This window comes from Hemiscyllium ocellatum, chromosome 33 (assembly GCF_020745735.1).
Source record: "Hemiscyllium ocellatum isolate sHemOce1 chromosome 33, sHemOce1.pat.X.cur, whole genome shotgun sequence".
NCBI lineage: Eukaryota > Metazoa > Chordata > Chondrichthyes > Orectolobiformes > Hemiscylliidae > Hemiscyllium > Hemiscyllium ocellatum.
This window is the reverse complement of record NC_083433.1, coordinates 5,570,007-5,813,261: the sequence shown is the minus strand read 5'-3', so window position 1 is coordinate 5,813,261 and position 243,255 is coordinate 5,570,007. Positions and strand designations below refer to the sequence as shown.

Sequence of the window (243,255 nt, the reverse complement as noted above, 5' to 3'; positions counted from 1 at the left end):
CCCTTTCCCCATAATCCTTGATTCCCTGGCAGATCAAGAATCTATCGCTGTCAGCCTTAAATATACACAAGGACAGGGAAGGGTTTCAAGGGATAGGGACCAAACTGGATCAGATTGGGCTGTTTAGTTAGCATGGATGATTCGGACCAAAGGGTCTATTTCTGTGCTGTATGAATCTGTCTGTAATCTGTGATCCTGCAACCACCCCCCTGAGAACTCTCAATGGCAAGGAGTTCCATAGACTAACAATCCTCTGAGAGATGAAATTCCCCCTCATCTCAGGCTTCAATCAATGCCCCTTTATTCTGAAACTGTGCCTTCTGCTCCCGGACCACTCCTACCTGCAGACGGGAGGAATGAAGAGGGCTATTCACTCTTGCATCCAATCAGTAACCTTACATCCACCCCCAACACCCCTCCCCAGCCCAGACTATTACACACACACTCTCACCCTCCCCAAAAATCAAACTGCGATGCCTTCTGTCGTTGAATTAGGAATGGGAATGAGATATTGAAGTGAGTCTAATAGAAGTGGATATCAATCAGATTTTGCTCCTTCCTTGACAGAGAGAAAATTAAGTTGAAAATATAATTGAATTGACCTGGATTATATATCCTTCCTCTATCCTTTGTAACATTACTAAGACACAGGAGGGATGCAGCAGCTAGTATCTCCAAGTTGCTAGAAGCAATAATGGTGACATCTGGAACACGATCAGTTCCTGAAGGCATCATCAGGGCAGGGCTTTGTAAAGACAATTCTCTTTCTACAGCCCCAAGCCAGGGATGATGGGAGGGAAGGAGGGATTGTAATGCTGGCACATCAATTACAAAGCCCGCAGCCTCAAGGAAGGTGGGAAAAGCAAACAGTGTATGGTAGACATCCCCAGAAACAGTAGGGCACATTAGAAGGACATTCAGTCCATCACCTCTCTACCGGTTCTTTGCACGAGCCCTTTTTTTAAATCAGCATGTTCTGAGATGTAATAACACTCCTCTGGAGCAAGTGGAACTTGAACCCATATTTCCTGGCCCAGAGAGAGGGACACTACTATTGTGCCACAAAAGCAAACAATTGACTTAGCGCCATTCTTCCTTTTTCAAATAACAATCCAATTTCCTTTGGCTTATTTCAGTTGAACCCCCATCCCTAATCCCTCACCTTCATTCAAACCAACTTTTGTCAGATTCTTTATTCTTTCATGGGGAGTGATGTGAGAAAAAGGTTTCTCCAAACAGCAAGAATGCACTGCCTGGAAGTAATGATAGAGGCAGATTCAAATATGGCATTGATGATCCTTTGGATAGAAGTGGTGTTTAGGGAATGTGGGAAAATGGCAGGGGATCAGTGAGATACAATGGGCTGAATGGCCTCCTTCTACACCGGAACAACACTGATTTGGTAAAATAGACCTCTCTGGCAAGTGCAGCCCATCTCTTGGACTAAGGAGCTTGTGAGGATTATTTAAGAGAAACCCACATTGTTGTGTTGATCTGGAATTACGTGTAGGCCAGACCAGGTAAGGACAGCAGATTTTCCTATACCCTTAAAAGGAAACCACAATTGCAGCTACCGGCTTTTTAATCTGGATTTAATTGATCATTAAGTTCCAGCCACTGCTGCAGTGGGATTTGCAGCTAGGCCCCCAGAGCATTATGCTGGGACTCCTGGATTACATGCCCAATGAACCACCATCTTCTCCAGTCACTATTCACCAGCTGAGTCCATTTTCCTGCCTCCCAAAATGACAAGGAAATGTTACAAGGGAACTCCTCTTTCTGAGGGCCCTGATGTAATGTGTGGGTGAACTGTCTTTGAGCAGACCCCCCCTCACCTGGCTAATTCCGGACTGTGAACAGGATGGGTGAGCATCACTCGCTGCTTATCCTCAGCTGACATTTCACGTCATACTATCCAAGGTGGAGGGGGGAGGGTCACTAGCTGATGGACAAGAGACCGTCATGTTGTGGCAATATCAGGCTAATACTTTCTGAATGTGGGTGCACTCCCAAACTGGTGGAATTAAAAATCATAGAGTCACACAGCATGGAAACAGACCCTTCGGTCCAACTCGTCCATGCTGACCAGATCTCCCTAATTAAACTAACTTCATTTGCCAGTATTTGGCTCATATCCCTCTAAACTTTTCCTATCCACATACTTGGCCAAATGTCTTTTAAAGATCATAATTTTATTTTATTCATTTTGGCGTCACTGGCTGGGCCAGCATTTATTGCCCATCCTTAGTTGCCCCTTGAGAGGTGGGGGGGGGGGGGGGGGGGGGGGTGAGCTGCAGTCCACCTGCTGTGGGTTGACCCATAAGGGAAGGAATTCCAGGATTTCCAGAACTTTACCTGCATCTACCACTCCCTCTGGCAGATCATTCCATACACGCTCCACCCTCTGTATGTAAACGTTGCTCTCAGTCCCTTTCCCCTCTAGTTTTGAACTCCCCTGTTCTATGGAATTGAATAAGTTAGTCTCAGTTATGTTGAAAATGTAATCAATTGATGTTAAATGCCCCTCAGGAAAGAAAATCTGATGCCCTTTCTTCATAGAAGGCGGCTATTTGGTTCAGTGTGCCAGGACTGGCTCGTTAAATGAGCAAGGTAACAACAATGACTGCAGATGCTGGAAACCAGATTCTGGATCAGTGGTGCTGGAAGAGCACAGCAGTTCAGGCAGCATCCAACGAGCAGCGAAATCGACGTTTCGGGCAAAAGCCCTTCATCAGTAAATGAGCAGCAGCATCTAGTGCCAATTTCCTGCCTTTTCTCCAAACACTTGCCCATTATTTTGATGCAAATAGCCATCCAAAGCCCCACTTGAATGTCCCAATTGCACCTGACTCCACCACATTCCACACTCTGTGTGAACATGCTCTTTCCTCCCTTTACCCTTGTCCCAGTGCTTGAATTATTTTGTTTAGAAAGAGCTCTGGCTCATTTCCAGGAGATGAGCAAGACCCCCTCCCCACCCCCCCGCTCAAGTTTCAATTCCTGACCACCAGCACACAGGTCCATGGACCCAGCTCCCTACCCCAGTAACACCAGGGCTAGCCCCCTTAACTTGCATAAGCCTAGACAGTATGGGCAATTTAAGCATGGCCAACCTACTTAGCCTACACATCTTTGGACAGTGGGAGGAAACCCACACAGACACAGGGAAATGTACAGGCTCCACACAGTCGCTTGAGGGTGGAATCGAACCCAGGTCCTCGCCGCTGTGGGGCAGCAATGCTAACTACTGTGCCACCGTGCCACCCCATGTGGGAGAGTAGAGGACCAGAGGGTATCATCTCAGAAAAGGAGGTTCATTTAAGGCAGAGATGAGGAGAAACAGTTTCTCTCAGAGGATAATGAATCTGTAGAATTCTTTACCACAGAGGACTATAGATGTTGGGATGTTCAGATACTCAAGGCTGAGATGGTTAGATTTTTAATCAGGAAAGGTGATGGTTATGAGATAGCCAACATCTCTTTGAATGGTGAAGCAGACTTGATGGGCTGAATGGCCTACTTCGGCTCCAATATCCCACGGTCTTACAGAGTTAGAAGTCCCTGGAGTAAGCTTTGAAGTGTAGTGCTACTGTTCTCCTCTTCTGCAGTACATCAGGGCCTGAATGGGAAGAAAGCCTGAGGGCTGAACAAAGCCTGGGCCTCAAGGCTAAGACTAAATCCATTGTGTCTCAGGCAGAAAGTACCGCCCGGTTAAACACCAGCTCAAGTTGTACAGTACAAAACAATAGCAATTCAAGTTAAAAGACAAAATTTAAAGGCTTTTCACTTTCCAACCCCCCCCCTCAACCATTGGAATCTAATCAAGGCAATTTGCTGCATTTGGGAAGAAAAAAAATGAGTTGCATTTAGCAAGCACCTGCCTTAACCTCAGGACCTTCCAAAGTACTTCACAGCCAATGAAGTAGCTTACTGCAAAATACAGCAATTTATACACAGCAAGCTTCAATAAGCGACAGTGTGACCAGGAATGCTCCTCCTCAAATCAAAGTTTCTTTGACAGGGGGTAGGCGGGGCTCAGTTTACTCTCTCAGGTGAAAGACGGCGCCCCCAGTGGTGCAACCTAGGTGGCCAGCCCAGTTCTTTGGATTGCAATCTGAATCTGTGACCATCTGACTCAGAAGTAAAAATACTACCCACTGAGCTGCAGATGGTAGTTTGCAGAATAATGGCTATCTGGACTGTACAGTTGCAGCTTGAAATCTAATCTTCCTGGGAGACTTGTGTGTATTTATATACATAAAATATAATGGTTACCTAAAAGATAGTTGTAGACTAGAATCTAATTAGGGGCTTGGGTGGTTTAAAAATAGAATGATGGGTGTCTGGGACTGAGTTAGAGGTGGGAATTGTATTAAAGATTTACGAAAGATACTATCTAAGGGCCATTCCAGCCACCTAAGCAAAATTGCCGATCAGAATTACAGGAACATCCTGGAGAGAGCAACTTAATTTTCCAATTGAGCAAGTTGACCTGATTAATAGATTTACACAGGCTTTCTATCTAATTAAGGATTGTACAGGAACCACCATTACAGCAAGGAGCTGCTAGCCTGGATTGGCACACTGTCCTTTTCATATGCCCACTGCTCCCATTTTACAGTTATACAGAACATTAGTGAGGCCTCTTCTGGAGTACTGTATCCAGTTCTCTGGTGGCCCTGCTATAGGGACGGTATTACTAAGCCAGAGAAGGTTCAGAAGAGATATACCAGGATGTTGCTGGGTGTGGAAGGTTTGAGTTATAGGGAAAGGCCGGGACTTTTTTCACTGGAGCATGAGGCTAAGGGGTGATCTTATAGAGGTTTATAAAATCATGAGGGATAGACATAAGGTGAATGGCAGGTATCTTTTCCCTAGGTTGGGGAATTTCAAAACAATTTTCATAGTGAGAGGAAAGAGATTTAAAAAAGACATGAAGGACAATTGTTGGTGGGTCATGTCATAGAGTCATAGTCATAGAGATGTACAGCACAGAAACAGACCCTTTGGTCCAACCTGTACATGGTGGCCAGATATCCCAACCTAATCTAGTCCCACCTGCCAGCACTTGGCCCATAGCTCTCCAAACCCTTCCTATTCATATACCTATCCAGATGCCTTTTAAATGTTGCAATTGTACCAGCCTCCACCACTTCCTCTGGCAGCTTATTCCATATGTGCATCATCCTCTGTGTGAAAAAGTTGCCCCGTAGGTCTCTTTTATATCTTTCCCCTCTCACCCTAAACCTATGCCCTCTTGTTCTGGACTCCCCCACTCCAGGGAAAAGACCTTGTCTATTTGTCCTGTCCATGCCCCTCATGATTTTACAAACTTCTACAAGGTCACCCCTCAGTCTCTGACGCTCCAGGGAAAACAGAATGAACTTCCAGAAGAAGTGGTGGATTAAGGTACAGATACAGCATTTCAAAGACATTCAGATAAGTACATGAATAAGAAATGTTTGGAGGGGTATGGGCCAGGACAGGCAGACTGGGACCAGTTTAGTTTGGGATTATTAGATTAGATTACTTACAGTGTGGAAACAGGCCCTTCAGCCCAACAAGTCCACACCGACCTGCCGAAGCACAACCCACCCATACCCCTACATTTACCCCTGCACTACGTTCAATTTAGCATGGCCAATTCACCTGACCCGCACATCTTTGGACTGTGGGAGGAAACCGGAGCACCCGGAGGAAACCCACGCAGACACGGGGAAGAATGTGCAAACTCCACACAGTCAGTCGCCTGAGGTAGGAACTGAACCCGGGTCTCTGGCGCTGTGAGGCAGCAGTGCTAACCACTGAGCCACCGTGCCACCGTTCAGCATGGGCTGGTTGGACCAAGGGTCTGTTTCCTTGCTGTATGATTCTATAAAGGACTACAACAGCGTCAGCAGTAAATCACAGCACCTGCAGTAAATGTGGTCTGTGGCATCATAATTCTTCGAGTTGATGAATTAGACTTAGACTTAGACTTAGACTTACAGTGTGGAAACAGGCCCTTCGGCCCAACAAGTCCACACCGACCCGCCGAAGCGCAACCCACCCATACCCCTACATTACCCCTTACCTATCACTACGGGCAATTTAGCTTGGCCAATTCACCTGACCCGCACATCTTTGGACTGTGGGAGGAAACCGGAGCACCCGGAGGAAACCCACGCAGACACGGGGAGAACGTGCAAACTCCACACAGTCAGTCGCCTGAGTCGGGAATTGAACCCAGGTCTACAGGCGCTGTGAGGCAGCAGTGCTAACCACTGTGCCACCGTGCCGCATTTTCCAAAGACTCTAACTTTCTCCTCTCACTTTGAAAATTGTCTTGAAATTCCCCAACCTAGGGAAAAGATACCTGCCATTCACCTTATGTCTATCCCTCATGATTTTATAAACCTGTATAAGATCACCCCTTAGCCTCATGCTCCAGTGAAAAAAGTCCCAGCCTCTTCTTATAACTCAAATCTTCCACACCCAGCAACATCCTGGTAAATCTCTTCGGAACCTTCTTCGGGGTTGGAGGGAGGTGGGCCAGCACAGGCTGAGGAGAGAATAATGTATGAGAAAGGAAGACATTGTGTTGAGAGCACTGAATGCATCATAGGAATGGCCAGTGTCATCTCTCCACTCATGGCTTAAACAGATATACAACTGAACCACGTGCTACTCTCTCATTAGAGAGAGACAACTGGCAGTGGTTTAACCTAAGGGTTACCTTACCTGAGGCAAAGGGAGAGATTGAGAAGCACACCCCTCCATGGTAACCTTGGCCTGTGTGAAAATTGAACCCATTCTGTTGGCATCACTTTCCTTCACAAACCTGCCATCCAGCCAACTGAGCCATCCTGGTGGGCAGTATTAACTAAAAATGAAGGGACAGGAAAGAGGGAGGGGTCTTAATCAAAATGGAAATAATGCATCCTTATCCCTACAGAAGTATCCAGCTCTTTTATATTGTTAAACAACCTGCTCAGAATTATTATTACACATTCCTAAAGCAGGTGGGACTTGAACTCAGGACTTCTAGTTCAGAGACAGGGATACCACCAAGGCACCATAATAGCCTTCATGTAGCTCACTCTTTTTTTAAATTAGACCATCACCAAATTACCAGTGTCTCTAATTAAACTATTAATGAATTACACACACTCTACCGGGGCAGTGCAACATTATCAAGGGAAGAGAGGGAGAGGAATACATTAGAATAGAATTGGAGTGTGATTTATTTTCTAAACAGCTCACAGAATGATGTCATTATAAATCTCTGGAACAGGTGGGACTTGAACCCACGTTCTCTCACTCTGAGGTAGGGATTACTGGCCTTGTCACTCCAAACCAAAGGGGATCCATGCTCTGACCTCTCCATGCAACAAAACAACTTCAGAATTTGTAATCTGACCAATGCTCTGTACAACTCCAACATGGAGAATCTAATCTAATCAAAATTACCTCCTTGCTCTTATACTCCCTGCCATCACTGATGAAAGCAAGTCTCTTAACTGTCCTATTCATGTGTTCTGCTGACTTCAGGGATCTGTGAATAATTACCACAAGATCCCTCTGTACCCTTAAGCTAGCCAGTGTCCTGCCATTTGTCATCTGTTCATGGGTGGTATACTTCCTTTCTTTGTCTAACTGAACTGCTACTTCTTAACAAACTCAATAAACTACGTGAAAATCGCTTACAGATGGTCAACTGCCTTTTTCAGGTTGTTGCAATCACATGTTCTCCAAGTTTAAAACTGGTGTTAGGAGCGGGGTATACGGAAGTCGGCGTTTAATTGGCTTCATTTTGAGAAGTTGGGAAACAGCACTTTTAGATTGTACATAAACATGTGTTGAGTAATTCTTAAGTGAAATCAGGAAGACGCAATGGCATTTGCATATGTGAGAGAGCAGTTGCTATGAATTTGATCATGAAAACTGGGGTGTTGGAACAATGAGGTTTAATCATTTTCAAAGCCATTCATGGAATCATACTTATGATGGGAGCTTTCAGAGCTGGGTGAATTTCATTGACTCATACAGAGCAGAAAAAGGCCCTTCAACCCATCAAGTCTGCACTGACATAACTACCAATAACGACAAGTGAAACAACTGTACAGAGCCCATATCTCATCATCAAGTCACCATTTATTTACTCGTGCACATGACATGGAGTCTGACCAGCCAGCTCAGAACCAGTCCATAGAATAAGGAGACTCTCCAACACGCCTGTTTTTTTTTTCATCTTTTCATTTTTTTCTTTAAGGGCAATGCTGTGTGCCCACTCCTGTTTTTTTTCTTTTAACCCCCACACTCCCGCCTAACTGCGGTAGGTGCTTATTTTTCCCCAGCACCCATGGTGTGTGTGCAGGTGTGAGACACAGTGAGAGACACAAAGTGCACAAATTTTTATTTAATTTCCACCACCAGGAAGATAGGAAAACACCCGGGTGGCTTGTGACAGGCAGTGCCCTTCACATCAAAGGGCAATGCTGTGTGATCAAAACAGAGAAGGGGAGGGCAGGGACTAAATCAAAATAGCGTTGGAGGGGGAAATGATGCACTCCACTCCCTGTGGTGCCCACCTCTCCCTGAACAACTCCAGGGTGTTGGTGGACACCGCGTGCTCCTTCTCCAAGGACACCTGGGCCAACACTCCTGTTTATATTTTTCTTTTTTTCTTTGCAGGTGTGAGACACAGTGAGAGACATAAAGTGCACAAATCTTTATTTAATTTCCACTACCAGGAAAAATAGGAAAACACCTGAGTGGCCAGTGACAAGCAGTGCCCTTCACATCAAAGGGCAATGCTGTGTGATCAAAGCAGTGAATGGGAAAGCAGGGACTAAATCAAAATAGAGTTGGAGGGGAAAATGATGCACTCCACTCCCTGCAGCGCCCACCTTCCCCTGAACAACTCCAGGGTGTTGGTGGACACCGCGTGCTCCTTCTCTAGGGACACCTGGGCCAATACTCCTGTTTATTTTTTTCTTTCTTTTTTTTAATTTTTATTTTTTTGTGTGAGATCATTTTTTTTTCCTTTTAATCCCCACACTACCGCCTAACTGCGGTAGTGCTTATTTTTTCCCAGCACCCATGGTGTGTGTGTGCAGGTGTGAGACACAGTGAGAGACACAGGGTGTACGAATCTTTATTCAATTTCCACCACCAGGAAAATAGGAAAACACCCGAGTGGCCAGTGATAAGCAGTGCCCTTCACATCAAAGGGCAATGCAGTGTGATCAAAACAGTGAAGGGGAGGGCAGGGACTAAATCAAAATAGCGTTGGAGGGGGAAATGATGCACTCCACTCCCTGCGGCGCCCACCTCTCCCTGAACAACTCCAGGGTGTTGGTGGACACCGCGTGCTCCTTCTCCAAGGACACCTGGGCCAACACTCCTGTTTATTTTTTTTATCTTTTTTTTAGCAGTGCCCTTCACATCAAAGGGCATCTCCTGGTTATATTTTTTTTTCTTATTAACCCCCACACTACCACCTAACTGCGGTAGTGCTTATTATTTTTATCCCCAGCACCCATGGTGTGTGTGTGTGTGCAGCTGTGAGACACAGTGAGAGACAAGGTGTACAAATCTTTATTCAATTTCCACCACCAGGAAAAGTAGGAAAACACCCGAGTGGCCTGTGACAAGCAGTGCCCTTCACATCAAAGGGCAATGCTGTGTGATCAAACAGTGAAGGGGAGGGCAGGGACTAAATCAAAATAGAGTTGGAGGGGGAAATGATGCACTCCACTCCCTGCGGCGCCCACCTCTCCCTGAACAACTCCAGGGTGTTGGTGGACACCGCGTGCTCCTTCTCCAAGGACACCTGGGCCAACACTCCTGTTTTTTTTTCTTTTTTTTTCTACACTCCTTTTTTTTTGTGCTTGTTTATTCCCCAGCACCCATGGTGTGTGTGTGCAGGTGTGAGACACAGTAAGAGACACAAAGTGCATGAATCTTTATTCAATTTCCACCACCAGGAAGATAGGAAAACACCTGGGTGGCCAGTGAACTATTCTTTCTATTTTTTTTTTCTTTTTCTTTCTTTTTCTTTTTTTTTTATTAACCCCCCCACACTACCGCCTAACTGCAGTAGTGCTTATTATTTTTAACCCCAGCACCCATGGTGTGTGTGTGCAGCTGTGAGACACAGTGAGAGACAAGGTGTACAAATCTTTATTCAATTTCCACCACCAGGAAAAGTAGGAAAACACCCGAGTGGCCTGTGACAAGCAGTGCCCTTCACATCAAAGGGCAATGCTGTGTGAACAAACAGTGAAGGGGAGGGCAGGGACTAAATCAAAATAGAGTTGGAGGGGGAAATGATGCACTCCACTCCCTGCGGCGCCCACCTCTCCCTGAACAACTCCAGGGTGTTGGTGGACACCGCGTGCTCCTTCTCCAAGGACACCTGGGCCAACACTCCTGTTTATCTCTGTCAACCAGAGCTCTCTGATTGGCCCCAGGTTAATACCCCCAATCAGGGATCTCATAGTCAATGAGATCCACCTGGCCCTTATTCCAATTTCTACAGCTCACTAATCCCAATTTCTTGCACTTGTCCCATATCCTTGAACATTGTGATATTTGAAGTGCTTATCCAAACATTGTTTAAAGGTGTAAGGTTTCCAGCCTCCACAACCTTCCCAGGCCTTGCATTCCAGATTCCCACCAACTGATGAGTGAAAAGGTTTATTTTCCCAAGTCACCTGTGAATCTCCTCCCCTTACCCTAAAACTATGCCCCTCATGATTGACCCCTCATCCAAGGGGAACAGCTGCTCTCAATTCACCCTGTCCATAACCCTCATATGCCTCGATCATGCGCACCACAGCCTTCTCTGCTCTGAAGAAAACAATCCAATCCTAGTCTCTCCTTATAGCTCAATTTCTCCATCCCAGGCAATATCTGGTGAACATCCTCTGTAGCCCCTCTAGTACTATTATATCCTTCCTGTAGTGAGGTGACTAGAACTGTACACAGTATTCCAGCTGTGGCCTGAGCAACACTCGATACAACCCCAACATTACCTCCTTGGTCTGATACTGTATACCATGACAGAAGAAAGCATGAGCTATAGGGAGAGGCTGAACAGGGGCTGTTTTCCCTGGAGCATAGGAGACTGAGAGGTGACCTTTATAGAGGTTTACAAAATCATGATGGGCGTGGATAGGGTAAATAGGCAAAGTTTTTTTTCCCTGGGGTGAGGGAGTCCAGAATTAGAGTGCATAGGTTTAGGGTGAGAGGAGTAAGATAAAAACAACACCTACGGGGCAACTTTTTCACACAGAGGGTGGTATGTGCATGGAATGAGCTGCCAGAGGAAGTAGTGGAGGCTGGTACAATTGCAACATTTAAGAGGCATTTGGATGCGTATATGAATAGAAAGGGTTTGGAGGGATATGGGCCAGGTGCTGGCTGGTGGGACTAGATTGGGTTGGGATATCTGGTTGGCATGGATGGGTTGGACCAAAGGGTCTGTTTCCATGCTGTACATCTCTATGACTCTAAGTGTTATGTACACCTTCTGCACTAACCTATTCACACGCTCTGCCAACTTCAAGGATCTGTGAATAATTACCCAAAGATCCCTCTGTTCCACTGAGCTACCCAGTGTCCTGCCATTCGTTAAATACTCCCTCATCTTGTTTCTTCTTCAAAAGTGCATAACCTCACACTTATCAGGGTTAAAGACCATCAGTCACTGGTTTGCCCATCTGGTCAACCCATCTATATTTTACCCATCTGTAAACCATCTTCTTTGCCATTAACTTGTCTACCAATCTTTGTGTTGTCTGCAAAACTGTTTAACATTCCCCCCACATTTTAATCAACACCATTTATATATAACAAACATTAAGGGTCCCATTACTGATCCTTGTGGTACACTGCTGGACACCGGCCTCAGTCACTCAAACAGCCTTCTACTACTACCCTCTGTGTCCTATTACTAATCCGGTTTCTGATCCATCTCACCATGTTTCCCTAAATTCCATGTACTTTAACCTTCTCAATCGGTCTCCCATGTGCGGCCTTGTCAAAGGCTTTGCTAAAATCCATATAAACAACACCAACTGAGCTTCCCACATCCACACACATGATCACATTTTCAAAAAAATCTAACAAAGTTGTTAGGTATGACCTCCCTCTGACAAAGCCACGCTGACTTTCCTAATTAACACGTGCCTTTCCAAGTGGGCATTCAATTGCTCCTTCAGAATTTTCTCCAATAGTTTCCCTACCACCGAAGTGAGACTCATTGGTCTGCAATTTCCTGGTTTCATCTCTATCATCCTTCTTGAAAAGTGAAATCATATTTGGTGTCCTCCAGTTCTCTGGCACTTCCCCTTGTGGCCAGAGAGGGTTTAAGAAATTGTGTCGGAGCCCCTGCAATTTCCTGCCTTGCGTCCCACAGCAGCCTGAGATACAGTTCATCTGGGCCAGGAGATTTGTCCATTTTTAAGCCCACCAGAGAATCCAGTACCCCGCCATTTCCTCCAATACTTCCCCATTTCCTATGTCAAACTGTGCACATTCCTCACAGACCCCTTTTCCTAAAATTGGTAGTGTCCTTGTGTAAGATGTTAGCGTATCTGGACAGTCATATCTGCAATTGCACCCAGCCACAGTCTGTCTGTGGAAAAACCTCTCAGGTATGTAAAGTCCCACTTACCCTATTTTTCAAGAAGAGTGGTAAGAGGTGGAGGGAACAGTTCCCTCTGGGTTGGCTCCAGTCTCTCAGACACCATCACTTCAAAGAAAAACTGATGAACCAGCCATTAGAGTTATGAGAGCTTGCTGTGAAAACTGGCTGCTCTGTTTCCTATATTAGAATGGTGACTACACTTGAACAGCTGCTCCAATGGTGATACATCACTTTGGGATATTCCAAGGTTAGGGTAGATGCTACAGAGATGCAATTCCTTGCTTTATATATTGGAACACCCTGAGAAATTCCCACACTGAGGAACTTGCCTCCTGCAAGTCAAAAAAACAGCAGGTGCAGTGGGAGAAGGCGTGGATAAAAACAGTCTTTCAGTCTCAGAAAACAAAGAAGGCAAAACATCTGAAAGAACTATTGCAACAACAATGCAAAGATATTCACAAAGAAAATGTTACTCTGAGCTGTTAGCAGTCAGGCTAATGTGATGAAACATTGCTGTCTTGCTGGGACAGTTCTGGTTTTTCATTAAGTGCCACATTCTCGCAACAATTTCCAAAATGTTAGAATCCCCTACAGTGTGGAAACAGGCCCTTCGGCCCAACAAGTCCATACTGACCCTCCAAAGACTAACCCACCCAAACCTATTTCCCTACCCTTGACTAATGCTCCTAACCAGCACATCCCTAAACACTACGGGCAATTTAGCATGGCCAATTCCCCTCACCTGCACATCTTTGGACTGTGGGAGGAAATTAGATCACTTGGAGGAAACCCACACAGACACGGAGAGAATGTGCAAACTCCACACAGTCACCTGATGCTGGAATCAAACCTGGAACCCTGGTGCTGTGAGGCAGCAGTGCTAACCACTGAGCTATCATGCCACCCTAAAGTGTTGCTTAAATGTTTCACCCGAGTCACACAGCATGGAAACAGGCCCTTTAGTTCAATTTGTCCATGCTGACCAGGCTTTCCAAACTATACTAGTCCCATTTGCTTACATTTGGTCTATATCTCTCTAAACCGTTCCTATTCATGTACCTGTCCAAATGTATTTTAAATGTTGTGATTGTACCCACCACTATCACTTTCTCTTGAAGTTCATTCCATATACACACCACCCTCAGTTGCTTCTCAAGCCCTTTCTAAATCTTTCCCTTTTCACCTTAAACCTATGCCCTCCAGTTTTGGACTCATCCACTCTGGAGAAAGGAGCATTGCTATTCACCTTATCCATGCCCCTCATGGTTTTATAAACCTCTGTAGGGTCACTCCTCAGCATCCTACATTCCAGTGAAAAGAGTTGGAGCCTTTCCAGCCTCTCCCCATGACTCAAACCCTGCAATGTTTTGACTTGCCTGATCCTTGCCAACTCTGACTGGACATTCATCCACAAACTCCATCAACAAACACATCGACCTGGACCCAATATACCAACCACTACAGCGGACAGCTGAAACTGACACCCGGAAGCGGCAAGGACAGACCACTATAAATACCGGAAGAAACATCAAAGAAGCGCTTCGCAGGAGGCTCCACAGCACTGATGATGTCTCCCAGCCAGGGGACGAAACGTTTGCAACTAAAACTTCCAGCTCGGCGAACAGAACCACTACAACATATTCCTGGAGTCAGCATCACATGACCTTCCACCTTCATCTCTGCTCTCCCAGACTCCTACCACTGACTGCTTAACATGTCAATCATCAGGGACATCCTACGTTTATCAACCTTTCCCAGTTTGTTGAATTCTGGCTATTCTAAGTGTATCTTAACATAATCCCACAGTTTTATGAGGCAGTTAGCCTGCAAGGGTTAACTCAAAAGATTTGAGATCATAGCTGGAGTATTGTGGGCAGTTCTGGTCACCACATTACAGGAAGGGTGTACTGGAGAGAGTGCAGAGAAGATTTACTAGAATGTTGCCAGGCTGGAGAATTGTAACTACGAGGAGAGGTTGGGATTGTTTTCCTTGGAACAACGAAGGCTGAGAGGTGACAGGATTGAGGTACACAAAATAGTGAGGGGGTGGAGTTACAGTAAACTGAAGGGATCTATTTCCCCTGGCAGAGAGTTCAAAAACCAGGGGTCAAAGATTCACGTTAAGTGGCAGAAGAATTAGAGGAGAAATAAGGAAAAATGTTTTTGTGCAGAGGGTGGACAGTATCTGGAATTCGTTGGTGGTGGTGGCAGAGACAGAGCACTGGGTTGTGTGCAGGAAGGTGGGATGAGAACAGGCATTTGGGTGGCATGGACAAGATGGGCCAAATGTTCCCCTTGTGCGTTGTATCAGTTCTGTGGTTCTATTTGGAAAATCTCTGCCCACTTATGTAACTCCAGGAGGAGCTTTCTTCCATATGAATTGGCTCAGTGGGTAGCACTGCTGCCTCACAGCACCAGGGACCTGGGTTCAACTCCAGCCTCAGGTGACTGACTGTCTGTGTGGAGTTTACACATTCTCCCTGTGTCTGCGTTGGTTTCCTCCGAGTGCTCTGGTTTCCTCCTGCAATCCAAAGATGTGCTGGTTAGCTAAATTGTCCATAGTGTAAGTTATTAATCAGGGATAAATAGAGGGGAATGGGTCTGGATGTGTTACTCTTTGGAGGGTCGGTATGGACTTGGTGGGCCAAATGGCCTGTTTCTACACTATAGGGAATCTAATCTATTCTAGGTTGCTGCTAGTCAGTTCCACCGTCTACAGTTATGTCACATAGAAGGGCTTTTGCCTGAAACGCCGACTTTCCTGCTCCTCGGATGCTGCCTGACCTGCCGTACTTTTCCAGCACCACACTCTCGACTCTGATCTCCAGCATCTGTGGTCCTCATTTTCACCTAGTCATGTCACTTAGGCCCAGCTACTCCATCTTTGGAGGTAACAATGCCTCTTGCCTAGTGTTAGAGTTGTTAACTAGTCTTAAACTCATAAAACCATAAAATGTAAAGCAGAAGTAGGCCATTCAGCCCATCAAGTCTTTCCCACTAATCAATGAGATTGTGCTGATTGGATAGATACATGAATAGGAAAGGTTTGGAGGGATATGGGCCAGGAGCAGGCAGGTGGGCCTAGTTTCCTTTGGGATTGTGTTCAGCATAGACTGGTTGGACCAAAGAGTCTGTTTCTGTGCTGTATAACTCTATGGTAATCCTCAATGCTATTTTCCTTCTTTTTCCCATAACACTCAATCCCTTTACTGATTGAAAAATCTGTCTCTATCTCAGCCTTAAGTACACTTAACGACCCAGTGTTGACAGCCCTCTGTGGTAACATGTAACCTGTTACCAGACTATTAAGTAATAAACCACTTCTTGTTACCCAATGAAGGCTTATTAGTGGTTAGTCCTTCACCGCTTCAGACCGGTAACCTCTGTAGATCTGATTTTTAATCAGTAAATAATTGAAGGGTTATGGGGAAAGGGCACCTGAGAATTATCAGATCAGCCACAATGTTATTTAATGGTGGAACAGACGTGATGGGCTGAATGGCCTACTTCTAGTTCAATATTAGATTACTTACAGTGTGGAAACAGGCCCTTCGGCCCAACAAGTCCACACCGACCCGCCGAAGCGCAACCCACCCATACCCCTACATTTACCCCTTACCCCTTACCACTATGGGCAATTTAGAATGGCCAATTCACCTGACCCGCACATCTTTGGACTGTGGGAGGAAACCGGAGCACCCGGAGGAAACCCACGCAGACACGGGGAGAACGTGCAAACTCCACACAGTCAGTCGCCTGAGTCGGGAATTGAACCCGGGTCTCCAGGCGCTGTGAGGCAGCAGTGCTAACCACTGTGCCACCGTGCCGCCCATATCTTACGGTCTTATGAGTTCAAGACTTGTTAACCACTTTAAAACTAGGTAAGAGACATTGTTATCTCCTAAGATGTAACAGCTGGATCTATGCGACATGACTGTGGACTGGGGCTCAGATTAACAACAAGCTGGGACAAAACTCCTCCTGGAGTTGTAGAAGTGCGTGGAGCAATTCCAAATAGATCCACAGAAATAGTACAACACAGAAAGGGGGCTATTTCGCCCATCTGTCTGTGCCGACCCAGGAAACGTTGTCGGTAGCAACTGTACCAAAAGAAGATTCTAGTGGAACAACAACCCCATGGAATGGGTGACGCTTTGATTCGTTTATGGGGGAGTCTTGATAGGGACATGAACAAGAAAGGAAACTGAAGGGTTACACATGGCAGAGTTGGGAGAGCTACTTATAATGGGAGGAGGTTCAGATCGAATGTAGGCATTGGGCAGTCAAGCCTATTGTTGACTGTAGGAACACAGGAACACTGGGAGGCCATTCATCCGATCAGTGTCTCTTCTGATATTCCATCACAGAGAGTTATACAGCATGGAAACAGATGCTTTGGTCCAACCAGTCCACGCCGACCATGTTCCCAAACTAAACTGATCCTACCTTGGCCCATATCCCTCCAAACCCCTCCCATTCATGAACCCATCCAAATATCCTCCAAACCGTACCCGCATCCACCAGATCTCCTGGCAGTCCATTGCACACACAAACCACTCTGAGTACAAAACGTTGCCCCTCCTGTCTCCTTCAAAACCTTCTCCTTTCACCCCAAGAAATCTTGGCTGATCTGTGCCCCATTTCCTTTGTACATACATTGCCTTCACCCTACAGCCATCCATTCTCTCACCCAACACAAACCTGCTGATCTTTGCCCTGACATTTCAATCGACCAGCCTTTTTGGGGAGAAATTTTCAGTTGTTCACACCATTTTCCATTTCAATATTATTCAATTCCCAGAGGCCAGAGCACCAAATATCTCAAATGCCAGTTTTATAATACATGAATAATGATTATGATGTGTAAACAACAGAACAATTCAGAAAAACAAAGCAGACTTCACCATGGGACCAATTGGCATGAGACTGACTTCAATTAGTTACAGACTGCAATGGGATTATTGGACACTATATAGAGGCCTTGAATTAGAGTTGTCTGAAAGCTTTAAGCCATGGAATCCAGACAATTCAGGCTGTTCACTCAAGCAATAGGCGGACAGAAATAATCCTTGGACTAGCCTTGTAGAATATTTGATTCCTGGGAGTGAGTTACAGACTGGAATCTAATCAAGGGGTTCATACAGAGAATAACAGATGCCCAGGAGTCGGTTACAGACTGAAGTCTAATCAAGGGATTCATATAGAGAATAGCATTTATCAGGGAGGAAGCTATGACTGGAATATAATTCAAGAGTTTGGTTACAAGTTCTATACAGATACCTGGGAATGGGTTACAGACTAGGATCTAATTGAAAGGTAAAACAGAAACTGCCTAACAGGTATGCAGGCTGGAGGGAATGGGAATTCAAAAGGTGGTAAAAACTGGAATGTCAAGGAGCAGGCATCCAGCACTTTAGAGATGATAAAATCTCTAACTTGTGGACAAAAGCAGCAATCCAGCAAAAATCTTCGAGGTTTATAAACAGCTTGCTCTTGTGGTGTAATCTATACCGGACAAGAAATACACTATACAGAAGACCAAATCGAAATAAACTGTGCCGAAGGTGTGAGACAGCAATCGAGACAATCTCACACATCTCAGGATGCTGTCCATTTGTAAAGTCCAGGGGGTTTATACAGAGAAATACTGATAGCCAGGAGTGGGTTACAGACTGCAATCTAATCAACAGGTTCAGGGGATTTATATAGAGAATAACAGATACCTGGGAGTGAGTTACAGACTGGAATCTAATTGAGAGATTTGGGGGTTTATATAGAGAATAACAGATACCCGGGAGTGAGTTACAGACTGGAATCTAATTGAGAGATTTGGGGGTTTATATAGAGAATAACAGATACCCAGGAGTGAGTTACAGACTGGAATCTAATTGAAGAGTTCAGGGTGGTTTATTAATAACAGACACCCAGGAGGGAGTTACAGACTGAAATCTAAATGATGGGTTTGGGGTGGTTTATATATGGAATAACAGATACCCAGAGTGACTTACAGACTGATATTGTAAAATAACAGATATCGGGGGGACAGGGAATTGTGTTACATACTGGAATTTAATTGGAAGTTTTGGAGGATCTATATGTAGAATAATTGATACCTGGGAGCATTGTACTCACTAGAATCGAATTGAAGGATTTGGGGAGGTTGGTGTTATGTTAGGAGTAGCTGAAAGCTGCTGGGTGGTTCATGTTGAGTGTTGTATAGGGGAAAATATCCCAATGGACTGTCCTATTCATCATCAGTTTTATTTTTGACAACCATGAAAGCCCCGACGAATCAGAAATAAACACTTACAGAGCAAGACTCCAAATAATAAGCAACAATTATAAAACGCAAATATGTCTTAAAGATGTATCATTTAAATAAAATCATAGCATGTCATTTTCCTGTCTTGTCCACTGCATCATTGAAGTATCATTGTTGAGAAGAACACCCCATTAACCTACCAGCATGTCAGCTTTCAATGCCAAGTTATAAGTAATGATTCTAAAGAACATTTTCATCTATCTGCTGGACATCTTTAGATGTGCTGTTTCAGAAGAACAGGAAATAGCCATTCACCCCCTCAAACCTGTTCCACCATTCAGTTAGATCATGGCTGCACTGTGACTTCACTCCAGCTACCCACTGATGCTCCATAATACAAATTAAAGCTTTGCTTAACAAAAATCTATTAGTCCAAGTTTTGACATTGTCACTTGACCAAACGTATTGCAGCCAAATCTGCAGATGATACAAAGACAGCTGGACTTTAAGCAGAGAGGACAACACAAAATGTCTACAACTTAACAGATGAAAGTTTGTCACATGGAATATAATGTGGGAATTTGTAGAGTCGTAGAGATGTACAGCACGGAAACAGACCCTTCGATCCAACTCGTCCATGCCAACCAGACATTCTAAAATAATCCAGTCCCATTTGCCAGCACCTGGCCCATGTTCCTCTAAACTATTCATATTCATGTACCCATCCAGATGCCTTTTAAATGTTGTAATTGTACCAGCCTCCACCGCTTCCTCTAGCAGCACATTCCAAACACGCACCACACTCTGCGTGAAAAAGTTGCCCCTTACATCCCTTTAATATCTTTCCCCCTCTCAACCCTAAACCTATGCCCTATAGTTCTGTACTCCCCCAACCCCAGGGAAAAGACTTTGTCTATTTATCCTATCCATGCCCCTCATGATTTTATAAACTTCTTTAATGTCACCCCTCAGCCTCCGACTCTCCAGGGAAAACAGCCCCAACCCATTCAGCCTCTCCCTATAGCTCAAATCCTCCAATCCTGGCAACATCCTTGTATGTATTTCTGAACCCTTTCAAGTTTCACAACATCTTTCCGATTGGAGGGAGACCAGAATTGCACGCAATATTCCAGAAGTGGCCTAACCAATGTCCTGTACAGCCGCAACATGACCTGCCAACTCCTATATTCAATGCTCTGACCAATAAAGGAAAGCATATCAAACGCCTTCTCCACTGTTCTATCCATCTGCGACTCAACTCTCAAGGAGCTATGAACCTGCACTCCAAGGTCTCTTTGTTCAGCAACACTGTCTGTTCACTTTGGCTGGAAGAATAGCAATGTAGAATATTATTTAAACAGAGATATTGGTGAATGCTCTAGTGTATAGGAATCAACGAAGACTCAGAATCCCCACAGCTGATTCCCAGGTTGGAGGATGTGTCTTTTTAGGAAAGTTTAGGTTGGGCCTGTAATCATTGGAGTTTAGAATAAATGGTGGTCTTATTGATACTTATAGGATTTTGAGGAGGCTTAGCAGGGTGGATGCTGGGAAAATGTGCCCCCTTATGGAGGAATCCAGAACTAGGGAGGCACAGTTTCAGAATAGGGGGTCTCCAGTTTGAGAGAGAGATGAGGAAGGACTTCTTCTCTCAGATGGGCACTAGTCTGTGGAATTCTCATGTTTAGAGACATTGGTAGCTGAGAGAGGTGGGTTATTGAATATATCCCAGACTGATTGGAAAGAGTTTTAATCGACAAGAGAGTGGCTGAAAGGTGACAGAGGGCAGGCAGGTAAGTGGAGTTAAAGTCACAATTAGAGCAACCGTTATCTTAAACAGAAATCAAAACTATTGGAGGAACTCACGGCAGCATCTATGGAGAGAGAAACAGAACTGGTGTTTCGAGTCATAGAGTAATACAGCACAGAAACAGACTCTTCAGTCCAACCAGTCCATGCTGCCCATAATCTCAAACTAAACTGGCTCCACCTGCCTGCTCCTGGCCCTCATGATCCTTCTTTAAAACTGAACAGCCATCACCCTATTGAATGGGATAGCAGGCTCAATGGACCAAATGGCCTCCTCCAGCTCCTATTCTAAATGATCTTACGACTCCCACTACTTTCCCAAGCTGAACAGTGCATTTTTTTGGAGAGGACATTGCAGATTTCCAGTCCCTCATTGTAAGAAGATTTTGCCATCACCTCTGAATGGGAAAGCACCCTCTTGTTTGAAATTCCCCACCAGAGCAGATAGTTCCCCTTCCCCTTCCCCTCCATTACCAATTCTCTAAACATTTCCAACAGATCGCGTTTTAAATTCCTACAATGGGTGAAGAGAGGCTCAGTGGTGACAATATTTGTTTGTGTATGCAATCCCAACGTACAGTGGTTGGGGTGGTACACTGGCTCCAAGGTTAGCACTGTTGCCTCTCAGCGCCAGGGACCCGGGTTCGATTCCTGGCTTGGGTAACTATCTGTGTGGAGTTTGCACATTCTCCCCCATGTCTGTGTGGGTTTCCTCCCACAATCCAGAGATGTGCAGGTTAGGTGAATTGGCCACGCTAAATTGCCCATAGTGTTAGGTGCATTATGGGGTAAGGGAATGAGTCTGGGTAGGTTAGTTGTCAGAGGGTCGGTGTGGACTTGTTGGGCCAAAGGGCCTGTTTCCATTCTGTCAGGAATGTAATCTAATAGACCTCCTGTCACATCACACCTGGTGGGTCTCTGGTTAACCCCAACTGACTTCAAGTGAAGCACCCTTTCCAAATGCAGCCAGTCCTGATGGCAAGGAACCGATTGGCTGGCATTAGGTGTCAGGAGTAGAGGAAGGTGGGAAAGCCGTCCTCCAACGTGGCAAAACCTTCCCTCCAGCTTGTTAGTTATTGACGACCTCCCGTTCAGATTTTAACAAGCTCACCATCTGCATTTCAGTTCTTTGAAGCATCAACGGCTCTGCTCCAACCTGTCACAACCTCAAACAGATGTCAGCTGTCTCTCGGTGCTTGTATCTGAGTCAGCAGGTTGACAGTTCAAGCCCCGGGTCAGAGGCGCCAACACAGTTCTCCTGGAACTGCCAGTGCAGAGGTGACGCAGTGCCATGCATTGAAAGCTGCTGTTTTAACACACCAGGGCTGTCAAACCTCTTAAGTGGAAGTGAAAATTCTCCCAGATACGAGTTTAGTAGAGGACACGGAGGGACTTCTCCCTGCTTTCCCCAGTTAAATAATTATCCCCCAATCAACAGAAGATCTTACCCAGCTGAGATTACTATTTGTGGGAGCTAGCTGTGCACAAATTGACCGCTGCGTTCCCTTCATGACAGTATCTGAAGTTCAAAAACATTTCATTAGCTTCAAGTCATTCTGAAATTGTGAAACATTATACATTAATCTATATATCTTCTCCATAATCTATACTTGTATAAAACTAAATGAATTCAACCCGGCAAATATGAACGATGGAATTTAATATAAAATTGCAGGAAACCTTTTATTTCTATTTCTTAATTTAAGAAGAACTGCATTTTGTAATGATTTGAGTGCTGTAATGATTATAATTGTGCAATTAGTTTGAACTGCATTTTTATTTCTTAATGTGTGTGTGTGTGTAACCATGGAATGAATTACAATTACTTGTTTAGTTGTATTGTCGTCACAATTTGGCATTGTCTAGTGTGAAGATTTCACAATAAATCAATTGCTAATTCATCTGTCTCTCTTCCTTTCTTTCTGTCTATCATAAATATAACCTTGCCAGCTCCATTCAGTTCAAGCTCAAGGCTGTATCAATGATGTGCCCAGTTAGCCTTTCTCAGTCCAGTCAGTTGGTATTGACTTTGTTCTCTCTACGACAGAAGCTCTTGAGGTCACGAAACGAGACTTGTTCACAACAGCTGGTCCACCAGCGTTTCTTACAGTTGGAGAGGCCGCAGCAGAGGTTCATTACATCAACTATGACTCCTACCAGCTATTGCAAAGGGGATGGTATATAAAAATAGGGAGATCTATTTGAAACGGGGTAGCAGGGTGGCTCAGTGGTTAGGACTGTTGCCTCACACCACCAGGGACCTACCTGGGTTTGACTCCTGCCTCGGACGACCGTCTGTGTGGAGTTTGCACATTCTTCCCGAGTGGGTTTCCTCTGCAAAGACCATTCCATCCAGGACTACCTGGTCAGGTCCACGCCCCCTTACAACCCACCCTCCCCCGCCACCACAGGAATCACAAAATCTGCACCCACACCACCTCCCTCACCTCCATCCAAGGCCCCAAAGGGGTCGTCCACATCCAAAGTTTCACTGTACATCCACCGACATCATTTATTGTCTCCATTGCTCCTGCTGCAGTATTCTCTACGTTGGGGAGGCTGGACGTCTTAGAGCGGGCTTTGGGGAATATCTCCGGGGCATCCGCACCAATCAAACCCACCACCCTGTAGCCCAACCTTTCAACTCCCCCTCCCATTTTGCCAAGGGCAGGGAGGGCCTGGGCCTCCTTCACCACCCGACACTTGGAGGGAGAATGCCTCATCTCCCACCTCGGAACACTTCAATGTGGATTTCACCGGTTTCCCCATTTCCCCTCTTCTTTCTCCTGCCCCCCCCACCCCAGTTCCAACCTTCCAGCTCAATACCATCCCCATGACTTGTCCTACCTGCCAATCTCCCTTCCCACCCATCTGCACCCTCCTCTCTGACCTATCACCTTCATCCTCCCCTCCATCCACCAACTGCACTCTTTAGGTACCTTCTCCCCACCTCCACCCCACTAAAGCAGCCATCTCCAACCTCCTGGGTATTATTCCCCAACACCCCAGTCTGTGTCTGCAATGCTTGCTTAGAGCTTACTGTACAAACGACCTTCCACATCCAAAGTTTTACCTGCACATCCACTAATATCATTTATTGTATCCGTTGCTCCCAATGCAGTCTCCTCTACATTGGGGAGACTGAGCACCTCCTAGCAGAGCGCTTTAGGGAACATCTCTGGGACACCCGCACCAATCAACCACACCGCCTTGTGGCCCAACATTTCAACTCCCTCTCCCACTTTGGCAAGGAGATGGAGGTCCTGGACCTCCTTCACTGCCGCTCCCTCACCGCCAGACACCTGGAGGAAGAACGCCTCATCTTCTGCTCGGAACACTTCAACCCCAGGCATCACTGTGAACTTCAACAGATTCTTCATTTCCCCTTCCCCCACCTCACCCTAGTTCCAAACTTCCAGCTCAGCACTGTCCCATGACTTGTCTGGACTTGCCCTACCTGGTCTCCTTTTCCACTCCACCCCGACTTATCCCCTCCCCCACTCACCCATTGTACTCTATGCTACTTTCTCCCCACCCTCCTCTAGCTTATCTCTCCACGCTTCAGGCTCACTGCCTTTATTCTGATGAAGGGCTTTTGCCCGAAACGTCTATTTCGCTGCTCGTTGGATGCTGCCTGAACTGCTGTGCTCTTCTAGCACCACTGATCCAGAAAACGACTGAAAGTGTAGGCCCAGCCCATGTTTGAGGATGCCTGGGATAGTGATAGGGATTGTTGTAGGAGGTCCCAAATGCTAACTCCCTCAAAAAGATAGTCCATGTCCACTGTACCATTTTCAATATATCCAAGAAACCCCTTCCAGTCTTGAAATAAAACAAGCCTAGACCACATCCTTCACATACCTTCCACTTTCATACTTACATGGAGACTATACAGAAACAAAGTGCCCCAAAATAAATAAAAAATCCAGAGTCCAAACATTAATTATTTTTTTTTATTTGTAAATACATGCCAACAAACTTAATTTATTTTAGAACTTCACTGTCCCTCCTAGCTGTTACATTAGGCAGAAGCTAATTTGAGAGGTCTTCAAGATTATGAGGGGGTTTGATAAAAGGTTAACAGGATTCTTCCCATTGTTGGGAAATTCAAAACTAGATGATAAATAAGATAGGTCATTAACAAATCCATCAGGGAATTCAGGAGATACCTCAAACTCGACACAGTACTCACTAGGACAAGGAATATTTGAGATTTCACTGATGATTTGAAGGGAAAACAACAATGAGTGGGAACAAAATGAGCTGGAGGAGTAGGATAAAACATACAAGGTCTACACAAATCATAAAAGTGCTATCATGGACCAGATAGGCTGAATGGCCCATTTCTGCCCTGTATATTCTAGGGCAGTAGTTCAACGCTGGAAGTAGGAGAGAGTTTTAATGGAGTTGCTCTACACTGACCTCTAGTGGCACAACTCAATTATTGCTACATTTCAGTTCACACCTCCCCACTCATTTAAAAAAAACCTTAATTCTGCTTCAAATTTTTCCTCAGGACTCCCACCATGAAACAGCTCATTACCTCAGCATCCAGAGCCAGCTGTTTGTTCAAAACTACAACAGCCCTGAGCAAAATAAGAAACTGCCTGTAATCACAAGGAGAGCTCAGCAGCGACTGACTAGCAGGCAGATGATTGGGTATAATTCTGTACTTTTAGTCTTCCTCCCCATGTCCTAAATTAATTCAGCAAGACAGACCTGCCTGTTAGTATCTATGACTAGAATGTGGCTCACTGGCAGAGGATAGGGATTATTGTGGTTCTGTTCGCCGAGCTGGGAATTTGTGTTGCAGACGTTTCGTCCCCTGTCTAGGTGACATCCTCAGTGCTGGGGAGCCTCCGGTGAAGCGCAGTGGTCAGTATATTGGGTCCAATATACCGGCCACTGCAGCAGACAGCTGGAACTGACAACCGGAAGCGACAAAGACAAACCACTATGAATGCCAGAGGAAAAACATCACAGAAGCGCTTCACAGGAGGCTCCCAAGCACTGAGGATGTCACCTAGACAGGGGGCGAAACGTCTGCAACACAAATTCCCAGCTCGGCGAACAGAACCACAACAACGAGCACCCGAGCTACAAATCTTCTCTCAAACTTTGAATAGGGATTATGCTAAACCCAGTACAGCCTGTGATACAGTGTGCACGGTTGGAGATATCTAGACAGTTACTGCTTCACCAGTCACTACCAAACTACCCCTGCTCCTCAATACCCCACCAGTCAGTGAAACCCCCTCCTTTCTCTTCACCCACCAAACCAACCTTTCGGTCATCAAACTACCCGCCCAACCCCCTTCTCCCCACCAGTTACCAACTCCCCTCCCTCCCTGGTCACCACCCCACCTCAGGTTAACACGTAGTGAAATTCTCAGGCAGATTTTCTACATTGGGTGAAGTCACATCTCGTTTCCCTTCATTCAGTACTGTCAATAACAAAGTGAGAACAAACAGCTAGGAGTCCCACAGACCAGGGTCCCCGAGACCCTGAAGATAGTCCTTTTGTAATGAGCCACTGAATGATGAGGGAGGAGGAGACCAGCAAGAGCCAGTGAAGGAAGTAGTCATGGCCTAAGCCACTCAATAGAAGGACCAAGGAAGTAAGCTATTACTGAAGAGGTAGGCATATTGCCCAAGCTTTTCACCTTGCGCTGATCGAGACAAATGCAAAAGTGCCACATTTTAAACCAACAGTCAGAACACTAGAACGTTAAACTACATACACTGTAGGGAAAAGCAACACCTGCAGTGGGAGAAAGCAACACAAACTGCACCAACATTAAATCTGAAGAAGAAATTATTACGACCGTTTGAAAATTTGACATCTTGCATTTGCCCTGATGTGGCAACATGCCTCACTTTTCAGTGACATTTCAAGGTCTGTATCATCAAGTGATTGATCAAAGTTGCAGCTTCTAGAGATGTACAAGATAGAATGGATGAGAGAAGAGTCCATTATCTCTCTCACAGCAGGGTGTAACAGTATGGCTGGGATGATTAACCTAACTAATCCTTCATGTGGCATTTACATTCATCGGTTTTAAAAACAAGAGGGAGTCCCTGTTGCTTTGTCAAACTCTGACAGAAACCTGATATGCAAAGCAACTGCTTAAGTCTACGGGACCCAATTCTGACTCAGGACAAATATTTTCACCCTCTCCTAACAAAGAATGAGTGGGAATAAACTGACTACAGTCCACTCTCGCTGCCCCCCCCCCCCCCCCCCCGCCAAACCAGGGAGCTGAACATATTGAACAGTCCAAAACCAAGCTGCTATTGTGACAACCCACATGAGGTGACCAATAGACATCTCTGAACAAATGGAAGAGCAAATAAGCACATGGGTGTCACTGGGCAAAGATGGTATCAGTCCAAGATAGTAACAAAGTGATGCCCTGTACACACAGAATGAAGTGGGTCCTCAAAAGACCTTGATAGCTCCTCAGAACCCAGAGGGATAATGCTACAGAGCACTGAGGAGTCTGCACTTTCACTGAAGGATCAGAATGCAAGGGGCTTTGAAATCTCATGATTTCAGAGGCAGTTTTGGGGCAGAAAAATCACATTACTGCTTAAAACCCCCTGGCAAACCAGCTTAGACCTCCGCTCTACTGAGAGAGAAAAGAACAACTGCACAAACATACCAAGGTGGTGTTCGTTCAGCAAGGCAAGGGTTACAGAACTGTAGTCAGGTCACGGTTAAGCAGGGGTGTCAATAAGGAATAAGCTACATCAATTTCCTTTACAGTTTCCTAAATCAGGCCCACGCAAATTTAAAAAGAAAAAATAAAAGTGGGGAAAGGGACATTGTCCCGGACATGGTGTGGGCGAATGCCCCTTCTGTTTGGAGAACATGCTACACAGCTTCAGCAAAGCCCACGCGATTACTGGCACGGTCGAAGACTGTGTAATAGCCGCCAATGAAAACGTCGCCCAAAATCCAGAGTGGCCCAGCTGGAGGAGGGATGTTCATGCCCATGAATCCGCTGAGACACATAGTTTGGCCAAACTTGCTGATCTGCAGAGAGAAAAGACAGGGGGGAGGGGAAAAAAAAAGTTAGTGAAGACCAGGGAAACCGAAAGAACTGCAGATGCTGGAAAGCTCAGCAGGTCTGGCAGCATCTGTGGAGAGAAATCAGAGTTAATGTTTTGGATGAAGTGACCCTTCCTCAGTTCCGATTATAGAGCTGCAAGTCCATAAGCCCTAGTTAGGCCACACTTCAGTTCCAAGAAAGGGTCACTCGAGCCAAAAGGTCAACTGATTTCTCTCCACAGTTGCTACCAGACCGGTGGAGCTTTTCCAGTAACTTCTGTTTTTTCCCCCTTTTTAAAAAGAGGGGATTATAATCATAGATCAATCTCAGTGAATAAGAAATAGTCACTCCTATTAGGAAAAGCCACTAGTGGAGGTAGGACACGCAAGTGAAAGCAGGGGAGGTTCAACAGGATAATGGTGCCATCATTGGAACGATCAACTCAGAACTCTAACCTCTACGATGAGAGAGAGTCTGAATCCTACCATGGAACATGGTGAGCTTTGAATGCACAGAAAATCTTAGCTTCAAAATGCCAGGCTAATAAACATCCCATCTGGATCATAAATGCCCTTTAAAGATAGGAGATCTGCCAGCCTTAGTCTGGTCTACATGACTAGAGACCCACAGGGATGTGGTTGCCTTCTGGGCAAACTAGGGATGGAATATAAATACCTGACCCATTAAGTTTACAGAGACTCAAGAGCATCCCACACAGACCTAGCCCCCTGCCCTATCCCAGTAACCCTGTATTTCCAATGGCTAGCCCATCAATCCCGCACATCCCTGGACACTACAGGTAATTTAATTGGCCAATCCACCAAACTTGTACATCTTTGGATTGTGGGAGGAAATGGAGGAAAACCACTGACAGGGAAAACATGCAAACTCCACACAGTCACCTGAGGCTGGGTCCCTGGTACTGTGAGGCAGCAGTGCTAACCAAGTGTGCCATCCTTCAGTCACTGGTCATTTTGCACACTGACTAAACAGGCACAAACTGGATGTTAAATAAATCCAGCATTCCTTCACTTTGTCTGCCTTGTTTTGCCAAAAAAAAAAGGCACTCGCCCTTTCAAGTCAATACAGGCTCCTGAAGTTGTGTACTTAGTCTAGGACCACACTCCCAGGACAGTACCAAAGGAGTGCAGGGCAGCTGGAGGTGTAGCCCTTGAACTGGAGACATGAAACTGAAACCATTTCAGCCCATTTGAGTGACGAACTGCTGCGAAACAGTTGAAAGAAGCACAAGGGACCTATCCCAGTGTCCCAGGCAACATTGCCCTTGGAACCAGCACTATACAGTACAGAAACAGAACATTACAGCACAGTACAGGCCCTTTGGCCCTTGATGGTTCCACAGGTCAGTCCAACAATCTGAAGCCCACATAACCTACACTATTCCATTCATATGCCTATCCACTTAAATACCCTTGAAGTTGGCACGTCTACTACTGTTGCAGGCAGTGCATTCCACACCAGAGTAAAAGAAACTACCTCTGACATCTGTCCTATATCCATCACCCCTTAATAAAGCTAAGTCCCCTCAAGCTAGCCAGAGGAAAAACATTGTCCATCCTATCTAATCCTCTGATTATCTTATATGTCTCAATTAAGTCACCTCTTAACCTCTCTAATGAGGACAGCCTCAAGTCCCTCAGCCTTTGCTCATAAGACCTTCCCTCCATACCAGGCAACATCCTAGTTAATAGCTTCTGAACTCTTTCCAAAGCTTCCACATCCTTCCTATAATGCAGTGACCAGAAACGGACGCAATACTCCAAGTGCGGCTGCACCAGAGTTTTGCACAACTGCAGCATGACCTTGTGACTCCAAAACTCAATCCCTCTACCAATAAAAGCTAACACACCCATCAACCTCTGTGGCAACTTTCAAGGATCTCTGTACAAGAAGAGAGATCTCTCTGCACATCTACACTACCGAGAATCTTACCATTAGCCCAATACTCTGTATTCCTGTTGTTCCTTCCAAAAAGTGATTCACCTCACTATTCCACATTAAAAACCTCATTAGCCACCTCTAAACCCAGCAACTTCTCTATGTCCCACTGTAACCTACGACATACTTCATCACTACCCACAATTCTACCAAACTTAGTGTCATCTGAAATTCACTACGTCCTCATCCACAGCACTTATATTAAAAAAAATGACCAACAGCAGTGACCTGAAAACAGATCCTTGCAGCACACCACTGGTAACTGAATTCCAGGATAAACATTTCCCATCAACCACCCTCTGTCTTCTTTCAACGAGCCAATTTCTGACGCTCTGTTAAAATCACCCTCAGTCCCATGCCTCCCATATTTTCAGCAACAGCCTACAGTGGGGAAACCTTATTAAATGCCTTATTGAAATCCATATACACCACATCAACCGTTTTACCCTCAACCACCTGTTTGCTCACCATCTCAAAAGAATGCTGAAGGTTTGAGAGACAACCTACCCTTCACAAAACGGTGTTGACTATCCCTAATCAACATATACCTTTCTAGATGATTATAAATCCTCTTTAACCTTTTCCAACACTTTGTCCACAACCAAAGTAAGGCTCACTGGTTCTACTCCCCTTCAAGAAGGGGGACAACATTTGCTATCTTCCAGTCTTCTGGCACTATTCCTGTAGACAATGACGACAACGATCAAGCCAAAGGCTCTGCAATCTCCCTTGCTTCCCAGACAATCCTAGGATAAATCCATCCCATCCTTTGGTCAAACACATTCACACCAAATCAGGTTTCCCAAGTTATACTAGCCCCATTTGCCTGCATTAGGCCATATCCCTCTCGAACTTTCCTATCCATGTACATGTCCAAATGCCTTTTAAATGTTCTAACCGTTACCTACCTCCTCTGGGAGCTCATACCATACACCTACCACCCAAAGTGGAAAAGTTGCCCCTCAGGTCCCTTTTAATATCTTTCCCCTCTCACCTTAAACCCTCTAGTTTTGGCCTCCCCTACCCTGGGAATAAGACCTTAGCTATTCACCTTAAACTATGCTCCTCGTGATTTTACCTCAAACAAAAAAAAAGGTCACCCCCCCAACCTCTGATGCCCAGAGAAAAAAAAAAGTGTCCAGTCTATCCAGCCTCAAACCCCCTAGTTTGAGCCTTGTAAACATTTTTCTGCACCCTTTATAGTTTAACACCCTTCCTATAGCAGGGTGACAAATTCTTAAGTTATGCTGAAAAGGTGACTAGATGGCAAAGTTTTTGTTATGAATTCATCAGGGCAGATACAAGAATAGCAAGCTTCAAAACAAAATTTATACCACAGGAGGAAAGGGTGCTGGTTGGTTGGAATTACCTGGCATTTGGGAAGCCTATCACTCCCCAGTGCTTTGGCATAGTAACACTCCAGCCAAATCGGAGCAGACAATGTGTCAATGTTCATAAATCATAGAAACAGGAGTAGGCCAGTGTTCAATTCCAACTATTTAGAAATTGAACTTAAAAGTTCACACCACTTGCTACGGTGAGGTTTGGACAGGTGTCCTTTAAAGGGGCAATGCAATACTGGTCTTTATATCCATAGGACTGAAGTATAAGGATGAAGAGGTTTGCTACAAGACCATGGTTAGACTCCACTTGGAGCATTGAGCAAATCTGGGCACCACACCTTAGGAAAGATATACTGACCTTAGAGAGAGTATGATGTAGGTTTACAAGATTGACAGGAGAAAGTGAGGACTATAGATGCTGGAGATCAGAGATGAAAACGTATTGCTGGAAAAGCGCAGGTCAGGTAGCATCCAAGGAGCAGGAGAATTGACGTTTCGGGCATGAGCCCTTCTTCAGGAAGAAGATTACAAGACTTCAGGGGTTAAGTTATGAGGTGGTTATAGAAATCACTAATTGCTGGAAAAAAAAAACTGGTCTGTAGAAGGGTCACTGAAACATTAACTTTTTTCACAGATGCTGCCAGACCTGGTGAGATATTTTCCCAGTAATTTGTTTCCAGCATCCTCAGTTCTTTGGGGTTTTTCTTTTGTGAAAAAGAAATTAGCCCTACTTTCTCAAACTTGGAGTGAATGAGTGGTTTGACCAAAAAGTCATCAAGAAAAGACAAGGTAGATAAAGAGAAATCATTTCTACAGGTTAGAAATTCTAGAACTAGACACAGTCTGAGAATTTGGGCTAGACCACACAAAGGATGGGAGAGGTTTGTCTTTTCTTGGTGATACCTCAAAGTCTTCAAGGTAGAGATTTAGAATTTTTTTTTCCATGTGTCGATATTAGATGAACTGCCAATTTTAAAATCAAAGATAGATCAATTTTGTTAAGGTATAAGGGATATGAGCCAAAGGCATGTATGGAGTTAGGCCACAGCTTATCCATGATCTCAGAATGGTTGAAGACTCAAGAGGCTAAGTGTCCTACTCCTGTTCCTATGATTATCCTGTCAGAAGTCACATGACCAGGTTATGTTCCAACTGGTTGCTGTGAAATCACAAGGTATTGGAGCATTGCTCGGTGGCACCTGACCTATTGGTGCCATGTGACTCCTGAGTTTGTCCACTTCAGTCCAACCCTTGCCTCCATATCACAATTAGCCTTGGATGGAGTCCAATGAGCTCACCAAGATGCCACCCATCCCCTTATTGCTGCTTTATCATGGACAACATGTCCATCACATATGACAGGGGTGACTTGTTGGATGCGATGCTTCATAGAGTCAGAGTCATACAGCACAGAAACGGACCCTTGGGTCCAACCAGCCCATGCCAACCATAGTCCCAAACAAAACTAGTCCAACTGCCTGCTCCTGGCACATATCCCTTCAAACCTTTCCTCTTCATGCCCTTATCCAAGGGTCTTGGAAACCCTAACAAACCACCTTCCGTGTAAAGATTTGCTCCTCATTTTTTTTTAAGTCGCTCCTTAAATATGTGTCCTCAGTCTTGAAATCCCCCATCCTAGAGGAAAGATAGCTACCATAACTATCTATACCCATCATGATATTGTGAACTTATACAAGGTCAACTCTCAACCTCCTACACTCTAGCCAGCCATTGTTCCATTCCTCAAACTCAAACCTTCCATTCCTAATAACATCCGAGTGAACCTCTTCAGTTTGATAACATCCTTCCTATATCAGGGCGACCAGAACTGGACACAGTCCTCCAGAAGAGACTTCAAAGCCCTTTTCTTTCTTAAAAAGAGACAGGTGCCAAATGCAGAGCTACTAACTTGCTTTCAGAGTTGCTGATTAATGTCAAACCACGAAGACCACCAGTGAAAGGCAGCAGCTCACTCACCTTCATCACGTACTGCTCTCCTGTCAGGGTGAATTTTTTACCGCCCAGCTTGAAGGTGACAACAGGCAGACTGGGAATCTTCGCACAGTCGATCAGGTACTGTGGAGAATTCACATCAATTGTCAGAGCAAGTTTCAGATAAAGTATAGCCACATCAGTAACCGTGGCCAGAAGAAAAAAAAACTCATTTCTATAGTACCGCTCCTGTTAATTAGATTAGTGTGGAAACAGGCCCTTCGGCCCAACAAGTCCACACCAACCCACCGGAGTACAACCCACCCATACCCCTACATTTACCCCTTGCCTAACACTGGGCAATTTAGCATGGCCAATTTGCCTGGCCTGCACATCTTTGTGACTGTGGGAGGAAACCCATGCAGACACGGGGAGAACATGCAAACTCCACACAGTCAGTCGCCTGAGGTGGGAATTGAACCTGGGTCTCTGGCGCTGTGAGGCAGCAGTACTAACCACTGAGCCACCGTGCTGCCCAGCTCTGCAGCCTATGAAGCATTTCTGAAATAAGGTGGGGAGACCACAACGTAGCGGAAATATCACTGGGCTAGTCACCCGGGAAAGTGGGCTCAAATCCCACCACGGCTACAAGGAAAATCAGAGTTAAAAATCAATAAATCTGAAATAAAGATTGTCTCAGTTGTAAAAATCCATCTGACTCACTCCTGTCTTTCAGAAGGAAATCTGCCATCCTTACCCAGTCTGGCTTACATGATTCCAGACCCACAGCCATCTCTTAACCACCTTCTGAAAGTGGCCTGTCAAGGGTAATTAGGGATGGGAAATAAATGCTACCCTTACCACCAACGCCTACAACCCATGAATAAATAAATAGAAGGGACAACTAACAAACAAAAAGTACTTCTGCAAAGTTGAGAATACAGAACTCAGTGGGAACTTCCTGTGAGTGAACTAACAGGAAAGTTCAAAAAAAAAACAACCAAATAACGGTTTAGAAGTTCATGGAGGAATAAATTTGGTCAGAAATTCTTTGAATAGTGTCGGTGGCATCCTTTATGTCCCTTTAGGTAGCAAATACCCCATAATTTAGTATCTCATCTGAAATGAAGACCCTGAGAGGTACAAGGTGCTAGAACCGATTATGTCCATCTCTTGACACCCCCCCCCCCCCCCCCCCCAAGCTTTGAAAAAGCTCACTTCCATCATTACATCAGCAAGCACACCCATTCTAATGTGTTTCCAAACCAACTGGAAAGCGAATGGAAATATTCTAATTACCCAAGTGCATCTTTCTGCAATTTGCACTGTAGGGATTGGAGCAGATAGACTGAGGATCCCAGCTCTGTCCTAGAGTCTCCAGGAAGTTGAGATTAACTTCAGGGAATGCTGCAAGCGCAACAGTAAAAACAGATTTGTTTTCCTTAACATTTATTTATGTATGTAAAGAAATCCAATGTTAATATTAAGGACTCCTTAAAAAGTATATAAATGAATAAGTGTTAAGAAAAAAAAAAATTGCGTTTTCACTGTTGCACTTGCAGCATTCCGAGAAGTTAATCTCAACTTCCTGGAGCCTCTAAGGCCTATCGGAAAGGTGTTGTGAAACTTGAAAGGGTTCAGAAATATATACAAGGATGTTGCCAGGGTTGGAGGATCTGAGCTATAGGGAGAGGCTGAACAGGCTGGGGCTGTTTTCCCTGCAGCGTCAGAGGCTGAGGGGTGACCTTGTAGAGATTTACAAGATTATGAGGGGCATGGACAGGATAAATAGACAAAGTCTTTTCCCTGTGGTCAGGGAGTCCAGAACTAGAGGGCATAGGTTTAGGGCGAGAGGGGAAAGATATGACAGAGACCTAAGGGGCAACATTTTCACACAGAGGGCGGTACATGTATGGAATGAGCTGCCAGAGGAAGCAGTGGAGGCTGGTACAATTGCAACATTGAAGAGGCATTTGGATGGGTATATGAATAGGAAGGGTTTGGAGGGATATGGGCCAGGTGCTGGCAGGTGGGACTAGATTGGGTTGGGATATCTGGTCGACATGGACGGGTTGGACCGAAGGGTCTGTTTCCATGCTGTACATCTCCATGCCAGATGCCAGCTCTGTCCATCTGCTCATATCCCTACAGTACCAACTTCAGCAGCACATATACTAAAACTGGAATCAGAATACCTGCATGGCCCCCACACAAGGATGCCCTGTAAATGTCGTTGGTTAGCTCAGTGTTCTGGATGGCCAGCTCATGGTGCAGAGTGATGCCCATGGCGCAAACTCAGTGCCCACACCTGCAGAGGTCAACATGAAGGTCATGTCTTTGCAACCTCACCCAAATATGGAAGCGGGCCATTCAGCCCACGGAGTCCACACTAATCCTCCAAACAGTATCCCACCCAGATCCACCCTCCATAACTCTACATTTTCCAAGGCTAATCCACCTAGCCTGCACATCCCTGGACACTGTTCACAATTTAACATGGCCAATCCACCTTAACCTGCACATCTTTGGACTGTGGGAGGAAACCCATGCAGACACGGAGAATGTGCAAATGCCACAGACTGACAGTAACCCAAGGATGGAATCAAACCTGGGTCTTTGGTGCTGCGAGACAGCTCCTATTAAAAAGTGTCCACAGCGTATCTCAAACTCCCATTGTCAGCCCTCATCTCACTATACGGAGAAGAAATACACAATCATACCAAACTACACAAATGGTGAAGGAGCTCTTTGGCAGTCTGAAGTGAGTTAGGTTCATGAGGAGGATCAAAGCTCCTGAGGCAAACTCCATCCTCACCCTGCACTGACTCTCACTCTACCAAAAAAAAACAGGGAATTATTAACTTGTCAGTGAGGTGGAATTTCAGACTGATGAAGGTTTTGTATTTGCAACACGAGGGGTATAGGACAGCACTAGAGAGGGAGCAGAAGAAATTCACCAGGATGTTGCCAGATGGGAGAATTTCAGTGATGAGAGATTGATAGACTGGGGTTGTTTCTCTTGAAGCAGAGGAGAAAGAGGGGGCACGGATAGGGTAGACAAGAAACTTTTATAGAGGTTGCTGGAAAAGCTCAGCAGGTCTCGCAGCATCCGCTAAGAGAAAGCAGAGTTGCGGGTCCAGTGACCATTCCTCAGGACCATGAGGGTCACTCGACGCAAGATGTTAACTCAGCTTTCTCTCCACAGATGTTGCTAGACTTGATCTTTTCCAGCAATTTTCATTTTTGTTTCTGATTTACAACATCCACTGTTCTTTCCATTAACTTTTCTATTAATGGACAACTGGACGGGGGAAGCAGGCATAGACTTAAAGTGAGGGGGCAGGAGGTTTAAGAGATGATGTGAAGGAAAATATTTTTCACCCAGAGGGTGGTGGAAATCTGAACCTCACTGCATGTGAGGTAGAGACAGAAACTTAACATTTAAAAAATGTGTCACTGTGACAACTAAATGCTGCAAGATCAAGAGTTGAATAGTGAGGTGTTCATTTTTTGACTGGTGTACAACCGATGGGCCAAAAGGGCCTTTTCTCTAAGCAGTAGATCTCAACGATGGTGCAATTCAGCACGGAGTGTCTTCAGGATGCACTCTATCCACTATTTTGCACAAGAGTTTCCAAACTGGTTTGAAACTGCTCACATAAAGCCACTCTAGACATTTCATTACTTTGCAGGAGCTATATGAAGAAAGCGGTTATTGATCAGAGATAAATTGCATCCACACCTCTCCCCGAATCAAAGGCATGGCTCCAATAACTTTGTGAAGAGCTCTTATCTCCTCCACTGGCCCGACAATAAGTGACGTTCCAGTATCCACTATCACCTGGCAACTGTCCTTACACAGGGTCAGCTGATTTCCTACAGTCACCCTACGGTAAAGAGCAAGAGAAAAAGAATTGGGTCAGGAACAAACAAAACAAAATCTGAAACTTTTCTTTTAAAAAAAATCCTTCCACAAGGTTATGAAAAGGTGCTGTGCACTTACTGGTCAGCCTTTATCTGCCAATAGGCTTGGCGAGTGACATTGAGATAGTGAAAGTCTCCAGTGTAATACTTAGAATCCACGCCTCCCAGCAGCAGCTCCCCTCCAGGCTGTGTACTCACATTCCTCAAAACACAAACAGAAAGCAGCTTAGAAACGGCACAAAATTACCATTTTTAAACACAGGCAGAGGTGAATAGATTCGCAATACACGAGGGGGTGAAAAACTAAATCAGTGGGGGAGTGAGTGGGAAGTGGAACAGTACATCAAGATGTGTCAAGGGGCTCAGCAGCCAGGGGAAAAAAGACAGAGGGGCCAGGACAGAGAGAGAGAGGGAGAGAAAGCACGCGCACACAGATCTCACCGGTTCAGGTAGAAAGAGAAGATATTTTTCTCCAGTTGCTTTTGTTTCATCATGTTGTCAAAGACAGGCAGGACACCATCGATAGATATCGTGGGATAGCCCATGCCGAGGATCCCATCGAATTTTGCCGCAACAAATGCAATTCCAGGCTGTTTAACCGCCTCCCCAAAAACCTGCTTTGGAGTCACCATGTCACCAATCTATAAATTTTAAAAAATCAAAAGCAACAAACAAGATTACAGCTCTCCTGAGCACAAGTGGGACTCATGTTCAGAATAGGGCAGGGAAGAGAGACAGGGCCAGTCAGCCTGCACTTACTCAGACCTGACTTTCAAACATTTTCCAGCAGGAGGCACTGGATAGCAATCAGGAGCAGAAGACAGAGGCAAGAGACAGCTCTAAATCAATTAAAAGGCAATACTCAGGCCACTGGAGCCCTCAAGATGAAACAGATTTGCAAGAGGATTGGTAAATTCACATTTATTCATCATGACCAACTCCAAAGTAATTCAAACTTGCTAATTCAGAGAACCACTCCATCTGTCCCCACACTTTATTTGGGTTGGTGACCCTTTTAATTGGAGTAAGTGATGTTGACAGTGTTTTAAAGATTTGGTTCCGTGACTCCGTAGCATTGGCAACAAACAGGTACAGTACAGGGTTTGATACAGAGTAATCCACTCTTATACAGAATGTATAGTTCCCACTACTCTTTTGAACTGAAAGAAAGCTCTCTAAAAATTTTAACGTTAAAAGTAAAGCTCCCTCTATAGTGTCCCCAAACACACACTCAGGACTTGTACAGTACAGGGTTAGATACAGACTAAAGCACCTTCTACTCAAAACTGAAAGTAAAAAACTTTCCGTATTCTTAAAGTTTTCTCTACTCTTTCAGAAGGAAAAAGTAAAGCTCCCTCTACACTATCCCCCCATCAAACACTTCCAGGACAGGGACAGATACACAGTTAAGCTCCATTTGTTGAGTAAATCTCTCCCTACACCGTCCATATTAAAACATTCCTCAGACAGGCAGAACATTAGATTACACAAAGCCTCTTGAAGGACTTAATGCTACCATGCAAAGAGCAAGGATTTTTTTTTGTTGTTACCCTGAAATAAATATTTCTCAGCCAACATCTTCTTTGCACCTATCCCACTGCAAGCGCCGCTTCTCAATTATAGCATTTTAAACGTGTTTCATTTGCTTTGAACTACCCCAAGATTGTCAAGAAGCACTTTCCCAATGTCAGAAACTAAAGTGTTGGTGAAACTCTGTTGGTGGACACAGAAACGGAGTTAATGTTAACTGTCTGTTTTTATTCCCAATGTTGAATGTATTTTGCTTCTCTTCAAAATATCACGTCTTTTTTCCTTTGAAAAGGGTCTGGAATGACATATGCCTGGGAAGGATAACGTGCAGCAAATTCCAGTCAAGCTGCTCAATATCCATGGCCCTAGTGTCTATTTACCATCTTCAAGATAGTCAAATAAAAAAAGGTTTCCTGATGGAGATTATGCCTGAAATGTCTACTCTCCTGCTTTCACATTGAAACTGGACAATTAGATTGGATTAGTGTGGAAACAGGCCCTTCGGCCCAACAAGTCCACACCAACCTGTCAAAACAACCCACCCAGACCTATTCCCCTACATTTACCCCTTCATCTAACACTACGGGCAAATTAGCATGGCCAATTCACCTAACCTGCACATTTTTGTGACGTAGGAGGAAACCCACGCAGACGCGGGGAGAATGTACAAACTCCACAGAGTCAGTCACCCGAGGCGGGAATTGAACCCGGGTCTCTAGCACTGAGGCAGCAGTGCTCACCACTGTCACCGTGCCACCTCGGATGCTGCCTGACCTGCTGTGCTTTTCCAGCTCCACACAACTGATCTCCAGCATCTGCAGTCCTCACTTCTTCCTCGATTCATATTATCGGTCAAGAATACAGGAACATTAAAGAGGATGGAGGACAGACTGAGCAGGGAATTCTTCGCACAGTTGTAGGGTTGATGTCAGCATCCAATTAAAGACGCGTGATGGGAAGATGGACCAGTTTTGTATTCTGAACAGATAAATAAAAAAAGGTCAGCCGATTTACACATCAGTAAGATGTCAAATGTATGTCAGGTTCTCAATACGACTGGTGCTGTAGATGCTTATCAACTGGATTAGGCAAAGCAGTGGTCAATCTGTCCCAATAGTAGCATCAGCTGCACTTACCGTTAGAGAATCTTGGCTGAGGAATCCTGAAAGGCTCCCAATGCCATAGTGAATAGCAAATTCTGTACCATTCTTCACATAGGTGCTCGACAAGCTTGATTTGTACTTGTGGTGAATCCCTACACAGGAGGAAACAGAACACAAACACATGAACTTCCCAGGCATGGTGCTCTTTACCCAAAGTACAAGGGGAGCCACTCACATTGCACAGGGTTAGATACAGAGTAAAGCTGCCTTGATCTCTTAAACCAACGGGAAAAGAAAGCTCCCTTAACCCTGTCCCCAAAACACTCCCAGGACAGGGACTGTTCGGGGTTAGATACAGAGTAAAGCTCCCCCTGCACTGCTCCCCATTAAACACATCCAGGACACGGGGCAGCACAAGAATTAGACGCAGAGTAAAATTTCCTCTACACAAACCAGAAGTATTGCTCTCTCTACTCTTAACGGAAAGTCAAGCTCAAAATTGTCCCCAAACACTCCCTAGGACAGGCATGGGTTAGATAAAGTATGAAGCTCCCTCAACACCACCCCTATCAAACACTCCAGGGACAGGAACAGCTTGGGGTTAGAAAACAGAATAAAGTTCCCTCTACTCAATCTGAGAAATAAAATCTCCCTCTATATTGTCCCCAAACTCCCAGGACAAGGAGAGCACAGAGTTAGGTACAGAGTAAAGCTCCCTCTACACTGTTCAGCACTCTCCACAATTTCTCAAACCAATGCTTCCTATGATCAGTGTAGGCGGTGGCCAAATAAAGTAGCAGCTCATTTCAAAGAATTCCAGAGATCAAGAGCGAATGCTGGTTTAAGCAGCAAAGTACATATCCCGACAGCTAGATATTTCAAAAGGTCCGCAAGTTTTCTTCAAGCTCAGAAGCTAATTTACACAGACTTATTAACCTAAGTTACAAATCTTCTCAAATATCGCAGATATTAAAAAAAAAAGTTGATTGGAGCACTCCTGCTCTTTACTCACAGCAGGCAATATCAAAAAAGGAGCACTGGGAGGATGGAACCCAGAGGTTGGATGACCCAGTGTCGAAGACCACATTGAACAGCTGTGGTGGGGTGCCGAGACCAATCTTGCCATAATACTGAGCCTGAAAGACAGGAGCATTGGGTGAGAGAAATCTGCACAAAACGAGCATGTGAAAGTGTAGGCAAATACTCAAACCCAGCTGACACCCTGTAGCATTCTAGATGATAGCCTCACACACACTCCCTCCCCCCCCCCCCCCCCCCCCCCCCCCCCCCCCCCCACCCCACCACGGTTTCGTCAAGTAGCCGAGTCCTCCATGCACAAGTCCCGGGTGATACTGGACCAGGAGTTGCATCAAATGATACCGCTTCAATGATCTTTCCTCTACTCAGAGAAAGGTCAGAATTGGGACCATCAACAGATTAGATTCCCTACAGTATGGGAACAGGCTCTTCAACCCTCTGAAGAGTAACCCACCCAGACCCATTCCCCTACTCTATATTTACCTGACTAACGCACTTAACTGTAGGCAATTTAGCATGACCAATTCACCTGGCCTGCACATCTTTGGATTTATGAGCAAACTCCACAGACACTAGGAAAATGAGCAAACTCCACAGACACTAGGAAAATGAGCAAACTCCACAGACACTAGGAAAATGAGCAAACTCCACAGACACTAGGAAAATGAGCAAACTCCACAGACACTAGGAAAATGAGCAAACTCCACAGACACTAGGAAAATGAGCAAACTCCACAGACACTAGGAAAATGAGCAAACTCCACAGACACTAGGAAAATGAGCAAACTCCACAGACACTAGGAAAATGAGCAAACTCCACAGACACTAGGAAAATGAGCAAACTCCACAGACACTAGGAAAATGAGCAAACTCCACAGACACTAGGAAAATGAGCAAACTCCACAGACACTAGGAAAATGAGCAAACTCCACAGACACTAGGAAAATGAGCAAACTCCACAGACACTAGGAAAATGAGCAAACTCCACAGACACTAGGAAAATGAGCAAACTCCACAGACACTAGGAAAATGAGCAAACTCCACAGACACTAGGAAAATGAGCAAACTCCACAGACACTAGGAAAATGAGCAAACTCCACAGACACTAGGAAAATGAGCAAACTCCACAGACACTAGGAAAATGAGCAAACTCCACAGACACTAGGAAAATGAGCAAACTCCACAGACACTAGGAAAATGAGCAAACTCCACAGACACTAGGAAAATGAGCAAACTCCACAGACACTAGGAAAATGAGCAAACTCCACAGACACTAGGAAAATGAGCAAACTCCACAGACACTAGGAAAATGAGCAAACTCCACAGACACTAGGAAAATGAGCAAACTCCACAGACACTAGGAAAATGAGCAAACTCCACAGACACTAGGAAAATGAGCAAACTCCACAGACACTAGGAAAATGAGCAAACTCCACAGACACTAGGAAAATGAGCAAACTCCACAGACACTAGGAAAATGAGCAAACTCCACAGACACTAGGAAAATGAGCAAACTCCACAGACACTAGGAAAATGAGCAAACTCCACAGACACTAGGAAAATGAGCAAACTCCACAGACACTAGGAAAATGAGCAAACTCCACAGACACTAGGAAAATGAGCAAACTCCACAGACACTAGGAAAATGAGCAAACTCCACAGACACTAGGAAAATGAGCAAACTCCACAGACACTAGGAAAATGAGCAAACTCCACAGACACTAGGAAAATGAGCAAACTCCACAGACACTAGGAAAATGAGCAAACTCCACAGACACTAGGAAAATGAGCAAACTCCACAGACACTAGGAAAATGAGCAAACTCCACAGACACTAGGAAAATGAGCAAACTCCACAGACACTAGGAAAATGAGCAAACTCCACAGACACTAGGAAAATGAGCAAACTCCACAGACACTAGGAAAATGAGCAAACTCCACAGACACTAGGAAAATGAGCAAACTCCACAGACACTAGGAAAATGAGCAAACTCCACAGACACTAGGAAAATGAGCAAACTCCACAGACACTAGGAAAATGAGCAAACTCCACAGACACTAGGAAAATGAGCAAACTCCACAGACACTAGGAAAATGAGCAAACTCCACAGACACTAGGAAAATGAGCAAACTCCACAGACACTAGGAAAATGAGCAAACTCCACAGACACTAGGAAAATGAGCAAACTCCACAGACACTAGGAAAATGAGCAAACTCCACAGACACTAGGAAAATGAGCAAACTCCACAGACACTAGGAAAATGAGCAAACTCCACAGACACTAGGAAAATGAGCAAACTCCACAGACACTAGGAAAATGAGCAAACTCCACAGACACTAGGAAAATGAGCAAACTCCACAGACACTAGGAAAATGAGCAAACTCCACAGACACTAGGAAAATGAGCAAACTCCACAGACACTAGGAAAATGAGCAAACTCCACAGACACTAGGAAAATGAGCAAACTCCACAGACACTAGGAAAATGAGCAAACTCCACAGACACTAGGAAAATGAGCAAACTCCACAGACACTAGGAAAATGAGCAAACTCCACAGACACTAGGAAAATGAGCAAACTCCACAGACACTAGGAAAATGAGCAAACTCCACAGACACTAGGAAAATGAGCAAACTCCACAGACACTAGGAAAATGAGCAAACTCCACAGACACTAGGAAAATGAGCAAACTCCACAGACACTAGGAAAATGAGCAAACTCCACAGACACTAGGAAAATGAGCAAACTCCACAGACACTAGGAAAATGAGCAAACTCCACAGACACTAGGAAAATGAGCAAACTCCACAGACACTAGGAAAATGAGCAAACTCCACAGACACTAGGAAAATGAGCAAACTCCACAGACACTAGGAAAATGAGCAAACTCCACAGACACTAGGAAAATGAGCAAACTCCACAGACACTAGGAAAATGAGCAAACTCCACAGACACTAGGAAAATGAGCAAACTCCACAGACACTAGGAAAATGAGCAAACTCCACAGACACTAGGAAAATGAGCAAACTCCACAGACACTAGGAAAATGAGCAAACTCCACAGACACTAGGAAAATGAGCAAACTCCACAGACACTAGGAAAATGAGCAAACTCCACAGACACTAGGAAAATGAGCAAACTCCACAGACACTAGGAAAATGAGCAAACTCCACAGACACTAGGAAAATGAGCAAACTCCACAGACACTAGGAAAATGAGCAAACTCCACAGACACTAGGAAAATGAGCAAACTCCACAGACACTAGGAAAATGAGCAAACTCCACAGACACTAGGAAAATGAGCAAACTCCACAGACACTAGGAAAATGAGCAAACTCCACAGACACTAGGAAAATGAGCAAACTCCACAGACAGTCACCTTAGGTGGGAATTGAATGTGGGTCCCTGGAACTGGGAGGCAGCAGTGCTAACCACTGATCCTAGCAGTCAACATTCATCCAGTCCTATACAAACCTGTATCTCATTGCTGCAAGACCTGGACAACATCCAGACTTGGGCTGATAGGTGGCAAATACTCTTCACATCACATGATTGTGGGTCAGTGATTATCTCAAGAATCTAACCCTTACCTGATGTTCAATGGTACTACCAATATCTGTGGTTTACTGAACCACACTAGCTATAAACACTGCAGCTATTAAGGCAACTCAGAGGCGAGGAATTCTGACATGTGTAACTCACCTTTTGTTGATCATGGACAGGCATTGAGGAGACAAGGCATGTCAGGAGTGGGAGAAAATGAGGATTGCAGATGCTGGAGGTCAAAGTTGGAGAGTGTGGTGCTGGAAAAGCACAGCTGGTCAGGCCAAGGAGGGAAGAGTCATCATTTCTGATGAATAGCTTTGCCTGAAACATAGACTCTCCTGCTCCTTGGATGCTGCCTGACCAGCTGTGCTTTTCCAGCACCAAACTCTTCAACACAAGTGGGGAGCGTGATGGAACACTCTCCACTTGCTTGACTACAGCACAAACATTCAAACAACTCTATCATCCAGGACCAAGCAACCCACCTGACTGGCATATCCATCACTGACACTCAGTAGCAGCAGTGCGTGATATCTACCAGATGCACTGCAGCAATTCACCAAAGATCCTTAGACAACATCTTTCAAAACAGACCACAACTTCCATCTAGAAGGATAAGGGCAGCAGATACATGAGAACACCAGCCCCTGCCAGTTCCCCTCCAAGCCCCTCACCATCTTGATTTGGAAATATAATCACCATTCCTTCAGTGTCACAGGGTCAAAATCCTGGAATTCTGTCCCCAAGGGCATGGTGCTGTAGATTGACCCACATGAACTGCAGCAGTTCAAGGCAGCAGCTCACCCCATCTTCTCCACAGCAACTGGTGTGGGAAAGGAATAAAATGCTCAACCAGCCCATGATACCCACATTCCATGATCTAATTCTAAAAATGAAAGTCTCGTTGTACCCTTCAGTCAGCTTCTCCATGCTCTCCTCTCCACAGACTCCGTATAGCAGAAACTAGTAACCAAAAAGATTACCACCTCAGCCCAACACTCCACAGCAGGGTTGCCCAAGGTGAGGCTACATTGTCAGAGACAACACCTGAACCAGGAACTGTTCCCAAACAGTGCCCCAGTGAGCGGCACGGTGGCACAGTGGTTAGCACTGCTGCCTCACAGCGCCTGAGACCCGGGTTCAATTCCCGACTCAGGCGACTGACTGTGTGGAGTTTGCACGTTCTCCCCGTGTCTGCGTGGGTTTCCTCCGGATGCTCCGGTTTCCTCCCACAGTCCAAAGATGTGCGGGTCAGGTGAATTGGCCATGCTAAATTGCCTGTAGTGTTTGGTATGGGGTAAATGTAGGGGTATGGGTGGGTTGCGCTTCGGCGGGTCGGTGTGGACTTGTTGGGCCGAAGGGCCTGTTTCCACACTAAGTAATCTAATCTAAAAACATGCAACTTCAGATCGGCAGCACATTCAAGAACGGAACTTGGGCAAATGAATCTGCCTTTCCACCCGAACAGGGAACTCTGGGGAAATCTTCAAGATAGGTCAACCAGGATGTGGCAGGTACAGGTGAGAGAGCGCCAGAGGACAGAGAGCGAGCAAGCGGCTGATTTGACAATCACACTCACATCCAAGTAGTTGGTGAGTATTTCGGGAGTCTCCGCCTCCTTTTGAGGTGATTCCGTGTACTTGTCAGGGCTGGGTTCACCAGCAGCAACAAGGCTATCAATGGAACCTGCAGCTTCAGTCAGTGCCCTTCGGATGGACTGGAACTTCGTCAGTGGAATTCTGGCAAGCATAAAAACAGAAATATTCATTTTTCTTTCATGCAACTCTCTTGCTATGGATCAGACCAAACCTCAATATATTCAGAGAATAGGGTCCACTCCCTAACTGCCTTATTTTAAAAAGGCTAGGGTAAGGTGTTGCGTTCCAGATGCAATTCGATTGATCAAAATACTCAAACTTTAAGCAAAGTATGCTTTATTCAGACACTAGTGAAAATACAATAAGAAATTGGAATAACTCTTGGAAAACTTGATTATTGGAACGGTTGCTATTTTGGAGTTAAATAGAGTAACATCACAATCACACCCTTGGCAAAGGCAAATTCAGTAAAATAGATCGTCTCACATGCAACCCGTGCAGCAGGAAAAGAAACCCCAACTTTTAGATGTAATTGGAAGGAGTAAAAACAGCTTCCACATCCAGCTTCAAGACTCTGGCAATTGCTACTGAAAAAAAAAACTAAAATCCTGGTTCTGTAGGAACCTGACCCCGCCTATTCAAGGTGCTTCAACTGTTCCAATTATTATTTTTAAAAAACCCAAGACTGTACCTCGGCTCAGAATAGACTACTAGGCACCTCTCAACCCTCCTTCACTTAAAAAGAAAATAAACAGGACAAAATACATCCCCTAAAGCCACAGTATTGTCACACTCTACACCACCTTCTGACAGATTTCAGCTGGAGAGTGGGAACAGGCCAAAAACTTTCCATATAAACCAAGAGCCACAAACAATTTATAAACTATTCCACAAAGGTCTCACAGCTGAACCCAGATCCTATCTTCACCCAATGCAGGACCTCTGACCTACTCTGTCACCCAGCCCCTCCTCCATAAGGCTATTTCACTAGTACACTGGAGGTTGCACTGTTGGGACAGGTAATGAGTGGCAATATCAGTGGGCTTTTAATCCATAGGCTAAGCCCAATAATAGGTCATTGGTTCAAATCCTTCCTCAGCAGGTGGTAAGAATTCAAATTCAATTCATAAATGCCCCTTCCCCCTCACTTTCTTTTCTCCATTGACTATGTGCAAATGCATTAAAGGTAACCAATTGGAAAACATGGGTGACTTACTGATGAATAATTAGAAACAAAAAGCCACTGATTTGGTGATGGGAAAGCTGTTCAGCTGAGATAGATAACACTTTCTAAAAATCTGGATAACCCCCATCCCCTCAGTCTGCGTTACCCTTATTGGGATTTCCACATGAATTCAACAGACAATTTACTGGTTAATAGATGAAAGAAAGCATCACAGTGATTTGGTGACAGGGGAAAAGGTTCAGCCGTGTGAGAGAACATTTCTGGACATGGCAAAAAATTAAAGTCTGGGACGATCACCCCTTTTTCACAGCTACTTTCATCCTCGAAGACAATATACATGTTGTGCACTAGTACTCTCAATGCCTTTCTTGAAGTGGGCACTGCAAGGGGAGGAATGATTAAGGAGCCTCTCATTCGGAGTTAGCACTCTCCCCTTTTCCTGCTATCTCTCACACCTTCTCAGCCTAACTGGAAACACAGGTAAGGCAGCATCCAAGGAGCAGGAGGACCGATGTTTCGGGCATAAGCAACGCATTTTTTAGTTCTGATCTCCAGCATCTGCAGTCCTCACTTTCTCCTGGAAACACAGGTAATCTATTTGTGGTAGATAATAGATGAAAAATATCACAGGTGATTTGGTGGTGGGGTAAAAAGCCCTTGTGCAATAACAAAATTGAGAGCTAACACTTGCAGATTTTAAAACCAAAAAAAAATTAATGAAACAAAGTTGATCTCAGTGATCGTGACCATTAAACTACTGTCCATGGCAACCAATTGTTGCAAGAAACCATCTGGTTCACTAATATCCTTTCAGGAGGGAAATCTGCCCTCCTTACCCTGTCCGGCCTATACGTGACTCCAAGACCCACAGCAATGTGGTTGACTTCACTTTCTGAAGTGGCCAAACAGCCATTCCATTCAAGGGGACAGGCAAGAAGTGTAGCTTTCCCAGTGACTCCCATAGCCCAAAGAAAGAGATTAACTGCAGAGAACAGAGGTCACACCCATTGGAAAAGGCTTGGGCTCCTTAGGGAGAGACTAGAGGGTCAATCGGAGAAAATTATGAGCAGCAAACTATCTTCTGCAGGTCCCTTCCAAGCTACTCACCATCCTGACTTGGAAATATATCCCTGTCCCTTCATTGTCACTCGGTCAAAATCCTGCTACTCCTTGCCTAGGGCCAGCCTGGTGGCTCAGTGGTTAGCACTGCTCCCCCTCAGCACCAGGTTCGATTCCCGCCTCGGGTGACTGTGTATGGAGTTTGCACATTCTCCCCGTGTCTGTAGGTTTCCTCCGGGTGCTCCGGTTTCCTCCCACATTCCAAAGATGTGCAGATCAGTTGAGCTGGCCATGGTAGATTGCCCATAGTATTACATGCATTAGTCAAGGGTAAATATGGGGAAGGGGAATGGGCTGCTCTTTGGAGTGTTGGTGTGGACTTGTTGGGCTGAAGGGCCTGCTTCCATACTGTTGGGATTCTAAACTTCTAATCTGAACATTGGAGGTCTACCTGCAGCAGTTAAAGGAGGCAGCTCATCCCCATATTTTTCAACAAGGCAACTAGGGATGGTCATTAAGTGTTGACCTAACCAAAGAAGCACACATTCCCCCAATAAAGAAAGATGAATAATTGCACATTGCAGTGTGCTGCAACGTTTGTGGTTTAGTGGTGCAACAACTCACCACAGATGGGCGCTCACTTCCTGCTTCTGGACCTTGCAAAAATAGTGACATTTTACACAATAAAGAGTGGACCAGTGTAGGGCACAATTCTACAACAGGCCAAGACAGAGGTAATTCCCCAGAAAAAAAAAGTTGCTTCAGAATTCTCCCTAAAACTAGAAACATTCCCAGGGATCCCCCTCACATTCAGAGCCTTGGTGGTGACAACTTACTTTCATTTCCCACCTCTCAACAGTTCTTAAAAGGCCATTTGGGCCTGTGCTAACCCTTTGATGATTTTAAAACACTCCCAAGCTGATCTCCAGAGCCCTACATATTTTGCCTTTGCCATAATACATCCTAAATTACCTTGAACTCGCAAGTTTCTGATCGCAACAACTTCGCACACAAAAATATCCCACATCAGTCTCCCCTCCCAGGAGATTTTTTGCTGGTTAGTTTATTGTGACCAACCCCCCACCCCCACCCTAAACATGGTGCCCCCTCTGCCAGTGAACACAGATTTTCATTTTTGAATTCCCTCCCAACTTTCTTCAGTTCAGAAGGAGGAAAGTCACAAGATGTTTCAGCACGGACTGGAACAGATGTCAAGTTATATAAAAAAAATCCAGCATGAGGAAGTGAATAAAAGGTTTGGAGCCTTAAAAAAAATAAAGGAAAACTCAGAGAACTGGAACAGAGCAAGCTAGAGAGATTTTGGACTGGGGTCCAGCACAGGCAGACTGCATCGTGAAGTTTATCTGTAATTTATTTTTGACTGTAGTATTTATCCTTTTAATTGCATCTTATTTCTAACTTATACTGAGTCACTAAGGTAATGCAACTCGTATTTCTGTTTTTGTATCTATGATTTAGACCTGGTACTTTGTACCCAAGACAGCACCATGAGAGGCACATTGTAAATTTTTCACTGCACTCCTGCACTTGAGTACATGCAACAAATGAAGGATATTCTATCGTAAAGGCCTCACCAGCTGACAGCACCCACTAGTGAGGAAAGAGAATGTGCAAGAAGCCAAGTCCTAAAGGAGGCAAAGGGGTAAAGTCAAAGGAGGAATTTGAATAAGAGGTGCAAAAACTTTTGCATAAACTGCCCCAAGTAGAATAATAAATTACTGATACAGACAGACAGACTGCAGGATCCAGAAAACCTGTTAGACAGAGGGAGGACTTTGAGCTCAATTCAACTTCAAGGTGAAATGGCAACAATGAGACATTTGATAGGTTCAGTTAATGGAACCTTTATAAACAATCAGACCTTAAAAAAATCATCTTGCCAAATTCTGCTCACATTCCAGTCTGTACACAATGAAGTTTATGCAATACTGCTTTAATTGAATACTCACACAGTCATTTGTAGAGACATTGTATCATAACATTCACTCACAAACCAGATTCCAGACTGTGCCACACTCCCAGATAGGGTCAGGTGAATTGGCCAAGCTAAATTGCCCGTAGTGTTAGGTTAGGGGTATGGGTGGGTTGCGCTTCGGCGGGTCGGTGTGGACTTGTTGGGCCGAAGGGCCTGTTTCCACACTGTAAGTCTAATCTAATCTAAACTATTATCTAATATATGAATCCCCCAAAAGCATCGATTATACACACCAGTCTGTAACCCACTGCCAGATATCAGTTCATCTATCTCAGCCCCTCTACCCCTCAATTTGAATCCAGGCTGTAACCGACTCCAGCAATACATTAACCACAAGGAACAAAATAAATTAGTCATTAAAAACTGAAGCCTGCAACAGAGGGACAGTCAGCAATGAAAATTTCAAGCTTTTTTGTTCTACAGGTAAACTGGTCAGTAGTCACACAGCCACTTTACAGGTGTTATTATAGATCCCCAGGACAGGCTGACCTTAACACCCACAGCCACAGGAAAGTGGCTCAAATACATCACCCTGATCACTGCCATTTGACATCATCTGGGTGATTAAAAACACAGGCCCAGCTGGAGCCTATTCAAGAGTTGCTCAAGTCCAGGCCTGACTCAAACAGAACCATCCATTCAATACCATCATTCCCACCACCCTGAGAGAAGAGAGCACCAGGTTACCACTTCCTACACAGTACAATTACTGAAGGTTAGATTTGTAACAAACCCTTACACAGACACCAGAGTGGTATGGGTCTGTCTGTACTCACCTGATAAGGCCATCAGAAGAAACTAGCAATGCACAAAACACAACCACTTGCACCCACCCCATTTCTGATACACTTTAATCCACTCCAACAGCAGCAAGCAACTTAAACTCTCCTAGCTCTGTGTCTGCAGGAAGCTTCTAGATTCAATGCCAGAATGCTGATTGGGCTGTGGCTTGTGTCAATCACCAGAACTCACCAATAGAAAGGCTGTCCTCTGAGTGATCAGCTGACCTCCAGCATCATGTGATTGATCAGGAGACTGAACTGGGTCAGAGAGTTGTTTGTATTTTGTGCTCCAGAGAATGTTTTAAGTTTGAAAATTAAATGTACACATTCCAAACATGTCTTGTATTAAAAGTGTACTGAGCATGGCAGGATTAAAAAGCAATAAACTTTATGAAATATTAACTGAATGTTTGTATTTCAGGAGTGGTTAGATTAGATTCCCTACAGTGTGGAAACACGCCCTTTGGTCAAATCAATCCTCGACACAGTTCTGTCCCCCTTAGTCCAATACCTCGACACGGTTCTGTCCCCCTTAGTCCAAGAACTCCCCACCTACGTTCGGGACACCACCCACGCCCTCCACCTCCTCCATGATTTTCGCTTCCCCGGTCTCCAACGCCTTATCTTCACGATGGACATCCAGTCCCTGTACACCTCCATCCCCCATCACGAAGGACTCAAAGCCCTCCACTTCTTCCTTTCCCACCGTACCAACCAGTACCCTTCCACCGACACCCTCCTTCAAAAAAAAACTCAGATTTCTCCAGTTTCCTCATTTCCCCTCCCCCCACCTTATCAGTCGTTCCCTCAAACTCAGCACCGCCTTCCTGACCTCTCCGCCCCCACCCCACTCCGGCCTATCACCCTCACCTTGACCTCCTTCCACCTATCACATCTCCATCGCCCCTCCCCCAAGTCCCTCCTCCCTACCTTTTATCTTAGCCTGCTGGACACACTTTTCTCATTCCTGATGAAGGGCTTATGCCCGAAACATCGAATTTCCTGTTCCTTGGATGCTGCCTGACCTGCTGCGCTTTAACCAGCAACACATTTTCAGCTCATACTGATCCTCTGAAGAGTACCTACCCAGACCCATTTCCTTCTGACCAATACACCTAACACTATGGGCAATTTCCAATGGCTAATTCACCTGGCCTGCACATCTTTGGACTGTGGGAGGAAACCAGAGCACCCAGAGGAAACCCACACAGACACAGGGAGAATGTGCAAACTCCACACAATTACCCAAGGCTGGAATCAAACCTGGGACCTGGTGCTGTGAGGTAGCTGTGCTAACCACTGTGCCATCCACAAAACAATGACATTGTGCAATAGCAGAGGATGGTTTCGATCCCTCAACCATTGGGTTATGGGCCGGCATGCTCCCGCTGCGTGGAATGAAGGATTTTTTTTTGAGTCAGGTGGCTACTAATTTCTGGGTAAAAAGTGAGGTCTGCAGATGCTGGAGATCAGAGCTGAAAATGTGTTGCTGGTTAAAGCGCAGCAGGTCAGGCAGCATCCAAGGAGCAGGAAATTCGACGTTTTGGGCACAAGCCCTTCATCAGGAATGAGGAAAGTGTGCCCAGCAGGCTAAGATAAAAGGTAGGGAGGAGGGACTTGGGGGAGGGGCGATGGAATGTGATAGGTGGAAGGAGGTCAAAGTGAGGGTGATAGACCGGAGTGGGGTGGGGGTGGAGAGGTCAGGAAGAAAATTGCAGTTTAGGCGGGCGGTGCTGAGTTCGAGGGAATCGACTGAGACAAGGTGGGGGTGGAGGGGAAATGAGGAAACTGGAGAAACCTGAGTTCATCCCTTGTGGTTGGAGGGTTCCCAGGCGGAAGATGAGGCGATCTTCCTCCAACCGTCGTGTTGTTATGTTCTGGCGATGGAGGAGTCCAAGGACCTGCATGTCCTTGGTGGAGTGGGAGGGAGAGTTAAAGTGTTGAGCCACGGGGTGGTTGGGTTGGTTGGTCCGGGCATCCCAGAGGTGTTTCCTGAAGCGTTCTGCAAGTAGACGGCCTGTCTCCCCAATATAGAGGAGGCCACATCGGGTGCAGCGGATGCAATAGATGATGTGTGTGGAGGTGCTGGTGAATTTGTGGCAGATATGGAAGGATCCCTTGGGGCCTTGGAGAGTGGCCACACCTCCTCCCTTACCTCTCTCCAAGGCCACACCTGCTCCCTTACCTCTCTCCAAGGCCACACCTCCTCCCTTACCTCTCTCCAAGGCCACACCTCCTCCTTTACCTCTCTCCAAGGCCACACCTCCTTCCTTACCTTGTCTCAGTCGATTCCCTCGAACTCAGCACCGCCCTCCTAACCTGCAATTTTCTTCCTGACCTCTCCGCCCCCACCCCACTCCGGCCTATCACCCTCACCTTGACCTCCTTCCACCTATCACATCTCCATCGCCCCTCCCCCAAGTCCCTCCTCCCTACCTTTTATCTTAGCCTGCCTGGCACCCTCTCCTCATTCCTGATGAAGGGCTTATGCCCGAAACGTCGAATTTCCTGTTCCTCGGATGCTGCCTGAACTGCTGTGCTTTAACCGGCTATTAATTTCTGATGAGGTTATTAATTTGCAGGATATGCGTACTCCTAATTGCTCCTTGAATTGCATTGGCTTGACTCAGTTCTGAGAAAGGGTCACTGAACTCAAAACATTAATTGTTTTTCCTCTTGCTACAGATGCTGCCAAGACCTGTTGAGTTTATAGAATCCTTACAGTACAAAAAGCTGCCATATGCCATGAGTCTACAATAACCCTCCAAAGAACATTGTGCCTAGTTTTGGGCCCCATATCTCAGGTAGGATGTACTGTCCCTGGAGTATGTCCAGAGGAGATTCACAAGTATGGTCCCAGGAATGAAAAGCTTAACATATGAGGAATGTTTGAGGACTCTGGGTTTATACTCAGAGTTTAGAAGGATGAGGAAGGATCTCATTGAAACACCGAATACTGAATGGCCTGGACAGAATAGATGTTGGGAAGATATTTCCATTGGTAAGAGAGACTATGACCCAAGGACATATCCTTAGAGTAAAGGGAAGACCTTTTCAAATGGAGATAAGGAGAAACTTCTTCAGCCAGAGAGTGGTGAATCTATGGAATTCATTGATACGGAAGGACGTGGAGGCCGGGTCATTGAGTATATTTAAGACTGAGATAGATAGGTTCTTGAGTATCAAGGTTACAGGAAGAAAGCAGGAGAATTGGGTTGAGAAACTTAATTAACCATGATTGAATGGTGGAGCAGACTCAATGGGCTGAATGGCCTAATTTCTGCTCCAATGTCTTGTGATCTTATCCCACTCTATCCCCATAACCCTGCATTTCCCATGGCTAACCCACCTAGCCTGCATATCTCTGGACACTATGGGCAATTTAGCACAGCTAATTCACCCTAACCTGCACATCTTCGGACTGTGGAAGGAAACCAGAGCACCCGAGGGAGGAATTGAATCCAGGTCCCTGGCACTGTGAGGCAGCAGTGTTAAACACTAATCCGCTATGCCACCCTAGGTTCTCATCCAATTTTTGTATTTTTCAAATCTCCTGCAGCCCACAGTCGTTTTTTTTATTGCCCCTTGAATTTGATGACTTGCTAGAGCCATTTCAGAGAGCAGTTGAGAATCAACCACATTGCAGTGGGTCTGGAGTCATGCCTGGGCCAAACCAGGAAAGGACAACAGATTTCCTTCCATAAAGTGTTTTTCCAATAATGGGAATAATTGCCATAGTCACCTTCACTGAGACTAGGTTTACATTCCTGATTTATTAATTGAATTTAAATCTCTACAGCTTGCTGTTGTGTCCCCTGAGCATTAATCTCGGCCTCTGAGTTCCTGGAACAATTGATAGTCACAGGGAGGCAGCTTCTGTGCAGTTCCTTGACGTAGAAATTTTATTTCACTCGTTTACAACAAAGGAGGAGTGGTGAAAGAAATGAGAGACGTGGAATTGATGGGACACTGTCCAGCAGTTTGTGGTATTCCCAGAGCCATTAAGTGTTTGGAAAAAGAAGTAAAGGCAACATAAGGAATACCTTTTTAATGTAGCAGGTGGTCAGAATCTGGAGTGTGCTACCTGAAAAACATAGTGAAGGTAGATTCGTTCGTACTGTAAAGAAGGGGAATTGGGTTGTGATCTGAAAAGGACACATTTACAGAGGAAAGAAATGGGGCAGGGGACAGGGTGAAGCTCAATGGGTTTGCCCTTGCCCTTGTAAACACTGAGCCCGGGACATGATGGGCCGAATGGCCTGCTTCTGAGCTGCAACCAAAATGTGATGCTATAAGCGTAAACCTCTGCTGTTGTTTCAGAAGTGCCATTTTGTGCACAGCAAGATCCCATAAACTGTAACGTGGTGGCGACCAAAGAAAGCCCCTTCTGTATTGGAGGACGAAGCTCAGTCCTGGGTCTTGGACACCGGGCCGCCAGCTTTGTCCTTATAACAGCTATGGGAAGAGGGTAATTTCTGCTTTGGTTTAACCTCTCATTGAATAGGTGGCTCTGCAGACAGTGCAGTACTCACCTAGCGCTGCTCCGTCAGACTGGAATTAAGTCCCAACACTCTGAGTGATGGTTTAATTGAACCCAGCTTAGGTAAGAGCTACAGTTGACCATTGGCCATAAAATTATTGAAACCGTCAGATGGGATCCTCTTGTTTGAACATGAGCCCGGTCCTCAATTCTCATCTTTAACAGATTATGTTTTGACCAAAATGCCTGACTGTGGCACATTTGAGATGAACAAGAAATAGAGGAAGATCACAAGACAGATAAAGGAAGAATTAGATCAGCAATCAGCATCAGCTGTCCGATCCTCAGATCAGCATTTGTTTCAGCCAACTCACCCTATGCCAAAAATCCACAGGTTAAAGCTTCAAATCAGAGACTGGGCTTAGTCATGTTGTTGCTATGTGACTGAGCTAGTAATCCAGGGCTGTGAACAAATAATCCAGTCAGAATTAATAGACGTTTATAAAATCATGAGGGGCATGAATTGGATAAAAAGACAAGGTCTTTTCCCTGCGATGGGGAAGTCCAGAACTAGAGGTCATAGGTTTAGGGTGAGAGGGGAAAAATTTAAAAGGGACCCAAGGAGCAACATTTTCACACAGAGGGTGGTGCGTGTATGGGATGATCTGCCAGAGGAAGTGGTGGAGGCTGGTACAATTACAACATTTAAAAAGCATTTGATTGGGTATATGAATAGGAAGAGTTGAGAGGGATATGGACCGAATGCTCGCAAATGGGACTAGATTAATTTCAGATATTTGGTCAGCATGGACGAGTTGGGCCGAAGGTTCTCTTTTGGTGCTGTACATCTCGATGACTCAATAATTATATGAACAGTTGGGAGAGTTCAAATTTGGTTAATGAATTTAAGAATTTAAGAAAAAGCTTAATAATGGTGACTATATAGCTAATGCATTGTTATGAAAATCACATCACTTCACTGATGTCCTTTTGAGGACAGTATCCATCCTCCTTATCCAGTCTGGTTTATGTGTGAATTGTAATTGCCCACTGAACATACTTACAAACCACTCAGCTATTAAGGAGGTTTCCATAGACTTTCATCGAACAATTCATAACCTTTACAGTTCACCCACAACTTCCACCCCACACTCAAATTCACTTGGTCCAACTCGGACCCCTCCCTCCCCTTTCTTGACCTGTCCACTTCCCACTCTGGTGACAGTCTCCAGATGGACGTTCATTCTAAACCCACAGACTCTCACAACTACCTGGACTACACCTCCTCCTACTCAGTATCTTGCAAGAACTCCATCCTATTCTCCCAATTCCTTCACCTCCATTACGTCTGTTCGGACGAGAATACATTCCACTCCTAAGCATCCCAGATGTCCTCCTGGTTCAAACAACCTGCTTTTCCATCTTCTGTCATCCAGACAGCCCTCCACCACCATTCCCTGGTCCACTGCTATAAACCCCGCCTCCCTCTAAACGCAATATGGATAGAGTCCCCCTTGTCCCCATCCACCACCCCACCAGTTTCCGTATCCAACGTGTCATCCTTAAACACTTCTGCCAACTTCAACTTGACCCCACCACCAAGAATATCCTCCCCTCCCACCCCTCTCTGCATTCCGCAAGGACTGTTCCTTTCACAGTCCTGGGTTTACACCACTGTCCCCACCAACCACCCCCTCCTCCACCCCAAACCCTCAGGTACCTTCCCCTGTAACTGGAAAAGATGCAAAACCTGCCGGCACACCACCCCCCCTCACCTCCATCCAAAGCCCCAAACAGTCCTTCCAGGTGAGATAGAGGTTCACCTGCCTCTCTTCCAACCCAGTTTCCAGCATCAGGTGCTCCCGATGTGGTCTTCTCTGCACTGGGGAGACTGAACGTAAACTTAGGGAACTGTTCACCGAGCATCTCAGCAAGGCCTGGTCCTCAGCAATTAGGCAGAGTCCAGTCGTTGACAGTTGGGCGGGGTTGGGTTTTCGGCAGTTGGACCTCCCAGTCAGCACTCGTTTTAATTCCCCTTCCCACTCCCGTTCCAACATGCCCATCCTTGGCCTCCTCAATTGCCGTAATGAACCATGCTATAAGTTGGAGGAATGACACTTCATCTTCCACCTGAGCAGCCTACAACCCGGAGGACTCCACATCGAATTCTCCAATTTCAAATAACCTCCCTTCCCATCCCCGACTCCCTTCCCAGTCCCGCCTCCTCCCTTCCTCTCCTCCCAGCCACCAACCAGATTCATTCCTCCCATTGACCAACCAGGTCATACCCTCTCCCTGTCTTCACCTATTCCCACCTCACCACCCTGTCCCCACCACCCCCAGTCCTGAAGAAGAGTTACACCTGAAATGTTGACTTCCCCACCTCCTGATACTGCCGGGCTTGCTGTGTTCTTCCAGCCTCCTGCTTGTCTACCTTTACAATTAATATGACATTCTCCATGGTAAGACCACTGCCAATTAAAGTCTACTTGACAATCAATTAGCACCCTCTTCTTATGTTCCTTACATGTTGGTTTGCCCCATGAATTGGTATTCTTGCTAAAAGTCCTGATGGCTAGGCAATTAACAATGGGTAATAAATGCTGGCCAAGCCAGCGATGCAAACATCACGTAAATGAATAATTTAAAAAGAAAGTGCAAGACAAAAGTCTTGGCAGTTTCAAGAGGCTGCTGGTCCTTGGAAATTGGAGAAAGTCTCGGTTCTCAGCAGTTGGGCAGGGCCTGGTCTTAGGCAGTTGGTCAGGGCCCTATCCTCAGCAGTTGGGCAGGGCCTTATCCTCAGCAGTAAAAAATGAGGTCTGCAGATGCTGGAGATCACAGCTGAAAATGTGTTGCTGGTCAAAGCACAGCAGGCCAGGCAGCATCTCAGGAATAGAGAATTCGACGTTTCGAGCATAAGCCCTTATGCTCGAAACGTCGAATTCTCTATTCCTGAGATGCTGCCTGGCCTGCTGTGCTTTGACCAGCAACACATTTTCAGCCTTATCCTCAGCAGTTGGGCAGGGCCCTATCCTCAACAGTTGGGCAGGGCATGGTCTTAGGCAGTTGGGCAGGGCCCTATCCTCAGCAGTTGGGCAGGGCCCAGTCTTAGGCAGTTGGGCAGGGCCCAGTCTTCAGCAATTGGGCAGGGCCTTATCCTCAACAGTTGGGCAGGGCCTTATCCTCAGCAGTTGGTCAGGGCCCTATCCTCAGCAGTTGGGCAGGGCCCTATCCTCAGCAGTTGGGCAGGGCCTGGTCTTAGGCAGTTGGGCAGGGCCCTATCCTCAGCAGTTGGGCAGGGCCCTATCCTCAGCAGTTGGGCAGGGCCTGGTCTTAGGCAGTTGGGCAGGGCCCTATCCTCAGCAGTTGGGCAGGGCCTGGTCTTAGGCAGTTGGGCAGGGCCTTATCCTTAACAGTTGGGCAGGGCCCCTATCCTCAACAGTTGGGCAGGGCCTGGTCTTAGGCAGTTGGGCAGGGCCCTATCCTCAGCAGTTGGGCAGGGCCTGGTCTTAGGCAGTTGGGCAGGGCCCTATCCTTAACAGTTGGGCAGGGCCCCTATCCTCAACAGTTGGGCAGGGCCCGGTCTTAGGCAGTTGGGCAGGGCCCTATCCTTAACAGTTGGGCAGGGCCCTAACCCAAAAGGCGTTGGAATGACCAAAAAGTGATATTTGTCTTAATTTATATTTTTAAATGGTACTGTTTTTGTGGTAACTGTACACATGCTACTGTACTTTCGCAAACACAAGTAACAATAAATTTCTATCAATCAATCAAATCTATGACAAAACATGTCACTTCTCAGCGTTACTCAATAAATGAGATAAAAACAAAAAGCTTTGGTGAAAGGCCTGACAACATCCAGGGAGAGTTAACATTTTCGAGTCTGATTGGACTATTGAAGAGAAAGATGGGAATGGAATGGGTTAGATGCTGTTTCTCGACAGTGGTTTCAGGAGGTGTTGGAATGCTCGCTAGTACATTCAAGGGCGGGTCAATTGTTATCCTTCAACCAGTGTCACCAAACAGATTATCGGGCAATTTATAACATTGCTATTCATAGTACCTTGCTGGGTATAAATTAAGTATTCTTTCCAGGGACAACTCTTCAAAAAGTGTTTAGCTGACTCTGCTGTTCTTTGGGAAGACTTGATATAAATGCAAATGTTGTTGCTTTATTTTCTAAGATGTTCTTAGAAATGAAAGAGACAAAATCAACCGCAGATGCTGGAATCCAAGGTAGACAGGCAGAAGGCTGGAAGAACACAGCAAGACAGGCAGCTTTCCAAAATGACCATCCTCGGCCTCCTCCTTTGTGAATCAGACCGCAAATTGGAGGAACAACACCTCATCTTCCACCTGGGCAGCCTACAACCCAGAGGACTCAACACTGAGTTCTCCAATTTCAAGTAACCTCCCTTCCCATTCCTGACTCACTCTCCAGCCCCTCCCACTCGCTTCCATTCTCAACAACCCCACTGCCCTGTGGCCAACCAGTTCAACTCCCCCTCCCCCTCCACCAAAGACTTACAAGTCCTGGGCTGCCTCCACTGCCAAATCCTAGTCACCCAATGCCTGGAGGAAGAACATCTCACCTTTCATCTTGGGACCCTCCAACCACATGGCATCAACATCGATTTCAGCAGTTTCCTCATCTCCTCTCCCCCCACCTCATCCCAGATCCAAACCTCCAACTCGGCACTGCCCTCCTGAACTGTCCTACCTGTTCATCTTCCTTTCTACCTATCCACTCCACTGTCCACTCTGACCCATCATCATCACCCTCCCACCTGCATTTACCTATCACGCCTTCCCAGCCACCTTCCCCCAAGCCCCACCCCTCTTCTATTTATCTCTCAGCCCGCTTTCCCCCAAACACTCCTGATGAAGGGCTTATGCCTAAAACATTGATACTCCTGTTCCTCGGATGCTGCCTGACATGCTGTTCTTTTCCAGCGCCATAACTTTCGACTCTAATCTCCAGCATCTGTAGTCCTCACTTTCTCCTTCCTTCTAGCTACCAACTGGATTCATTCCACCCATTGACCAACCAGGCCATACCCTCTACCTGTCGTCACCTATCCCTACCTCACCACCCCACCACTCTCCCCACCCTGATCCTTTATCAGCAACTCCCCCTAAACCCAACTCCAGTCCTGAAGAAGGGTTACACCCGAAACATTGACTTCTCCACCTCCTGATGCTGCCTGGCTTGCTGTGTTCTTCCAGCCTCCTGCTTGTCTACCTTAGAAACAAAAGGACTTGAGTTATGCAGTGTTTTATCAAACTCTCATAAATCTTCCAAGTGCTTTTCACACAACTATTAAGTGATGGCTCTGTCACTGAATTTGGTAACCATTTTGCCCAGATAAACAGAGCTGGAATAAACGCTTAGATCCTTGGGTTTTTTTTTATTTTATTGCATTAGAAGTCTTTAATGGAGAAGGAAGAACATCTCTTAGGGATTTTTCAAGTTATGTGGGTGGAGATTATTTATATGTGTTGGACATAGCTATTAGAATTAGGATGCATGTCCTTGCTGATGTCCCAGTTTTGCTGAGACAGTCCCAGATTTTCATTAACTGCCCTATTGGCCTAACAATTTCTGCAAAATTGTTCAAATGTCCAAGTTTTCAGCATTTTTCCCATTGGACACTCTTCACACAATGATATATCAAGTGAAACAGAGCAGTTACATGTAAGAATGCAATTGGAATGTAACCAGAGAAGATACATCAGGAAGGTGAGGTAGGGGTCTCCCTGGGGGTAATTGACCCAGGAAAACTGAGACCTCTTGTGAGGTCCATCCAGGCCATTCCCTGGCGGCATCATTTGCTAAGCTCGCCGAAGCCAAAGGATGTACAGAAAGCCAGGTCAACGTGCTGAACAAGGATTCTGAGGAGCTAAGGAGAGATTTACTCACTATTGAGGGAGTGAATGAAGATTCACCACATTAGTCCCTGGGATGGTGAGATTGTCTATGAAGAGAGGTTGAGGAGACTAGGTCTGTATTCCTTAGAGTTTTGAAGAATGAGGAATGACTTAAGTGGTGGATGCTGGTACAGTGATCATGCTTAAAAGACATTTGTATAAGGACATGGATAAGAAATGTTTGGAGGTATATGAGCAAGTGCAGGCAGGTGGACAAGTTTAGATTCAGATTATGGTCGGCATGGACTGGTTGGATTGAAAGGTCTGTATCATGCTGTATGACCATATGACTGCTTCAAAACTAACAAAATTCTTTCAGGACTTGACAGATAAGATGTCGCCTTTGGCTGAACCAGAGGTCACAGTTCAGTTAAAGGAGTATGCTATTTCAGAATGTGATAAGGAGGAATTTCTTCAGTTCAAAGAGGTTGCAAACTTGGAATTTTCTAACCCAGAGTGCCTTGGAGACTCAACCCTAGAGCAGGTGCAAGGCGGAAATGGATAGGTTTCTGGAGACTAAAGAAATAAAGGGATGTGGAAATAGTGTGTGAAAGTGACATTGCTCTAGATGATCACCAGTAATCTAATCAAATGTCAGAGCAGGTTCAATGGGCTGAATGGCCTGCTTTTGTTCTTAAGTGTAAAACTCCTTAATACGAAACTCAATATTATGTGAAACTGGTAAATTTGTCCTTTGACTTTTGAAAGTCTGTTACCCTAATTAAAATACATTTTTACAAAAAAGTGTTCTGTTCTTTCACTTTGAATCCTCCTATCTGTACGCATGATTTGGAGATGCCAGTGTTGGACTGGGGTGTACAAACTTAAAAATCACACAACACCAGATTGTGGCCCAACAGATTTATTTGGAAGGATTAGCTTTTGGAGCACTGCTCCTCCATCAGGTGGTTGTCTGTACGCAGTTCCCCTGACTGATAAACAGAAAAGACAATAAAATCAGTATGGATTCTCTCTTTCCTCAAGACTGGGTACCATTGTTATTGATGACCCTACAGCACCATCTGAAAGTGGCTATTCTCTACATCTTGATTGTCTGTTCCTTCTGTGTTGGCTTAGTTCAACTTTTGCAACTTTCATCTTTCAATTTGGAAGCTGTATGTTCAAGGCCCATGTCAGATATACAGTTGGTTTTGAAATAACACAGTTAATGTTGTAAAACATCTCCAGGGTCCTTGGCAAGAGGGTCATTAAACAACATTTGACACCTATGGGGAAATAAGGGCAAATGACCAAAAAAGCAAATTAAAGCATTAGGTTTTAAGGAATCTTTTTGTGTTTTCAACAGATTTTTATTCCACTCATTGCATAAATGCTTTATGTTGCTGGAGCAACAGCTGACTGGGATCTTTGAGCACACATGTGGGTGTGGTAGGCCAGATGATCAGTGAATTCCTGATAAAGGCCTTTGGTAAACACAATCTCCTCTCAGACATTCAGTGTCAGACAGCTGTAAGATCCTAGAGATGGCAACAAATGTAGCTTTGGCAAAGTTGCCCAGTCTGACTCTGGCAAAGTTGTGGCCATCATAAGTACCGCCCATCTGAAGTAGTTTCTTGGAGACTGGACCTGACACAGTACTGGTATCACAGGGAACAAACAGACACACAAAGCCTGACTTGCAACACCAAGTGACCTTGCATGGTAGAATGTGGGGTCTTCTAATTTTGTTATCCTAAATGTTGACAGCTTTGTCATAATGATAGCTCCATGAACTGCAGTGGCCACTTCATTGGAGCTTTGAAACCCAATCCAACACATCCGTTATAGACACCACTTTGTAACAAAAGCCTTAAATCCAGTGGGTTTCCAGCACGGGTTTGCTGCTGTATGGGTATGATCTTGAGAACCTTGTCCTTCAAGGGTGATCCGGGAAGAAGACACCTTGATAGGAAGGGAGAAGAGATAAATTTCCTCCAAAGTCTTAATTTTCATATCTTTACCAAGCTTAGTTACTAGCACCTACTCCTTGGTCAACATGGTGGCTCAATGGTTAACACTGCTCCCCTGGTTCAATTCTACCCTCAGGTGAGTGTATGTGTGGAATTTGTGCATTCTCCCTGTGACTGTGTGGGTTTCCTCTGGGTGCTCTGATTTCCTCCCACAGTCCAAAGATGTGCAGGTTACCCATGGGAATGCAGAGTTACAAGGTCTGGGTGGGCTGCTCTTTACAAGGTTGGTGTGGACTTGTTGGCCCGAATGGCTTGCTTCTCGACTGTAGAAATTCTACGATTATCTTCATCATGTCCCCTACCACAGCATCAGCCCTGCCCACAGGTCACTGAAGCTGAAACTACTGTGGAAACTTTCTCTACCATCGGTGTCTTTAAGGAGTTTCTTAACAGAGGAGAGTCAGAGCTGAAGAACTGACTGTCAATGGGCTGTTGAAAGTTGGGAAGGATAAGAGTCTGGAAGTTAGAGAGATCAGGTGGAGTGACATCATGCAAGGATTGGAATATAAGAATGAAAGCTTAAGTTGAGACATTTCTTAACCAGGTGCCAATGTAGGTCATGTGAGCATGGGGCGATGGGCATATGGGACTTAATGCAAATTAGGTCATGAATAATTCATCTAGGTTAAATGATGTCTTGCAGCAGAGGGAGCGTTAACTGTATCTCCAGCATCATTCCCACCCCTCTCCTAAACTGATTATTTACCTAGTTGCAGTCTATGTGGTCTTGCTAAATGCTGAATGGCTATTGTAATGACTAAATTTCAAAATAACTAAGAATTTTCTGTCAGATGAAAATCATGTTAAAATGCTTCTAATTATTCAGCAATCTCCAGTGATTTTGGACAAATGGAGTTTTGCGTTAAAGCAAGAATGGAAGATGGGGATAATTGAAACTCGGTATTCAGAAGTAATTCAGCCTCTATTTTAAGCTTTATGTTCTGACCTTATCTCTCAACTTCCTTTAGCCCTTCTAGTATCTACAGCCCAAATAACTCCCTATTTCAATGTCCCGTGTGGTAGCTGCTCTGTCCTGTTCATGGTGGAAGTGCGTGGCCTCCATTAGGTGAAAACATATAACTACAGCATGGCATGTTTACATAGGTGAGAACTGTTAGAATTGCAGAGACAGGTATTCATAATGCTATTGATAAAAATTAACCGAAATTTCCTGCAGAGGTAATATTTAATTTGTTATTATTGATCAATTAGATCAAGTGACTTTATTCATTTAAAAATCAAGAAATTGATTTCCAGAAATCTAGTCGACACATCCATTATTGTTAATAAATAGTTATTCCCACTTTTTGTTTGAGGTAGGGGACCTATGCAATCAATCAAGACGCTTGTGAAAGGTTCCTCAAATGCTGGAATAGGTATTTAAGGTACAGGTTTTATTGCTGCCTGTGATGATCCTATTAGCTGACATGTGACATGTCTGGCAAAATTCAACTACATCCTTGCGTAGTCCAGGCCAGTAAAAATGTCTTTGTATTTTAGCCTGTGTTTTCCTCACCCCTAAATGACCTCCAAGTGATAGCTCATGCGCCACTCGCAACACCTCCTTTCTATACCCTACTGGCAAAGTAATTTGATGAACCTCTGGCCATTTCTCATCTGCTTGAATGTGTGAGGGTCTCCATTTCCTTATTACAACATCATTTGTTAGGTAATAACACACAGGGATATATTCACTCTCCTCTTCTGTATAGGCCTTTTGATACAAATGTTTTAAGTACTCATCTTCCTGTTGTAACTCAATCGGCTTAGCAGAGCTAAAGATACTTGCATGTTTACCTATTTGCTCCTGCTCTGTCCCACTTATCTGATCAAAAAAGTCTCAGATAAGGCTATATTAGCTTCCTTTTCTGTGTCTTTTGATCTCTCCTGCTTCAACTTGTGCCTCTGTGATCTTGTGATCACGTGATCACACAATCTGGATACATTTCTGGAAAACCATCCTTCATTTCTTCAGTTGCCCATGTCTCCACTGGCTTTTCAACTAGAGTAGTGAATAGCTATATCATTTGCAAGGACAAATTGTATTCCTGGAGCTGAAAGGATGTCCAGTATACCTAACACAAATTCTCCACTCTTCTCTGGACTCTCTAGCCTTGCTTTACATAATTGAGCACTTTTTGTCTCACCATGAATTCCTGTTACCAGTACCTTCTCTGGCAATAGTTCCTCAGGAGTACATACCTCCTCATCCTTCAGCATTACAGACTGAGAGGATTCTGTGTCCCTAAATATTGTAATCTCTTTACTTGCTACTCCTGGCCTATGTGAATAAGCTTTACCCGTGCATGTATGTTTTTTAAAAATACCTGGCACATCCTCCTTAATCAATCTCTGATCATCTCGTACACTCTGAGGCAGTTGTCTAATTTCCCTTGTGCTTTTTGCTACCAATCCAACAAAACTCCCAGGCTTGCCCAGTTTTCCTACATCTGGCTTTCTCCTGGCCCACCAACGATGTGATTTTGTGTGACCCACTTTATTACAATGAAAACACTGGAGCTTTAAATTTCTTTGTCCCCCTCAAGGCTTTCTTTTATATCCAGTGGTAAGTTATCTTTATGGCCTTTGCTGAGATCTACCTTTCCACATGAGGATTTCTCTTTGCCCCAGTTTCTATCCCTCATGGACTGATATTGATTCTGGAAGCCGAACCACATTTTATGGACCAGCTCATAATCGTCAGCCACTTCAGTTGCTAACCTTGCCATTTTAACTCTGCTCTTCCACATGAATTTGCACTACTTCCTAGCAAAGGTTACCCTCAGCCTTTATCTCCAGCCTTTTAAGCTGGCTTTCCTTTTTAAGTGTCAGTTTCTGAAGTTCAAACGCTCTCTGTTTTTCTCTCTCTTCTGCTTTTAACTGTAACCCAAACTGTTTCATTTCTGCTGCCCTTTCCTTATCTCTCGCTTCTAACCCAATCTGCTTCATTTGCAATTGAATTCTTGTCATCACTATAGATTCTGATGGTTTCTCGGCAAGTTTAAATGCTGAGCTCCTGCTGTAATTATCTCTCTTTTCCTCACAGAAGCAGGCAGGTCCAATTCCAGCTTCTCTGCTAATTCCTGCAGCGTGGTCTTATTCACCTTTTGAAAAACTTCCAAAGTCACTGCATCCACATCCAGAAAACTTTTGGCGACTGAAAGAGCCATTACTATCCCAAGCTTTCTCAGCCAACCAAACCAAAACCCAAACTAACACTGACCACCCACTGTTTAAAATCCTGCAAAGAGCCCCCAGTCTGTTATGGACTAGGCCAGACCACTCAAAACATTTTTAAGCAGGCAACCCAACCCATAACTTTGCAATTTGTTTCAGTAAATGTACAGTGAAAAATTACCTGGAGTAAGTTAGCCAGGTTGACTATCACATTTAAAACGGACAAAAATTTATTCACAAAATTACACAGTGAAACACAAAGAACAGAATAAAGGCCCCCACAGAACTTAGTCTATCCAACTAGGCTTAATTATGCTGTTCTGAATTTACACAACAGCCCCTTAAGGAAACCCCCTTGATAAACAGTAAAAATGGAACAAATGCTTCCAGGTTGAAGTTAGAAGGGCAGAAAGAGAGAGAGAGCCTGTTTCCACACAGCTGAACTCCTAACTAGGTCTGGGCTGAACTGCTCAGCTAGAGTGCTTCATTATACAGGTCACTTCTAAAACGTGACCACTTTGGCCTGAAGTCTCATCTGTTTATGTATAAACAAAAGGCCTCTCAACATCCTTTTTCATCTCTGTACCAAACTAGTCACCCCGGAGCCTGGAGTTGTTTATGACCCCTCTGAAAAAAGCCAAGGACACAATATCCTTGAGAAAAGGAACAGCTTTTAGAAAAAAAGAACCAGCTTTGTGATAATATTCCCCCCCAGTCTCCTGGCCAGCTCTCATCAAAGGGTCAAGAAATTTTCCAGCCTCCATATGTGGTCACAGTAGGAGTAATACAGTGACTCAATGGCTAACACTGCTACCTCACATCACCAGGGATGCAGATTCAATTCCAGCCTCGCGTGACTGTATGTATGGAGCTTGTACATTCTCCTCATGTTTGTGTAGGTTTCCACCGGGTGCTCCGGTTTCCTCCCACACTCCCAAGCTGTGCAGGTTAGGATGGATTGGCCAAGCTAATTTGCCCATTGTATTCAGGGATCCAATTCTTGGATATGTGAAGGAATCTATTTTCAATCACTAGGGCTTAGTTTAAAACTGGAGCCAGGTTTCTCAGTGATGAAATTAGGAAACAGTAGGACATGGAAAGATGGCAGAAACCATCTGCTGAATTGCTGTTGAAATCCTCATTCATGTTTTCACTCCCTCTAGTCTTTTTTATTCCAATATACCTCTGACTGTTCTCACATATTCTACACTTGTGTTCTTAAACTCATCTAAAATTCTACAGTTATGTTTTAACTCCCAGCAATTCTTGTTGACTCCTGGTCAAGCAACACTTGATTTTAAAATTAATTATCATCCTTATTTCTAAATCCCTCTAATACTTTCTCCGTCTTTCTAATTCTCTCCATCCACAAGCCTCCAAGATATTTGCCCTTCACAAGTCCCTTGTGAATCCTGAACTTTAATCGCATTGATTAGATTAATTACTTACAGTGTGGAAACAGGCCCTTCGGCCCAACAAGTCCACACCGACCCGCCGAAGCGCAACCCACCCATACCCCTACATTTACCTATCACTAGGGGCAATTTAGCATGGCCAATTCACCTCACCTGCACATCTTTGGACTGTGGGAGGAAACCGGAGGAAACCCACGCAGACACGGGGAGAACGTGCAAATTCCACACAGTCAGTCGCCTGAGGCGGGAATTGAACCCGGGTCTCTGGCGCTGTGAGGCAGCAGTGCTAACCACTGTGCCGCATTGGTGATTGGATTTTCAGTTGTCTGGGTCCTCAACTCTGGAATACACTCCTTAAACCTCTCCACCTCTCTAACTCACTATCCTCCTTTATGAAACTCATTTGATCCTCTCTCTTTGACCAAGACATTAGTCACTTGACCTAATATCTCCTTAAGAGGCGAGGTACTATACTTCCTTTTATAATGTTAAAAATCACACAACACCAGGTTATAGTCCAACAGGTTTATTTGGAAGCACTAGCTTTCGGAGTGCTGCTTCTTCATCAGATGGTTGTGAAGTATAAGATTGTGGGTCGCAGACTTTATAACAAAAGTTTACATTGTGATGTAACTTAAATTATAATGCTCATAAATGTTTCTTACAATTAAAAACATATATAAATACGTTGTTCTTCTTTCTATATTGCAGAGGTTTTGATGACTTTCAAAACTTGTATGAATTTCCTGAGAATATTGATTCTGGAAACATTTGCCGCTGGGGAGAATGTTTATTTAATATCTTTATATTTCCTTTAAGTATGAAAAGAGATTGGATAGACTGGGTTATTTTCATTGGAGCATGGAGACTGAGGTGGGGGCATGACTGAGGTATAGAAAATTATGAGGGGCATAGACAGGAAAGAGTAAATAAAACAAAGAACTGTGGATGCTGAAGATCTGAAAATTAAATCAAAACTTTCTAGAGAAACTCAGTAGGTCTGACAAAGTTTAAAATCACACAACACCAGGTTATAGTCCAACAAGTTTAATTGGAAGCACACAAGTTTTCGGAGCGCTGCTCCTTCATCAGGTGATTGTGGAGGACACAATTATAAGACACAGAATTTATAGCAAAAAATTTACAGTGTGATGTAACTGAAATTATACGTTGAAAAATACCTTGATTGTCTGTTGAGTCTTTCATCTGTTCAAATGCCATGATAGGTTTTGTGATTTACACATGAAAGAAGTGAAACTTTTTTTAAGAATGTTGCATTCTCAGTTTAACTATAACAATTGGTGTTAGCGAGACAATATGTTGAAGGTGTTAGCCCAGTGTGTTCTCTGTCTATGACCTGATGTTTAGATTGTTATCTCACTTTTTAGATTAGAATCAATCTAAACATCATGGCATAGACAGAGAACACACGGGGCTAACACCTTCAACATATTGTCTTGCTAACACCAATTGTTACAGTTAAACTGAGAACGCAACTTTTTAAAAAAAGGTTTTGTGATTTACACATGAAAGAAGTGAAACTATCATGGTATTCGAACAGATGAAAGACTCAACAGACAATCAAGGTATTTTTCAATGTATAATTTCAGTTACATCACACTGTAATTTTTTGCTATAAATGCTGTGCCTTACAATTGTGTCCTCCACAATCACCTGATGAAGGAGCGGCACTCCGAAAGCTAGTGTGCTTCCAATTAAACCTGTTGGACTATAACCTGGTGTTGTGTAATTTTTAACTTTGTACACCCCAGTCCAACACCGGCATTTCCAAATCACAGCAGGTCTGACAGCATCGATGGAAAGAGAGTCCAGAGACCCTTCTTCAGAATAGACACTTCTTCTGAACAAGAGTCACTGGATTCAAAACATTAGCACTGCTTTCTCTCCAATGATTCTGCCAGACCTGATGAGCTTTAGACAGGAAGGCACAAGGTGGAGGGATTAATTAACTATGGGGCATAGATTTAAGGTAAGGGACAGTAGGTTTAGAGGGGATATGAGGGGAAAAAAATCACTCAGAGGGTGGTGGGAACTTGGCAGAAACTCTAACACTTAAAAAATATTTCCATATCCAACCATCTGAGCGATGCAGAGTGATGCCAACTGTGTAAGTCAATTCCTGCACCTGCTGAGGTTATATGTTGGATTCTCCCTCTTTAGCTCTCTCCTCACCTAAGGCATGGCGACCCTCAGGTTAAATCACTGCCAGTTGTCTCTGTCTCTCTCTTTCTAATGAGAGCCAATGATCTTGCAGGCTTATGCCTACTTTCCTATTTGCACTTACGATGCCAAGGCATTCCAGGCTGTGAGCCAAGTGCTGGAAAATGGGATTTGAATAATTAGGTGGTTGTTTTTTAACTGGCGCAGACTCGATGTGCCAAAGGGCTTTTATCTGTTCTGAGACCTCTACGACTCTGTATTGGTGCCCTCTCCCATTGTAGGTCTTGCGAAGGACAATTCCGCAGCAGGAGGCAATACGTCAGTTAATTCAGTAACAATTATGCTGCCACTTAATCACTTGGTATTCTTTGCATTGTTTATAAATTGCCGTTTATCGCTGCACGTTTTCAAATCTGTGTGCGTTAGAGTTGTATTCTTCATCGACGGGGCTACTGCACTCGCAACTGCATTTAGTGGAAGGGGGGAATCATGTAGCAATGTTTGCAGGGCTGCGCATGCACGGGCGGTTGCCAGGGAGCGGCGGCGGCGGCGGCGGCGGTTGCTAGGGGACGCTGAGGTATCCCGGCGTGCCTCGGGAAAGAGAAGCCGGTGGGTCGGGGGTGGTCTGGCTTCACAAGATGGCGGCAACTGTGCAGCTTCTGTGCTTGGCAACTAGCAGTGGGGTCCCTCTGTACTGCAGAAGCAAGGGGGAGAGCAGGCAGGTAACCTCACTCATGCTACATTCTTTGCAGTGCATTGTCTTCCCTTTAAAAAAAAACAAAAAAAAACGTTATTTGTTTGCAATTTAAATAAAGACCATAAAGCATAAGAGATGGGAACAGGAGAAGGCCGTTTGGCCACTCCAGCTTACTCCACCTTTCAAATGGTTTTTTTCTCACATCCATTTTCCTGTATTTCCCCCCGAACTCTTGATTCCTTGTCTGATCGAGAATCTGTCTTAGTCTTAAGTTTCAACTTCACCTGAGGCATAGTGACCCTCAAAGTTAACCATCACATTTATCCCTGTCTTATGAGAGAGCAGCCTTATGGTCTGGTTGACAACTTTAGCCTTGGGATTTGGTTAGCTCAGTTGGCTGCATTCCTCTTGCCCGAAACGTCGATTCTGCTGCTCCTCGGATGCTGCCTGATCTGCTGTGCTTTTCCAGCAACACACTCTTGACGCAGTTGGCTGCATGGCTGGTTTGTGATGTCAACAGCATGGATTCAATTCCCACTAACCAGCTGAGGTTAGCACGAAGGACACTCCATCTCAACATCTCTCCCTCCCCTGAGATGTGGTGACCCTCCTGTTAAACTACCAGCTTTCTGAGAGGATGGTGACTTTATGCACTGCTCTCTGTTGCAAGGAATGCTGAAGACACGCAAAATAAAAACAAGGAACATTGATGTCTTTGCACTCAGGAACTATTTTATGCAATTTTCAACAACTGTGAAGATGCTACTGTCCTGAAGAAGGATGGAGGCAGGTGAAAATTTATTTTCGTTTCCTTCACTCATTTAATTAAAGGAGAGGGTGCAAAGAGAATACTGACTTGGTAATATGGTCTTGTTAGTGGTGTGCACACTTTCATTGCTGTATATGTCAAGCCTGACCAACCATTTGGTATTAATGGTGACTGGCTGCTCATTTTAATAGATGAAATTGGGGACAATAATTAAATGTTAGGCCAATTGTTTTGAGCAGCATGCTGGCAAAACCAATATTTTTTCCCTCATTGCCCTAAGAAAGGTGGTGGTGAGCCCCCTTCATGCAGGGCATGTTCCTGGTTTTGAGGGAGCCCTCAGGGTTTTGATGCAAGATTAACCAATTATATCCCCAAGTGGTAATAACAAGGAACTTGCAAGAATTGATGTTTCCATCTGTATCTTCTGCTCATGTCCTTCTCGATAGTGAAGGTATTTATTTTAATCAGTCAATGGATGGGGTGTCACTGGCTGGGCCAGTCTTTATTGCCTGAGAAGATGGTAGTCAGCTGCTTTCTTGAACTGTTGCAGTCCATATGGTATAGGAACACGTATAGTGCTGTTCGGAAGGGAGTTCCTAGATCTTGCCTCAGTGCCCCTGAAGGACAGGTGATAAAATTCGAAGTCCGAATGGAGAGTGACTTGGAGGGAAACTGTAGCTGGTGATGGTCCCAAGCATCTACTGCCCTTGTCCTTCTTGATGACAGCGATCATGGGTTTGGAAGGTGCTGTCTAAGAAGCCTTGGTGAATTTCTGCAGTGCATCTTATAGACAGTATAATCTTTCGCCATGGTGTACAAGAGTGAGAGTGAATATTTAAGTGACTTGGTTGCTAATCAAGTGAGCTGATGAAGGGGTCGACTCTCTAAGGCACCTGGATGGATACATGAATAAGAAGAGTTTAGAAGGATGTGAGCCAAATGCTGGAAAATGGGACTAGATTAATTTAGGATATCTGATATTGCATGGATGAGATGGCTAAAGGGTCTGATTCTGTGCTGTAAAGCTCTATGACTGACTGCCCAATGCTACTTCGTAGTTGGCAGCATGGGATGGCCATTGACATTAATCAATGCTGATCTGCATCTTAGATTCAGATCCATTAAGCCCTCCGAATTGCTTAATATCCTTGCCTAACAAAAATTGAACAACCTCAGTTTTTGACATTTTTGATTGAGTCCCACGACTCTTTTTGTTTTTAGGGCGAGAATTCCAGACTTCCACTATCTTGTTATTTATTTAAAAATGTATGTTCTCTTGGATATGGGTGTCATTGACTAGGCTGGCATTTATTACCCATCTCTAATTGCCCTGGAAAAAGTGGTAGCGAGCTGCCGTCTTGAACTCCTGTAGGCTACGTGGTGTAGAGACATCCACTGTGCTGTTGAGGTGGGAGTTCAAGTATTTTCACTCCAGTGGCCATGAAGGACAAGGGATAATGGTTCCAAAACAGTATAGTACATGTCTTAGAAGGGAACATGCAGATGATGATGTCCCCTTGTATCTGCTGTCTTGCCCTTCTAAGTGTAGAGATCACAGGTTTGGAAAATGCTGTCAATGGAGCCTTGGTTAGTTACTGCAGTGCGTATTGAGGAGGCACCTGTCTGTGTGAGGGAGTGAATGTTGAAGGTGGAAGATGGAGTACCAGTCAAGTAGGATACTTTGTCCTAGATGGTTTTGAGCCTCATGAGTGTTGATAGAACTGAAGTATTGCATACAAGTGGAGAGTATTCCATCAGATTCCTGACTTGCTCCATATAGATGATGGCTGGGCAGTGGTGGTGACGGGGTTCAGGCAGTGAGATCTTTGCTGCAGAGTTTGCATATAAACATTTAACAGCAAGAGTAAGTTCCTTGAATCTGCCCTACCATTTACTCAGATAACGCTCTCTCGACGACTACTCAATCCCGTCAATACCATAAATGACTTTTTAACCTGTCCCCTTGCTTATATAGAATCTTAGTCTTACCTTAGTCTTAAAAATATTCAAAGACCACTGCCTTGTGACTATTGTTAATAGCCTCAGACTTGCTGTAGTCGTGTGTTGTTGTTGGAAGAAGAGCTTCCTCATGTCACCTCCGACAGGCTGAGCTCTAATTTTGAGAGTGCACTTCCCAAGCTATCCCAGCAGAGAATATAGTTTATCTCTCGAGAAATGTTCTTTCCCTTTAAGGGAATAACCTTAGAGTAAGGAGTCACCTGTTTCAGACAGAGATGAGGAGGAATTTCTTTTGAGGATGGTGAATCTGGAATTCTTTACTGCACAGGGCTGTCTAGGCTGGGTCATTAAATATATTCAAGGCTGAGACAAGCAGACTTCTAATCATTAAGAAAAGGATTATGGGGGAGCAGAAATTGGAGTTAAGGATGATCAGATTTGCCATGATCTCAGTAAATGGTAGAGAATAGGCTGAATGACCAACTTCTACTCTGACATCATGTGGTCTTATCAATTCCATCAAACCTTTCAGTGATTTTAAACACTAGGGTCAGATTGGTAGGAAAAGCTTAAAGGCCTGAATGGATTTTCTATATTTCAGTAAGTCTCTTTTATTTTTCAGCTTCCTTTCTCAGTAATCGGCTCTCTCAATGGAGTTCATATGTTTGGGAGTAACCAGGATATTTTTCTTACCAGCACCTCTACTGACAACACCAAGGTCTGCTGGAGAGTTTTCCACGACAGGTAAGGCAGAACAAAGGTCCAGGTTTTGTTCTATGAGACACACAAATGCAATGAAAGGCTACATTTAAAATGAATTTAAAACAAAAGCTGATGACCAATTTCCTCTTAATTATGTTCACTGACCTGTTCAGACATGTTCCAATTCACCTTCTGGGCAGGTGGGATTTGAGACAAGTCTTCTGACCCAGAGGTAGGGACATGTACCACAAGACCACACAAATTTCCTCATAAACCTTTCATAATGTGAAAGGAGCTGCTCTGTAGCCCAGAATAATAGGACAAGAGAAGGTTGAGAGCAGATGTGTTGGACGTTTTCCAAATCATGAAGGTTCTGGATGGTGTAAATGGGGAGAGACCATTCCCATTGAAAGAAAGAGAGATTTAAAGTGAATTGTGGAAAAAAAGCATTGTGGCATTGGGGGGGAAGTGCAGCGAGTGGTTAAGATCTGGAATGTGATGGAGGCAGATGCAATCATGGCTTTCAAAAGAGAATTGAGCAATTATCAGATATGAAAATTTGCTGGACAACATGAAAATTGGTGTTTGTCGACGGTTGCTTGAGCAGAGAGCTGATACACACGCGCACGCGCACACACACACACACACACACACACACACAAAATGGGCCAATTGGCCTCATTGTGTGCTGTAAACATCCTTTGGTTCCAATTACATTCTTTACATTTTTCCTGTTGTGTTCCCTGGACACTTTTTGATGGGTGTAAAGAAAAGGTTCTGAAGATGCATTATTAGACCTGAAACACTAACTCTGCTTTCTCTCCACAGATGCTGTCAGACCTGTTGTGTTCTTACAGCAATTTCTGATTCTGTTTCTGGTTTTCAGTCTTTGGGTTTATTTGTTTAGAAAAGGAAATGTTTCCTGCTACAGGACCCCATCTTAAAAAGTCCAACCCATCCATTAAAGGGATGTGAAGCCTCCAGTCCAGCGACGAGATTTTCCTGTTTACCCCTTTGTGCCTCATTGAAACAATTTACAGTCAAATTTAGCCATCAGCTGTTATAGGTTTTCTTGTTCCTTGGATATGCTTGAGAAGTGCTTTCTAATACCAATAAAGCAATTTGCATCTATGTAGTACCTTCATTTTAAAAATTTAATTGAACAGATGTGGGCATCGCTGACTGGGCCAACGTTTATTGTCCATCTCAAATTGCCCTTGAGAGGATGGTGGTGAGCTGCCACCTTGAACCACTCCAGTTCGTGTAGTGTCGGGACACCCACAGCTCTGTTGTAGGAGGGAATTATCATAGAATCCCTACAGTGTGGAAAGAGCTCATTCATCGCATTGAGCTCACACAGACACTCTGAAGAGCATCCAACACAGCCCCAGCACCATACCTTATCCCCCTAACCCTACATATTACCATGGCCAATCTACCTAACCTACAAATGTTTGGACTGTGGGAGGAAGCAGGAGCAACTGGCCAAAAACCCTATAGACATGGGGAGAATGCGCAAACTCCTTATGGACAGTAGCCCACTGGTATTGAACCTGGGTCCACTGACATTGTGCCACTTTGGTTGCTGAGTGTCAACTCAGTCCACTGTCTCCACCTCGATGACAAATTCATCTTGAATAGAGCACAAGCTGTCTGCTCTTCGTAACCCAGTGCTGCATAGCCGACAAAGCTAAATTGCCCCACAGTGTCCAGGGGTGTGCAAGCTAGGTGGGTTAGCCATGGTAAATGTGGGGTTCTGGGGATAAGGTAAGGGGGGGAGCTGGGTCTGGGTGGAATGCTCTTCAGAGGGTGAGTGCAGACTTGATGGGCTAATGGCCTCTACCTACCTATCACTATTCAGTGATATTTTCCCAGAGCTGGCATTACCAGCCACTAGCCAGTGATTTCCTAATGTGAAATATGTAGCTGTCAGTTGAGCTCAAAGAGTTGATGACCCAAAAATAGCTCACTGACATTCATGGCATTGGCATACAGGGTGAAGATTGGAAACTCGGATAAAGCACTGAAGAGCAGATGGCCTGTGGTCTTCAGGAGGCAAGGGAAGAACAATGACATTTAAAAGAATATAGAAAATGATTTTAAAATGAATACATATTTTGGTTTGCGTAACGCTCAGTGTCTGTGCTCGAGAGACAGGTTAGCCAACCCTCCAGAAATAGCTGCGCAATAGATGTGCCAGACATATCGTCCATATTGTGCTAACAGCTTGTTTCCATGGTTACGCAGCATCACACTCATCGCCATGGCCTCTGAGGAAGATGCAAGTGACCTTTACCTTAGCCGCCTGTTGGACAATGTCTTCAGTGCTATGGTGAGTCCACAGGGCAACGCCTTATTTGGATTGGCAGAGTTTTAAAAAAAAACACCTACATTGACTGTGATGGACAACAGGGGTCGAGAAAAGACCCTCTGATCAGTTCGACGTCTCAGATGCCTGTGTCCTGCTGTCCAGCTTTTTATTACGGTCAATGATACTATCACTGATGCCTAAGAGAGGTCAGTGCAGCAAATGGGGGGAACTGCAGGCATGGCACTGTTATTGCTGTCCTTATCAATATGTGGCTCAATCTGCAGTGCTGTCACTTCAAAATCAGAGTGTTGTGGCTTCAAGAGCTGCACCACTGGAGATATCAGCACAAAGTTCCTGGCTGAGTACTGAGAGGCCTCCTGCGTTGTCTGGGATAGTTCCAGATGAAACCTTAACCCTGTAGGCCTTCTAGAGTACTTGTAAATACTGACGTTAATTTGAAGAAAGACAGAGGGAATTTGGCCAATATTTATCCTTCAATCAGTCCCCAGAAAGGGGATATATCCAGTTTATTTTGCATTGTTGTTCATGGGAGCTTGCTATGTGCAAGTTGGCTGTCATGTTCCAACAGTGGCCACCCTTAAAAATTGCCGCATTGGTTGTAAAGCATTCTGGAACATGCCGAGGTTATGAAAGGTGCTGGGTCTTTGTTCCAAATTTGGGACAAAGGCAGCCTGCTGGCAATCACCTGCAACTTCTTTGATGCCAATAACAGATGTTGGACATGGAGGGTGGTCTGATCCATGCCACTAACAATGCTCACACATAAAAGGTCAAATCTGAACTGAAAATAACATTTGACGTACGGGCTGCTCAGCATGAGGTGTGGGTGACTGCTGTGATTGTCGCATAAGAACTGTATTTCTGAGCCCAGTTCTTCCTTTGATGTTTAGAATTTCTCATGCTCGTGTTCGGAACCCTCCATGGCTACACGCCTCCCAATCTCTGTAGCCTAGTTCAGCTTCACAATGTGGAGGCACAGCGTAATGCAGCTGGTAAAAAGCAAAATGTTGCAAAAACTGTAAGTCTGATTGCCATTTTGGAGAAGATTTGTAGATCAGGTTGTAAGTTTTCTCACTGGGCATGAGAGCAAATCTCCCAGCTCAGCGAGCAAACTTACAACCTGAGTGTAAATCTGAAAATAAATCAAAAAATACCTGAAATATTCAACTGTTGAAGCAGTATCTTCAGAGAACAGAACAAAATGGAAAGCTTTGGATCAAAATCCCTGCACAGAAGGGTTCTACTTATAGGTCATTGATCTTGAACATTAACTCCTCTACAAAGATGCTTTCAGACCAGCTGAGCATTTGGAACATTTTCTGGTTTTCTTCTAATCTAAATGGTTGCTTGGCAGAACAGAATCCAAGTGTTGCTGAGAAAACAACTTGCACTCGTCAGGACAGTTGCAAGAATACCAAATCAAGAAGGAACAAGAATTCATGCTGCATGACAGGGAGGTGCTGATTGGGTTTGGCAAGTGGACTCAGGTAGAGATGTTATGATGTGCCAGAGAATCATTAGTTGCCAAGTTTTAGTGTAAACTATCCAGAAATTGGCAGTGAACCCCTCCTCCTGCAGAATGTTTTAGGCAACATGGTGGCACAATTGGTGGCCTCACAGCACCACGTACTGAGGTTTGATTCCACCCTCAGGCGACTGTCTATTTGGGTTTGCATGGTCTCCCCCTGTCTGCATCAGTTTCCTCCTGTAGTCCAAAGATGAGGAGGTTAAGTGGATAGGCCATGCGAAAAAAAATTGCCCTGTAGTGTCCAGGGGTGTGCGGGTTAGGTGGGGTTAGCCACGATGGAAAAAGTCCATGTTGGGTACGGGGATGGGGTGGGGTGTGTTGGTTGCTCTGGGTGGGATGTTCTTTTGGGGTGGGGGGATTGGTGCAGACTCGATGGGCCAAATGGCCCGTTTCTGCACTGTAGGAATTCTGTGAATATGTGATTCTATTTATTGTTACCTTGGTGAAGGTGATGATGAGCTGTCAATTTAAATCCATATGTGCTGTTCAAGAGGAAATTAGACCATAATCATAATTAGTAAGAGCAAAAGCAAGCCGTTCAGGCAACTAAGTCTGCGTCTGCATTCAGTAAAATCATGGCTGATCTGATCATTCACAATTCCATCTCTTGCCTTTTCCCTCGATTCCCTTACTGAATAAAAACCTGCTTACCTCATCCTTGCATCGTTCTGCAATTTTGACCTAACATACTGAAGGAACGGCAATATATTTCCAAATCAAGATCATGTTTGACTTGGAGGGTAACTTGCAGGTAGTGGTGCTCCCTTTCACTTGCTGGCCTTGTTCTAGATAATTGAGGTTGCCAGGTTGCAATATATCTTTCAGTTGGCACTCTGCTGCTGTATGTTTAGTGGCGGAGGGAAGAATGTATGTTAAAGTGGTGAAGGTGCTGCCAATCAAGCAGGCAGCTTTGTCCTGTATGGTGCCAAGCTTCTTGAGAATTATTGGAGCAGCACCCTTCCAGGCAAGTGGTGAGTATTTCACCACATTCCTGACATATGCCTGTAAATGGTAGACAGGCTTTGGGGAATCAAAGGACGAGTAATTTGCTATTCTACAGTCTCAGCTGTATTTATACAGAGAATTCCTGTCAGACCGGAATCTGTTATTGGCTTTTGTAGAACTTAACCTTTTGCTTCTGATTTTGGAAGGTGCTGGTGATTGGTTTGGATGATCTGGTGAACCTTAAAAACGTGGAGCGAATGAAGCGGGAACTGCGGGTGAGTGAGACTGTGGAATGATGTTGTTTGGTTTTTAACCAGACTTCCAGGTGGTGGGTACGAAGCCTACTTTGGAGACCTGACTGCAAAATGCAGACTGACATTTCTGGTAAACTATATATCCATAATGCCATCCTGAGTGGATGTAGAAGATCCTATGGCACTCTTTCAAGGCAGAGCAAGAGATTCTGCCTGATGTCCTAACAAACGATTGCCCCTCAGCCAGTCTTGCTGAACTAGTCATTTATCACATTGTTGCTTATGCGTTGACCAAGATTCCAGCTCCTGATCATAATCCTTGAGTCGCTCTCACCGAGAAGGAGGATGACTAACGGTATATCAAGAGCATGAGAGAGATTTTCTAATCAACTTGCTCAGACATATTATGAGACACCATTGGAGCTTTTGGGAGTTGAGTCCCATCAGAGGTAGACACACTACCACTCCTCCACAGGAACCCACCAACAGTACGTGATTCTCAGTTGCCAGCTGGAGGTGTAATAGGCCGCGTAGTTCTGACAGTCCAGTCAGATCACTGTAATACAATGTCTGGGTAAATTGAAGGAAGCTAATTGGTCTGTCAGGAAGAGTACCTGAAGGGAGTGTAGTTTAAACTTAATACTTCTGATACTTGATTCCTGTGATGTTTAGTTATATGTCATTGGTATCTTGCTCCTGTTGGTGATAACTATTTTGGTTAGGTTCCTTTTGTTATGCATCTGAGCTGAGAATTCTCTTGCTGTTTTCCTAGGCCTGCTACAAGCTGATTGACAGTTTCCTGGCTGCCTCAGATTGGATGGGGGATCTGACCCAGTGCGTGGATTGTGTGGTGTCTCCACACACTGACATACTGCAGGTCAGTGATGATAGGAGAGTCTGACAGACCATGCTTGTTCGTTTCATGAAGGACAAAACGGCAGGGGATGGGGAATCACCTTGATGATTCTGATTGAAAAGGTCATACATAATTCAAATTTCTAACATATTATTTACACAGGCTTTCTTAAAGCACTTTTTAAGAAGTGAGTATAGGTGGAAGCACAGATGAAACTCATTTAAAACAAAAACATGGCATTTGTCCAAATACATTTTTTACCCATTCCTAATCACCTTTGAACTCACTAGCTTGCTATGCCATTTGAGAAAGCAGTTGAGTCATCCCAATTATTGGGGGGCTGGAGTCACATGTAGATCTGTTCAGGTAAGGATGACAGATGTCCTTCCCTAAAGGACATTACTGAAGCAGATGGGTTTTTATGACAATTGATAGTTTCACGGTTATGATCACTGAGATTAATGTTTAGTTCCAGATTTTACATATTAAATGCAAATTCCACCAGCTGCCCCTGCTGGGATTTGAACCCATGTATCCAGATGATCCATGTCTGATTGTCTGGGTTGCTGACCCACTGATGTTATCACTATGCCACTGTATCCCCATGACGTGGAGAGTGGACCTTGATTGACTGCTCTTTGTGGCTTATTGCTATCCTTAATCACTCCCAGCTCAGCTACTGCAGGAGTTAAATGCAGAATAAAGCTCTATGTGCGCTGTCTAAATGGCAGGACTCTAGGAACCTCTGGAACAGAGGGATCTTGGGATGCTTGATCACAGATCCCTGAAGGTAGCAAGGCAGGTTAATAGAGTAGTTAAAAAGTCATATGGGATGTCTTTATCAGTGGAATAGATTATAAGAGCAGGGAGGTCATGTTGGAGCTGTACAGAACTTTGGGCAGGTCATAGCTGGAGAACTGTGTGGTGTTCTAGTCTGTGCACTATACGAAGGATGTGATTGCACAGGAGATGGTGTAATGGAGATTCACTAGGAGGAAGGGTCACTGGACCTGAAATAGGCGAAAGTGGGTACTGCAGATGCTGGAGATCAGAGCCAAGATTGGAGTGGTGCTGGAAAAGCACAGCAGGTCATGCAGCATCTGAGGAGCAAGAAATGCTTTTGCCCAAAATGTCGATTTTCTTGCTCCTTGGATGCTGCCTGACCTGCTGTGCTTTTCCAGCACCACTCTAATCTAGACAATGGACCTGAAATGTTAACTCTGACTTCTTTCCACCTGCTAAAGTTTTCCAGCAATTTCTGTTTTTGTTTCAGATTTCCAGCATCTGCAGTGCATTTGTTTTTTTTTTCACCAGGATGTTGCCTGGGAAGGAGAATTTCAGCTATAAAGAGAGGCTGGATTAGCTTGGGTGGTCTTCTTTGGAGTAGAGAAGGTGGAGGAGGGACCCTTTTGAGATGTATAAGATTATGACAGGCACGAATAGAGTGAATAGAAAGCAGCTGCTCCCCTTAGTTGAATGGTCATTAACAAGAGGTGAAGTTTTAAAGTGGTAGGCAGAAGGTTTAGAGGGGACATGGCGAAAATCTTTTTCACTCAGGTGGTGTTGGGGGTCTGGAATGCACCGCAATAAATGCTGGCCCAGTCAGTAGTGTCAACATTGAAAAACAACTGCTCGGGCAGAGTGAAATGAGGAGTAAATACTTCCCTCTAAACTGAAGCCATCAAGCAATGTCCTTTAACTGCAGGTTGAGAAGAATATTCCTTAATGTGCCATTCCTTGTCTGGGTGAAATGGAAGTTAATGCTTAATGGGAGCAAGGGTGATGGAAGGTAAACCTGTCAGAAAACTGAGACCCAAGTTTCTATAGTTCCTTATAGTAATGTCTTCTGCTCAGTGTGACCTGAATTGCAATTTACCAGGTCTCCACAATGAAAAATGAAAAAGTACAGCCTGCACCCTCAGCTCAGCTACATCTTTGTGCTCTGGACCGTGGCATAGAGGTGGTCATTAATCCTTTTAGTGTTTCTCCAAACGCTGCATTGTTCTAAATATTAAAACAGTTCTTGCCTCTGATCTGCTTCAGGAGGCGTTGGATGTATTTGTTGCTGCTGCTGCCTCTGAGAGTAACTTTGGGTGCCTTATGGTCATGAACAAGGTCGTAGTGGCAACAGAGAAGTGGTGGCGGCTCGCAGCACAGGAGATCATGCTGTTGGCATGGCTGGTGGGATCCCTGGCACCCAGCACATCACGTGACTACCCCATCTACCTGCCTCACGGCAGCCCTACGGTAAGTACCCAACTGCGTGTTGGGTTGGTACTCTCTGCCCATGAAACTTTACTTCAGTTGTCCCAGCATTTTGTAACACTTTACTGTCAATGTGTACTATTGCAAATTGGTATGTCAACATTTCCCATTGCAATAAATAAAGTTAGGTTTTGACAACAGGCAGTGGAATTTGCTCAACATAGGAGCAAATTACAGCAGATGCTGGAATCTGTACCGAAAACAAACAGTGGTGGAGATCGCAGCAGCTCAGACAGTGTCTATGGAGAGATAGCAAGCTCTGATGAAGAGTCATCTAGACTTGAAACATTAGCTTGCTTGCTCTCCATGGCTGCTGCCTGACCCGCTGTGATAGAGTCATAGAGATGTACAGCATGGAAACAGACCCTTTGGTCCAACCCGTCCATGCAGACCAGTTATCCCAACCTAATCTAGTCCCACCTGCCAGCACCCGGCCGATATCCCTCCAAAACCTTCCTATTCATATACTCATCCAAATGCCTCTTAAATGTTGCAATTGTACCAGCCTCCACCACTTCCTCTGGCAGCTCATTCCATACATGTAACACCCTCTGCATGAAAAGGTTGCCCCTTACGTCCGTTGTATGTCTTTCCCCTCTCACCAAACCTATGCCCTCTCGTTTTGGACTCTCCCACTCCAGGGAAAAGACTTTGACTATTTATCCTATCCATGCCCCTCATAATTTTATAAACCTCTATAAGGTCAACCCTCAGCCTCTGACACTCCAGGGAAACAACCCAAGCCTGTTCAGCTCAAATCCTCCAACCCTAGCATCATCCTTGTAAATCTTTTCTGAACCTTTTCAAGTTTCACAACATCTTTCTAATAGGAAGGAGACCAGAATTACCATTTCCCCATGGTAGGCTTATGCGGAAAGTCAGGAGGCATGGGATAGAGGGAAATTTGGCCAATTGGATAGAAAACTGGCTAACCGGTCAAAGTCAGAGAGTGGTGGTAGATGGTAAATATTCAGCCCGGAGCCCAGTTACAAGTGGAGTTCCGCAGGGATCAGTTTTGGGTCCTCTGCTGTTTGTAATTTTTATTAATGACTTGGATGAGAGAGTCGAAGGGTGGGTCAGTAAATTTGCAGATGATACGAAGATTGGTGGAGTTGTGGACAGTGAGGAGGGCTGTTGTCGGCTGCAAAGGGACTTAGATATGATGCAGAGCTGGACTGAGGAGTGGCAGATGGAGTTCAACCCTGCCAAGTGTGAGGTTGTCCATTTTGGAAGAACAAATAAGAATGCAGAATACAGGGTTAACGGTAGGGTTCTTAGTCAGGTGGAGGAACAGAGGGATCTTGGGGTCTGTGTACATAGATCTTTGAAAGTTGCCACTCAGGTGGATAGAGCTTGTAAGAAGGCCGATGGTGTATTAGCGTTCATTAGCAGAGGGATTGAATTCAAGAGCCATGAAGTGATGTCGCAGCTGTACAGGACTTTGGTTAGGCCACATTTGGAGTACTGTGTGCAGTTCTGGTCGCCTCACTTTAGGAAAGATGTGGAAGCTTGGAGAGGGTGCAGAGAAGATTTACCAGGATGTTGCCTGGAATGGAGAATAGGTCGTACGAGGATAGGTTGAGAGTTCTCGGCCTTTTCTCGTTGGAACGGCGAAGGATGAGGGGTGACTTGATAGAGGTTTATAAGATGATCAGAGGAATATATAGAGTAGACAGTCAGAAACTTTTTCCCCGGGTACAACAGAGTGTTACTAGGGGACATAAATTTAAGGTGAAGGGTGGAAGGTATAGGGGAGATGTCAGGGGTGGGTTCTTTACCCAGAGAGTGGTGGGGGCATGGAATGCGCTGCCCGTGGGAGTGGTAGAGTCAGAATCATTGGCGACCTTTAAGCGGCAATTGGATAGGTACATGGATGGGTGCTTAATCTAGGATAGATGTTCGGCACAACATCGTGGGCCTAAGGGCCTGTTCTGTGCTGTATTGTTCTATGTTCTATGTAATTACATGCAATGCTCCAATAGCGGCCTCACCAATGTCCTGTACAGCTGCAGCATGATCTCCCAACTCCTGTACTCAACACTGACCAATAAGAGAAAGCATACCAAAGGCCTTCACTATCCTATCTACCTGTGACTTCACTTTCAAGGAGCTATGAACCTGTATTCCAAGATTTCTTTGTTCAGCAATACTTCCAAGGACCTTACCATTAAGTGTATAAATCCTGCTAAGATTTGCTTTCCCAAATTGCGCACCTCACATTTATCTGAATTAAACTCCATCTGCCACTTCTCAGCCCATTGGCCCATCTGATCAAGATCTTGTTATAATCTGAGGTAACCTTCTTCGCTGTCCACTAAACCTCCAATTTTGGTGTCATCTGCGAATTTACTAACTGTACCTCTTATGCTCGCATCCAAAGCATTTATGTAAATGACAAAAAATAGAGGACCCAGCACCGATCCTTGTGGCATTCCACTGGTCACAGGCCTCCAGTCTGAAAAACAACCCTCCACCACCACCCTCTGCCTTCTACCTTTGAGCCAATTCGGTATCCAAATGGCCAGTACTCCCTATATTCCATGAAATCTAACCTTGCTAATCAGTCTCCCGTGGGGAACCTTGTCGAATGCCTTACTGATGTCAATAAAGATTACATCTACCACTCTGCCACCATCAATCCTCTTTGTTACTTCTTCAAAAAAACTCAATCAAGTTTGTGAGACATGATTTCCCATGCACAAAGCCATGTTGACTATCCCTAATCAGTCCTTGCCTTTCCAAATACATGTACATCCTGTCCCTCAGGATTCCTTCCAACAATCTGCCCACCACCTACATCAGGCTCACTGGTCTATAGTTCCCTGGCTTGTCCTTACTACCCTTCTTAAAGAGTGGCACCACGTTAGCCAACCTCCAGTTTTCCAGCACCTCACCTGTGACTATCAATGATACAAATATCTCAGTAAGAGGTCCAGCAATCACTTCTCTAGCTTCCCACAAAGTTCTAGGGTACACCTGATCAGGTCCTGGGGATTCGTCCACTTTTATGCGTTTCAAGACATCCAGCACTTCCTCCTCTGTAATATAGACATTTTGCAAGATGTCACCATCTATTTCCCTACAGTCTATATCCTTTTCCACAGTAAATACTGATGCAAAATACTCAGTATCTCCCCCATTTTCTGCAGCTCCACACAAAGGCCGCCTTGCTGATCTTTGACGGGCCCTATTCTCTCCCTAGTTACTCTTTTGTCCTTAACTCTATTTGTCAAAGCTGTTTCATGTCCTTTTTTTGCACTCCTGATTTCCCTCTTAAGTATACTCCTACTTCCTTTATACTCTTCTAAGGATTCACTTGATCTATCCTGTCTATACCTCACATATGCTTCCTTCTTTTTCTTAACCAAACCCTCAATTTCTTTAGTCATCCAGCATTCCCTATCCTGTACCTACCACCCTAACAGGAATATACTTTCTCTGAATTCTCGTTATCTCATTTCTGAAGGCTTCCCATTTTCCAGCCATCCCTTTACCTGTGAACATCTACCTCCAATCAGCTTTTGAAAGTTCTTGCTCCCCTGGGGATTTATTCACCTTTATGCGTTTCAAGACATCCAACACTTCCTTCTCTGTAATATGGACATTTTGCAGGATGTCACCATCTATTTCATAACTTCCTATATCTTCCATATCCTTTTCCACAGTAAATACTGATGCAAAATACTTGTTCAGTATCTCCCCCATTTCCTGCAGCTCCACACAAAGGCCGCCATGCTGATCTTTGACGGGCCCTATTCTCTCCCTAGTTACTCTGTGTCTTTAATGCATTTGTAAAAACCCCTTGGATTCTCCTTAACTCTGTTTGTCAAAGCTGTTTCATGTCCTTTTTTTGCACTCCTGATTTCCCTCTTAAGTATACTCCTACTTCCTTTATACTCTTCTAAGGATTCACTTGATCTATCCTGTCTATACCTCACATATGCTGCCTTCTTTTTCTTAACCAAACCCTCAATTTCTTTTGTCATCCAGCATTCCCTATACCTACCAGCCTTTCCTTTCACCCTGACAGGAATATACTTTCTCTGAATACTTGTCATCTCATTTCTGAAGGCTTCCCATTTTTCAGCCGTTCCTTTACCTGCAAACATCTGTCCCCACTCTGCTTTTGAAAGTTCTTGCCTAATAGAGTCAAAATTGGCCTTTCTCCAATTTAGAACTTCAACTTTTAAATCTGATCTATCCTTTTCCATCACTATTTTAAAACGAATAGAATTATGGTTGCTGTCCCCAAAGTGCTCCCCCACTGACACCTCGGTCACCTACCCTGCCTTATTTCCCAAGAGTAGGTAAAGTTTTGCATCTTCTCTTGTAGGTATATCCACATACTGAATCAGAAAATTTTCTTGTACACACTTAAGAAATTCCTCTCCATTTAAACCCTTAACACTGTGGCAGTCCCAGTCTATGTTCAGAAAGTTAAAATCCCTACCATAACCACCCTATTATTCTTACAGATAGCTGAGATCTCCTTACAAGTTTGTTTCTCAATTTCCCTCTGACTATTGTGGTGTCTATAATACAATCCCAATAAGGTGATCATCCCTTTTTTATTTCTCAGTTCCACACAAATAACTTCCCTGGATGTATTTCCAGGAATATCCTCCCTCAGCACAGCTGTAATGCTATCCCTTATCAAAAATGCCAACCACCCTCCTCTCTTTCCTCCCTTTCTATCCTTCCTGTAGCATTTGTATCCTGGAACATTAAGCTGCAAGTCCTGCCCATCCCTGAGCCATGTTTCTGTAATTGCTATGATATCCCAGTCCCATGTTCCTAACCATGCCCTGAGTTCATCTGCCTTCCCTGTTAGGCTCCTTGCATTGAAATAAATGCAGTTTAATTTATTAGTCGTACCTTGTCCCTGCCTGCCCTGACTGTTTGACTCATTTCTGTTCTCAACTGTACCCATCTCAGATTGATCTCTTTCCTCACTATCTCCCTGGCTCCCCCCCACCTTACTAGTTTAAATCTTCCTAAGCAGTTCTAGCAAATCTTCCTGCCAGTATATTAGTCCCCTTCCAATTTAGGTGCAAACCGTCCTTCTTGTACAGGTTACTTCCACCCCAAAAGAGATTCCAATGGTCCAAAAATGTTATTCCACACACCAGCTCCTCAGCCATGCATTCATCTGCTCTATCCTCCTATTCCTGCTCTCACTAGCTCGTAGCACTGGGAGTAATCCAGATATTACTATCCTTGAGGATCTCCTTTTTAAATTCCTGCCTAACTCTCTGTAATCTCCCTTCAGAATCTCAACTTTTTCCCTACCTATATCGTTGGTTCCAGTCTGAACAGTGACCTCTTGCTGGCCCCTCTCCCCCGTGAGAACATTCTGCATCCTCTCTGAGACATCCTTGGTTCTGGCACCAGGGAAGTGATTGATTTTTCGCTGCTGGCCACAGGAATGTCTGTCTGTACCTCAGACTAGAGAGTCCCCTAACACAATTGATCTCTTGGAAACTGATGTACCCCTCATTGCATTCGAGCCAACCTCAATACCAGAAACTTGGCTGTTTGTGCTACGTTCCCCTGCGAATCCATCACCCCCTACATTTTCCAAAACAGCATACTTGTTTGAAATGGGTACAGGCCACAAAGGCTCCTGCTCTAGCTGCCTACCTCTCTTACCTTTCCTGAAGTTAACCCATCAATGTGACTGTATCAGAGACACTCTCCACTTCCTATAACTGCCATCCATCACATACTGTTGTTGTTGCAAATTTCTCATTGCTTCCAACTGTCTCTCCAACCAAATCATTCGATCTGATAAGATTCGCAACCAACAGCATTTATGGCAGATATAATCCACAGTAACCCTTAAACTCTCTTTAAACTCCCACATCTGACAAGAAGCACATATCACTGTACTAAAGACCATTTTTGCTCCTTCACAATCTACAGACCCAGAAAATAACACCGTCTTATTCCTCTACAAACACTGCCCCAAGTTAAATAATCTCCAGCACTTTTTGTTTTTGGAGGAATTTGCTCAACTCTGTGACAAGTTTAAATGGAAAACTACTTAGCGCTATGTACAATTTGTTAAACCTTTTATAATTTTATAATTCCTATATCATATTTCAGCCAGCATCTTTTACCATAAAGGATGCTCTTTCTGTATGGGATGACATTGGATTTGACAATCCTGCATTGCAAAATGTTTTTTTTTCATCCTTTCACAGGATGCAGGTTTCACTGGCTAGTCTGGCATTTATTTCCTGTCACTGGATGCCCTCCAGAAAGGGGTAGTGAGCCACTTTCTTGAACCATTGTATCTATGTGGTGCGAGTGCATGATGGGTACACGTATAGTGATGTTAAAGAACAAGTTCTAGGATTTTGAGCCAGCCATTCTGAAGGAGCAGCCATTATTTTCCAATTCAGGACAGTGTGCACTTGGATGGGAGTTGGAGACGGTGATATTTCCAGGAAATCTATTGTCATATGCCATCCCCACGTGGAAGACTAACAGGCTGACAGTACTCAGGACCATGAGGAACAGGCCTTGTCAGTGTCACCCACAAATTAACTTAAAAAGTAAAATACATTTTCAGTTTGCTGTGAGGAATCATTTGATAGCAACGGGCATCCAGAGACTAGCTAAGCTTGTATGATCAGTTGTGGTTTGCCTCCTTTTGCCCCTTGGCTGAGATCACCTCAGTTGGCATAAATTAAGACGAGCTTCTACTTGTTAACATTCGTTTATTCTTTCAAAAAGTTTGCAGTTTTCATGAGGAGCTTTTGTTTTTGTTCTGTTTCGCAGGGGATTGAATCACTGTCTGTTTGCACTACCAACTTTTCAGCAATGAAAACCTGTCTGGGTTGCCTCCGTTTTCAATGTTATAAAATCTCTATTAAAGGAGGAGATGCCTTGCAAGATAGGGTTTATATGGTATATTTATAATCAATTGTTCACATGTGCCTCTGGAGCAGGTGGGGCTTGAACCTCCTGTCTTAGAGCCAGTGACACTACCATTCCAAAGCTCCCCTTCAATTGCTTTATAAGATGATACAATTGTGGTTAATCTTTTGACATTGTGCTTTAGTTTTTCTGATGTTCTATCACAAAGGTGTTATCATTTGTTGCCGTCCAGGTCTGTACTAATCACCATCCCACCAGCATTTCACCTCGATGGGTATCCTTCAGAGGACAGCCTCAGTGGTAGACGCATCTGTCATGAAGCCGAAATGTCTTTCTCAAACAACTATCTGACCTCACAAGACAGGGCACTAGGAGCTGATTGAATAGAATAGGCCTGACCAGTCTAGAACTTGGAAAACTGAGAGATGAATCTCTTTGAAGTCTATAGAATTCTGTGAGAATGTAACAAAGGTAATGCTTTGTTGTTTGGAGATTCTAGAATGAGGAATGAAAAGGGCCTGACCATTGCAAACTGGGATGAGGATAAAGCTTTCATTCTAAGGGTTTTTAACTTTGAAATTCTCTACCCCAGAGAGCTGTTCAAGTTCAGTGATTGAATGCATTCAAGACTGAGATGGAAAGAGTTTTGATCATTGAGGGAGAAGGTGGGGAGTGGAGCTGAAGCCACATGTTAGCCGTGATCTTATTGAATGGGCAAGCAGGCTGAAGGGGCTGCATGGACTACATCTGCTCCCATTTATGTTCCTGTGTTTGTACTACTTGTTTAGATACTGAAACTAATTATAGAACCTCTCTCACCATATTGTCAGTATAGGTCTTCCCTTTGATTTAGTTCAGATAAAAATAGTTGCCAAAGAGCCAACAGAATACCACAAGTACTGGAAATCTGAAACAAAACAAAATGCAAACAGCTGGTAGTATTCATCAGGGCGGGTAATGTCTGTTGAAAAGTTGTTAACCTGAGCCTTTAATTTCCCTCTCCACTGGGGACAGGTGTGTGCTTTCATTAATTTTGTGTTTTTCTACGAATTTTCTGTTTGCTACTTTGCTTTGTTAGTCAGTGATGGTCACTGGTATTATTGAGCTGGTGTTTCCAGAGGTCAGAATGATGCAGTTAAAACATACACAGCCACACACACAGACCTCACCTTCATCTCTCTTATTCCAGGTACCCCACAGGCTATTGACCTTTCAGTTGGTCCCTGGAGTAGAGGTGTGCCTGCTGTGTGGACCAACCCCAACCTTGCAGCAAGTTCAGACTGAGGTGAGTTAGCTTTGCTTCCCATCTTTTGCATTAATGCTGTTCATGTGTCAACTTTAAGAGTGAGTCTAGAACAAGGCACTGAGAAGGTTTGCCTGTTCTGGAGGGAAGGAGCACCCCTCCTCCTATGCCAACACTCCTCCATATATTTGTTCCAGCTGATATCCGATAATAGGGCTCCTGCAAAGCTTTCATGTATTGTCCAGTTCTCCCAACTGTCTCTGTCCTCTTCATTCTATCGTCGTTTCACTGCCATTGTCTCATTTACCCTTCACCTCCCGACGTCCAGTCTCTCTCTCCATGTTGTCATGGCCACCTCATGGTTGAAATTTAACTCTGGATTGTTCAAAGCTCAAGGGAGCAGAGTGTGTGATAAAGTTAGGTGGCCACATTGATTATCACTGACTGTACTCTGATTCCAATTCATCAGCACATAAGCTTTAATTTATTCTGTCCCTCTTGCGGCTAAGCTATTTGCAAACGTTGTCAGCTATTTTGTTAGAATTGCATCGAGAGCGATTGATTGGAAAGACAGTTAGTCCCTTGGGCTTGGAGGTTTGGAAGGTTGAATGCCTATTCTATTTGTTTTTTCAAATAGTGCACTCTAATAATTAGATGTGGATTTGCTTTTTTCCCCTCAGTTAGTTGAAAGATTCTGGAGCCCACTACTGGAACCTTTAAAGACCTGCCTCAGGGTACATCAGCACTCCTTCTCGGCTGGTATTCCTTTACACCGGAGCATCCTTGGGTAAGGTTAGATTAGATTACTTACAGTGTGGAAACATGCCCTTCGACCGAACAAATCCATCACCGACCTGCCGAAGCGCAGACCCATTCCCCTACATTTACCCCTTCACCTAACACTGTGGGCAATGTAGCTTGGCCAATTCACCTGACCTGCACATCTTTGGATTGTGGGAGGAAACCGGAGCACCCGGAGGAAACCCACACAAACGTGGGGGCGAATGTGCAAACTCCACACAGACAGTCACCTGAGGCGCGAATTGAACCCAGATCTCTGGCGCTGTGAGGCAGCAGTGCTGGCCACTGTGCCACCGTGCCGCCCACACGGCACATCAAACCAGGGCATCAGTCCACAGGCATTGTACAAGTCACAGATACTTTAACTTGTCATGGATTCTCTAAATGATTTCCTTCATCTTTTCAAGATTAGTTCAGAGTTTTTGTTTCAAAGTTTTAATGCTCGCAACCCACAACTTCCACATGGTTAATGCTGTGTCCAGTCCTCATCTTTCACACATTGACATTCTTCTATCGACTTAACCTTGAGTGGAGTTTCCATTTCAGCTCCAGTATAAGTACAGTAGGGGTCAGATGGCATGAATGGCTGGTTTGCAATATAGTGACAGCAATAGCATGGGTTCAATTCCCACACCAGCAGAGGTTACCACGAAGGTCCCACCTTCTCAACCCATCCATCACCCGAGCCATGGTGACCTTCACGTTAAACCAGTATCACTTGTCTCTCTCTAATGGTCCCATGAACAGGAAAGTTGGGTTCATTCATTGGTCCAGGAGTTTCTTCCATCAACAAGTGACAATTTTGCAAAGCATCAACTTATCCAACTCTTGAAAACTGTTTTCATGCTTAGTGAAAGGGACAAGAAAAAGCTTCATTGATTTCTCCCTTCCCATCTCACTCCCCTTCCTCCCTCTCTCCCACTCCTTTCTCCCGTTTTCCATGTTCCTCCAACTTGCCCCACCTTTCCCCCCTCCTTCCTCTCTCCCCACTTCCCCCACTTCCCCTGCTGTCTCCCCATCCCCTTCTGCCCCCATCCTCCCTAAACCCCCTTCCCCTTCGGGCCCTCCCCCGACCCATTTCCCCATCGCCCCCCCCCCCTTCACCCCCACCTCCCCTTCCTACCCGCCTCCTCTCATCCTTCCCTTCCTCCCTTCACCCCCCCCGTCCTTCCCTCCCTTCACCCCCCCCATCCTTCCCTAACTTCGCCCCCCCGTCCTTCCCTCCCTTCGCCCCCCATCCCTCCCTTCGCCCCCCCATCGCTTCCTTTGCCCCCCCTCCATCCCTTCCTTCGCCCTCCCCTCCATCCCTCCCTTCGCCCTCCCCTCCATCCCTCCCTTCGCCCTCCCCTCCATCCCTCCCTTCGCCCTCCCCTCCATCCCTCCCTTCGCCCTCCCCTCCATCCCTCCCTTCGCCCCCCCAATCCCTCCCTTCTGCTCCCCCAATCCCTCCCTTCTGCTCCCCCAATCCCTCCCTTCTGCCCCCCTCATCCCTCCCCCCCACTTCATCCCTTCGCTCCCCCAACCTGCCCTATGCGACTCCCCCGCCATCCCTCTCCTTCACCTCCCCACTTCTCCCCTTCACCCATCCCCCACTTCATCTCTCCTCTCTCCCCTTCATCCCCTCCGCCCCTCCTTAGTTTCCCCTCGTTCTCCTTCCCCCCCCCACTTTGTTCCCCCTGCCCCCTTCGTTCCTCCCCGTCATTCTCTCCCCGATCCCCCCCCCCCCCCAGTTCCTCTCATTCCTTGGTTCCCCACCCTCTGTTCCCCCTCTCTCCTCACTTTGTACCCTCTCTCCCTCCCTTTGTTCCCTCTCTTACCCCCACTTCATTGGTTCCCCACCTTTATTCTCCCTCTCCCCCTTTTTGTTTCCCTCTCTCCCCCGTATCGTTCTCCCCCTTTCCCCCCCCCCAAACACCCTTTCTCCTGTCTCTCTCTCTCTCTCTCTCTCTCGTTCTCTCCCTCCCTCCCCTCTCCCCTCCCTTTCCTTTTTTTCCCCACCATTGGCCATCCACCAAAATGTGTTAGTAAGTTTCCAACCTCTTCAATCACACTCCGTCCAAGCTAGGATAAAAGCGGCCTGTTTATTATTCACTGCACGGTACTCCATTTTGCTTCAAACAAAATGCTGGGTAAGCATGTGTATTTTTCACAAAAATGCTTCAACCTATGAGAGAAGATGTAATTTAACAACAGATTTGTCTATGTTGAATGCCTTTAAAATCAGATAACTGAGGAAGGTAATGTATCTGTGTCATGATAAGAAATGCTGTCTGGTTCAGATCAGTTGTAGCTCTCAGTGGGGGGGTTCTCTCTGTCTGTCTGTCTGTCTCTCTCTCTCTCTCTCTTTCTTTCTTTCTTTCTTTCTCTCTCTCTCTCTCTCTCTCTCTCTCTCTCTCTCTCTGTCTGAATTAAGAGGTTATGAGTTCCAATTCCAATTCCATTCTGGAGACTCAGACACAAATAAATGGACTGTCACTTGGCCTCGCACTGAGAATTTGTTGCACTGTCAGAGGTACCACCTTTCAGGGGAGATATTATACTGAGACTCCATCTGCACTCTCGGTAAATGTAAAAGATTTTGTGGCATTACCCAAAAGAAAGGCTGGTGACTATCAGCCCACCCCCCCCATCCCCCCCAAACAGTGCTCTAGTTGATCCTCAGTCATCAGATAAAATGATCAGATTAATCTCACTTTGGCAGCCTGTTTTTTTTGTAATAGTGATTGCACTTTAAAGTGCTTCATTGTCTTTCTTGGATTTTGTGTTTGCTGCTGGGGGCAAGTGATGGAAAGAGGATTCTGTCTGGTTCAAATGAACAAAGGAGGAACTTTGATCATGTGATTCCCGTTCAAAATAAATAATGGAGCTGGATGCACTCGGAAACTAATAAAACCAAGAAGTAAAAACTAACCTAATGGTGACTATGTAACCATTGTTGTAAAAGCATATCTGGTTCACAAATGTCCCAGAGAAGAAACTCATCTACTAGTGATATCAATTTCACAGCAACGTAACTGCGATTTATAGGAATAGGAGTAGGCCTTTCAGCCGGTTCTGTCATTCAGTGAGATCATGACTAATCTGTAGGCCCATATAGACTCATCACACAGCATGGAAATAGACTCTTCAGTCCAACTTATCCACGCCAACCAAGTTTCCCAAACTAAACTAGTCTCATTTGCCTGTGTTTGGTCCATATCTCTTCAACCATTTCTTATTCATGTACCTGCTCCAAATGCCTTTTAAATGTAACTGTACTTGCTTCTACCTCTTCCTCTGGCAGTTCATTCCACGTATGAACACCCTCTGTTTGAAAAAGGTTGCTCCTCCGGTCCCTTTTAAGTCTTACTCCTCTTACCTTAAAAATATGCCCTCTAGTTTTGAACTTCCTAATCCTAGGGAAAAGACATTTGCTATTAACCTTATGTATGCCCCTCATGATTTTATAAACCTCTATAAGTCTCTGATGCTCCAGTGAAAAAAATCCCAACCTATCCAGTCTCTCCTTATAACTCAAATCCTCCAATCCCAGCAACATTCTAGCAAATCTTTTCTGAACACTCTCCAATTTAATAATATCCTTCCTATAGTAGGGCAACCAGAACTGCAAACAGTATTCCAAAAGTCCTGTACAACCTCAACATAACGTCCCAACTCTTATACTCAAAGGTTTGAGCAATGAAGGCAAGTGTGCTAAATACCTTCGAAACCACCCCGTCTACCTGTGACATAACTTTCAAAGAGCTATGTACCTGAACACCTGGGTATCTCTGTTCTGTAACACTACCTGGGGTGCTACCATTAACTACTGCCCTTGTGCATTTTATCAAAATGTAATACCTCACATTTTTCCAAATTAAAATCCATCTGCCACTCTTCACCCCTTTGGCCCATTAGATGACATAATATCTTTGCTTACAAAAAATTATTTTAGATTTAAAATTATCACTGATCCGGCATCCACTGCTGTCGAGGAAGAGAATTCCAAACTTCTACCACACTTTGTGTGCAGAATTGCTTCCTAACATCTTGCCTAAATGGTCTGGCCCTCATTCTCAGACTATCCCACTAGTTCTAGAATCCCCAACTAACATAAATACTTTATCTTCATCTATCCTGCCTTTTCCTGTTAATATCTTGAAGATCTGCCTTTTGAAAGGGCCTAGCAAGTAACTCATTTGTATCAAAACCACTAGTTTAAAGAGAAGAAAGGAACTGGATAGATCACCAGGTATCGTTGAAGAGCATCATGGATGTTCTTACACTCCATAGCCTGCAGTGGAATGGAGAAGGCAGTTGTACCGCCAACTTCTCCAAGGCAGTAAGGACCAGCATAGCCAGCAAGGTCCACATCCCATGAACACATTTTTAAAAACCTTACTATATCAATCCAAGCTGAGAAACTGAATTCTGATCTGGATTGTAAATATTGCCAATCATAAACTGGCACAATTACATCATTTAAAAAGCATCTGGATAGATAAACGAATAGGAAAGATTTAGAGGGATATGGGCCAATTGCTGGCAAATGGGACGAGGTCAGATTGGGATGTCTGGTTGGGGCAGATAAGTTGGACCGAAGGATCTGTTTCTGTGCTGTATGACTCTATCTGGTATTTGAATCTTGTGCCCCCTCCCCCATCGGAGGTGGCAGAGTTTGTGTTTTTTAAAGTTATCTGCTGAATGTGTGATTTAACCAGGCTCGGGGACTGAGGGTTGCTAATTGTTTATCAAAAGACCAGCCCAAGCAATATCTGACAGTCCTTGACAAGCTTATTAACATTTATCCCAAGTCAGCCGTTTCACTTTGGCTGTTACTTTCTCATGTTTTGTATTTTTCCAGCCTTCTGTTGGTAAACAGAGAACAGAACAAGAATTTGTTCACTCTGCAGCCTCACACGGTTGAACATAGTCAACAGCAAGGTAAGCACGTGGCAAACAAAATTCCCTCGCTGTTAACATTGGCAGTGTGCTAATGGTTGTACAATGAAGCATTCATTTGTCTTACTCTCATTGTAATGAAGGTGATCCTACCTAGTTAGAGAGTTTTGAGAAGATTTGTAACTCAGGATGTAGGTTTGCTTGCTGAGCTGGAAGGTTCGTTTTCAGACATTTCGTCACCATATTAGGTGACATCTTCAGTGAGCCTCTGGATGAAGCTCTGGTGGTGTAGCCCACTTTGTATTTTGTGTTTGGGTATCCTTGGGTTGATGCCATTTCCTGTGGTGACATCATTTCCTCTGGTGATGTAATTTCCTGTTCCTTTTCTCAGGGGATGGTAAATTGGACCCAAGTCAATGTGTTTGTTGATAGGGTTATGGTTGGATTGCAATACTTCGAAACTTCCAGTCGAAGTGTCCTTCCTCATCCGTATGAGATAACACATCCATCCTAGGACAAGCCAAACAGAGACAGGCATGAGAATTCCTGGAAACACGGCATTCCAACTGGAACTCTTATCAACAAACACATTGACTTGGATCCCATTTACCACCCCCTGAGAAAAAGAACAGGAAATGACATCACCAGCCCAAACACATAAATAGAAAGCAGGCTATACCATCAGTGCTTCATCCAGAGGCTCACTGAAGACGTTACCAAGTATTGTGGCGAAATGTCTAAAAACGAACCTTCCAGCTCAGCGAACAAACCTACATCCTGCATCTGCTAGTATCCAAGACTTGACTTTCATATGCTGTAGCAGGTCAAGAAATGGTAACCCACTCCTGTTTTCCCTGTCCCCAATCAGTCCCTGTCCTGTTCTGTCCTTGAAAGACAAGGACATGTTTCCTGGGAGTGCCATCAACTCTAAGCTCCCTTGCAAGTTACACACTGTCCAGAATTCAAATGTAGTGGCTGCTGCTGGGTCAAAATCCTGGAATTCCACATCCCCACCACACCCCTAACAGCATAGTGAGCGTATTTGTACCCCACAGGCTGTATTAACCTCCAAGGTGACTCACCATCACCTCCTTGAGAGCATTTGGGGATAGGCAGTTCATGCTGGCTAGGTGAGTGACACTGACAACCAGAGAATGAATTATAAACAACTGAACTGCTGCCTTGGTGTGAATAGCACTGTTGCTGCAAGGTCCCAGGTATAAGCAGGACTTGAACATCAAAAACCAAAGCTGACACTTCAGTGCAGTGCCAACGGAGCTTTGCACTGTCTCAGTTGCTGTTCTTTGGAGGAGATCTTAAACCAAGGCCCCGTGCTCATGTTCAGGAGGATGTCAGAGATCCCGTTCCGAAGAAGAGTGTTTTGTCCCTGGTGCGCTGACCAACATCAGTCTGTCAACATCAGAGAAAACCAATTATCTGCTCATTATCATTTTACTGATCACACGCCACCAGTTATATCTTTATTATGAATATGGATATGAATCTGTGATGCTGACTGCACTGGAACTGAAGATCCCTTTCAGTGCCAGAAAATCCCGGACTCTTCTGTCAGCCTTGAGGCTTATCACGCTTTGCAGTTGTTGCTGGTGGTTTGCCTTTCCCGGTGCTCGCTACACCACCCCTCCTCCCACCCAATCCCCCTCTCACTAAGCTGTTTGAACAGCGAGCACAATGTGCAAGGGCTTCTGTCTCACCACATGCCAGGAAATGTGCTAATTGTGGTTTTTATTCTGCTGAAACTGTCACAGGAGCAGCAGTCCCTCCCGAGAGGCGCAGGTCCATTTTGCGACTATTTTATACCCTGGCTGTCTCCTCGTACTTTCCAGCAGATTCAAGTGAAGATTCGTCTGGTAGGTGAAAGTGATTAAAATTCATTCACGAATGGACTCTTTCTATCCCACTGCACCCTCTCTCCCAAAAAGTATGGTATCCTGTAGGGGTCTGTTAGCTCAATTGGCTGGAGTGTGGTTTCACTCCCCAACCAAACTATGGTAAATTATAACAAATGAAACAAAGAGCAGTGGTTGCTGGTGATCTGAAACAAAAACAGAAATTGCTGGAGAAACTCAGCAGCAGAATCTTTGGGAAGAAAGCAGAGTTAATGTTTTGAGTCTGGTGACTCTTCATCAGAACTGCTTGAACTGATGAACAGTCATTGGACTTGAAACATTAACTCAGCCGGTCTGGCAGCATCTAGTAGAAAGTAGAGTTTCTCCAGCAGTTTCTGTTGCGGTAAGTTATGATGGTCACTTTTCTCGTCTTACCCCCTTGATGAAGAATGGTATTCCTCGATCTATATTGTTAAGCATGGGCAATAAATGCTGGCCTTTCCAGTTAGGACCACCTTCCTTGAATGAATAATAAAACAGTACAATGGAAGGATTCTGGGTTATCCAAGATGGAGGACGGGAAAAATTTATGGCTGTAAGAGCTGCTCCTTTTTTTTTTGAGGTATTTTTAGGTGTTGGAGGTGATTTCCTTGAATTCCAGGAGCAGCAATTACTGGTTCATATGCTGTTGCATTGTTTTGGAACTTTGGGAAAAAAAAGTCAAAACAACAGCAGTTTAAAAAGGTGAGGACAGTGCAGGAGAGAGAGAAAGAGAGAGAGAACCTGCACAGTCTTTGCTGTTTGAATTTGTGTATTGCTGGACATCGGAGTGCATCTGGGAATATTAAGAAACAGTGAAATTCACAACTAATCTTGGAGGAACTGTTGGGCAAAGTTCACAGTACAGAATCAGATAAGTTAATTGTTGTTTTAAGTCTGTCCAAGAGAAAGGCTGCAGTAGTGAGTATAGTGGATTCTTTGTTGATTATATGTTTTTGGAGATAAGTCTCTCTTAAACTTAAAACATGAGCCATAGCTATTAATTTAACCTGGGGCAGTGTTTGTAGAGGAATAAGAGGGTATTATTTTCTGGGTCTGTAGATTGTGAAGGAGCAAAAATGGCCTTTAGTACAGTGATATGTACTTCTTGTCAGATGTGGGAGTTTAAAGAGAGTTTAAGGGTTACTGCGGATTATATCTGCCATAAATGCTGTTGGTTGCGAATCTTATCAGATCAAGTGGATCAGTTGGAGGGACAGACAGAAGTGATGAGGATTTTGCAACAGCAACAGTATGTGATGGATGGCAGTTATAGTAAGGGGGGGAACGTCTCCAATACAGTCACATAGATGGGTTAACTCCAGGAAGGCTGAGAGAGGTCGGCACCTAGGGCAGGAGTCTTTTGTGGATATGGCACAGCAGGTTAGGCAGCATCTCAGGAATAGAGAATTTGGATATACCCATTTCAAACAGGTATGCTGTTTTGGAAAATGTAGGGGGTGATGGATTCTCAGGGAAACGTAGCATGAAAGCCAAGTTTCTGGAATTTAGATTCGCTCTAATGCAACGAGGGGTACGTCTGCTTCCAAGAGATCAATTGTGTTTGGGGATTCTGTAGTCAGAGGTACAGCAGATGTTTCTGTGGCCAGCAGAGAAAAAGCAGAATGGCGTGTTGTTTCCCTGGTGCCAGGATCAAGGATGTCTCAGAGAGGGTGCAGAATGTTCTCACGGGGGAGAGGGGCCATAGGAAATCATTGTCCAGATTGGAACCAACGACATTGGAAGGGAAAAGGTTGAGGCTCTGAAAGGAGATTACAGAGAGTTAGGCAGGAATTTAAAAAGGAGGTCCTCAAGGGTAGTTATATCTGGATTACTCCCGGAGCTACTGAGGTCAGGAATAGGAGGATAGAGCAGTTAAATGCATGGTGGAGGAGCTGGTGTATGGGAGAAGGAACAAGACTTTTGGACCATTGGAATCTCTTTTGGGGTAGAAGTGACCTGTACAAGAAGGACGGATTGCACCTAAATTGGAAGGGGACTAATATACTGGCAGGGAAATTTGCTAGAACTTCTTGGGAGGATTTAAACTAGCAAGGTGGGGCGGTGGGACCCAAGGAGATAGTGAGGAATGAGATCAATCTGAGACGGGTACAGCTGAGAACAGAAGTGAGTCAAACAGTCAGGGCAGGCAGGGGCGAGGTAGGACTAATAAATTAAACTGCATTTATTTCACTGCAAGGGGCCTAACAGGGAAGGCAGATGAACTCAGGGTCAGGGCATGGTTAGGAACATGGGACTGGGACATCGTAGTAATTACAGAAACATGGCTCAGGGATGGGCAGGACTGGCAGCTTAACGTTCCAGGATACAAATGCTCCAGGAAGGATAGAAAGGGAGGCAAGAGAGGAGGGGGGAGTAGCATTTTTGATAAAGGAGGATATTCCCGGAAATACATCCAGGGAAGTAATTTGGTTGGAACTGAGAAATAAGAAAGGGTTGATCACCTTATTAGGATTGTATTATAGACCCCCCCCCCCCCCCTCCCCGCAATAGTCAGAGGGAAATTGAGAAACAAACTTGTAAGGAGATCTCAGTTATCTGTAAGAATAATAGGGTGGTTATGGTAGGGGATTTTAACTTTCCAAACATCAACTGGGACTGCCATAGTGTTAAAGGTTTAGATGGAGAGGAATTTCTTAAGTGTGTACAAGGCAATTTTCTGAATCAGTATGTGAGTGTACCTACTATAGAAGGTGCAAAACTTGATCTACTCTTGAGAAATAAGGCAGGGCAGGTGACTGAGGTGTCAGTGGGGGAGCACTTTGGGGCCAGCGACCATAATTCTATTTGTTTTAAAATAGTGATGGAAAAGGATAGACCAGATCTAAAAGTTGAAGTTCTAAATTGGAGAAAGAGCAATTTTGTTGGTATTAGGCAAGAACTTTTGAAAGCTGATTGGAGGCAGATGTTTGCAGGTAAAGAGACGGCTGGGGCTGGAAAATGGGAAGCCTTCAGAAATGAGATAACAAGAATCCAGAGAAAGTATATTCCTGTCAAGGTGAAAGGGAAGGCTGATAGGTATAGGGAATGCTGGATGACTAAAGAAATTGAGGGTTTGGTTAAGAAAAAGAAGGAAGTAAATGTCAGGTACAGACAGGATAGATCGAGTGAATCCTTAGAAGAGTATAAAGGAAGTAGGAGTATACTTAAGAGGGAAATCAGGAGGGCAAAAAGGGGATATGAGATAGATTAGACTTACAGTGTGGAAACAGGCCCTTCGGCCCAACAAGTCCACACCGACCCGCCGAAGCGCAACCCACCCATACCCCTGCATTTACCCCTTACCTAACACTACGGGCAATTTAGCTTGGCCAATTCACCTGACCCGCACATCTTTGGACTGTGGGAGGAAACCGGAGCACCCGGAGGAAACCCACGCAGACACGGGGAGAACGTGCAAACTCCACACAGTCAGTCGCCTGAGTCGGGAATTGAACCCGAGTCTACAGGCGCTGTGAGGCAGCAGTGCTAACCACTGTGCCACCGTGCCGCCCATAGCTTTGGCAAATAGAATTAAGGAGAATCCAAAGAGTTTTTACAAATATATTAAGGACAAAGGGGTAATTAGGGAGCGAATAGGGCCCCTCAAAGATCAGCAAGGCAGCCTTTGTGTGGAGCCACAGAAAATGGGGGAGATACTAAATGAATATTTTGCATCAGCATTTACTGTGGAAAAGGATATGGAAGATATAGAATGTAGGGAAATAGATGGTGACATCTTGCAAAATGTCCAGATTACAGAGGAGGAAGTGCTGGATGTATTGAAATGGTTAAAAGTGGATAAATCCCCAGGACCTGATCAGGTGTACCCGAGAACTCTGTGGGAAGCTAGAGAAGTGATTGCCGGGCCTCTTGCTGAGATATTTTTATCATCGATAGTCACAGGTGAGGTGTCGGAAGACTGGAGGTTGGCAAACGTGCCACTGTTTAAGAAGGGCGGTGAAGACAAGCCAGGGAACTATAGACCAGTGAGCCTGACCTCGGTGGTGGGCAAGTTGTTGGAGGAAATCATGAAGAACAGGATGTACATGTATTTGGAAAGGCAGGGACTGATTAGGGATAGTCAACATGGTGTTGTTCGTGGGAAATCATGTCTCACAAACTTGATTGAGTTTTTTGAAGAAGTAACAAAGAAGATTGATGAGGGCAGAGCAGTAGATGTGATCTGTATAGACTTCAGTAAGGCGTTCGACAAGGTTCCCCATGGGAGACTAATTCGCAAGGTTAGATCTCATGGAATACAGGGAGAATTAGCCATTTGGATACAGAACTGGCTCAAAGGTAGAAGACAAAGGGTGGTGGTGGAGGGTTGTTTTCAGACTGGAGGCCTGTGACCAGTGGAGTGCCACAAGGATTGTTGCTGGGCCCTCTACTTTTTGTCATTTACATAAATGATTTGGATGCGAGCATAAGAGGTACAGTTAGTAAGTTTGCAGATGACACCAAAATTGGCGGTGTAGTGGAAGCAAAAGAGGGTTACCACAGATTACAACAGGATCTTGACCAGATGGGCCAATGGGCTGAGAAGTGGCAGATGGAGTTTAATTCCGATAAATGCGAGGTGCTGCATTTTGGGAAAGCAATTCTTAGCAGGAATTATACACTTAATGGTAAGGTCCTAGGGAGTGTTGCTGAACAAAGAGACCTTGGAGTGCAGGTTCATAGCTCCTTGAAAGTGGAGTCGCAGGTAGGTAGGATAGTGAAGAAGGTGTTTTGTATGCTTTCCTTAATTGGTCAGAGTATTGAGTACAGAAGTTGGGAGGTCATGTTGCGGCTGTACAGGACATTGGTTAGGCCACTGTTGGAATATTGTGTGCAATTCTGGTCTCCTTCCTATCAGAAAAGTGTTGTGAAACTTGAAAGGGTTCAGAAAAGATTTACAAGGATTTGTCAGGGTTGGAGGATTTGAGCTACAGGGAGAGGCTGAACAGGCTGGGGCTGTTTTCCCTGGAGCTTCGGAGGCTGAGGGGTGACCTTATAGAGGTTTACAAAATTATGAGGGGCATTGGTAGGATAAATAGACAAAATCTTTTCCCTGGGGGGGGGCAGGGAGGGGGGAGGGAGAGTCCAGAACTAGAGGGCATAGGTTTAGGGTGAGAGGAGAAACATATAAAAGAGACCCAAGGGGCATTTTTTTCACGCAGAGGGTGGTATATGTATGGAATTAGCTGCCAGATGATGTGGTGGAAGCTGGTACAATTGCAACATTTAAGAGGCATCTGGATGGGTATATGAATAGGAAGGGTTTGGAGGGATATGGGCCAGTTGGCAGGTGGGACTAGATTGGGTTGGGAAATCTGGTCAGCATGGATGGGTTGGACTGAAGGTTCTGTTTCCATGCTGTACATCTCTGTGACTTTCGTACAGTAATTTTCCTTCTTCCCCATCACCGCTCCCTGTTTTCAGTCAGAAATTGGGCTTTTATAGGCTTTAGCACAGATATGGAATTTGACTGGGGCTTTCAGGTCACCTTTCATTAAAACATTAACTTCTTCTTAAATCCTCAAGGGAGTCATTTTCTTCCTTACAAATGCTTGATGAATATGCATTGTGTTTATATTTTTTGCTTTCTTGCCAGCCACTGGTCATTTGGGCCAAATGGATTTTCTTACTCTAGCCCAGTAATTTATATTTCTACATCCTATGTGACGATGGCGCTGTGGTTAGCAATGCTGCCTCACAGCGCCAGGGACTCGAGTTTGATTTCAGCCTCTGGCACCTGTCTGTGTGAAGTTTGTATGTTTTCCCGGTGTCTGGGTGGATTTCTGCTGGATGCTCCGGTTTCCTCCCACAGTCCAAAGATGTGCAGGTTAGGATGGATTAGCCATTAGAAATGCAGAGTTACAGGGTTAGGGTAGGGGCTTGGGTTTGGGTGGGATACCCTTTGAAGGGTCAATGCTGAGTGTATAGGCCAAATGGCCTCTTTCCATACTATAGATATTCTGTGATTCTGTACGATGAATGTTCTACGTCCTTGACTGTTTTTACTTTTGAAAATGATGTCTGATACCGCACTTCCTGCCCTCCATGAAATTCAGATATTTTGCTGTGTTGAATACACCTGTCCAAGTAGAAGCTGTGGTATTATTGGTGCTACATGGGATCTACTTTTCAGAAACTGGCCATTCGGCCTCAGTGATTCACGGTCAATGTGAGGTTCCCCCCCAACTCTATCAAAACTCCCTTCTGTTTATCCAGCTCCTTCTCTTAAGTGTGGCTTTACCAGAGGCAGGGACAGAAATGGCAGGTTCCTTAGTCACAGTTGGTAGCAGAAGTCTGTGAAGACAGAAACCGTTAACCTTTTGAGTCTAATAATACACTTTTTCTGGAATTTGCCTCAACTGTTCTCTGTGGTAGTGAGTCCTGTGCTAAATACGTTCTCTGAATTCCTAATTGGATATATAGGCAATTTTGTTTGCCTAACGTTAGGTCATAAATATAAGGTACTGAAGCATTGGACAAATGTCTAAGCAGTTTTCTCAGAATCTATCCTCTCAATTCCTTTCATTATCTTCTTATCTTTAAGTCCTCTCGAGAATATCCATCCCTTTGCCTTCTATTTTACAGAGGAACACAGCATTGGTTGTTCACTCTTTCTTGATGGATATATCCTTTCAGTTATGGTTTTCTTCCTATGAATTATATTGACACCTTTGTCAATCCCTCAGTATATTTATGAGAATATGGAGACCAGAACTGTTAATAGTACATCATGTGGTCTAACCAAGACATGTCATCATCTTAATTCTGTCCTTCTGGAAATGAATCTCATTGGCCATTTTTAAATGGTCAGAATTAACCTTTCTCGCAATTTTTGGTGATTTGTGTAGTTGAATCTGGGATCCTGTTGTTTCTTCACCATACTCAGATTCTTATTGTCTAATCTTATAGGGGCGGCACAGTGGTTAGCATTGCTGCCTCATAGCACCAGGTCCCAGGTTCGATTCCAGCCTGGGGTGACTGACTGTGTGGAGTTTGCACATTCTCCCTGTGTCGGTGTGGGTTTCCTCCCACAGTCCAAAGATTTTTTTTCATCCAAAGATATACAGATTAGGGTGGATTGGCCATGATAAATTGCCCATAGTGTTAGGTGCATTAGTCAGAGGGAAGTGGGTCTGGGTGGGTTACTCTTCAGAGGGTCGGTGTGGACTTGTTAGGCCGAAGGGCTGTAGGGAATCTAATCTAATCTAATCTAATTCTCATCGCAGCGCCTCTCCATGAGGAATTCCACACCAGCTTCACCCATTCTCCAGCGGAGTGCTACATTGCTGCTGATGACCACAAGTGCTATGCCATCCAGACCCAGCAGCACCAGCTTTTCTTAATCTTCACGTCAGATACTCCGACCTTCGCTCTGCGAAACATCGCAACCAAAACTATCAACCTACTGACAAAGGAGCTTCCTTTCTGAGTTGCATGAGCCTGCATTCCGGACTTGCAGCGTTCAGAGGAAAGCAGCTGACACCTCGTCCTTTAGGGCGACAATTGAACAGTCCATCTGCCCTGAATAATACTATCTCTCCCTCAGAGTGATGAGAAGTGAGAGCAGCCCAGCTAGTCAATCCTCTGGTTCCTTTGAATTTGAAAGGAGGGAAACTAGCAGCTTTCCTTGTTGATGTTTGTGAAGAAACACCAGGGTTGAAAAATGTGTTGCTGGAAAAGCGCAGCAGGTCAGGCAGCATCCAAGGAGCAGGACAATCGACGTTTTGGGCATAAGCCCTTCTTCGGGAATGAGGAAGGTGTGCCCAGCAGGCTAAGATAAAAGGTAGGGAGGAGGGACTTGGGAATACGATAGGTAGAAGGAGGTTAAGGTGAGGGTGATAGGCCAGAGAGGGGTTGGGGGCGGAGAGGTCGGGAAGAAGATTGCAGGTAAAGAAGGCGGTGCTAAGTCCGAGGGTTGAGACTGAGATAAGGTGGGGGGAGGGGAATGAGGAAGCTGGAGAAATCTACGTTCATCCCGTGTGGTTGGAGGGGTCCTAGGCAGAAGATGAGGAGCTCTTCCTCCAGGCGTCGTGTTGCCATGGTCTGGCGATGGAGGAGGCCAAGGACCTGCATGTCCTTGGTGGAGTGGGAGGGGGAGTTAAAGTGTTCAGCCACGTGGTGGTTGGGTTGGTTGGTGCGGGTGTCCCAGAAGTGTTCTCTGAAACGTTCCGCAAGTAGGCGGCCTGTCTCCCCAGTGTAGAGGAGGGTGCAGCGGATGCAGTAAATGTGTGTGGAGGTGCAGGTGAATATGTGACGGATATGGAAGGATCCCTTGGGGCCTTGAAGAAAGGCTCAGGAATGTCCACTGTGGGCTCACTTGCATGGCAGTGACCACGCTCCCGTCTGTTGTAGTGGCAGGGTTAGGAAGGCCACATGGGGAAACTGCTTTCATCCTGTTGGATAACTTATGAAGTGGTCCTTTTCAGAAAAGCACAGACAAGGGGGCAGAGAGGTTTGGGTGGGGCAAAGTAATTGCCCCTGACCACTCTGGCAGATAGCTCTCTCTCACGTGATGTGGGTGTGAGATGGGAAGAGGTTGATGAACCATCCTACAAGGAAAAAGAACCTTGGAGAAAGTGCGAAAGAGGTTTACCAGGAGGCAGCCTGGACTAGCAGGTATAAGGAGAGGCTAGAAAAACTCAGGTTGTTTTCTCTGGTTTAGCAAAGGCTGAGGGGAGACTTAATAGAAGTCTATAAAATCAGGAGATGCAATGATAGGGTTGATAGACTTTTCAACTCTGGGAAGAAGATTCTGCCTTAATACCAGGGAGCTTGCATTTCAGGTAAAAGGGGGAAAGTTCAAAGGAGAGGTGAGGGACTTTTTTTAAACAGTGTTAAGCGTCTAAAACATATTGCCAGGTGTGTGGTGGATGCAGATACAATAGGGATGTTTTGGGACTTTACATAAGCACCTGAATATACAAGGAATGGAGGGGTTATGAAACAAGGGCAGGCAGAAGGGATTAATTTAATTTGGCATCTTGTTTGGCGCAACATTGTGGGCCGGAGGGTCCGTTGCTGTGCTGTTCTGTTGTGTGTTCTGGCACAGTGGGTGCTGTTCAACTCTCAAAGACAAGAAAGGAAAGCAAAATTGCTTTGTTGAAGTTGATCCTGGGTCTTATCCATTGAAAGCTTATGGAATTCCCAATGCGAGAGAAACCAGCTGGTTGGCAGAACAGCTGAAAGCACTGTCATGTTGGGCCTCTCCTGACTGTTGTTCCCCCCTGCCCTCCCCTGCCCGGCCCCTTTCAAATCGTAGTCATGTCTGAGTCAGGTTGTTACTAGGCTGGTAGCTCCCTGTGCTGGACAGATATGTAGTCCGAGTTTATAGATCAATGCACTACATTGGTCTGCGTAGCTCCTGTGCTGGAGAGATACCACCTGTGGCCACGTTTTCTCAAGGCTATCAGTTCTGGATCATGCAAGATGGCAGAGGAGTAGATTAATGGCAGTGGAATCTTGGACAAGGACAGAGATCCACATCAGTGTCACCGCCTTACACTCACACGGCCTATCCCCACATATGAGCGGAACGGTGACTCAGTGGTTAGCACTGCTACCTCACAGCACCAGGGACCCGGGTTCGATTCCAGCCTCGGGTGACTGTCTGTGTGGAGTTTGCACATTCTCCCCCGTGAATGCGTGGGTTTCCTCTGGGTGCTCTGGGTTCCTCTCGTGATACAAAGATGTGCAGGTTAGGTGAATTGGTCATATTAAATTGCCCGTAGGGTTCAGGGATGTTTAGGTTCTGTGCATTAGGGGTAAATGTAGAGTAATAGGGTAGGGGAATGGGTCAGGGTGGGTTACTGTTCGGAGGGTCGGTGTGGACTTGTTGGGCCAAAGGGCCTGTTTTCACGATGCAGGGATCCTACTAAAAAAGGACAGGTGGAGAATTTTGTAAAAATTAGTAATGAAGAAACAGGGTGGTTAACACCCATGTAAGTTAATTACTTCATCTGTGTGTTAGCTTTTGACTGTACTTATAATAAACTTTAGTCTAAATTACCTCAAATGCTTTTTCTTGGTTGTTCTGTTTCCACGCTCCTTTTTTTTACTAAATAAGAATTAAAGCTCCATTCACACTGTCCCCATCAAACACTCCTGGGACAGGCACAGCACTGGGCTAGATACAGAATAATGTTTCCTATCAAACATTCAGGACAGGGACAGCAAAGGGTTAAACATGGAGTTAAGCTCTCTAATCTTTTAAACTGAAGTTAAAGCTGCTTCCATGCTGTCCCCAGGAGAGGGACAACCTGATGTTAGATACAGAGCACAGCTCTCTTTAATCCTTTAAAGTGAATACAAAACAACCTCAGTTATCCAAATGTCAATATCCAAATTTTGATTTATCCGAACAAGATCTCAAGGTCCCATAAAAATGTTACCCGATCAAAACACTTCCTGCCCATCTTGTTCAGACAATTGAGGTTGTTCTGTACAAAGCTCCCCATACTCTGTCCCCATCAAACACTCGTGGACTCAAGGTTAGATACACAGCATAGCTCCAAAGTTCAGAGCAGCATGGTATTAGGTACAGTGATGGGGAAAGTATAGAATGAGTTTTATCAACACTTCCAGCATGGGTTGTGTGCAGAATAAAGTTACCTCCTTATTACTATTTGAGGGCTCTCACTGTGGCCCATTTGTAAAGTTGCAACCTTTGGACTGTGACTCAATATCCGTTACCTGCTCAGACTAGTCTTTCTTGGAATTTGGAATTACAATGAGGAAGTGTGAGCCAGTAAGTACTCAGCAAGGTAGAGAAATGATTACACCGGTTGAGGTTCAAAAGCATTGAATAACCAATTCAGCAGGTAGCTGTCGGCTTGTAACATATTTACAAATACCTTTTTTTAAGGTCATTGAATTAATCAAAACATTCATGGTTTAGGTTTCTTCTTCTGGATTAGCAGTTTGTTATTTTACTGTTTTATGACACATGATTTACTGAGAAGGAAATCAGATTTCTTCTGTTAAAACTAATCAGCTTAGGAATGCTGGCCTTTTTTACTGTGAATGCTCGTGTGAAAAAATGCATACATTTGGTGAGATAGCAGCTACTCTCTCAGCCTGAGCATTTTGAGAGGAGGTGGTGTGTCTGTTATCACTGACTGTCTCCCTGCAGAGTGTCTCCTGCAGAAATCAAATATAAAAAGTGGAGCTGCTTCATTCTCTGGCATCTCTGCTTCAGGACTATGATCCAGAGCATTGCCGTGGGATTTTATTGCATTCAAGATTACCCAATTTCTAAAGAATTTGCTAATGGGAAAATGTGGTAACAGTTGCATAACATTACAGGAACACAGCATGGAAATGGACTCTGGCATAACTAGCTAGTGCCAGTGTATATATGTCAACTAAGTTTTCTCTAATCCTAATGACATATTTACGATTTACAAATACTGTACTTACAATTTATATTAATGACTTGGATGCTGGGACAGACAATACGATAAAAATTCCAATCACTTAATCTGAACTATCAACATCTTTTCTCCTCCAGCACTCCAACCCACTCTCCTCAACTATTACATAAATGCTGTTCCCTCCACCCTTCACTTCAGCTCTGATGAAGAGTCATCTGGACTGGAAACGTTAGCTTTCTTTCTCTCCATTGATGCTGCCTGACCCACTGAGATCTCCAGCACGTTTTGCTTTCAGTTCAGATTTCAGCATCTGCAGTAACTTGCTCCTAGAAAGTACAATAGATGAAGCTAAACTAGGTGGGGAAAGTAAGTTGCAGTGAAGAAATAAGAACTTTACAAAGCATTATGGAGAAATTAGGTGAATGGGCCAATGTTTAACAGGTAAAGTTTAACGTGGATAAGTGGCCATTACCAAACCCTTACCACCCGGCACCTGGAGGAAGAATGCCTCATCTTCCACCTTGGGTCCCTCCAACCATGCGGGATTAATGTGGACTTCAGCAGTTTCCTCATTTCCCCTCCCCCAACGTTTTCCCAGATCCAACCTTCCAACTCGGCACTGCCCTCTTGACTTGTCCTACCTATCCATCTTCCTTCCCATCTAGCCGTTCCACCCTCCTCTCCGACCTGTCACCTTCACCTACCTATCGCACACTCAACTACCTTCCCGCAGCCCCATCCCCACCCCCTCCCATTTATCTCGTGGTCGTCTTGGCCCATAAACCTCAATCCTGGTGGATGGGTTTATGCTCGAAATGTTGATGCTCCTGTTTCTCAGATGCTGCCTGACCTGCTGTACTTTTCCAGCACCACACTCTTGACTCTGATCTGCAGTCCTCACTTTCTACTACTGGATAAGTGAGAAGTTATCCAGTTTAGTCAGATGAATAAATAGGTACCTTATTATTTAAATAGAGAGGAAACTTCAGTGTTTCAATGCAGAGGAATCTGGGCATTCTTATGGAAGACAGAAAACTAGTGTGCAGGACAATAGCTAAAAAGGAAAGCAAATGGAATTTTGGCATTTATTACTGAAGGGACAGCGTATAGAAGTGTGTAAGTGTAACTACAGCTGCAACTATCCAAGACCTTAGTGAGACTGCCACCTACAGCACTGCACACAATTTTAGTCCCCATAATGTAGGAGAGGTGTTGTTGGATTGGAGACTGTTCAGGGGAGGTACACCACAATTGATTCCATAGTGAAGATTTTGTCTTCTGATGAGAGATTGAGCAATTTAGGCCTGTACTCTCTGGAGTTTAGAAGAGTGAGAGGAAATTAATTGTGTATAAGATTAGATTAGATTAGACTTACAGTGTGGAAACAGGCCCTTCCAAGTCCACACCGACCCGCCGAAGCGCAACCCACCCATACCCCTACATTTACCCCTTACCTACGGGCAATTTAGCTTGGCCAATTCACCTGAGCACATCTTTGGACTGTGGGAGGAAACCAGAGCACCCGGAGGAAACCCACGCAGACACGGGGAGAACGTGCAAACTCCACACAGTCAGTCGCCTGAGTCGGGAATTGAACCCGGGTCTACAGGCGCTGTGAGGCAGCAGTGCTAGCCACTGTGCCACCGTGCCGCCCATTAGGTACCAAAGTTGATGGAGAAGGGATGTTTTGTCACATGGGGTAATCGAGAACACAAGGCCATCAATTTAGGATAAGGAGTGATTGATTTAAAAGAGAGATGAGGAGAAATGACTAATTTCTTTGGAATTCATTACCCCAGTGTGCAGTGGATGCTGGGACATAGAATAAATTGGAGGAGATAGATTTTATTTTAAATTAGTTATTGGTTGAAGGGTTATGGAGAACAGACAGAAAAATAGAGCTGAGGCCCAAATGAGATCAGCCGTGACCGTATTAAACAGCAGAGCAGGGCCAAATGGCCTATTCCAGCTCCCAGTCTTTATGTTCTTCTATTACTTTCTCCCTCCCTGCTTTCCTAACCTCGTCACTAATATGTCTTTTCTGTTCAACTCAGTCATGTGCTGTGGTAGCACATCCAATATTCTCTCCACGTTTCTTTGGTGAAGGAGTTTCATGTCATTAGTGGCTGTTATTTTTCTGGCCTCTTGTTCTGGGAATCCTGTGAGTGAAATCATCTTGTGGAGGACTTCATCTTATACACCTACTGCATAAAAATCCTTATCAACTGAGCCACAGCAATCACTTAAGTCAACAATGACATTTTTGAGAAAAAGAAAATGATAGAAGAGCAGGTTAGACCCAGACAAAGGGCCTCTACCTCAAATGCCAACCAGAGATAATCCAACAATATATATGGTCAAGAAACATGAGTAGCTCACTGTGTCCTTTGAGCATGTTCTGCTATTCAGTAATGGCTGATCAAATTTGATCCACAATTCTGCATTTGTGCATAGCCCCCAATAATCTTTCATCTCCCATTCATCAAGAATCTACCTCTGCCTTCAAACTATTTACAGACTCTGCATCCACTGCTTTTTGAGGAAGGGAATTCCAAAGACACTCAACTCTCAGAGATAAAAATATTTCTCACCTCTCGTTTTTCACCTATGACCCCTAGCTTTAGATACAGGGGTTCTGGATGGCTGGCTTGCAGTGCAGACTAACACTAACAGCATAGGTTTAGTTTCTGCTCTGGTTGAGGTTACGAGAAAGGGTCCTTTCTTCTTAACCACTTCCCTCATCTGAGGTGAGATGACCATCCAGTTAAACCCCCACCAGTTATCTGTCAGGAATGAGAAAACAGCCCCATGGTCTGGTAAGATGATGGTGATTTTATCCTGTAGCTCTAGATATGGATCCAAAGAAAGCGAATTCATGGAATGCTTACAGGATGGCTTTTTTGGAACAGCTTGGAGCCCACAAGGGAGCAGGCTATTCTTGCTTTTGATATCCACCCAGTCAAGTCTGCTCAGGATCTGATGTTTTGATTAAGCCACCTCTGACTCTTCTAAAGTCTAGAAGATACAATTGTCCAAGCCAGGCCATGATTCTCTTTAAGTGGATTTCAGGCCAAGTCTTGGAAGGCCAGATTGCTTTCTTGAATTGATGGGACACCTAATGGAAAATCGCGAGCTGTAAGTGTGGGACAGGTGACTGGTGTGTCCTGAAATATTGTAAGTCATATAGCTGCGGTCTTACCTTGACCACCTCTCGAGCTCCCATGTCCAGCGAAAGCATTGCCGAACATGAATTTCCATTTGAGTGGTCCGTGGTTATGCTCAACTACGTGATGCAGTGGTTTGGTGTTGCATTCTGTTATGGCTGACCAGGAAACTCCCATGCTCTTATAGCTGCCATCATGGCAGAGTGGAAGGCTGATAATCAATGTCTGGCAACCCGACGTAAACACTTCTTGTGACTGTGAAATCCTGTATGGGGCTTGAACCTGAAACTTCTGACCCAGAGATAGAGACACTACCCACTGTACCTCAAGACCATCTTACCTATGCCAGCATTTGTAGGGTTGAGCATGGTGTAGGGTTAAGCGTGGTTAGGTGTTCTGTACCAATGGTTCAGTGCTGAATAGGGCAACATTATTGCTTTCCATTCCATCCACAGCACCTTCCTGTAACCAGCCACAAAAGGGAAGGCTGTCTGTTGTAAACTTTCATTCAGTCTGTTCAAAGGTTAAACAGCTTTTGCTTCACAATATGATCACCTAGCTGTACTGAGCCTTTAAACATTCCATGTCACATCCTGTATCCCTCTCTCATTACCTTTTCTATACCTCTGCCATTAGAGGACGCAATATCAACTATGAACGAGGCTCAGTGAAGGTCAGGTCACTACATCAGTGGATCTGTACAGTGGTCCCTCTATCACGAACACATAACCGTATAAACAAGCTGAATCCTGGGTCTGGTCAACCCTTCGACAATGCACGTGTCTAGGAACCTTGCTCCACTTATATTTGTTGTATTACCTGCACTACAAACTCATGGTGTTCAAATTTAACAGGCACCCTCTTCCCGCAATTCCAGAATTATAGGCAAAATATTCATTATGGAATGCACTTCCATGTCAATGAGCAGGTCATCATTTACATCAAGGTACTCAGTGTTTTAGTCCACAAAGCAGAATTGAAGGCCAATTTCTTTTTTCTAAGTTTCCTTCTTTTGAAGTTATTGACTGTGCCCAGGTCAAAGTTCCTCAACCAAATGAACCTCTCTCACAGTGCGAGCCTGGAAAGCTATTCATCTTTAAGGACATCACAACCAACCCAAATTCTCCCCCACTTTATCATTCTTGGTGAGTCTTGCATTTATTACCAGTGCACATTGTGAAGACACAGAAAAATAAATCAGCTCAGAGACAGGGAACTGATCATTATGGTCAGTTTATCTACATAGTGTCCTTCATTGTACATTTGCTTTTGTTAAACATATTCTGTCGTTTAACACTGATGGGAGATTCACATCTCGGGTGTATACAGACACACACAGCACACACAATATTCTAAGCTGCTCCTCTAATGAAACAGTAATTGCATAGTAACATCATAATCCTACTTTGGATTCAGCCATACTGGTACTCAGATGTTCATTAGATCAGACACAGATTATTTCAATTTTAACTCTAGCCACTGCCCTCCCATTTCATCTCCTGCTGAGGTACAAATGCCAGTTAACTTCCAGCGTCTTCTCCCAAGTGGACTGTCTTCATGAGCAAGTGTGAACTACAGAGTTTAGGAAATCCAGCAAGATGAAGGCAACTCCTGACCACATGGTACACATATTTTATCATTACACTGGATACTGATCTGATGAAGGGTATTCTAACTAGATCCCCAACTTGAGATGTGACAAAGCCGTTTGTAGGGACCTATCCATCTAGCGAAACCTGCTCTCCGTTACTGCAATTGTGAGGGCTTGGCACAACGAAGCTAATTGAAATGGTTCACTCTCCTTGTACAGCAGCTCCTCATTATCTCCATGGTAACCAAAGTGCATCTTCCCTTCTACCCTCCTAAATAAAGTAGCAAATGTCATCTTGTCAAAAAGGATTTTTGTTTGAGGGAAACTTCTTTTAAACGCAGCTCCCTTTCCTGCCCCACTTCTCGACAGTCCCTTTTGACTAGTCGCTGTAACACTACCTCATTTCTTGCATATCCTTACTGATACTCACGCCATCTGTTATTCCAGGTTGCTGTGACCAGAGAACATTCCAATTTTGCTGAGTGCCTCAATGGCACTCCCCACCACTCTGAAGTGCCAATGGGGAGAGAGACAGATCAACGTGTGGCGACAGTGAGGCCGGGGGTGAGAGGCAGGAGTGTAGAATGTAAGATGTGAACTCAAGGAACCCAGCAATCTATGAAAACCAGCACAACACTAAATATCTGCCCAAACAGCAGAAAATTGCTGCAGTTGCCCAGCCTCGCACTTTAGCTTCAGTGAGGGTTACAATAGGAAAGGACAGTCAGTACTCCACTATAGGCACACTTGACTTTAATCGCTCAAACAACAGGGTTAGCCCAACTTCTGCTGTGCCTAAAACATTCCATTTCTCCAACGTGGGCATTGCACTAAGGTGAACATGGATCGCAATCATCTCAACGTGGGCATTGCACTAAGGTGAACATGAATCGCAATCATCTCAACGTGGGCATTGCACTAAGGTGAACATGAATCGCAATCATCTCAATTGCAAAGTGGGCAAGAGTGGGATGAGGCATTAGTGTGAGTCCATTTTACAACGACCTTGTAACGTCCACACGGGGATTTCTGTGACAACAAAGGACAATACGAAGGAAGATTTGATCGTTGGTGCACACAAAACGGACACGTGTAAGTGGAAACTAAAACAGATGGAGTCCAGGATAATCGGACTGAAACCCTGAACTTTGAGCATGAGGGGAGACCTGACAAAACATCTTTAAGGAATTAGGATTGGATATTTCCATGTTTGCATTGGCAGGGAAGAGTCAGTAAGCAGAACACATCTTTAAGTTAACTGGCAAAAAGAATCAGAGTAATTTACTTTTTAAAACTGTGTGTTGATGTGGTATACACTGCCTGAAAGGGTGATGGAAATTGATTTAGTTATTAAATATTTTAATAATTATTTTCAAAGGAGACTTTAACAATTTTGGAACATTACAGGGGCAAGCAACATGATTAATTGAACTTCCTTGGAGCCAAAAGAGGTGCAATGGATCAAAAGCCATCTGCTTTGCTGTAAGATTTTATAATATACACCCAAAGCTGAATTCACATCTTTTCGTTCAATAAAATTGAATTACTTGCAATTTTTTTTTCAAATTACCTCCAGTACAATCAGTAAAAAGGATTTTCAATCCTGCTGCATAACTTCAGGTTGCTCAGAAATGTACCAAATCGCCTCACAAGAAATAACAAATTTCTGCAGTGCAGGCACTGTTGCTATGTCAAGAGTGTACAGCTGACATTTTACATACAGCAAGATCCCACGAAGGAAGAGCATCATGAATGTCCAGAGAATCAATCTCCTGGTGCTCAACGGGAATAGGACGGGAATGTTGACTTGGAATAATCTTCGCACTTCTGCTCTCTCAGTGCCAGGGGCTCAGTATGTGGAGCCTTAGTTCAATGTGTCACTGGAGGGCTGCTATGGCAGCTGCAAGAGCCCCAACTGTCTAGATGGTAGTAACTGGAGTAATGATTTAGACATCATCCTTAGAATGAGAAAACCATTTCAATAAAAGATACCAACAGTTTGATAACGGATGGCCAACATGGACATATGCACACAGGATATTTCACATTAAAAATTCAACAAGAGCTTCCATCCGCTGAAGCTCAGATACAAACAGGTTCAACTCTAGTGTTACTCTGGTGTGTGTAAGGAGAAATAAAGGCATGGACTGCCTGAATGGTTTGTAGGGTCAGCAAACTCTGACTGGCTGACAGTGTCAGGCTGACTGGACAGAAGGGCTGCAAAGAGGGTCACAGCTGAACAGCTTTCATCCCAGCACCACAAGGGCACGGAACTGCAGCCAGCAGCTGAACTTGCCTAGCAGTGCCTCTATCAGCATTTATGGATGGGCCGAACATCAGCTAATTCAATGCAGACTGAAGACAGAAGTCAAGGATCTCACTGGTTCCCTACAGCGCAGAGTTCAAGGTGATCAGTGGAATCTGGAAGGTCAGAGATTTAACAAAATGCAAAAGACAACATCACCAAGATCTCCAGGAGATGGGCAGCGGAGGGAACTTTGTAAACTCTGTGGCCCACTGAACCCACCCTAGTCGTGAGGGGACTTTTCTGGAGGGGGTGGAGAGGAGGAGGGGTCTAGTTCAATCCTGTTTCATACAAAAGGAAATTTAGAAAGGTTTCATGTTAAAAGGATACAAGGAATGTGGATTGGATTTTGTACTGCACCCTTTTAACGATCAACCTTTATGTATCCTGAGCAAGTACCTCAGCTTCCGAATCAAATTTAAATCGCCTCCTCCCACCCCATGTCCGATCTATCGAGGCATCAAATGCAGATTTACCAGTAGGGCTGGTTACACAGAGCAAAGGCTGGAGGCACACAGACAAATATACTGCATTATAGATCACACAATATCATACACTTTTGCCTTGATTGAACTATGACTAAAGTGCTACACATCACTAAGTTAATCGCTTTAATACATATTGCATTTAGGAAAACAAAAAGAGAAAGAACCTCACTCATGATCTGTAAACATGCTGCTTTTAAACAAGGCAATAGAGTGGTTATTGTCACCAGAATGGCTTCCCTGGTTCCCAGAAGAGACAGCTAGCTCCAATAATCACTATGCATCTCTCTGCTGTTAGAGTTGAGTGCAGCCATCCCCATCCACCCCAGATTTACAAAGAAATGGAAAAGGATCAAGTCAACGAGGTATATGGTAACCCAAAAGGTTCGGTTCCCAGCTGTCTGAACTATTGGGAAACGTGGACACAGTAGATTGAAAGATGCAGACTGGGTAGCAAGTCTAACACGTTCCACAGGCCATCAAGAAACCTCTGACAGAAGGAAACTACAGTCCTAACAGGTGGATAGTTACTGTTAGACAAAAGGTTTGCTTCTGCAAAATTCTCCACTCAAGGACTTGACTCTTGGGCTATGGCGTCATGAGTGCCATTCAGCACCTCCCCCCAAGTGGCTTGCATTCCAAGTGAATGGCACAAGGCGATTTCACTCTGGAGGTTTCCCCGCTCCACTGGCCAAACTTGATCATTTGCATTCAAAGCTGCACGCCTGTCAGCAGCAGCTGCTGCACAGTATCCAGAAGGGACACCAAATGATTCCTCTCTGCCCCAGCCCACGTGATTGCCTTCATGTCTCCATTAGATCAGGTCGGTGCATTTTGCCATTTCTTGGCTCTAGAACACAGTATCACACAGGAAAATACCGTCAGCCAGTTCCAAAGCAAACTTGAATTCAAAATAACTTGGTTACAAGGACCCCCTTAGCCTTTAGTTCTGGAAAACCCATTCAAAAATGGTGAGATAGAGCAGTAAAGACAATTAATGGGAGCGTCAATGATTTAAGATGGCAAGGAAGCAATTCTATATCAATTGACTCGATGGTTAGCACTGCTGCCTCACAGCACCAGAGCCCTGGGTTCAATTCCAGCCTCAGGTGACTGTCCACGTGGAGATTACATATTCTCCTGTGTCTGTGTAGGTTTCCTCCCACTGCCCAAAGATATGTAGGTTAGGGTGGATTGCCCATAGTGCCCAGGGATGTGCAGGCTAGATGGGTTAGCCATGGGGAGTGCAGGGTTACAGGGATAGAATGAAGGGTTAAGTCTGGGTAGGATGCTCTTTGTAGGGTCGGTGTGGACTGAATGGGCCAAATGGCCTACTTCCACACAGTAGGGTTTCTATTCTTTTCATATATGTGGATAATTCTCAAAATTACGATATCAAGTTTCATGACAGAGAAGGTGGCATAATATCTAGGAATTAAGAACTGAAAATCTACCATATATGTCTTACATTTGCATGCAATTCCAGACAACCTTTTACGTTAAATTCTGATCCCTACTTTTAGAATGGAAACCACCATGGAAACACATCATGCTGTAATTACACTCTCCTACCAGCTGTGCTGAAGCATATCAAATTTACGCAGATTTGTGAAGTTGAAGTAGAAAAGGTCAAAATGGACCATTTTGAAACAATGACTGAATGATTCTGGTCAATTCTTAGCAGGATGTGAACGAAGAGCAAATTATTTACGAAGATAAAATGTCAAGGAGTCTCCACACAGGGAAAGACAAGTGAGATGGAGTGGGAGCTTGGATTATCAGTGTTTAATTCAATGGGAGAAGCAGACTCAGTGGCTGCACCCTCTAGGAAGGTGCTGCACCCTCTAGGAAGGTGCTGCACCCTCTAGGAAGGTGCTGCACCCTCTAGGAAGGTGCTGCACCCTCTAGGAAGGTGCTGCACCCTCTAGGAAGGTGCTGCACCCTCTAGGAAGGTGCTGCACCCTCTAGGAAGGTGCTGCACCCTCTAGGAAGGTGCTGCACCCTCTAGGAAGGTGCTGCACCCTCTAGGAAGGTGCTGCACTCTGTTCATTCCTTGATTGTATGTTCAGAAATAGCTCAAAACAAAACGTGAAGGAAACAGCAATTCCCACTCCATCTACCTGCAATGAGTACAGTCAGTCGATGAGCAATTATAACGGTTAGGCTTTGAAGTGGGCTGTGGGACCTCGATGTTGGAAGAAAGTTAGGAACAGGAGCAGGTTATAAAGGTCACTTGAACCCTTCGGTATGATCAAGACTGGATCTCTACATTAACTCCACTTTCCCTCAGATCTATGGTTTTCAGTGCTGAATATGTTCAAAAAGCAAGCATCCATAGTCCTCTCTCCAGAAGAAGATTCCCAAGGCTCTTTCTAATCCAGCAGCACAGCAAGTTACAGAAAGCCACCAATCAGATGACTTCAAGTCAGGGACACTTTAGAAATACATTTCTTTTTAGTGGTTGTGTGGTCATGAATCTCACTGCCAAGTGTCACGAACATTCCTTCCCCTCACTCTGCACGGCCCTAGTCAGACTACACCCAGAATACTGTGAACAGTTTTGGTCCCCTTAGCCAAGGAAATATTTACTGCCATTGGAGGCAGAGAAAGTTCACTAGTTTGATCCCAGACACAACGGGATTTTCTTATAAGGAGAGGTTGAGCAGGCAGGGCCTGTACTCAAGAGTCCAGGAGAGAGAAACAGTGAAACAGAAAGGGGCCGAGAGGTTGTCCCCCACCGTGTAGGAGAGTCTAGGACCAGAAAAGAAAAAGTCTCAGAGTAAGGTGGTCACCCAAATAATAGAGAAGAAAAAATTTGAGAATATTCGATCCCTTACTCCACGGGGCTGGGTTACAATGATGACATTGATTCACTTTATTAATTAGAAGTCTGTCTAAGGTTATGGGGAAGAGGCAGATTACTGGAGTTGAGGCATTGAGGCTAACCATGATCTTATTAAATGGTAGTGCAAGTTCAGATGGGTCAAATGGCTGACTTCTGCTCCTACCTCTTAGGGTCTTTCTCCAGCCCATGGGGAAGAAAGAATTTCCTCAGGATTCCTTGTGGTGGCCACTGTAACTTAAATGGCAATCCTGCTCGAGTCTGCAATGAGATTTGTGCAAGTTGTGTAGGGTGGAGGAGCAGCTCAGGATGGCTGACGGGACTCTTTCCTCACCTTGGACTGTGCAAATTAAATCATGGACAGAACACACTGGGTACGTAGGATCTGCCAGATGCAATGCAGTGGATGCTGTACAGTAAGACAAGCTGGGAACTTTATTCACATTCTTTTGTTCTCATGTATTTTTTTTTTGTTTCCTTTTCCAAGGTTACATTTTGACTCGCGCATTTCATCGAGGCTACAGCAACTCCATTTGTTAAAATGGTCCGACTCATTGCTGCCACTGAAAATTCAATTTGGCTGCCCCCTCCCCCTCAATTTACCAGCGGTTTTGCTCTTGTTAAAAATCAGCCTTTGAAACTGGTTAGGCTCTCTCTATTTTATACAGCTCTGCAAAGAAGCCCCACTGCCCTGTTATCCAGTCACTTGGGTTAGTTCTATATACAAGCGTTAGGCAGATGGGATTCTCCTGAACAAAAACAAGGAAGGGTTACACTAAACCTGGGGTAAGCACACCATTTATAAGACAACTCCCACAGCAGTAGTCATAGGGGTAGTGGGTAAAAGAAACAGGTGGGGATTAACAAGCAAGCTGATCCCAAATAGACAGATGACACATTCAAAATTGAAGGACGTTCTGAGTGAAGCAGAGTGTTGGAGAGAGCAGGGAGTTGGGGGGGGGGAAAACAAAAAGAGAATTTTTGAACGTTTGAATGCAGGAGACAGAAGCAGTTTAGGCTGCTTTTCCTCTCGGTTTATGATGCCAAATCCGGTTCCTTGTAAAATCCATGAAGAGCTGGGTCTGCACAGGATGGGGAAGCTGGCTTGAGAAGTGTAGACGCTGAGGAGCTGGCTCATGGACACAGACTTCCCAGACTCGGAACCAAAGAAAGTAGTGCTGGCATGAAAGCAGATTCAGAGTAAGGAACAATTCACCCCATTGTCATGTTTCATTGCATTTACACTAAAGCAAGCATTCCTACTCAATCGCACGCATCATGCAGCTCGTGCTGACTACTAACAGCAGGGGAGGAGGGAATGAGAATTCGACTCGAGTGAGACTCAAAGGTGACAAGAGAGCAGACTTTGTTTTCTAAAGAAACGAGGGAAGACAAAGAGGATGAGAAGGGAACCATTCCAGTCTTTTTGCACTTGTAACAAAATGTAAAGCTTTAAAGGTTAAATAAAAAAAAGTTTGCTCACCCTCTTAATTTTCAGTGGCGACATTTAAACAGCTAACTTAACATTAGTGACCAGAGAGTAAATTGGTTGGACAGGTATTTCTATCCAACCCTAAATAAGGAGGTATATACAGATACATTTTACAATTACTTCATACTTTCTTTTAATATCAGGAATGACTATATCGATTAACAATGAGGTGGAACTTCCAGGTCTTTTGGTATTTGGGCATCATCTAAATGAAATGTGCAGAGGCATGGGGAACAGAAAGGGCAAGTTACTGAATGGCTACTGGCAATATTCTGCCCCCGCACACACACTCCATCTCTCAGAAGGCAATTTCTTGTTGCTAGAGAAACAGGTGCCTTCAGAAAACAGGTGTCCTCCAACAGCCTGATGTTGCTGTGGTCTGTGTGCAAGCTCAGGCAGTGAGTTAGCATGGGCTTTTCCAAGTGGGAAAGGGGCAGGGGGTGGGTGCGAGAGGGGCTTCATGGCTGAGTCTGACTTCACCCTCATCACACACTGGCATAGCCCAACACTCCAGCACAGGAACACAGAGAGACAAGCAACTGTCGACAACGGTTACTCGCCAGCCCAACACTCCAGCAGAGGAACACAGAGAGACAAGCAACTGTCGACAACGGTTACTCGCCAACCCAGAACAGCCGAAGGGGAATGGCATCGCCAAACCACGGAGTTAATTCAGCACACCGTGCAGGTCAATCTTTCTCGGGCTGGGTGCAGGTCAGCCTGACACTGTGGGGCAGCTGTACCAAGCTGGGGTTTGCGAGGTTCCTTTCTAATCGCCGATATCTTAAGAAACGAGAAGCAGACAGTTAGGGCTACAGCCAACAATCCCAGGATAGGGGCGCATTGCAATCATGGAGGGGCTCTCGTCAACATGACTGAGAAGTACCACAGATAGCAGCTATGTAGTGTCAGCATCCCCACAACCTGGTGTCAGCCCTGCTCACCCTTTCCATTTCCCTCTGCCACACATGATGCCTTGCATACCAAGGAATCTTCCAAGTTCCTCAATAGCAAAAAAAAACCCCTACAATCACGTAAACATATACTGTACTGGAAAGGACGTCACATGATGCTTCTTGAAGTTTTCACTGGACGTGGCGCATAGGTAAATGGACCATCACACACTCATGCGCACAGACACACACACACACACACTCAGACTCAAAACAAACACACAGTATAGTGTAAGAGATCGATTACATGTTGAGGCTTCAGAACTGTTGAGACAGTAATGCGCATAGTCGCTTCGACACAGCCTCCTTGCTTGTGCGTAGTGTGAGGCGATACATCTGAAGGAAAAAGGAGAGAAAGAGAGACAAACAAACATCAGCCACTTCCACTGGCATGTGCAGGTTAAATAAAAACAGGACAAAGGGCACCATGCAGAGAAACCCCATTAAAGCAGTTTGCACGGGTTGGAGAAGTAGAATATTATTTGAGGCACAAGTCAAAAAGAACAAAGCCTCCAAATTACTCGAAGCCACACCCTCCCAAATTTCAACACCTCCCCAGGTTCCAGACTGTTCTCACTCAACATTCATGTCCAGGATTGTTCCAAAGAGTTGGGTCTTTGGGCTGATAGTACCGAAATCTGCCACAAATCATCTCCAATGGAAGTCAGCTAATGGCCAGTATAAACTGCAGTTTTAGTAAAACCACTGACCCATTGAGGAGTGGGGACCCACGGCACTCACCACATTTATATGTGATAACTTGAACTACAAAGCCTGGCATCCACCATGCCATTAAGTGGCACAGGACATCAGGAGATTAAATCCACTCAAATGGCCTCCAACTATCACCTCAAATGCTCACTCCCTACACCAATGCACAGTGGCAGCAGTGCGTACCAGCTATTAGATGCACTACGGTAACTTATTAAGCCTTCTTTGACAACAGCTTCCACCCGGTGACCTCTACACACACACACACACACACAGAGAGGGCGAGAGGGGCTTGGAGTGCACTGCCACCTACAAGATCCCCACCTCAAGCTGCGCACCACTCTGACCTGGAACTGTAATCACCATTCCTTCACTGTTGCTGGATTAAAATCCTGGCAGTATCCTTCACTGATGTTCTTCAGGGTAGGAAACTACCATCCTTACCTGTTCTGACCTACATGTGACTCCAGACCCACAGGAACTTGAGTCAAGATTAGAGTAGTGCTGGAAATGCACAGCAGGTCAGGCAGCATCAGAGGAGCAGGGAAATCAACATTGTTTTTGGGCAGGACCCCTTCATCAGGAACAATTTTCCTGCTCCTCGGATGCTGTCTGACCTGCTGTGCATTTCCAGCACCACTCTAACCTTGACTCTAATCTCCAGCATCTGCAGTCCTCACTTTCACCACAGGAATGTGGTTGACGATTAAACTGCCCTCTGGGTAATTAAGGATAGGCGATAAATGCTGGCCTCGCCAGTGACGCTCTCATCTCTCGCATGCAGATTTAAAACAAAACTCCCTTCCTAACAGCACTGTGGGTATCCTGACATCACATGGACTGCAGGGTTCAAGAAAGAATTCACAACATCTTCTCAAGGGCAACAATGCTGTTTTAGCCAGCAACGCCCACATCCCAACAATGAATTTTTAAAAAGCATGTCACCAACCTGTGCCTGACTGTTGGGTTCCAGCCTCAACAAACAGCCGACCTGGATGGATTTTGTGTGAATGACTCCTGCGCCGACAAAGTTGTCACGATTGGGGTCGACATCCTGGAGCAGAGCGGAGCCGAATCCTATTAACTATGAGAATGAAAAGAGAAGAAAAATAAATCAATTGGAATATCCGAGTAGAGTGACTGCCAGAAGCCCTGCCTGACGGTGTGAAAACCTACAGTATCCCTTTCAGCAAGTTAGAAATACTTTGCACTGTCTCACCAATTTGTCCCCTTCTGTCACTTAAAAGCTCCCACTGGACTCTCATTCACTTAACATTCAAAAAGCAGAACCTCAAAGACAGTAATCTGTGGATTATTCCCAGTGCCATGTGCTAGTGAGAGATTAGGAACAAGAAGTTAGGACCGATAAATCAATGGCCGAGGAGATGGTGCTGTTGGTAAGGATTCAGATTTTTAGATCAGTGGAATCTCTTTTGGGCAGAAAAGACTTGTTCAAAAGGGTTGGGTTTTATCTGAACTGGAGAGGGAACCAATATTCTGACAGGGAGATTTAGTAGACCTACTCAGGAGGGTTTAAATAAGTGGGAGTTGGGGGGCAAATAGGGGCGAGTGCAGGCTCGAAGGGATCCTAAGTAGCAGTGAGGATAGAAAGACAGATGAGATTGGTTCGGAATTTTAAAAAAGTGAGTTCATTATAAAAGTCAGGCAAGACCAAGTCAGAGAACGAGGCAACTCTGAAGAATTAAACTGCTTTTATTTCAATGCAAGAGACCAGACAGGTGAGGCAGATGGACTCGAAACGTACGCAAAGATGGAACTGGGATATCGTAGTTGTTACAGAAACATGACTGAGGAAGAGGCAGGTCTGGCAGTTCAATGTTCCAGGGCTTATACGCTATAGGAAGGATAGCGAGGGAGTCGAGTGTGGTGCTAGAAAAGCACAGCAGGTCAGGCAGCACCTGAGGCAGAGGATAGGAGGGGAGACAAGAGTTTTGGGGGGGGGGGGGGGGGGGGGGGAGGAGAGAGAGAGAGAGAGAGAGAGAGGTTTTTGATTCAGAAAACATTGCTGCTGTAATTAGGGAAGAGATTTCTAAGGGATTGCCCAATGAAGCTATATGGGTGGAACACTGAAATAAGAAGGGGACGATATACATAGCCAGATTATAAAATAGAGCCCCCCAATAATCAGCAGGAAATTGAGGAGCAAATATGTAGGGAGACCTCAGATATGTAAGAATAAAGGGGTTGTAATAGTAGGAGATTTTAACTTTCCATACATAAATTGCAACTTTCATAGTGTTAACGGTTTTAACGTCTGTTAAATGTATGCAAAAACAAATTTCTTTATCAATATGCAAATGTACCTGCTAGAGATGTACCTAGAGGGGGAACTCTTAAGCTCTTACTCACCTGATTCTTTCTAGCCCTTCTACAACAACGGGAACAGCTAAAAACATCTTGCCAGCTCTGTGGCCTGGAGACTTCCACTAACTCGCTCAGCCTGAGATATTTCTAAAATCTGCCCTTCTGTTATTAGCCCGTGACCAATATCTGCAGATAAAACTCAGCTTTATAAAACAAACACTGTATTTAACTTATGACATTGCTGATTCCTCACCAGTCATTTCACACAAGTTTCTGCTTTCTTGGACAGGCTGTCTTGACCTGACTGTTGAAAATGATTTTGACCTTTTTAAAAAAGAAACAAGCCCCCTTCACAAACCCATTCACCCCTAGTTGAATCCAAGTTTCCAAGGGATTCTAGTATTTTAAAATCTTCGTCACATTAGCACGGTCTGCTTGACACCTCACTCTGAATGATCATTCTTCGTCTGTTAGAATTAAAAGTAGCTTTATTGTCACATGTATTCACGAATCGAGTGAGAAGTTTACAAGCTACCACTTACAGGACTATCTTAGGTACAAAATGATACCTAGATACAAATTCTTACGATTGGGGAATGGTGTTGAAAACATATCCATCACGACTGGATGCTGGAGTTGATTCAATGAGCTGAGAGGCCCACTCTGCTCCTATACCTTATGGTCTTACTGCCTTTCCTCAGACAAAGGCTCATACTCATTACGAACAGTGCAACAAGGAAGAGGAGCTTTCATGGATAAAGAGAGAAGTTTACCTTAGCCTTGGTGATCTCAGTGTCCATTGGGTGATTAGCTTTAAAGATCTTCTGTGCTTCCTGCTGGGGACTGGTGAAAAGAAAAGAAAAAAGAGCAAGATACCATAAATAACACAATGACAGCGATGTTGAAGACTCGTGCAGATCATCAGCATTTTTTACAATCACATCAAACATTTCCACCACCTATAAATGTTATCAGTACCTAACCTCCCGAGCCTCCACCATACAGGGATCACTGTCCGGTGTGATTACCAGAACTCCAGACTCTGCTCTCTCTGTACCTGCTAAGCTGCTTCCAGCGCTGGAAGAAGTCTTCAGATGCCATCTCCGTTGGTTGGAAAAATTTGTTGACGGTTATGGGCAGCTTCAGGGTGATATTTTGCACGGTTCCACCATATCTACCAACCAAAGGGGGAAGAGAGAGAGATTTTTAAAATGAAATTTAGATTGATATTTAAAAAGGGATTAGATTTAGGAAGCTTGATTCTCCATTCCAGTTGTGTTGTACCAGGAAGAGAAATTTATGCTCCACATTTGGAAGAAAGAGCTGGTAATGGTTACAAAGTATAACCAAATAAATTGCAGCTATTAGCCGAGTGGCTGTAAATGATTATATAAAAAAAATGTTTGCAGATGGTTTCAAATGAAGCTGGCAATCACTAAGCAAACTCTGTACCTGAACTGAATGTTTAGCAGGGGGGCCTCAGTGAAATCTGACAAACATTCGATGTTAATCACTTGCTGAACCTGTGCTCCACCTTCTACAATCGGCTCCACTGGCTTGGCCTGAATATTCAGCTGTGGCAACAGGGTTAAAGAATTTAACGCGCTATTGCATGACACCGCCTTCTTCGCTTCCTCACTTAATGTTTCTTCTTTCTCATGTGCACCTCACTTCTCATAGTTCCACAAACCGCAAATACCTTCTGGCACCTTGACAAATTTCTGTTTCTTGCAGTCCAGTACAGACAATGTCTTTCAGTTGACTATTAAACTGGGAAAGAATCAACTGGCTGAGGTTGATTTTTGTGCAAATGCAAAGGGAGACACAATATGTGTACACACAGGGACTAGATAACCAACGCCACCCCAGAAACCTGAACACATGATCCAGGCTGACACTAGTGTTGGGCCAACACTGTTGGAATCAATACAAAAAAAAATGCTGGTAATCACAGGTGGTCAGGCAGCATCTATGGAAAGAGATAACAAGCTACTGTTTCAAGTGTAGATGACTCTAGACTTAAAGTGTTAGCTTGCTCTCTTTCCATGGATGCTGCCTGACCTCCTGTGATTTCTAGCATTTTTTTTTGTTTTGATTCCAATAGTGTTGTGCTCCCTTCGCCCAACACTGTAGTATCAACCTGGATCATGTGACCCCCTGAGATTTACAGCATTTTTCTGTTTTCAGGAGAGACTCCAGCATCTGCAGGAATTTGCTGCTACACTACTGGTGGACCATTTAAAAAAAAAAACACTTGACACTGTTGTGAAGCGCATCATCAGGTGGAGCTCTCCTGGGTCCTAGTTAATGTTTATTCCTCAATGTTGCCAAACACAACCTGGTCATTGGTGCTTATGTACAAATTGGCTTACTGACACATTTCTCCATTATTACAGCTCCTCAAAAGCAAGATGCGCATGGCTCATTCCCCCTACAGTGCCTGTTACCTGGCTTTCAAACACAGAACCCAGTGCTTTCACGAAAGTTCTTGCTATCTCCACAGAGATAGTCCTGGGTCTAATATGGAATACAACTAGACTTAGCAGTAGGAGGCAACTGTCACTTCAAAAGTCTCTCTGAACACATGCTGCATTTCTGTAAGTGTCATCCTTTATATAAAGGTTGCGTTTCTTGTTTGGGTCCTAGTCTGAATGATTAGGCAAGGCGTTTAACCTATGAATGTGAAATTGCCATCCAATTGGACCCGCTGCCCTCTGGCATTTTCCTATAGTCCAATTTTCTTCCTTCCCAAGTTTTTATTCAGTCCCCTTTTGAAAGTCACTATTGAAACTGCATCCATGATACTTTAAAGAAGGATATTCTAGACCATAACTCAGTAGATTTCCCTTCTATGCACTGTCTAGCAACTGGTTCTTTTGCCAATTAGATGTTTAAACAAAAAATCATTCATGAATTGTGGACATCATTGGCTTATTTGGATGGTGATAATGAGTCACCTTTTAGAACCACTGTAGGTACACCCACAGTGCTGTTAGGAAGGGAATTTGTGTTGCAGACATTTCGTCCCCTGTCTAGGTGATATCCTCAGGGCTTGGGAACCTCCTGTGAAGCGCTTCTGTGATGTTTCCTCGGCATTTATAGTGATTTGAATCTGCCGCTTCCGGTTGTCTGTTTCAGCTGTCAGTGACAACGGAACGAGGAGATGCCGCAATCCAAAGGACTAGCCACACTACCATACATCAAGAGCATTCTGAACTGACAGCCAGACTACTGCGACCACTAGGACTCATAACTGCACACAAACCAACAGCCACTCTCAGACAACAACTCACCAGAACGAATGACCCAATACCCAGCATGAGCAAAACCAATATATTGTTAAAAAATCCCATGCAAGGACTGCACAAAACACTACATAGGACAAACAGGAAGACAGCTAACAATCCGCATCCATGAACACCAACTAGCCACAAAACGACACGACCAGCTAATCTTCGTAGCCACACACGCAGATGATAAGCAACATGAATTCGACTGGGACAGCACTACTATTATAGGACAAGCCAAACAGAGAACAGCCAGGGAATTCCTAGAGGCATGGCACTCATCCACAGATTCAATCAATAAGCACATCGACCTGGACCCAATATACCGACCACTGCAGCGGACAGCTGGAACTGACAACCGGAAGCGGCAGATTCAAACCACTACAAATGCCGGAGGAAAGATCACAGAAGTGCTTCACAGGAGGCTCCCAAGCACTGAGGATGTCACCTAGACAGGGGACGAAACGTCTGCAACACAAATTCCCAGCTCAGCGAACAGAACCACAACAACAAGCACCCGAGCTACAAATCTTCTCACAAACTTTGTTAGGAAGGGAGCTAAAGCATTTATTACCCAGCAGTGAAGGAACAATGAGGTACTCAGTTCTGATAGAACACGATAGCTCCATTCTCATATGATCTCACGTTATTGTAAAATCATACAATTTAAACTAATGGGGCCAGCATTACATTGTAGCTGATACAGGCAAGGAAAGTTCGGGTTCTACAAATAAGTACCTAAATTCTTCAATGGAGTTAAAGCCAATCTGCATTGAAGCAGCACATGTTATAGCAGAACAGACTATATTTTCAAGCCAGGATGGTACGTGGCTTTGAGTGGAACTTGTAAGTGCTCCCATGCATCTGTTGCCCCCGTCCTTGTAAAAGTTAGCACTTGCAGGCTTGGAAAGCAATTTCATTGTCAGAGAGTCATACAGCTCGGACCCTTTGGTCCAACCAGTCTATGCCGAACATAATCCCAAACTAAACTAGCCCTGCCTGCCTGCATTTGGCCCACATCCCTCCAAACCTTTCCCATTCATGTACTTATCCAAATGTCTTTTAAACATTGTAATTGAATGTTGGAAGAGCCTCAGTTTTTGTTTTACTAACCCTTCCATCAGGGAAACAGTTTCTCTCTACCTAGTCTAACATCACCAGAATTTTGAATATTTGCATTAAACCTTCTTGAAAAGGAAAACAACTCCAGCTTTTTCACATTACGTATTACAAATCTGAACAGAAGCTGGATATTTTTGCCCAAGGGGAATTTTTTTTTCAATTGACGCTTGAGTAACTGCCCTTTTAGAAGCCTTCACAGCAGCCCATATTGAACAGGAGAGCACATTCTCAGTAAATTCCGATCCATGCTGACGGGAAGCAAAAGGATATCATTTTGCAGCTCTCCAGGGCAGCTAACATTCAGTGTGAAGTTCAGGAATTGGACAGAAGTCTTGTTTCCAAAGAACAGGTACATTCGACCTAGACATGAAGACACAAAACAAATAGATCAGCTCTCTCACTGACAAGGTCTTTGGTGAGGTCAGCCAAAAACAGACGGCTTAGAAATTAAAAATTGTTTACTGGAAAAAAAATCTAATCTTCTAAATGGAAACAACATGCTAGCAATCAAAGAAATACCAGAAAGGTGCCAAGTTAACTCTCAAATTATTGAATTGGTCTTTGGATACTCCAGGGAGATGCATCCGAGGTCAGAGGCTGGGGTAAGCAGTCATATCTGGTTTCCCACTCCCCACTGAGTCTCACTGAGGTGAGGATTTGCTCCAATCGGTGATGTCTTCAGTGGAAAAAGAGTCATGCAGCACGAAAACAGACGCTTAGATCCAACTAGTACATGCCCATCAGAAGCCCAAACTAATCTAGTCCTACCTGCTAGTGCTTGGACCATATCCCTCCAAACATTTCTTATTCATGTACTTATCCAAATGCTGTAACTGTACCCAGATCCACCACTTCTTCTGGAAGTTCATTCCAAACATGAATCACAAAAAAAATTACTCCTTGTGTCTTTTTCAAAATCTTTCTTCTCTCACCTTAAAAATGCACCCATAGTTTTGAAATCCCCTACACTAGCAAAAAGACATCTGCCATTCACCTTATCTATACCCCTCATGATTTTATAAATGTCAGTAAGGTCAACACTCCAGTGAGAAAAGTCCCAGCCTCTCCTTGTAACTCAAACCCTCCATTCCCAGCAAATTCCTGGTAAATCTTTTCTGCACCCTCTCCATCTTAATAATATCCTTGCCATAACAGGACTCCCATAACAGGACTCCCAAAACAGGACACCATGCTCCAGAAGAGGCCTTAATAATGTCTTGTCCAACCTCAACATAACATCCCAACTCCTATACTCAAAGATCTGCGCAATGAAGGCAACGTGAGTCAGATGAAAACTTGGAATCCGGTTTCATGCACATAGGGCTGATGGAAGTGGTGGGAGGATGCCACAAAGAGCCAGCACGCTCGAGTAGAAGTGCTGGGGACAAGGAAAAGCACCATCAAGCTTGAAACTTCAAGAAAAAAGTAAAGGATTTTGCCCAAATTGAGAGTATGGTTCCTGAAACCTACTTTACCCTAACTCAAGCCTGCAAATCTGAAGAGAAAAAAATGAACAATGATAGGAACAAGAACAACTTACCCAGATTCTGTCTGTATTCTGACTTTATTCCAATCTGTAAAAGCTGGTTTTCAAACAGGACTCCGTTGTTTTTGCAAACAAACCTACATTTTAGGGAATAAGGGGCAGACAGAGCATGCAAATAAAAGAGAGATCAGCTGACAATGAACAGTATTGTTTATACCTACAACCAAGGCAACATGCCCGGGGAGAACAGTAGCTATTGAAAGACTTGACAGAGACCAGTGCTGTCACTTGTACTTTGACTTCAACACATTGGAAAGTCAGCATTAACATTGACTTATTCTCTCATGCTGCTCCCACGAGGGGTGAATCTGACACTGACAGTACTCCACCTTTGAAGCTCAAAATGCTCTCTTCAGATGCACATTAAGCTGGAAAGGACAGAAGTCATAAGGATATAGCTGGGTACCTACACACACCAAGAGGATAAAGCATGTTCAGTGCAGGTATTAGTCCCCAGAACTACAGTACAGACGCAATTTTATTAGTTCAGGTGGTTTTGCTATAACACTCATTTCGTTAACATGAATTTGCTATAACGTGATTGATGAATTGAGTTCAGTTTCTAAAGCATGAATTGCTTATAACGCAATTCCAGTCCCATTAGCTTCAGTCGTGCTGCTATTACACAATTTTCTTCTAAGACGGGGAATTGGACAAGAACGAAACTACCGCATTATAGAAGAACTGACTATACTCTTGCTTTTGTTTTTAAAGAATAAAATCGGAATTAATCATCCAAAGGAAAAAAAAACACACACAATGGCCATCTTTTTTATGTATCTACATTAACCAATGAACTTTTACAGGAGGCTATTAGGCAAATTTGGGGCAACTCACTGCTTCAACACCAAAACCTCTCCATAAAACAAGACCCTTCCTCTCCTCCCAACACCACCCCCCCCACCCCAAAAAGAAACTTCTATACACTCGCTGATTCTCAAACACATTTATACTTTGCTGAGCTTCAGTCAGAGTATGGAATCCTGAAAATATTTAGTCACTTGCTCTACGTCAAACAGTGCTCTGGTCATACAGCATCAGCAGCCCACACAGGGAAGCAGCCAATCCCTCCTAGTCGCTGTGCAGACATCAACTCAAATCCTTTTTCTCTGTCCTCACTATCAGTCTTTAAGCATTTCCTCAGATGCCGTAGTTGACTTCAACAACCAAATGATTCATATCCTTACAAATCTTTATAACGAGTTTTGAGAAGATTGTAGCTCAGGTTGAGGTTTTGGATGTAGGTTTGCTCGCTGAGCTGAAAGGTTCATTTCCAGATGTTTCCTTACCTTACTAGGTAACATCTTCAGTGGACCTCAGCATGCAAACCTACATCCAAATCGTTATAACATTTTGGCTTCCTCTTATGTATACACACCTGGTACAAATCTTAAAATTTAAACCTGTATAACCATGAGATACAGTTGCTGTTTGCAGAGAGACAAGGGACCAGTTGGCTGCCCTCATATACAGAGCTAACTGAAGTTAGCAGCCTGAAGATACAGCATTTGAACCAATGTATCTGTCAGTGGCATCAACTAACAAACAGGTGCAAAGAACCTTCAGTCTTTCTGAAGCATAATCCAATGAGTGTTTCCACGGGGATCCCCCCTTCAACTCCAATAAAATACTGCCTTGCAGCTTGCAAGTTGTTGATCCAACTCCCCTCAATGAATCCATGCTGTAAATATCACCAATACTGTCCTCTCTAACAATACACCAATGGCCTCTTGTACACTTAAAGCAACAGGAGGGAACAGAACTGGTGAAATTCTAGAACTTGAAAGCCCAACATCATTAAGAATCCCAAATCTGACACTAAAAAGGACTAAACCTTTCTGGCCTTTGTCAGTTGAGAGCTGCACCACCTCCAATGACCAGCAGGTGGTAGTGATATGCCCTACAATGGATTTGAATGAACGGTGGAGACAAATTGTACACAGACGTGCCATGGGATTCCCAACATCCCACTCCTGTTGCAAGAGGCTTCACTATGTTCCCTGCCATACAAACTACCAAAAAGAACACAGGGTGAAAGCCAGGTGACAGTCAACCTAACGTCCCAAACCCACTCAACGGGCCTGGTTAATATCATGCAGTCACCTGCTTGTCAAAGCCAGGGCACCAGAGTCCCACACAACCAACAGTGAGAGCTTTCAGGGAGTCCTTACACCAGGCCCAGAGATTTGATTTTCCGATATTGAAAATCAATGAGCTGAGACATAAGTGCAATCTTGGGACAGTACAGAACAGAGGGAGGCTGCAATGGCCTGTCGGCCCAGTTGAGAGAGACAAGAGGAAGCCACTTCAGCTAGCTCCTCAGGCTAGTTCCTCCATTCAAATGGATCTGCCTGATCTGCATCAGAACTCTGCAACTTGGTTTGCCGCCTGTAATACCCAAAGATCTGTGAATCTATCTTTGTTAGATTTCAAAGTGATCTCCAGCCTTTTGGGGAAGAGAGTTCCACACTTCCATTTCCTGACATCATCCTGGCTCTGATGTCATCAATAACTCCCAATATTCTGCATCTTCTCCCCTGAAAAACAATTTTTTTCTCTCTCGCTCACCTCTTCCACTGCTTTCATCATCTGAAGCATTGCAATGAGATCAGCCCTTAAAATCTTTCACAGAGAACATAAGTCTATCCCCTGAAAATCAACTACTTTAGCCTCCTGCATCATTCTCATATATCCTTCTCGTCCAGAACTGTGAGGGAAACAGAGCTGCAAACATACTCAGGGTTAAAGAGCTTGAGCAATTAATCCTGCTGAGTGTTTGCCCCGTGGAGCAGTTTGAACATTCAGTCCTGTATTTCTGAAATGGCAAGACATGCTGCTGGAATGAAACAGAAAACCAAATTTCTCATCAACTGCACTATGATGATGTACGTGAAAACTAGACAGCAACCACCTGGCAGAGATCTTGGGTGCTGAACTGTAGGAGATCCATAGAAAGTGAAGAGGCTGCTTTTTAAAAAAAAATTGACAGTTTCTTTTAAAGGCAATTCAATGTCCGACATTTAAAAAAAAACAAGCTGAAGTGGACAGAGAAAGTGAATTAACCTCCTTACTTGTTGAGGAGATCATCAGCATCAGGTACAGGCAAAGCAGGGTCCTCAGAGCCAGCAGCAGGCACAGTCGTGACAGTGCTGAGGGATGGAAACAGAAACAGACACAGACAGAGGGAAAAAAAAAGAGACAGACAGACACAGAGACAGTGAGAGAGAGAGACATAAGAATCAAAAGCAAAACAGAAAAGGGAAAAATACAGGGGGTAGGAGGAAAGAGAATGGATTAGAAGGTTGAAGAACAATGGGGATTGAAAAGACAGCATTCAGCACAGTTCTGTTATCAATGCCATTTAGTGATCAAAACTAGAAGCTGTATTGAAGTGTTAATATGAGCCTGAGTTGTTAATCTTACAGGAAGGAGGTTGCATGCACCTAAAAGCCAAGTGAGCTAAAAATAAGGAACACGTGCTTGATAATGTTTAATTACATGACTAATGCACAAATTTGCACACACAGACATACACACACACACAATATTCCAGAATAAGTCTCTGGCTGAATTTGCTCTCTATAGCCTCAAACAAAATGAAGCCCTGATTTAGGTCAACCCAGCTTCATTCCTCAATATCAACATTCCTCAATATCAACTCCTGAATGATATGTTGTGATACAGCTACAGCTCAATATCAGCTACAGCTCAATATCAGCTACAGCTCAATATCAGCTACAGCTCAATATCAACTCCTGAATGATATGTTGTGATACAGCTACATAGATCTGGCACCCAGAGAGAAAAAAAAACAAGAAAAAACATTTAGAGTAAAGCCATGTGGATTAAGATCGCAGATTGATGTTCTGGCCCCTACAGAATGAGGTGGGTATCAGCTTTAATCAATTTTCTTTGCAGAGTTAGCAGATCGCAGGGCTCAAAAAGTTTCGTGCAAGAATTAAGGAACTCTTTTCTCACTTAATACAGACCACACAACTCCATGCTGTGTCTGACTAAAACATGGATGCTTTCACGGATGCACAACGTATTTTTACTAAGTGACATCCAATTTCAAATTTACTGGCAGCAAGTATTTTGTTCTTCACTGTGACAATAGGGTGATAATGAACAAACTGGGATCATCGCCTTACATTTCCTCAACAGAAACCTACTCTATTAATCAGGCTTAGGCCTGCAATTTCATGGCTCACCAGGCTATCTTACACTGTACTAGCCCAGTTGGGTCCCAAAGTCACATCCAGGGCAGTGATTGTTGACAACGTACATATTCACTAAAGATGGAACACAGCTGACCTTGGTGAATCAACAACAAATTTGCATTTATACAGCATTTTTCATGTAGTAAAGGACTTCAAAGTCTCACAGGAGTGTTACCAAACCAAAATACGACGGAACAGTGTGGGCTACTCAGGCAGATGACAAAAAAGATGCAATTTTCACAGAAGCTTCTTAAAAAGAGGTGTATGAGGAGGAAATTCCATAGCCTAGGCCCAGGCAGCTGAAGGGACAACCACTAATGAAGGAGTAATGGAGATCAGGTCTGTGCTGGAGGAATCAAAAAGGATGCAACACATTCAGCCCATTGTGTCCATGGCAGCTTTGGTTCTTTTGTCTTTATTAAGTTTCTCCTCTGGTTCTTGACCTTTCTGCCAATGGAACAGTTTCTGACCAAATACGATTTTGAAAAACTTGATCAACTCTGCTCTCAATCTTCTCCCATCACTTCTGCCCACTAGGGAGCTGCCTCCCCACTATGAAAAACTGGAGGAAAATTATTTTCAAAAAAACTTTTAAACACAGCTTTGTGTTCACGTCTCAAAACAATTCAGAATGGATTCCTAGTCCTTTGTTGCCCCTCATCTATCCCAGAAAACTCTCCAACAGACCGCAGCATTATCAGAACAGGTGCTAGTTAGAAGAATATGCTGGCTTTGTCAAAACTTGTACACACCATTCAAAAAGACAAATCACAGAACAAAGTTGCCTATTTGATGCAGAGATCGTGGGTTGCATAGCTGGAGGTGATTACACCGGTAGGAAGGGTAAGGCCACAGATCAAGAAAGCTTGCTCTTTATCATCAATGGTGGCCGAGAGGGGCTACAGTTATGCTGAGCCAGTGGCTAAAGGTCCACACTAGGGCAACATTTAAACAGCTTAGTTCATGGTCCATCACGTTACACAATGGAATGTGGGTGATGAGGGGAGGAAACAGTCACCTGTCTCCCACTCCACTGGCCTAATCCATACGCTAAGGAAATTCTCCTGTCAGGTCATAGAGATGTACAGCATGGAAACAGACCCTTCGGTCCAACCCGTCCATGCTGACCAGATTTCCCAACCCAATCTAGTCCCACCTGCCAGCACCTGGCCCATATCCCTCCAAGCTGAAAATGTGTTGCTGGAAAAGCGCAGCAGGTCAGGCAGCATCCAAGGAACAGGAAATTCGACGTTTCGGGCATAAGCCCTTCCTATTCATATTCCCATCCAAATGCCTTTTAAATGTTGTAATTGTACCAGCCTCCACTGCTTCCTCCGGCAGCTCATTCCATACACGTACCACTGTGCCTTACTGGTAGATTCCTTTTTAAAGTGGGATGCAAAAGGTCAGGAACAATCATAGCTGAGAAATATCACCATTTCTGCATCACATTCCCCCAGGCTAGTCAGTCAAAGAATTTCAAAAGTCTTGAAATCCAATCGGAATTTTCCCAGTCTTCAAATGAATCCCTGTCAATGGCTCCCTCTACAAGACTGACACCCCAATGGCTTACATTGAAGAAAAAAATATCTTTGAGACCTGAAATGTCACAAAAGCCAAAGTGGATTTGGTAGTAAATACCAGAGGGTTTCCATCTCTTCTCTTCAAACACAAGTAATACAAAGCCTGAGTGCTCAAGCATCAATTCCACAGTCTGCACTCTTCTCAGTCAGGGAATTAGTCAGGACCTTTATCTAGAACTTGACTCAAACAAGGTTGTCCAGGATTTCTACTTCTGATTTATATTGGAGAACAGGAGACCATCAGCGAGGAGGAAGAGGACAAGCCTGCTGTTGGCTCCAATTCTCTTCATGAAGTAGCAGCCCACTGGCATTTGCATGCTCAGAATGAATGGCCTTTGGTCACTCAGGGTGACTGGAATCTGTGAATGAGTAGTCAAATATGAACATCAATCCTTCAGAAGTGTAGGGCAGAAAAATAGGAGAAGGAGAAAAAGGTGTTAATTATGAAGCAAGGTGTAGCAATGATAAGTAGTGACTGGTGATGCTACAATGTCAAAAGATTCCTTGTGTACAGGTGGCAAAGAGGGAGAAAGAGGGGGAGAGGGAGAGAGAGAGAGAGAGGGAGGGAGAGAGAGAGGGGGAGAAGGAAAGAGAATGAATGGCGAGGAAGTTAAATGCTAAGTTTTCTCAAAGTCTATTTTCATATTTTGTGATTCAAGAATTCTGTACAAGAGTTTGAGCATGAAAGTGAAGTGAAGCAAGAGTCTCGAAGGAAGAGGCTGGGATGGCCCTGTTACTAGCTACGGTGTGGAGGAGATAGAAATTATTATATAAATGTGTGCGCTATGCATCAACCTTCACAGTAAGAAACAACAATTACGGAGTTCAAATAGGTAAAGACAGAACCTCCAGATCGCAATCACTAATAAGTGATAATTCAATGAGAAAATGGAGATGGTCATCAATGGACAGGGCAAGGGATTTTGGTTTACTTTGAGCAAATTTTGTTCAATTTTACACACCGCAATGGGAACTTAGAATTAGAAGCTCCTGGTGAATAAAAATGCTAGCTTCTGACAGACAAAAATCACTTGTCCTAACCAGCTTCATTTTCATCAGATAACACCAACCATTCACTGAACTGAAATTAGAAAACTTGCACAAATCACCAAATGGTGCACTCCATGCTCTGAACAAATCAAACATGATTACAACTCCATGCAGAACTGCAGACAGCTTGGCATTTGAGTCACCTCAAAACCTTGAAGCAGACTGGGTGATATGAACATGACGATAAGACAGTCATTTCAGTGGTCACACACACACACACACACACCCCCCCCCCAAAGTACTACCACATTAATTTGGCAATCAGACATAATCCTGTTATTTTACATGAAATATATACTGCATTCCATAGAGACTAATGGGTTGAAGTCTTACTTCATACTAGCAAAAAGACATTTTGAACAAACCAGATTTTAATTTATGCACAGGATGTGGGCATTATTATCTGCCTTACTTGTTACAGAGCCTTACTTGGCCACTTCGGAAGGTACCTGCTACATAGGCATGGGAATGGAGTCACACACAGGCCAAGATTGCAAATTTCCTTCCCTCAAAGTAAATTGAATGGTGAATAATTCAGGCTTTTCATTGTATCCACCAAATAATGGCTGCATTACATATCACTAACATTCAGAACAGAACAAAGTTCCTTTGATATTCCTGTTAGCCAGCTTAAAAATAAATTTTGAACTGATGCGTAAAAAAACATTGATACGACTATACAGGCAATTGAAATGTTTGTAATTAAAAGTTATAAAGGTCGTCTCCTGTCGAGACACTTCCAACACTGCAGGTAAAGTGAAATGCAGGAATGTGTCTTTGTGCTGTATATATTTGGAGTAAAAACAACATTCTCTTTTGAACCCTGGACTGTTTCAGAGCTGGGGATGGATGGAGTTTAGACAGTTCAGCTCAACTCAGTAATACACGGCTTACTCTGCACCCAGGGTTGCGTCCACCAGCAACGATGCAGGGCTCTCACCCGGCAGATCCAAGCTTCTGCACAATCCCAAATCACAGGCAAGCGTGCAGAGGAACAGAAAAGAGGACAAACTGAATCACAAAGCAACCACCACACAAACTATTCAAAGGTCAAGTCACAGGGTTTTTGCCTTCAAATATTTTACAACAGTTTAGAAAAAGCAATTTGTGCACATAGTGAGGAGCATTACATTTGCCTGTCATGAGCACTCAGCATGAGGTACTCCTAATGCCACACAATAGATTAGAGTGCAGCTCCTGCCCACACTACCACATCAAGCACTCCTGATTCATATGCTGCATATTTTAGGTATAGCGAAAAGTTCCCTCAAGACTTGAGCAACAGGGTCAGAAGATTTCCCTGTACCACAGCAAGAAACATTTTTTCTGCTCCAGTTAGTACATGATCTATTTGGATACAACTGTCATTTTATGTCAAGCCAGGGCCTGTGGACATCTTCTGGCCTGACTCAAGACTGACCAAACATATTTGTATTAAGACCAACTGGAGACAACACCCAATGCATCTGGTCCAAGAAAGAACTGTACTTGGGTTCCAGAAGTGACAGAAGTCTATTATCCCTGTCAGGGGTCAGATTGGAATACTAAAATACAGGTTCCTCTATTACCCATGTATTTTGCTCCAAGTGCAACACCACGTGGCAGGTTAGCTGTTACAAGATTAACCGATGAAGGGAAAATGGAAAGGCCAATGATCATTCTTGCCTCTAGTAAAACGTTCACATCAAACTCAGACTGCTAGCATGAAATAAAAGCAGAAAATGCTTAAAATGTTCAGCAGCATTTATGGCAGCACCTGTGGGGACAGAAACAGGATTAATAGGTTCTTATCAAAATCAGGGATGTGAAATGTTAATTTAGAATTAGAACATTCGGCTCTTCAAAACTGTTCTGACATGCTATGCAAGCGTGCATGATCTGGTTATGATCAGACTCACCTTCCTGTCCCCCACCTTCCCTCCAGAGCCCTGGACTCTCACACCTATCAAGATTCCAACTCTCCCTTGAATAAGTTCAATGTCTGAGCTTCTACTGGTTTTGGCAGAACAGAATTCCACAGACTTACAAAAAAATTTGTTTTCATCTCTATCAAACGGGATATCTCTTGGATCATGAGCATAGGAACAGAAATAGACCATTTGAGTGCTCTGCAATTTAATGAGATTGTGGCTGATCTAATAATCCTCAACTCCACTTATCTGCCTTTTCCCCACAACCCTCAATTCCCTTACTAATTAAATATCTCAGCCTTGAACATAATTAAATGACCAGCTGTCTGCGGTGAACAGTCCCACAAATCAACCATCCTCAGAAAATATTGTCTTAAATGGATGTTTTACTGAGATTACACTGTCTCATCCCAGACTTGCCTAGAAAGGGGAAATAACAGGGTGGAAGTGGAGAGGTTAAGTCTCCCAAAACTTTAAAAATAAGACCTTAAAACTGTGTCCCCTAATTCTAGTCTTCCCCATACAAGGGGGCATTTCCCAACCCCTTTATTTCTTTCCCTATGGAGGTGCAGTACATCAGGCTTTTGTTTTAACTGCAGGTTTACCATGTCTGGAGAATGCTGCTTCTGTTAGCATGAATTCTGCTTAAGACTGCTATAAGGGCTCTAAGTGGAACAGATTTCGGGTAGCGAGATTCACTTCAAATGTCTGCTGCTGAGTTTGAAGTTGGCTGCCCTCTCTCTAAGAGAATCCCTGTTTTGTACATACCCTTTGAAAACTCTTAAGCAAGAGTGGATAAAAAGCAGACAAAATTGTTGCTTCATCTTTCAATCTGAAAAAGGCAAGTGCTTTGCAAACACAAGCATTGTAATTAGCCATTACCTACCAAAATGATCAGAATCATTTTAACACACTTCACAGAACAAATTGCATTATTGTTATCATGAGAGCAAACGTGGCTGCCATTATTGGTGCACAAGGGTCCCAACCCAAAAAAAGGTGATCAACACTACCACAGAGGAGTTTAAATATCTCAACTGACAGTATTGCACTGGGATGCCAGTTTAGATTGTGAAGTACAATTTGTATCCAGTCCTCACTCAAGAGATGCAAGTGCAATCAAACTGGGTCTTTACAATTCTTCTTTACATGCTCGAGTTATTAGCACTGAATAGTGACTGTATCATTGGGTTGCATACATGTGAGTTACAGCTGTATTGTTGGGGGGGGGTCAGGGAGAAAAATCACTGAGTTCTGACACACATTGGGAGAAGAACTTACTCTCATGCAAAAATCTTGGGAGTTCACAGGGTTTCTGTCTCTCACACCCCATGGTTCATCAAAGCCTCAGCTTCTTCTGGAACTATTCCACAATCACAAGGCAATAACCACAAGTCAACCATTGGTCCAAGCCAGCTAACAATTCTCATTGCACATCTGATCTGATGGCTTGCAACATCAGATGCATGCTCAGTCCCATCTCGTGTGCTGAAGTAGCTCTGCCCAAACTAATGTAGGGATCATATTTGGAGGTGAGCTGTATGCCACATACTCAGTTTTGTATTTTATTTCTAAACAACATATACAAACACTTTGAACAAAACCATGTTGTAATTATTGCATTAAAGCAGCTCCTCAGTGCACAAAATACGACCTGTACAATACCAGCACTACCACACCAGTTGGATTATAATTACTTTGTGCCCCAGTTGCAAGCCCAAAGGACAGGTGACATCAAAGCTGCCCACTTACCGGGAGAAGTTGTCTTCAGATCCAGGCGCCAAGGCACCCGTTGCGGGCACTGCATCAGAAAACACATCCACCAACAGGCTACCTCCACTGGCAGGAGCACTCTTCAGACCCAGGAGGTCAGCAGAAGGGGAGGGCGTGGACTGGAAGAGGAGCAAATATGACCAAGGTACAACACAGTCAGAAATCATTCCAGAAGCTCTCTGTACATTTATCAAAATAATCACAGATGGCCACAGTGGGCCATTTCGCCCTAAGTATGAAATTGAGGATTATCAGGTCAGCCATGTTCCTGCCGAACAGACCACATTTGCTCCTACATTTAATGGTCCAGAGCTATAGGGGTGGAGTGGATTGGTCTGCACTTGAATTAAAGAAATGTGGGGAAACAGCATGCCAGTGAATGAATGATCAATCTACTGATTTAGTTTGCAGGGAGACTGTGGAACTGAATCATATTGATTCAGTCAGATGCAAACTGGATAGATTTCATTCTTTGGGGAATCTGGCATCTGAAATTCTCAAGATGTATGGTGAGTGCAGCTTGGGAGTGACCTGTGGTTCCCAAAGCTCTTCATTATCGGAGGCTTTTGTCTCATTGTGTGGTTCTGCTGCAGACTTGTTAACAGCTCCATTTATGCCCGTACTGTGTGTCTAGTGGTTACATTGTTTTTAAACTAGATTTCTACAGCCAAGGTGACTCACTTTCTAACTTGTCAGCATCCCGAGAAATTAGACACATTCATTCTTTCAAAAGAGACACAGAAAACACCAGGATGCTATGGGTCCAGCAGCATCTCTGGAAATGTAAAAGAAGTTCAGATTTGTGGCCTGAACCAAACGCTGAAAGAAGGACCAGTTTCTTTTAACCAGGTCACTTTTGTTTTCAGTTCAGATTTCCAGCCGCAGTTTGTGCGTGTGTAAGTGTCTGTGGGCAAGGTTCCTTTTTCTGCATTGTCATTCCTTTCCTTCACAACTCACCTTCAGCATGCACAGACAGAGGTGGTTTTCCTGTCACTGCATACCATTTAAGAAAGGACCTTCAGCTCAGTACTTCCTCATTGCTGTATGGGAGTCTTAATCTGCATTTTATCCTAGAGAAGGACTTCCCAGAATCACATTGGTGTTGTGGCACAGGGGGAGGTAACTCAGCCAATTGCATCTGCATTGGCTTTTAAAATGAGTCTCTTTACCTAATGCCAATCCCCTATATTTTTCCTTGCACACATTTTTTTATCTGAGTAACCATCTAAAACTCTCCGAAATGTCTCAATTGAAGGTGCCTCCACACTTCCAAACAGTGCAGTTGGAAATCGAGTGCCACCCACAATCAGGCTTGTGACTGTTTGATCTGCAGTAGCCAAGACTGTACTCACCACAGTACTGGCATTGACAGCAGGCTCAACACCACCATTAACCTCAGTTTGTTCCTTCTTCCCTTCCTCCATGTCCGTCACGGTGCCTGGTCCCTTCTTTTTCTTCAGCTTTGCGAGGATGGAGGACTCCCTTTCAGGAAATGGGGGCATCTCTTCCAAGACAGTGGCCTGCAGAGGAGAGGACAGGACAGGAAGAAAAGTTACTTGGACTGGGGCTCAACTTTGATTGCTGATCACATCTTATTTACTCACCCCATTTATGCCAAAGTCAATGGCCCTTAGGTATCTTCACCCAAAATTACCAAACCAGAATTGTGAATCTTTGGCATTCGATGACAAACATTATGGCCACTCAGTTGCTGAATATATTCAGGGATCAATTTTTTGGGGGGAATTAAGGGAATCAAAGTAGTGAAAAAAGGTGGGGAAAGTAGTCGATGGAGTAGATCAGCTGTGGTCTTGTTGAATGATAGTGGAAATTTGAAGTTGCTGTTTCTGCTTCCATTTTTCATATTCTTATGTCTGCGTCTCTGAGCTTAGAGCTGGCAGATACTTTTATTGTGGAAGGCATCACAGGTAACCCTGTGCTTTCCTCTAGAGATCACTGCAAAACAATTAGATAAGGAAGCCATAATCTGCTGTCCCTTCACTTACTTACTGCAGTGCAATGGAGAGCAGCTAACACTGACTCAACCGCGGGACATTGTTTGTATTGCTCGCAAGACATACTCACTTTAGTAACTGCAAGCAAACTGTTACTGAATTTAAATGGCTCATCCAAATAATTACCCCTAAATGTGCAGCACACCTGTTTAATCCTGGCATGTGGAGTGGCAGCCTAGATTGTCTAAACAGAGTGGTGCTGGAAGCGCACAGCAGGTCAGGCAGCATCAGAGGAGCAGGGAAAATCAACGTTTCGGGCAAAAGCCTTTCATCCAGGAATCTGGATCCTGATGAATAGCCTTTGCCCAAAATGTCGATTTTCCTGCTCCTCAGATGCTGCCTGACCTGCTGTGCTTTTCCAGCACCACTCTAATTTTGACTCTAATCTCCAGCATCTGAGTCCCCACCTCAGCCTAGATTATGTGCTGAAGTCTTTTCAGTGGGACTCAAACCCACAAGTCCCAATCCTGAAACAGTCCGTTGTAACTACCCTGCAAGCAGCAACACTGAAGAAGAAAGCCGGAGGCGTGTGCTTTATACGCACCAGAACATCAGTGCTGGCAATTGAACTGAGCTTGAGGTACTCCACGGCCCTCTGCTGGAGTTCCACATCAGAGTTTCGGAGTTGGCTGTCGCTGCGCAGCACATCCTGGATGGTAGTCTTGGTCTCAGGGAACAGGTTGACAAACTTGATGTAAGAGGAGAGCAGCAGAGCACGGGTTGGAACGCTGCACAAGTGGAACTTGGAATGCAGCAAGTTGAACTGAACCAAGGGACTGGAAAGGACAGAGCAGGGAAGAATAAAATGCACATTAGAAATATTAATTGACAAGCATACCGACTGAGACAGTACAGGAAAAGACCAACTATTACTGAGCCTGTAACAGCACCTCAAACATAATGTACATTTCCCCCCTCAAACCACCCAAATTCACAACCCACAACCTAGGATAATAAAGGCAAGTCTGTCACCTGAAAGTTCTCCTCCATTACTACTTGGCCATACATCAGGCATTCCTTTGTCACTCAGAGGTCATAATTCTTGGACAACCTTCCTGACAGCACTACAAGAGTACTTCCCCCACATAGCCCACTGTCACCTGGGGGGGCAATTACAGAAGGACAATACATGCTGCTGTCCTTCTTTCTTTTAAAGTGTCCTGGGACAGACAATAGAAAACAGATGCATTGTTGCACTTCTCTCGAGATATTCTGTGCAGACACACACTTTAATAAACCACTGGGGAAATTAAGAACTGCATTTCAGTTCTGTGTTTGACTCTTAATTCATCACCATAGGAAAATCCCACTTACTATTTTAAATGTTGTGTCAATACATGTCTTGCATAAAACAAAAACAAAGATTGAGGGGAACTAAACAGTGGCCAGTCAACTTCTGTGAAGAGGCAGTTCAGTGCATCCCTTCTTTAGTCCAATAATCAATGCACAAATAATTTGACAATGTTTGTCAATATCCAGAGTTGGGATATGACAACCTTCACACGGTCTACCCTATTTTTAAATAAACGGCATCACTTCAACTAGTAGTAAGTGCAGAGACGTGGAATATGGATCACATCTGAACTGTACACAAGACAAGGGCAGTAGGCACACTGGGAGAGCACTGCTAAGTGATATACCATGGTACCTTGGGCATACAGTCATTATTTCATTCACATCAAGTCGAACACCTGACGATACCTTCACCATACAAAGTACAGTGGTCTAAGAAGGCAGCTCACCACCACCTTTTCAAGAGAGATTAGATCCAACAATAAGTGGCAGCCTTGCCAGTGACACCTCAAGATCAATCACTAATCAATCAGACTGGGGAGGGGCAGAAGCAAAGTGCTGAGCACAAATACAAACTAAAAGAAATCCCAAAAACAGGATTTACAGTGATGGAATAAAAGGTGCCCTTCCAAACCTTGAGGAAATGTAAGAGAAACTTTATTCTGGACCAGCAATTTCAGTGTTTGGTACAAGCATGAAATTAGATCAAACAATCAGCATAGGACAAATCAATTCACATTAACAAACCAGGTTAGACCACTCAATTAAATTGAGGGAACAAATCAACTTCTGACATTCAGTACACCATTACTCAGTACTGGCATAAACAAGTAAGGTGACGCTAAAAACAAAAGGCGGCCTCCCTTAAAACACCAACGGTGCCAAAGAAGGCCAGTGTGATGTTAAAGACTCCTAGTTCTTCACACACTGCAATCTCTGAGGTCACCTTATGAAAGAGCACTTTCCCACTCCACTCTGGGTAAAAATACCAATCACAAAGCTAATGGTTTCTCTCTTTTACCTTCTTCAGCTCACCTGGATCGTGGATCACCTGCAATGAGATTCCCAAATTCTCCCAAGATGTATCCACCCACTTTCACCATGTTCTCATGACAGGCTGGGGCCTGGAGTGCCTGAAGACAAAATCAGAAAGAATTTCAATTAGACAGAAATTTTGATTGCAAGATGTGGCCTTTTGCCCAAACCTCCATCTGCTCTAAATGGCTGCTTTTACACCACATCCCTTTTGTAAGTTCAATATTTTTCTGAAAGCTGTAATCAATTTAGCAATCACTGTAGCAAAGTGTTCCACGTTCTGCAAACTTCATGTTTGTTTTAGCAGTCAACTTTCCAAGCGGGGGTTATCTCAAGCCTGTGGCCTTGCATCTCTGACTAATCTACCAAAAGAAAAATGTCTCACTTGTAACTATCTTTTGTAGTTAAAATGAGAACCTAATCACAAGAATGGCTTGTGTCTTGCCAAGGCATAGTCCAGACTGTGTTGTCATTTGAACAATATTTTCAGTACACCTCAGAAAATGGAAACTCCTGCAGCAGTCAATAGAGTCATAGAGGTGTACAGCATGGAAACAGACCCTTCGGTCAAATCCGTCTATGCCGACCAGACATCCCAACCCAATCTAGTCCCACCTGCCAGCACCCAGCCCATATCCCTCCAAACCCTTCCTATTCATATACCCATCAAAATGCCTCTAAATGTTGCAATTGTATCAGCCTCTACCACTTCCTCTGGCAGCTCCTTCCATACACATACTGCCTTCAATGTGGAAAAAGTTGCCCTTTAGGTCTCTTTTATATGTTTCCCCTCTCACCCTAAACCTATGCCCCCTGGTTCTGGACTCCACTACCCCAGGGAAAAGACTTTGTCTATTTATCCTATCCATGCCCCTCATGATTTTATAAATCTCTAAGGTCACCCTTCAGCCTCCGACACTCCGGGGAAAACAGCCCCAGCATGTTCAGCCTCTCCCTATAGCTCAGATCCTCCAACCCTGGCAACATCCTTGTAAGTCTTTTCTGAACCCTTTCAAGTTTCACAACACCTTTCTGATAGGAAGGCGACCAGAACTGCACGCAATATTCCAACAGTGGCCTAACCAATGTCCTGTACAGCCGCAACATGACCTCCCAACTCCTGTACTTAATACTCTAACCAATAAAAGAAAGCATACCAAACGCCTTCTTCACAATCCTATCTACCTGCGACTCCACTTTCAAGGAGCTATGAACCTGCACTCCAAGGTCTCTTTGCTCAGCAACACTCTCTAGGACCTTACCATTAAGCGTATAAGTCATGCTAAGATTTGCTTTCCCAAATTCATCTAGTGTGGTACATGACCTTTGAGTGCTATTCCATTACAACTTTGGCTAGTTCTCGCATCCTGCCTTCCAAAATCAAGTCAACTCCATGGCCTGTACCAACGGCCCCAAAGTTTCAAAATCACTATTATCCCTGGATCAGTTATAAGGAGGGGAAAATTTTCCACTCGTGCTTAATCAACATCTTGTGCTCCATAAATTAACAAGAAAAAAATTTCCAAAATACTGCAGCGAGGAGGATGTCAGGTTCTAACAGGGGCAAGGAGAGATAACAGTGAAACGCCAAATGAGATACTGGAAGGAGCACACACAAAAAGAAAACTTGTGGAGTAGCATGACTAAAGACTATGCCAAAAATAAATTTAAGAGGTGCAGGTACTGCAGAGTTGAGATCTTGGGAGATTAGAGTAGTGGGATCAACACAGACCAGAGATTTGGAGGCAAGGAATAGGATGAAGATAATATTCTGAGGGATGGTTCACAAGGATTGGGACAACTAGGATCGTGCAGTCTCTCTCCCTCAAAGTCGCAAGTGATTGAAGATCCAGATAAAGGAGGAGCTTGAGAGGGTACTGTGGAAGGTCAGTAGGGGCAGGGTGAGAGAGAGACAGGAAAAATGAAGAAAGTGGCAGAGACACTAATGGAGGTATTGACACTCAAAAAAAAAGGTGAAAAAAAAAGACAGACAGCCTACTTCCAGAAGCAAGGCTAGGGTCTCTTCGTAATCAAGGTGCAATTTCAAAATGTAGCTGAAATTCAGAATTAGAATGTTTACCTCAAACACAGTCTTTGCTGCATAACCTTGGACATCATCACGGTTAATAACGATCTGAATGACTCGGTACCATACTTCCTCGCTGACATAGTCCCCTGCAATGCGGATGAGGTTCAGAATCGTATCCACATACCACGTGTAATCCACTGCATACTTCTCTGCTAGAATGGCCACCTTCAAGACCTGCCATGGATATTTTTTTTTAAAAAAAAAAGAACATTAGTGGTGAATGATGAACTCTTTCCAAATGTTGCAGTTGCCTCAGGCTAATGAACAGCTGGGATAAACAGAGCACAACTGAGGAACACAGAACGGAACTTCGTGGTCTTTCCAGTCAGTGTGGGACATTACCACTCGGAGTGTTAACAATATCTTGATTTGTATTCTTGACCATTTAATTCAATGTTCACATCCTTTCATCATCACAACTCCAGTACGTAACAGACCGAAGCAACTCATCAGCTTTACTTAGATAGCATCTCTTGGCCTCTCTATCAATTTTTCATTTTGTCCAGTGTTCTTTACCCTCTGTACAGACCTTTTTGCTCTGCAGGCAAGCAGCGACAGTAAAAACCCAGTGTGCGATGGAGAATTGCCGCAAACGTGCACAACCAGGGCACAACTTACAGCAGCAAACAGGACAGTTCAAACTCACTCCATGGAATACACAGCATCACGGAAATAAAAAGCAGGAAAGCAGGCCTTGCATGGATACATTACTCAAATGCCCCAGGTCACTTAACACAGAACAAATTACCGTATGAGTGGCTCATGGGAAGAAATTGTTGAAGAAGTGCACAAGGCCTGAGGGGTGCTGGGGTAGTGGTCCCTCTTTGTAAAGGCAGAGCAACACCTTCTCTCAATTTCTATTGATATAGCACCTGTAACTTAAATCAGGATCTTGCCCATACCATGCCTTCCCCCAACAGCACAAGCAGAACTGGGCACCAACTGCACTGTCTCCTTTTGCCTTTTCCCGCATGATTAGTATTAGCAGCGTATATACAAAACATTCAAGTCAGCAGCTGGAGAGGTTCCTCATTTGTGAAACCTGCTGGAAAGTGGCAGTGCTGTATCTATGAGCGGTCTTTTAAAGAGACCCCTGGTTAAACAGAGACTCTGCATCACTGCCACAACTTGCTGCTCCAACTGCACCAAATACAAAGTTGGTGTGGATTTACATCAAAATTTAATCTCACTTATAAATACTTCACATGACATTGCTTCACTTTATTCATGTGTGCATCATGATTATTTACTGAAACTTGGTCAGAGAGTGTTCATTGTACTAACATGTCTCATAATTGGCACACACTGATGTTTACAGGGGAGTAGGGTATACTTCCTTCATTACGGAAGAAACAAGGATGTGTTTAAGACATTCACTTGACTGAATGTTCACATTCGTGTCCAGTATTGCATTTGCCACTCTGTGGGACATGACTGAACTAGCAGGCTCTGCAGGCACGTCTTTCTCTGTAAAGGACATTGCCCAACAGCCATCGCAGCTGGGATCCTTGAAATGCTGTAGATAAATTCAAACCCCTGTAAGGACTGTGACAGCAATACCCTGACATTGAGATTTATTTGAACAGTCCTGAGTGACACCACCTTCTAGGCACATATTTTCTTACCTTGACCACCTTGATCAGCCCCTCACTACACCCAGGACACGTCCTCGAGTTCTCTATTCCCCTAATTCCACCCTCTGTCCTCCCAGATCTCTCTTCAGATCCTTCATGCCCCAGTCTTACTCTAAAATCCCCATCTCATCTCCAACACAACCTTGCCAGACCTGAGTCTTCATGCAATTCTCCTGTGCCACTGAGTTAAACAAGGATATCGACTGACCCCAATTGCACAAAGCCAACAAACGCATGCCATGTTTAAGTGGTTGTGCCTAGTTGTCCCATGCACCATTGAAACAATCTAGGATTTTAATGAAATTGGCTTCTCGTTAGTGCAATCATGGAATGCATGGATAAGACATGTATGAACCCAAGACGGACCAGTGGAATGCTCGACATATCCTAAACCCACTGCTGACGTTATCTCTGCATCTTATCTCAACAGAAAACCAAATTTCACATTCCACCTATTTCAGTCACCCTTGTAGGTTCCATAAAATCACAAAAAGAGTGCTCCCACGAAGCATCATCAGCCAAATTAACAATCAAAGAAACAGATATCTGAATATTAGACTAAAAGCTAAATCAGAGATAGATTTGGAGGAATGTTGTTTCTCCCCCGGGTTGTCCACTCACTGGTTAATAAAGTCGAAAGTCACACGACACCAGGTTATAGTCCAATAGGTTTATTTATTTGAAATCAAAAAGCTTTCGAAGCACTGCTCCTTCGTCAGGTGAAGTGACCATTTCATGTGACGAATGAGCAGTGCTCCGAAAGCTTGGGATTTCAAATAAACCTATTGGACTATAACAGTGTGACTTCTGACATTGTCCACCCCAGTCCAACATCGGCACCAGCACATCATCATTGGTTAATAGGTAGAGGTGGGAATTACAAAGCGCATTTGTAACCGAAGATGAGGGGGGAATTCATTGCACTCATTGTTAAATGCCCTTCCATTGTTTTGAAATTAGAATCATAGGAAACTCACAATCTCTTCACGAATAGAATAATCAGCCGTTTCCAAATAGCTCAACATTTCTGCCACTATTTGTGGAGCATTAGTTCGGTCGCACATGGCATATAGGAGGTCTGCAGCTCGTTGGCGAACACTCACATCCCTCTCCGTCTATTCATGAAAGAGATGCACATAAGAGGAGGAATAACTAAATGCAACATATTCACAAACCTTTGGCAGCATTCTAACAAAAATGGAGTTAAGAAAAATCATCAGACAAACACACAAAAAGGTACAGAATCACTATACAACCAACCAGTCTCCAGTAATTAAGGGTCAATAACCAAAGGACAGTAATTTAAGGGAGGAGGGCAAAGGCTAACAGGAGAGTTGAAGAGAACTTTTTTTTCCAAACACTCAGTTACTGAAGTCTGGAACTCATTATTTAAAAGATTGGTCGAGTCTGAAACTTGTAATCATAGAATCCTATTGTGTGGGAGCAGGCCATTCAGCCCACATTGACCCTCAGAATAGCATTCCACCCAGATCCACTAACCTACCTTATTCCTGTAACCCTGCATTTCCCATGGTTAATCCACCTAGCTTATATATCCTTGGATACTGTAGGCAATTTACAATGGTCAAATCACCTAATGTGAGGGGAAACCGGAGCACCTGGAGAACTGCACACAAAAGGTCACCTGAGGTTGGGATCGAACCTAGGTCCATAGCATTGAGAGGCAGCAGTGCTAACCACCAACAGTGGGTGGCACAGTGGCACTAAAGTGATAAGTAATGAGTATTTAGAAATACTGGGAGATCTCAAGGGGAAGCTATAACGTAGTGTTATCACTGGACTATTAATCCAGCGATCCAGGTAATGTTCTGGGTACCTGGATTCAAATCCCACCACAGCCAATAGTGGAATTTGAATATAATAAAAATCTGGAATTAAGAATCTAATGACCATGAAACAATTTCTCCATGAACTTAGGTAGCTATTTAGCTACATGAGACATCATAATCTCATCCCATCCCATCTCATTCCTTCCGCATTCAAGAAAAGATTGTGAAATGGTAGATACCACGATTACCCTCTCTCATCCACAAGCAAAGTTAATTGCTTACCTTTAGTGCATTGATGACTGTTTCAATGTGGGTCTTGACAGCCTCGTGAGAGAATTCAGAGCCCGCCAGCAGACACATGCTTTCCAGAGCTAGGTATCGCAAGTTAGTCTCACGGTGTTGCAGGAACTGGCCAAGCTGGTTACATGCCCGCACCAACAGGTTTGGCTCACTGCCAGGAAATTAAACCGCTGTTGGGTTCTTTTTAAACAAAACATTTGATGTACATTGTGTGTTTTTGATTAACTTTAATTTTGGAATTGGTTTGAGTTAGTAACCTGCTGCAGTTGTGCCTCTGAAGTTAATTTTTAACTTGCAAATATTTCTGTAGCCATGGTGATTTCCTTGAAAACAGTTTTTGAAGGGCCTGGCTTTAAGAATGCTTTATGTACCACCTTTTTTTGTTTGTTTACCTTAGACTGCTTTGGAACTCAGCAAGGTGAATAATGAGGCCTTCTGGAATTAGACATTTCTGGAAATTGTTTATTTTTAAGGTCAAGGGAAACACCGATAGCTTGGACAGGGAGACTTTTGGTTTCAGTTTCACTTTGGAGTTCAGAGCAATCCTGCAAAGTCCTTTAAATATACATCACTGTGACCAGTGTTCGTAAGAAGGGAAGGATATAGTGAACTGGATTGTCTTAGCTCTAGACCAGACGTGTCATGACAAAATCCTGAAGCAGTTACTTAAGCACTTAGGTGTTCAAATGCTCCAGGAAGAAGCTGAAGTCACAATTGATTAAATGTACCAAATGTTAGATACAGGGATTCTACAATGAGTATTGTAGAAATAATGTTGTGGGTACTGTACCAGATATCTGTTTTAAGTACTATATAAAAGCTGGGCTTTTTTAAAATTTATAAAGAATTGTTCTGGAATTAATGGAATAATACTTTCACTGTACATTTAAAAATCTTTGCATGTCTATAAATAGATGGCTTGGTTTATTCAATTTTTTTCTTAATAAACTTCACGTTTATTGTTAAAGCAAAACCTGCAGTACTGCCTGCCGATGTTTCAGCAAGAGACCACTTTATATGCCAAAAAACCAAAATATGACCTACCAAGTCAGGTTTCTGTCTGGGACCTGGCTTGTCCAGTAATTTCATCAACTGGGATTATGTGTGAATGCACACGGCTAAGACAAACATTTTATAAAACAAACCTTAAATCTTCCTCCCTTTTAGTCTTATTACACTGAAAGTAGCTCCCCACCCAAGGCATTAATGCTGGCTCCTGACACGAGGCCCAAAGTCAACTTGGTAGTGAATCAGAACAACAGTGCAGCACTCAGGGCAATATAAAAGCAGGTCCTAAAACAACTGTAGTGAGAAGGGTCAGCAAGAAATCTACTTTTGTCCCTGTAGCCATTACAAGAGTGCACAAAAGCAATTCAGAGTCTGCTCCCTCTGCTTGCCTCTGTTCAGTGACAACTCATATCAAGAGATCCAGTGCTGCAGAGACAAGAATGTAGAATTTTAACTCACAGCTAACTACCCACCAATATAATGGTTATTCTTTGCAGGTCAAACATGCTCCTCTCTGCCACTTTCCAAATTTCTTACATTCTCTGTGGTTTGCATTAAGGGTGCCCAACTGGCCCTACGCTGATGGGCTACTTCAAAACTAAATCTGAGCCAGACAATGCAGAAGCTGCATTATTTACATTATAACTTAAAAGGGGAAGGATGGTGCAAAGAGACGCTATGTCACATACCTGTCGTAATGTATAATAAGGCTGATTGCTTCAAAAAGAATTGCATTTTTAGCGTTGGAGTGTTGTACCTTCTTGGATTTGGGTGGTTCCTGTGCCTTATTGAGGATAGTCTCCATACATTCAATCAGGCGACCCTTAACAGCAGTGTCCTCTGCAAAAGATGAAACAGTCAAGTGGAAAGAACTGTCCTTATGAGCATAGAGTGCTAACACCAATTGGAGTACGCTTTCTGGCAATAGTAACTATCACAACACTGAGCAAGTAATTAAAATTGGTTTCTTATCATTTGAGTAGCTCAGTACCACACCAGAATCTAGACACCATTCACTTTGCCTTGTGCATCCTGATGGAGGGCTTATGCCCGAAACGTCGAATTTCCTGTTCCTTGGATGCTGCCTGACCTGCTGCGCTTTTCCAGCAACACATTTTCAGCTCCGATCTCCAGCATCTGCAGACCTCACTTTCTCCCCATACTAATTACATATCTTGCATACAGGGTGCAACTCTTATAGAGTCACAGAGATGTACAGCATGGAAACAGACCCTTCAGTCCAATCTGTCCATGCCAACCAAATATCCCAACCCAATCTAGTCCCAACTGCCAGCACCCGACACATATCCCTCCAAACCCTTCCTATACATATACCCATCCAAGTGCCTCTTAAATGTTGCAATTGTACCAGACTCCACCACTTCTTTTGGCAGCTCATTCCATACACGTACCACCCTCTGCGAGAAAAAGTTGCCCCCTAGGTCTCTTTTATATCTTTCCCCTCTCACCCTAAACCTATGCCCTCTAGTTCTGGACTGCCCGACCCCAGGGAAAAGATTTTGTCTATTTATCCTATCCATGCCCCTCAATTTTGTAAACCTCTAAGGTCACCCCTCAGCCTCCAACGCTCCAGGGAAACAGCCCCAGCCTGTTCAGCCTCTCCCTGTAGCTCAGATCCTCCAACCCTGGCAACATCCTTGTGAATCTTTTCTGAACCTTTTCAAATTTCACAACATCTTTCCGATAGGAAGGAGACCAGAATTGCTCGCAATATTCCAACAGTATTGTCTAAACACAAAAGCAGAAATGGCTAGAGAAACTCAGCAGGTCTGACAGCATCTGTGGAAAGAAAGCAGAATTAATGTTTCAGGTTCAGAGACTCTTCTTCAGAACTCTTTTTCCACAGAAGAGACCTGCTGAGTTTCTCCATCAATTTTTGTTTTTCGTTATTTCAGATCTCCTGCATTTCCAGTTCTTTGTTTGTCAATGCCTCTTATTTTCCCATTTTCAACGTTTTCGGACTTACTTAGGTTTTCCCATTCTAATTGGTTATATGAACATTTCCCATTCAACTATACTATGTCAACATTTCCTTTCAATTATGTTATGAAAACTTCTACATTGTAATGTAGAAGGGATACAGGGAGACTTAATTATCTGGATGACAGAAGGCAGAGAGTGATTGTAGATGCAAAGTATTCTGCCTGGAGGTCAGTGTTGAGTGGTGTCCTGCAGGGCTCTGTTCTTGGGCCTCTGCTCTTTGTAGTTTTTATAAATGACTTGGATGAGGAGGTTGAGGGGTGGGTTAGTAAATTTGCAAATGTCACAAAGGTGTCGTCGATAGAATAGAGGGTTACTGCAGGCTGCAGCACAACATAGACAGGATGCAGAGCTGGGCTGAGAAATGGCAGATGGAGTTCAACCTGGATAAATGTGAAGTGATGCATTTTGGAAGGTTGAACTCGAATGCCGAATATAGGATTAAAGATTGGATTCTTGTCAGTGTGGAGGAACAGAGGGATCTGGGTGTGTAAGTACATAGATCCCTCAAAGTTGCCACCCAAGTGGATAGGGTTGTTAAGAAAACATGATATTTTGGCTTTCATTAACGCGGGATCAAGTTTAAGAGCCATGAGGTTTTGCTGCAGCTCTACAAGTCCCTGGGGAGACCACACTTGGAATACTGTGTCCAGTTCTGGTCACCTTACTATAGGAAAGATACACAGGCTTTGGAGAGGGTACAAAGAAGGTTTACCAGGATGCGGCCTGGACTGGAGGGCTTGCCTTAAGAAAGGTTGAATAAACTCTAACTTTTCTCTCTGGAGAGGAGGAAGACAGTTATATAAAATAATGTGTGGAATAGATAGAGTCAATAGCCAGAGACTTTTCTCCAGGACAGGTTTGACTGGCACGAAGAGTCACAGTTTGAAGATATTAGGAGGAAGGTATAAAGGAGATGTCAGAGTTAGGTTCATTACACAGAGTTGTGAATGCGTTGCCAGCGGTGGTGTTGGAAGCAGAGTCATTGGGGACATTTAAGCGACTGCTGGACATGCACATGGATAGCAGTGAGTTGAGGGGTGCATAGGTTAAGTTACTATATTTCACATTAGGATTAAGCCTTGGCACATCGTGGGCCAAAGGGCCTGTTCTGTGCTGTATTTTCCTATGGAATGGCAGGCTTATAGCCCTTAATTTAAGGATTGTGTTACAATGACTGCAAGCAATTTTGCAAGCAATGCCAGTAGTTGGATTAAATTCGAATCCCTACAGTGTGGAAACAGGCCCTTCGGCCGAACAAATCCACACTGACCCTCCAAAGAGTAATCCACCCAGACCCATTTTTCTGATTTATATACCTAACACTATGGGAAATTTAGCACGGCCAATCCACCTGACCCACACGTCTTTGGGACTGTGGAAGGAAACTAAAGCACGTGGTGGAAACCCACGCAAACACAGGGAGAATGTGCAAACTCCACACAGACACTCCCCAGAGGCTGGAATCGAACCCGGGTCCCTGGCACTGTGAGGCAGCAGTGCTGACCACTGAGCATCCTGAATTATAGTACTGACCAATTGATTATCTAGTCACCACAATGAACAGACCATGTCACAAGTAGCTAGGTGCCTTACCTGGTGGAGGATAGCACTGCAGGAGTCGTAGCAACTTGACAGAGAGCCAGGGTGCTGGAACAAAGTAATACGTGTAATCCTGAAGGTCAGTGGAGGCAGATGACACAATCTGTAACAGCCATGAAGGAAGAATCAAGTTAATGGTCATTTGTAAATTACGATGTACTTATGGGCGATGCCAGAAAAGACTTGTCAGAATACAGACATGTATCTGCGCACAGATGGGTTCCAATGTGAGGTTGTCAAGGAGAGAAATGCTGATTTTAGAAAATGGAACACAAGGCATCCATCTCATGCATGCTCAGATCAGGTGCAGTCCAAAGCAAAGAAAATACCGGAAGTGCTCAGCAAGTCAGATAATTATCTCTCTCTCTTCCGGTGTTGACGTTTTCAGGTCAATGAATTTGCTAACCTTTTCTCCACCTAGAGATGCTGTCCATGTAGCAAATCGAAACCTCCCCAGCACAAGTCAGCTGTTTTAAGTTACCGCACATGTGCGGCCATGTAAAGAAAATTTAAAAAGGTTGCAGACTTAAACAAGTTGGCTAGGAAATATTAGGGGTGTCACTGTATTTCCAACGTTTTCTATTGTTATTTTACATATGCAGAATTTCGCATTTTTATTCATCACAATACAAGCTCACGATACTCATTAATACCCCTGACGACACAATGACAACCATCCTTCCCATTTCCTAAGCTAACAGGCATCCTGTAGATTCAGAACGCCAACTTAGAAGTTTGGGCGATTTTCAACTGAAAGTGAATGAGTACAGAATGGATTGAAACTGTCCAAATCTCAGTTTCAGACAGACTCCAACCCTTTGCACCTGTTTGGATGGATCTACAGTTTGAACTCAGGACAAGGAGTCACTGCCTTTGGCGAAGAATTAGCATCCAATTCAGTGAACAATATGACTGCAAAGTGTTAACTATCCAACTGTCCAAAACATTCTTTAGTTTAAAATCTGATTGAAGATTTGTAGCTCGGGTATCCGTTGTTGTGGTTCTGCTCGCCGAGCTGGAAGTTTTTGCTGCAAGCGTTTCGTTCCCTGGCTAGGGAACATCATCAGTGCTGTTGGAGCCTCGTGTGAAGCGCTGCTTTGATGTTTCTTCCGGTATTTATATTGGTCTGTTCTTGCCGCTTCCGGGTGTCAGTTTCAGCTGCAGTGATTTGTATGTGGGGTCCAGGTCGATGTATCTGTTGATGGATGTTCTTGCCGTTTCCGGGTGTCAGTTTCAGCTGTAGTGGTTTGTATATGGTGTCCAGGTCAATGTGTCTGTTGATGGAGTTTGGGGATGAATGCCATGCTTCTAGGAATTCTCTGGCTGTTCTCTGTCTGGCTTGTCCTATGATAGTGGTGTTTTCCCAGTCAAATTCATGTTGCTGGTTGTCTGAGTGTATGGCTACTAGAGATAGCTGGTCGTGTCGTTTTGTGGCTAGCTGATGTTCATGGATGCGGATTGTTAGCTGTCTTCCTGTTTGTCCTATAGTGTTTTGTGCAGTCCTTGCATGGTATTTTGTAAACTACATTAGTTTGGCTCATGCTGGGTATTGGGTCCTTTGTTCTAGTGAGTTGTTGTCTGAGCGTGGATGTTGGCTTGTGTGCTGTTATGAGTCCTAAGGGTCGCAGTAGTCTGGCTGTCAGTTCTGAGACGCTCCTGACGTATGGTAGAGTGGCTAGTCCTTTTGGTTGTGGCATGTCCTCGTTCCTCGGTCTATCTCTTAGGCATCTGGTGATAAAGTTGCGTGGGTATCCGTTTTTGGCGAATACCTTGTATAGATGTTCCTCTTCCTCTTTTTGCAGTTCTGGTGTACTGCAGTGTGTTGTGGCCCTTTTGAATAGTGTCCTGATGCAGCTTCGTTTGTGTGTGTTGGGGTGGTTACTTTCATAGTTTAAGACTTGGTCTGTGTGTGTTGGTTTCCTGTGTACCCTTGTCTAGACGTGTTAGTAGAGAGAACACCCAACGGAGAATTCACCACAAGGGTACACAGGAAACCAACACACACAGACCAAGTCTTAAACTATGAAAGTAACCACCCCAACACACACAAACGAAGCTGCATCAGGACACTATTCAAAAGGGCCACAACACACTGCAGTACACCAGAACTGCAAAAAGAGGAAGAGGAACATCTATACAAGGTATTCGCCAAAAACGGATACCCACGCAACTTTATCACCAGATGCCTAAGAGATAGACCGAGGAACGAGGACATGCCACAACCAAAAGAACTAGCCACTCTACCATACGTCAGGAGCGTCTCAGAACTGACAGCCAGACTACTGCGACCCTTAGGACTCATAACAGCACACAAGCCAACATCCACGCTCAGACAACAACTCACTAGAACAAAGGACCCAATACCCAGCATGAGCCAAACTAATGTAGTTTACAAAATACCATGCAAGGACTGCACAAAACACTATAGGACAAACAGGAAGACAGCTAACAATCCGCATCCATGAACATCAGCTAGCCACAAAACGACACGACCAGCTATCTCTAGTAGCCATACACTCAGACAACCAGCAACATGAATTTGACTGGGAAAACACCACTATCATAGGACAAGCCAGACAGAGAACAGCCAGAGAATTCCTAGAAGCATGGCATTCATCCCCAAACTCCATCAACAGACACATTGACCTGGACACCATATACAAACCACTACAGCTGAAACTGACACCCGGAAACGGCAAGAACATCCATCAACAGATACATCGACCTGGACCCCACATACAAATCACTGCAGCTGAAACTGACACCCGGAAGCGGCAAGAACAAACCAATATAAATACCGGAAGAAACATCAAAGCAGCGCTTCACACGAGGCTCCAACAGCACTGATGATGTTCCCTAGCCAGGGAACGAAACGTTTGCAGCAAAAACTTCCAGCTCGGCGAGCAGAACCACAACAACATTCTTTAGTGGATCAAGTGGCGAGGAGACAGTCACCAAGAGTTCTAACAAGCACTTGATGGATCACTTGCTTTCCCACTGTCCTCCCCAAGACAAGGAAGGAACCTCTCTCCCACCCAGTATTCTATACTTCTGAAGAGATCAGAACCCATTTTCCACACAAAATGAAAGGTATCTCTGCCTCGTCATTGAGCAGCAACACATCACAATGTCACTGTAACCACCCCAACTCAATTTTCCCTACTTTGAAGCTGCTTTCACTAAGATATGTTCCAAAGGGGTTTACCCTTCTAACAATCTGTCAAGCAGCACTAGATGTGGCCTAGATGGTCACATAATACAGCATTACAGCTCAAGCGTGGGAATTGCTGTATGGAGAGCAGGAGAAATATCAATGATTAGTTTTCTCTGTTGATACAAAAGGCAACCACAGAAGACCATAAGACAGAGGAGCAGAAATTAGGCCATTTGGCCAATCGCGTTTGCTCCGCCATTCAATCATGGCTGATAGGTTTCTCAACCCCATTCTCCTGCCTTTGCCCTGTAACCTTTGACCCCTTAACAATCAATAACTTACCTCTGTCGTTGACTATGATCACAGCTATTAAAATGAACAGCTTCTGATCTTTTTGATTTTGTACTACACTAAGCAAAACCTTCATCCATCACAATGTGAAGAGACTAGTGATAGGAGAGCACTTGCCAGTTTCCTTCTGAACAGAAAAATCAATCAACCCACATGATTCCAGCAAACCAACTGTTTAAAGCAGCAATCGATTAATTCTGTTAAGCAGAGGATAAATCCAGATCTAGAAACTCAAATATCAGCACCTTCACTTACCCGACTAAGTCTGGAAACAGCCAACGAAACACAAGTCTTGAATTCATCAGGGTTTTTCTTGCTCAGGCAAGTGATGAGACTGGTAGCTGCAGTCACAACCCCCTGCAACAACCCAGAAGTATCAAACAGTTTAATCTAAAGGATGCCCAAGATCATCGATCTTTTCACTATGTTTCTTTAGGAAAACAAAATCATATCTAAATTAATGGGCATTGGTGGCGTGCAGCTTGGTTCTCTTGTTACACTAACATTTCACATTCCTCACACCACCAGTGACAAACCCATGACTGGCAGCATTTCACCCTCGTGCTGTAAATCTTTTGCATGCCATAATAAACTCCATATGCTGAGTCAAGTAGTTAAGATGGACACTATTCTGAATAGTGAAGTATTGGCCAACATTTTCCCCTCAACTGATATCACATTACAACTGTTCCCTCAAGTTACTGCTAGTTCTGGAATTTGAGGTAAGCATTATGGCAGCTATATTTGACTGGTAAAACAAAGACTGCACTTCACTGCTTATGAAACATATAGGATGCTTAAAATGAGATCATAAGGTATGCCACAAATGCAGTTTCTTCTGCTCTCTGTCCGTTAGAGTTCTCTCAAACCTCAGAAGAAGGTGGTCTGCAATTGGGTGCTTGTCAAAGCTCAACTGGATGCACTTCCAATATCATGCTTTCCTGAAACCCTACTGACAGCCCTTAGTCTCAGTGCCTTACTTTCTTTCAACAGCACTTTCTAAACCCACAACTTCTGCCATCTAGAAGGACAAGGGCGGCAGGTACATGGAGACACCATCCCTGCAAGTTCCCCTCCAAGCCATTCACCATCCTGACTTGGAAATAGATCACTGCCCCTTCACTGTCGCTGGGTCAACATGTTGGGACTCCCACACTCTCAGCATTTTGGGAGTACCTACATTACCTGGACTGCAGAAATTCAAGACAGTTCACTGCCACCTTCCCAGAGGTAGCAAATGCTAGCCTAGCCGGAAACACGTATTCCGTGAAACCTTTAGAAAATTCTCACATTGCAGAATTGCTAGGGTCCAACGCCAGCTGATATAGAAAGAAAATTCCTTATGTTAAAAGTAAGCTTACTCAAATCAGGGAAAGTGATGGTGCAGCAGTAATCTCACTGGACTAGTAATCCAGAGATTACTAATGTTTTCGGGGCAGAAATTCAAATTCCAGTTTGGCAAAATTTGAACTGAATTTAAAAATCTGTAATTTGAAAAAAACTTTTAATGGTGATCGTGTAACTGTTGTTGACTGTCATAAAAATAAGGGAAGGAAATGTACCATCCTCACAGGGTCTGGCCTACATGAGTGCCCAGGCCCAGCAATGTATCTGATTCTCAGCTGTCCTCTGAAACTGCCTTGACTGCCAATCAATTCAAGGACAAGTAGGGACGTGAAATAAATGACACCCACACAAGAATAAAACACAATTAAAGGAATTTATAAAAAAAGGTATTCCTATGCTAACCAATGCCTGTAAAAACAAATAAAAGGTTTCTTGATACTTGCTAAAGCAAGAAATGACAAATCTTCCTTATGACTCCAGCGTATGAAATCTGATCATTAACCAATTTGAACAGCTCACATTTTCTCAAAGTGATCACAGGGAGAGAAAGATCTGGAGTTAATTTCATTTCACCCCTCCAGTATCTCAAGTATTGAAGACAATTGCAAGTTCTGACAGAAAATTGAAGGTGGGGCCTCTCTGGAGCAAATCTGTTGCATACACAGTACAGAAGTTTTTAAAAAATTAACAACTTATTTGCTTACCAGATGCTGGTCGTTTAGCAGATGAACCACTCGGGATGTCCACTCACCCATAGGCACCAGGTCTGGAGAAGTCTTGTACAGACGCAGCAGACACAAGGCAGCACTCTGTTTCACACTGTCCATAGTATCACTGTCAACAGAACACCAGCAACAAATTCAGTGGGAGAAATGAATTCTGGGGATGGAAGTGCTAATTACAGAGGGAGAAAGCAAGAAAATAATTAACGTTTTATTTTTAAAATGGATTTACCAGGTTGAAGAATTTGGATACAGGAACATGGAATTTTTTGTCTTTGGAAATGCAAGGTCAGCACCAAAAATAAGTGAGACAAGTTCCTCTTTACACTTTGAAAGCTGGTATACCATGGGTTAGGTATAATAGCACTTCCCTCACTTTACCCTAATATGGTGCCTTAACCTCAACCTCAGAACATCAGTAAAATAAAAAAAGTCAAATACAGTTTATATTTTAAAATTTCCAGGACCTGGGGAAAGTGCTAGAAAAATGCAGCAAGTCTGGAAGCATCTGTGGAGTGAGAAACAAAGTTAACAGATTGAATCCAAGATATTACAAAGAGAACACAACGGACTCAAAGCATTAGTCTCCTCAGATGTTGCTTGACCTGCTGAGGCTCTCTAGCGCTTTCTGCTTTTATTTTAGCCGAGTTGGGCACAATGAGGATTTTTTTTCCCCATTTCTTGCAAAAGCCATTGTTGCTGGCAAGAGAGTGGTAATTATTGTAAAATTCAGGTACCTGAATACCAGCTGTTCATGACCATTACAAAATGGATAGGGGCCTCTTTACTTTGTAAACAGCTGTAAGAGCAGTTGATAAGAGAACACTTTTGCCCCAAAAAGTGCCAACTACAAACAGCAATTACATCAAAAGCATACTTACCCAGCTACCAGGATTTTGGGAATCTCTGAAGCAAATGCCTCTGCCATTTCCCTACTGCCAACATTTGCAATGCAGTGCAGAGCAAGACACATGAAGATGGGATTGCGACTGGCCAAGTCATTCTTAATGGCATTGTTAATCAGACGAATAAGCTCACTGTTGGAGTTCACCAGCACAGAGATGAAAAGGTAACCCTGAAAACACAGAACACAAGACTGAACCTGAACTTCTCAAAATATTGTGGTCTAACTGACAATCTTAAGAAACTCATTAGATTTGACAGCTAATCACAACAAACACCATACAGAGCTGTGAACTGTTATAACAACTGAAGGAAACAATTCAAATGAAATCATGACAAAACTGCAGATCTCCGTAAACATCCCTCAAATAGACATTACCTAATTCAGGTCATCAGGACATAAGGAAGGTCAAGCATTGAAGGCAGTGCAAAGGCGGCCCAAGAGACTGATGTCTGTTTTAGTTGTCTGGTTTGGACGCCAGGTTTTTTTTCATACTAACAAAAAGCTGATTCTAAAATTTGGGTACTTGTACCAAAATTTCAAGAGTTGCCCCAGTTATGGCCTGACATGCTCACACAATGTTAACCATATTTTTGACCTACAAGGGGTCAAAATAGGAAAGAGGAATTAAGTCAACAATCTGATCAGCCATGACTTGACTGAGTGTTGGGGAGAAAGTGAGGTCTGCAGATGCTGGAGATCAGAGCTGAAAATGTGTTGCTGGAAAAGCGCAGCAGGTCAGGCAGCATCCAAGGAACAGGAGATTCAACATTTCGGGCATATGCCCTTCATCAGTATGAAGGGCTTATGCCCGAAACATCAAATCTCCTGTTCCTCGGATGCTGCCTGACCTGCTGCGCTTGACTGAGTGTTGGAGCAGACTCGAAGGGCTAAATGGCCTCCTGATGTTCCTAATTATGATATGATCAATAAGGTATTAGCACTATGGAAAGAAGAGAGGGGTAATCACAGGCTCAAGGGCAAAAGATAAATGCAAGTACATATGGATAATGAGATAGGAAAGGACTTGGTGATCCATCCAGCCTAGACAGCATTATTGTGGTGACAATATATCCAAACTGCATCCTGCCTAACAGTATGGAGGACCAGTGGCAGGAAGTTCTGCATCACATAGTAAGAATACAGCAGTGGAGAGATAAACCCTGAATTAAGAATCTAGCTTCCTAGCTATCCTCAGCAATATATATATCTCAAACAACCTCAGTCAAAAGATCTTCCTCGGATTCTACTGCTGTTTTCAGGAGTTTGCTATCTGCAAAAGTAACGAGTTTCCTAACATTACAACAGTGGCTACATTCATTGACTGAAAAAGGATTCAGGAGGCCCCGAGATGTTTTAGACATGCACGTTCCCTCTTTCTTTAGAGTCTGCGTGAATTGTGTTTGGATACAGAGAATCAGTTTCGACTGCAGTGCCTGATTGGCCCTCGCCGTCTCAAACTCAGATATGAAGAAATGGCTACATTAGTGTGGAAACCATCCACACTTTAAAAAAAAAACATTGCTACACAGAAGTCTTACTCAAATGAATTTTGGTGTTTCCTGCTCATCTCAGAAAGCACAGCAAATGGGACAAAAGTGACTGTACAAGAGGACTGGGACTGACTCGATCTTATGAAGTGCCACAGCTTTATGAAGTTTCTTTTATTAGAATGTAAGCCAAGGCTTCCCCAAACTATGAGTGGTGACCAATCAAAACATTGAGGTCACAGGCTCGAATACAGCAATGGTCGCTATGGAGCTCTGAATAGCTGCTAACAGTTGTGAGGCTCCTTTCTTTAACAAAGTGGAAATGGTCTAACTGCCTGACGGTGTAGGCCTGAATCCTATCCTATAAAACCTGATGTGAAATAGAAAACCAAACACCTGCCGCCAAGCCAAGAACTTATGCCCGAAAACCATCACCCCAAATGGTGTGGTCAAGCAGAGATACTCACAATCTGTTTCTCTGTGTATTTATTGGAACTAAGCAGGTTCACGGCCTCCATATGGCCAAAGTCAATGTCATGACCAAGCAGGAAGATGAAGAGTAGTTTGCAAACATACTTCTTCTTACTGTAACCATCCAGGGCCTTGTCACCTGCATGAGCAAAAAGAGAATCACAGAATTACAAGAACGCGTGGCACAGAAGGCAAGAAATAAAATGCTATTGCAGTTGCTCAGTGTCAAAATTGGATTTAAATCAGTATTTGCACGGGATGATCATGATCGCCTTATATTCTGTATTCTGTAAACCACGACAGAGGCATTTATCATTCAAGAACAAAAATTGCTGGAGAAACTCAGCAAATCTGGCAGCATCTGTGGAGGGAAAAGAGTTAATGTTCAGAAGAGTAAAAAGTCTGAACTGCAGTCCTTTTTTTCATTGTAGACATTCATGGTTGTTCCAAAGAGGAGTCTCACCAGACCCGAAATATTAACTCTTTCTCTTGCTACAGGTGCTGCCAAATCTGCAGAGTATCTCAAGCATTTTGCTTTTATTCATGGTTGTGTCAGAGTTTGGCAGTGACAAAAATAAAGTCAGCCAGCATTCCTGTTCTGATCTCCATTCACTCACCACCGTTGTAAAGTGAGCTTGTGTGGCTAACTGGTGAGAATTTGATTGAGCCAGTTGTGGTATTTAACGGGTAAACACCTACTGAAATACTTATTGTCTATATTCACAGGCAAATCAGTTAAGCAGGAATCCAGTCCTTGTGAAGCTACAGAGAATGTTTCATTTCATCGGGGCGTGGTTGAGAGAGACAATGTACAGGATAGAAGGGTTCTGTGATAATCCAAATTATTTATAAATATTTCTACCCTCCAATCTTCCCTCACTATCCTAGTACTGAGCTGAGGCTGCTGATTCATGTGAAATTTCTGTTTGGAGTGAACAGAGGGGAAAAGAAACAGCTGACTCACTACAGGAAGAGGAAGCTATGACTCGTGTTGAAAGGTTTCTGTGGTTTTATTTGAATCCTGTGTGCTGTTGTGTGCAGAGATGGCACCATATGCTAAAAGGTTAAAAACAAACAAATGCGAGGACTGAGTGAAATAAAAACTACATTGTCCTCCTATTTGAAGGAGTTAGGTACTCCCACACTGACTGCAAACTTGCAACAGTTCTGTACAATCAATCATTGCAACAGCCAGGATTGCAAAAGCAACTCAGTGCACCCAGCTCAGCACTTGAAACGCTGTTTCCCAATCTGGGTTTCTGCTAACCAGGACTTGTATTATAACTGAAGCACACACTCTCTTCTTGCACAACAGTACACAGGATATGCAGAAAGAAAACCTTACACTCAAGTAAATTCCTTCTGTGTCACAGTGACTTTATGGCAATTTTAAAAATAAATGCATTACATGCATCAAGAACTTACAGCGTTACCTCTCTTCCTCTGAAGAGGGTAACTGGTGGACCAATATATCCCTCAGGTGTAAACTGACTTCTTCAACATGGGATAGGCTTCCATGACAGATTATTCCAACTTGGAGTCCAGCTCTCAACATCCATGGGCTGCATTTTCAACAGTGACTTCCCAGATCAGCTGACATGTGATGGACATGTCTATACTTTACCAATTCGAACAGACAGAAAGACCACCGCCCTGTGACCACCACCCTCCCATTAGGGAAAAGAAAATCTGCTTCGCCAGCTTCATCAACGATTGATTGGGTGAAGCAATTGGGTTTCAAGGAGGGTGGCAGTTCTACACTTACTGATAGAGACTGGCTGCTGCAATTAGTCAATAACTTCATTTAAATGGTACCATGCAAGTGCCAGGATGGGAGAGGGTACAAGAGATGGACCCTGGCTTTTCTTCATCCAGCAATTGCTAAGTTGAACTACATGCAATTAAGCGGGAGGGGTGGTTCTTTCATGAAAAGCACAGCCTCCAATGGAGGAAAATGTTGGAAAATTTAACATACAGAAAGAACAAACTTTTGACCTGCTACTGTTTCACTGAGGCACTGGTTATAGTGAACTATACCTGTCACAAGCCGAATAGGGATACCTGAAACATTCAGCACCTTACTTCTGCCCCCACCTCCTGCAAAACACACTGCTTGGAAACTGACTGATTTCATCTTCTAACCGAAAGAGAGGGTAGGAAGGAAAACCTAACCAGTGTACTAAACAATATAGATATTATCTTCGAAGTAAATGTTGAGACATGTTAACTGCATGGAGGAAGCAAGAATACAAGTTGTACTTGCATCCAGTGAGAAATTTAAGCTCCACAAATTAAATGCTCATGCAGCATGGAAACTGGTCCCTTCAGTCCAACTCATTCGTGCCAATGAGGTTGCCAAAACTGAACCCAATCCCATTTGCCTGTATTTGGCCTATATCCCTCTAAATCTTTCCTATTCATGTTCCTGTCTAAATATCTTTTAAATTACGTAACTACACTTCCTTTGGCAGTTCATTCTATACATGTACCACCCTCTGAAAAGGTTGCCCCTCGTGCCCCTTTTAAATCATTACCCTCACACCTTAAAGTTATGCCCTCCAGTTTTAGACTCCCTTATCCTCAGCAAATTACCTTTGCTATTCACTTATCTGTGTTTTTCATGATGTTACAAACCTCCATAAGGTCACCCTCAACCTCCTATGGTCGAGTGAAAGAAGTCCCAGCCTATCCAGCCTCTCCTTACAACTCAAACTCTCCAGGCCTGGTAACATCCTTGTAAATCTTTTCTGCACACTTTCCAATTTAATAAGATCCTTCACTATAACAGGGCAACCAGAATATGTGTACAGTACTCCAATGTTTTGTACAGCTGCATGACATCCCAATGCTCTGACCAATGAAGACAAGTGCACCAAACACATCCTTAACCACCCTGTCTACCTGTGGTGCCACTTTCAAGGAACTATGTACTTTTACTAAACATTAATTTTAATGCATCTCTCAGAATGCAGAGCAACAGAAACAGGCCATTCAGCCTAGCTTGTCTGTATCAGTGTTTATGTTCCACCCAACTTCCTCCCACAACATTTAATCTAACCCCATTAAACAGCCTTCTGATCCTTCCTCCCTACGTGTCTATCGAACTTCCCTTTGATTGTACTAAGTTATTTACCTCAACCACTCCTTGTGGTAACATAACACACTCCAGGAAATAAGCACAACCAAATGTTATTTCTTGTCACAACTTTATGTCTCGTTTCTTTGAACATGCTCCTCACTCATTACATTCCCCAAGCACTGGCAAACTCTACAAAGACAATCCCAACACCATATGGCATAATCAAATCGAGAGCTCCTCTCATGCACATCAGCCTGAGCTACAAAGTACCAGGGTGGTGCACAAGTCTGGACAACGATTCACACTTGGTCTTCAGTCAGTCCTCGAGGCCATGTGGAAAGATCAAAATAGCCTCCATCTATTAGTCCCCTGGATGGTATAATTGGAAACATGTTTCATGCTCTGGGAGGAGGACGGATCACCAGGACACACAGGGTGCAAGCTGCTAATTTTGACTGACAGCTTCTGCAATTGCTCATCATTCACCCCAGTTCCACTGTCCATTAGGCCTTCATGCTTTCAGAGGATCAGGAGATCCACAGCTATGTTTTGCCAGTACTCCTCTGGTGTGCGATGCTCACCAGGCTTGCAGTCTGCCACTAAAATCCATCTCCCACCAAAACCCCACGTGTACACATACCTTTGAACTTTGATCGGATGTTTGCCAGCTCCTTATTTATTCGTTTAATTTCTGCTTCTTTGCTTTTACCTGAAAGAAAGAAACAGGGACATCAGCAATGCAGAAGTTGGAATTGTTCGCCTCAAATCAGAGTTCAAAGATGTTTATAAGCAGTGTTTAAAATAGGTAGTGAGAGGTTTTGATAATGTAAACAGGGAAAAGCAATCTTACTGGCAGATGAGTCACAACCAGAGGCACAAAATTAACGGTAACTGGCAACATTTCTGTCGCACAGCGAATTATAATCTATTCAAGATTGAATTAGATAGACCATTGATAGACAAAGGACTCCAAGGTATGGGGGCCAGATAGGAAAGTAGAGCTGAGATCGCAACCAAAACAATTGTGACCGTATTGAGCAAAGAAGCAGACTCAAAGCCAAATGGCTTACGCCTGCTCCTCAACCCCACATTCCTGTGAAAAGCACAGCCTGATAAAGAATTTATGCAGCTTGCACAGTAGCAAAGGGTGAAACAGTAAATTTTAAAAGGCAATTGAATATATAGCTGAAAAGGAAACATATGCAGGGCTACAAAGAAACAACTAGGGAATGGGAATAACTGCGGAACTCTGACAATGAGCAAGGATAGGCATGGTGGGCCAAGTACAAAAAACAATTTCTACATTAATTTCGAGCACCAAATTCTCCAACACACATTTTAAAAACTTAGGGACCTTAGTAGATTAGCACTTCAATTCAGTCTGCACTAATAGACTGGGGGAGACTGTGGCCTCGTGGCATTATCACGGGACTGTTAATCCAGAGACCCAGGTAACGTCCTGGGAATCTGGGTTCGAAGCCCACCACAGCAAATGGTGGAATTTGAATTCAATAAAAATTTGGAATTAAAAAAATCTAGTGACAATTATGAAACCATTATTCATTATCAGGAAAATCCCATCTAGTTCACTAATGTCCTTTAGGGAGAGGAACAGCCATCCTGGTCTGGCCAATATGTGACTACAGACCCACAGTTGACAGTTAACTGCCCGATGGGAATAAATGCTAACCTAGCCAGTGATGCCCAAATTTCATGAATGAATAAATTTTAGAAAAGGCAGTTGTCAATTCTATCATATGTAGCACACACCAGAAAGGTGGAGGTAAGACAGATACCCTCTTCTTGTTCATGAAGTTGACAACAACTTGCATTTAATCAGTAACCTTAAACATAACAGAAGTCACAAGAAGCTTAAGCAGCGATTCCCAAACAAAAAACTGACTGAGCCACATGTGGAGTTCTTCTGAGAGGTGAGCAAAAGCTTGGTTAAAGAGTTGGGTTTACAAAGAAAGGAGAGAAATTGGTAAAGGTGGGGGGAGAGGAAATGAGGAATCTGGAGAAATCTGCATTGATCCCGTGTGGTTGGAGGGTTCCTAGGCGGAAGATGAGGCGCTCTTCCTCCAGACGTCGTGTTGCCATGGTCTGGCGATGGAAGTGGCCAAGGACCTGCATGTCCTTGGCGGAGTGGGAGGGGGAGTTAAAGTGTTCAGCCACAGGGCGGTTGGGTTGGTTGGTCTGGGTGTCCCAGAGGTGTTCTCTGAAATGTTCTGCAAGTAGGCGGCCTGTCTCCCCAATGTAGAGGAGGTCACATCGGGTGCAGTAAATAATGTGTGTGGAGGTGCAGGTGAATTTGTGGTGGATATGGAAGGATCCCTTGGAGGGAAGTGAGGGGGGAGGTGTGGGCGCAAGTTTTACATTTCTTGCGGTTGCAGGGGAAGGTGCCGGGAGTGGAGGTTGGGTTGGTGGGGGGTGTGGACCTGACAAGGGAGTCGCGGAGGGAGTGGTCTTTCTGGAATGCTGATAGGGGAGGGGAGGGAAATATATCCTTGGTGGTGGGGTCTGTTTGGAGGTGGCGGAAATGACAAAGGATGATACGATGTATCTGGAGGTTGGTGGGGTGGTAGGTGAGGACCAGTGGGGTTCTGTCCTGGTGGCGGTTGGAGGGGCGGGGCTCAAGGGCGGAGGAGCAGGAAGTGGAGGAGATGCGGTGGAGAGCATCGTCAACCACATCTGAGGGGAAATTGCAGTCTTTCAAGAAGGAGGCCATCGGGGTTGTTCGATATTGGAATTGGTCCTCCTGCGAGCAGATGCGGCGGAGGCGAAGGAATTGGGAATATGGGATGCTGTTTTTACAGGGGGCAGGGTGGGAGGAGGTGTAATCTAGGTAGCTGTGGGAGTCAGTTTATAGTGAATGTCTGTGTTGAGTTGGTCGCCCGAGATAGAAATGGAGAGGTCTAGGAAGGGGAGGGAGGAGTCCGAGACGGTCCAGGTAAATTTGACATCAGGGTGGAAGGTGTCAGTAAAGTGGATGAACTGTTCAACCACCGCTTGGAGCACGAGGCAGTGCCAATATAGTCATCGATGTAGCGGAGGAAAAGGTGGGGGGTGGATCCAGTGTAGCTGCGGAAGATGGACTGTTCCACATATCCGAAGAGACAGGCATAGCTGGGGCCCATGTGGGTGCCCATGGCTACTCCTTTGGTTTGGAGGAAGTGGGAGGATTAGAAAGAGAAGTTGTTCGGAGTGAGGACCAATTCAGTCAGTCGAAGGAGGGTGTCAGTGGAAGGGTACTGGTTGGGTTGGAAAGGAAGAAGCGAGGGCTTTGAGGTCTTTGTGATGGGGGATGGAGGTGTATAGGGACTGGATGTCCGTGGTGAAGATAAGGCATTGGGGACCGGGGAAGCAAAAATCATGGAGGAGGTGGAGGGCGTGGGTGGTGTCCCCAACGTAGGTGGAGAGTTCTTGGACTAAAGGGTACAGGACCGTGTTGAGACATGCAGAGATGAGTTCAGTGGGGCAGGAGCAGGCTGAGACAATGGGTCAGCCGGGGCAGTCAGGTTTGTGGATTTTGGGCAGGAGGTAGAAACCGGCGGTGTGGGGTTGTGGGACGATGAGGTTGAAGGCGGTGGATGGGAATTAGGGTTTAGGGTGGGAATTTCCACCTTCAGGGCCTATAATAGCTGAAGGCACAACTTTTAAAAAAAAATAAGGCACACAAGAGGCCAGAATTGGCAGACTGTAGAAGGTTAATAGACCAGAGGTGAAAAATTAAATTTCCATCTCTAGCCAATTCCCAATAACGACGGCTGTAGACCATATGCTGTGTTGCATCAAACAACATTACATAAATAAGACAATTGAGTGTTAGGTTTGAGGGGAAAATGGAAGAATACTTCCCAAATGCTCTGGGTGTAGCCCTTCTTTTACGTGGGCTGAGGCATGCCAAAGGGTAAAATAGAGAAAACTTTAAATAGCATTAAACCTGTCGTAAGCATGCTTGGCTTTGACAATAAGAAATGTTTTCTTAATTTGCAAGTGAGCAGGCTCAATCCATTCAGATTGAACCATTACTGAATTATAGAATCCCTATAGTGTTGAAGCAGACCATTTGGCTCAGAGTCCATATTGTCCCTCCGAAGACCATCCCACACAGACCCACAACACCTCCCTCTCCACCTTAGCCCTGTAACCCTCCATTTCCCATGGCCAATCCACCTAACCTGCACACCTTTGGACCACGGGAGAAAACTGAAGCACCTGGAGGAAACCCACATGGACACAGGGAGAATGTCAAACAATTGATGAATACAACATTGGCAAAAAAAAATTTAAACACAGAAAATGAGGTGAAACACTCAGGCCCTTGTGCAAGATGTCGAGAGTGTGGTGCTGGAAACGCAAAGCAGGTCAGGCAGCATCTGAGGAGCCGGAGTATCAACGTTTCGAATTCCTGAAACATCAATTCTCTAGGTCAGGCAGCATCCAGGAGAACCAAAACATCGATTCCCCTGGTCCTCGGATGCTGCTTGATCTGCTGTGCGTTTCCAGCACCCCACTCTCGACCCTCATCTCCAGCATCTGCAGTCCTCACTTCTTAGTGCAAGATGCCAAGACAGGGAAAAAAAAGGATTTAATAAATTAGTAAATTTGACTAAGTGACAGTGTGCAGATTTTAAAACCAACCCTAAATTATTTGCCTGCTCTATGATATTGGGAGACTATTTAGGACAACACTTTACAGCAGTTCCTCAGTACTGCAGTGATGTCACAGATACTGTTTTTTGGAAGAGATGTTAAACTGAGGTCCTATTTGCCTATTCAGGAGGATGTAACTGGAAGCCATGCACGTGAAGCACTTTGGACCATGTATTTATTTAAAAGCCTGTAGATAACAAGAGGAAGGAAAAAGCAAGGGAGATAAGGTATTGCAGTTTCAAAGTCCTAAGTGTGCAAGCACAGGAACTTGGCACAATGAGTGAAAATTTCAACACCAGACTGCACACAGGGAAAAGGAAGGCTGTGCTGATTGGTGTTTTAAACTGTTTAGGAGGAACAAGGGAAAGTGTAGAGATCATGTCAACAGCTGTGCTGCTTGCATACAAGAGTTAAAATAATCTGCACCAAACAGGCACCAGCATTCAATCTGGATAAGAGCATGTTTAACAAAGAAATTCCATTGACTCAACAAAAAAAACGACAAAAAGGAATGACTTGCATTTATGTAGCATCTTATCACAAAGTGCAGAAACAGCTTGTGTTCCCTCATACATGCAAGCAATTTATGAAGCTGGAGCTTCATCTTGAGCTTGATATTCCACTCATTCAACACTACACTGGAGTCTCCTTCAACCATTTAAGATTCAGGTGATGGATTGGATAGATGCTGAGAGGCTGTTCCCTTCTCCAGCTGGAGAGCATGGAACTAACCTCATGATGAGGAGAAATTTCTTCACTCAGTTATGGATCTTTGGAATTCTCCACCCCAATGGACCATGGATGCTTGTAGATTCAGTACATTCAGGTCAGAGATAAATTCTTGGGATATTAAGCAGGGTGGGAATGTGGAGTGAGATCAGCCATTATCTCACTGAGCAGAACCAAGGGCCATTCTGCCTAGTTCCAGTCCATTATTTTAGTGTCTTGTCCTGCATTAAGCGTTCTAGTTTACTACACAAAGTGATATTTTAATACTGCTTGCAGATTCCAAATTAAAAGGTTTAGAAGTTAAAAATAGTGTCAGCTCCACCAGTCACCTGCCTGGTTACTGATGCAACAAGGAACACAATGTTCCTAATTCACCTTGTGTGATAACACACAAATGATTCAAGCTACCGAGATGCTGTGAAACAGTGAATGGGGCCTTTCCAGTCACAAGGAACAAAGTCAGTGGCCAGGGCTGAAATAACTAATCTGAACTCAGGTGGTGACAAAGGTGCTGGACGTAGTTTGCTGACATTGTCCAGGAATCTCAATGAAAGTGTGTGGAGAACTGCTGAAAGCAGTGTGGGTAGGGATGATTATTAGTAACAGTCTCTCTACCAGTTTAATTACTGCCAACAAGAATGGCCAAGGATCAGTCATGAAATGGGTTTACAGTGGGGCAAAAGAATTGCACCCTAACAGTAGTCCTCACCTTCAAGAAAGAAAGGGAGAAAAACGTTAGAGTGGGGAATACGTTCCAAAGATCTTTTACAGGTAACTTTTTTAAAGCAAGCATGCTTTGTAATTTAGTCAACTGTTCCAAAACTCAAAAACGATCAAACGTCTCACAATACCTTCTTACTAAGCCCTTGGAACATCACACGGCAGTTATGCCATCAGGCAAGACGTGACACCGCGGTTTCACTGTATCAACCTTACAATCTTAGTCAACTATCTATTTAACAAACATATTAAAATTGTATTCTGAGTTTGGTTATATGAGGACCGAGAGGCATCTACTCTCCCAGATTCAATTATCCCTTTAAGCACACTAAACGTGAAGGATGTACAATATTACAGGTGATCAACAAGAGAACTTACATGCACACCTGCCCACAGCTTGAACCTTAAATTTTAATTAGGACCAGTTACACTGCCTATGATTCCAATCCATGCCCTTTTAGAGGTGTCAGCCATAGAGGACCTCATACCCTTGAGTCTCCTCCTCCCAAAAGTGTTCAAAATTTAAAAAAGCAAGCTCAATGTGTCAACTACCTTTTTTTCCCCTAAAGTTTCCAGCTGAAATTTTAGCATATTAAACTAAAACCTCATTTGTCCTCACTGGTGAAGGTAAAAGCTTCCCACGGCACGGTTTCAAATAAAAGGAGTCCCCTCCTCAGCACAAAAACAAATTCGGAAATCCAAAATATAAACAAAATTCAGCTCAGTCAAACACTCGAAAGAAAAACAGAGTTGACATTTCAGGTTGATGAGTTTTCATGAGAACTCCGAGATGTGGAGTTGTGGATAGTGGGGAAGGAAGTGGTAGGTTACAGCGGGATATAGATAAGTTGCAGAGCTGGGCGGAAAGGTGGCAAATGGAATTCAATGTAGCTAAGTGCGAAGTCGTTCACTTTGGTAGGAATAACAAGATGATGGATTACTGGGCTAATGGTAGGCTACTTGGTAGTGTGGATGAGCAGAGGGATCTTGGTGTCCATGTACACAGATCTCTGAAAGTTGCCACCCAGGTAAATAGTGCTGTGAGGAAGGCATATGGTGTACTGGGCTTTATTGGCAGAGGAATTGAGTTCCGGAGTCCTGAGGTCATGTTGCAGTTGTATAAGACTCTGGTGAGGCCTCATCTGGAGTATTGTGTGCAGTTTTGGTCGCCATACTATAGGAAGGATGTGGAAGCTTTAGAACGAGTGCAGAGGAGGTTTACCAGGATGTTGCCTGGAATGGTAGGAAAATCTTATGAGGAAAGGCTGAGGCACTTGGGGCTGTTCTCATTGGAGAAGAGAAGGTTTAGGGGAGATCTGATAGAAGTGTATAAGATGATTAGGGGTTTAGATAGGGTAGATACTAAGAACCTTTTACCGCTAATGGAGTCAGGTGTTACTAGGGGACATAGCTTTAAATTAAGGGGTGGTAGGTATAGGACAGATGTTAGGGGTAGATTCTTCACACAGCGGGTTGAGAGTTCATGGAATGCCCTGCCCGTATCAGTGGTGAACTCTCCTTCTTTATGGTCATTTAAGCGGGCATTGGATAGGCATTTGGAAGTTATTGGGCTAGTATAGGTTAGGTAGGATTCGGTCGGCGCAACATCGAGGGCCGAAGGGCCTGTACTGCGCTGTATCCTTCTATGTTCTATGTTCTATGCTGACTGACATGTGCATTACTAACATTGCCCCTACCAACCCCCCACCTCCATTTCCACTATTTCTTCCAGAAGTAACACACAAAAATAAATCTGGTCATTATGTAACTATAATGTGTGGGAGCTTGCCAATTGGCTGCCACATCTTCAACATTACCTACCTAGCTATAGACAGTTGTGATCACTGAGGTCAGAAAAGGTGCTACAGAAATTCAAATCTTTACTTTAATACATAACATTTACCAAACAGGTGGTGTTTCAAGTTGTTCATGCTGCTGCCACCCTACCCAGCTCACAACTGTAGAAAATAAACTCCCACCAGCTAAATAACAGGCCCCAAAATAACCAATGCAGAATGACACTAAAAATCTCAACAATGGATACAGCTTGCCATTGTTGTTTTTAATTCTTGATGTTGGTGAAAAAAATCTGCCTTCCTTTTGGAGGGTGTGTAAGATTTTCATCAACACAAACTTCTACAGCAACAAATCCCAAGGATTGTGCACCATGGTTATCTTTCAGAAAGTGAAGCGAGATGAAGCAGACTAGAACTGTCCACTTGAGAAGGGGCCATTTCATTCATTTTGCCTGCATTGCTTCTCTTGAACAGCTAACCATTTACTCCTCTAGACCTTCTGCCAAAATTTATCCACTACACAAACAACTCAAGCTTAATATCAAGTAGAATAGGAGTCTTAAAACTATTCACTGTTTCTGGTGGAACAGCCAAAAGCAAGTTCCAACATTTTCACTGTGGAACAGGGAAAGGGAGAGGAGAAAGCTAGAGTCTGTGTCTCAATATTTTTTAATAATAGAGGCACCATTTAGTCCAGAAACTCTCAAATTAAACTCTTATTCTGCGGCATATTAGCTAAACTCAGATAGCATGGGAAGATGCAGCACGACTCAATGCTACTGATCCAAGATGGGAGAGACAAAGTTATTTGCTACCATAATTGATCATCAGGCTTGTGCCAATACAGCTGACAGAGAAACTCTTTGCTAAGCTTCAAGTTCTAATCACTAATTAGTGACTCTTGCCCTAAGAATTCGTACATACAGATCCCACATAGCTTTGTATTTGAGCAAGGTGATCCTATCTCATGTTGACCATGCTACCTGTTTAGGATTTCATTTGATTGTTTTTTTTTAAATGGGATGTGGGCATTACTGGTAAGTCCAGAATTCATTGCCCATCCCCATCTGCCTTTGAACTGAGGAGCTTGTTCGACAATTTGAGAGGGTGGTCAAAAGTTAGCGGCAGTCTTGAGACAGTCCCGTCAGCTGGACCAGACAAGGTGGACTGATTTCCTTCCCTCAGAGGACATTAACATGAGAACTAGGAGAAATAGTAAGGTATTCAGCTCTTCAAGCTCACTTCACCATTCCATATGAACATGGCTGATCTTAACTCAGCCTCAACCACACTTTCCTGCCCAGCCACCAATGCATTGCTAATTAAAAGTGTGTAAATTTATCCAGCGTCCTGGCATTCACCACACAAGAAGGGTGGTGAATCCCATCAATTCACAATCCTTTGAGAGAAGTAATCCCTTCTTGTGTGTGTTTTAAATCTACCGCCTGTTAGCCTAACACTATGACCTCTAACCAAAGTGAACCAGATGGAATTTTACAAGAATGATAGTTTCCCAGTCACCAACACTGAAATTAGCTCTCGATTTGAGATTTAAATGAATTTAAATTCCACGAGCTGCCTTGATGGGATACAAACTCATGCCCCCAGAACATTAACAGAATTTGCTGGAAAAGCTCAGCAGGTCTGGCAGCATCTATGAAGAGAAATCAGAAAGTTCATGTTTGGGGTCCAGTGATCCTTCCTCACTTTTGGGGAAGGGTCACCAGACCTAAAACATGAACACTAATTTCTCTTCATAGATGCTGCCAGACCTGCTGAGCTTTTCCAACATTTTCCATTTTTGTTTCTGATTTACAGCATCCATAGTCCTTTCAGATTTTATTTCCCCAGACATTAGTCTGGGCCTATGGACATTACCATTATTGCCCCCTTAACACAGAATGATCCTCAAGTGAAATAGTGAGACAGGGAAAATTTAAGTTCAGAGGGATCCAAGCCTCATGGCACATAAGCCACATTAATGTGAAAGTGTGACAAGCAAAATAGGAAAGCAACTCATATACTATCTTTATTACAGTATTAAAGAAATTGAAGTGAAAAAGTCTTACTGCAATTGTATATGGAACTGATGAAGACCCACTCCTGGAGTACCACACACAGTTTTTGTCCCCCTCGTCCAAGGGAGGACAATACACTTGCCTCGGAAACAAAGTTTCAGTAGACTGGTTTCCGCGACGAGGAATTGTTGACGAGAAGAAATCAACCCTATGTCTCCTGGAGTTTCTTGAAGATCTCACATTGATACATCTAGAATTGTTAAGGGGCCTGATAGAGGAAATTCTGGGAGGATTTTCTTTCTAGAATTAGGCTCTTATTTCCAAAACCCTAAAGATTGCTGTGGTTCAAGAAAACCATTCGCCACCTTCTTCGCACACAGTTCTGGTCATCCTGCTACAGGAATATTATTAAATTGGAGAGGGTGCAGAAAAGACTTACCAGGATGTTGCAGGGATTGGAGGGTTTGAGTTAGAAGAATAGACTGGGACTTTTTTCACCTGGAGCATAAAGGTATATAAAATCACAAAGGGCGTAGATAAGGAGAAAAGCAATGGTCTTTTCCACAAGGTGGGCAAGTTCAAAACCTAGAGAGAGGAGAAAGATTTAAAAAGGGACCCGAGGGGCAATTTTTTCACAGAGGGTAGATCGCTTGTGGAATGAACTGTCAGAGGAAGTGGTAGATGCAGCTACAGTCACAACATTTAAAAGACATTTGGACAGGTACATGGCTAGGAATGATTTAGAAGGAAATAGGCCAAACACAGGAAAATGGGATGAGTTTAGTTTGGGAAACTTGGTCGATGTGGACTACTTGGACCAAAGGGTCTGATTTCATGCTGTCTATGATAAATGCTAACTTAACTAGTGATGACACAACACAATGATATTTTTTAAAACTGCATCACAAATTCAATAATAATGGGTCAGCCATTTAAGATTAAGGGGAGATATTTCTTTACTCAAACCTCTGGATCTTTAGAATTCAATAAAAGATGAAGCTCTGGCTGTTCATTAGTTCAACAGACTCAAAACAGAAGTCCATGTATTTTGGATAACAACGATGACAATTAGGAACAACTTAGAAAGGTCAGCTATGACAACAATGAATGGGAAGGCGGCTCAAATGGCCTACTTCTTCTCATATTTCCCACATTCCCAATCAGATACTGGTTGGCTGGTAAAACACAGATATACTTTGTCACTTCATTTCCAGTAATATCTGCATCTTTCTAATTGCAGATTGAAACCAGCAAATCTCAAACTGTCTCAACTTAGCATCTTAGTAAAATGAAAACTTCAAGCAGACCTCATCAAAACAAAAAGAAAGCCAGGAAAACTAAGTATTTGTACAGAGAAAGAGTTAATGTTTCAGATTGATGACTTTTCATCAGAATTCATGAAGAACAGTCATCAAGCTGAAATGTTAGCACTGTTTCTCCCTCCATGGACACTACTGTATTTTGCTTTGGTGCCGGGATGTCCAAACATCACGACTATTTTAGGATTGAAGCATCAATGTTTGACCTGGATATTTTACAAAATATTGCAAAAACCTATTCCATACTGCAAAAAAAAAGGGTGAAAGGAGGGACTGTTTGATGTCCAGCTGATCATGCAATGAGGATACCAATGCAGCATGTTGCTGACCCTTTGCAATCTATTCCACTGCAAAAGTAATCTGACACAGGTCTGAAACCTGGCTCAACAAAGATTTGCACAGAAGTGGTGGCGTGCAGTCATTAACATTTACCAGTGGTCACATAATAGAGCTGTAAACATGACCGTAATGTCAGTGGTCAAGGTTCAGTACCAATCGAGACTATTGGGAAACTAGAAGACAGTGCAACCTGGAATTCTAAAATTGGACTGCAGTGGATTTTGGTGCATTACCCAGAAATTTTGCAATGAATGCAATTGAGAACCAAACAACACCCTTACTGGTTTTGCCTTTTACTGCATTAACTTGAGTAATCAGTCACATCCATTTTGTACTGTTTCTTCCAAGCAGCAGCCTCTCCAGTCAGCAAACCATCTTTACTACACTCCCAGTCACTCAGATTTCATTAATAGCTTGTTATTTGTAGTATATACTGCAAAAACACATGCATTCACCTTTCCTGTCCTAGTTAGTGCTCGGGATGTGATTGAATAAAGGTTACAAGGAACAAATGCAGGATTAGACACCCTGTGGCTCATTGCAAATGAATCATGGAAACAGAGGGAACACAGAATTGGACTTGCTCCTTTGCCAGGGATTTCCCAACTTCCTCGTCCCATTTTAAATAAAGTGCTCTGCTCATTGACATGATCCGCCCTGTGACCAATGCATCCCGCACCCGCCACAAACCCAAGTGCACAAATTTAACCCAGCACCATCCCCTCACAGTCAACTTCAGCTAGGGGCTACCACACCAAGGAGGGGGCACAATCACTGCCATAACCAAGCTGCCACCCCAACCAACAAGACCCCCATTGGGGGAAGTGGAGGAGGGGGGGGGGGTGTTGGCCCAGCTTAAAGAACTTTCTGGAAACAGCACAGGATGGCAGCATTCTGCAAGAGGGGGGGATCCTCTTTTCAAAAGACCCCCACCCAAACCACCATTACCTTCCAACAAAAATAATAAAATTGGAGATATATATATTTGGTCTTTATTTATCAAGGGGATATTTTGTTTAATTAATTTATTAATTAGGGATTTTGTTTTATTTTCCCCCAAATCAAAGGGGTGGGTGGGAGAAAGCAGATGAATTATAAATGGTCTTTGCCTGTTCTCCTCCCCCTCCACCCCCCCAAAGCCCATCTGCAACCACTTACAGTTCCTAATGTCCGAGATAAACACCGCCAACCCCCTCATCCCATCGCCTTTGGACACCGCCGGCATCTTCACGTCTTGACACGAACCACCGCCACCGCCTAGACCGGCAGAAACGGGCGAAGGGGGAAGCGGGATCGTTTACAATGAAAAGGCCCCAGCGGTTGTGAGCAGCAGCAGGCCTCGGTCCTCCTGTCACTGGGCGCCTGGAATCAGCAGGCCGGAACTGGGCGGGTCCTCCCCGGGGCTGGGAGGCGGAAGGCGGGGCGAACACTACCGCCGGCGCCTACTGGCCCATACACCGGCCCAACAGGCATCCCACCACCTATGATTGGTCAGGCTAACGTCAATCTTCGGGGACCCCGTTCTTTATTAGTCAGAGTCCAGTCCATCATATGTGGGTGGGGTTCACCAGCCGCCCACACGACGCATTGGCGTCCCACCCCGCCATCTCTATTGGCTATGGTGCACATTCATCAGGATTATCTGTACGTCTATTGGATGAAGTGCACGTCGCTCAACCTGGCTTTTTTTTTCCATTGGCGGATATTGGGGGCCAGCCTCCTTATAGGGGCGGCCGACCCTATTCTGAATGCCGATTGAATTAAAAACCTGCCGATTACTCTGTGCCTCCCCCGATTGGCTGGAACAATGACAGCGGAGTGGGCGGGTTCTATGGTAACTATGATCGCTGGAACAAGGCGGCGGCGGAGGGGAAGGATCCGGTCGATTAATTGAGATGAGCAACGATTCGAAAACATGTTCTCATCCGGGGAGGGCGGCGGCAAATAATTTTATTCATCCGGTTGTCTTGCGTAAATGGACGATCTGATTGGCTGAGAAACCGGTGCCGCACACCGGAAGCAGCGCCATCCCTTTGCCCATTTGCTAGTGCCTCTGCCAATCAGACCGGTGCCATTTCCGATCGGCAGGGGAACCTGTCAATCATACAGTTTGGATAGAGCCCGCCCACATTGCTCCATAATCCTTTGGCAAAGCTACAATTGAAGGAAGAGGTTATTAATTAATCAGTTTTGTTTGTAATTAATGCACCCAATCTCAATACTTCATTTCTGCAATAAAGAATACGAGCTGTCAAAAAGAATCTCCTTGCATTATTAATTCACATGATGTTCCTGGGTACCACACCTTTAGGAAGGATATATTGGTTTTGGAGGTAGCATAGCATTGGTTTGGAAACAAATAAAAAATAAGTTATTGGGAAAGCTCAGCAGGTCTGGCAGCATCTGTGGAGAGAAATCGGAGTTGACATTTAGGATTCCAGTGCCCCTTCCTCAGAATCTTCCTTGTTTCAGAAGACTGATACCTGGATGCCAGGAAATTATTTTTAAGCCAACCTTTTCACAGATGTTATTATACACAACTGGAGCAAGGCTCTTGTGCAATGGTAATATCCCTATTTCAGACCCAGGAGTCCCCACATGTTATAGAAGTGTAATAACATCCCTGGACAGGTTGATTAAAATGGCCTACACTTCTGGAGCAGGTTGGGACTCTACCACAAGGGCGTATAGGGCTTCATTGGTTAGTTACGAGGATATATTATACAAATTAGGCTTATTTCATTTAGAAGGCGAAGGAGTGCTCTAAGTCTTTAAGTTTTTCAACGGGGTGGATGAAAATAAACTATTTCCACTGGTTGGGGATTCTAGAACTAGGAGGCACAGAGAATTAGGGCCAGACTGCTCAGGAGGGAAGTGTGGAAGTACGTCTACACACAAAGGATGATCGAGATTTGGAACTCTGTTCCACAAATGGCAGTTGATGTGAGATTAGTTGTTAATTTTATGTCTGAGATAGATATTATCTTGTTAAGCAAAGGTATTAAAGGTAAAGGGGGCAAAGAGATATGTCAGCCATGGTCTCATTGAATGGTGGAACAGGGTCAAAGGGCTGAATGGTCTACTGTTCCTATATATTTAATGTGCTCCTGCTGTGCAGTGATAGTATCCCTACCTCTGGGCCAGGATGCCTGATTATGATCTGCACCAGAGGTCGATCATAAAATGTCTGAGATTGATTTTTGAATTAAAAAATGTTGCATTTACAGCACCAAAACAGACTTTGAATTGTTATAGTGCCATTCCGCCCATTGTGGCTGCATCAGCTTTCTGAATGAGCATCTCATTTAATGCCATTCTCCTCCCATCACCCCATAACTTTGCATATTGCTCCTTTTCAGATAACTGTTTAATCTCTTCTGAATGCTTGATTGAACTTGTCTGTACCACATTGTCAGGTCGTGAATTCCTGACCGTAACCACTCTGAAAAAGTTTTTCCTCTTACCATTTATGCTTCTTTTTGGCCTGTTACTTTGAATCTGTGTCCTCTGGATTTTGATCCTTTTGTAAGCTGGAACGGTTTCACCCTGAATTAGAATGAAGACCTGCAGATGCTGAAAATCTGGGACAATGTCAGGAAATGCTGGAGAAACTCAGCAGGTCTGGCAGCATCTGTCAAAAGAAAGAAAATAGAGGTACTGTTTCAAATGCAGTGACGCTTCAGCACTGGACTTGAAATGTTAATTCTGTTTCTCTCTCCACAGATGCTGTCAGACCTGCTGAGTTTCTCCAGCAACTTCTGTTTAGTTTAACACTATTCACCCCTTTTTATCTAGCCACATCATTGTACACATCTGATACTTTCTCGTTTGTGTTCTGTTTGGCTTTCTCTCAAATAAATGTTCCCTTTTTATTTTCCCATGGGACTGAAAGTGGCTGTCATTTAATGTCCACCTGAAATTGCCCTTGAGAGAGTGGATGGTTAACTACATTCTTGATTTTTTCAGCTCACGTAGTTGCAAGTTCCACTCTGTGCTAAAAGAAAGACAAACATATTTTTACACTGTGCCTCTAGAGTGATTCAGCACAGAAACAGTCCCTTTAGTCCAACTTGTCTGCGCCAACCAGGCAATCACAATCTAACCATTCCCATTTTCCAGCATTTGGCCCATATCCCTCTAAACCCTTCCTAATCATGTACCCATCCAGATGCCTTTTAAATGCTGTAATTGTACCAGCCTCCACCACTTCCACTGGCAGCTCATTTCATACACGCACCACACTCTGCGTGAAAATGTTAACCTTTGGGTCCTTCTTAAATCTTTCCCCTCTCACCTTAAACCAATGCCCTCTAGTTTTGGATGCCCCCACCCCAGAAAAATGATCTTGGCTATTCATCCTATCCATGCAGCTCATGTATTTTAAATGTCTCATGTTGGAATAAGACATACTGGCATGCAGTTTAAAGGCTCTTCTTTCTAAAATTAGTCTTCAGTGAAACCTTTCAGCAACAAAATGCCTTTTTCTTTCTTCAGATGACTGGGACGGTTAACAACATTTTCATAAAATAAGAAAGGGAAGAGCAAAAAAAAGCAAAAAAAAATCAAACAATAAGAAAATGACAAAATGAAGGAAAAGAGGGTCTTAGGTTCAACTTCTCACATGCAGAGTTAACTGAATTCCGTTGAAGTGACTATAGGATGTTGACAGAGGCATAGAGATGTGCAGCTCGGAAAGAGACGCTTGGGTCCAAATCGTCTATGCTAACCAGATATCCTAAATTAATCTAGTCCCATTTGCTAGCATTTGGCCCATATCCCTCTAAACCCTTGCTATTCATATACCCATCATCTACTTTACTAACACCTTCCATCCCGACCTCAAATTCACCTGGACTGTCTCAGACTCCTCCCTCCCCTTCCTAGACCTTTCCATTTCTATCTCGGGCGACCGACTCAACACAGACATCTACTATAAACCGACTGACTCCCACAGCTACCTGGACTACACCTCCTCCCACCCTGCCCCCTGTAAAAACTCCATCCCATATTCCCAATTCCTTCGTCTCCGCCGCATCTGCTCCCAGGAGGACCAGTTCCAACACCGCACAGCCCAGATGGCCTCCTTCTTCATGGACCGCAGATTCCCCCCAGACGTGATCGACGATGCCCTCCACCGCATCTCCTCCACTTCCCGCTCCTCTGCCCTTGAGCCCCGCTCCTCCAACCGCCACCAAGACAGAACCCCATTGGTTCTCACCTACCACCCCACCAACCTCCGTATACAACGTTTCATCCGCCGTCATTTCCGCCACCTCCAAACGGACCCCACCACCAGGGATATATTTCCCTCCCCTCCCCTATCAGCGTTCCGCAAAGACCACTCCCTTCGTGAATCCTTTGTCAGGTCCACACCCCCCACCAACCCAACCTCCACTCCCGGCACCTTCCCCTGCAACCGCAGGAAATGTAAAACTTGCGCCCACACCTCCTCCCTCACTTCCCTCCAAGGCCCCAAGGGATCCTTCCATATCCGCCACAAGTTCACCTGTACCTCCACACACATCATCTATTGCATCCGCTGCACCCGATGTGGCCTCCTCTATATTGGGGAGACGGGCCGCTTACTTGCGGAACGCTTCAGAGAACACCTCTGGGACGCTCGGACCAACCAACCCAATCACCCCGTGGCTCAACACTTTAACTCTCCCTCCCACTCCACTGAGGACATGCAGGTCCTTGGACTCCTCCACCGGCAGAACATAACAACACGACGGCTGGAGAAGGAGCGTCTCATCTTCCGCCTGGGAACCCTCCAACCACAAGGAATGAACTCAGATTTCTCCAGTTTCCTCATTTCCCCTCCCCCCACCTTGTCTCAGTCGGTTCCCTCAACTCAGCACCGCCCTCCTAACCTGCAATCTTCTTCCTGACCTCTCCGCCCCCACCCCACTCCGGCCTATCACCCTCACCTTGACCTCCTTCCACCTATCACATCTCCATCGCTCCTCCCCCAAGTCCCTCCTCCCTACCTTTTATCTTAGCCTGCCTGGCACCCTCTCCTCATTCCTGATGAAGGACTTGTGCCCGAAACGTCGACTTTCCTATTCCTTGGATGCTGCCTGACCTGCTGTGCTTTAACCAGCAATACATTTTCAGCTATTCATATACCCATCCAGATACCTTTTGAATGTTGTAATCGTACCAGCCTCCACCACTTCCTCTGGCAGCTCATTCCATACACTCACCACCCTCTGTGTGAAAACGTTGCTCCTCATGTCCATTGTAAAACTTTCCATTCTCACCTTAAACCTATGCCCTCTACGTTTTTGACTCCCACACCCTAGGAAAACAACCTTGCCTATTTGCCCTATTCATGCCACTCATGATTTTATAAACCTCTTTAAGGTCACCCCTCAGCCTCTGAGTTTTCAGGGAAAATAGCCCCAGCTTTCAGCCTCTCCCTGTAGCTCAAAACCTCCAACATCTGGCAACATCCTTGTAAATCCAAACTGAACCCAACATCCTTCCTATAGCAGGGAGACTAGAATTTCATGCAGTATCTGATGCCCTCCACCATTCCATTATTATCTATATGTATGTCAAAGGCTCATTTAAATGCCCTAAATGTTGGCATCTAAATACTTTTTAAATGTGATGAGAGCTTCTGCCTCTCCCACCCTCACAGGTGGTGAGTTCCAGATCCCCATCACCCTCTGGTCTCCTTCCTATCGGAAAGATGTTGTGAAACCTGAAAGAATTCAGAAAAGATTTACAAGGATGTTGCCAGGCTTGGAGGATTTGAGCTAAAGGGAGAGGTTGAATAGGCTAGGGCTGTTTACCATGGAGCATCGGATGCTGAGGGGTGACCTTGTAGAGGTTTATAAAATCATGATGGGCATGGATAGGGTAAACAGTCAAGGGTTTTCCCCTGGGGTCGGGGAGTCCAGAACTAGAGGGCATAGGTTTAGGGTGAGAGAGGAAAGATATAAAAGAGACTTTTTCAAGCAGAGGGTGGCGCGTATGTGGAATTGGAGGAAATGGTGGAGGCTGGTACAATTGCAACATTTAAAAAGCATTTGAATGGGTATATGAATTGGAAGGGTTTGGAGGGATATGTGGCATGTGCTGGCAGTTGGGATAGCTGGCTGGCATGGACGGGTTGGACCGAAGGTTCTGTTTTCGTGCTGCATATCACTGTGACTCTATGACTCTCAAAGTGAATTTTATTTTCCTGTAATCTTCTGCCCATACTTTGAATGACCTTATTTTCCATTCATCCAAGTTAAGAATTGGAATTTTTTCAGTGGCTACAAACATTTTGGGACACCCAACAGTGGAGAAAGGCCTCAGGAAATTCCAAATTCCTTCTCCACAGCCATACTACTGGAAGCCTGTGACCAGCAGAGTGCCCGCAGGATCGGTGCTGGGTCCACAGTTTTTTTGCCATTTACATAAATGATTTGGGTGTGAGCAGAAGAGGTACAGTTAGTAAGTTTGCAGATGACACCAAAATTGGAGGTGTAGTGGACAGCGAAGAGGGTTACCTCAGATTACAACAGGATCTTGACCAGATGGGCCATTGGGCTGAGAAGTGGCAGATGGAGTTTAATTTAGATAAATGTGAGGTGTTGCATTTTGGGAAAGCAAATCTTAGCAGGACTTATACACTTAATGGGAAGGTCCTAGGGAGTGTTGCTGAACAGAGACCTTGGAGTACAGGTTCATATCTCCTTGAAAGTGGAGTCGCAGGTAGATAGGATAGTGAAGAAGGCATTTGGTATGCTTTCATTTATTGGTCAGAGTATTGAGTACAGGAGTTGGGAGGTCATGTTGCGGCTGTACAGGACATTGGTTAGGCCACTGTTGGAATATTGCGTACAATTTTGGTCTCCTTCCTATCGAAAAGATGTTGTGAAACTTAAAAGGGTTAGAAAAGATTTTAAAGGATGTTGCCAGGGTTGGAGGATTTGAGCTATAAGGAGAGACTGAAAAGGCTGGGGCTGTTTTCCCTGGAGCATCGGAGGCTGAGGGGTGACCTTATAGAGGTTTACAAAATTATGAGGGGCATGGATAGGGTAAATAGGCAAAGTCTTTTCTCTGGGGTGAGGGAGTCCAGAACTAGAGGGCATAGGTTTGGGGTGAGAGGGGAAAGATGTAAAAGAGACCTAAGGGGTAACGTTTTCACCCAGAGGGTGGTACGCGTATGGAATGAGCTGCCAGAGGAAGTGATGGAGGCTGGTACAATTGCAGCATTTAAGAGGCATTTAGATGGGTATATGAATAGGAAGGGTTTGGAGGGTTATGGGTCGGGTGCTGGCAGGTGGGACTAGATTGTGTTGGGATATCTGGTCGGCATGGACAGGTTGGACTGAAGGGTCTGTTTCCATGCTGTACGTCTCTATGATTCTAAATTGACAATATTAATCATAGTCCAAATGCCTCTCAATATAAAGCAGTTCATCAGCAATGGATTATTGTTATCATGATGCAGAAGATATAATGATAATTGGTTTATTGAGAAATACTCATGGCAACTGATGATGCGGTGATAACACAAATTAAAACAACTAATAGTAATGCGTAATGTAATTTGATGCAATCATTAAAATAATTTTGCATTGATATAATCTTTTAAATGGTAGAGAATGTTTATGTCACATTTATTAACCAATTTAATAGCTTGGTCCACCTCAATTGAAGCAATGGTTAAGAAATCACAACAATATCACTGCCTCGGGAAGGCAGCCAACATCATCAGTTACCCCTTCCACCCGGGTTAGACTCTCTTCAAACCTCTTCCTTCCTTTGAAGATACAAAAACTTAAACACATGGACCAACATGTTCAAGGACAGCTTCTTCCCCACTGGTATTAGACTTCTGAACTCACTGCTCAAATTTCAAACAATGTTGATCTCACTTTTGATGTACCTTCTCTGCAGCCATAGCATTGTATTCCTCACTCTGTTCCATTACCCTCGTGCACTTTGTATGGTATGCTCTGCCAGCACTGCACACAAAACAAAACTGTTCACTGTACCTAGCTACATGGGACAATAATAATTCAAGTCAATCCTTTCTGTGGATAGTTACCGGCTGTGTGGGAGAGCCTTGAGTGTTCCATTGATCCGATAGTGATGCCTCAATGAGTTCTCACCACCTGGCAGAGTCATCCATGACGGTAAGATCAGAGGGGAGGAAGCAATCTGAAACAAGTCCTCAGCAGCAGTCCAGGCGGAAGCCATTTGTGTGATATCAATGGCTGCAACGGTGGATGAAGGCTGCAGCAGTAGGAAGATCCCCAATCATCAAGGTTCCCTTGCCACTTAAACTGGATCCACCTTCTGAAATGCAACATCATTGTCACGTTAAAAGATGTCACACAGAAGGTGTCTAACTAGATGAAGTCAACCCTCCCTGCCTCCATCATATCTTGTGGGTGGACAATTAAGTTCGTTAGCAAGTGAAATATCCAAGAAAGAACTGCTGAACTTGGAAACTGTTATAATGTCGGAAACATGACAACCAATTTACACGCAGCAACATCCCATAAGCAGCTATGAGATAAGTGACCAAATATTAGTGATGTTGATAAGGGCTTTGTTAGGTGCATTAGTCAGAGAGAAATGGGTCTGGGTGGGTTACTCTTCGAAGAGTCGGTGTGGATTGATTGGGCCGAAGGGCCTGTTTCCACACTGTAGGGAATCTAATCATAAAGGTATTCACACTAACTGGGAGACTCCATTTCTTTTTCCTTTGAGTTACACCATTGGATCTTCCACACCCATCAAAAGGGGGTTGTGTCTTGGTTTTTTCAAATTCATTCACAGGATGTGGACCAGGTTACATTGTTGCCAGTTCCAGAGGGCAGGTCGGAGTCAACCACATTGCTGTGGGTCTGGAGTCACATGTAGGCCAGACCAGGGAGACAGCAGATTTCCTTCCCTCAAGGACATTAGTCAACCAGATAGGTTTGTCCCCCAACAATCAACTGCAGTTTCATGTTCATCATTAGATTCTCAATTCCAGATTTTTTTGAGGGGGAGGCAGTAACGAGTAGACAATAAGTGGGGATAGAGCCCAAAGAGAGAGAAGAGCAGCTGGTTAAGGTGAGTGGTAGTATTGGAGCCCTGAACCATTTGTAGATCAGAGGTACCTGAGAAACAATGCCAGTATTTCGAATTCTAAATAAGCACTTAGGCCCATGTGTTAAGCTCATATCTCTACCATCACTAAAGCTGCTGACATCCATGTCCACTACCTCACATGGTTCCTCTCTCACTGTGCTCATTTGCTCATCCATTCCATTGTAGTCTCTGGACGGGACTTACTTTTAATTCATTCACAGGATGTCACCAGCATTTATTGCCAATCCTGAAGTGAAGAGACACGTTTAATTTGATTTATTGTAGTCACGTGTACCCAATTACAGTGAAAAGCTTAGTTTGCGAGCAGTATAGGCAGATCATAGTCAGCAAGGCATGTACGCCAGACCTGGTAAAGATGGCAGATTTACTTTCCTAGGTTTTTCCTGTCAATAGACGATAAAATCATCTTTAGATGTTTAATTCCAGATTTTTATTAAATTCAAATTCCACCATCTGCCATGGTGGAATTTTTAAAACTTCATTCACAGGATGAGGTCATCGCTGGCTGGGTCAGCATTATCTAATTACTCAGAGGACAGTTAAGATTCAACCCATTGCTGTGGGCCTGGTGTCACATGTTGACTAGACTAGGTAAGGATGGCAATTTCTTTTCCTAAAGGATATTAGTGACTCAGATGGGATTTTTCCAACAATGGACTCACGGTCATCATTAGACTCTTAATTTTGGATTCTTGTTTTTTTTAAAATTAGATTCAAATGCCATCATCTGCAATGGCAGGATTCAAACCCAGGTCCCCAGAATATTCCTGGATCTCTGGATTAACATTCCAGCAGTAATACCACCATGACGTTACCTCGGTCTGTGGATTAACAGTTCAATGATAAATCCATCGCCTGACCTAAGCTGCTCCAATGCAATTCTGGTTGCCCTCCCACATGTTACTGTCCGTAAATGTCAGGTTTTCCAAAACTCTGCTACCCATATGCATACTCATACCTCTATTTGCTGACTGACTTTCACTGGCTACCAATTAAGCAGTAGCTCAGTTTTAAAACTCTTATTCCTATACTCAACGCTTACTGATCTGACCCGTCCCTATCTCTGTAACTTCTGTCCACCCCATAACCCTCTGAGATATCTATCCTCCTCTAATTCTGACCTCTTGAGTAAACACATTTTGATCACTCCACCACTGGACTCTGTCCCTTCAGCCACTGGGACCCCTCGTTCTGGAATACTCTCTGCCTCTCGTTCCTCCACTAAAACCAACCTCTTTCACCAAAGTTTGGCCATCTGTGCTCAAATCACTTTTCATGAACTGCTGTGAAATTGTGCAAACATATTTTGTTGAAGCTCCCGGGTAGTTTTATGAAGTTGAAAGTTTTTCGCGTGAATGCAATCTGATGTTGAGCTGAAACTCTCTCATTGTCATTTCAATAATCAACCACCAGGAGTCATCATGCAGCAAAGCCAATGTACATTAGCCATTGACAGATTGACAATTGTAAAACAAGTTTGGTATCCACATTTTTGTGCAGTTAGTTTAGACAGTTTGGTCTTGGAAGGCAGACTTAACCCTTTCATCGTCTCCACCCAGTACCACACACTTATGACCTCATTGTCCATGCAAACCTGATTTAGCAATGCCTTAGTTAAAAATGTTAAAAATCACACAACACCAGGTTATAGTCCAGCAGGTTTATTTGGAAGCACTAACTTTCGGAGCGCTGCTCCTTCATCAGGTGGTTGTGGAGTATAAGATCATAGGACACAGAACTTATAACAAAAGTTTACAGTGTGATGTACCTGAAATTATAAATTGAAAAAGACCTGGATTGTTTGTTAAGTCTCTCATCTTTTAAAATGGTCATGTTGGTTTCAGTTCTTTCACATGTAAATTCCAGAACTTTCTTAAAGTTACATTCTCAAATGAACTTTAACAACAAGTGCCATGTTGGCCCTGATTGGTTAAAAACTTATAGATTCAGAAAATCATTTAGTGCAGAAAAGGCTATTTGGCCCATTCAAGATGTACTGACATAACTTCCACTAAAGGTGTGCTAATCCCAATTTCCTGCACTGGACCTAGATCCTTAAATGTTTTGATATTTGAAGTACTCACCCAAATATTTTTTAAAGATTGTAAGGTTTCCAGTCTCCACTATCTTCCCAGGTCTTGCATTCCAGATTCCCAAACTGCGAAGTGAAGAATTCTTTTTTCCCCAAATCCCCTCTGAATCTTCTGCCCCTTACCCTAAAACATCCTATCCTAATGTTTCCTTTCCACAGTATTCCCACTGTATCGCCTTTCTTCCTCACCCACATCTCTGGAACCACCTCCAGTTCCTCAGCCCTCTGAGATTTCCACTCTCTTCCAAACCACAGCTCTTGTATGTGCATCCCTCAATTTCCATCGCTCCACTGTTGGCAACAATGCCTTTGGCTGCCTGGGGCTTAGAGACCTGGAACCCCCTTACCTAAACATCTCTACTCCTCTTTCTATGTCTCTTCTCCTTGTTACTTAAAACCTGCCTCTTTGACAAATTGCCTGACCTGATAGATTTTTCTCTATGATTCAGTTCAGTTTGTTTCATGTTTTCATCCTGGGGTACAGTGGGGGAATATTAACAGGCTGATTACCAACCTGCTGCACCTCTTCTGTAGGCACTCACTGCCATTCAGTGTCGAAGTTTTATTTATGAAGTTCCTGTGAAACACCCTGGGATAGTTTGTGATGGTAAAGGTGCTATGTAAATGCGAGTTGTTGCAGTCTTTGGACTTCACTCAGTCACCTTCTGATTTGAAGCTGAGAGAATGCTGCCCCCATGAGGCACGATGGACAACTACACAAATTCCACTCCTTGGGGCAAGTCAGTTCACACACCAATGATGCTAATTTTTAAAGCCTCACACTTTGTGTGTTTGATGCAGTGGTGGAATTGATTATCCTCTTGCGTGGATTGAAAAGAGGAGAATCGTTGACCGCTGTAATAAATAAGCTTCCCAAATGATTCTGCTGCATTTGAAAAAGTTGGCGATACTACAGCACGGTGTTTCCTGCAATTTACTGCAGATGGGAAAATATCATGCTGCAGAGAATCTCCCTCCCCTTCAGCTATGTATCCATTTCCATTAAAAATGTTTGCCTCCCAATCCTGGATCCTGCACTTCACATTTGCAGAAGTTCCACAATTATGAAGGATGCCATTTGGCCCATCACGTCTATGCTGGGTCTCCAAATGAAAAATTCACTTCGTGTCATTGTCTTGCTATCTCCTGTCACCTGCTCATTATTCCTTTTCATAATACAACCTAATCCCCTTTAGAAAGTCTCTACGCGCCAGCCTCCAGCACACACTGAGGCAGAACATTCCAGAACCTAACAACTCATTGCCTGGTGAATTTTTCAATAGTGTTCCTTAAGCTTCTCTTGGTTTCAACCTTAAATCTGTTCCCTCTCCTTATCAATCCTTTCACAAACAGGAACACCTTCACCCTACCTATTCTGTCCAGACCCCTTAATGAGAATATAGGTGGTATGGTTCGTAAGTTTGTGGATGGCACCAAAATTAGTGTTGTAGTTTGACAGTAAAGAAGGTTATCTTAGAATACAACGCAATCTTGATCAGCTGGGCCAGTGGGCTGAAGAATGGCAGATGGAGTTTAATTCAGATAAATGTGAGGTGTTGCATTTTTGTAAAGCAGACCATGGCAGGGCTTATGCAATTAATGGTGGGGCCCTGGAGATTAGTGTTGAACAAAGAGACGTAGAAGTACAGGCACATAGTTCCTTGAAAGTGGCATCACAGGTAGACCAGGGCATAGAAGAAGGTATTTGGCACACTTGCCTTCATTGGTCAGGGCACTGAGTACAAAAGTTGGGATGTCATGTTATGGCTGTACAGGATGTTGGTGAGACTAGAATACTGCATATAATTCTGGTCACTCTGCTATAGATAGGATGTTATTCAACTGGAAAAGGTTCAGAAAAGATTTATATGGATGTTACTGGGACTGGAGGGCTTGAGTTATAAAGAGAGGGTGGGTCATTTCTCCCCGGAGTATCAGAGGCTGAGGGGTGACCTTTAACGAGGTTTATAACATCATGAGGGGCATGTATAGGGTAAATAAACTGCAATTTGCCCGAGGTGGGGAAGTCCAAAACAAGAGGCCATAGGTTTAAGGTGGGAAAGGAAAGATTTTAAAGGGACCTAAGGGGCAACTTTTTCACGCCGAGAGTGATATGTGTATGGAACAAGCTGCCAAAGGAAGTAGTAGAGGCTGGTACAATTAAAAGACATTTGGATAGACACATAGAGAGGAAAGGTTTAGAGGGATAGGAGCCAAATGTAGGCAAATGGGACTAGTTCTGTTTAGGAAACCTGGTCAGTATGGACAAGTTTGGTCAGCGAGTCTGTTTCCGTGCTGTATGACCGTGTGACTGCCCTTTTCTCAAGAGAAAATGCTTATAATTTCTTCAATCTTTCTTCACAACGGAAGCCCCTTATCCCTAGAAGTACCTTATCTGAACTCTCTCCAAAGCCTTCCCATCCTTAAAGTGTGGTGCCTGGAATTAGACACACACCAGAGCCAAGGTTAGTTTCTGTGATGCAGTAACTGAAAGGGGGAAGGAAAATTCTATCCCCAGAGTCCTTCTGAAGCATTCCAACTCTGGTTCAAAATGTTCAAGTTCAGAGTTAATCTTCCTAAAGACCACCTGCCATAAACTCTCCGAGGACTGTCACCAGGATGACCATGTTCCATTCACTTTAATCTCTCTAAGCAGCATCACCCAATATTGCATGGAAACTAGCCCACATTCAGAATCAGTTACACTTTAAGAATTTGATGACGTTTTCCCTCCAACTTCCAAGGAGTGAAGAGCACCAACGATCTGTCCTGGACCAGCATGTTGATGTGACAATCAAGACAATACAGCAATGCCTCTTCGCCCTAAGGGGGCTAAGAAAATTCAGCATGTCCAACTTTTACAGATGCACCACAGAAAGCATTCTATCCAGATGCATCATGGTTTGGTACAGCAACTGCCCTGCCCAGGACTGTTGGAAACTACAGAGAGTTGTGAACACAGTCCATCATGCAAGCCAACGTTCCATCCATTGACTCCATCTACACTTCCCACTGCCTCAAGAAGGCAACCAACATTATCAAAGACCACTCCCAAACCAGTGTTAACCCCTTCCACCCCCTTCCATCAGGCAGAAGGTCCAGAAGCTTGAACACACGCACCAACAGGTTCAAGAACAGCTGTTATTAGACTTCTGAATGGGTCTCTCAAATTTCAGATCTGATGCTGATCTTGTATTTTGTGCACCTTCTTTGCAACTGTGACATTGTACTCCTTGCTCTGTCAAAGCACCCTATGATCTTGTGTCTTTGTATGTTGCGATCTGCCTATAATGCCCACAAAACAAAATGTTTCACTGCACATGTGACAAGAATAAATCAAATCAAATCGATGAGGTGTCTTCCCAGCTCCGGGAATGTTTACGTCAGGGCTTCCCAAAGTGGAGGTCGTGACCCTGAGTGGGGTCACCAGCTGAAATGTCGCAGTCACGGGCTCTGAGGCAGCAGTGGTTGCCACGGCTTTGTCTACCCATCGCCACCATCCCTCCATTTTCTCACAGGTCCTCCCTCTACCTGCTCTCATCGGTCTTCCCACTCCCGCCCCTCTCTCTGTCAGTCTTCACCGAGGGGTCATTCCACTCCCGCCCCTCTCTCTGTCAGTCTTCACCGAGGGGTCATCCCACTCCCGCCCCTCTCTCTGTCAGTCCTCACTGAGGGGTCATCCCACTCCCGCCCCTCTCTCTGTCAGTCCTCACTGAGGGGTCATCCCACTCCTGCCCCTCTGTCAGTCCTCACCAAGGGGTCATCCCACTCCTGCCCCTCTCTCTGTCAGTCCTCACCAAGGGGTCATCCCACTCCTGCCCCTCTCTCTGTCAGTACTCACTGAGGGGTCACAACAATTTTCGAGCCTCAAAATGGCATCGCAGTGGGAGGACATCTGAGAAAGCATTGGCTTCTGTCACTTCCCGTAATGTAGCTGTGGATATTGCAAAAAAATCCAACAATTATTTACTGCAACAAACTCCATATATTTTTAATCGCCATCTTCAGAAATATTACTAAATGCATCCAGAGCACGTGGGACTTGAACCCAGGCCTCCTGTCTCAGAGGAAGAAACACTACCATTGAGTTACAAGGACCTGAGCGAACTGATATACACAAAGGTTACATTCCTAAGGCACATAAGTGTCTGGGCTAATATTTAGCTACTTGGAGACAGTAAGGACTGCAGATGTTGGAAGTCAGAGTCAATAGTTGTGGAGCTGGAAAAGCACAGCAGGTCAGATAGCATTTGTGGAGTAGGAAAGTCACTGTTTCAGGCTGAAACAATGCCTTTCCTTCTCCCCGGATGCTGTCTGACCTGCTCTGTTTTTCCAGTTCCACATCTAATATTAAGCTACTAGACTACAACAGAGGAACACGTCTCCAGTAGAGTGTCATGTTTCAAATGATTTGCTGTAAGATGGAGTATGAAGTTTTTATAAAACATGCCAGCAGATTTATGTACAACTGGCAACAGGTTAATGATCTGATTTTAGCGAAAGGTTAGCCATGGGCAGGATATCAGGGATAACTCCCCCACTATTGTGGGATCTGAAGGTTGGGAATTTGGTTGAACTTTTCATCGCAGGACCAACTTCTGAGGCTGTCAGCCTGGATTACATGTGTGTCAGGAACTTTATAGTCAGCAGAAAAGATAACTTGCATCCCAACAGGATGGAAAACCAAGTCCCAAAGCTGGATAATTTAAAACAAATTGTGACTATTATTAGCTGGAAGAGAGTGTATTGCAATTATCATACAAGGAACCCATATTGAGACATTGTAAATGCACTTGTGTAAATAAGTGGGAACAGTAGCATAGCGGTTATGTTACTGGGTTAATGCTCAGATGAGTTTGATCCCCCAGCACTGCAGCTGTGAAACATAAGTTCAGTTAATTGAATAAATCTGGGACATAAAAGACTAGCATCCATAACCACGTCACTCTAGGATTGTTGGAATAATAAATCTGCTTTGCTGATGCCCTTTAGGGAAGGAATCCTGCACGGTGGCTCAGTGGTTAGCACTGCTGCCTCACAGCACCAGGGACCTGGGTTCGATTCCAGCCGAGGGTGGCTATCTATGTGGAGTTTGCACATTCTCTCCGTGTCTGCGTGGGTTTGCTCTGTTTCCTCCTATAATCCAATTTCATGCCAGTTAGGTGAATTGGTCATCCTAAATTGCCCAGAGTGCTCAGGGATGTGTAGATTAGGGGCAAATGTAGCGTTGTAGGGGAATGGATCTGGGTGGGTTACTCTTCGGAGGGTTGGTGTGGACTTGTTGGGCCAAGTGGCCTGTTTCCACACTGTAGGGGTTCTAAATTCTCCTTACACCATAGATTTGTAAGGGGTATAGAGAGATCATGGTACACCATGGCCAATTTGTCTTCATCCTGCTTCTGGTGTCTATGTGTAACTACAAATCCACTTCATTGTCTCTTACACAGAAGCAGAAATTGTTGAGGAAAACTCAGCAGGCCTGGCACTATCTGTAGAGAGAGAAAGCAGAGTTAACATTTAGGGCCCTGTGACCCTTCTTGATGGTAGCTAGGGTAAGGTGGTATATATGCTAAAGATGGAGTGAGGGAAGAGTAAACGAAAGGTTGAGATGGAGCCCAGAGAGAGGGATAAACAGTTGAGCAGACAAAGGAATTGGTTAAGGTCGGCCTGGGAGAACTGATAGCTGAAAATGAGGACTATTCGTGGCTGACAATGGGTTGGCTCAGTGGTTGGCACTGCTGCCTCACAGCGCCAGGGACCTGGGTTCAATTCCAGCCTCGGGCAACTGTCTGTGTGGAGTTTGCATGTTCTCCCCATGTCTGTGTGGATTTCCTGTGGGTGCTCCAGTTTCCTCTCTCACAATCCAAAGATGTGCAGGTTAGGGTGAATTGGCCATGCTAAATTGTCCACAATGTCCAAGGATGTGTAGGTTAGTTGCATTAGTCAGGAATAGATATAAGATAATAGGGTAGGGGAATATGTCTAGGTGGGTTACTCTTCGGAGGATCAGTGTGGATTTGTTGGGCTGAAGGGTCTGTCCCCACACTGTAGGAATTCTATGAATGTATTTTACGAAAATTCTATGTATGTGGTAGCATCCCATGTGATGACAAGACCTGGTGTTCGGGGATTGGGATAAGGACATGGGAGATTGGGACAAGGCCTTTAAGTTGTTGAGCTCAATATTGAGTCCTGAAAGTTGCAGAGTTCCCAAGCAGAAAATGAGGTGCTGATCTTCCAGCTTGCGTTGATCTTCGTTGGAGCACTGCAGCAAGCCCGAGACAGAGACGTTGGCCAAGGAACACTCAGACAACAGGCAGCTCAGGGTCATTTCTGCGGACAGAAATGTCTGTCTATCTGACCACCTCATCACTGCCCTCTGAAAGTCTAGCCTGCTACCTGTTGATTTTAGGGGTTTTGTGATCAGTTACCTAATATTGGCAGTCGATGGTTTGTAAGCGATTTTCTGGCGGTTTATTGAGTTTGTTAAGAAGCAGCTGTTTAGGTGAGGTACGTTAGTGAGTGGGATAAGTGTACGGCCCTGACACCTGGGTATGGCTCGCTGATGCCAGAGGGCACACAGCCTGTTGGCCTGGAATGGTTCGGCCGTGTTAAAGTGGTGCAGCAGCATCCTGCTCTGCAGCTGAGGAGTTCAGAAACTCTTCCCTGGGTCTTCCTCCTCTTCTTCTAGTCCATCTTGTACCTGAGGAAGACAGCTCCCTGAGGACTGCCCTCTGAGAACTCCCCTCTGCCCCTTGGCACTTATGGTTGTATCGTATTTCCAGGGGCAGGAAATTTACCCTGTGCCAATCAATTGTCTGAACCCTTTAGCCAATGACCATGGAACAGAAACTCGGGATGTTCAATGATCATTGCCCTTTAGCCCATCTCCATTTGAAGGTTAATTTTTATTCCTTCTAAGAACAACACATTCCTATTTTTGAAAACATTGCAATGATAATGGGGTAGGTTTGGCACCCGTTCAATGCACATTGTGACCTCTGTGTTTCTCGTAATGTTTCCCTTTTGGTTTCCGATGCTAGAATTTTAGGAAGTTAATTTCTGCTGTGAGACCTGCTTAATGAGATTTCACACTGCACAGTGAATATCAGGAAAATTCAGATTCTGAGGGACCTCAATATCCAACACGCTTTGTTGTATCAAGTGGGAAAATCTCAAAATGATTGTCATGCAAGGGTTCAGGATTGCTCATTGCCTTCTCAATGTGGATGGCAGTCAGGGATGGATGGGCAGCACACTGTCACTGTGGTTAGCACTGCTATCTCACAGGGATCTGGCTTTGATTCAGCCCTTGGCTGACTGTCTGTGTGGAGTTTGCTTGATCTCTCCTTGTCTATGTGGGTTACCTTGGAGTACTCTGGTTTACCCCCACGTCTAAAGCTGTGTAGTTTAGGTGGATTGGCCATGCTCCATTGTGTAGGTTTTATGTATCAACCATGGGATGTGCAGGGTTATAGAGGTAGTGTAGGTGGGGGTGGGATGCTGTTGACTCATTGGGCCAAATGGCCTGCTCCCATACTGTCGGGGTTCTATTAAATACTCACTTTGCCTGTCACACTTTCATTCCACAAATGAATGAAAATAGAATCTGCGTATTTCACAGAAATTATAAAGTGCTCAAGATGAGATGCTGCTGGCAAAAAATGATACAAAACTGTAGTCTCAAAGCAATGGCTCGGAAACTTTAATTGCGGCGTTCAGAGTGTTTGCAAATTATATGCTTTTTTGCTCATCTATTAGCTGACAGACAATATAGGCAGATGTTGGGAACCTCTCAAAGACACATGGATTCAGAGTGGAATTTGGTGTAGAGAATGTCCTGCCCCTAGTGATTATTTTCACTTAAAATATCAGTTTGAAAATTCATGTGCCTCTTTATGGAACCTGATCAAGTAAACAGGGAAAAACTGCGGTGGGAGGCTAGGAATCCAGGGAGGACAGATTTGGGATAATTGGCAGAAGATTTAGGGCAGGACTCTTAAGAGATATCATTTTTTGAAAAAAAAAGGCTTAAGTGGTTGCAATGTGGAATGCACTGTCTGAAAGGGTAATGGAGGCAGATACCTGGCAACATTTCGATTTAGCAGCAGGAGGCCATTCAGCCCTTCAAACGCGCACCACCATTCAATAACGAGGTTGTGCTCTCAACTCCAGTTTCTTGTGTGCCTCCTGTCCCTCCACCCATAACCCTGCTGTCCATCAAAAAACTAACTCAGTTTTGAAAAACATTGACTTAGCCTCCAGTGTTTAAGGGGAAAGCGACTTCCACCAATGCATAATAATTAGATAAGATTACTTACAGTGTGGAAACAGGCCCTTCGGCCCAACAAGTCCACACCGACCCGCCGAAGCGCAACCCACCCATACCCCTACATTTACCCCTTACCTAACACTACGGGCAATTTAGCATTGCCAATTCACCTGACCCGCACATCTTTGGATTGTGGGAGGAAACCGGAGCACCCGGAGGAAACCCACGCAGACACGGGGAGAATGTGCAAACTCCACACAGTCAGTCGCCTGAGTCGGGAATTGAACCCGATTAATGTTTGAAGGGAACAGAATGAATAGCTCTCAGGAAAAATGAAGTCAGTACAGTGGTTCAGTGGTCAGCACTGCTGCCTCACAGACCAGAACTGTATGCAGTATTCTAAAAGTGGCCTCACCAAGGTCCTGTACAATCACAAAATGACGCCCCAACCCCTATACTCAATCTATACTTCGTGCTATGACCATTGAAGACATGTGCCAAGCGCCTTTGTCACTGCCCTGTTTACCTGCAACTCCACTTTCAAGGAATTAGATTGGACGTTTTGCAGCCCTCCCTGAGAAATTGTCCCAGTGAGGTAGAGTCATCTTTGGGAGTCATGGCATTGCAAACCTACAAGGATGTTGCCAGGGTTGGAGGATTTGAGCTATAGGGAGAGGCTGAACAGGATGGGGCTGTTTTCCCTGAAGCGTCAGAGGTTGAGGGGGTGACCTTATAGAAGTTTACAAAATTATGAGGGGCATGGATAGGATAAATAGACAAAGTCTTTTCCCTGGGGCCAGGGAGTCCAGAACTGGAGGGCATAGGTTTAGGATGAGAGGGGAAAGATATAAAAGAGACCTAAGGGGCAACCTTTTCACACAGAGTGGTACGTAAATGGAATGAGCTGCCAGAGGAAGTGGTGGAGGCTGGTACAATTGCAACATTTAAGAGACATTTGGATGGGTATATGATTAGGAAGAGTTTGGAGGGATATGGCTGGGTGCTGGCAGGTGGGACTAGATTGAGTTGGGATATCTGGTCAGCATGGACGGGTTGGACCGAAGGGTCTGTTTCTGTGCTGTACATCTCTGTGATTCTGTGAATCTATTGGGAAAACACGACCAGCAAATTCATTTTTACAAAAACATTTTTATTTTACACATTCTGAAGTGAAAGCACTTTCCCATTAACAGACAAAATGGTACAGTGCATGTTCTTGAGCAGCTGCTTTGGACAAAGAACACAACAGGAATCCGCACGTGACATCACTAGGAAGCAGTTACAGCATTATAGCATTTAATTACAGTGTCTACGGATCGAATAACTCAATAGCGTCTGTGTTTCCTCTCTCCTTTTGGCAGGGAATCCAAAATTCAAATAACCTTTTACTTTTATTAATAATGGTTTTAAAATGCTGCAGGCAGACTTATAACCCTGTGCAGGATACTCATTCTTTCAGCTGTCTATTGATGACAGCCTATGTACAGGACAGAGAAATACTCTCTGAATTCACAGAGACGGGAGTCCAAGGAGACTCAGAGAAAACGATGACTTTGTTTCAGCTGTATTGCTTCTCAGTCTTCACCAGCTGGCAGTACATCACCAAGGAGGAAATCAGTCCAAGTATCTGACAGAAAATAAAACATTCTCGGTTACAGTTAGAGACTGGGGTGTCCCTCCCTGCTGCACCTGTTATTCTGTTAAGTTTTCCAACAGAGTTAATTTATTCTAAATTCTTCTTTCTTTTTGCTGCTTTCTAACTGTGCTGTTCAAATAAATTGTATTTTGCTTAACGTTGTGTTTTCCAGTTGAACTGCATCTGGAACACAACGCTTTACAGTTGCCTTTAACGTCAGAAAGAGTTCGGGTCCATGCTACCTTCTTAAAATATTCCATTATAAATTAGGGCTATCTTTCACCCCCTGCTGCATTTTCAGACTCTAAAGACCGGGGGCGGAGTGGGTTCTGAGACAAATGTAGAGGTCATGAACATAAGGAGCGAAGGGTTTCAAACACCCGATGGATGGGAGGGGGGCATTTCAAATCTGTTTTGGTTTCCACACCACAGTTTTGGTGAAATGTCACTTGAGAGCTGCACAAAAGAGACTTGCATTTCTGTAGCACCTTTAGAACTACCACCAAAAACGCTTCAATAAAATAGCAGAATGTGGTCACTCTCATCATAGAGTAAACGTGGCTGCTAATTTATGCAGAGCTATATCACAATGACCGCAAGATGTGAGCATGGGAGAGGGAGGATGGTGGTTGGTGGTGGTATGGCAATGTGGAAGTGTAAGCCGAGCGTGGGGTGGGGCGTGTGAGAGAGGTGGGGGGGGCGGGGGGGGGAAGGAGACAGCAAGCCCAGTGCAGGGTGGGGGAGATTGAGCCTTTGTGGGGGAAGCCCAGTGTGGACCGACTGCAGATCCATGCCTTAACAAAGACTGTTATTTGGAACTTTTAATTTTATTTCTTATTCACAATTTTATACTGAGAATAACTGTAACATTGAGCTTTTAACTTATTTCTTTATTTTTCTTCTTTTTACCTCAGATTTTGCACCTCAGTATCTTGTATTGAAGATGGTGCCGGAATAGCAACATTAACTCTATTCCTGTATCTCCTGTACAGAGTACACATGAAATAAAACGTAATTCTAATGTGTTAATGATGGTGGCCTTTGGACAGGATCCTACAGGGAACTCTCTTTTGCTGTTCTTCGAATAACACTCTTGGAGAGAGTGAGAGAGACTGTGATGTTTGTCTTTCTAAACCTTGCTTCTTGTTTTTCTGGACCTATGGCTATGCTGCGTACAGCCGTAATGTAACCTTTTTTTTCCTTTATGTCTTTATTCTATAAGTAAGGTTTGTCCCTGGGTACTCTGCACCTAAGATGGCACAGTGTGTTGGTGACATTGTTGCTCTGTAACTAATCTTGTAACTGAAGAAACTGTTCGAGTAAAAAATGAGGTCTGCAGATGCTGGAGATCACAGCTGAAAATGTGTTGCTGGTCAAAGCACAGCAGGCCAGGCAGCATCTCAGGAATAGAGAATTCGACGTTTCGAGCATAAGCCCTTCATCAGGAAAAATCCTGATGAAGGGCTTATGCTCGAAACGTCGAATTCTCTATTCCTGAGATGCTGCCTGGCCTGCTGTGCTTTGACCAGCAACACATTTTCAACTGAAGAAACTGTACCTAGGTATCTTTGTACCTATGAAGATGTTGTAAGTGGTGAGTGTAAAGTTTTCACTGTACTCAAAGCTCATTCAACTCAGTTCAATTCAATTCGATTAATGCTACGAGATCCTGACAGACTGGACATTGTTTGAAGATTTTCAGACAAACAACAACAGTGCGAGCTCTGTGCTGCACTGGGAATGTCAGACTGTTCCAAATGCTCAGGAGGACTTAAACCCAGGTCCTGTTGACTCAGAGTCAACAATGGCTATCACTGAGCCAGGACTGATATCTCAAAAGAAGAAGGTGTGTAAGATTAGAGCTTAGAGAGAAACAGGAGTGGAAAAGTCAGAGGAGCAACAAGAGACAGAGATAGACAAACACTGGGGAGCCTCAACAGGTCGGGCATCTTCTTTGGAGAGAGTTAATTTTCGGGAACTATGACACTGATTTTTTTTTGTAACGCATCGCACATGGACATGGGAAGAGACTAAACAAAGGGAGAAAAAAAAGTAAGACTTAAGATAGGAAGAAATATCTTGGTGCTACAAGTTCACAGATTACATATGACCTAGTACATCTCACACAGAAAATGCTCAGAGGCTGTGTGGAAAAAACATGAAAAAAGAAGTGTGATGCCAAAGCCACTTGGGACAGGAACTGAAAGCTGTGTTGTGAAAGATGAGTCCTGTGATAGGTTTAAAAGGAGAGGAATGAGTAAAAGGACTTTAGGGGCTTAAGTTCTGGGAAGTAAGACTAGATTAGATTAGATTCCCTACAGTATGGAAACAGGCCATTTGGCCCACCAAGTCCACACCGACCCTCCAAAGAGTAACCCACCCAGACTTATTTCCCTACATGTAACCCGGACTAATGTGTCTAGCACTATGGGCAATTTCCCATGGCCAATTCACCCAATCTGCACATTTTTGGACTGTGGGAGGAACCCAGAGGAAATCCACACAGACACTGGGGGAGAATGTGCAAACTCCACACAGACAGTGGCCCAAGGCTGGAATTGAACCTGGATCCCTGGCGCTGTGAAATAGTCCTCAGTGGTTAGCACTGCAGCCTCACAGCGCTACGGACCCAGGTTCAACTCCAGCCTCGGGCCAGCGTCTGTGTGAAGTTTGCACGTTCTCCCTGCATTTGCGTGGGTTTCCTCTGGGTGCTCCGGTATCCTCCCACAGTCCAAAGACATGCAGGCTAAGTAGATTGGCCATGGTAAATATGGGGTTACGGGGCTGGGTTCTGGTGAAATACTCTTTGGAGGGTCAGTATGGGCTGAATGGCCTCTTTCCATACTTTAGGGATTCTATGAATAAGAACAAGGGCTGTTGGTATCTGGTCAACCATATACAGTTGTGTCTTGTCACAATTTGTTCATATCATTGATGAAATCTTCTAACCAACCTGTTCAGGAATTTTATGACAAACTTCTGTAGCAAGTGGGATTTGAACTCAGGTCTCCTGGCCCACAGGTAGGGATGCTACCACTGCACCACAACAGCCCAAACGATAGCAGTAGGTGGTAATTATTTTGGGCGCATAAATAGGGAGTATGCTGGGCCTTGTAGTACATATAAATGCTGGATGTGGAATGAGAGGTTAAGACTGAGCAAGTCGATAAACTCTCTCCACAAAACAAACATGGTACAATTGCAACAGTCAAGAGGCATTTGGATGGGTATAGGAATAGGAAGGGTTTGGAGGGATATGGGCCGGGTGCTGGTAGGTGGACTAGGTTTGGTTGGGATATCTGGTCGGCATGGACAGGTTGGACCGAAAGGTCTGTTTCCATGCTGTACATCTCTATGACTCTATGTGTCTTGGTTTCTGTCTCACAAACTAGTACTGGGACCTTCTAAAAAACAAATGGGAGAGAGGTTACCAGGTCAAAGGATGTGGCAGTGATAGAACAGGTAGACAATAAGAGTTTTGAAAACAAGGATTTGGGCTTTAAATTCATTGCATTGGAAAGCATCTTACAACAACAATAATTTGCATTTAAAAAGCATTTTTTAATGTAACAAAACAACCTAAAGGGCTGCATTGGGTCACAATTGAACAAGTTAGAAACTAAACCAAGGAGCTAAAAACAGAAGAGCTTGATTTTAAATTGCAATTGAAAGGAGCAGAAAGAGCTAGGGGTGAGAGAGAAAATTCTAGAGTCTGGGCAACTGAAAGATAGCCGTCAACGACAAAATGATTAAAACCAAAAGATGCTAAAATGGAAGGAATGTAGAGACCTCAGAAAGTTATTATCTGCAGGGCAATGTCACTGCCTTCCATGTAGGGCAAGAATATTCTTCCATTGATAAAGAGACAAGAGCTGCACTTAGTACTCCAGATGTGGTCTCACCACTGCCCAGTATAATTATAGTAACATGTCTTTAGTCTCATTTTCCAATACCTTTGTAATAATGACTAACATACAATTTCCCTCCCTAATTGCTTACTAAATTTACATGGTAAACTACTATGATTAGTATCACCAAAGTCTGGGGATCAGAGAAGCACACCCAAAACAGGGTCTTCGGGAATGTTGCTGAACGGAGAGATCTTGGAGTGCACGTTCATAGCTCCTTGAAAGTGGAGTTGCAGGTAGATAGGATAGTGAAGAAGGTGTTTGGTATGCTTTCCTTTATTGGTCAGGGTATTGAGTACAGGTGTTGGGAGGTCATGTTGCAGCTGTACAGGACATTGGTTAGGCCACTGTTGGAATATTGTGTGCAATTCTAATCTCCTTCCTATAAGAAGGATGTTGTGAAACTTGAAAAGATTTACAAGGATGTTACCAGGGTTGGAGGGTTTGACCTATAGGGAGAGGCTGAACAGGCTGGGGCTGCTTTCCCTGGAGCGTCGGAGGTTGAAGGGTGACCTTATAGAGGCTTATAAAATCATGAGGGGCATGGATAGGGTAAATAGACAAAGTTTTTTCCCTAGGGTGGGGGAGTCCAGAACTAGAGGGCATAGGTTTAAGGTGAGATGGGAAAGACCTAAGGGGTAACCTTTCCACACACAGAGGATGGTGTGTGTATGGAATGAGCTGCCAGAGGGACGCTGGTACAATTACAACATTTAAAAGTCACCTGGATGGGGATATAAATAGGGTTTAAAGGGATACGGGCAAATGGGACTAAATTAATTAAAAATATCTGGTCAGCTTGGATGAGTTGGACCGAAGGGTCTGCTTCTGTGCTGTATATCACTACGACTCTATGACTCTCAGTAGTTGAAGTAAAGTAACATACCTGTAGCACTGGGATGCAAAGCCCAAAGATGCAGACAGCCACAACGTTGTCCTTCAACCACTCGATGACCTTTTCATAGCATGCCTACCGGCACAAGGGAACAAGTTAATCCCTAGGACAGAGCAAATTACTGCAGATGCTGGAATCTGTACTGCAAACAACGAATGCTGGAGATCAGGCAATACCAGTTGAGAGAAAGCAAGCTAAAGTTTCAAGAGTGGACTCCAAACATTAGCTTGCTCTCTCTCCACGGATGCTGCCTGACCCACTGTGATTTCCTGCATTTTTTTGTTTTCAGTCAAGTCAAACCCTCATGTTGACATGCAGCTTTAAGAGTTAAAAGGACAGTCCACAATGCTGAACAGTGCTCATATCCTAGGTTTGTAACAGATTTGCTCTGGCTGTGTTTCCAATGACAAATGCATTCCTTCTCTCATTAAAAGAGATAACTAGGAGGAGGGCATTTAGCTCTTTACCATCAGCTTTTCAAGGACAGATCGAGATGGGCAGTAAATGCTAGCCCAGCCAGCGACATCGATATCCACGTCTGGAAAAAAGAAATGATCATAGCCATGATTGAATGGCGGAGTGGACTCGATGGGCCGAATGGCCTTACTTCCACTCCTATGTCTTATGGTCTTATAACTTGTATAATTGTTTATTTCAATTTAATCCACCTGGTGAGTCTCCCCTGCACTCCCTCCAGGGTGACCTTTCTACGGTTCAGGGACTTTCCCCACTCACATCCACCAAGAGTAGGCCATTCAGCCCCTCAAGCCTGCTCCACCATTCAGTAACCTCAAATCTGAATTCCCAATAACACTTCACCTCCTCGCTTATCCAGGATCCATTCACCTTTGCCTTAAAAAGATTCAAAGACAACTTTGTGGACAATATTTCCAAGGACTCACAAACTTCTGAGAGGAACAAGATTCTCCACAGCTGTGTATTAAACGGATGATCCTTTATTTGTAGACAGTGGTCTCTAGTTCTGGACTTTCCCCACAAAAGGGAACATGCTTTCCACATCCACTTGGTCAAGCGCCCTCAGAATACATATGTTTCAATTGAGCTGCCTTTCTGTTCTAAACACCAGCAGATACAAGCCCAGTACAACTGTTTCCTTATAAGATGCGGTGGTTAGCACTGCTACCTCACAGTGCCATGGACCCTGGTTTGATTCCAGTCTCGGGTGACTGTCTGTGTGGAATTTGCACATTCTCCCTGTGTCTGTGTGGGTTTCCTCTGAGTGCTCCATTTCCTCCCACAGTCCAAAGATGTGCAGGTTAGGGTGGATTGGCCATGCTAAGTTGCCCGTAGCGTCCAGGGATATGTAGGCTAGGTGCATTAGTCAGAGGTAAATGTAGCATAATAGAGACGGGGAATAGATCTGGGTGGGATACTCTTTGGAGGGTCGTTGTGGACTTGTTGGGCTAAATGGCCTGTTTCCACATGTAGGGATTCTAGATTAGAGCGGTGCTGGAAAAGCACAGCAGGTCAGGCTGCATCTGAGGAGCAGGAAAATCGATCTTCCTGCACCTCGGATGCTGCCTGACCTGCTGTGCTTTTCCAGCACCACTCTAATCTAGACTCTGATTTCCAGCATCTGCAGTCCTCACTTTTGCCTACTACGATTCTATGCCCATCCCAAATACTGAGCAGTGGCCTTCCCCTTCAGGATCTCCTCAGACTGATAGCGACATCAGATTGAGACTCACATCTTTCCACCAGGTGTTCGGATTAGATGAACAGTTTTGGACCAGCTTGAAGCAGCAGGAGGTGGGCACTTTGGTTCCATTTAAGACACTGAACCAGTCCTCGTAATGGACGACACCACAGCACCGGAACTAGACAGGCAAGGAAACACACAAAGATGGTCAGTTTCACTCCAGTCAATCTCTCTAGTCAGTAACAGGCAAAGGGAATGGTATACCAGAGGGCTTGACCTTACATCAGTCTGCACGATGTCCCAGCCATTGGTCAGTCCAGTGTTTCCCGATGTGTTGTAGAATTGCAGGCCATTCTTGAGCTCCTCCTTCGCATACAGGTTTATCTAAATCAATGCATGAGAAAATGGGTTTGTGTGGGTGAGCTATCCGTTCCAATGGTCAGTATTAGAAAGGCAAATCCCTTTAAAGCTAAATCAGAACAGTTTCAGAGATGGAGGAGTAAATTACTGCAGATGGTGGAATCTGTACTGAAAACAACAAATCCTGGAGATTGCAGTGGGTCAGGCAGCATCCGTGGAGAGTGAGCAAGTTAACATTTTGAGTCATCTGCTCTTGTAATGTTGGCTTGCTTCCTCTCCATGGATGCTGCCAGACCTGCTGTGATCTCCAGCATTTATTGTTTTCAGTGCAGCTTTAGAGTTGACTGACTAGAGATGAAAATCATTGAACTTTGTACCTAACGACTGGGTTCATCCCTCCCTCTATCCCTCACTTTTGTCAGGGAACACAGGTGATTTATTCACAGTGGTTAATAGATGAGTAAAAAAAAACAGATGTGATTTGGTGATGGGAAAAGGAAACACATTTGGTTGTGTGTAAGCACACCTCTGGATATATAGGTACACAAAAAAAAGAGTTGGGTTCTTCTTCAGGGAGGGATTAACTTCTGGAAAGGGAAAAGGGTCCAGAAGGAAAATGTAGAAACTGTTGTTTCTGCTGAACTATAGATTGGCAATAAAACGTTTTGAAATCTCTGACAGCCAATTCAACATATTATGGGTCTGGTAAACATTATCAATATTCATTCCTGATGAAGGGCTTTTGCTCAAAACGTCAATTTTCCTGCTGCCTGACCTGCTGTGCTTCTCCAGCACCACACTCTCGACACGTCAGCTTTAAGGGCATTTCAATGGTTGCTGGGTAGACATATGGATGAGAATAAAATAGTGTAGGTTCAATGGGCTTCAGATTGGTTTCGCAGATTGCGCAACATCGAGGGCCGAATGGCCTGTACTGCACTGTAATGTTCTATGATCAGTGGGTGCGATTGACAGCATCTGGTCACCTAGATATCGTACCACAGGCCGATCAGTCAGAGTCAATTCTGGACCCGAGCTGATCAACTGGAGTAACATTGTTTTGGGATTTCAGTATACACCCAAGTCCCACTGCTTGTGCGTTCACCCGTTGTGAATTCTAATTTACCGTGCAAAACATTTTATGTCCTCTGAAAATGTGATTTTGTGATTTCAAAGGAAAAAAGGAACATTTATTTTCTGGAGTAGGAAGTGTGTACTGTGCCCGTACAGTCAGTCATTTGTTAAGATCACTATTTCCGAACTTCTTGAGCAAGGTATTCTTCAGTGAGCAGTGGGACTCTACGTGTGTGATGTTGATGCTCATTAAGAATGGGAGAGGAGAGAGGGGAGGACACTGATGTTAATGTTTGGGGCAGTGACAGGGAAAGCTGGCCCATCACCCACACTTACAGTTTCTTGGTTACACAGGAACAAGATTCCGATGATCATTTCGAGAAGGAAGATGATCAGGAGGACCACGAAGAACTGCCAGGAAGAAGCAGGAGGAGGTTGTGAGAAGTTGACAATGGAAACTGATTAAAGTCAGAGACATGAGGTACTGACCCCCACCACCACCACCACCCCCCACAATCCTCAACAGCAGATAGTGATGGTAGAATGTTCTGGAGCACTGCACTCAGGTCCAGACTAGCACCAATCTGCGGTTTACACCGGGTGAAAATCAAGTCCCAAACCTGGCTTCACATTCGGTCCAAAAGTCTCTGCCCTCCTTGAAGAGTGTCTGTCAAGTAGGTCCAGGAGGACAGCAGATCAATAATTGACACAACAGATAGCCAATGGGATCATTCACACCCAGCTCAGAGTGATGATGGGATCTCAGCTTCACATCTCATCCAGGATACAGCACCTCCAACAGTACACCCTCAGTACTGCGTGAGGTGCAACAGTCTGGGTGCTGCACTCGAGTGTCTGGTCTAGAGACTTGGACATCCAGCCCATTGACGCAGCCAGAGGCAGGAATGCGAGCTGCTGTGTTATGGCTAACACGCAGAGTGACGGAGCGGGTTACGGACCAGAGCTGACAGTAAACCCGCACTGAACACAACCTCAGCAAGCTGGCTTTTACAGGCACCCATGTACTGCCTCAGAACGAGAGTCAGCGCAGCACCAGCCAATGGGAATCTAGGCTGTCCTACAGCTGGAACCCACAGTGAGCAGGAATCTAGTCTGAGCCTAGTAATGGCTAGTCCTTCCAAGATGAATGACAGTATGGCCCCAGGGATCACAGAGTGAGACACCGTCTTGCACGTGGGACACCCACACCACCCTCTGTAAAGATGTGCCCCACCCCAATCCTTCCAATGCTTCTGACAAAGTAGTCAATGTCAACCTTCTGACTGCTGCTTGCCCCAACTCTACCAGGGGAGAGTCAGGGTCAGATTCATCTCGAATGGATTGGTAAGCAGATCGGTGAGCTGCCTTTTACTGTGCCCAGCTAGGGGGCATGGGTCAGAGGTGGGCAGACAGTCACTGGGTTACCCACCCACAGATTCCCTACAGCACAGATAGAGACCATTCAGCCCATCGAGTCTGCACCGACTCTCCGAACAGCATCCTAACCAGACCCAACACCTCCAACCTGTAACCCATGGCTAATCCACCTCGCCCACACACATCCCTGGGCACTATCAGGCAATTTCCCACCACCAATCCACCCTGACCTGCACATCTTTGGACTGTGGGAAGAAACCCACGCAGACACTGGGAGAATGTACAAACTCCACACAGACAGTAGCCCGACAGTAGCTGGAATAGAACCTGGGTCCCTGTGAGATTTGGCGCAGTTTGGTACTCACGCTCAGCAGGAGACAACGGTTTTCGATCACTGCTCCCAGGCAGCCCAGGAAGCCCACGATCATGATGACAGAGCCCGCAGCGATGAAGAAGTTGGCAGCGGTGAGAGAAGGGAAGGACGAAGAGAGGGTGACGAAGTTTCCCTGGGTCACCACCAGCCACACTCCGACTCCCAGCAAGCCGCAGCCTCCCAGCTGGAACAGGAGACAACAACTTGCATTGATACAGCATCCTTCACATGGCCGGGAAGGGGCCGCCCCCCCAAGGTGCTTCACAGTAGACTGTGCTACATAAAAGACAGGTGACTAAAGACCATCAGGTAACTATAAATAGTTATCTTAAAAAAGAAAAGGGAGGGGGAGGTCCTTCAGAAAGTCAATTCCACATGGTTAGAATCCCTACAGTGGCCATTCAGCCCTTGAATCTACACTCCAAAGAGCATTCCATCCAGACCTAACCTTCTACCCCATCGCCCTAAACTCACCATGGCCAATCCACTCTAACCTGCACACCTTTGGACCGTGGGAGGAAACTGGAGCAAACCCACGCAGACACTGGGAGAATGTGCAAACGCCACACTCCAGAGGCTGGAACTGAACCTGCATCCCTGGTGCTGTGAGGCAGCAATGCTAACCACTGAGCAACTGTGCCATCTGGGTTAAGAAGGCACAGCTGGCTCATGAGGGGAAATTAGCCAAGGGCTCAGAGGTGAGGGAGGGGCTTTTGTAACACGGGGAAGGGTCTGGATGGGATGCTCTTCAGAGGATTGGCGAAGACCCGAGGGGCTAAATGGCCTTATTCTGTACTGTTGGGATTCTATTCCACTATTCTAGTCGGACTGAATAAGGTTAAAACTAAATGGAGGAGCTTGATCTCAAGGATAAGAATTTTAAAGATGAGAAGTTGTCAGACAAGGAGCCAATATAGTTCAACAAGGACCAAGGGTGAAAGTGCAGGTTACAATGTTATGTTAGAATGCTGGAATCTCCCTCGATGAGTCAGTTGGAGAACTATATTCCTGAAGGTAGTGATGAGCTGTACTGACCTGCAAAGGCCACAACTTCGATGTTCAATCACTGATCACTTAGTTGGTGCTAACTATAACAGTACCAGGGATTTAATACTAGAAGTAGTGATGGGGCTCATATTTATACCTTACACTACCTCAGGACAATTCAGAGCGTATTTCAGCCAACATCTGAAGTGTTGTAAAACGTAGGAAACAACTTGCACGTAACAAGCTCACATTGGTAGCAGTGTGTAATTACCAGATTATTATTTTTTTTACATTGCCTTTACTGTCCCTCAATCAAAGTCACCATAGTCTTACCAGACTAGAGAGCTGTTCTCTCTCGTTAGAGAGAGAGAGAGAGAAACTAGTGGTGGTTTAATCTGAGGTGAGCGAGATGCTGTGAAGGAGAGTCCTTCATGGTAACGTCAGTTGGTGTGGGAATTGAGTGCACACTGTTTGCATCACTACGCATTGAAAACTGGCCATCCAGCAAACTGAGCTAACCGACCCTCCCCTCCCCCAACAAAGGAAAGTGGGACTGAAGTGGGGCAAACAATGCCAGAGGATCTTTCATGTGAGAGGGGCAGACGAGTGAATATTTCACTTAAAAGATGGCACCTCACCTCAAGGACAATTAGGGACAGACAATTAGTATTGGCCCTTTTCCCATGAATGAATGGAAATAAACTTCTGAGCATAAAGGCAGAGCAAGTAATTTGGAAGGCAAATGGTGCGTTGGCCTTTTGTAAGAGGGATGGTGTATAACAATAAGATAATCTTGCTAGATCTGTAGAGGGCTGTGGAGACATCATGACCATTGGTTGGTCTCCATATTGAAGGAAGGATGTATCTGCATTGGAGGTGATACAGCAAAGGTTCACAAGGTTGGTGCCTAGGATGGGAGAGCTGTCTATGTAAAGATGCTGAACAAAAAATTGGGTAATTATTCTTTGTACTTTGGAAGGAGATGGTGATCTAACTGAAACATTCAAGACTCTGCAGGGGCTTGAGAAGGTAGATACTGGGAGGCTGTTTCACTGGAAGGAGGTCCAGATACATGAGAAAGCAAATGATCAAAGATGAGATGTGGAAAAATATATTCACTCAAAAGCGTTACGAACTGAATTTCTACCCCATTTGGGCAGTGGATATTCTACCATGACTGATTAGCTCAGTTGGCTGGATGGCTGGTCTGTGATGCAGAGTTGTTCCCACAGCGTGGGTTCAATCCCTGAACAGGCTGAGGTTACCATCTCCTTCTCAACCTCTCCCCTCGACTGAGGTGTGGTGGCCTCAGGTTAAACCACCTCCAGTTGTGTCTCTCTAATGAGAGAATGACCCTCAAGGACAATTGTGATGTTACTCCATCTATCGAATATGTTTGAAGCAGCGATCGATAGATTTGTTATCTCTTGGAGTATCATGGAGGTGGGCAGGAAAGTGATGTGGAGGGTGTCAATCAGGCGTGGTCACAATGTTTGGTGGGGTAGGCCTCAGAAGGCTAACCCTGCTCCTATTTCTCGTGTGAAGATGCTGCAGTGCTCCTTCAGCTTGGCTTTCCGTCTCAAGGTCTCCAGGCGGGGAAAGTTAAATCCCTGACTTTGACTCAAATTTGCACTTCACAAACGAGACAGAGTCATAGAGATGTACAGCACGGAAACAGACCCTTCGGTCCAACCTGTCCATGCCAACTGGATATCCCAAACCAATCTAGTCCCATCTGCCAGCACCTGGCCCATATCCCTCCAAACCCTTCCTATTCATATACCCATCCAAATGCCTCTTAAATGTTGCAATTGTACCAGCCTCCACCACCTCCTCTGGCAGTTCATTCCATACACGTACCACCCTCTGTGTGAAAACGTTACCCCTTAGGTCTCTTTTACATCTTTCCCCTCTCACCCTAAACCTATGCCCTCTAGTTCTGCACTCCCACACCCCAGGGAAAATACTTTGTCTATTTATCCTACCCATGCCTCTCATAATTTTATAAACCTCTATAAGGCCACCCATCAGCCTCCAACAGTCCAGGGAAAGCAGCCCCAGCCTGTTCAGCCTCTCCCTGTAGCTCAAATCCTCCAATCCTGGCAACATCCTTGTAAATCTTTTCTGAACCCTTTCAAGTTTTACAACATCTTTCTGATAGGAAGGAGACCAGAATTGCACGCAATATTCCAACAGTATCTGGATTAGTAGTGCTGGAACAGCGCAGCATCCTTGGATGCTGCCTGAACTGCTGTGCTCTTCCAGCACCACTAATCCAGAATCTGGTTTCCAGCATCTGCAGTCATTGTTTTTACCTATATTCCAATAGTAGCCTAACCAATGTCCTGTACTCGATACAGTGACCAATAAAGGAAAGCATACCAAATGCCTTCATCGTCCTATTTCCCTGCGACTCTACTTTCAAGCGTTGGAGGGGCTTTTGGACATCTGAAGATCATAATATGAAAGCTTAACCTCGGGGACCGAGACATTGTTCAAATGCAACACTTGCCGGGGTCCCCATACTTTGGAGTTACATTATACTATTGGGTTAGGGTTGTATCAAGAGCTATTCCCACCGTTTGATGAGTTGCATTTGGTTGCTGTTAGTTGTTGGGCATAGCTCCCAACTTTCTTTGGCAGTGTGTGGAACACACAGGGTGGAAAGGCAAGGTCTAACATGCATGGTTCAAATTCTCTAGAGAATTGCAGTAAAGCCAAAGACTATTATTGAGACCCTTTCCTTCCCCCATTCCACCCACTCAGCTGTTGGACTCATATTGGAATGCTCTTGAACTGTTGAAGGAGGAGTCTCCTTCCTTATTAAAGGGCTAGCATCAAGGGATTTACTACCCAAGCTTTATCTCTGAAATTTAATCCAACTGGCACTTGGTCAAGCCTGATATTTCATGAATTACATAGATTTTTAAATCATCTGTTTTACAGCATTAGGCGTATTTTGGCTCTCCTCCTTTATTGGAGGGCCAGTAGATAATCAGATTTTGCTGATTATATTGATGATTTTGGACTTGCTTTCATTGCAAATGAAATAACATCTTTCTAGAGAGGTCATGATTTTCTCAGAGAGAAAGAACAGCAGTAGGGAGGAGATTCAGACAGTGACTTGGTGGGTCTTTGTATTCACCAAAACACTCGGTCACAGAATGTGGTCAGATCTGGGCAGGACCATCTTTAATTGCCAGTTAAGCATTACTGTGGGTCTGGACAGATCAGGGTAAGGACATTAATGAACCAGCTTTATATCCCCCCCGACAATTGACAATGGCCTCATGATCTTTATTAGACTGTTAATTCCGGATTTTTAAAACCCCACCATCGGAGGGATTCACTGGCTGGCACAGTGGCTCAGCGGGTAGCACTGCTACCTCACAGCAGCGCCAGGGACCCAGGTTCAATTCCAACCTCGGGCGACAGACTGTGTGGAGTTTGCATGTTCTCTCCGTGTCTGCATGGGTTTCCTCCGGGTGCTCTGGCTTCCTCTCACAGTCCAAAGAGGTGCTGATTAGGGGGGATTGGCCATGGGAAATGCAGGGTTACAGGGATAGAAGTAGGTCTGGATGGAATGTTTTTCAGAGGGTCAGTGGGGCCCTAATGGGCCAAATGATCTGCTCCCACACTGTAGGGGTTTTATGATTCTAAGTCCAAATTGGTGCAGGTTAGGTGGATTGTCCTTGGTGTCCAGAGATGTGCAGATTAGGTTGATTAGCCATGGGAAATGCAGGGTTACAAGGATTGGGGAGAGGGGTGGAATGCTCTTCGGAGGGTTGATGTGGACTTGGGCTGAATGGGCTGAATGGCCTGCTTGCACACTATCAGGATTTTATGATGCTGCTGAATCAGGTTTCCCCAGAATGTTACATGGGTCTCTGGATTAATACTCCACCTGTGACACCACTAGGCCCTGATCATCCCTTGAGCTGCAACAATGGACAGCCCCAGCTCTGAATGAGTCAGGATAGGGCAATGACAATTCCATTTGACTGCCGTGACTGTGACAGTGTGGAACGTCTGTGAGTAAGAGTACTACTCATGGTGGGGGGTGGGGTGGATCTTAATCCAGCATCCAGAGAGCAGGGTTCCAGAGTAACTCATGTCTCGGCAATCTCCCATTGAAACTAGCGCAGTAGGTATGGTCCACGGCCACTTTATCTATTTGGACACAGCCTTCTTCAGTGCCAATGCTGACCTCGCAATGCCCCTGACTGAACACAAACACTGATCGAAGAGAAAAGATAGATAAGCGTTCACTCACCCAAAAGATGAGGTTGAAAATGAACAGCAGATATTTCGTGCATTGCAGACAGCTTTGGCCCATATTGAACAGCTTGAGGCCTAAGAGAAAAGACAAATGGAGGTGATACCATCTTTGGCAGAACAGGTCAGTATGAACCACACTCATTCCTCTCATTTCATGGCCTCTGGAAATGGGTGACCTTGTCAAAGCTGCATTTTTGTTTTGTGAACAGGACCTCTAACACTCCTGGGTTTTTTTCTTTAATTACCCCACACTACCCCCTAACTGCGGTAGTGCTTATTTTTTCCCCAGCCCCCATGTTGTGTGTGTGCGGGTGTGAGACACAGTGAGAGACACAAGGTGCACGAATCTTTATTCAATTTCCACCACCAGGAGGAAAGGAAACACCCAAGTGGCCAGTGACAAGCAGTGCCCTTCACATCAAAGGGCAATGCTGTGTGATCAAAACAGTGAAGGGGAGGGCAGGGACTAAATCAAAATAGAGTTGGAGGGGAAAATGACGCACTCCACTCCCTGCGGCGCCCACCTCTCCCTGAACAACTCCAGGGTGTTGGTGGACACCGCGTGCCCCTTCTTCAAGGATAACCGGGCTCTAACGTAACCGCGGAAGAGGGGCAGGCAGTCGGCCCTAACAACCCCCTCCACGGCCCGCTGCCTGGACCTGTTTATGGCCAGTTTGGCCAGGCCCAGGAGCAGACCCACGAGGAGGTCTTCAGACCTGCCCTCCCTCCTCTGTACCGGGTGCCCGAAGATCAGGAGCGTGGGACTGAAGTGCAACCAAAAACAGAGGAGGAGGTTTTTCAGAAAATCAAAAAGGGAGTGCAAACGCCCACACCCAATATACACATGGTCCACGGACTCCACAGCACCACAGAACAAGCAGTTGGGCTGGGAGTCCGTGAACCGCCACAATCTGCGGTTGCAGGGGACCGCTGCGTGCAGCACCCTCCACCCTAGATCCCCGAGAGAAAGGGGGAGGACTCTTGCGTACAGAGCACTCTACTGAGGGTCCCCACTGCCCGGTGGCAAATGGGCACACCAAGGCATTTATTCATTCACAGGACAAGGGCGTCCCTGCCTAGGTGGTATTTATTGTCCATCCCTAATTACCCAGAGGACAGTTAAGAATCAACCTCATTGCTGTGGGTCTGGAGTCACATGTAGGCCAGACCAGGTAAGGGTGGCAGTTTCCTTCCCTAAAGGACATTAGTGAACCAAGTGTTTTTTTCCAAACAAACAACAGTGGATTCATGGTCATCATTAGACTCTTAATCACAGATTTTTATTGAACTCAAATTCTACCATTTGCCTTGGTGGGATTTGAATCCAGGTTCCTGGGACATCACCTGGGTCTCTGGATTAACAATCCAGCGATAATACCGTTAGGCCATCACCTCCTTTTTATTTATTTGGTTGTGTCACCATAGTCTTACCAGCCCATAGGGGCTGCTCTCTCATTACAGAGAGAAGCAACTGGTGGTGGTTTAACCTGGTGGTGGTGGTTGTGTCACCATAGTCTTGCCAGCCCATAGGGGCTGCTCTCTCATTACAGAGAGAAGCAACTGGTGGTGGTTTAACCTGAGGGCCACCAGACCTCAGGTGAGGGAAGAGGTTGAGAAGGAGAGTCCTCCTTGGTAACCTCAAACCGGTGATGGGAATTGAACCCACGCAGTTGGCATCACACTGCTCTGCAAACCAACAATCCTGGTCTGGGGGCCCTCAGGTTAAACTGCCACCAGTCACTTCTCTCTCTAATGAGAGAGCAGCCCCTATGGTCTAGCATGACTATGGTGACACAACAGTTTGTCTGGATTATTCTTTGAAATAAAACCAGTACAAGGTTCAATGGGCCAAATGGTTGTCTTCTTAGCTTTCCTGTTCTCTATGACTTTACTGCCCGCCCTTGTTCGTCTGGAGCATCAAACACACATCGAGGCAGGATGAGATGTTAAATTGATCTTCTCTCGTGTTGACAGTGGTCAGAGGTGCTCCCCCTCTCTCTCTTGTATTGTGGCAAATATTTAATTACTCAACCATCTTCACAAAAATAGACTGTCTGGTCACTGCCAATGCCCATCCCTGGATGGCTCTGTAGTTATCACTACTGCCCCACAGCACCAAGGACCTAGTTTCGAGTCCCCCCTCAGGGTGACTGCCCATGTGGAGTTTGCACATTGTGCCTGTGTCTGCATGGGGTTTCCTCCTGCGGTCCAAAGATGTGCAGGTTCAGTAGATTGGCCATGCTTAAAGGTAAAATTGCCCTGTGGTGTCCAGGAAGGTGCCGTGGTAAAAATCCCAGGTTGGTGCAACATTACTGCGCCATAATGCCCTATGTTCTAGGGCAATGCAATGGGGTTTGGATCTGGGTGGTATGCCCTTCAATTGGTCAGTACATACTCAATGGGCTGAAAAGTCTCCTTCTGCACTGTTTGGAATCTATGATGCAAACCTGCATCACAAGTGTGGCCACACTTCAGAAGGAGCTAACTGGAGTAAACGTGTAGGAGGTAACGAAAGGTGAGGTGGTCAAATATAAGAACACAGCTCCTACTCCCAGTTTCCCACCTGTCCAAAGATGTGCAGGTTAGGTCGATTGGCCATGCCAAATTGCCCATAGGGTCCAGGTTAAGTGGGTCAGCCTTGAGAAATGCAGAGTTACAAGGATAGGTTGTGGGTCTGGGCGAGATGCTCTTCGGACAGTTGGTGTGGACTTGGTGTGCTGAATGGCCTCTTCCAACACTTAGAGATTCTATGATTTATAGTCAAAGCATTTGGAACTTGGGTGTCATATTCCAACTTCCCTTTGTTCTCAGCAATGCCGTGAGTGCAGTCCGGGAGGGGAGAGAATAGAGACGGACAAAGTTAGGAATTCAGACTGTTTTAAAGCATCATTTCCTCAGTTGATGCTCAGTTGCTCTCACATCTACGTGAACACCCTGAGGTGTCTCAACTATGCGGAAGTGGAGAGGATGGTTCCTCTTGTGAGAGAAAATCCAGAACTAGGCCTCACTATTCAAACATCTGAGGTTACCTGTTTAAAAGCATGAGATGACATGACTGTGTTTTCTCTTAAAGGGTCGTGAGTCTTTGGAAGCCTTTTTCCGAAAGATGTTGGAAGCAGAGACCTTGTATACTTTTGAAGGGCAGAAGGTGGATAGATTCATGATAAGCAAGATAAGCGTGGATAGGATAAATAGACAAAGTCTTTTCCCTGGGGTGGGAGGAGTCCATAACAAGAGGGCATAGGTTTATGGTGAGAGGGGAAAGAAATAAGAGACCTAAGAGGCAACTCTTTCACACAGAGGGTGGTGTGTGTATGGAATGAGCTGCCAGAGGAAGTGGTGGAGGCTGGTACAATGATAACATTTAAAAGGCATCTGGATGGGCATACGAATAGGAAGGGTTTGGAGGGATATGGGCTGGGTGCTGGCAGGTGGGACTAGATTGGGTTGGGTTATCTGGTCGGAATGGACAGGTTGGCCCGAAGGGTCTGTTTCCGTGCTGTACAACCCTATGACTCTATGACTTAAGAGGGCGGGAGGGAGTGGGTGTGTAAGATTAACAAGGAATTGAAGATTTGAGGTTACAATCAGATTAGAAATGATTCTTTTGAATAGCAGAAGAGACTCGAGAGGCTGAATGGCCTACTCTTTCACCAACATGTGTACATTTGTCTGCTCATTAGACAACATTCACCTGGGAGACATCAAAACCCTGAAAAAAATACCTTCATAATCTTCTCGAGTCAATGACTTTGTGACATGCAAATTGTTCCAAATCTCTTTGGGCATGTGCAGGGTTATCAGTCCAAAGTTCTAGCTTGTTTCAGCTGGGATGAGGGGATTTTGCTTACTGGCCAATCTCTGGATCTTCATTCTTCCCATTGCGTTGAGGCCTTGGCTTTATTTATTCTCTTGGATGAGCATCGTACCATTGTGCAACCTCAAGAGTTTAAAATTTTTTTTCCATGGGAAGACGGCATCGTTGGCTAGGCCAGCATTTATTGACCGTCCCAGGGAGCAGGTAAGAGTCAACCATTTCAGCACAAAATTATGTCATTTCATAGATAGTTCTCAGTCCCTGATTTATGATTTTTAAACATTCATTCACAGGACATGGATATCACTGGCCAGTTCCAGTCATAGAAACCCACACAAAAAGTGTGTGAGAGAAATAGAGACAGAGAGAGAGACCACACACACACACACACACACACACACACACACACACACACACACACACACACACACACACACACACACACACACACACACACACACACACGCCCTGACACTTCCCCACATCGACAACAGTCAGAGATACACTCCTTCACACATAGTTATAGGATGTGCAGACACACAGACACAGACCCTCAGATTACAGAAACATTCACATACTGAATGGGAAAATTAAAAATCTGCTACAACTCGTCTCTTATTATCAAACTGGACAAATTGTGTTGGTCCAGAACTGAGGGTTAAACACTCAACTATATGGTAAGGCAGGAGCGGTGAGAGGGAGGGGGGACTGAAGTAGGAAGTGAGCTTTATTTAATTGTCTTGCTGTCTGGATGATCCCACTCAGAGAATCACCAGTACAACCTTTTACCAAATATGTGTATGTACGAAGTCTAATTCACAACCAGCACATGAGGTCTGCTATCCATTTCCTCTGGAATGTTCTGGAATTTCACTTAAGACTGAAAGACGACCTAAACAACAACACTACTGACATTGCTTAACCACAGGGACAGACACTGAATCACAAGGTCATAGTCAAAAACCGGTCACACTGTTAATCAATCTTTGACTTCATAATTTTATAACATCAGAATAATGTTGGACAAGACTTCCCAGTTCACTTGGCTTATTAAATCTTCCTCCTCTGAAGGACTTGGCTCTATCTCTCAAAGTCATGATTTCATGGACACTGAATGTCAGTCGGTTCTGACAACAACCCGCACTTATGTAGCGCTGGTAATGGGATACACCCCGCCAAGATGCTCAGCTAGAACGCAAGGAAGGGAAGCCTTTGACACAAAGAGGTCAGTGGAAGGCAGAAAAATGAGGAATCGTGGAAAGATCCACCAAGAAAGTCCCAGAATCCAGAGTCCAGGGAAACAATGGCTCCAAAAATAGACAGAGGAATGGAGGTGGGGATGCAGACCTCTTTGGAGGAGTGCAGAATTCCAGGAGGTTTGTAGGGCTGTTCCATGATGGTTCCTTTTATTCATTCACTGGACAGGAGCATCATTGATTTGACCAGCATTTACTGCCTGCTCTCCCAATTGGCCTGGACAAAGTGGTGCAGTCCATGGAGTGCAGAGACACCCATGATGCCCTTAAGGAGGGAAATCCAGGATTTCAACCCAGCAGGAACGGCAATATACTTCCAAGTCGGGATGGAGAGTGGATTGGAGGGGAACTTGCAGGGGGTGGTGTTCCCATGTATCTGCTGCCCTTGTCCTTCTGGATGGGAGAGGTCCTAGGTTTCAAAGGTACTGTCCAAGGAGCCATAAGACCATAAGATATAGGAGCAGAATGTGGGCCCGTCAATTTGCTCCTCAACTCGATCATGTAGGATACATTTCTCACCCTCACCCTCCTACTCCCTGTAATCCTTGAACGCCTTATCAATCAAGAACCTACCTCTGTCTTAAATACATTCAACAACTTGGCCTCCACAGCCCTCTGCAGCAATGAGTTCCACAGATTCCCAACCCTCTGGCTGAAGAAATTCCTCCTCATCTCAGTTCGAAAGAGTCATCCCTTCACTTTGAGGCTGTGCCCTTGGGTCCCAATCTCTCCTACAAGTGGAAACATCTTCTCCACATCCACTCTTTGCAGAGAAAGGGTGAGGGAGTTGGACAGGGTGAGTTTCTCTTCATCATAGAATCCCAACAAGTCCACATTGACCCTCTGAAGAGTAACGCACCCAGACCCATTCCCCTACCCTATTACTCTAGATTTACCCCTGACTAATGCACAGAACTTAAAAATCCCTGAACACTGTGGGCAATTTCCCATGGCCAATCCACCTGACCTGCACACCTTACGACTGTAGGAGAAAACTGGAGCACCCAGAGGAAACCCACGCAGACACGGGGAGAATGTGCAAACTCCACACAGATAGTTGCCTGAGGCTGGAATTGAACCCGGGTCCTGGCTGCTGTGAGGCAGGAGTGCTAACCACTGAGCCACTGTGCCTCTTGCAAAGAGCCACCAAGGACAGAATGGGCCAAAAGGCCTCCAGCTGTGCTTTAATCTTTCAACAATTCTTCACGGACAGCCAAACTTCGACAGCAAGATCCCACAGCCTGATGACACCCAGGTGACCTTATTGCAGTGATGACAATTTTCGGATAAATATTTGTTAGGACTCTCGGGGGGACATTTTTCCTCCAGTTGGGTTATATTGTTAGAGTATTCGAATAATAAATGGAACAGAAAATGCTGGAAACATTTGAGGGGGTCAGACTGCGATGAGAGAAAGAGAAACAGAATCAATGTCTCAGCTTCATGACCTGTAGCCTGCAAAATGTTGTGAGTATCTTTTGTTTTATTTTCGATTCCCTGTGTCTGCTGGATTTTGCTGATGCACTTGGTGGTGGGAGTGAAGGCTGCAGACAGAGGACAGCCTGATCATTGTTGTTGTTTGACCTAGAAAGACCTTGCCCCCTCACCATGATACAGCAGCTCAGCTGCTTCCTGTCTGAAGAAACTGAACTTACTCTCGAATTGACTTCAGGTCTTGGCTGAAATGTGTGCAAAGGCAAAAGTTTAGGAAATATTCTCTCATTTATTCAAAGCTGCCAAGAACTGAACTTCAAAGAGAGAGAGAGAGAAAAGAAACACTGGGTGGAGGGGCAAAGAGAGGGAATATTGGCAGACAGAAGATGGGAGAAAGAGAATGCGAATGATAAGTCATAGAGACGGACGAGAGAGAGCACAAGAGGGAATGAACACAGAGTGAGGGAGAGATAGAACACAGCAAGAGAGTCAGAGATGTACAGCACCCTTGGTTCCAACCTGTCCATGCCAATATCCGAACCTAATTTAATCCCATTTGCCAGCACTTGGTCCTCTAAACTTTTCCTTTTAACTGTTGTAATTATACCAGCCTCCATCACTTCCTCTGGCAGCTCATTCCATACATGCACCACCCTCCGAGAAAAAGTTGCCCCTTAGGTCCCTTTTAAATTTTCCCCTCTCACCCTGAACCTATGCCCTCTAGATCTGGAAAAATAGAGAAAAAGATACAAGAAAGGGAAAAAAATGGGAGAAAGCATTTTTGGGAAGAATGAGGGAGAGAGAGTTTAAGAACATGGGTGAGAGAGAGAGAGAAAACAGAGACAGTGAGAGTGAGAAGAGAGAGAACGAGAGAACAGAGAAAGAGAACAGAAAGAGAACACAGACAGTGTGTGAGAGAGAGAGAGAGAGAGAGAGAGAGAGAGGTGACATGGGGGACAAATGGATATGAGGGGAGGGATAGAGCGAGAGTCATTTGTGCAAGTTTAAACAGTCAGGGCCAAGAAGGTTGAAGAATATACACTGTAGTCATGAAGTGAGAAGCTGGTGTCTGTCTCCTGTCAGCAGAGACTCAGAAATATGAGCGTCCTGTTAGATTGCAGAGTTCTATCAAACCAGCACAGGTAATTACTGGGCCTGACTGAGGCAACTGCTCAGCTCAGGGCTGGCGAGCTGAGAGTGGAAAGTTTGACCTGCAGTGAATGGAATTTATTCCCCAGACTCACTGCGAAATCAAATAAAAATGCAGAAGGCTGCCTCTTTCCTCTGGTTTGGCTTCACAATGCCAAATGATTCTTGCTGTTAGCTTGGAAAGTGACGGAGCACCTCTCTTCTCAGAGTTTCCCTTTCCGTATCCAGGGTGTTGTCTCTCTCGCTGCAGTACAGCACTGCCAACCCACAGACAGGGCATTGTAAAACGCATTTTGTTTGTTTATTCACGGGATGATGGTGTCACTGGCCAGGGCAGCATTTATTGCCCATCCCTAATTGCCCAGAGGGTGGTTAAAAGTCAACCACATTGCTGGGGGAAAGTTTTGTTGGAGTACTGTATCCAGTCTCAGTCACCTTTAAAAAGGAGTGATATCAACATGTTGTCGAAAAACTAGAAGCTGCTGATATTATTCAAAAATTAAGAGTTGAAAATTGAGGTCAGGAAAATAACATTTTCTCTGAGGGTCAAGTGTCTTTGGAATTCTCTTCCTGAAAACATGGAAGCAGAATCTTTGAACATTTTAAGGACACAGTAGCTCGATCCTTGATAAGTGAGGTTATCATGGATAGGTGGAAACATGGACCGGAGGATACCATGACCTTATGGAACGGTGCAGCAGGATTGAGGGGCTGAATAGCCTAATCCTGTTTGTAATTCTTACATTCAAAGTCTTATGACAGATGGCCACCTGCGGTCTTGGCAGAAGAGGCTTATTCCTGAGTAACAGGATATGTTTGTGACATAGGCGTAAGGCCGCAGGTTACAGGGAAGGGAAGTGAGATAATGTCGTTGGAAAGATAAAGTTATTGCCTCAAATGACCATGGGCCTGGTCTCTCATTGGAGAGGTGGAGATGGGGGGTGTTGGGATGGGGGGAGGGGAAGAGGAGAGATGGTGGGGCGGGAAGATGGGGGGGACAAGGGGAGAGATGGGGTGAAAGGGGAGATGCAGGGGGAAGGGAGATGAGAGGAGACAGAGAGGGAAGAGGGGGAGACGGGGGAAGGAGGGGTAAAGGGGAAGAGAAGGAGAAGAGGGGAGAAGACGAGTGGGGGGAAGAGGGGGAGATAGAATATAGAATCCCTATACTGTGGAAACAGGCCCTTTGGCCCAACAAGTCCACACCGACCCTCCGACGGGTATCCCATCCAGACCCAATCCCCTATCCTACTATTTTACATTCACCCTTTACTAATGCACTGAATGTACACACCCCTGAACACTACGGGCAATTTAACACAGCCAATCCACCCTAACTTGCACATCTTTGGACTGTGGGAGGAAAGCAGAGCACCCGGAGGAAACCCACACAGACACGGGGAGAACGTGCAAACTCCACACAGTCAGACAGTCACCTGGCGCTGTGAGGCAGGAGAGCTAACCATTGAGCCACTGTGCCACCACCGGTGAGATGGGGGGGGGGGGAGCGAATAGGAGAGACGGGGTGGGGAAAGGGGGAGACGAGAAGAGAGTGAGTTACCATACTCCGTAATGGACCAGAGGGCTGCCCTCTCATTGGAGAGACATAAGTGGTGTTCCATGACATGGAGAGAAACGAATGAACGTCTCCATAGAGAGAACAAGTTAACAGCTATGTCCGTTAGGTTAACAGTAGGAGGGGAGTCTAACAAACTAGAGAAATTCAAGAGGCAACTAAAACTGACTAGCTCCTCCCAGAGATTATCATTTATATCCCTGTGGGTACAGCAACACAAAGGCTTCAGAGTTAACCGTTTTATAGAGTCCACGTCTTATACAACATAAATAAAAGCAAACATATTGTGGATGCTGGCTATCTGAAACAAGTGGGAATACTGGAGAAACACAGCAGGTCTGGCAGCATCTGTGAAGAGAGAGGAACAGAGTTAATGTTTCCAGTCCAGTCTGACTCCTTTTCAGTTCTGAAAAGGTCTTACCGAACGTGAAACGTTAACTCTGTCCCTCTCTCTCCACACATGCTGAGAGACCTGCTGGGTTCGACGTTCTCTGGGCTTGTGCCACATCCTGCGCATCTTCAATTCTCCTCCCTCCCTCCATCATAGCCGTGTGGAACTCAAACTTTGGATTTCCTCCTCAAAATAAAAATCTAAATCCTGAAATCAGGCCCATGTGAACATTTAAGAGGCATCTGGATGGTTACATAAATAGGGAGGGAATTGATAGATACAGACCGAATAAGGGACAAAAGGTTTGTTTTTCAGTTTAGTTAGGGCATGATGATCAGCTTGGAGGGCCAAAGGGCCTGTTCCTGTGCTCTTGTGTTCTTTTGGCCACCAGTCCTAACACTACCCATGACGGTCACTGTCAAATGTTGTCAATTAGACATCCCATCCACCTTGGGTTGCTTCACTCTGACAGAGGTGCTATACCAAGGCAGGATTGTTTTACCAGGCTATTTGCCTGACTACAAGCTCCCTATCTTCACACAACATCACAGAACATGAAGGGTCGAGATGTCCCTAGCTATGCAGCACTGGACAAAACGTACGCTCAGTACTTTCAAACTCAGCCAGCTAATTTAAGCTAACACTATTAATAAAGTTGGAGGAAGTGACCTATTGAGAGAGAGGGGGCCTCAGGCCCTGAGAACAGGAAATGCAGGCACAGATTCCATGGTAACCGGAGCTTAATAAATACTCCAGGGGAATCAGACAGAATTCAGACCAAGAATCTCCTCTATCACCAGATAGAACGCAAGAGCAAACCCAAATCAAACAGCTGTACATTTAATACATTTTTTATTTTAAGGAAATGAGACAGACTTTCTTGAGCTAGAAATGCCCATTTTTCCTTTTAAAAAAAAATCATATAACTAGTCATTTGATGGTACAGAACACAAGTATGATTGCAAAACAAACTCAGCTTGTTAAAGATTTTCACTTTGCATTCTTCAGGGTATTTGCTGGAATGCTAGTGTAACGGGGAGTAACATTCGATGTTGAAACAAAGACAGAGGATCTAGAGAAACTCCAGCAGGTCTGGCAACAACTGTGGAGCGAGAAAGAGTGTTAACCTTTCAAGTCCAATGTGATTTTTTTTCACTTCCGATTCAGTATGTCGATGGAACCCTCCACATTGTTGCAGAAGAGAATGCTGATTGATTTGTGTTGGCATTATCACAGAGTGTGAACCAGATTGGTGATGATTGACAGTTAATCACCAAGCTTTGTTTAAATTTAAACCAGGCAGGTTAGCCCTAACTGGTCAAAGCATTGTCCTGAAGAATAGATCAGAAAATGACATGTATCTATTTCTGTTTCTATATCTATTCGTTGATTTAAGATGAAGAAGGTGCAATGTATGTACATGTTCTGTTTGAAAGGTACAGGGCTGTGTTGTATATATATAGAAGGTGTATAGGCTCCAGTATACACAAGTGTGACGCACTGTGGGCCTGACTGACGATTGCTCCCTTTGACACTGGCACTCTTGTAAATTGTCCTGATGAATGCAAGTTGAAAAGCTTTGACAAAACGTGACTTTTCTTTAGCAAACTCATAAACGTACTCTGGCCATCAGAGCAGATCAGAGGCTGTGGATTTTCTGATGACTAACTCAACTCTTGACCTCTCAAAATCTCTCCATCATCAACTGCACACAAGTCAGGAGTGCCATGGAATACTCTGGATGAGTGCAGCTCCAACAACACTTAAAACTTCTGGATACCACCCAGGAAAAAAAGCAGCCCACTGGATAGTCACCACATTCACTGGTTCAATTGCTATAGAAACTTTACCAGGAAGGAAACTGGCATGTAAGGAAGTCAGTCCTGCATTTACATAGCACTTTCACATCCTCAAGACCACCCAAAGCACTTTACAGTCAATTGAAGTCCCTTTGGAAACATTTTCACAGGATATTGGATAAGGTATAGAGCTAGTTATAAAATCAGCTGAGGCTATATCAACCATCACATTAAGGAAAATCTATAACATCAGAAATGAATTGAGTACAAACATCAAAGAGACAAAGCAATGATATTTTGACTAGGTACAGGCTAGAAGAATCTAGTGTGAGGATGAAGTGGATGATGTTGAAGTGACCAGGTAGATAAACGTTAGGTATTTAACATAAACGAAAACAGAAGACGGAAAGTGTGATGCAAACAGAAATTAGAAGGAGGACAGAGATTGCCAGAAATAGTTTTGCAAAGCTAAAAGGAGAATCTAGAAAAGGGGAACCAAACCTCATAAGACGCTAATTCTATCCACTTCCCTCCACTCTGGGAAATATGAAAAGGGCTGTAGATGCAAAGAGATGTCTTTGGAATATGAATGTTGCTGTATTAGCGAAGAGTTCCGAAACAGTTAATGTCAGAGATCATATTAAGCTCCGCCCCCCCGATGATGTCACACAGTGTTAGGTGGGAGAAAGATCAGGGGAATAGCTGAGGTCCTTGAAGGGGGCAGTTGTGTTGATATTTTCTAAACGACCCGTTCAGAGATGTTATGACACTCCTCTGGAGCAGGTGGAGCTTGAACACAGGCTTCCAGAGGTTGGAACACTACCACTGCACTACAGTCAGCCCATCAGGGACAGTTGTGGATCCTATGTCTTCCAAAAGTCTTTCTCTTTTTCTGCCAGAAGTATTCTTACAAACAAATGAACATTTTTATTTCTCCATTATCAAATCAGCCTCATAATGTTTTTCACCGACTGACCATCGCCAATAAATCACCTGCATTTTCTAATTAATCTACTTATATTAAGGGCAATGCAGGCCATTAAAAGGGGTAGGAAAGGGAGAGAGAGGTGGTGCTGGAAAAGCACAGCAGGTCAGGCAGCATCCGAGGAGCAGGAGAATCGATGTTTCGGGCATAAGCCCTTCTTCAGGAACGATGAAGACCTTATGCCCAAAACATTGATTCTCCTGCTCCTCAGATGCTGCCTGACCTGCTGAGCTTTTCCAGCACCACACTCTTCAACTCTGACCTCCAGCATCTGCAGTCCTCACTTTCCCCTAAGAGAGGGAGAAGGCAAAATCAAAAGATATAGTCACCATAGTGCTACTAGACCACAGAGAGAGAGAGAGAGAGAGATAGAGAGATATGATTGGTGGTGGTTGAACAAGAGGGTCAATACGCCTCAGCTGAGGGGAGAGATTGAAAAGGAGAGTTAACCTCAACCGATTCGGGAATTGAACCCACGCTGTTGGCCTCAGTCTGCATCACAAACCAGCCAACCAAGCGAACCGAACCCCTATCCACTCACAAGTATCAGACACGTGAAGATGGACGTCAACACAGCATGGGGCCACACGTACAGATGCTGGAGGTTGCCAGAGCAAAAAGAAATTCTAACAATGTGACATCTGGGAAGGAGAATGTCAGTGTTTCAGCCCAGGCTGACTATCCACATCCGTCTCGTCTTGACAACAGAAGGAGGAGAGTTCAACTTGGATAGAAGAAGTGGATGATGGACAAACTACATTCACATTGTGGACATCACTGGCTGGGCCCGATATTTATTGCCCATCCCTAGTTGCCCCTTGAGAAGGCGGGGGTGAGCTGCCTTCTTGAACCGCTGCAGTCCATCTACTGTGAGTTGACCCACAATGCCCTTACGGAGGGAATTCCAGGATTTTGACCCAGTGACACTGAAGGAACGGAGATATATTTCCAAGTTGAGATGGTGGGTGGCTCGGAGGGGAACTTGCAGGGGGGTAGTGCTCCCATGTATCTGCTGCCCTTGTCCTTCGAGGTGGAAGTGGTCGTGGGTTTGGAAGGTGCTGTCTGAGGATCTTTGGTGAGTTTCTGCAGCTCGTCTTGTAGATGGTACACACTGCTGCTACTGAGCATCGGTGGTGGAGGGAGTGGGTATTTGTAGATGAAGTGAGCTGCTTAATCCTGGATGTGGGATCTGCAAATCCAACCAAGGGTGCAGATTGGGGGAAGAGGTTACAGTTTTTAAAATTCAATCTCAATCCGCGTCTCTGACAGAGTAGCACTCAACGGAACGCTAGAACGGGAGAGCTATTCTGGATTCTGGGATCCAATCTCGGAGTTCAAAGGCGATCTTTTGACTCAGAGGTGGGGGTCAACTGAGAAAGTCTTGACACCCCCACACCCCCTCCTCCACCCTGCCCCGGGCTAGCAACAGGCTGCAAACTACAACAACTGTGGACTGAGGGAAGATCTCAAATTATTGAGGCAGATGTTGTTGTCTAGTCTCAGACAGAACATGGTTCCTGAAAGGCCCCGTGAGTTAACAGTATTGCCAGCATTTCAAGCTGGCCTTGTGGGGGTGGGGCGGGTCTGACGAGAGATGACGTTGTTTTCAAACACAAAGTAGGTGAGGGGTGACACGTTGAGTGGACGCCCTGTGAAGGCTGAGGGATATCAGGCCGAGTAATCTCCAGGAGCTCAGGCTAACAGCTGGGATCACTCACACAGCCAGTGATACAGATTGTACCAATTTAATCACAACATTCCCCAGTCACACTGTGAAAGGCAGTGTTGTGTTGTGGCTATCCTGGTAACAGTGTCGGGAGGACGTTAGAACTCAGACTGAGCGAGCAGGCCATCAGACAGTAGCAGGCAATGGGAACCCAGGCAATGGAGTACTGGGAGTGAGGGGACCGCAGTGGGGGGGGCAAAGAGGGAGCAAATGTGGGGGGGCAAAGGGCAGGAAGGGGTAGGGAAAAGAGGGGGGGGAAGGAGAGGGAGAGAGAGGAGAGTGCAAGAGAGACGAGGGAGCGGAAGAGGGCAGAGGGGGCAGAGGAGGAGGGGGAGGGGGCGGAAGAGAGGTGAAGAGGGCAGAAGAGTCGGGAGCAGAGAGAGGGGGAAGGGGTGGAAGAGAGAGGGGGGTGGGTGAAAAGGTGAGAGAGGAAGGGGGGCAGAAGACTGGGGTGAAGAGGGAAAAAGAATCGGGGGCAGAAGAGAGGGGCGGCAGAAGAGAGAGGGGGTGAGTGAAAAGGTGAGGGGGAAGGATGGCAGAAGACTGGGGTGAAGAGGGAAGAAGAGTCAGGCAGAAGAGAGGGGCGGCAGAGAGAGGGGGAAGGGGTAGAAGAGAGGGGGGGATGGGTGACAAGGTGAGGGGCAAGGCGGCAGAAGAAAGCTGGGAGGGGCTGGAAAGAGAATGGGAGGTGCAGAAGAAAGAGGGGGGTTGGTGATTGAAGGGTGGCAGTGGGGGTAAAGGAGAGGGGAGGGGGTGTGGATGAGAGTTTGTCTGTTAACTGCCCCCCACCCCAATAAATGTCCTGAGCAAGCCAGAATGCAAGGGCAATTAGGGACGAGCAAGAGCTACCAGGGCCCTTGGCAGGGACTCCCATAGCCCATAAAAAGAAAACACATTTCATGCAAATTTTTTTCTCTGAAAACTGTCTCATCACATTAAGTGCAAATTTAAAAAATCATCTTGAAGCTTTGGGATATTTGAGGGTGAGCTGGAGGCTGTGGAAACTTCAGTATCATCTGTAATAACGCCCAAACTATCAAAACCAAGCAGGTAACAACAGCTGGGACAATACAGACAGCTCTCAGTCTTGGTAGAGGCACCCACAGCTTAATGATCACCCTGAATATGGGGTGGACCATGAGTGGATGATAAGATGCTGACTGTAGAGTCTACACCTGACACAGAATGTTTCCTGTAGCCATCAGCAGATGTGCTAACACACCTCAGAGTGGAAAATGCTGCAAATAGGGAGAAGCAAAATTCTATTACACTCTACTTATTCAATTTGAAATGATTTCCCCTTGGACTGAAGCCTGCCATGGAATGTATATTGTAAATATCAAGAATATTACAATTTGTTTGAGACTCCCAAGAGTTGAAAATGCTGTAGGGAGACAAGTTGAATTTTATTCGACGTCTTGCAACTTCCTGATTATGAACTATTTCAATGCACTTTTTAAAATTTCACAAATAAAATACATTTAATGAGTTTAAATTCTACCAGATACAGTGATGGGATTTGAACCTGGGTCCTCAGAGCATTCATGTGGAGATGCCAGTGTTGCACTGGGGTGGACAAAGTCAAAGTCACATGACAACAGGTTATAGTCTACCAGGTTTATTTGAAATCATAAGCTTTCAGAGCGCTGCTCCTTCATCAGTCTTCAGCTGACCATTTCACCTGGCAAAGGACCAGCGCTCCAGACGCTTGTGATTTCAAATCAACCTGTTGGACTATAACTAGGTGCTGAGGGACTTCTGACTCAGAGCATTAGCCTGGGCCTCTGGATTATCAATCCATTGACATGGCCATCAACCCAGGTACTTTGCAAGAGTCCTCATCAAAGATCTGTGAGAGGTGCTGCATTTTGGGAAAGCAAATTTTAGCAGGACTTATACACTTAATGGTAAAGACCTAGGGCGTGTTGCTGAACAAAGACACCTTGGAGTGCAGGTATGCTTTCCTTTATTGGTCAGAGTATTGAGTACAGGAGTTGGGAGGTCATGTTGTGGCTGTACAGGACATTGGTTAGGCCACTGTTGGAATATTGCATGCAATTCTGGTCTCCTTCCTATCGGAAAGATGTTGTGAAACTTAAAAGGGTTCAGAAAAGATTTATAAGGATGTTGCCAGGGTTGGAGATTCTGAGCTACAGGGAGAGGCTGAACAGGCTGGGGCTGTTTTCCCTGGAGTGTCGGAGGCTGAGGGGTGACCTTATAAAGGTTTACAAAATTACGAGGGGCATGGATAGGAGTAAATAGGCAAAGTCTTTTCCCTGGGGCCTGGGAGTCCAGAACTAGAGGGCGTAGGTTTAGGGTGAGAGGGGAAAGATAAAAGAGACCTACGTGGCAACCTTTTCACACAGAGGGTGGTATGTGTATGGAATGAGCTGCCAGAGGAAGTGGTGGAGGCTGGTACAATTGCAACATTTAAGAGGCATTTGGATGAGTATATGAATAGGAAGGGTTTGGAGAGATATGGGCCGGGTGCTGGCAGGTGGGACTAGATTGGGTTGGGATATCTGGTCAGCACTGAAGGATCTGTTTCCATGCTGTACATCTCTATGACTCTATCTAGCACCACGGCACACAAGGAGATTAAGACAAGCGATCTTTGAAGGCAGGCCTGGGGGCAATGAGGAGTCCAGAGTTTTGAGGGGCTGAGGGGGAGAGAGAGAGAAGCGAGAGACAGAGTGAGTGTGTATGAAAGAGACAGAGAGTAAGAGAGAGAGTGAGAGTAAGAGAGAGAGTGAGAGAGATAGAGAAAGACAGTATGATGAGCTTTGTCAGTGCAGTGAAGTGCAAACAAAAGACCAAGGATAATGCCTGAAGAGCTTTTGAGGGACAACAGTAGAAGCACTCGGAGTTGCACAGACTGTAAATTCAAGAAGGTAACTCCAAAAAGAACATGCAGAGAGGGAGGTAGGAGCTGACAGTTGGGAAAGGGATCAACCTTTCGTGAAAGGAAGCTGAGCAATTTCCTCATGTCCCCTGTTTAACTGCAAATCTTCATCTGTTTCCAATTAAACTTCTCTCTCTGCTGAACACTGAAGCGATAACAGTCACTGCTAAACAATTCCTATTAAAGTTTCCATGCCCCTGGCAGAACTTGACGTACTTTTCTGTTCTAGTCGCTGAAATTGAGATCTTGTTGCAAAGCCAGTTGTTGCCATAAAAATCTATAAAAGCCAAATTTGGATTGCTCTTTGAGGTGGTTCCAACTCGGTCTGTTGCTCCCTCATCTTTCGAGTCAGAAACTTGGTTGTTTCAAGCCCTCCACTCCAGAGAACCTCTCAATATCTCACTGAAGGAGTGCTGCAGTGCCAGAAGTGCTGATTCAGTTGAAATGTTAAACTGACGCTGTGCCTGCTCTCTCAAGGGGAATTTATAGGATCCCGTGGTTGCTGTTTTTGTAGAGGAGCAGGAGCTGTCTTTGCTCTGGATAATACTTATACACCAACCAACAGGGAAGCTGAGCAGTCTGGCTATGCACAGCTGAGCTGCCATATCCTTATATTACAACAGGGGCCACTCATCAGAAACTGTTCAATCGAAAGGCCGTGAAACCTGTTAAAACTTCGAGGGTTTGAAAATTGCTGTGGGCATCATAACCCAGTGAGGCACTCTGCTCCATGGGAATTTAGGGCAGGGCAACAAATGCCAATTGTGCCAGTGATGCTCATGTTCCATGAAAGAATAAGAAGCAAAATTGTGGAATCTTGTTGTGAACAAATTGCCTGATACGTTTCTTACCACAATTACACTTCAGACAAACTGGTTTTCACAAATCAGCAGTGAATATGGTGTGTGTGAGAGTGTGGGAGAGTCTGCGTGTGTGAGAGTGTGTGTATGTGTGAGAGAGAGAGTGTGAGAGAGACAGAGAGAGAGAGAGAGAGAGAGAGAGGGTGTGAGAGAGAGGGGGTGTGAGAGAGAGGGGGTGTGAGAGAGAGGGGGTGTGAGAGAGAGGGGGTGTGAGAGAGGGGGGGTGTGAGAGAGGGGGGGTGTGAGAGGGGGGGGTGAGAGGGGGGGGTGAGAGAGGGGGGGGTGAGAGGGGGGGTGTGAGAGAGGGGGGTGTGAGAGAGGGGGGGTGTGAGAGAGGGTGTGTGTGAGAGAGGGGGGTGTGAGAGAGGGGGGGTGTGAGAGAGGGGGGGTGTGAGAGAGGGGGGGTGTGAGAGAGGGGTGTGTGTGAGAGAGTGGTGTGTGTGAGAGAGTGTGTGTGAGAGAGAGAGTGTGTGAGAATGCGAGTGTGTGAGAGTGTGAGAGAATGTGCGAGAGAGAGCCAGAGAGCGCGGTGTGTGTGCTGGAGGGTGGCTGTGCGAGTGTGAGTGTGCGAGTGCGTCCTGTGCTGGGGGTCACATACCAACATCTCCGCACAGAGCTCGTACAGAATAAGGGAGCATGCCCAGTGCTAGTTTTTAATGATTCTCATATTGGTTTCAGCCAGACATATGGCCCTGATTAATAACAGATCTGTTCCTGTCTGAGTGTGTGCACACTACAGCCCAGCACCGATCAGACAGAAACACATGAGCAATTATCCCAGCTCACATCTCCCCGAGAATCTCAGGTGTCTTTTACCTCATCTCTGGACCTTCCTTCAACACCAGCCACACCCCCTCCCCTGCCCTATACAGCCCCTCACTCCCTTTGTCCAAATATCCCTGACCCCATCCTCCACCCCAAACCCTTCATTCACTTCCAAACCTTTCACCCACTCCAGCCCCCTCCTCCACGCCCAACAGTCCCTGACCTCATCACCAAAACCCCTTTTTCCCACCCCGAGCCCCTCCATTTCCCTATCGCCCCTGAGCCCCTTCATTCCGGTCCCCCCACCACACCACAAGCACTTCCATTCGCTCCCCTCCCCCCCATTGGCCCTCCATTTCCCCCACTCCCCTCCCCACATCCCCCCCAACACTCATCATTCCCCCCACCCCACCTCGTGCCGCTGTATTCCCTCCACCGCCCCCCCCGAGACCCATTTATCCCCAGCCCCGCGTCCTTCCATTCCCCCCCACAAGCCCCTCCATATCCCCTCCCTTGTTCCCCACCATGCTCCCCCCCCGAGCCCCTCTGTTCTCACCATTCCCTTCCACCGCTCCACCATTCCCCCCTGACCCCCTCCATTCCCTCCGCCTTGAGCCCCACCATTCCCACCCCCTTAGCTCTTCCATTCCCCCCCTCCCCACTAAGGCCCTCCATTACCCCTAGCTCCCCACCATTCCACCCCCAGCACTACCTTCCCACCCCCTTAGGCCTGCATTAACCCCCCCAGCTCCCCACCATTCCCATCCTCTTTGCTCTTCCATTCCACCCCTAGCTCCCCACCAATACCACCCCCTTAGCCCCTCCAATCCCCCCACCCTCCCAAGCCTCTCCCTTCCTCCCCCGAGCCCCTCCATTCTCAAATGGAAGATGGTGGAATTTGAATTCAATAAAAATCTGGGATTAAGAGTCTGATGATGATCAGGAATCCTTTGTCAATTGTTGGAAAAACCCATCTGGTTCAGTAATGCTCTTCCAAATAGGAAACTACCATTCTTACCTGGTGTGGACCGACTCCAGAGCAATACGGTTTATTCTTAACTACCCTCTGGGCAATTAGGGATGGGCAATAAATGCTGGCGTGGCCAGTGATGTCCACATCCTGTGAGGGAAACTGAAACTGTCCCTGAAATAATACCCCTTACTGACTATGTGCTGAAATGTACATTAATTCCATTGTGCTCCCTGAGATGCTAACTTTTGTGGATCAGTACAATAAACGCGCCATGCCTGGGGAAATCTCTCATTAGCAAAGAAAGCAAACTTTTTAATGATTCTGTAGAGAAAGGAGAGTTTCCTCCTAACCCATTGCAATGGGCTTCACTATCAGTGGGAGTGTTATTTTTCTGGCTAAACACAGAACTCCCAACACTCTGACCCATTCGAACATCGGCAGAGGAATCAGCAATCATAGAATCCCTACAGAGTTGAAGCAGGCCATTTGGCCCATCACGTCCACACTGACCATCCGAAGAGCAACCCACCCAGACCCACCCTCTTGTCAGCAGAAGAGGTATTTCCAGTTGCAGTAAAATAACTAGTGGGCAGACATTCAAAGGAGATGGTACAATTATTAGCAGCGTAATCGATAATTGCGACGCTGGGTGCATGGCACTATAGAATTCTCTCACCCACGGCTCTCTACACACATCTTACCCACCCTCCCACTCCCCCTCATCTTCCTTGGCCAAGCTTTTGGTCCTCTATCCCAATATTTCCTTCTGTGACTCAGCGTCAAACCTTCTTTGGCAACTGTTGTCGGAAGTCACAGAGTCTCACTGCTCAGAAACAGCCCCTTGGGTCCAACCAGTCCATGTGAACATAATCCCCGACTAAACTAGTCCCACTTGGCCCATATCCCTCTAAACCTTTCCTATTCAGGTACTTATCCAAATGTCTTTTAAATGTTGTAACTGTATCTGCATCCACCACTTCCCCAGGAAGCCCATTCCACAGGCGACCCAACCTCTGTGTAAAAACAAATTGTCCCTCATCTTTTTAAAATCTCTCTCCTTACTTTAAAAATGTGCCCCCTATTCTTGAAATCCAATCTCCCCCCCCCCCCCATTCTAAACAAAAAGACATTTACCATTCACTCTATCTATACCCCCCCACCCCACCCCCGTTATATTGTCTTGGAATGTTCAATTACATGGTAGGTGCTACACAAATGCACACCATCGCTGTGACAGTTCATCGAAACCAGGAGGTTCCAATCAGAGCTGTGGCTGTGCTGTTCCAGTTAAAGCAGCCAGAGTCTGAGGAGAGTACAAAGCTTAATGGAGGACCCAGTGACCTCTCCTCGAACAAGTGCCAATAAAAGGTGGATTTTTCCACCACCATCCCCCAGTGAAGCCTTCTGTGGCAGAACAGCCAAGCCCGCATTGTTGCCTCGTGACCCCTGGTCCAGCATCCCTCTGCATCGCATGGAGAGAGAAAAGGAGAGAGCTGGACATGACACATCTTATGGAGCTGCAATGCGCGGTCTGCCTTTTATTTTACTGCCTGTCCCACTTCATCTGTTTATTCACGTCCCAACTGTGTAAGAGTGTCCTGTGCCAAAAGGGAATTCGCAGGTTACTCCCTCCTTTTCCGCTGCTACATCCATTCCGAAGGCACTGGCTATTTTTGGAGTACAGTCTCCTTGGATATTCTCCAATATTTACTCCCCAAGACGAAGTCCAGGGGTGAGAAAAGAGTGCAATTGACCTTCGCACTATTAAAGGGAACACCTTAGTCATTCAGTGCAGTCCATACCCTGCCGTGTGATCATTGGGAGTAGAAGTAGACCATTCTGCCCCTCAAGCTATGCTGTCCATTAAGATCATGGCTCATTCACACTTATCCCTGATATACTTTCACCCACTTAATCTACCTCGGCGTCAAAAATACTCAAAAACACAGCTTCCCCACCACTGTGAGGAAGTATTCTAAAGACACATGATCTTCTGAGAGAAGAATATTTAAATCTCTTTATCAAATGGACAACCACTTATTTTGAAATGATGACAAACTCTCCCCATCCAGACCCCTCAGCATTATTTTTAGGGTACAGGTGCTGATACCCAGGAGCAGGCACACGTGTAAGGAGTGACAAAAATGTAATGTGGGAAATGGGAACAGGGTAGGCCATTTGGCCCTTCAACAGCTGAGCTATAGGGAGAGGCTGAACAGGCTGGGGCTGTTTTCCCTGGAGCATCTGAAGCTGAGGGGTGACCTTATAGAGGTTTATAAAATCATGAGGGGCATGGATAGGGTAAATAGACAAGGTATTTTCCCTGGGATGGGGGAGTCCAAAACTAGAGGCATAAATTTAGGGTGAAAGGGGAAAGATGTAAAAGGGACCTAAGGGGCAACATTTTCACAACATGTATGGAAAGAGCTGCCAGAGGAAGTGGTAGAGGCTGGTACAATTGTAACATTTAAAAGGCATCTGGATGGGTATATAAAATAGGAAGGGTTTGGAGGGATATGGGTCAAATGCTGGCAAATGGGACTAGATTAGTTTAGGATATCTGATCTTCATGAATGAATTGGACTGAATGGTCTGTTTCCATGGCGTACATTTCTATGACTATAACTCCGACTCCCAGTTCGGCATGATCCAGGACAAAGCAGCCTGCCTGACTGGCACCACATCCACTCCCTCCGCCACCGACGCTCAGTCGCAGCAGTGTGTACCATCTATAGGATGCACTGCAGCAATTCGCCAAAGCTCCTTTGGATAGCACCTTCTGAAATTGGGACCAGATTGAAGGACAAACATAGAAAACAACAGCAGGAAGAGGCCATTCAGCCCGCCCCACCATTCTATAGGACCAAAGCTGATCATCCCTATTCCTGCTTTTTCCGCACCCATCTCCTCCGTTCTCCTTTGATCCCTTTAGCCCTAAGAGCTATATCTAACTCCTTCTTGAAAACATTCAACACTTTGGCTGCGTTCTGTGGCAGAGAATTCTGCAGGCTCTCCGTTCTCTAGGTGAAGAAATTTCTCCTCACCTCAGTCCCACTGGTCTACCCTGTATCCTTAGACTGTGACCTGGAGACTGTAGGGACTGGAGATACTGGAAACCAGAGTCAATACATATAAGGCTGGAAAAGCACAGCAGGTCAGACAGCATCCGAGGAGTAGGAGAGTTAATGTTTTGGGCTGAAACCCTTTGTCAGGAATGTTGACTTCCCTGCTCCTTGGATACTGTGTGACCTGCTGTGTTTTTCCAGCCTCACACCTATTGACTTAAGACTATGACCCCTTAATTTTAGACTCCCTGGTCATCAGGAACACCCTTCCTGTTTTTACCCTGTCTAGACCTGTTAGAATTTTTATCTACATTTCTATGAGATCCCTTGCATTCTTGTAAACCCCAATCCTGTCTCTTTTCAAGGTTTGTGGAAAGATTGTCCCGTTGTTGTGGTTATGGGTATATTCGCCGAGCTGGGAGGTTGATTTGCGGATGTTTCATCCCCTGTCTCAGTGACACCTTCAGGGCTCTGGATCCTCCTGTGAAGCGCTGCTATACTGTGGCTTCTAGAATTTATTTGGCTTGGTTCCTGTGTTTCTGGTTGTTCGTTGTAATGGCTGGTATATCGGGGCAAGGCCTATATGTTTGTTGATGATATCCATGGATGAATTCCATGCTTCTAGAAGTTGTCTGGCTGTCCTCCGTCCTATGATCATTGCGTTGCCCCAGTCAAATTTGTGGTCCTTGTCATCTGTGTGTGTGGCCAGTAGGGACAGCTGGTCATGGCATTTAGTGGCTAGTTGGTGTTCATGGATGTTCTTTTCATATATCCAATATAATACAACACGGGAACAGCCCACCAAGCCTGCACTAGTTCCTATTCCTTATTTAGACCCAATACTATTGTCTATTCCTGGTTTCTATCCCCCTGTGCACCCTCTCCGCTATAATCATATAGATGTACAGCATGGAGACACACCCTTTGGACCAACTGATCCATGCTGACCAGATACCCCAACCCAATCTAGTTCCCATTCCATTCATGTGTCTACGTCTGCAATTCAAACAAATAACAAACTTGCAACTAACACAACTACAATAATACAACTTTTTTAGAAAGTGCAAATTGGTTAATAAATAAAAACTATGAAGGCTCTCCCAGCCCTGTAGTTAGCTCGCTGAGCTGGAAGGTTAGTTTTCAGACATTTCGTCACCATGACTAGGTAACACTATCAGTGAGAGTACTCTCACCAGTACTCTCACTGATTATGTTACCTAGTTATGGTAAAATAAATCTTCCAGCTCAGCGAGCTAGCTTACATACTTACCTGAGCTACAAATCTTCTCAAACATCGCTGCCTTTGTGACCTTATAGACTTATGACACAGGACAAAAGAGGTTATAGAGTGATGTCTACAACACAGAAAAAGACCCTCTGGCCCATCTCATCTGTACTGGTCAAAAACCACCACCTAACTATTCCAATCCCATTATCCAGCACTTGGCCCATTATCTTGTATGCCTGGTTATCGCAAGTGCACATCTAAATATTTCTTCAATGTTGAGGGTTTCTGCCTCTCCCATGCTTACAAGCAGTGAGTTCAGATACCCACCACCGTCTGGGTGAAAAAATGTTTTCCTCACATCCCCTCTAACCCTCCTGCCCCGTCCTTTAAATCTATGCCCATTGGTTATTGATCCCTCCACCAAGGGGAATAGTTCCTTCCTGTCTACTGTATTCACACCCCTCATTTTACACATCGCAGTCATGTCTCCTTCTCAGCTTCCTCTGCCTCCTGAGTGGTTAGCACTGTTGCCTCACAGTGCCAGGAACTTGGGTTCGATACCACCCTCAGGCGACTTCTGTGTGCAGTTTGCACCTTCTCCCACATCTTCATGGGTTTCCTCCGGGTGCTCCGGTTTCCTCCCACTGTCCAAAGATGTACAGGTCAGGGTGGATTGCCCAGGCTAAATTGCCCAAGGATGTGCAATTAGGTGGACTGGCTTTGGGAAATGAAGGTTTACAGGGATAGGGGTGAGTCTGGGTGAGATGCTCTTTGGTGGGTCGATGCAGACTGAATAGACTGCTTCTGCTCTGTTGGGATTCTATGATTCCAACAAATCTCCAGTCTCTCATCATCACAAACTCTCCAGCCCAGGCAACATCCTGGCAAATCTCCTCTGCACCCTCTCCAGTGTTAACACGTCCCTTGTGGACTCCAGAACTGCACATCGTGTTGCAGCTGTGGAATAACCAAAATTTTATACAGTTAAAAAATAACCTCCTTATTCTAGGAGGAGAATTCTTGTGTATGATGACCTCCTCCAATGTCACTTCCCGCAATCCAAAGATGTGCAGGTTTGATGACTTGGCCATGCTAAATTGCCCCATAGTGTTCAGGGATGTGTAAGACTTAGTAGCTAGTCATGGAAATAGGGATGGGGAATGGGTCTGGGTGGGAGATTGTTCGGAGGGTCAGAGTGGGGCCAAATGTTTCTACACTGTAGGCATTCAACAGTTACTCTTTAACCAACTCCAAGAGGCACAATCTCCTCCCCTCTCTTTCCCCACAACTAAAGCCCCTCATCCCTCTCCTGCATCATCAGTAGCTACAGGAGTCGTTCAGGTAGCTGTAAAACTAAAATAAGCCTATGGTCATTTGGAAGGGATACATCTTCACAAAGAGTCATCCTCCAATCCCCATCACACATAAACAATCTGGTAGCATGTGACTGATGGCATTGCTGCCAATGGGATCTTGCTGTGCTCAATCTGCCTGCCCGGGTCTCCTACATTGTAGGTGAAAGGGACAAGTTTCCCTCCGAGGCTGAGCGGCGATGTGAAGTTTTCTGAAAAACAACTCCACCAAAACAGACGTGGTCTTCCGCAATGGGAATGTTAGTGGATGGATTCTATTTTAGTCATTTTAGAATCTCCCCCCTGGAATTCCTCGCTGCCCCTCTCCCTACCGAACCCCTGAATCTGATTGAAAAGTTCCTTGCAGGAAGATGAGGCTGGGGAAATAATCTTGTGTTTGTTAAATCATCACAGCCCTGGGCTGTGGGACTGAACAAAACAGCCTCTCCCTCTCTCTAACGCGAAATAAAAATGAAAGGCAGAAATCCGACACAGTCCCTGCCCGCCTGTACAATTTACTGAAACAGTCAAGTTAGCCTTAAACTTCTTTGAGAGATCACCCCCCAACAACCAAACCCAGCAACAGGCTTTGAACTAGGGCAGAGTTTACAGATTAAATACCGCCTCCACCCCTTTATTAATCCTGTCTGTACACCCACTACCTCCCTGATACAGAACCCCATCACTCAACTCCCCCCAAATCTGGGAAAGATTATCTTAAATGTGTGCAATGCTATGTTTAAAAACAAATTTGCTGGCTTACTTGTGTGCTCCAGACTTGGCGATTCTGAACGGATCTTCCCGAGGCTGTTGTGTGGATCCAGACTCAGATCCCAACATTTATTTTCAGGACTGACACCAGGATGGGTCGAGGGTCCGATGTTTTGACTCCTGATTTGCAAAGCAAGCGGATGTGGGAGGGAGACTGGGCTCACATGGTTACAAAGGGGCGGGGGGGGGGGGGGGAAAATAAGGCCAAAAGTTTGGAAGAGTGAACAAAAAGTGGCGAGAGGGAGAAGTTCAGAACATCAAATCCAGCTACAACTTCAGCAGCAAAAAAAGTCCAAATTGATATTTAAAAAGTACATAGAAAGTTCATAAAGACAGGGAGAAATAAAAGTTTAAGTTTTATTAAAGGTAAATCTCTTCAATCATAAGGTTGAGCAAGGCTAAAATATTGTGGGATCAAAGATAAATTTTGTATGAAATTGAACACAGGATAAGAGGTGATGTGAAACTCAATAAAACTGATTTTATAGCTCCGAGCTTCAAACATTAACTTTCAGCTTCCTCCCTGAGCTGCTTTTATCCTGAAAACAAAACAAAACAAAACTCAAAAGAACTGCGGATGCTGGAAATCAGAAACAAAAACAGAAATTGCTGGAAAAACTACAGTTCCGAAGAAGGGTCACTGAATCCAAAACATTAGCTCCGCTACAGACTCAGAGGTCACACGACACTAG

At 44.7% G+C, this 243,255-nt stretch overlaps 4 protein-coding genes across 5 annotated transcripts; 1 reads left to right on the top strand and 3 right to left on the bottom strand.

Moving 5' to 3' along the window:
* Positions 1 to 24,643: 24,643 nt before the first annotated feature.
* Positions 24,644 to 50,879, bottom strand: LOC132831475 (cathepsin D-like). Its single transcript, XM_060849638.1, has 9 exons — positions 50,746 to 50,879; positions 45,710 to 45,869; positions 40,561 to 40,684; positions 39,582 to 39,700; positions 37,357 to 37,556; positions 36,995 to 37,117; positions 36,734 to 36,878; positions 33,037 to 33,135; positions 24,644 to 27,741 (listed from the first exon to the last, which is right to left on the bottom strand). The coding sequence occupies exons 1-9, from the start codon at positions 50,805 to 50,807 to the stop codon at positions 27,580 to 27,582; spliced, it is 1,194 nt and encodes a 397-aa protein (XP_060705621.1). The 5' UTR covers positions 50,808 to 50,879; the 3' UTR covers positions 24,644 to 27,579.
* Positions 50,880 to 70,516: 19,637 nt separating this feature from the next.
* fuz (fuzzy planar cell polarity protein) lies at positions 70,517 to 107,913 on the top strand. The gene is made up of 11 exons (XM_060849260.1): positions 70,517 to 70,624; positions 73,950 to 74,071; positions 76,277 to 76,361; positions 79,041 to 79,109; positions 79,861 to 79,965; positions 81,988 to 82,191; positions 90,281 to 90,376; positions 91,015 to 91,121; positions 95,979 to 96,058; positions 97,786 to 97,887; positions 105,135 to 107,913. Exons 1-11 carry the CDS (start codon positions 70,541 to 70,543, stop codon positions 105,335 to 105,337), a joined length of 1,257 nt encoding a protein of 418 aa, XP_060705243.1. The 5' UTR covers positions 70,517 to 70,540; the 3' UTR covers positions 105,338 to 107,913.
* Positions 107,914 to 113,658: 5,745 nt separating this feature from the next.
* ap2a1 (adaptor related protein complex 2 subunit alpha 1) lies at positions 113,659 to 180,880 on the bottom strand. 2 transcript variants are annotated; one of them, XM_060849508.1, is made up of 23 exons: positions 180,657 to 180,880; positions 168,562 to 168,630; positions 164,839 to 164,981; positions 162,859 to 163,052; positions 161,960 to 162,089; positions 160,164 to 160,265; positions 156,398 to 156,506; positions 153,490 to 153,640; positions 151,775 to 151,943; positions 150,680 to 150,817; positions 148,060 to 148,242; positions 145,980 to 146,077; positions 144,196 to 144,427; positions 142,989 to 143,156; positions 141,616 to 141,755; positions 131,095 to 131,177; positions 129,825 to 129,914; positions 126,598 to 126,721; positions 126,203 to 126,319; positions 125,919 to 125,988; positions 123,770 to 123,904; positions 122,357 to 122,445; positions 113,659 to 120,842 (listed from the first exon to the last, which is right to left on the bottom strand). In XM_060849508.1, the coding sequence occupies exons 1-22, from the start codon at positions 180,721 to 180,723 to the stop codon at positions 122,368 to 122,370; spliced, it is 2,790 nt and encodes a 929-aa protein (XP_060705491.1). In that variant the 5' UTR covers positions 180,724 to 180,880; the 3' UTR covers positions 113,659 to 120,842; positions 122,357 to 122,367. The 2 variants fall into 2 exon arrangements, with proteins under 2 accessions (XP_060705491.1, XP_060705490.1); XM_060849507.1 differs by having other exon boundaries at positions 113,659 to 122,445.
* A 20,218-nt stretch (positions 180,881 to 201,098) lies between these two features.
* Positions 201,099 to 242,695, bottom strand: LOC132831152 (tetraspanin-4-like). Its single transcript, XM_060849150.1, has 8 exons — positions 242,556 to 242,695; positions 216,513 to 216,592; positions 211,245 to 211,436; positions 209,839 to 209,913; positions 208,351 to 208,452; positions 208,118 to 208,246; positions 206,400 to 206,483; positions 201,099 to 201,596 (listed from the first exon to the last, which is right to left on the bottom strand). Exons 2-8 carry the CDS (start codon positions 216,573 to 216,575, stop codon positions 201,528 to 201,530), a joined length of 714 nt encoding a protein of 237 aa, XP_060705133.1. The 5' UTR covers positions 216,576 to 216,592; positions 242,556 to 242,695; the 3' UTR covers positions 201,099 to 201,527.
* Between the last annotated feature and the right edge of the window lie 560 nt (positions 242,696 to 243,255).

Bases quoted from the DNA above. Each gene is read 5' to 3' on its own strand.
- LOC132831475 (XM_060849638.1), bottom strand. From the start codon at position 50,807: ATGGGGTGGGTGCAAGTGGTTGTGTTTTGTGCATTGCTAGTTTCTTCT. The intron at 36,879-36,994 runs GTAAGTGCACAG...TCTTTACCGTAG, and splicing joins TGGCAGATAAAGGCTGACCA to GGTGACTGTAGGAAATCAGC. The intron at 33,136-36,733 runs GTGTGGATGCAA...AATTCTCCACAG, and splicing joins TGCCTTTGATTCGGGGAGAG to TACCTGATCGACTGTGCGAA.
- fuz (XM_060849260.1), top strand. From the start codon at position 70,541: ATGGCGGCAACTGTGCAGCTTCTGTGCTTGGCAACTAGCAGTGGGGTC. The intron at 70,625-73,949 runs GTAACCTCACTC...TTTATTTTTCAG, and splicing joins GCAAGGGGGAGAGCAGGCAG to CTTCCTTTCTCAGTAATCGG. The intron at 97,888-105,134 runs GTAGGTGAAAGT...TTCTCATCGCAG, and splicing joins TTCAAGTGAAGATTCGTCTG to CGCCTCTCCATGAGGAATTC.
- ap2a1 (XM_060849507.1), bottom strand. From the start codon at position 180,723: ATGCCGGCGGTGTCCAAAGGCGATGGGATGAGGGGGTTGGCGGTGTTT. The intron at 153,641-156,397 runs GTAAGGCACCTA...CATCTTTTGCAG, and splicing joins GCAGTGCTATCCTCCACCAG to AGGACACTGCTGTTAAGGGT. The intron at 141,756-142,988 runs GTGAGTACAGTC...CTCCTCTTCCAG, and splicing joins CTGTCAATGCCAGTACTGTG to TCCACGCCCTCCCCTTCTGC.
- LOC132831152 (XM_060849150.1), bottom strand. From the start codon at position 216,575: ATGGGCCAAAGCTGTCTGCAATGCACGAAATATCTGCTGTTCATTTTC. The intron at 209,914-211,244 runs GTGAGTACCAAA...TCTTCCTGGCAG, and splicing joins ACCGTTGTCTCCTGCTGAGC to TTCTTCGTGGTCCTCCTGAT. The intron at 201,597-206,399 runs GTATGTTACTTT...ATTTTCTGTCAG, and splicing joins TTTGCATCCCAGTGCTACAG to ATACTTGGACTGATTTCCTC.